The 256,091-nt window shown below is 42.8% G+C and overlaps 1 protein-coding gene and 2 long non-coding RNA genes across 8 annotated transcripts; 2 read left to right on the forward strand and 1 right to left on the reverse strand.

Moving 5' to 3' along the window:
• Positions 1-92,443: 92,443 nt before the first annotated feature.
• Positions 92,444-98,396, forward strand: LOC120405664. Its single transcript, XR_005598755.1, has 3 exons — positions 92,444-92,589; positions 94,446-94,530; positions 97,672-98,396. It is a non-coding gene; the product is annotated as an uncharacterized LOC120405664 (long non-coding RNA).
• A 9,038-nt stretch (positions 98,397-107,434) lies between these two features.
• Positions 107,435-218,823, forward strand: TAPT1 (transmembrane anterior posterior transformation 1). 6 transcript variants are annotated; one of them, XM_039540587.1, is made up of 16 exons: positions 107,611-107,748; positions 122,691-122,821; positions 136,138-136,256; positions 142,767-142,834; positions 143,689-143,712; positions 160,444-160,606; positions 166,286-166,421; positions 168,466-168,563; positions 168,855-168,924; positions 182,582-182,662; positions 183,608-183,717; positions 192,917-192,976; positions 194,323-194,391; positions 197,250-197,326; positions 206,070-206,230; positions 211,876-218,822. In XM_039540587.1, exons 2-16 carry the CDS (start codon positions 122,791-122,793, stop codon positions 212,103-212,105), a joined length of 1,497 nt encoding a protein of 498 aa, XP_039396521.1. In that variant the 5' UTR covers positions 107,611-107,748; positions 122,691-122,790; the 3' UTR covers positions 212,106-218,822. The 6 variants fall into 6 exon arrangements, with proteins under 6 accessions (XP_039396516.1, XP_039396517.1, XP_039396521.1 ...); XM_039540582.1 differs by lacking the exon at positions 142,767-142,834 and having other exon boundaries at positions 107,435-107,748; positions 211,876-218,821; XM_039540585.1 differs by lacking the exons at positions 107,611-107,748; positions 122,691-122,821 and adding an exon at positions 125,917-126,227 and having other exon boundaries at positions 211,876-218,823.
• On the reverse strand, positions 123,105-179,920 carry LOC120406178. The gene is made up of 3 exons (XR_005599122.1): positions 179,875-179,920; positions 178,584-178,813; positions 123,105-123,597 (listed from the first exon to the last, which is right to left on the reverse strand). It is a non-coding gene; the product is annotated as an uncharacterized LOC120406178 (long non-coding RNA).
• Positions 218,824-256,091: the final 37,268 nt, after the last annotated feature.

Here is a 256,091-nt window from a genome sequence, read left to right on the forward strand (position 1 = left end):
ATGTTCTGTCCCATTATTAAGAAAGGGATAGATAATAAGACCAAAAATATTATATTGCCTCTATAAATCCATGGTATGCCCACATCTTGAATACTGTGTGTAGATATGGTCGCCACATATCAAATAAATAAATAAATAAATAATACTGGAATTGGAAAAGATTCAGAAAAGGGCAACAAAAATGACTCTGGGTATGGAATAGCTGCCATATGAGGCGAGATTAATAAGACTGGGACTTTTCAGCTTGGAAAAGAGATGTCTATAAAAGCATGACTGGTGTGGAGAAAGTAAATAAGGAAGTGTTAGTTACTCCTTTTCATAACACACAAACTAGGAGACACCCAATGAAACTAATAGGCAGCAGGTTTAAAACAAACAAAAGCAAGTTGTTTGTGTGGTTGTGTGGTTTTTTTTGTTTTTGTTTTGTTATTTTCCCTATACAACACAGTCAAGCTGTGGAACTCCTTGCCAGAAGATGTTGTGAAGGCCAATACTATAACAGGGTTCAAAAAAACTTGATAAATTCACAGAGGATAGGTCCATCAATGGCTATTAGCCAGGATGGGCAGGAATGGTGTCCCTAGCTGGGGGAATGAGCGACAGGGGATGGATCACTTGATCATTACCTGTTCTGGGGCACCTGGCATTGGCCACTGTCGTTAGGCAGGACACTGGGCTAGATGGACCTTTGGTCTGACCCAGTATGGCTGTTCTTGTGTTCTTGAAAATATTAAAGTAGTTCTACTCGGGGGCGGGGGGGGGATGTAGGTACCTGCTAGTCTGGGGACAGTGAAGGTATTTTTCTGTCTCCTTCATCTCTGGTTTTGTTGAGTCAGTAGACTGCACTCTTCCCTGCCAGTTGGTACTGAACCAATACCGCAGCATGGTTTTAGATGATTTAGAGCTGTTCTTGTTTGGGACAGGTCTAAAGCTGCTGCCCTGACCATTTGTTGGTATTCAAGGTCTGATGGTAATTTACATGAGTAGGGATGTTGGTCCTTTTGTCCTTCCTAAATTCCATTATGAGTAATTGTATCTTGTCCTTCTAAACCTCCCCCGTGGCTTTAGTTGGCTCAGGTACCCTTCATTTCCGGTCTGAAAATGTGGCATAGCATTGCAGGGGTGTTGTTAAACAGTTGCTAGGTTTTACCTCCATGTGGGAAATGTTTCCTACCATACATATTTGGAGATAAATTCTATCCTTGGATATGTGCAAGCAACTCCTGTTGAAGTCTGTGTGATCGGCATAGTTTCATCCAGAGGCTGGATGAAAGAAGGTATAGAAATGAAAGATGGTCATGATTAGCATTTCTTCAATTATTTTGCAAATTTCACTGTCACTTAAAAAAAATTCTAACAGCCAAAAATGTTTTTTTCCTTTAAAAGAAAAAATAGATTCCTTCCCACTGCAGGCTCATCTCATTATTTTGTCCTTTTTATTGACACCTTTTAATCGGGTTTTAAGCTAATTAGAAGTTCAAACAAAAATACAACCCCCAGAAAAGTTTGGTCACCCATGATGTGCACATGCCTTCACTGGTTCCTCACTTTTTCAATTATTTATTTATTTATTTACTTTGTCTCCTACCTCTCTTCTCCCAATATCTCATAGATAACTTATTTGCTCCATCACTGAATAAATTGTGAAACTAGATTGTAAGCTATCTGAGTAGGGACCATGTGCAATTTATCTGTACTCTGAGGCACCTAGCACATTTCTTGGTGCTGGAAAACAAAAAGTAACTTGGTTGCAGATTTTAGTAAAATGCATCTAAATAATTGTTCCTTTTTTTTATAATACTCTTGACACACGCAAAACAACATTCTGTCCAAAAGAAAAGATATTTCCCCCGCCAAGTTGGAGCGGGGCAGGTTTGGGAGGTAGGTAGGAAAGAGGTAAAGTCATCATTGAGCCTACATCCCCATCTTAATAGCTTATATCCAACAATGAGCTAGCAGGATTTTTACATCAATGTAATATCTGACTAACTTCCTCCTGGCAGATCCCTGGACCATTGTATCCAGTGAGCCTTGTGATCTGATGGTAGGACTCTGCCTGGCTGTCTATAGTGTATCTTTTTGTATTCAGGAGGGTTAACAGTTAGTGGTGATGTAGCCTTTTTAATTTATCCAAAATAAATATAAAGAATTCTTTTAAAAAGTGGGGGTGGGGAAGGCATGCCATCTCAGTCTTAATGGCCAGCACAGTCTAGTGAAATAGAGGAAACACTGGTGTCTCATTTGATATAAGGGTGGCTTGAACAAACGCATCTTTGATCAAAGGGGATGTTCTTACTAAAGTTTTAAAGGGAGGAGGCTCAGAAGAGCAGAGGGCTCCAGAGGAAGTAGTTTGCAGTCCCTTCTTGGGAGAAGGGAGATATATTTGGGGTTACAGAGTCTGGCAAGAAGCCAAATGAACTATATACTATATGAGTCCCTGGGAGGTGGGGGTTTGGGCTGGTAAACCAGCCAGCTGCTGCTTTTCATCTGGCCTGCGGCAAGTCTCTGCAGTGGGCCAGACACCCTGAACCTCAGTGCCCTCCCCACAGGGCTGGACCCACAAGCACTGGCTCACTGACATGTCCCTGCGGCCCCTAGGTCGGGGTCAATCAAGGAAGCTCTGCACACTGCCCTGGCCCCCAGCGCCAGCTCCGCAGCTTTCATTAGCCAGCAACTGCAGCCAATGGGAGCTGCGGAGGGTGGTGTGTGCAGGCAGCACACACAGTGCACCATGCAGAGCCACCTGGTCCTCCACCTAGGGAGCCTACCTTAGCCCCACTGCACTGCCGACCAGGAGCTGCCCATGGTAAGCACCTCCCAGCTGCAGCTTGCACCTGCACGCCCTCCTGCATCCCTATCCCAGCCTGGAACCCCCTCCTGCACCCAAGCTCCCACCCAGAACCCAAACCCCTTGGCCCCACCCCAGAGCCTGCACCCCCAGCCGGAGCCCTTACCCCCTCCTGCACCCCAATCCCCTTTCCCAGCCCTGAGCCCCCTCCCACACCCTGAACCCATTTCTGGTCCCACCCCAGAGCCTAGGGAAGACCTGAGCCTTCGCACACCCTGCAGGGCTGGAGTCACAAGCACTGGCTCGCCCCTCTGCAGAGGTGGGGAGGGGGAAGCCCCAAGCCTCTGTGTATCTCTCCCCCCGCCCCCTCCGGGGGGCTGTGCGTGGCCCCTGACTGATTTTTTGATAGAAAAAAGGTTCCCCACCCCTGGTTTAGGTTTAAGATACAAAATATACAGCTCCTATTTCTACACACAGTGCCAATCTTTTTATTCTTCTCAAAATTCCACCAGAGAGAACACTTAGGATTTGATCTTGTATGTTGCTGAATGTACTCAGCTCCCAGTAACAGCCCAAGATGCACTCAGCACTACTCAGAATTGCATTCTCAGTTTTTCCCAGTCTTTCATGAATGAAAACAGAGCCAAGCACTTCATTTATTACAATGTTTCATTGGTTGCTCAAACAAATGGTCATGAAAACTATGGTCTAGGATGCAGTAATAATTCAAGCTCAGTTTTAAAAAGTCAAGAATTTTTACTTCTTCCTAAGTCTATTCAGGCAGAAGTTGTTGTTCTTTTGACTTGTTCAGATCCTGATGCCCTTAAATATATTTTACTCCCTCTTTAATCAGTGGGAGCCCAGCACACTCAGCATGGCTGCATCTGGCCCTTAAATGTCTGTCACTGATTGTACAACACATCTGCACTATTACCACTGATTACAAGAACAGATTTGTCAACAGCAGATGAGACCTTAGCACAAATAGGATCAAAGTCACCAAATAAATATTTTCATGATGTGTGACAGATCAGACAATATTCAGGAAACAGTAAGAGAATGAGTAAGCGTAGTGAATTCTTATGTAAACACGAGAAAAATATTAAATGATTCCTATTTTAAACCAGACAGAAAATATATTCACATTACCTAATATTTATAATCTAAACCAACATACCTCAGAATTTACCTATAATATACATCATAAAATAAATTATGTTGGTGGAGATCCATATGCTCATCTCAGGACAGAGTGGTAAGGTGCTTTAAGTCACCTTGATGCCTTCTAATCCTGGGGTTGTCTGGCCACAAAGCTGGCATCCTCCATGAAGTAGAGCAGTTTCCGGATTTCTCTGTTTTAGACCCTGTTACCTATGGCTGTGATGCAGCAAGGCACTTAAGCATCTGCTGAATTTTAAGAACATGAGCAGTTCCATTGATTTCAATAAGTCTACTCATGAATCAAGTTAAGCAGACACTTAAGTGTTTTTTGGGACCGGGGCTTAGATTCCCAAGGTGCTGTTCTGGAAGCTGGGAATAGCCAGAGAATTAGAAACATCTTGCCCTGGCCCCTTGTCTCCAGATGTACTCGATATGCAGGAGGATGGGAGAAGACTGTTTTGGGGACTCTACACCATTGGAAGATTCCACTATGACAGACTCTTCCACTTACCAGTTAAATTGGCTTTCAGGCTGCTTTTTAGTACTTAACAGGGCAGAGGAGCTGACCTGTTCTCTTAGCTGTAGAAAATATATTGGATATTTCTTAGTTTTTGTTTTGTTGGGCTCTGCATTTTTCTTCAGTTCATCAGGGATGCCAAGTATTGCCTTCTGCCTAGCTAAATTTCCCAGTTGCTTCAAAAGAATGTGGTACTATTCTTTACTTCCTGCCCAAAAATTGTTTTGCTCAGTTGAGGATTCTTTGAGATAGCTGCTGGTTCCCACAGCAGAAATAGCTGCATTTCAGTAATTGTCTAATGAAGGGATACCTGTATTGTAAGTGTCTTTACAAAATTTTACTATAAAGTACCTGAGTGCTTATGAAATGCATTTGATGAATTAATAGATAATATCCTGGAAAGTGCAGGCATTCTAATTCAAATCTCAGACCAACTCTAAATACTTTCATGCAGTGAGGACATCTTTTCTATATTCCCTTTCTCATGATGTCAAAGATTTTTTTTTCCAAAGGATCTGAACAATTTGACGGGGACCCGAGGGGGATTCTGGATGCTTTGTGGTAGAATAATGAGTCAAAGTTTTGTTGCCAGGGACTGGGTAATGCTTGACCTCATTTCTTCAAAGAGAGGATGAAAGAAAAAACGTTTTACTGTGTCAGTGGAGCTCCAAATATTCCATATAAATGGAACTGCTTTTCAATCAAACAGTACCTTGTGATTATGTATTTTGCTTTTGGAAAATAGTTCATTTTAAAAAAATTGATCAGTAGAATTAAGACCCCTATTAAGTATCAGGGGGGTAGCCGTGTTAGTCTGGATCTGTAAAAGCAACAAAGAATCCTGTGGCACCTTATAGACTAACAGACGTTTTGCAGCATGAGCTTTCGTGGGTGAATACCCACTTCTTCAGATGCAAGTGGTGGAAATTTCCAGGGGCAGGTTTATATATGCAAGCAAGAAGCAAGCTAGAGATAACGAGGTTAGTTCAATCAGGGAGGATGAGGCCCTGTTCTAGCAGCTGAGTGAAAACCAAGAGAGAAGAAACTGGTTCTGTAGTTGGCAAGCCATTCACAGTCTTTGTTTAATCCTGAGCTGATGGTGTCAAATTTGCAGATGAACTGGAGCTCAGCAGTTTCTCTTTGAAGCCTGGTCCTGAAGTTTTTTTGCTGCAGGATGGCCACCTTAAGATCTGCTATTGTGTGGCCAGGGAGGCTGAAGTGTTCTCCTACAGGTTTTTGTATATTGCCATTCCTAATATCTGATTTGTGTCCATTTATCCTTTTCCTTAGAGACTGTCCAGTTTGGCCGATGTACATAGCAGAGGGGCATTGCTGGCATATGATGGCATATATTACATTGGTGGACGTGCAGGTGAATGAACTGGTGATGGTGTGGCTGATCTGGTTAGGTCCTGTGATGGTGTTGCTGGTGTAGATATGTGGGCAGAGTTGGCATCGAGGTTTGTTGCATGGATTGGTTCCCCTATTAAGAGTAAATCATTTGGTTCCCCTATTAAGAGTAAATCATTTGGATTAATTTTCAATGAAAGCGTAAGTTGGCTGTTTTTAAAATGAACAAATATTAAATATGCCTCTGTCAAAAATGTAGTATGCACTGGTCTAAATAAGTAGATATTAAGTAGTGTGAGGAATGAGTTTTCACAAATGAGTGGCAATTCAAGATCTTTAGTAAAAGTAGTGCCTGATCTTGCAGTCATTCTACCCATGGAACTCCCAAAGAAGTCCCATCAGCAGGGGTTCCACAAGTAGAACTACTATTCGATCAGACCCTAATTAAAAATCAATGCCAAATGTGCATATATAGCACCTTTCATCCCAAAGGAGGGGTAGTTATTCGCAAAGTTTACACATACCTGGAATGCAGCACCTCTTGGGTGGTAGAAGGGCAACCAGCCATCACAGTAGAGCAAACCTCTGCTCTCACAAAAATTGACATGGAGTCTTTAATGTACATGCAGAGCAGATAGCACCTGGGTTTTAAAGATCTCATCCAAAAGGCCCACATAGCACTACAGTAATACAAGTGCTAAATAATACAGTAATCTGTACTGAAGTCAGTTTATCTATCCTGAAAGCACTGACTTCATCAACACTGCTAGAATCTGAATTGGCAAATCTAGGCATTTCATACTTGATGTGTAGATTATTTACCTAAAAGTATTGTACAGTTCTATGGGAATATCTTCAGTGCTGAGGGCTTGCCAACATGATATCCTTTATTGGTCTTATTTAAAAAAATGCCTGGCTCCAAATTTTCAAAATGAACAGGCTGCAGTTAAGCTTTTTAAACCCATAAAACATTTGCAGAAGTTCTGAGCATCTGGAGCTACCACCAACTTCTGTGGAAAATCAGGCCACTTAATTAAGTATATAACATGGTTCAAGGCCCCCAAATTTGACAATTTTGGCCCTAATCATCAATGCATTCTCACCTCTCATTCCTGTTGAGAACAACATGATACAGTAACTCCACACTTAAAGTTGTACTGGTTAAAGTTGTTTCACTGTTATGTTGCTGATCAATTAGGGAACATGCTCATTTAAAGTTATGCAGTGCTCCCTTAACGTCGTTTGGCTGCTTTGGGCAATGGGCAGCTGCCTGCTTTGTCCACTGCTTGCAGGAAGAGCAGCCCATTGAGGCTAGCTGGTGGAGGCTTGGAACCAGGGTGGACCGGCAGCCCCCCATCAGCTCCCCGCTCCCCTAAGTTCCCTGTGATGCAGCTGCCCAGCAGGCTATCAATTGCCGGGCAGGTCAGCTGTCCCTCCCACCACTGCCATGTGCTGCTCCTGCCCTCTGCCTTGGAGCTGCTCCCAGAGACTCCTGCTTGCTGTGCAGGGGAAGAAAGGGGGGGCCTAATGTCAGGGTGTCCCCCTCTTCCCTGCTCCTGCACCCCGCTTACCCCTTCTCCATATAGAGCAGGGAGGGAACACGGACAGACAGACAGAGATCCTGGGGCAGCAGCTGCTGTCTCAACTTTCTGATCCACTTAAAAAGACAATGCACTTAAGAGTGGGTCAGCTTACTTACTTAAAGGGGCAGTGTGCATCTCTCTCTCTCTCACTCCCACACACAAGGTGTGTGTGTGTCTGTCTGCTATGCTGTCTCCCCTCCCTCAAGTTTACAATGTGTTAACCTTGAGGGCTCAGCCAAGTGCTAGTTCATCATTTTAGCAGCAAGGCATTCCCTGGGAAATATCCCTCTCTCTTCCACCCTCTAACTTCACTACCTCAACCAAGCCTCACAATCATCATAGCTGTGAAATTGTTTAAAAATACTGTGTGTATATCTATATAATATATAGGTTTTTTGGTCTGGTGAAAATTTCCCTGGAACCTACCACCATTTACATTAAGTCTTATCAGGAAATTGGATTCGCTTAACATCATTTTGCTTAAAGTTGCATTTTTCAGGAACATAACTATAACATTTCCTAATTTTTGTCATATGTTGGTGTGCTTTTGTCAAAGCAATTTCATTTTTTTTCAAAGTTAAAAAAGAAATCAAACCACACAATGCAATGAATACATCTTTTTTTGACCTGACTCGGTCAAACTGATTGGAGAAGCCAGCAGTTATTTTCACTAAGGCTAGAATATGTAAGACTTCAGTGAAATGTGACTTTATTATACCCTATTACATTTTATATGGGTTATGCAGAAAATCAATTGCACACAAGTGTATTACATAAGGACTAGTTCTGTATTTTTCCTCACTGAGAGATTTGAAAGCAGTATAAATCATAGGCTAAATTTTTCCTCCACCCTTGCCGAGCCAAAATCCTATTAAAGTTAACTTGGAGATTTGGCCTCATGACTGCATAAGTATAGGAAAGCCTGTAATTTATAAGGCCATATCCAGTCTATCTAATATACCAATGAAAAATGTGCATAAATATGTTTTTAAAGAGACTTTTTTCTCAAGGTCCTAAAAAAAGATGGACTAATTTTAGGAGGAAGATCTGACAGACTTGTATGAATACTTATATAGCTAGTAACAGACAGGGACAGCTCACTGCAGGCAGGACAGAGGAAGTGAGCCCAGAACCTAACCAGACCAGGGGAAGGTACTGTGATGGGCTCTGCTGGTCTGGTTGAAGACTGAGCCCAGGTGAGGGCAGCTGAAAGGACACCAGCTGACAGTACTGAGATGGGCCCCTGTTGGGCTGTTAAAGAAGGCAATGCCTCCAGGGAGGAAGCCTTGGTGATACAGCCCCATCCCAGGTCATGACTAAATGGAAGATCAAAGAGTTAGAACCTATTCTAAGGGACCCTTGAATATGTGCTAACTGCTTATGCTAAACCAACTATTCCACTTTGCATTTATCTGATGCTTGGAGTACCTTTCCCAGACCTGAAGAAGAGCTCTGTGTGGCTAGAAATCTTGTCTTTCTCACCAACAGAAGTTGGTCAAATAAAAGATGTTCTCTCACATACCTTGTATCAGAGGGGTAGCCGTGTTAGTCTGGATCTCTCACATACCTTGTGTCTCTAATATTCTGGGACCAACAGGACTCCAACTATATGGCATACAACAATGTGACTAACCCTGAACAGACATGAACAGAAATACATCTCTTAATTATCTTTAAGAAGAAATAAGTACCCTTTAAAAATGGGATCTTGAGATTCCAAGTCATTACAGAGAACATGAGTAGTGCAGACTTAAACAAGGCAAATAAACATGTCTTAAAGGTCAAGCCCTGAGCTGAGAGGTAGATTTTGTCACTAGCGGAGTTGATGACATCTAACACTTAAAGAGAGCAGCAATGCATGACAGAGCTGGCCCAAACCAAAATGTTACATCACACTTGCTTGAACTTTGGTTAGGATGAGACTTACCAAATCCCAATGTGAGAGCTGCTGTAAGAGCCACTGTAGCTGTAACTGGGTTCTCTGCCCCATGGTTCAGTGGAGCAGGCAGTTGCAACATGAGCAGACTCTTTGCTGTAGCAGAAACGGCAGTGTGGGGGTGGGGGAAGGAATGGTCCATATCAACTAGCCCTGTGAAGGTCTGTGATCAGCCATCTAGATGGGACCAGAAAAAGTCAGTGGTGAGAAGAGCCTAGTCATCTTTTCCTCCTTCAAATAACATAGGGCGAGAGGGCAAGTGTGTGGGCTGCCAGGGGCGGCTCTAGGAATTCCGCCGTCCCAAGCAGAGCGGCATGCCGCGGGGCGCGCTCTGGCGGTCTCCGGTCCCGCGGCTCCGGGGGACCTCTTGCAGACGTGCCTGCGGAGGGTCCACTGGTCCCGCGGCTCTGATGGACCTCCCGCAGGCACGCCTGCGGATGCTCCACCGGAGCCGCAGGACCAGCGGACCCTCCGCAGGCATTTCTGCGGGAGGTCCACTGGGGCTGCAGGACCAGCGGACCCTCTGCAGTCATGCCTGTGGGAGGTCCACCGGAGCCGCCTGCTGCCCTGCCGGCAAAATGCCGCCCCAAGCACGCGGTTGGCGCGCTGAGGTCTGGAGCCAGCCCTGTGTGGGCTCCTCAAATTCACTTTGCTCCTGTTTCTAGATTTTAAAAAAATGGACCAAAAGCTCTGGAGCAGCTTTGAGTCTGATACAGTAAGTCAGGAGAGAAATGTATGCTAGTTTTACACTGATGCAATTCTACACTAGTGTAATGGGAGTGTGGGGGTGGGGAGAAGCAAGCTTTTGATGTGTAGTATTTGTTTTTTTAAACTGGTAGAGTTTAGGCTGGTTCAGAGCCAGGGTTTTGGTTTTGGCCCTGGCCCATTTGTAAAGAATTTATTTTAAAATTATAAATTTAAGTCTACAAGGTGAACATGTCTACTGATTGTTTCAAGGCCTGATCCTGCCCCTGAAGTCAGTGTGAGTTCTGCTGTTGTATGTATTGGGAGCAGAACTGAATCCTAAAAACAGCTTTTTAATTCTTTAATAAAAGCCATTTCAGGTTACCCTTCAAATAAACCTCAGGACTGAACCCCTAATACCTTATTGACAAGTAGATCAGTAAAGAGAACATTCTATTCTCACCTATGTCCAAAGATGACAATAAAATAACTGCAATAAACCGTGTTGATGATGGCCGTATTTCCCTGCCTCAGATCTAGTTAATACCAAATTATTTTGTTAGTGATAAAAAACGAAATAGTTCTTATAAATCATACGATATTCAAGCAATGGTTCCTGACACTCTTGTATAGGTAAGCATATAGTGCCTATACTTCCGTATGCTCACCACTTACAATTGTTTGCAATACTTATAACTTGTCAGACAAGAACAGTTATTATATTTTACAAGCTTATGTTTATGACTGTCAGTATGTTTTGATTGAAATTGCTGCTGATTGAAGCTGATCATTACTTTGTACAACAAGAAATTATAATTCCTTTTTTATTACCTTGAGTGGCATTGAGTTAATGAATCATAGCACCAATGGCAATTATCAGAGCTAATTCATGTCTAATGCAGAGATATTAATTGCACAAATATAATGGAATTCACATTTTCACCATGTTGCTTATTTTAAGTCAAATGGGCAAACATGAGATTATGGAAAAACAACCAGAGCTTGATTCTACATTACCTCTTATACTCCTCTGCAAGCAAACTGTCCTTACTCTTAAGAATAGTCCTATTTGAGTCAATGGGACTCTAAATGTGAAAGCTTTTCCTGTGACTAAGTGTTTGCAGAACAGAATCCTATAATCCTGCGAGCAGCGGCACAGGAGGCAGCAAACAGGGCTGCCAACAGGGGAGTTAGCGTGGGAGTTGCCATTGGAGGAGCAGGTGAGTGTCTTTGCGTCTGTTTGTGTAGTGTTTGTATCTCGCTGTAGAGGCCCAGAGGGGCAGGCTGCTGAAGGGGCAGCTGAGCCAGGATTGGCTGAGCCCTGAGTAGGGGGAGGAGCCAGGCCAGGAGGGGCCTATAAAAGCGGCCGCCCAGCCAGGCAGCGGCACAGCTGCGAGCAGCGGCACAGGAGGCAGCAAACGGGGCTGCCAACAGGGGAGTTAGCGTGGGAGTTGCCATTGGAGGAGCAGGTGAGTGTCTTTGCGTCTGTTTGTGTAGTGTTTGTATCTCGCTGTAGAGGCCCAGAGGGGCAGGCTGCTGAAGGGGCAGCTGAGCCAGGATTGGCTGAGCCCTGAGTAGGGGGAGGAGCCAGGCCAGGAGGGGCCTATAAAGCGGCCGCCCAGCCAGGCAGCGGCACAGCTGCGAGCAGCGGCACAGGAGGCAGCAAACTGGGCTGCCAGCGTGGGAGTTGCCATTGGAGGAGCAGGTGAGTGTCTTTGCGTCTGTTTGTGTAGTGTTTGTATCTCGCTGTAGAGGCCCAGAGGGGCAGGCTGCTGAAGGGGCAGCTGAGCCAGGATTGGCTGAGCCCTGAGTAGGGGGAGGAGCCAGGCCAGGAGGGGCCTATAAAAGCGGCCGCCCAGCCAGGCAGCGGCACAGCTGCGAGCAGCGGCACAGGAGGCAGCAAACAGGGCTGCCAGCGTGGGAGTTGCCATTGGAGGAGCAGGTGAGTGTCTTTGCATCTGTTTGTGTAGTGTTTGTATCTCGCTGTAGAGGCCCAGAGGGGCAGGCTGCTGAAGGGGCAGCTGAGCCAGGATTGGCTGAGCCCTGAGTAGGGGGAGGAGCCAGGCCAGGAGGGGCCTATAAAAGCGGCCGCCCAGCCAGGCAGCGGCACAGCTGCGAGCAGCGGCACAGGAGGCAGCAAACGGGGCTGCCAGCGTGGGAGTTGCCATTGGAGGAGCAGGTGAGTGTCTTTGCGTCTGTTTGTGTAGTGTTTGTATCTCGCTGTAGAGGCCCAGAGGGGCAGGCTGCTGAAGGGGCAGCTGAGCCAGGATTGGCTGAGCCCTGAGTAGGGGGAGGAGCCAGGCCAGGAGGGGCCTATAAAAGCGGCCGCCCAGCCAGGCAGCGGCACAGCTGCGAGCAGCGGCACAGGAGGCAGCAAACAGGGCTGCCAGCGTGGGAGTTGCCATTGGAGGAGCAGGTGAGTGTCTTTGCGTCTGTTTGTGTAGTGTTTGTATCTCGCTGTAGAGGCCCAGAGGGGCAGGCTGCTGAAGGGGCAGCTGAGCCAGGATTGGCTGAGCCCTGAGTAGGGGGAGGAGCCAGGCCAGGAGGGGCCTATAAAAGCGGCCGCCCAGCCAGGCAGCGGCACAGCTGCGAGCAGCGGCACAGGAGGCAGCAAACGGGGCTGCCAGCGTGGGAGTTGCCATTGGAGGAGCAGGTGAGTGTCTTTGCGCCTGTTTGTGTAGTGTTTGTATCTCGCTGTAGAGGCCCAGAGGGCAGGCTGCTGAAGGGGCAGCTGAGCCAGGATTGGCTGAGCCCTGAGTAGGGGGAGGAGCCAGGCCAGGAGGGGCCTATAAAAGCGGCCGCCCAGCCAGGCAGCGGCACAGCTGCGAGCAGCGGCACAGGAGGCAGCAAACAGGGGAGTTAGCGTGGGAGTTGCCATTGGAGGAGCAGGTGAGTGTCTTTGCGTCTGTTTGTGTAGTGTTTGTATCTCGCTGTAGAGGCCCAGAGGGGCAGGCTGCTGAAGGGGCAGCTGAGCCAGGATTGGCTGAGCCCTGAGTAGGGGGAGGAGCCAGGCCAGGAGGGGCCTATAAAAGCGGCCGCCCAGCCAGGCAGCGGCACAGCTGCGAGCAGCGGCACAGGAGGCAGCAAACAGGGCTGCCAGCGTGGGAGTTGCCATTGGAGGAGCAGGTGAGTGTCTTTGCGTCTGTTTGTGTAGTGTTTGTATCTCGCTGTAGAGGCCCAGAGGGGCAGGCTGCTGAAGGGGCAGCTGAGCCAGGATTGGCTGAGCCCTGAGTAGGGGGAGGAGCCAGGCCAGGAGGGGCCTATAAAAGCGGCCGCCCAGCCAGGCAGCGGCACAGCTGCGAGCAGCGGCACAGGAGGCAGCAAACAGGGGAGTTAGCGTGGGAGTTGCCATTGGAGGAGCAGGTGAGTGTCTTTGCGTCTGTTTGTGTAGTGTTTGTATCTCGCTGTAGAGGCCCAGAGGGGCAGGCTGCTGAAGGGGCAGCTGAGCCAGGATTGGCTGAGCCCTGAGTAGGGGGAGGAGCCAGGCCAGGAGGGGCCTATAAAAGCGGCCGCCCAGCCAGGCAGCGGCACAGGAGGCAGCAAACAGGGCTGCCAACAGGGGAGTTAGCGTGGGAGTTGGCAGGGGGAGGCGGAAGGGGAGGCCCCGCGCCCCCCAGGGAAGAACACCAAGCGAGTCCGAGACAGCAGCAGCCAGCAGCCATGAGCCAAGCAGCAGAGGACACACCGAGGATGAGAGCATGCAGCAGCTGCGGTATGTACCTGGTCCTAGCAGGGGACCCAGAACAGTACTATATATGCATGAAGTGCCGCCTAATAGAGCTGCTGGAGGAAAAGATCCAGGGCCTAGAGCTGCAGGTGGAAACCCTGATAGAGAACAGAAGGGGGTTTGAGAGGCTGATGGAGCAATGGCAAGCAGTAACTGAGGGGGAACGCCCAGGGGCACAGGGGGGAGCAGGGGCTGAGGCCAAGGAAGGGGGACCACCAGAGGAGGAAGATGGGCGGTGGAAGCATGTGACCGTGAGAAGCAGGCCAAGGAAAAGGAGAGCCAGTGAGGGGGAAATTGAGCTAAGGAACAGGTTTGAAGGTTTGGAGAATGAGGAAGGGGTACAGCAAGTGGTAACTGACAGTGAGAGGCCAAAGAAAAAGAGGCGAGCGGCCAGTCCCATAGATAAAGGGGAGGAGTCGATGGAAGTAGCACCGAGTTTGGGCCCAGGGGAGATACAGGAAGGCTTAAGGGGAACCACAAGGGATGATAGGAATGGAAGGAGCTTGCAACCAGGGAGAACGGGGGATAGGTTAGAGGACCGTGCTGTCCCCAGGCGAAGGCAGGTCTACGTGATTGGGGATTCCATACTGCGAAGGTTGGACAGGCCTGTGACCAGGGCCGATCCGGAGAACAGAAGGGTGTGCTGTCTCCCGGGTGCTAAAATACGGGATGTGGACCTGAGGTTGAAAAGGATCCTAAGAGGAGCGGGTAAGAACCCTTTGATCATCCTTCATGTGGGAACGAATGACACGGCTAGATTCTCGCTAGAGAGGATCAAGGGAGACTATGCCAGGTTGGGTAAGACGCTCAAGGAAATTGAGGCTCAGGTGATCTTCAGTGGGATTCTACCTGTCCCTAGGGAAGGGCGCCAAAGGGGTGAGAGGATCGTGATGGTTAATAGTTGGCTGAGGGAGTGGTGTTACAAGGAGGGCTTTGGGATGTATGGGCACTGGGAGGCTTTTGGGGACAGACAACTGTTCTCAAGGGATGGGCTCCACCTAAGTAGGGAAGGAAGTAGACTTCTAGGAGGGAGGCTGGCTCATCTGATTAAAAGAGCTTTAAACTAGACACTGGGGGGAGACGGTCGGGAGAGGTCCTGGTGCTCTCCACGCCAAATTTTCACATTGGGAGTGAGGACAACAAGATAACAGATATAGCCAGAGGGGGGCAGTTAAGTGTAAGGAAGAGTGGGGGGACAGATTCTAGATCTACAAGTCATACTGGAAGTACTGTGTCCCTACCGAGTTGGGTAAAAAGAGTGAGAGGAGCCCAACGGGAAAAATTAGGATGTTTGTTCACCAATGCGAGAAGCTTAGGTAACAAAATGGAGGAACTGGAGCTCCTGGTCCGGGAATTGAAACCGGATATCGTAGGAATAACAGAAACATGGTGGAACGGTAGCCATGACTGGAGTACAGGTATGGAAGGGTATGTGCTGTTTAGGAAAGACCGATGCAAAGGTAAAGGTGGGGGAGTAGCACTGTATATCAATAATGAGGTAAAATGTAATGAGATAACTAGCGCTGCAATGGACAATACGGAGTCTGTTTGGGCAATGGTCACATTGGGGAAGAAAACTACCAGAGCCTCATCCAGGATAGTGATTGGGGTGTGCTATAGACCGCCGGGATCTAGCTTAGAGATGGATAGGGAGCTCTTTAATGTTTTTAAGGAGGTAAACACTAATAGGAACTGCTTGATCATGGGGGACTTTAACTTCCCGGATATAGATTGGGAAACAAATGCTAGTAATAATAATAGGGCTCAGCTTTTCCTAGACGTGATAGCTAATGAATTCCTTCATCAAGTGGTTGCTGAACCGACGAGGGGGGAAGCCATTTTAGATTTGATTTTGGTGAGTAACGAGGACCTTGTTGAGGACATTGTTGTAGGGGACAACCTTGGCTCGAGTGATCATGAGCTAATTCGTTTCCAAATAAATGGGAGGATAATCAATAGTGCATCTGAGACTAGGGTGTATGATTTCAAAAGGGCTAATTTTACTAAATTAAGGCGACTAGTTAGGAAGTGGACTGGGCTAACATATTTAGGGATCTAAGGGCAGATGACGCCTGGGGTTACTTCAAGTTGAAGTTGCAGGAGTTGTCAGAGGCATGTATCCCGAGAAGGGGGAAACGGCTCGTAGGTAGCAGTTTTAGACCGAGCTGGATGAGCAAGCGTCTTAGAGGGGTCATTAAGAAAAAGCAGAAAGCGTGCGGGAGTGGAAAATGGGAGGGATCAGCAAGGAAACCTACCTTATTGAGGTCAGAGGGTGCAGGGAAGCTGTGAGAAAGGCAAAGCGACGAGTGGAGATGGATCTAGCGAAGGATTAAAACCAATAGCAAACGGTTTTTTAGCCATATAAATAGGAAGAAAACCAAGAAAGAAGAAGTGGGACCGCTTAAAACTTTAAATGGAGTGGAGATTAGGGATAATCTTGGAATGGCACAATATCTGAACGAATACTTTGCCTCTGTCTTTAATGAGGCTAATGAAGGGCTAAGGAATAGTGATAGAGGGACCGATGGGAATGAAGATATGGGGGTAGACATTACGGTAGCTGAGGTAGAAGCCAAACTGGAACAGCTTAACGGAAGTAAATCGGGGGGCCCGGATAATCTTCATCCTAGAATATTAAGGGAATTGGCGAGGGATATTGCTAGCCCGTTAGCGACAATCTTTAATAAATCCCTAAATTCGGGGATTGTACCGACTGACTGGAGATTAGCTAATGTAGTTCCTATATTCAAGAAGGGGAAAAAAAGTGACCCGGGGAATTATAGGCCTGTTAGTCTAACATCTGTAGTATGCAAAGTCATGGAAAAAATCTTAAAAGAGAGAATGGTTCCGGAGCATGAGGCCGATGGCAACTGGGATAGATTACAGCATGGATTTACGAAAGGTAGATCATGCCAAACCAACTTGATCTCCTTCTTTGAGAGAGTAACAGATTTTTTAGACAAGGGAAATGCGGTGGATCTCATATATCTGGATTTCAGTAAGGCGTTTGATACGGTACCACATGAAGAATTACTGGTTAAATTGGAAAAGATGAACATCGAAGTGAAAATCCAGAGGTGGATAAGGAGCTGGTTAAAGGGGAGACTGCAGAGGGTAGTATTGAAGGGGGAACTGTCCGGTTGGAGGGGGGTTACCAGTGGAGTTCCTCAAGGCTCGGTTTTGGGTCCGATTTTATTCAATCTATTTATTGCTGACCTGGGAACCAAGAGTAGGAGTGGGCTGATAAAGTTTGCGGATGACACCAAGTTGGGGGGTATTGTCAATTCGGAAGAGGATCGGGATATTCTCCAGGGAGATTTGGATGACCTTGTAAACTGGAGTATTAGTAACAGGATGAAATTCAATAGTGAGAAGTGTAAGGTTATGCATTTAGGGATGTCTAACAAGAACTTTAGTTATAAGCTGGGGACGCACCAGTTGGAAGTAACGGAGGAGGAGAAGGACCTAGGAGTCCTGGTTGATCGCAAGATGACTATGAGTAGGCAATGTGATGTGGCCGTTAAAAAAGCTAATGCGGTCTTGGGTTGCATTAGGCGAGGTATTTCTAGTAGGGATAAGGAGGTGCTAGTCCCGTTATATAAGGCGCTGGTGAGACCTCATTTGGAGTATTGTGTGCAGTTTTGGTCTCCCATGTTTAAGAAGGATGAATTCAAACTAGAACAGGTACAAAGAAGGGCCACTAGAATGATCCGAGGAATGGAAGGCCTTTCGTATGAAAGGAGACTTGAGGAGCTCGGTTTGTTTTCCTTAACCAAAAGAAGGATGAGAGGAGATATGATTACACTCTTTAAATATATCAGAGGGATAAATACCAGGGAAGGAGAAGAATTATTTCAGCTCAGTGCTAATGTGGACACGAGGACGAACGGATATAAACTGTCAGTCAGGAAATTCAGGCTTGAAATTAGACGAAGGTTTCTAACCATCAGGGGAGTGCAATACTGGAACAGTCTACCGAGGGAAACAGTGGGGGCGAAGGACCTCCACGACTTTAAGATTAAGCTAGATAAGTTTATGGAGGGGATGGTATGATAGGATAACGGGCTTAGTCAATAGGTCAATTATGTGCCTGGTATGATGTAACCTTTTCCAGAGGGTTTGGCTGGAGAGTCTTGCCTGCATGCTCGGGGTTCAGCTGACCGCCATATTTGGGGTCGGGAAGGAATTTTCCTCCAGGGAAGATTGGCTATGGCCCTGGAGGTTTTTCGCCTTCCTCCGAAGCATGGGGCAGGGTTCACTTGCTAAGGAGTGGGTGGATCGGCTTATGTGGCCTGCATCTTGCAGGAGGTCAGACTAGATGATCATAATGGTCCCTTCTGATCTTGAATTCTATGATTCTATGATTCTATGAATGTTTTTATTTTAGTGCATGATTTAATTGTCTTTTTCTCCAATTAAAAGTTACTTTTAATTGTTTGGTTGTATTTTAATTTAGTTTTATCTTGAACAGCCTCAAAGCAAGAGATTTTTTAAATTGTTATAATTTAAACACACTACAGTTTAAAAAAAAAACCCAAACACACAGATACACCAAACATGCACCAAGGAGACAGCATATCACAGAAAGAAAAATTAAAAACAATTAAAGTACTTGACAGTGCTCATTTAAAATCCCACATATGCCTTTCTCTAGCTTTTGGTATCCAGATAAAATTAGATTAAGGTTTTATCATATGTGGTGATAATTTACTAGTTGTCCTTAATATTTAGTTGATTTGTACTAATATCCTCCATGGCAAAAGCCCTTAAGCCTGCTTATAAGACCCACTGACATACCCTCATTTACGTGTTTTGAACTTGGGGCTCTTGTCAGTACAAAATAAAACATGGAAAGAATAAAATCAAGATTTTTCAAAAATAGCCATTCATAATTAATACTCATATTTGAAAATTTTGGCTTAAACTTCATAGATCGATGTCTGTCTGTCATTCTCTCTGAGATAATTTACAGGATCAGGACCTTATGCTGTCTATTCTTTGTATCTGTGATCCCCCTTCTAGTCTGCCTATTCAGAGCTCATTGCAGGATCAGGGACCCATGTAACATGCATGATCAAATATTTTCTTTAACAGTGTTTACCCTGGTACTCCCACTTAGGCCTGCTAGTGAATGCTGATCATTTATTTTTATAGAGAGAGTGTGACTGAAAGCTGCTTATAAGGGCCTTTCAGAATGTTCATAATTAAGTCTTCCATGAGGAAAAAGCATATGCTGTATCTTTAGGGAGTCGGTTGAAAAGTGGCTTGAAACATAACTTGAAAGTGATTCATAGGAAAAACACTGGTGAATGTCATTCTGATCACGCCCTGCCCACTCACTCCCCACCCCCATGTGCAGGAGAAGGAATAGCAGCCCAGCGGTCGACCAGCAATTAGGAAGCAATTGAGCCTGGAACGCCATTTACTTCATAGACTTTGGCTATACCCATATAGAACAAGCTTTGTACATAGCCACAAGAATGATTAATGAATTAAACATACATCATAGTGATAGACTGAAAGAACGCTATCTATTTAGCTTAACGAAGAGAAGGTTAATGGGTGACTTGATTAAAATCTATAAGGTATCTACATGGGGAGCAAATATTTAATAGTTTCTCTTCAGTCTATAACACGATCCAGGGGCTTGAAGTTGATGCTAGAGAAATTTAGACTGGTAATAAGGCAGACTTTTTTTGACAGTGAGGGTAATTAACCATTGGAACAATTTACCAAGAGTCATGGTGAATTCTTTTTCACTGACCATTTTTAAATCAAGATTGGGTGGTTCTTCTAAAAGATGTGCTCTAGGAATTATTTTGGGGACGTTCTATGGTCCTATCTTCTTTAGGGACCACCACTGGAAGGGGGTAAGACACTTTGCCGGAGGATTTCATAGGTATTTGCTGAAAGCAGAGCAATGGTGGGATTCAGGATTCTTAAATTCCATCGCAGGCTCTTGAAGGGAGTGTACTCTAGTGGGCAGAAACTGCATAATTTGCCCACAAACATGACCCCTTCTGCCTTGTCCTCACCAACCTGTCTCTTCCCCAACCCTGTCTCCTCCTCCCAGTCCCTTCCTTTTGAAGTAGCCAGTATCGGTCTTCACTCTTCAGGCTTCTCATCCCAGTCCCTGTCTCCTTGCTCAGCCAGTACTAGTCTCACCCCTGCACACACTCTCCCCAGCCCAGGCTCATTCTCCTTCCTTCACTCCTCCCAGTTTCCTTGCCTAGGCAACTCCAGGTTCCCCACTCTCAGTTCCTTGACCCCAGTCTCTTTGCCTAGCCAGTCCCAGTATCTCCTCTGACCCCAATTTCCAGTCAGACTTTCCATCTTTCTCCTACTCCTCCCCCCAGGTCTGGCTCTTGTCCCCTCTGCATTTAGTTCCCATGGCTTCCTCTTCCAGGCTGTTTGGGCCCAGCATAGAAGGACATTGAGAGCTCAGGGGAGACAGTCCCTACTTTCATTCCTAATGCCCAGACTTCGACTAGCCCAGAGCAGCTGGGAGCTACAATTGCAGGGAAAGTCCTGCTCAGCTTCCTACATGCTCAGAGAGGGCATCTTCAGGGAATTTAGTTGCAAAATCCTAGCAGGTCTCTACTGAGCATGTGCCAAATACGACTTTTTAAAAGTTTATAATTTGGCCACATTTGGATGGATTTTAATTGGGAGGGCAATACATAGCCCAGAATGGGACTTTTATGAGAAACCAGGAGTAGCAAAGAGACAGGACTGGAACAGGTTGGAGGTGACTTAGCATAAAATGGTCAAAAGGCACATGCCAACTTTGAAGTCCCTCCTGCAAAGCATGACCTCACTAGAGCTTGTCAAAGAAACAGTCATTAGAATTTAACAGAGACAAAAAGAGAGGCCGAACAATTCTGTCTGCAATAGTTCAAAAAGATTCCGTCTGAAGCAGATGCCCAACATGGACAATTTCAGGCCTAATGGTTAAAATTTGGCAAAATAACTAAAAACTAGGTCTTGTATCAGGCAACCTTAATAGGTGGGGCTATCAGCCCTGCCCATTACATATGTAAGTTAGAATTAGTTGAGCATTCAAATCCCATTTTTGTGAAGAAATGTTGAAGTTGTTTTTGTTTCAGATATTTGAAATAGACTTAGTTTTACAAAAATTAAATTGTTTGAAACTTGGTTCTCCAGAAATAATTTTTAATATTTTCAATGAAAATAGTCTCACAATTTTTCACAAAAAGAAAACTGTCATATCTTCAAAAAAATATCCCTTTTGATATTGAGAAGCGCATTCAAAAAATTTCAGCAAGTCTTTATGAATTCTGGGCCACCTGAAACACTGGATACCACTGTAATGGTCATGGTATAAGAAACTCTGTACGTAGACATAGGTGGACCAGTAGTTAGATTTGGAACTATGGTAACTGAATTACCATATCATAATATTTTTTTGATGCCACAATGTTGTTCTTCTGGCTTGCCTGAAAGTTTTCAGAAGTTTTACTATCTTGCAGCCTTACACTACTAACTATGAAATGTGGGACATAATTTGTGGAAGTAATGCCACACATCAAAACAAAACATCAGAAAATGACTCCATGAATAAAAGTTATTTCCATAAACTCCCAATTGTAGTGGGGTTGCTGAATCTGGAAACATTACAGATTTCCTTCATATGATGTGACACCCATATGGTTAACAGCAAACTTTTACAATCCGTTGCGAAAAGCTTGATGAAAGAGACTGATGTTTTTTACTTTATTTTTCTTTTCCTTCTCTCTGTGGACAAGGGCCTTGAATGCTGAATGCTGAAAAGCCTATTAGAACCAGAAAGAAATGTAAGTAAACAAGGCATTAGAATAATGAATTCTACAGTACATGAGACAAAGGCAAGAACTAGCTTCCTGTAGCAGGCAGTGAAAGATTTGGCTGGCTTGGCAATCTTTCAAAAATGATAAGAGGTTTTGTCGCTTCAGACATAGAAATCAAAAGTATATTTCAGCACTAAAGATGATCCTCAGTTTCTAACCATTGACCCCAAGACAGCATTCAAAAATAGACATTAAAACTAAGAAGCTATAATCCAACAACCATGCACAATTGACTCTAAAGGGCTTTAAAAAATGAATTTTTAAAGTCCATATGAAATTAGGTTGTAATAACTACACACCCACCGGAGAAAAGAAATTTATATTTGGAGTTAAGACTTGATAAAAATAATCCAAAAATTATACCAAGAATATATATTTAAAAAGTAATCACAATTAATCATGCAATTAAACAATAGAACACCATTTATTTAAATATTTTTGGATCTTTTCTACATTTTCAAATGTTGTGATTTCAATGACAATACAGAATATAACACAGAACAGTGTTCACTTTATATTTTTATTACAAGTATTTGCACTGCAAAATGATAAACAAAAGAAATAGTATTTTTCAATTCACCTAATACAAATACTGTAGTGCAATCTCTTTATCACGAAAGTTGAATGTACAAATATAGACTTATGTACAAAAAAAACTGCTTTATTTTTGAATGAAATCTAAAATTTTAGAGCCTGCAAGTCCATTCAGTCCTACTTCTTGTTCAGCCAATTGCTCAAACAATTTTGTTTACATTTTCAGAGAGAATGCCGCCTGCTTTTTGTTTACAATGTCACCTGAAAGTAAGAACAGGTGTTCACATGGCACTGTTGTAGCCGACATCACAAGATATTTACCTGCCAGATGTGCCAGATTCATATGTCCCTTCATGCTTCAACCACCATTCCATTGTTATCTTGTCCATTGTAAATGGTTACCTGAATGTTTCCCCTTATCTTAATTAGTAGAGACATTCTGTTTCCAGCCTGCTGATCCATTTACTTCCCTAATCCTGTCTCCCAAGAAATAAGACCTAACGCATGTCCAATTACTCATGTCAAGTCAGGCCTACAAGAACTACATGCCTTCTATGTGTGTGTTTGTATTTAAAATGGCAGTGAGTAGGTGACGAATTTTGCAGAGCAAAAAATGGGCTTGCACAAAACTATGTCCACATAAAATCCATAGTTACAAGTTAATATATTCCCCATAAATAGAAGATGTAAGTATGAGAAGTAGATGACTTTACAAAATCTGTGTGAAAGTGGAAATGAAAGTATATGGCATGAGAGAAACAAGGTGGGTGAAGTAATATCCTTTACTGGACCAACTTCTGTTGGTTTGAGGCACGAGCTTTCATCTGGGGACATAGTTCAGTGGTCGAGCCCATGATTTGCATGTATGAGTCCCTGGGTTCATTCCCCAGCAGCTCCAAGCTCTTTTGGGGGGGGAGGTATTGCTCAGTGGTTTGAGCATTGGCCTGCTAATCCCAGCATTGTGAGGTCAATCCCTGAGGGGGCCATTTAGGGATCTGGGACAAAAATCTGTCAGGGACAGTAGTTGGTCCTGCTGTGAAAGCAGGGGACTGGAGTCAATGACCTTTCAAGGTCCCCTCCAGTTCTATGAGATAGGTATATCTCCATATAATAAACTACACAGAGCTCTTCCTCCAATCTGGGAAACCAGACCTCTGTGTAGCTCAAAAGCTTGTCTCTCTCACAAACAGAAGTTGGTCCAACAAAATTTTGCCTCTCTAATATCTTGGGACAAACACAGCTACAACAACACTGAATAGTATATGGCATGGCAGTCCATTAATGTATATCATGCATATTTCATTGTCTTTTTTTGTTGTTAAATGATTAAATAAGTACAATTGGGGTAGGTGAATGAGGATATGGTGTTTACACTGATTCTACTAGGTCTGGCTTTGATACCATGGACGACGAAGTATTGACTTATTTGTGGGAGTGGATCGAGTACCTTTTTAGTAGGTTTACTCACCAGTGCTAGGCAATTGTTCCTCTTTGTCTTCTTTGCCAGTTACATAACTAGCATGTTATTTATCTCAATGGTCTCAAACCAGAATCTCCGATCCAAACACAGTTCTAGATTTTGAGCTTCATATCTCTGTAATAGTGTGACAAAATACTAATACATCATCCCTAGCAAAGGGTGGAAGTAGTTACATTTCACCAAAAGAGAAGCATCACCCAGTCCAAAGACTGCAAGTTGTCAGTCCTGGAAGGAAGCAAGGTCTGACAGCTGTGTGTTAGTGAGAAGTAGGCCTTTAAAAGGTGAGGTGTGGACCATAGCACCCAAGCAGGAACACACACTGCTTGGATCCAGGCTAAGAAGACTTAGGCTGTCTGAAAATTAACTCAGGTAGGCCCAGATTGTATGCTTCCCTACTGAGCCCCCTAGTCTGCAAGCAGGACCAGGAAAAACATCATAACATTTAAAAGTGATATCATACGTTAATTTTCAATACATTGCAGTTTATACACCATGAGCTATATCTTCACCTAAAGCAAACTGGCATAGATCTATACACTTCAATAGATCAGTTATACCTAGAGTTAGGCCAGAACCCAACCCCTGATCTAAATCCTAATTTAGATACAAATTGAAGCTCAAATCTTCTTTATCAATAGACCAAATCAAAACACTGAAGCTCGCCTTTGGGAAATTTGAATCCGAACTTTAGGGATGTTCAGATCTAGGATTTTAGGCTGCTACAAACAAACAGAACTCAGCAGATTCTGAGTCCAATGGCTTTGAGGTTCAAACCCCCAAGGTATGCCACTGTCATAGGTCTTAAAAAAAGGTCTATTTAGTCTCCCTGCTTTCAGTCTACAAAATGTGCCTACTTCAAAGGCCTAAAACAGCATACACCCAATCTCATTCCCATTCTGTTCCACACTGAACCTTGCAGTAGAAAGGGTTGAGTTGTGCCTGTTTTAGGGAGGAGCCTGATCTGTCTGTCTCTCTGGTCTGGAGTTCTTGTGTGTTCTGTATTCTAAGAAAAAATAGTGTTTACACTGCAAACTTCCAGCAAAAGTATTGTATGTTATCTAACTTCTTTGATGTATGCTATGAAACAACATAAACAAGCTAAACAAAATGGTCAAAAGCATCAATACTGGTCCATACTAGCATTTTCTATCAATTATAAACATGGTGTATGTACTGTACAAAGCACTTTTTAATAATCCTTTTAGCTTGTATGTGAGGTAATTTCTTCCATGCCAGTTTTTATTGTTTGGTATCACTTAGTGTGTGTGTGTGTGTGTACACCTATATAGCCCTTTGGCATGAACTGTGAAGCCACACAGAGGGTTTTTAAATTAAAATGGGTATCTTGGTAAAACATGCAATAATGTATTAACTGAGCATCAGCAAAAGTAACAGCTTACCCATTATTCTAAGGGCCTAATCATATACCTGTTACTGAGGTAAAAACTGATATCAATGGGGAATTTTAACATGAGTGAAGTGTGTTGGGGATTGGGCCTTAACTACAGAAACATTTTCAGAGTTGCTCAGCACTCACACCTCTCATTGGCATTTAGAGTGTGGGTGGTAAATACACTGCTGAGAATTGTGTAAGTTATTAAACCTTCTATTTTGGGAGTCTTGCCAGTGAATCTAAAAGACTTACTGCAGTTACAACACACTCTGAAAGTACAATATATCAACCAATGGGCTCATGTATTCTTTCCCAGTATCAAATAGTTCCACAAGTGTTCCTTAGTTTTCACATACATAATTGGTTCCCCCTGGATTTAAATGATTTTAGTAACATTGATGCCAGTAAAATACTTTAGGCATTTATAAGGTGAACCAAATATTTTCATTAAAGTGCCTCTGAGTAAAAGCATGCATAGTGAACTACAACTCCCAGATGCATTGCACAATGTTCATGCTTAGGTCACAAAATCATTAGAAAACTGAGAAAGGAAATAGTTGCTGAACAGGGCGGTGGGGGGAAACCTGTAAACAAACCAACCTGCACAATTTATACAGAGTTCCATAAGCATTCTATAGAAGTATTAATCCCTGTTTAACAGAGGAAGGCTGTACTGCACTGGGATGAATGCAATATCATCAGGAGATGCGTGTGTGTGTGTGTAATGGAGTCCCCTTTTCTGATAGGAAAGGAAGTTGCAAAGAGCTACTGTCAAACAACTTAGTTTCACTATTGCTAACTCCAGCATAGCAGGCATGTCCGTTTGTCCACAGAAGCCATTGACCAGGTCTACACAGGAGTGGAAAGAGGAAAGCATGGAGCAGCCATGACTCTCTCAGCCTGTAAGCTAGAATCAGTGGCTCTCAACCTTTCCAGACTACTGTACCCCTTTCAGGAGTCTGGTATGTCTTGTGTATCCCCAAGCTTCACCTCACTTAAACTACTTACAAAGTAAGACAAAAATACAGAATACAGTCTCACAGCACACTATTACTGAAATTGCTTACCTTCTCATTTTTACCATATAAGCAATTTCAGTAATAGTGTGCTGTGAGACTTCTGTATTTTTGTCTTATTTGTAAGCAAGTAGGTTTTTTATGTAGCCTAGATGAGTTGATGTACCCTCAGAAGACCTCTGTGTACCTCCAGGGGTACATGTACCCTGGTTGAGAACCATTGGGCTAGAATAATCAGATCCCTCAGCTTCCAAACACACCAACAGTAAGGTGGGACAAATGATCAGAATGTGGAACATCTGGGCTTTGTTGTGCATTGTGCCATAATTAACAGATCATGATTTCTCACTATAAATCTGCTTCTAAGGATATTTTCTCTATGAATCAAATTATAAAGCTCGTCTAGTTTGGCTCACACAGTGAGAAAACAGCCTTAAAATAGGTGTCCTAGTTAAAACTCTAAAGACACTAATGTGTCAGATGGAGTATCATGTGACAAAACACTTTTTCCCCCATTCTTATTCTATGCTTTTTAAATTGTTCCTGCCCCCACCCCTTTACTTGCCCTGCCCTCAGTATCCTCTGTGGCAAAGTCCCGTCTCAGTCTCCCCAGCCTCTGCTGTTTTTAGCTCTGGTGAGACCGGCTTGGGTAATGCAGTCCCCCTTAGAACTCAGGGGAAGTCTGTCCCCTGTCTTCCCATCAGTCTTATTTAAAGTATTTTTTTACCCTGCCTTGTAGGAGAGCGTCCTGCTGCTCCTCCTGTGGAGGCTTGCTGCTTCAACACTCCTGGCAGCCAGGCTCCTTCTCTCTCTGCTTTTTTCCCCCCCTTCCTTCCTCCCAGGAAGGGGTTTAAAAAGGTCTCAGGCAGCTCCAAGTTGGAATCAGCTGGTCCTAATTACCTTCAGGTAGCTCCCCTCAGCTGATTCTAATTTGCTACCTTGGTAACCCTTTCTCAGCTGAACCTGGTTGACCTGTAGTTGGCCTCTCAGTTGATAAGGAGGAGGGCCTTTTAACCCTCTGGGACTGACTCCTCCCCCCCCCTTGCAACTGTCTGTCCTGAGTTTATCACACATCCCTCCCCCCCCCCCCCCGCTCAACACTACAGGGTTGGGCTACTTGGGTCGGCAAACAGTGTACCCTCGAAAGGCCATCCGCGTTGCCATGCTTGATTCCAGACCTATGTTGTACTCTGAAGTGGAAGGGTTGTAGCGACAGGAACCACCTGGTCACTCTCGCATTTTTCTCTTTGTTTTGGTGCATCCACTTCAGAGGAGCATGGTCCGTGACAAGGGTAAACTTCCGTCCGAGTAGGTAATAGCGAAGACTTTCAATGGCCCACTTTATGGCCAGGCATTCCTTCTCTACTATGGCATATTTACGTTCCCTGGGCAGGAGTTTCCTACTGAGGAACAGGACGGGGTGTTCTTCCGCTCCAACCAGTTGTGAAAGCACCGCTCCCAACCCAACCTCTGAGGCATCCGTTTGCAAGATAAACTCCTTCTCCCAGTCTGGAGCTACCAACACTGGGTCGGTGCAGAGCGCGGTCCGCAAATCTGCAAACGCCTCCTCAGCCGCACTAGACCATCTCACTATATCCGGGCCACGGGCTTTCGTTAGGTCAGTTAGCGGGCATGCCCTGGTGGCGAAGTGGGGGGATGAACCGCCTGTAGTACCCCACCAGCCCCAGGAATGCTCTGACCTGTTTCTTCCGGACAGGTCAGGGCCAATTCTGTATTGCCTCTAACTTGTTGAGTTGGGGCTTCACCACACCTCTCCCCACTATATATCCAAGGTATTTGGCTTCTGCTAGCCCAATTGCGCATTTGGAGGGATTTGCAGTCAGCCCCGCCTTCCTCAAGGTGTCCAGGACTGCTTCCACCTTCCCCAAGTGCGTCTCCCAATCCGGACTATGTATAATGACGTCATCAAGATAGGCGGCTGCATACCTGTCCATGTGGGCGCAACAGTTTGTCCATGAGCCGTTGGAAGGTTGCAGGAGCCCCATGTAAACCGAAAGGGAGGACAGTGTATTGATACAGTCCCTCTGGAGTTGAAAAGGCCGTCTTCTCTTTGTCAGCCCTGGCCAAGGGAATTTGCCAATAACCCTTAGTCAGGTCAAGGGTGGACAAAAATCGTGCTTTCCCCAGTCGGTCAATTAGCTCATCTATCCGGGGTATAGGATACGCATCAAATTGGGACACCTCATTCAGTTTCCGGAAGTCATTGCAAAATCTCATACTGCCATCCGGTTTAGGTACTAGGACCACGGGGCTTGACCATTGGCTATGAGACTCTTCAATGACCCCTAACTTCAACATTTTCCTGACTTCTGACTTGATCTCTTCCCTTTTTGCCTCCGGGATCCGGTATGGCTTTACATTCACCTTCACTCCAGGCTCTGTGAGGATGTGATGGTGAACCTCAGTAGTCCGGCCTGGCTTTTCTGAGAACACGTCCTGGTTGCGTTCGATCATGTTGATCACCTCCGCTTGTTGGTCAGAGGTCAATTCTGGGGATATTCCCACTTGGCCAGACAGGTTGCTCTCGGGAGGAGGTGACCCTATAGTGACCACATGCGCTTCTCTGTCTTGCCAAGGTTTCAACAGGTTCACATGATAGATTTGTTCCAGCTTCCGGCGTCCGGGCTGTCGGACTTTGTAATCGACCTCTCCAACGGCTTCTATTATCTCGTACGGCCCCTGCCATCTGGCCAGGAGCTTGCTCTCTGCTGTGGGTACGAGTACCATCACCCGATCTCCCACCTGGAATTTTCGGATCGTCGCCTGGCGATTGTAATATGTTTGTTGGGCCCCTTGTGCCCTCTCCATGTGTTCCCACACTATGGGAGTGACTTGGGCTATCCTGTCTTTCATCTGCAACACATGCTCGATGACGTTTCTCCCTGGGTTCGGCTGTTCCTCCCAACTTTCTTTGGCAATGTCCATTATGCCACGGGGGTGGCGACCATATAATAGTTCGAACGGGGAAAACCCAGTCGAAGTCTGAGGCACCTCCCTGATCGCAAACATTAGGTACGGTAGCAGGGTGTCCCAGTTCCTCCCATCCCGGCTTACCACCTTTCGTATCATGTTCTTCAACATCCTATTAAAATGCTCGACGAGGCCATTGGTCTGCGGATGATAGACTGATGTCCTTAGGGTCCGTATGTGGAGCATTGCACATAGATCCTTCATTAATTTAGACACAAAAGGAGTTCCTTGATCTGTCAGGATCTCTTTGGGTATTCCCACTCTAGCGAAAATTTGGATTAATTCTTTAGCTATGGTCTTGGACGTAGTGTTCCGTAGGGGAATGGCCTCGGGGTATCGGGTGGCATAATCTAGCACCACCAGTATGTGCTGATGGCCTCGGGCTGATCTTTCTAACGGCCCTACTAGGTCCATAGCTATCCGCTCAAAGGGGACTTCAATAATCGGGAGAGGTACCAAAGGTGCCCTTAAGCGTGGTTGGGGCCCGTGTAACTGGCATTCTGGACAGGAGGCACAATATCGTCGGACCGCCGCATATATTCCAGGCCAAAAAAACCTCTGCAGAATTCGGTCCAGGGTTTTATCTACCCCTAGATGTCCCCCGAACAGATGGCTGTGGGCTAGCTCCATCACGCCTCGGATGTTTCTGTGGTACTAGGAGCTGTTCCACGACTTGCTCTTGGATACGGACGACTCGGTACAGCAGATCCTTCTTGATCATATAATACGGCCCTGGGCCCTTGGCTCTCCCTTCCACAGGGACCCCATTCACCTCCACTACTTCTTTACGAATGTTCTGGTATACTGGATCATTGGCCTGATCCTGTCCAAAATTTTCTAGTGAAGGTCCAATTTGCCCAAACTCAGGGGGTTCTATTTCCCCCCCCTTCAAGGGAGGTCCCTGGGGAACTGGGCCCGGCTATTGGCTCCCCAACCTCCTGCCTAGTCCCCTTGTCAGTTGGGCCAACCCTCTCCCCTACGAGTATAGGCTTCTGGTTCTGGGCCAAGATGCTCGTTCCCCTCCTCTTATCTGCCCTCCTTTCTCGCCGAGTCTTCCTGGTTTTCCCAGGGGGCGAGAATAAATCCTGGGCAAATTCTTGGAAGGCTGGGGGGTTGCTAACTATTGAGGCCACCCCATTGCTCTCTGGGGTGTTATCTTTGTCTGGCTCCTCTCCAGGAAGTAGACTGCCAAATCCTGGGAAGTCTCGTCCTATGAGGACTGGGTAGGGGAGTTTCGGGACCACCCCCGCCATCACCCTAGTGGGGTTTCCTGGACCTCTATTTTCACTCGGATGGTCGGGTAGTAATTGACATCCCCGTGGACACAGGATATTCCTGTGCGCTTGGCCCGGGATAGTTGATCATACCCGACCAGCTTTCCCGAGACCAGCGTGACCGCACTTCCTGAGTCTACTAACGCGGTGGTCCTTATACCATTCATTTTAACTTGCCTAGTATATCTATGAGGGACCATCGCTACTCCTACTAGACTTATCAGGTCACATGGCTCTTCTAGGTTTCCCAGGTCGCATTGCATGGGCTCCTCTAGGTTTGGGCATTGGGCAGCTATATGCCCTATCTCTCCACATGCATAGCATCGGTACCCTCCTCGGGGCAGCCCCTTAATTTTTGGGCTGTGAGGCTTTACCCCCCGAGTCTCTCTCTCCCAGTCCCCAGGTCCCTCCGAGTACTTTGGCCGCTCTTCGTCCTCCTTCTTCCCTGCCATAGTTCGGCCTGGAGCTATGGCAACTCGGGCCCTTGGTAGATAGACTTGTCTCCTATCCTGGCGCTTCCCTTCCCCAGTGGTCCGAGAGAGTTCCTGTGCTGCTAGGCGTCTCTCTACGAGGGCAACTAGCTCATCATAGGAGGAGGGATCGTTCTGACTGACCCATCCTCGTATGTCGGGCGGTAGCCCTCTCATGTACCTGTCCACAACTATGGTCTCCACGACTTCCTCCGGCCGGCGGGTCTCGGGCATAGCCACTTCCGGGCCAGATGGATCAGGTCGAACAGCTGGGACCTCAGGGCTTTGTTGGCTCGGTATTTCCACTCATGGAACCTCTGCGCGCTTATAGCTGTCGTCACGCCAGACCTCGCCAGGATCTCCGCCTTTAGCTGGGAGTAATCTGAAGCTGCTTCTGTTGTCATATCAAAATATGCTTTCTGTGCCTCCCCACACAGAAAAGGTGCCAGGATACTGGCCCACTGGTCTTGGGGCCAGGCCTCCCGCCGGGCCGTCCTCTCAAACGCAAGGAGATATGCCTCCACGTCATCATCCATCGTCATCTTCTGTAAGTAGCGGCTTGCGTGCAGGGGCCGAGTCCCATGGGGGCCGTGCGTTAGGGTGGTCAGGGCCTTTAGCTGGTTCACAACCTCATGCAAGGTGGCTCGATCCTGAGCTGCCTGGCTCATCAGGAGTTGATTTGTCTCCTGCTGCATTCGCACCGCCTCCTGCTGGGCAGCCATCTGCACCCTGGTAGCTTCTTGTTGGGCCGCAGTAGCCTGCACCAATGCCTTCACTACATCTTCCATTTTTTTTTGGGGGGGGTGTTTTACCCGGCCCCGAGACGGTTTGCCGCAATGTCTCAATCCCACCTCTGACACCACGTGTGGCAAAGTCCCGTCTCAGTCTCCCCAGCCTCTGCTGTTTTTAGCTCTGGTGAGACCGGCTTGGGTAATGCAGTCCCCCTTAGAACTCAGGGGAAGTCTGTCCCCTGTCTTCCCATCAGTCTTAGTTAAAGTATTTTTTTACCCTGCCTTGTAGGAGAGCGTCCTGCTGCTCCTCCTGGGGAGGCTTGCTGCTTCAACACTCCTGGCAGCCGGGCTCCTCTCTCTGCTTCCCCCCCCCTTCCTTCCTCCCAGGAAGGGGTTTAAAAAGGTCTCAGGCAGCTCCAAGTTGGAATCAGCTGGTCCTAATTACCCTCAGGTAGCTCCCCTCAGCTGATTCTAATTTGCTACCTTGGTAACCCTTTCTCAGCTGAACCTGGTTGACCTGTAGTTGCCTCTCAGTTGATAAGGAGGAGGGCCTTTTAACCCTCTGGGACTGACTCCTCCCCCCCTCTTGCAACTGTCTGTCCTGAGTTTATCACACCTCTCACAGAGTGAGATGTTCAGAAGCACCTGCCAGTTCCATAGGTGAGGCAGGAGCAGGTGGCACCTCTGAACTTCTGGCAGCTAGTGCGTTCAGATCAAACATGGAGGCAGATGGCTGTGGTGGCAACATCACATGGCTGAGAGCAGCCTTCAGCCCATGAATGCTCTGGATGAGATGGATCTGGAATGAGGGAGCAGTGCCTGCCTCTTTCCCTTTAGGTGTGAGTGGAACTTTTCCAGTGGCCAAGGTGAAATAGATGGCATCAGATGCTGATCTGATACTATGCTGAGGCCTTCGTGTTGAGCTGCAGATCCTGCAGGAGGAGGTGGTTTGGTCTCAGAGCTCCTCCCTGTGTGCCTGTTCTCTGTGTAGCCTAGGGTTGCTACCTCTCTTGGTTTTCTCAAGATTGTCCCCCTTTTTTTTTTTAAGGTAGGTGGCCCAGGAAATCTGTACATCTTCCTGGGATGCTAAAAAATCCTGTTTCTTGGCAGTCAGGCCCTGCTGACTCTCCCAGCCCTTAATGGCTGGGGGGAACCATGGGGCAGAAGTACCTGTGCAATGGGAACTCTGCATCTGGGAGCCACAGAGAGAATGGCTCATGAGCAGCAAGCACAACAGGGAGCTTGGGGCTGGCAGCACCCAGTTACCACCTCACAGGTATCAGCTGGACAGGAGCTGGCACTGCATCCTGCTTGACAAGGTCAGTGCCTAAGGCAGCCCTTGGAGCTGGTGCCCTCTCCTGTGGGTGGGATGGGGAGACAGTGGCCTAAGTGGGGGGGTGAGCAGATGTCCTGGCTTTTTGCTACCTCAGAGGTGGTAACCCTAGGCCTAACTGCTTGGAGACAACTCTATGCACGCACACTTCTTCACCCTTTTCCACAGGCAGCCAGTTGCTGTCAAAAAGGGTGTGGTGCTGTAATATATGATGTACTGTGAAATGTGGTCCAGCTGAGAGGTGTGGCTGGACTAGCAGGTCCAGAGGGATTGAATTGAGCCCCATGATCTGCTCCTGATTTGGGGAGAAATTGAATAAGTCATGCCACCACACCAACCCCTGTGAAGCTCTTTACACAAAGCCTTTTATTCAGGCCTGGTGGGGTGGATAATTTCTCTCTACTGGCCATATTCTGACCCCTTTAGGCATCTTGGGCAGTACTTTCTCACAGGAGTAGTCCATTTCCCAAGAGGAAAATTTGTGCTATTAACAGCCTTTTTTGTTCTCCTCCCCATAGAGCTTGTTACCATCCTACGTTTTACTCCTCATCTCTTCCTCTTTCCTAGTCTCCATCAGATAGCTTCTGCAGGGATGTGTACTTATAATCACAACTATGGGTCAAATTCATCAAGGGGATAATGTTTAGGTATCTTATAAACAAACTCACTAACACAGTCAATTGCAGTTTCATTTCTTAAAATTAGAAAGGTGTCAAATAAGCCTTAGTGGTAATTATCAAACTTGAATATTTACAGTAAAGCAGTATATAAACAGTTACTATAATAGCAAAATTCAGTAGGTATGAAGTGCCAGTTTTCTGTAACTATTGAAATGCAATACATTATCACTAGTATTATTGATGGGTGTGTTTTTCAGTTTGAACAGAGAACTCTTATTTACTTTCTAAAAATCTGAGACACACCCTGTCCTTTTGTTCATTCTGCCCCATGCTACTCAAAGAGATTCCATATTTTGGTACAGTATGTATTGTTGCAGAGCTGTGTAAGATCTACAGGCATCAAAAACACAACTTAAAAATAATGCATTTGAGGCTCAAGCCCATATTCCTTTCATACACAAACTCCTGTTGATTAGAAGCTGAGTTACCATGGTGATGAGCATGGTTTATATGCTCACATAGATAGGGCTTTTGGTGGAAACATTTTTAAGTCTGAGCTTTCAAATGATTTCAGATATATCATCAGGTTAAACTCAAGCACAAAACTGTTCCAACTGAAGAGCATATTTGTAAACCTCTAAAAGATAATAAGGTGGTAAGTAAGTCAGCATGGATTTGTCAACAACAAATCGTGTCAAACCAACCTGATAGCTTTCTTTCACAGGATAACAAGCCTTGTGGATAGAGGGGAAGTGGTAGACATGGTATATCTTGTCTTTAGTAAAGCTTTTGTTACTGTCTCACATGACCTTCTCATAAACAAACTAGGGAAATGTAACCAAGATGGAGCTCCTATAAGATGGGTGCAAAACTGGTTGGAAAACCATTCCCATAGAGTAGTTATCAGTGGTTCATAGTCATGCTGGAAAGGCATAATGAGTGGGATCCCACTGGGATCAGTTCTCTTCAATATCTTCATCAGTGATTTAGATAATGGCATAGAGACTACACTTATAAAGTTTGCAGATGATACCAAGTTGGAAGGGGTCGCAAGTGCTTTGGAGGATAGGATTAAAATTCAAAATGATCTGGACAAACTGGAGAAATGGTCTGAAGTAAATAGGTTGAAATTCAATAAGGACAAATTAAAAGTGTTCCTTCCCTTGTGGAGTAATCAGTTGCACACATACAAATTGGGAAATGACTGACTGCCTAGTGTTGTCAGAGCGGTACCGGTGTGGTGCTCTGCTGTCTCCTTGTTGATATCACTCGGCTGCGTGTGTGAGTCCCTCTGTGTGCTGCCCCAGCTCTGCAGAAGCTGACACAGCAGACCCGACGAGAATCCCCAATGACCACAGAGTCCAGTAAGATGCAAAGCCACATCGGGCTAGGTTTATTGCGACCTCGGACACAATTGCAGTTCCCTGTAGGTTTCTTAGCCTAATTCAGGGCATACTACGAGAAAGTGCCTCTTGGCAAGGACCCGGCTTAGTGGCGGGACTTTCCACTCCCCCTACGGCCGGACAAAGACACCGCCCCAAGGATGCATTCTTATACACCGATACAAACAAGTTACACATCACACCTGACATATTGAGGTACAACCTCTCTACGTAGCAAGTTACAACCCTTCTACGTATTAAGGCACCGCCTTCTACCTTGTACATGTTGGTTCGAACAAAACAACTCTATTCATCATTTTACCCTTTTGCCCCTGTCATTGGGATGGGTCGGTCTGTCCTCCTGTTATCTATGGGATGTTTCAGTATAGTGTGTTCTAGTGCTGTGTTTATGCTAGGTGAATGCAGCATCAGCCCTTTCCGTGCCAGCTTCTGTGAGCAGGGCCTACCTCTGGCTCACAGCTTAACTTTGCTTTATGTTAGCAAAGTCTTGACCATTACTTTAGTTCAGGCCTCAGGCCTCATACTGGGCCTTTATCAGGGCCTGCACTTACTACATTCCCCCGCTTTTTGTCTTTTTATGGGGAGGATGTTTACCCATCGTCCCGGAAAAGCATAATGTATGGACTAAAGATAACCCAGTGGGCTAAACACTGTTATGTGGTTACCTTATTTTACCATCCATACACTTATGCCCCATCTGTCTGTTTAGTCTGCACATTCCCTCGTACGACTATTAGGCAGATTTTATTATTCAATTATTTTAGTCCCTTATGTTGGGCCTGGGAATGTTAGGCCCGGGACCATAGATTCATAGGGGGTAAGTAGCCTTTCTAGTGTTTTATTGAGGGCCTTATGAGACCATACAAATGTAAATGTAAATGTAAAATATAAAGGTAGTATTATGATTGAGCCTTAGAGGCACTCCCAAATAATTAATATATATAAATTATATAGTTATAGCATATATATTTGTAGCGTGTATGGGCATATATGTATAGTATGTATGTGTACATATGACACCACCTTATATCCAAGCATAACCATGTTTTTCCAATTTGCTGGTGTACTTTGGCCCTTTTACTTTGGTGATACAGATAGACACACACCCCTATTAGGGCAATTTCAGTGACTATCTCTCTCATTATTAGTAGTAGGCTGAATGTTTTAAAATACTGGGATAGGGATTATGATAGTGTGTCCCACAGTGTATATGAGAAGTAAAACAGAAATTTGGAGTAGTGACACTACCACTGAGGCCTTTATATATAAATATATTGTAATTAGTTACTACACAGTACTGTCCATTCATATTATAGGTTATCCTTAAACTGGTTGTCACCCTCTGGTCAGCTTTACTGGGCAGGAAACAGAAGTGGGTATTTTTTCTGTTCCATTGGTTGATGTAGATCCAGTTGTTTCTTATGGATGCTGTCTTCCAGATAACCTACTGAATGGACAGTAACCAATTTATCAAATATTGCTGTGTCTGGATTTAATATTGGTACCCAGACACTGAACAAGATTGTTTTGAATAACATGTGCCTTAGTTAGGATGCAGTGTTACTGACCCAAATTATGACTGGTACTAACAGGCAATTTGTTTACCCAATTTGTAGTTACTATGTAACTTAGTTTCTTTACCAATTTGTTCTTTTCTTGTCTTCATGTTGTTTGCTGCCATTCGTTTGTTGATTTGTACCTGTGTGTTGGTTAAACAGTTTAGCAAGGTTATACACATTGTACATGTTGTACAGCAACAATACAGTAGTACAATAATAATACAGTAGTACAGCAATAATACAGCAGTACAGTGATAATACAGTAATACAGCCATCATACAGTTGTTTTTACACAATAACCAACTTGAAATTAAATGACAGTTTTCCTGGTCCAGCTAGTGGTTTTTAGCTGATTGTTAAATTAATTGTTCATATATTGTAGATAGAGGTGTAATTGACCAGTCTCTTATTTATAAAACACTTCATTTTTCTTTTTTTGATGCTTGGGGGTTTCTTCACTGTATACAGATATGAACTGGTGTCTTCAGGGTGTGATATTTTCTGGTGTCTTTGGTCTGTGGGATGCAACTTAAACAACTTTTGTTAGTTAACATAGTAAAGTTTTTTTTTTTGTTTGCTTTTTAGTAACCCAAACTTAATACACAGTTATAGGGACCGAGTCTTTTATAACACAAGCTATACTTTTGCAATTGTTGTATAGACATTCATTTTCATTTGGGGTGCATTACTAATATTTAATACTAAATGTAATGCTTAATGGCTAAAATAAATGTTCATAATCTTCCATGAGAAGGTGTATTGCTTTCCCTTGCTGAACACTTTGTTACAGCAAAAGAGTTAGTAACATAATTTTAACTAGCTTTTTAGAGTTAATTTGCTTGTGATACCAACTTCATTCTTGTTAACTGTTTAGGAGCACAAACCTTAACAACCATTGCTTCCCATTAACATAACATAACATAAAAGAAAAGCATATAAAACTAAACCAACTATAAAATTAAACCAAAATAAATTTTAAATACAGATACATGCAAATACTTTGAGAGTATTTGAGGGTATACTTTCATGATGCTCTGTTATGTTTGGGAGCCAAAGGTGGAAACCTGTTGAAAATGTTAAAACCTGTTGAAATTGTTTGGTTAGCTTTATGCATAAATTGTTATTTTAAGACATTTTGGTTATGACATTCTTATAACGATATTTACAAGTGCAAACAAGTTTATAAAAAGCCCAAACAAGAAATTGACATTTTGTTAATATTATCTTTACCTTAATGTTGAGGTTTCCCCTTACATTTTTTCTTTGAATAACAATTTAAAAAAAAAACTTAAAAAACAAAACTGTGATTGATAAAGATAATTCTTTTTGTTTGCAATTGCATTATTTGTTGAGGCAGAAATATATGTACATATATTTGTAACTGAAACCTTTTTGAACTTTGCACAAAAAATTGGTGCTAATACTACTATGATTACACCCCAACCATGATTTTAAAATAGCGTGGTACCACATTTTATATATATTTTTAAAAGGGTATAAAATTGACTTTTGTTGCAACAAAATAAAAATAATTAAAAAAAAAATAGTCACGTGACACACACAACATAGACAGAAAACACACACATGACATACAGGACAAACTTACAATTAAAAACAAATGGCGCCAGAATTCTATTCATAACTATACAAAATAACATAACCAAAAAAAAAAGAAAAAAGTTATTACCTTATTTAAAACTTGTAGCATAAATTTGATTAAAAAAATATTAATGTTTGCCAAATGTATTGTATTGTATTTGGTAACAAGGAATTTTACATTACTTTATATTTAACATTATTTTAAAACTCTGCTATATGGAAATAAAAAAAGCCCATGTTTCAAATATTAGTTAGTGCTTAGGATTGTAAGCAGAGAGTGCATTTCTGTTGCTTGGCAACCATATCTTCAAGAAAGTTAGGAATAATTCCAGCTGTTGCATTCCTGAAGGGTTAAAATAATTAATTTACTGGATTTAAAGTTTTTACCTTGTTTTCTTTTTGTTTCTTGTTTGGTTCTGTTTTCAATTGCTTTATTTTTTGGAGATTTCTGTAAAAACTATAACTTTTAACTTTTAAAACAAAAAGAGAGAGCCGAAGTGAGGCGAGGCGGGGGGGGGGGGAGGGGGGAAAGGGAGTTTGTGAAGAGCAACCTAGGAAGGTAGCGAGACCTGAGCCAAGAAAGATTAACTCTATCAAGGTATTTGAAAGTACAGGCAGCAGCAGCAAATTTAGCAAACTGAGACAAATTTAGCAAACTGTCCTAACATATAAAGGACAAAACTTAATTGGTATGTACAAATATTTAAGAAACAAGGTTATATTTTTAGATATGAGCACGAGTGTGGTTCCATGGGTCAAAGCAATTGGGAACCTGCACAGTTGGGAATTGCGCCCCTGGTTTTTATCCTGGCTGTGAGAGGAGATTGGGGGTAGTTACCTGCTCTTGTAAAACCTGAATTTGTTCCCCCAGTGTTTGTTGCTTTTGTGTGCATGCCAAATGGATAGTGGGAGTGCCCTTTTTTGCTGCAGTTAACTGGTTTTGGGCAACTCCATGTGTTAATGCATCAATTCTAGGTGTTAACCCGCTTAATTTTAGTTTTTTACTTTGAAATTCTTTTTTATTTACTCCCCTGCGATCGAGTTGCAGCTCCTGTCTTCTAATGTGCTTTGTGAACTGTTCCAATTTTTCCTTTATTTGATTTACCAATTCAGTGAGAGTATTGTTTCCTACTCTTTCCTTCTGTACACTTACTTGTCCCATTCTGACAGGCACCCGTCTAGGTTCCGGTTTAAGTTTAACTGGAACCTGGCTTTTATCATAAGGTGATGGTTGCAATACAGTGGACCCTGTTTCATGTTTTAATTTTACTAGGGTCACCTTTTTCCATTTCTGTCCCCATTCTTCAGGCAGAGAGTAGCTACCTGAAGCCTGCTGTTTACCACCAATATTTATATTTATAACAGGGGACGGCACAGGTATTTTTTGTAGGTTCCTTACAGCTGTTTCCAGTGTTTCACTCTGTTTCTGTACTGGTTGTCTCTGGGCTGCTTGCCACCCTGCAAGGGGGGTGGGAGCATTCTAGGGCTGTGTAGCTTCTTTGGATTCTTTTAACTCTTTCTTTGTTACTGTTACTTGTTTGGCCAGCATGCCAGCATGCTGTTTAAGCCATTTCACTGCTTTTTTACTTTTATTACTATTTTTCAGAGTCTCGGTCTGTACCGTTGCTCTACATATGCCAGTTCATGTTTCCCCACTCTCTTTTTTAAATTCATAAGGACCCCCTTTACTGGCAATCCAGCGGGTCCAGGAGTTATCAAACTCCGTGGGGATTAAAAGGGAGGGGATAAGGGGGTTCCCTAGCTCGAGGTTTACTGCCATGTTGGATTGCGATTCTTACCACGGCAGGCTTGCTTACTCACCAGATCAGCGGTCGGGGTCACCAGTGTTGTCAGAGCGGTACCGGTGTGGTGCTCTGCTGTCTCCTTGTTGATATCACTCGGCTGCGTGTGTGAGTCCCTCTGTGTGCTGCCCCAGCTCTGCAGAAGCTGACACAGCAGACCCGACGAGAATCCCCAATGACCACAGAGTCCAGTAAGATGCAAAGCCACATCGGGCTAGGTTTATTGCGACCTCGGACACAATTGCAGTTCCCTGTAGGTTTCTTAGCCTAATTCAGGGCATACTACGAGAAAGTGCCTCTTGGCAAGGACCCGGCTTAGTGGCGGGACTTTCCACTCCCCCTACGGCCGGACAAAGACACCGCCCCAAGGATGCATTCTTATACACCGATACAAACAAGTTACACATCACACCTGACATATTGAGGTACAACCTCTCTACGTAGCAAGTTACAACCCTTCTACGTATTAAGGCACCGCCTTCTACCTTGTACATGTTGGTTCGAACAAAACAACTCTATTCATCATTTTACCCTTTTGCCCCTGTCATTGGGATGGGTCGGTCTGTCCTCCTGTTATCTATGGGATGTTTCAGTATAGTGTGTTCTAGTGCTGTGTTTATGCTAGGTGAATGCAGCATCAGCCCTTTCCGTGCCAGCTTCTGTGAGCAGGGCCTACCTCTGGCTCACAGCTTAACTTTGCTTTATGTTAGCAAAGTCTTGACCATTACTTTAGTTCAGGCCTCAGGCCTCATACTGGGCCTTTATCAGGGCCTGCACTTACTACAAGGAGTACTGTGGAAAGGGATCTGAGGGTCATAGTGGACCACAAGCTAAATATGCGTCAACAGTGTACCAACTGTTGCAAAAAAACCAAACATTCTTCTGGAATGTATTAGCAGGAGTGTTGTAAGTAAGAGATGAGAAGTAATTCTTCAGCTCTACTCTGCTCTGATTAAGCCTCAACTAGAGTATCGTGTCCAGTTCTGGGCACCACATTTCAGGAAGGATGTGGACAAATTGGAGAGAGTCCAGAGAAGAGCAACAAAAATGATTAAAGGTCTAGAAAACATGGCCTATGAGAGAAGATTGACAAAATTGGGTTTGTTTAGTCTGGAAAAGAGAAGAATGAGAGGGGACATAACAGTTTTCAAGAATGTAAAACGTTACAAGGAGGAGGGAGAAGAATTGTTTTTCTTAACCGCTGAGGATAGGACAAGAAGCAATGGGCTTAAATTGCAGCAAGGAAGGTTTAGGTTGGACATTAGGAAAAACTTCTTAACTATCAGGATGGTTAAGCACTGGAATAAATTGCTTAGGGAGGTTGTGGAATCTCCATCATTGGGAATTTTTAAGAGCAGGTTAGACAAAATACCGGTCAGGAATGGTCTAGATAAAACTTAATCCTGCCATAAGTGCAGAGGACTGGACTAGATGACCTCTCGAAGTCCCTTTCAGCATTCCTTTATCCAAATGGTAAAATGATGGATAAAACAGGCCATCTTAAATACATATACAATATACATTAACCTGAATTTTTTTATAACTGTCCTTGCTTATACTACTAACACCACCATCTGTTAAAATGGAATGGGCTTGAAGGACTTGATCATGTCGTGTGTATAAAACTGAAGTTGATAAGAATTGAGGTATTCAGCTCCTCAGAGGATCTAGCCCTAAAAACCTAGGATGAAATCCTGGCCCCAATCAATGTGAGATTAGCCATTGATTTCACTGAGGCCAGGATTTCACCCTAATCTACCTTTCACTCATCAGGCTGCCTTACTGTCTGCATTTCCCTTACTCTGCTTCTTCTACCCTTGCACAATACTGTAGTTTTGAGGCTTCAAAGAACACAAACTCTTTCAGGAACTGTGGCAGGTAAGATGTACAGCTAGATTGTGATTAAAATGGCTATCTTGAAAGAACAAGTCACCAGAGATACCAAGACAAATGGTAAGGCACTCTTTAAGGGCTAAACCCTTACCTCACCCCACCCCCCACCTCTTCAGCTCTACATGCACCCTAGGGAACACAGGGCTGCTACTGAGATGCAGGGGTGGCTCTAGACATTTCACCGCCCCAAGCAGGGCGGCATGCCACGGGGGGCACTCTGCCAGTCGCCGGGAGGGCGGCAGGCGGCTCCAGCTCCAGTAAAGCCGCGGGACCGGCGGAGCTGCCTGCCACCCTCCCGGCGACCGGCAGAGCGCCCCCGCGGCATGCTGCCCCAAGCACGCGCTTGGCGTGCTGGGGCCTGGAGCCGCCCCTGCTGAGATGTATAGGGGCTGCCATTGTGGCTAACTTATAGGCAGGCTAGACAAGTGGGGGAAGCTCCTTACTTCCACTTCACTACTGTATACCTATCTGTAGGCTGGCCAGAATCTCACCCTCAGCACTTTTGGAGAGGATACTATTTGTGGCAAATAGTATAACTTCCAGTCAGAGGAAATCAAATAATCTCACTCTCAGTCAATATGAATTTTCAAGCACTGAAAGAGCTAGTTAGATTGTCGTTCCCTCCCCCCCCCCACACACACACACACTCCTATTGGAATATAAGAGAGGTGGGATGAAAAACTGGGCTGTAACCAATTTAGTGCATAGATGCACGTACAAAGCAGAATGCAAAGAGATGTACAATAGATATCCCACTGCTCCATTAGTGGAATCACCTTTTACCCATGAGGTCAGAGTAGAAAAGAGCGACTGTGACACACATCGATTAAGTGACTCACATGGAAAAGTCAAGGTTTTAGTCCTCCTCCTGCTAATACCATTCTACTCAGATTTACCAGATGGCAATGGCATTCAGTGCTACTTATTTAGGCACCACACTAACCACGCACATAGCTCAGTGCAGTGCAGCTGAACATAAAGAGGTTGCTGACATAATTTCCACTGTAGAATGTCCTCACTAGCCAGCAGAAATTAAAACACATAAAATACTCCTTTCCCCACCTTCCCATAAAAGGAGACAGGAAGGTTCTTTCTGTCTAGACATGTATCCAAACACTCTGCGGTGTGCATTTCTGGTTCCAAAGCAGGCAGCATTTTCTTTTTTAATCAAGGTAAACCAATAGCAAGGTTCAAACCTATACTCACATATGAGAGCATGTTACCTAAGCAAGTCAGTTACTGAGCATGGTATCTAACTTCTTCATCCAGTTCTCAGAGGTGCTGTAGGCAATTTCTTAATTCCTTCCTACATAGTGTATCTCTCACGTGGGTCTTTAAAATGGATAGGTTTTAACTGAGTTTTCTCTTCAAGGATTATTGTAAAGAAGAGGAATATTTAGTTCTCTTCATGGTATATGTATTTTGGGTTGTCATTACTTCTATTGTCCCCCATCACTGTATTATCTAAGCACTTCGCAGTGTTTAGTGTTCTTATCCTCCCAACATCCCTGTGAGATTATACCCATTCTATAGATGGGAAACTGACGCACAAAGAGGCATCAATGACTTGTCCAGGGTTACACGGGATGTTTTTGGCAGAGGAAGTGAAGCTTGGTCTTCCACAGTCCAGTGCTCTAACCACTAGACTACCTATCCTCATAAAAAGCGACAAAGAGACACAAGGTCAGCTAACGGAGGTACCACTGGAGGTTGAACCCAGGATCTCCTGTTACTAGGCAGGTGATTTAGGCATCTTTATTCATGACAATCTGCAATGTGGCACCATGGCTGAGTCTTTGAAACTAGAATATTAAATTTTAAAATCTGAAATAGTACCAGTAGCTGTAGCTATAAGGTCTGAATTTAACCAAGCTGACATTCTCAACTATGGTGAGTTTATTTTTAGAGCTTTATTCCCTCTGGTATTTCTGATTGTGCGCTAATGCGTTTGAGAATCGACTATCATGAACACAATGCATATCACAAACACAGCAAAACTGAGCTTAACTGCTAGACTCAAGAGTGCTGATTTTACAAAGTTCTTGGCAATAGATGTGCCTTTGTAGGTAGCAGGAAAAAATTGGTAGAGATGGGATAAGAGTAGCAATAAAAAGAAAAATGATCAGACTCTTTCTTTTAAAATACATCCTTCAGTTTAGATCTAAAGCTCTTATTTTTAGAAAACCAGTAGAATTGTTCAAGCTCTGCCCCTACAGTTTCAATAGCAGCCTAGTGCTTTAAAACGCTGACCTTGAAAAGAAAACGTTCACATTGTGACTGTACTGGCAGTATGAAGACTATTCTATGAGTGAGTATCCAACTGTGGCAAAAGGTTCAGAAGTGGGTTTTCCTTATTCTGAAAGGCCTAACCCATGGGGCTTTTATAGTGGTTAAAGCAAACCTTTGGCACTAATTATGCATGGGTTCTAGCAGAGCACCAGTATAAATCTCAAATTTCACTCAGCCAATTAAATCTCGTGAACGTATGCCCACTGAGTACCAGAGATCAGTGTTTCTGATAAGTGTTGATATAATCAGAACATCTGATGTTCACATTTTACGCACATTCAGGAGCAGTGGTGCAGGAACACTTTTTAATAGTAGGGGTGCTGAAAGCCAGTCCCGTTACCCTTGTCCGCGCCCCACCCCCAGAGCTGGGGCCAGGAGCAGGGCCGTGTCTCGGGCGGGGAGGGGGGCAAACAGGGGCAATGGGGAGCCGAGGCTTGGGCAAGATTCTATAATAAGATATAATTTCATAGTGGTGGCCAGAGTAGTTGAAGGAGACCTAACATCAAGACAGAACAAGCTGTACAAGGAAACAGAGGTGCATTTTGGCATTAAATGGAGTCACACCTGCCCCAGCATCCCAGCTGGAGTTCCTAGAGTCACTGTGCCTCAGGCAAACACAATGCCTGCTGAAGTGACACCCTTGAAAGGGTGAAGCATGTTCCCAACCACACCTGGGAGGCCAATTCTGCTGGTCTCTGGTGGGCTGAGGTGTGCCACAGCCACATAAGAACAGTGATAGGGTCTAACTGATTGCCATATTTGGGGTCAGGAAGGAATTTTCCCCAGGTCAGATTGGCAGAGACCCTGTGGTTTTGCACCTTCCTCTGCAGCATGGGACGTGGGTCGCTTGCAGGTTTAAACTAGTGTAAATGGTGAATTATCTGTAACTTAAAGTCTTTTAACCATGACTTGAGGACTTCCGTAATTCAGCCAGAGGCTAGAGGTCTATTTCAGGAGTGTCTGAGGTTCAGTGGCCTGCAATGTGGTCATGATGGTCCTGTCTGACCTTAAAGTCCATGAATCTATTGGATGTCCCTTTTGCTAGGAACAGACTCACTTTAATCTACAAAGACTAAAGAGGCATATCAGTGATTTTGCTAAGAACAAACTGTCACTTCAGTCCTATTGGCAGTAATGGAAGAAGTTGGCCATCTTTGCTGGAGGCAGCCTCATTTTCACCCACAGAGGCTAGCAGGATAATTGTGGCCATCTTGCTGAGAACTGCTCATGACTTCAGTGCCATTGACAGTAATGGGAGATGATGGCTGTTTTGGATGAGGGCTAAACTATTCAAATTGGAAGGCCAAAAATCAGAAAAAACTTTGAGAACCCTTAGAAAAACCACAGAATAGCTCAAAAATTGCAACAACGTCATGAAAACTGCCAATACCGGGACTATGATTATGCCCAGCCATGAGCAGGAGGATAAACTGAGGAAGCCTCCTTGTGCGCCACCAACCTCAACCTCCTTGAGCATTCATACAGGATCTAGTGCAATCTGTCTCAGGATTATTATCAGGGTAACTCCCAACTTTTCATGTTCTCTCTCTGTGTGTGTGTGTGTGTATATATATATATATATATATATATATATATCCTCACTATATGTTCCATTCTATGCATCCGATGAAGTGGGCTGTAGCCCACGAAAGCTTGTGCTCAAATAAATGAATTGGTCTCTACGGTGCCACAAGTACTCCTGTTATTTTTGAGGATTATTATCCTTGATGTGGTTGTTATTACAGAGGCCCTGGTCATGACTCCATTGTTAAGACGATCCTGAATAGAGTGAGTTTTCTGTGAAATGAACAAGTCCATTAGTTTGTTTGAGTTAAAATTAAACTTAGTCTTTTAAAAAAAATTGGCATCTATGTCAGTCTCTTTTGTATTGAATGATCCTAACAAAATAACACATTTTTCAAACTCTCCATATATTGAAATTAACTGGAATCTTAGGCACAAGCTATTCTTAAAGAAATTAGGTTGTAATTAAGCTAAGTTACTAATTATCATTTTATCTAATTGTTATGATAATATTGGATCCACAGAGAGTCAGGTGAAGAGCTCAGGTCATTCTTAAGTGGTGCTATTGTGACACCAGAAGTAATTCAACCAATCACTGTCTAGCCTCTATAGTTAATTTGCTTGTAAGAATTCTGTTGGTTGAAACGATTCGGTGCTGTGAAGGAGACTAGACACATGTCAAGAGTTTTCATTAGTAGATCACTTGGTGGTGGTGTCACTGCTCTTTAAAAGGTTCTGGGGCTGCACGCTAGTTTGGGCATCAATGCTTGAAAGGTTCTTTATGTAGGGTTACAAGATAGCAACTGTGAAAAAATGGGACGGAGGTGGGGGGGTAATAGGCGCCTATGTAAGAAAAAATCCCCAAAAACGGGACTGTCCCTTTAAAAAAGGGACATCTGGTCACCCTATCTGTATGGCACTGTTGTCTCTACTCCACTGCACATTTAGGAAGCACTACCAGGGCAACTGAGGCAAGAGCACAGAGGAATCCCTTAAAGCACAGGCATTCAGACTCAATGACTGGATTATACCTGCCCCTCTTCACATAGCACCAGTCCTATTAAGCCAGCCCTCTAAACCAATACATTAATTGCAAATTAAGGGACAGATTCACCAGTACTTTTAGGCTGCTTTGTGCTGCTCTGGCAATGCAAATCAGCTGAAAACCCAGCATAATTGGTCAGTGCTTTCTGGCTGGTTTGCACTATTCTTGGGTACCAGCGAATCTGCCCTCAAGGTAACATTTTAAAAATTGCTTTAAGGATTATACTACATATCAAATTCTTTAGAAATCCCTCATGGTAGCATACTCTTTGGGTTTCTTGTATAGTGTTTATGCATAACATTTTTAACTATTCTCAAACACTGAGAAAATTCCTGAACAAAAATCTATTAAAATGGTGTGACAGTTGAGAGCAATATCAGTGATTTGTGGGTAAAAATTACATGGATGTTGTAATTATCCCCAACCCGTGTGTTTATAAATTATGGAAACTCATAGTTAAGGTTACACTGAAAATAAATCCAAACATGTTAAGGTAAGAAAACTCACAGTGAAGGCACTCAAACAATTTTAACTCTATCTTATAGTGACACCATGAAAGAAAAAAATATGAAAAAAAATCTGTATAATTAAAAATCAGTTTAATCTAATCTGAAACTAATACACTAAAATGCCTTAATCATAATCATGTTCGCTTCATGGTGACACTACAGGGCAGAGCTAAGGTGGTTCATTCCCATAAGTGGACAGGTTAGAAATTAGCCCCCCTCATTTCACTTAAGGGCAATAGCTATCACTGTATCTCATGCCCTTTTGAAATATTTAAGGTCTGTCTGCAATCATACGGCTCATTTTATCAAAGTTTGTGGGACATAGTTTGGCAGAAGCAAAATACATACAAAAAGGGCAAGAATAACACCCTTGTATTACGTCTGCTTTGTAACAACTCAGCTTGTACAGAATGTTTGATTTAAATGTAAACATTATGAGCCTGATTCTTCCTTAACAACAATTTTACATTAATGTAATCAAATGTACTTCCATAGTTATAATTTACACTAATATAGAGGCATAATAAAAATGTAAGATTGGAACGTAATGTAAGACCTTGAGAGGTCTTCTTGTCCAGTCCCCTGCGCTCAGGGCAAGACTAAGTATTATCTAGACCATCTCTGACAAGTGCTTGTCTAACCTGCTCCACAACCTCCCTAAGCAATTTTATTCCAGAGTTTAACTATCCTGATAGTTAGAAAAATTTTCCTAATGTCCAACCTAAGCCATCCTTGCTGCAATGTAAGCTATTGCTTCTTGTCCTATCCTCAGAAGTTAAAGAGAACAATTTTTCTCCCTTCTTTTATGTACTTAAACTGCTATCATGTCCCCTCTGTCTTTTCTTTTTCAGACTAAACAAACCCAATTTTTTCAGTCTTCCCTCATAGGTCATGTTTTCTAGACCTTTAATCATTTTTGTTGCTCTTCTCTGGAATTGCTCCTATCTTATTTCTCCTATCCTATCCCTTATCTTTCCTGAAATGTGGTGCCCAGAACTGGACACAATCTAGTTCAGGCCTAATCAGCGCCAAGTAGAGCAGGAGAATTACTTCTTGTCTCTTGCACCCGCTCTCAACTTGGTATCATCCGCAAACTTTATAAGTGTACTCTCTATGCCACTATCTAAATCACTGATTAAGATAGTGAACAGAACCAGACCCAGAACTGATCCCTATGGGACCTGTAACGGGCCGGTGTGGCTCCCCTCCTCCCCTGGGAGGGTTGAGCCCCGGAAACTGGAAGGGGCGGGGCTACAGAGCAGTGAGCCCGCCCCTCAGAGGGTCAGGCGGCGACCCAGAAGTATAAAAGCCGGCCATCCCAGCTCAGTCAGAGCCCAGCCACCGCCGAGAGCAGACCTGCCCGAGGGAGCTCATGACTGGGAAGCCGCTGGGGCCCCGAGCAGTTGTCCGGACTGGCCAGAGCTTCCCCTCGCTCGCTACTGGGAAGACCCGCCGGCGCTTCCCTGCACCACATACAAGGAGGAGCCGCCAGAGACTTCCCCGCTCCCTTGTTGTTACCCCGAGGAACTCCCAGAGCAGATTTGGCTGGACTTCCCCGAGGAACTGCCAGATCTACCCCCCAGCCCGGGCTGCGAGGAGCCCATGCAGTGGGACTTCCCGGGAGCAGACGCCGTGGACCAGGTAGGCCCCGAGGGGGAAATTGGAAGTGGCCCGGGGGCAGCTGACCTCAGTCAGGCTGCTGATGAAACAGTGCCCATGTCAGTGTGTTGCGGTCAGGATCCCCACTGACCGTCAGCGCTCATAGCCGCTGCCTAGGGCCCCGGGCCGGGACGCAGTGGAGTGGGTGGGCCTGTGTCCCCCCTGCCACCCCACTCACGGGTGGCAGTCTTCCCCCTCACCCCAGTGTTCAGCCCTGCACCAGAGGGCCTGAACTCTGACTGTTTGCTGCTCGGTCCCTGCACAAAAGGGCCTGAGCCACTTTGTACTGTTTGCTGCTCGGTCCCTGCACCAAAGGGCCTGAGCCACTTTGTACTGTTTGCTGCTCAGTCCCTGCACCAAAGGGCCTGAGCCACTTTGTACTGTTTGCTGCTCAGTCCCTGCACCAAAGGGCCTGAGCCAGTTTGTACTGCTTGCTGCCCAGCCCCTGCACCTAAGGGCCTGGGCCTTCCTAGACTTTGTACTGTTTGCTGCTCAGCCTTAAAGGGACCGCGCAGAACGCACGTAAGAACGACGGGCCGGTGTGGCTCCCCTCCTCCCCTGAGAGGGTTGAGCCCCGGACCCACACGTTTACAGGACCCCACTTGATATGCCCTTCCAGCTTGACTGTGACCACTGATAACCGTGACTTCCAGTGAACTCAGTGAATTCAGCCTCATTGGCTGCAGGTGCCAAGGTTCCTCGGAGTTCCCAGATGCCATGGGCAGCAGGGCCACAGCAGACGGCAGGGGGCCCCTGCAGCTCCCCATGGCCACAGGCAGTAGGGGCTCCCTTCAGTTCCTGGCTGCCGTGGGCAGCGGGGCCCCCTGTCAGTTCTCAGTGAACATGGGCAGCGGAGGCTCCCCCCCCCCAGAGCTCTGAGCTGCTGTGGGCGGTGGGGGGCCCCCCGCAGATCCTGGCCAACACAGGCGGAGGGGTCCCCCAAAGCTCCCAGCCACCACGGGCTGCAGGGCCACAGCTCCTGGCAACAGTTGAGGCTCTTGGCAGCTCTCGACCGATGAGGGCAGCGGTGGCCCCCTGCAGCTCCCAGCCACTGCGAGGGACGGGGGAGCTGGGAGCTCCAAGCTGCTGGGGACGGTGGGGCCCCTGAAGTTCTGAGCCGCTGCTGGTGCCAGGGGACCTTCAAAGCTCCCAGCCACCACAGGTGGTGGGGGTACCCCAGAGCTCTGAGCCAGGGAACCCTGGTGCTCCAAACCCCTGGGTTCCCAGAGCTTGGAGCAGCTCCCGCAGCTGCCCAACTTCTGCAGGTGGTGTGGGACCCTGCAGCTGGGATCCGCATTTTGTCAGGGATATTTTTAGTAAAATCAGGGACAGATCACTGGCTTCCACTAATTTTTCTTTATTGCCCGTGACAAAATCTTAGCCTTACTGATAACTACTCTCTAGGAATAGTTTTCCAATCAGTTATGCATCCACCTTATACTAGTTCCATCTAGGTTGTATTTCCCTAGTTTGTTTATGAAAAGGTCATGTGAGACAGTATCAAAAGCCTCACTACAGTCAAGATAAACCACGTCTACTGCTTCCCGCCTATCCACAAGGTTTTTTATCTTGTCAAAGAAAGCTATTAGGTTGGTTTGACATGATTTGTTCTTGACCAATCCATGCAGGCTGTTACTTATCACCTTGTTATCTTCTAGGTGTTTGCAAATCGATTACTTAATTATTTGCTCCATTATCTTTCCAGGTACTGAAGTTAATTAATTAGCATTTCTAGTTCTTCATGTTTATTCCCCATATTTATTGCATTCATATATAGACATCTAAGATATTGATTTGATTTCCCTCTCCCCATGTTCTCTCTTGTCTCTCCCTTATCCCTGCTATAACGGCTCCTGCTCCCCGCAGTTTCCAACCCTTCTCCCAGGTTTCCATGTTTTTGACTTACCTGTGAGCAGTTGTCTGTTGCCCCCATCGAACCTAGTTTAAAGCCTTCCTCAGTAGGTTAACCACTGGAAAGATGAATCCAGTCAAATCTGTGTATTTCTAGCAAGAGCATCTGAAGCCAACTGCTTAAATTAACCTTTTGATGACAGAAATTGAATAACAGAGTATCTGGTTGGCAAATTGTACAGTGTATGTAGTTAGAGTGAGCGTTTAAACCTATTTACCAGTAATATATTACCAATACTAGTGGGATTCCTATCCCTATAGTTGGGAATACCTGCTCAAACTAGGCAGGCAAGGGAGACTCAGAACTCTAATATTTGGGGGGGGGGTAAAGGTGAGGAGAGGACAGCACATGGAAAGTCCAAGTTCTGCATTGTATTAGCCTAACACTCAGCAATGTGAAGTTAGTGCTGTAGTCAGCACTGCACCTGAATGGGAGCTGAAGCCTGGCCAGCCTTTCCAGAAAGCAGTCAAAAGTTTAGTGGAGCGGGAGAAAAGTCTCATGAGCACAGAGACAGAGGAAAGTCAGAGAAAAATATAAGATTTAACAGGCTTCATGGGAAGAAAAGAAGAGGCACTCTGAAAAGTCCCTGAGACAGCAAACTTCTTTGTGTGTGAAGACTGTGTGTGGCTATATGTCAGTGAGTGAAAAGAGGAAGTTCAGGGAAATTCATAATGGGAGGTCATAAAGATTTGTCCTAGGCCTGAGACTGGTGAACATGATGGATCCTGGAATTTTTCTGGTGCTAGGAATGTGAGTTCTGCAACTTTTTTCGTATTGAAGTGGGAGGCCAGAATAATAATATAGCAAAGGATTAAAATACAAGTGTTCTGTCTGCTCTGGTTCAGAGGGAGACTAGGGGCTCTAAAATCTTGGATAGATTGGTGGGGGGATTGCACCAGAATGGAGATCTGAGTCTAGGAGTTTGAGATGGATTAATGCAGAAGGATGGGAGAATTAATGCATCCCAATAGGGATTAAGCGGCTGGTGTGATGCTGCAGTGTCTATTAGGGAGCTGATTGAGTCTACTAGTGTTCTACTAAACCACACAGGCACGCTAGACAATTCCCCTTTAAATTAGGCACCTTCCAACCTAAAAAGAGCTATATTCTACTTCCACAAAGCTATCAGAGACTTTGGGGTAGTGGAGGGATGGACCCTAGTGCAATCCAAGAGCACAGGAGATATTGGATACACCACTCTCTTAAAAATTCCAATGGTGCAAGTGAAATTAGCATGAACTGAAGACAACATTGTTAATGGAATCAATAACTATAAACTCACTGGTTGCCTTCTCCTCCTCCATATTCTCTCATGCCCAAAAGACTGTGTGTCAGAAGAATAGGTAAAGGCTGAGTTCCATGGGGCAAACCTCCTCTTCACAGTCCCCACGAGAGTATAAGATGGAGGCTTCTCACTGGAATTAGTTGCTGTTTGGAAACTAGACAGCAGGGTTCACCCTTTGGCAGCTGTCCAATCCCCCTGAGAGTTGACCTCTTGGTAGAAGGCTTGTCCCTTACAGAGGAAAGACAGCAGTGCCTGGTCACTCAGAGCAAGTTGCAGGGCGGGCATTATGCTGTGCACTACAAATGATCTAGGGCTAGATTCACAAGATTCACACTTTAGGCACCTACATCCAACATCAAGGCACCACTGACTTTCATAAACCCGCCACTCATCTGCTGCCTAACCCTGTAAGTGTCCAAATTCCATAGGCACCAAAGTTTCTGCTGGTGGGTGTAAACAAAACCACTTAAGTCCTGCTGCAACTGGGCTGCTCAGCACCTGAGCTCATGCCTATGCCCTGGAGGGATTCTCAAATTAGGAGTTCCCCCCGCATCTATCTCACTTGAGCGGATAGGTGTGCCCTGAGCATCCCTAACCATAGGGGCTGGGTTATATGGCCCCAGGCCCCACCAATATTCTACAAAGTCGGACGATCCCTACCAATATGTGAACCAGGTCGTAACCAGAATTTTGCTAATGAGCGTGCTCAGATTACCTGCTCGGCTGCCCCATTTTTGAGTGGCATTTCAACCTGGTGCACAGGAACACCAGACGGCAGGGCAGCTACGCCAAATTTGAGTGATGTTGCAACATGCCATTCAGATTTGGCCCGGCCATCCTCCATCATGACATGCCTACTGAGGGTGCTTCACTCCAGACCCCAGTTACACCGCTGGGGCTTTATCCCCAATCTCTGGGCCCCATCAAGAATTTTACAAGTCCAGTGCCTATGCCCCAACCTACACAAAAGACAGCTGAGGGCAGGTGTCATTATGCCCAATGGGTAGAGCATTCATCTGGGAGGTGGGAGACCTGGTTTCAAGTCCTTACTCCAGATCAGGTACAGCACCAATGTGAACTTGGGTCTTCCACATCCCAGGTGAGCAAACTGGGCTATTGGGTATAGTGGGCTGAGGATCAGACTCTGTCTCTGGCTTTTTATGAGAAAGGTGCCTAAACCAGGTCAGCCCTCATGCCAAGGGAAGGTTCATGGCTATGAATCCTGATTGGGTAAGCACCTACCTCCAGCCTGTGAATTAGGCACCTAAGTCCCTTTGTGGCTCTGGGCCCTAAGTCCTGCCCTCTTCCTCAGCATTTCCTACTGGCTAGTTTAGACAGTTACCTGCTCAGCTTTCCAGCTTCTGTAAATCCTTTTTTTAGGCACTTAACTCTCCCCATACAATACCTGGGGAATCTGGTCACTTAACTAGGGACCCAAAATTCCACTGGGTGGCAGTGCCTAAAACCCCTTTGTGAATGTGGCCCCTAGATCTATGATGTCCAAAGCTAGCTCTCAATCCCTAAGGATGCCTCTCCTTAATGCACTGAGTTGAAGAGAAGTAAAGGGTGAGAGTTGGGAAAACAGTTTCAGAGAAAGTCCACCCCCAAAGGAGAAATCAAGGTATAATTTCATAAACATCTTCTCACAGGCTGACTGGTCCCTTTAAGAGGAAGGTCCAGCACAGGGGTTGGCAAACTTTTTGGCCCGAGGGCCACATCTGGATGGGGAAATTGTATGCAGGGCCATGAATGTATGGCTGAGACAGGGGGTTGGGGTGCAGGAGGGAGTGCAGGGTGTGGGAGGAGGTGCAGTGTATAGGAAGGGGCTCAGGGAAAGGGGTTGGGGTGCAGGAGGGGACTCAAGGCAGGAGGTTGGGGTGCAGGAGGGGGTAAGGACTGCGAGAGGGGGCTCAGGGAAGGGGGTTAGGGTAAAGGAGGAGTGCGGCAGGGGGCTCAAGGCAGGAGTGTGGGGTGCAGGAGGGGTTTGGGGTGCAGACTCCGGCCCCACTTACCTCAAGCGGCTCTGGGGTGGCAGTGGTGTGCAACGGAGCTAAGGCAGGCTCCCGGGGGTGAGGAGGAGAGAATGGGCAGTTGTGCATGTGAGAGAGAGACACTCTGTCCCGCTCACTCACTATTGCAGCATTCTCGGCACGGAAGGGCAGGGCTTTGGGGTGTTTCTGAGGAGATAGGCATGGGGCAGGCTCTGTCCCTCCAGGCAAAGCAGAATTTAGCAGCCTGCCTGCTTAGTGAATTGTTCCCATCGACTTTGTGAATTCCCCCAGGAATACAAAACAGGTGTAAAGGTTTTAAGGCTCCTTTCCATTGCCAGAGTGGGGTAAAGGACAGTATGGCCTTATAAATGCTTATGATGCTTTAGTGATTAGAACTCGGCTGAATTTTTTGACTGAAAATATTTCCTATCAAAATGTGCTCCAGGAACTGTTTGCTACTGACATTTCTGGAGATAGTCAGTAGCCAATATAAACTGTGAGTTTGATTTCCCAGCCCACACTTGCTCTTCACATTGATTTTCTTATACATTGATTTGCCTATGATATAACACTGAGCATATGGCTGCATATATTTGTTGACTAATAACTAGAAATAAAGGGCCAAACCTATTTGACAGAAGGGGTTTGGGGATTTCCTCCAATGCTCCCCACTCCTATTCTCCATCCATTGTATTGTAGTTTAAATAAATTACCAAACTAATTGAAACCAGCATGATTATATTATTTTGACAAATATATGCAGAATTGTTTTACATTTTGGCACAGAATTCCCCCAGGAGTAACTCATCCTTTCTAAAGTACAGACTTGAGTTTCTTTGGAAGGCCTGATTCTTACAAAACACCCCCACTTGTAGGCTGAACCACTGTGACTATTTCCTCCACTTCTGCTATACAAATTAAACAAACCAAGACATGACTGATTTGTTACTGTACACTGCCTTTTAACAAAACTGGAATTCTAACTGATGGGGCAACACCTACGTTTTTAATATTTATATGATCTTTGCTTGCAGTGCACAGCTGAAGGCCCTCAAGGGAAGCTGTCTTGTTTAGAACTAAGCAAAATAATGGATTTTTTTTTCCCCAGGGGGATAAACTGAAAAATCCAGTTCAATTTGAACCAAAACCAATTATTCTGAAATTTCATTTTTATCAAAATTCTCATTTCTTTTTCAATTAACAAAAACATTTTGGTTTGACTCAAAATGAGTTTGAGTTTTTCATTTCAGTTTGGCTGGGTTTTGGGTAGGATGTCTTTTTCAACCTTATTTTGTATGTGGTTTTTAACTGGTCACATGTGAAAACAAAATGCCATTTCAGAACCAAACATTTCAACTCTTGAAATATTTTCCGGTTTTTTCCCCAGCCAAAACTATGTCAAACTCAACCCAAGTTCATGAATAGCTTGAGCCCTGAAAAAATGCATTTTTCACTGGTATTTCTATTTGCTGAATCTTTTTTTTTTATCCAGCTCTAATTTTGCTGCAAAAAGATGGGCCTAATCTTCATGCGTCTGATGAAGTGGTTATTCACCCACGAAAGCTTATGCTCCAATATGTCTGTTAGTCTATAAGATGCTGCAGGACTCTGTCACTTTTTACAGATCCAGACTAACACGGCTACCCCTCTGATACTAATCTTCTATGTTATTCATGGTACTGTCACCTCAACTACCACTGAAGTCCTTCTTATGGGAAGGGCTCAGCACCTTACAGAATCAAACCCTTTCTTTGTAAATTGTTTTCTACTAAATCTCCAAGACAATGAGGCACCGTCTAATGCAGGCAGAACTGATCATAGGCAGATTATCCTGCTGTTGCACTCTCACAGCAAGCTGATCATGACTACAACATATGTTACTTGTTCTTTTGGCTCAAGTTATGGTTGTCTTCTTTTTCTTTCTCTCTCCAACTCTCTCTGGAGCAATAAATGCCAGCAATAAATATTTTCAGCCTTACAAGTATTTCAGTAAATTAAGGTTCACATCCAAGTTTTGGGCAACTTCCTGTATTCTAAATAGAATCCAAATGAATGTCTTCCAAAGTCTACAAGCACAATAATAATAAAAAACATCTAAATCATTAAAATGAGCACCAGCCCTCTGCTCCATGAATAATGTATAAAACCAAGCTGCATTATATTAGCAAAGGATAAAAATTAGAAATGGGTGAAAGTAAAGATGTTTTTTGATTCCACAAAGAACATCCTGTATGGCTCTAGCTCAGAGCTCCATCTTGTGGAGGATTATATATATATGTAGTTTCATTTTTCTGTCTGCCACGATGTTTTGATTTTGCAGTATATTTAACAACCGTGTATCGGAGTATAAGCCATGTTCAGTGAAAAGCTTCGGAATGAAACTAGTAACACCAGAGCAAAACCACCAAGAGTATCTGTATAACTTTCTTGTCTGACTTGCTCAACCTGCCTAGACCAACCCTGTTACTATCATGCATACCCTTTCAGCTTTCTCCCATTAGAAACAGTACAGTACATTCTCCTCAGTGATAGTTGTAACCTAGACAACTTGTGTATTGTAGCTAGTGATCCACTTTGAATCTGCAGCTCATGAATCAAGTCTCATCAACACCTCATGTTTTATTCTGTTACACCGGTTTAAGTACATAGAACTCCATTGTCCTGAATACAGTTATTAGGCTTAGGGCCTGACTCTAAGCCCATTGAAGTAATGGAAAGACTCCTATTGACTTCAATGAGCTTTACACCAAGCCTTTCATTAAGACCTCTGGGCTAAATTCTGTCCTTACTTAGGCGCTGGTGCCAGTACAAAATTGTTCCTTATAGAACATTTGTCAGCACTCTATTTATTTATACAAAGTGGATTAGGAGAGAGTGAGTGTGACCCACTCCAGAATACCTAATAGCATGGTGGCCAGGGCATTCACCTGGGAGTAGGGGAGCCTTGAATCACCATTCCAGAGCAGTGATTCAAATTTGTATGTCCTACATCCCAGATGAGCACCCTAACCAATGGGGGCTCCATTACTGCCTCCTTGGTTGTGTGAATACCGGTGGTGTCTAAGTCCCCTTGTAAATCTAGCCCTTTGCTTTTATTTTAAAAAATGGTTCAGTGCCCAAAATCAACTCATTTCAAGTCAAACAAAATTGTTAGTAAAATTGTACTCTGCATGAAACATGTCAAAAATCCACCTAAACAGAAAAGAGCCTCTGTTGATAAACAATGAACAGTTAGCACATGATCTAAAGTTGGTGTATTTATTTGCATATGCCAGTAAAGACTGTTTTGATGTTACAGTAGTATTCTCATTACCCAGAGATTATTAGAAAATATTGCATCAAAACATGTAGTGTGCGTGAAATATATATTCCCAGGTATGGAATCCCTGAAGGTGGTATGTCTGATAATGGTCTGTCATTTGATGGACATAAATTTAAATTTGCTAGAGAGTATGGGTTTAAGCATGTGACTTTGAGTCCCAGGTATCCTCAATCCAACAGTCCTGTAGAGAATGGTGTAAAAATTAAGACTTTTTTTTTTAAAAGGCTACAGACTTGCATACTGATCCATATTTGGCTTAGGGTTGCCACCCCTCCAGGATTGTCCTGGGGTCTCCAGGAATTAAAGATTAATCTTTAATTAAAGCTTATGTCATGTGATGAAACCTCCAGGAATACATCCAACCAAAATTGGCAACCCTAATTTGGCTATGCTGAACCAAAGAGCAGCACCAGTGAATCATGGACTGGCGCCTGCAGAGAGAATGTTTGGCAGGAAGTTGAGAGCTAGACTCCTAACTTAATAGTAAGCCCTAATGACACTAGTGACCTAGATGTATATAAGCAACAAAGTGTAAACAAAAGATGTATCATGACTGAGGGTCCAATGTGGTGGAGCCTTTAAAACCCAAAGATGCTGTGCAGCTTCACAATGGTACTTGCTGAGTACAGAGGACAATAGTGACTCATGAGGTTGCTGCATGACCTAATGAAGTACAGACTCCTGAAGTACATATGCTTTGGAGGAATAGGAGACATCTGCAATATCTTTCTAAAGAAGAGTGGAGATAAGGGAGCAGATACTTCACAGATAGCTACAGGACAAAGCACTGAAGGAATCACTGAGGATCCTTCAGATCAGCAAGCAGAGCAGTCTGCTAGTGCAAGCATTGCAGTGGTGCCTCATAGATCTAATAGACTGAGCAGAGCACCTGAAAGACTCATTAGCAGTACTCAATAAAGTTGAGTATATTATGGGATCTGTAGAAAAACAGTTGGTATATACAGGGCGGGACGAGCAGGGCAGCCACCTAGGGCGCAAAGCTGTGGAGGCAGGAAAATGGAATGGAAATAGAGGTGAGACAAAGCCCCACGTGGCAGGGCTCAGTCAGGCCTGCCTTGTGCCACCTCCACTCTAACTTGCCTCAGCTGGCCACCCAGCCTGTCTGGGTTGGGGTTGGGGGAGGGCTGCAACAAAAACACCTAGAGGGGCACATGATCCCCCCCATGTGTTGCCTCCAGGTGGAAAATATGATAATAAAAACCATTGGGATCACAAATATGCTTGCTTGCCCTGGGCGCTAAAATGCCTACTTATGGCTCTGGGCATATATGTTATTGTTTGAGATGGTAGGAGTAGTACGCTCTTTAAGAGCAGAACACTTGCTAGAAAAAGCTACCTGGAAGCAGTCTAGTGTCACCTTCACCAGATACACAGCCAGGAGCTCATGCATCTCCTTTCTGTAACTGTTTTAGTTCTAATAAAGCCTTAAGAGTCCAGAATGTGCCTCCTTCTTATGAATCCACATAACACAATGTTTTTGCTTAAGCTAAAATTAAGCTTTTTTTCAACTTCCAGATTCACCAAAAATTCTGAACCATTTAAGTTTGGAGTTGACCCCAAATCCCACCCCCTCATTTTTTTTGAATTCCTAGCAAACCAAAAAAAATAAAAATCAGTTATTCACTCAGCTCTACTTAGGAAATCGTCTACTAACAGATCTTGCTGATAAGAATCTTTTCCCCCAGGACTATATTTTCTTTTGCTTTAATTAATATTTGTAAAGGACATTATGGATGAAAAAGCCATATGTAACCCTTGTGTCAGGGCACACCACTGCAAAGGTTCCGTGTCTCCAGCACTTCCTACTGCCTCTCCCGGGTCTTCTGTGGCTCAGCCCTTCAGCCAAGTCACAAAGTTCAGTCCCCTTCTGAGGTAACAGGAAAGTCCCACTAAAAGTGCACAAAAGAACCTTCACTCCCCCCATCCCTTTTGGGCTATTCCTCAGTACATCCTTTGGTCAATCTTCAGCCCTACTCTGGGCTCAATATTTCCTTCTGTTGAGCATCCATGCCCCTTCCTCAGGGGGTTGGTAGTGAAACCCAGCCCCACTGTCTACTCTGGGTTCCAGCCCAGGAACCCTGTATTAAGCAGCTAAGTCTGCTTCTTCAGACATTCTGCTCTTTTCCTGTGTTACTATTGGTAGTTCATTGCTGATGATTATGATGATATATAATAATAATTAATAAAATATAAAACCTGTGCATGAATTTTTTGAGTGAGAAAGCCATTGCACAGTGGCAGTCCCACTCTCTCGGCTGTGGAAGCCAGATTCCAGTGGCACAAAGAATCATTACAACTGGGGATTTCCTTAGCTGCAGTGGGTGGACCAGGACATCTTCCACACCTTGTCATGCTCCCTGTGCCCCACAGTACATTGTGGAACTGCCTTCCTGGCCATTGAATCACAAATTGATTTTCTCCGCCCAGTTTACCAGAACAGTCTTTGTATGCTAGAGAAAGGCAGTTTCCCTATCTCAACGAGGGCAAAAGACCCATTGGCTACCCTCACCTAGTTTGGCCCGTTCATCAAAGCAGTTTCCCGGGGCGTGGCCGCTGTCCCATGCAAACAGCCACTTGGAGCCATAGGTGAGAGCTGGGTGTAGGTGGGGACCAGAGCAGATGCATTACTCCCAAAAGAGCACAATGTGTTCCTCCAACAGAGGTACTACCCCTCCCTAGTCACCTATACACCCTTACCTCTAAACCGTCTTGCATTGCTTCCTTGCAGCCTGTGCTTTACACAGCCTCTGTTTGGTTCTCAGGCCTCTGGCTTTCCCCTAGATCCTTTCTTTGCTGAACTAACCACTTTTCTACCATCTTGGACTCCACTGCAGTGCCTAACTCACCCTACCCCAGGGGCTCCTGCACAAGAACATAACCTGCTCCCTATGGATTTTCCTCCCTGGCTTCTTGCCTGTTTAAGTCCTATGTCTGGGCTGCCCTCCACAAGAGTCTGACCTGCTGTCTGTGAATTTCTCTCCCAAGTCAAAACCCATTTCCTCCACCTCCTCATAAGGCCCAGGTGCCTAATAATCCTTCCCTATCTCCACCCCCGATCCACCAATCACACATACATTACCTGGCTCTTAACACCTTCCCTAAAAGGTGATGGGAGTCAGCCCCACTGTGCCCCATCTACATGATTAGTATTATTACGTAGTTTCATCCCATTATTCCTAATTATAGTCCCTCTCTTCCATCCTCAACAGTTCATGTAAGGCAGTACGACCTCTGGAGCATGATCACCATTCCAATATATATTAATATAGCCTCTCTTCTCTTACCAAGAAAGATGATGTAAGCATTAAGTAAATAAGATTTCCTAGTGCTCATCTTGTCTTCCACACACTCATAATATGAGATTCTTTAAATCTAACATTACTTACTAGACACCATTATCCAACAAAAAAAGCCTTGTTGCAGGCAATTATGAAAAGTACTGTATAAATTATGTAGCAATATTTTGCTCTAATATATCAAAAGGAACAAGCTACTACATTGTCAGAAGGCTGGCTATTAATAAAAATGAGGGTCCTTATGTTGTCTGTTTAAAAATTGTGGATTGGAGCAGAAAGGGGAGTAAAGAACAAGGAGAATATATTGAGAATGAGCGGACATTGAGGTATCTCAGGTATAAAACAGAAGCCCAAGTGACAAAGCAGACCTCAAAGGAAAAAGAGAAATCATTAAGCTGATCAAGTAAATGGCTTTTCCACAACAGCTGTGTTACTAGGGACATGACACTAACACAGCCATTTTATCTCAAAAGATAACTTGAACGACACCAGAGGCTAGATCTTGGCCAACACTATTCATCTCTATTGTCACTGGAGTTGCAAAGAGATTGTAAGGCTGCCCTAAAAAGGTACGTGAGAATCCTTCTAGCATGCTTGACATTGATATAACTTAGAGCAGCAAGTCTGAACTGCCACTCCTCTTCCTGCATCCCAGCTAACTCAGGAATTTTGGGGAGGACAGAGATGAGGTATACCCACCTTCTCCTTTCTACTTCAAGTCTTGTTGCAGGAGCATAGCCAGACACAAGGATCATGACCAGAAGTGCCTACATCAAAGAGCTTTAAAATCTAAATTTTAGGTGCAGCAAAAGAGAGCATAATAAAATGGGGGAAGGAGTGGAGTAAGATGGGGGTACAATGAAAAGATCAAGGATTCATTGTGATGGTTTTGCACGTAGTGTGTGTATTAACTCTACTCTTCTACAATGTGGCAGAATTGAGATTTTAAGCAAGCTTTGAATCTGCAAGAGGTGGTTGTTTGGTGATTGAGAATGTGTTCAATGCATTAGGGGGTTGTAGGTGCTGGAACTAGGTATTTTGGGGGTGCTGCTGCACCCCTGACTTGAAGTGGTTTCCATTATAGCACCCCCACTAAAATTTGTTCCAGCATCTCCATAGAGGGTGGCAGCATGAAAGGAAATACAGATTCCGGAGTGGGAGAAGGAAATGAAAGGGTTAATTACTGTGCTATAAACTTGCACCTGAATAGGAAAAAGATACAAAATACAATTTAGTGGATTGTGTTACTTTAATGAAAAACAGCAACTTCTGTTTGGACAGTACGTCAACCACAGAGTATATGCTACCTTGCTGCAGTGATGTAGGCACAGTTCTGTAAATACATATGCTTCTGCAACAGGATGGGGAGTATGAGTAATATTATGTATAACTCTAATACACTCCTCTTTTTCCTGCACCTCAGTCTGCTTCTCTGCTGAAGCACAGACCAGTGCTTGGTCTTTTCAGGATTTTAAAAAAAGCATTACCAGAGTTAAACTGCTCTCCCCTGACATCTAGTGATGAGTGGGGGAAAAGACTTCAGGAGCACATCGTGTTTGCACTGACATGCCTACTCTGCCTACATGTGCAGCAGGTGGAGCAGCTTTCCAGAGAGATCAGTTGTGCCTGGTTTTAGATTACAATTCACTCTACTATTTGAATGCGGGAATAATGATTGTATGAGTGAAGGGAAGCTACAAAGTTCAGATGAGGGAATAAAAGTTGTGGTGCTCTTCCATGTGTTCTCTCACACATGATGGCACCAAAGTGAAATGTCACTCATAGCTGGGCTTGGCAAGCCAGTCAATTGACCAGTCAAATAACATCAATTGACTAGTCAGTTGACTGCCTATTATTTCACCAGAGTCAAATATTTTCAAATATTCCAACAAGAATGCCCTGACTCAGGCAGCAGCCTACCTTTCTGATTGCATCATGGTGCTGCTGTTTCATTTTTTCTAGAGCTGCATTTGATTGTGTTTCTCGTTTTTCTGAGTTAAAATAACTCAGTTAAGTAATTTGGTTTTTTGTAATTAATGGTCAGTATCTATTTAGGGTTAAGCCTATTGGAGACCATAAAGTCTTTCTCTTTTTTGTTACTGTTCAAATAAATTGGTGCTTTAAAATATTTGATTTTTTGACAACATTTGACCAATATTAGTCAACCAACTAATTATTTTTGGACTGGTCAAATGCCCAATCCTACTCACAGTAGATTTGTTCAGATTTTCATAATATGTTTGCCCCATCCTTTCTTGTATGCTTAGGTCAGTAAGGGTATGTCTACAGTACAAGACTATTTCGAATCAACTTAAGTCGAATTTGTGGAATTGACCTTATGAAGTCGAATTTGTGTATCCACACTAAAAACACTAATTCGACTGTGTGAGTCCACAGTAACGGGGCCAGTGTCGAATTTGGAAGCGGTGCACTGTGGGAAGCTATCCCACAGTTCCCGCACTCCCTGCTGCCCACTGGAATTCTGGGATTTCCCCCCAATGCATGCTGGGGGGGGGGAAATGTGTCGAGGGTGGTTTTGGGTAACTGTCATCATTGAACCATCAATCACGCCCTCCCTCCCTCCCCGAAAGCGCCTGCGGGCAATCTGTTCGTGCACTTTTCTGCTCAGTGACAGCGCGGGCGCCACAGCACTGCGAGCACGGAGCCCACGGCAGTTATGGCCGTTGTCAACTCCTCGCACTTTATCGTCCACCTCTTCCACAGTCAGCTGCTGAGAAATCGGGCTAATTTTCAATGGTGCTGCGAGCACTGGTGGACCATGGGGGACGTTTTACCAACATCAACGTCGGGTGGCCGGACAAGGTTCATGACGCATGTGTTTTCTGGAACTCTTGTCTGTTTAGACGCCTGCAGGAAGGTAGTTTCTTCCCGGACCACAAAATAACTCTTGGGGATGTGCAGATGCCTATAGTGATCCTCGGGGACCCAGCCTACCCGCTAATGCCCTGGCTCGTGAAGCTCTGTGCAGGCGCCTTGCACAGCGACAAGCAACTCTTCAAGTACCAGCGAGCAGCGTGACCTGTGACTGTTCAGTTTCTTTACAGAGAAGCTGAATCTGCCCCTGTTTCTTTACCAAGTTACTGTTGACTAGCATCTGCAGTTACATACCCCATCCACCCCGCTTCCCCCACTTCCAACACACGTTTAAAAATAAAACAGATGGTCCACTGTGACTTTACAAAGGTTTCTTTATTGATGACTTTGCGTTAAGGGGTTGAAACTGGCACGCAGACTGTGCTGGGTAGGGTGTGCAGTGATGTAAAGACCGCCTCTAAACTCAAGGAATGACAGGCTCCTGCTCCCAGAGCGGTCCGCAGTGCCGGACTGGTTGTTTCAACCGAGCCTGCCATCCCTCCTTTTTGGGACTCTGTGTGCGGGGGCTATGTGGCCTTGCGGCGGGGGAGGACGGATACAGATTCCTCTGCTGCGTGGCTCTGTGGTCCAGGACAGGGACCGTTGCATGAGATCTGTAACCCCCTCCCCCGCTACAAAGTCACGTACCCCCCCACCCACACAGAACCTGCAAACCACCTCCCATACCGACCAGGGTGCCTACTGACTGCACTGTGTGTGTGACCTGCTGCTGATCCTGCCCCCGTCTCTGTACCCTGCTAAAGGTGATTGTCCTATGCAATACCCTACCCCTTCCCCACCCACCCTTCAATCGCAGCTTTGTGTAAAATAGACTGTGGGAAACAGTACTTAACAGCAAAGTATTGTTATTAATTAACCTGACTGTCAGGGGATGAAACTGGGATTGGGGCTACGGTGAGTCAGGAAGGGAAGGAATTCTCAAAAATTAGGGTATGAGAGCTTTTGGGTACTTGAGCACTCTGCTGGGGTGCAGTGACAGTTTTCACGGCCCCTGGCGCCACTCCTTCTGGTTACTTTGGGTGACGGGAGGTATGGGACTTTGTGGCGGGGGGAGGGCAGTTGCAGATACACTGTGGGGGGGCTCTGTCCTCCTGGCTGCAGTCCTGCAGAACATCCACAAGGCGCCGGAGCATGTCCGTTTGCTCCCTCATTAGTCCAAGCAGCATTTGAGTCGCCTGCTTGTCTTCCTCACGCCACCTCTCCTCCCGTTCGCTGTGTGAGCGCTGCTGCTGAGAGAGGGTCTCCCTCCACTGGCTCTGCTGGTCCACCTTGGCTCGGGAGCACCCCATAACTTCAGCGATCATCTCGTCCCGTGTCTTTATCTTTCGCCGCCTAATCTTTGCCAGCCTCTGTGAGGGGGATGCTGTTGCAGGTCTGGAGACAGTCGAAGCTGTGTGATGGGAAAGAGGGAGTGAATTCCTTGCAAAGATACATTTCTGCGAACAATGAACACAGTCTAGTCTGTGTCTGTGAACAACACCATGCACAGCACCTATCTCGTCCGCACTCCTGCAGCAGGCAATCCGGAAAGCATAAACTCTGCCCCTGTTCTACCCCATCGCAGTGTCCCCCGACCCTTGCACTTCTGGGTTGAGATCCCAGTGCCTGATGGTGCAAATTTCATTGTCGCGGGTGGTTCTGGGTAAATGTAGTCAGTCATTCCTTCCTCCGGGAAAGCAATGCCAGACAATCATTTCAAGCCCGTTTTCCCTGGATTGCCCTGGCATACGCCATAGCGTGGCAACCATGGAGCCTGTTTTGCCTTTTGTCACTGTCACCGTATGTGTACTAGATGCCGCGGACAGAGGCGATTCAGCAGCGCTACACAGCAGCATTCATTTGCTTTTGCATGACAGCAGAGATGGTTGTCAGCCATACTGCACCATCAACCACGCCAATGTAAATTGGCAAGGTGATGACGGGTAGCTGTCCTATTGCACTACACCTTCTGCTGCTGTCATAAGTGCCCCTGGCCGACATCGGCCGGGGGTGCAAAAGACAAAACTGGGAATGACTCCCCGAGTCAATCCTTCCTTTATGGTATCTAAAAATAGAAACAGTCCCGCCTAGAATATGGGGCAACTGTACTAGGGTTTTAGTGTATCAGAGAACTACAGAGCACAGCCGCTCTGTGTCAGATCCCACAGGAATGACGAGCTGCGTGCCATTCACAGGGGGTGCCCCTGCAACAACCCTACCTGTTGCTTCCCTCCTCCTCCAGCCTTCCTGGGCTACCATTGTAGTGCCCCCCATTTGTATGCTGAAGTAATAAGGAATGCAGGAATAAGAAACAGTGACTTGTTAGGGAAATGAAATGAGGGTAAGGCAGCCTCCAGCTGCTATGATAGTCCAGGCATTACAGAATCTTTTCTTTACACATGAAGGGCGGGGGCTGATGGAGCTCAGCTCCCTGTTGCTATGATGAAGATGGTTAGCAGGCCGTCTACTTATGGGCTGATGATGAGGACGGGTACCAGTCGTTTTGCACCATCAGTCACCCATGAGGCGGGGGAGGGGGGGCGAGGATGCTACCGTAGCGTGCCACAGCATCACGTCTACCAGCAGCATTCAGTACATATAGGGTGACACTTACAAGAGTCAAGAGACGATTTCTTTCCCTTTTCCTTCTGGGGGCGGGGGGTGGCTGTACATTGACGAGCTATGCCCTGAACCACCGCGGACCCTGTGTTTGACCCTAGAAGCATTTGGAGCTCAGCCAAGAATGCAAATGATTTTCGGACACAGTGGGAACTGTGGGATAGCTTGCGTCCTCAGCCCCCCCCATCCCTCCATGAGCGTCCATTTGATTCTTTGGCTTCCCGTTACGCTTGTCACGCAGCAGCGTGCTGACTCTCTGCTACGCCGTCTGTCCGGAGATTTTTTTAAAATACTTTGGACCGGGCGTAACATTACGGTAATTTTCCTAATTAGATGCAGGAGTCGCCAAGCGAGATCGCCCTGAGGAGGGTCACTGAAGGAGATAGAGAGCGCATGCTGCGTGAAAGCCAGCACAAACCAGGACCCTATGCAGCCGTGCTCGGGGAGGCAATGCTCCCTGAGTACCTCATGGAAGCCTGGCACGGAAAGGTGTGCTACCACGGAGCACCCAATAAGGCAGCTCTCCCCAGGAACCTCCTGCGGAGGCTTTTCGATTACCTCTAGGAGAGCTTCGTGGAGATCTCCCAGGAGGATTTCTGATTTATCCCCATATATATAGAGACCTCCTTTTCACATACTTCAGATTCCTGTTATATTAAGAATAAAAGTTTACATGTTTAAAGCACTTACCGAGTGATCCTTCCCCTGATTCAGGGTCCGGGTTAACGGCCGGGGAGGGTTGGTAGGGGCTCTCCGTGAGGGTGATGAAGAGATCCTGGCTGTCAGGGAAACCAGCGTTGTAAGCGCTGTCGCCTGCCTCGTCCTCCACAAACCCTTCCTCATCTTCCCCGTCCGCGAACATCGCTGAGGAACTGGCCGTCGACACTGTCCCATCGTCAGAGTCCATGGTCACTGGTGGGGCAGTGGTGGCAGGCTCCATAGCCGTTTGCCGCTTTGATTTTTTGGTAGCCTTGTCTGGGGTCCTTGATTTTCACGCGGCGCTGCGTTGCATCCCGGCTGTATCCTCTGTCTCTCATGGCTTTGGAGACCTTCTCGTAGGTCTTTGCATTCCGTTTTTTGGAGCGCAGCTCCGAAAGCACAGACTCCTCGCCCCACACACCGATCAGATCCAAGAGTTCCCGGTCAGTCTATGCTGGGTCCCTCTTTCTATTCAGAGATTACATGAACTCCTCTGCTGGAGAGCTCTGCATTGCTGCCAGCGCTGCTGAGCTCGCCCCGATGTGCAACCACGAAATGAGATTCTAACTGTCCAGACAGGAAAAGGAATTCAAATTTTCCAGGGACTTTTCCTGTGTGGCTGGTCAGAGCATCCGAGCTCGGACTGCTGTCCAGAGCGTCAACAGAGTGGTGCAGTGTGGGATAGCTCCCGGAGCTACTAAGTTCGATTTGCATCCACACCTAGCCTAATTCGACATAGCCACTTCGAATTTAGCGCTACTCCCCTCGTCGGGGTGGAGTACCGAATTCGAACTAAAGAGCCCTCTAGGTCAAATTAAATGGCTTCCTGGTGTGGACGGGTGCGCGGTTAATTCGAATTAACGCTGCTAAATTCGAATTAAAGTCCTAGTGTAGACCAGGCCTAACATAACTAACAATGTTGATGTTTAAATTATCATCATTAGACATTTTCAATAACACCCCTTTACAGGCTAATCATACAGACACCACTTCATAAGTTACAGATTGCCTACACAGCAAATAAATGCCGGCACAGCAATACCGATATAATAATACAGCATAGTTGTGCTGATAAAACTCCCCACATAGACACACTTATGCTAGGATAAAAATGCTTTTTTCCAATTTAGCTTATACCACTTATAACAGCAGTATAGCTATGCTGGTAATCTTCTAGCAGGTGTGTCAGGATCCCAACAAGGACAGTCAGGGCCAAGCATTGGGCAAACCTGAGGCTAGGAGTAGCTGAGGAGTTCATAGTTAGTTACAAACCAGGGTCAATACCAAGGGTCAGAGTCCAAGTCAACTTTCAGGGTCCAAATCAGGAGGCAAAGTCCAAAATAAGCCAAGGTCAAGCCAGGAGGTAAAGATCAAAAACAGGAACAGTCATGGCTGCTACAGAAGATCCATGCTGTTGCCTGGATACTTCCTGGAATGCTCCTTGGATTTATATAGAGCAGGGAGCTGGTCAGGAGACATGGAGGTTACTGCCTGTTACACCCTTGAGGTGGAACTTCCCATGGTCTGTGTTCACAGTTGGTCATGGGAAGTGAAGCGCCACTGGGTGGCAGCCTGGAGATGTTAACTGCCTGGTAGCAAAACAGGCCTGGGTCCTAGATCTGTGGGGCCTTACACTGTGTAGACAAGCCCTTAGATTTGGTTTGTGTTTGCATAGTTTTCTTTTCAGCTTTAATGGCTAGAGACATACATTGTTTTAAATGGAAGCTGAGACCCTGGTGAACAAGATGGCAGCCTCAAAAAGTACTGGATTGCTGACCTAACCAAATCTGAGCCTTGGTGATAGTATAAAATAGGCTATATACTGTGGAGCACAAAATTAGGGAACCCAAACTCTTGCAAACAGATTTAGCTAGGGGAACATAACATGAAGCTGCATTCAGGGCAATAAAAGAGAAAGATAAAAGTAGAATAAGTTAGATAAGTGACTGATGAATAAACACATAATTAAAATAGAAGGGAAAACATTTATGGTCCTACCGTATTTGAAAAAAGAGAGCGCAGAATAAATCCTTGATTTATGAGCAGTGGTAAGAAGAGGGGACTGGAGATAAAAGGTTATAAACGACTGTACACAAATTTAAAGTTAATAAAGAAAATAAGAAAACAGAAGGCATATGACAGGGAAAGTGTGAGCATAATTAATTTTTATATTAACAGATGCAAAGAACTACAATTAATTTTTTGTTAACAGAAGGAAATAACTGAGGACTTCATACTAAAGAATGTTTAGAACTTGAGAGGGATGCAAAGATGGGAGCAGAAACTTTTATTAGGTGAAGGACTGGGCAGTATTGCAAAAGAGAATCTTTCAGGAAATTTAGGGGAAACTAGCAAATGGATAGTTGTTACAGATTATAACAATTAGTAATATCAAAAGAACAAGGAACTGCAGGAACAGAAAAGGCTATTTGGCCCAACAAGATAGTTCTCTTTATTTCCAATCCAGTTCCTAGATCTCTTGCCAGCATATCCCCCTTTTCAATTTAAGGATATCTATCTACAAATAAAATCTTACTTGTGGTCTTTTAAATGTGGGATAAACTTGGCCTTCTCTATTCAAGTCAGTCAGGACTAACAACAAATTGTAATATACGATGTCAGAGAATCCTGCCATTTGCAGCATTGTGGCATCCAAACACCTTGGCAAGGTAGCATACTCTTATATTTGCCATCTGAGTGAGGGATACAACAGCTGGTTTAACCAGTTAGTGGAGCCCCATCTGGTGGCTGAACTAGCTACACAGCACTGCTGTTAAAATTCAGCTAGGAGTGTTTTGGTTTTTTTCCAAAGTGTAACCAAGGATGCGATATCAAGTATATTTAGAGGTGAAATATAAGTATTAATTCATGTTGTAATTTGAGGCTTACAGGCCTCAGACTCATAAAATATTTAGCTTAACCATATTAGGCCTTAGGAGTTAGGATAAATTAGCAATATTAGATTAGCATAAATAAGTTAATAATAAACTTGCTGAATTTGTGTCTGTTTATGATATACTGATGTTTTGAAAATAACTGCTGAGTTTGGATGATATCTGGGAGAGATCAGTAGACACATCACAAGATGATCCTTGGTAACATAAGGTAACTTCCTTTTACTATGGTTATAAAGTGATGTAAATATTAATAAATACCAATGGAACTAACAAATTCACCTATGGAAAATGGGGTACCCCAAAAGCAGTGGGGTGTGGAAGCTCAAATAAGGAAAAAGGTTAAAACCTTCATAAGTATGTATGAGCCCTAGTGGGCACCAGCATAACATCTGATAAAAGCTGTATCCTGGTGTATGTGTATGATTGGTGTTGTGGAGGGAAACACGCCAGGGTAACAACCACTGGTGGTGGTGAGGATGATGAGGACTAATACTTTGGGTTTTTCTGCAAGGCTTTGTGTGATCAATGCAAATGTTATGTGTTCTATATTGGGATCACTGTCTTTTACCAGATTGCAATGTGTATATTGTTTGGCTAAAGTAATTTTTATAAAAAGAGCATAGTGTTGTCCCTATTGTGCACCATGGGGTCCCTCTTCTATTGATAACCTCTCTATTGTAGTCAATCTTAGGGCTGAACACTCACAAATTAAAGTAGATGTAAACCCTCACCTTGGGGTAGGTAATTGGTTAAAGTAGCCCATAACTAAGGCTACAAAAGGCAACGTTTTATGGAAAAAGACACATAGAGGGACAGATTCTTGACTGCTCTCGGCTTCTTAGGAGAGCAGGAAAGGTAACTGGATCCCTGATTCTCTGCCTTAACCCTATCCATGGCATGGGTTAGAGTAGGCTGGAAACTGCTCCAACTTGCACCAGCTAGCAGTGGTCCCTAAGAGACTGTCCATCAGCTGAGCATAGCTGCAGCATGAGCCATTCCAGCCACTCTTTCTTCCTGCCTCTCTCAATCCCCTGAGTCATGGGCTACAGGAAATATCATGTATGCCCACTGGGGGTTATCCCCAGAAGGGAAATCAAGGGCAAATTCCATTCTCTTTGTACTAGAGGCATGACACAGAGGACTGCACAAGCTAGAGGAGCTGGCCTACAGTCCCCTGCCCAGCCAAGAGTTGTGTTAATCTTGTTCCAGATGGAGGTCATTTATAGATTTTTAAGGCCAGAAGAGACTACTGTGATCATTTAGTCTGACCTCCTGCATAACACAGGTCATAAGACCTCCATAGACAAATTTCTGCTTCAAGTCCAGTAGCTGTGGTTGGTGTACAGAATATCTTTTAGAAAAACATCCAATCTTGATTTTAAAATATCTTGTCATGGAGAATCCAACACAGCCCTTGGTAAGTTGTTCCAATGGTTAATTACCCTCATTGTTAAAGATTTGCACCTCATTTCTAGTCTGAACTTGTCTAATTTCAACTTCCAGCCATTGGAGCTTGTTGTGTCTTTGTTAGCTCTGAAGAGCCTTCTTTTATCAAATTTCTGTTCCCACTTAAGTACTTACAGACTGTGATCAAGTTACCCTTTAACTTTCTCTCTGCTAAACTAAACATATTGAGCTCGTGGAGTCTTTCACAATAATGCATGTTTTCTAGTTCTTAACTCATTCTTGTGGCTCTTCTCAAATCCCTGTCCAATTTATCAACATCCTTGAAGAATTGCACACTGTAGTCCCAGTGATCACTTGAACCCTTTTAGCTACAGCACTGCACTGGGAGCCCACATTCAGCTGATTTTCCACCCTGAATCCTGAGTGTTTTTTCAGAGCTGTTATTTCCCAGGATAGAATCATCCAGCCTGTAAGTATGGCCTACATTTAGGCTTGGCAGAATTCAGTTTTTGTATATATATAATTTCAATGCATAACATTGTTTATTTTTTTTTTAAATAACTTTTATTGATTTTTCACAGTTGTGCAAAATTATGGGTTTAAACATTTTTTACTTTTATCAATTTACATTTTCACAGTTATGGGAAATTATGGGGGCAGACTTTTTTTTAATGACAGTAGATGTTGAGATTTCAAGAGTTAAAATACACATTGTCAACCTCACATGCCAAAATACACAAAGTAAATAATCTTTAAATCAAAATCTCAAGCAGCGTTTTTCTTTCTTTTCCTATTGGTAAATTTCGACATTTTCAATTGAAATATTTTTTGTTGGTTTTGTGTGTGTACTGTGAAATAGCCATTTACTGATTAAAAAAATCTAATCCTTCCAAGCCTGCCTACATTCTTTGTTCCTACATGTATTACTTTACATTTGGCCACATTGCAACATGTATTGTTTACTTGCATTCGGTTTACCAACCAATCCAGATTGCTCTGTATCAGTGATCAATCCTCTTTCTTATTTAACACTTCCCCAACATTGTGTCATCTACAAACTTTATCAGTAGTGATTTTGTTTTCTTCCAAGTTATTGATAAAACTATTAATAGTATATGGTGAAGAACCGATACCTGTGGGAACTCACTAGAAAAACACCTGTGTGGTGGTGATTCCCTGTTTTACAATTACATTTTGAGACCTATCAGTTAGCCAGTCATTCTGTGTTTGTCCAGTACCAGGTTTACAATGGTGCCAGTGGCCTGGCCCGCTCCCCTTGCGCTGCACCCTAAGCTGCTGGCTCCTCTCTCCCCTCAGCCCCTCCTCTCCACCGCTCTCTCCTCTCAGCTGGCCAGCCAGTCCAGGGCTTCTCTCCACCCCCCACTTCCTCCCTCCACCCACTGCTCACTCCTCTCGGCCGGCCTGAGTGATCCTCTCTGCCCCCATCACTGGCAGAGAGCAGCCCTCAGGTGCTACCTCTCTGGGACGGTAACTGTCGGCCTCTCCATGCTGTTCTGCAGAAGTGGCAGGGTAGGGAAGTCGCCTCCTCCACTGTAGGCCCCAATGCCAGGTGGGCAGGGCTGGGTGGGACCCCGGGGGATGGGGCCACTCTGTGCTCTCGAGCTTCAGCTGTCCTGCTCCCTAGCACTGTGCTGGGATGGGAGGGTCCCTGCTCTGCACTGGCTCAGCAGGGTCAGTGAGTGCGCTTGGTAGGTAGGGCATGGGAGATTCGGTATGAGGCCGTGGCTGTGGAGGTGTGCTGAGCTATGAGGGGGCAGGTGAGCTGGGCAGTGGGGGAGGTCTGTGTGTGTTGGGGTGCTGGGCAGTGGGGGGTCTCTGTGGGGCACTGTGTAGTTGTGTTGGTGGGGCAGTGGGGAAGGACACTGGGCAGTGATGATTAGGGGTGGGGTGGGAGAGATCTGTGTGTTGGGGTGCTAGGGATTGGGGATACTGTGTGGGGTTTCTGGCAGTTGTGGTGGGGTTGTGGGCGGCTGCTGGTAAGGGGTGTGTGTGTGCAGGACGCAGTGCATTTGTGTGTGGGGGTGTCTGTGAGGGATGGCACTGGGCATAGCGGGTCCGGGGACACTAGGCATAGAGAGTCGGAGGGTGTTGGGCAGGGGGGGCTGTGTGGTGCGGCATGGGCCCGCCCCCAAAGAGAAGGGGCACGCTGGCAGCATTGAGCCAGTGTCTGCCGGTTTGTAAACAGTGCCCGCACACTGGGATGGGCAGAGCAGGGCCTCCCATGCCATGCCATGTCCCATTTCCCCTGGTCAGCCATGCTCCATTGCCCCCATGGGGGTACACAAATATGTTTGGTGCCAGACCCACAAAAGGTTAATCCTGCCCTGTGTTTGTCTTGCAATTTCCTCTTCTAGAAGTCGCAGGGAGCAGCTGAACCAGCTTCATTGTTGTCTGTGCTGCCTGGAGAAATAATTAACAGGCCTGGTGAATGTTACACATCTCATATAATAGCTTCCAGCTTCCACACAACTTCCACAAAGTCCCTCCCCAACAGCTAATCCAGCAGTACTCATCTTCCACCCCACAAACTCAGCTATCCCTGGCTTCTCCCCAAATCCATGTAGCTACCCCCTTGAATATACCCAAATCTAGTTATCCCCAGCTACCTCTCAGCCACCCACCTGTTCCCTGGATAATTCTACAAACTAGATATACCCAGCTTCTCTCGGCACATTTCTATCCCCCAGCCACTGAGCAGCCCCATCTCTCCATCCATCCCCATAAACCCAGATTCCCTAGCTATCCTCTAGACCCCAGTTCCCAGCTTTCACTTAAACATCCCCACAAACCTAGCTTTCTCCGACTACCCCAATACCCTCAGCTTCTCCCACCTCTCAGATAATCACTACTCAACAATAAACTACTCCCCAGACACCCTTCAGTGCCCACCCACCTGCCATAGCTGCTGTGTTTTATGCAGCTCCATGTCTTACCTGTGCCACTGACTGAGAAATGGTATATTGACTTTAAGCTAAAGTTTATGGTCTTATGCAAATGAACAAGTATGCAAGTATGCATTATCTAATTCAGTTGTTCTCATATCTGCAAATAATTTGCATAAAGTGCCACACACGGATCTGCACAAACATTGGCAGCTATGAACTAGGGCATGGGACAAAGAATTCAAAGGAAAAACTCTTCTCTTTTGGATAGAGACACACAAACACAAGCTTTCCTACTGCCCAGGCTCTTCCTCAGAAAAATACAGAAAAGGAGTTAACACTGAAACAAATAGTTCTACCTAATTGCTAAGTAGTGTTACCTAACTCACAGATACAATCACTGGCTGTGTAATACTGTGTGTGCACAATATTTTAGAACAGAAAATGTTACTTACTAATAGCAACTTAATCACATAATGGGTTTGTTGTAACTGGAATTTGCTTTTCAAGCCTGGCTACACAAATCTTCAAAATACAGTTAAACACATTAAACTGTACTGAACCGTCCTTTCCTTCCTCTTGCTACAGGTGCAATTTCCTGAGTGAATGAGAATCAGCCAGATCTGATCAGTGTTAGAGTTGAATTTAGACAAAATTAGAGTCATCCTTTGAACCTACCAGACCCCCAATAGGCTGACACATAGTTGGACAGGGAAAAACCTTAAACCTTCAGGAACTTTGGAGTTCTCTTAATCTGCAAGTTACTCCACTTTGAAAGCAGAATAATTATTCTGGAATAAAGTCACTTTTATTTCAGAATAAAGTGTCCACACAGGGAGCTGTTCCAGACAATGCTCTTCCTCTTGAAATCATCTCCTTTGGTTTCCATGACTCTGTCCTCTGGAGGATCCCACTCATTCCCCCCAGATTCTTGTGGGGGTTTCAGGTCGCTCTATTCTTCCCCCTTTGTCTTCTCACTCTACACCTTTTCTCTGGGTAATTTCATCTGCAAACACCAATTAAACTACCCTCTCTGTGCTGTTGACTCACAGATCTACAGGTCTACTCCAGACCAGTCTCCTTCTGTCGAAACTAAAATCTCTAGATATCTCTGTCATCTGCTTTTGGGTGTCTAGCCATCAACTCAAGCTCAACATGGCTAAAACAGAGCTCTTAATGTTTCCTCCAAGTCCTTCCCCAGCCTTCTTTCTTGATCACTGTGGGCAGCACCATCATGGTGCCTGGTGCCCAGTTCTGTAACTGGGGTGTTTTTGGGGTAGCCCCTGAGACCCTATCCACTAAGTAGCCTCTACACTCAGTTCCCAAGATCTCAGTTCAACTCTGAACTTGTCACTGAGGTTTCTTTATTGGCATGGAATTAAACTACACTTGAGTTGACCAGGCTCAAGCATAATGGGATGGGTACAGGGCATACCACACATTCAAAGTTAGGCCTGGTCTACACTGTGGGGGGTCGACCTAAGATACGCAACTTCAGCTACAAGAATAGCGTAGCTAAAGTTGACGTATCTTAGGTCGACTTACCGGCGCTCCCCCGTCGACTCTGCTTCCGCCTCTCACCACGGTGGAGTACAGGCAGAGCGATCGGGGATCAATTTATTGCATCTACACTAGATGCAATAAATCGATCCCCGATAAATTGATCGCTATCCGCCGATCTGGCAGGTAGCGTAGATGAACCCTTACTCAGAAACCTACTTCCTCTATATACATTTACATATCTCATTACATTCACTATACATTGCATCACATGTTTTGGGACTGGTTTGGGGATTTTTCAAGAATCAATCCCTGTACAGCATAAACTTTCCATGTTCAACTTCACTCTTTACCTCACCTTTATGCTGCCAACTTCGCTTATCGATTGTTGTCATCTTCTTAGCAAATGGTTCCCGCAGTGTTCCTCCTCTTATCTTAGCTAGCTCAAACATACTGTCTTTTGTCTTACTGACCTGTTTACTTATTTTAGCACAAACATTCCATTTTCAGCCTGCTAATCTAGTTACCTCCCTAATCCTGTCTTCCAAGAAATGAGGCTTCCCACATATTTAATTACTCATGTCAAGCTAGGCCTTCAGGCATCATCTTCAACTCAGACTTCTCTCTTAGTCCTCACATCCAGGCTATGCTTATTTGCCTATTGTTTCTTCATAATGTCTCTAAGATATGGCCTTTCCTATCCATTCACACAGCTAAATTTTGACTCCCTCTGATTAGCAGGTAATGCCAGCTTTCATTGCCCACTTGTCCGTCAGGTCCATAGTCATTGAAATCGGTGAGCTCTCGCTCACAGACCGTAACTACGCTGATGATATTGTTCTGTTAGTACAGAGCCCCGACAGGTTTTGTGAGGCACTCCAGCATATGGAGGAGGAGTCAGCTAAGATTGGTCTCCATATTTCATGGTCAAAGACAAAACTGCAAAAACTAGAACCAAGTCCACCCGTGTCGCCAATCTTTTTGAACAATGAAACTGTTGAATCATTTTCCATCTTTTGCTATCTGGATTCTATACTTACCAGCTCCTCCAGTTCTCACATGGAGGTTCTCCATATGATTGGTATCGCAGCATCTGTCATGGGCCGTTTACAATGGATATGGAATCAACATCATCTTAGTATGACAACCAAGTTCAGGATTTATTCAAGCTGAATCCTTCCTATACTGTTGTAGGGCTGCGAAACATGGACACTATACCGCGCAGATTGGACAAAGCTGTAGGCTTTCCACACAAAATGCCAATGTTATATTGGGCATAAAGTGGAATGACTTCATCTGTAATGCAGATGTTTTTGGTAGCTCAGATCTACAGACTACTGGGGCCATTGTCCACAGGCGGTGCCTTATGCTTTTCGGACATGTCTCAAGGACACCACAAGCCATTCTCCAGGTGGCTTGTAACATCCAGGATAAAATTCCACCAACCGAGGGGTGGAGGCAGCCTACAAGCAGACCCTCTATTACATGTCAAGCCTTTGTGGTTGCATAGGCACATCAGAGACTGTTTCCATCATAGGTGCTGACTCCAGGGCATGGGGAAAAAGTGCCCTCGCCGCCCCAGCTCGCCTCTGCTCCACCTCCTCCTGCTCCCCTGAGTGCGCCCCCAGCGCTCCGCTTCTCCCCGCTCCCTCCCAGGCTTGCTGTGTACGAAACAGCTATTTCGTGCACAGCAAGCCTGGGAGGGAGGGGGGAGAAGCCTAGCGGTGGGGTGCTCGGGGGAGGTGGCGGTGGTGGAGCGGAGGTGAGCTGGAGCGGGGAGTGGTTCCTCTACCCCCCGTTACTTCCTGCGCTCCACCACCCTAGCTCACCTCTGCTCTGCCTGCTCCCCCAGGTGCGCTGCTGCTCCGCTTGTCCCCCCTCCCTCTCAGGCAAGAGAGGGGGAGAAACGGAGCAGTGGCGTGTTCAGGGGAGCAGGCGGAGCAGAGGTGAGCTAGGGCGGGAGGTCGTGGGGGCCCCCCAGGAAGCAATGGGGGGGGGAAATGCGGCACGCCCAGGGGAGGAGGCGGGGCTGGGGATTTGGGGAAGGGATTCAGAAGGGGTGGAGTTGGGGCAAGGCCAGGAGCAGGGGGGCACACAAAAAAAGAGGGGGCTGCCAAAAAATGTTTTTGCTTGTGGCGGCAAAAATCCTAGAGCCAGCGCTGGCTGTTGGTGGTTCTGTGTTTTCCCAATTCATTTAATGAATCACTGCAGAAGCCTGCTTTTCAGAAACTGTCTGAGCAATGATTTCTTACTGTGTGCATTATTTCATGAAGTTTTCAGCAAGTTTCAGAGTGGTAGCCGTGTTAGTCTGTATCAGTAAAAACAATGAGGAGTACTTGTGGCACCTTAGAGACTAACAAATTTATTTGGGCATAAGCTTTCGTAGAACCCACTTCATCAGATGCATGTAGTGGAAAATACAGGAGCAGGTATAAATACATGAAAGGATGAGAGTTGCCTTACCAAGTGTGAGGTCAGTCTAATGATACAATTCAATTAACAGCAGGATACCAAGGGAGGAAAAATAACTTTTTTGTAGTGGTAATGAGTGGCCCATTTCAGATAGTTGACAAGAAGGTGTGAGTAACAGTAGAGGGAAATTAGTATTGGGGAAATTAGGTTTGGGTTTTGTAATGATCCAACCACTTCCAGTCTTTATTCAGGCCTAATCTGATGGTATCCAGTTTGCAAATTAATTCCAGTTCTGCAGTTTCTCATTGGAGTCTGTTTTTGAAGTTTTTTTTGTTGAAGAATTGCCACTTTTAAGTCTGTTGTTGAGAGTCCAGGGAGATTGAAGTGGTCTCCTACTGGTTTTTTAATGTTACAACTCCTAATGTCAGATTTGTATCCATTTTTTCTTTTGTGTAGAGACTGTCCAGTTTGGCCAATGTACATGGCAGAAAGGCATTGCTGGCACATATCACATTGGTAGTCTCTAAGGTGCCACCAGTACTCCCTCATTGTTCTTTCAGCAAGTATATTCCATCCAGTTGATTGACTATGCTTATGTCAGCCTCATTGGTGATGACATTAGCAATATGCCCTGGCAACATTTGCTTCTACTCTTTTCCTGTCATGTAGTTAGTAGGTAGCAGTCACACATAATGGGCTGTGCACAAAGGGAAGATCATTTCAATGTAACAGCCACTCCATTTGCGTAGCAACTGCATCAAACGACCCGAATAGCACTCTAGCCATTATAAGTGCAGTATATATTTGCAGACACAAGATGGCAGCATGGAATAGAAAATAATAGCACTAATCTATATTGTTAATGGTGCTTTAAAATTGCATGTTGCATTCTGATTCACCAGCTTGCTGGAAGAAGTTAAGGTAAAGGGTACAATTTTTCCTCATTCTTGCTTGTATGTAAATTACTTAAATATTTTTATCAACGCTACTCCCTTTCTGTGCTACACATTTTCCTATACATTTCTGGACCTTTCTTGCATTTTTTGCTGGATTTTCTTTATAACAAGTCTATCATTGATGCTGAGTTTCATCCACTCCAGATGGGTTTATTTTGGAGGCAACTAAATGTGGACAATCAACAATCACATCAAAACTATAGTGCAGTATGACAATTCAGCTGCTGAGAAGTTCTAGTAATTGCCAGCTATATAGACCAGCCACTAAGCAGACTGTGCATATAAAATTAATACAAATTACAATGGAATGAACATTTTAAAAAGCCAAATGCTTGGGCATAAATGAACAATGTAACTAAATACAGATGCTCCCCGGGTTACGCAAACCCGACTTACAGAAATCTGGACTTACGGAAAAAGTTCCATAAGGGTTTTTTTTTTTTCATAATTGTCAGAGATACGTTCCCGACTTACGCAAAATTCGACTTACTCAAGGCTTTCCGCAATGGAAAGTCCATATAGGATTTGCAGCAGCCAGGAAATAAGCAGGGGGCAGGACTACCCTGCCCATATGTTCACAGCCCCCTGTAGAGCAGTGGTTTTCAAACTCTTTTTCTGGGGACCCAGTTGAAGAAAATTGTTGATGCCCACGACCAAACAGAACTGGAGATGAGGAATTTGGGGTGTGGGAGGGGGCTCTGGGCTGGGGTGCAGGCTCTGGGGTGGGGCCAGGGATGAGGAGTTTGGGGTGCAGGAGGGGGTCAGGGCTCTGGGCTGTGGGGGTGCAAGCTCTGGGGTGGAGTGCAGGAAGGGGTTCTAGGTTTGGGGGGCTCAGGGCTGGGGCAGGGGATTGGGGCACGGGGTTGTGGTGTGGACTTACCTGGTCAGCGGTGCAGCCAGGGTGCAGAGGTAGGCTTCCCACCTGTCCTGGCACCGCGGACCGCGCTGCATGCCCGAAGTGGCCAGCAGAAGGTCCGACTCCTAGGCGAAGGAATGCAGCTCTCACCCTCAGGCACCCTCCCCCAAGCTCCCATTGGGATTGTGGAACCAGTGCTCGGGGTGGGGGCAGCGCACAGAGCCCTTTGGCCCCCTGCCTAGAAGCCGGACCCACTGCTGGCCACTTCAGGGGAGCAGCACGGTGTCAGAACAAGTAGGCACTAGCCTGCCTTAGCTGGGCAGCACCGCCGACGGGACTTATAACATCCCGGTCGGCGGTGCTGACCAGAGCCACCAGAGTCCCTGGGTGCTGAGCAAGGCGATCCAATGCCTTACATGCCGCAACCCGGTACTGGGTTGCGATCCGAACTTTGAAAAATACTGCTGTAGAGCACACTCTGACATGTCTCAGAATGTTCCTCCCCATCCCCCAGGGCTTTTGCAGAGTGGTGGTATGCTGGCTGACTAGTCTACCAGGGATGCTCTCTGCACTAGGAGGCATTCCCTGCCCCCTTCCTTGTGTCTTTGCTTTGCATCCCCTTTGCGCCAATATAGCTACAGGATACTGAAGACTTCTTTTCAGAATGCTTGACTGTTAGATTGTTCACAATTTATTATTTCAAAAGAGGTTACACTGGAAACCATCCTTTTAAAATCAATCTAAATGACCAGTTTGCAATAAATGATACAGATATGTATCAATTCATACACAACAGGTTTGTTTCAAATGTATCTGTTAAATACATATATGCTTATAAAATCAGTAACAGATAAGCTAATTTATATTTGTACTCATTTACAATATCTTCTTTATTTCTCCCTCTATTAATTTTTTCTCTTGTTTCTTCAAAAATGTGACGGTTCCTTCTGTGATAAGAACAGGAGAACAGGCTAATTAAGATGAGCTTTTTTTCTCCTGCTGATAATAGCTCACCTTAATTAATTAGCCTCTTACAGTTGGTATGGCTACTTAGACTTTTTCATGTTCTCTGTATGTATATATATCTTCTTACTATATGTTCCATTCTATGCATCTGATGAAGTGGGCTGTAGCCCACAAAAGCTTACACTCAAATAAATTTGTTATTCTCTAAAGTGCCACAAGAACTCCTGTTCTTTTTGCGGATACAGACTAACATGGCTGCTACTCTGAAACCTTCTGTGATAGTATCAGATCTTACAAGCTTGGACCAGGTGAGTAGCTAGGTGAAAGACCTCCAAGCATTGCTTAGGGTAGCATTCACAAAGGTAATTCATCACCTAACTCATCACCAAAATCAGTGGGAATTAGATGCTAAATACCTTTGTGAATCCTACCTCTAACCACTAGCTCTTGGTGATTTGGGAATCACACCCCCAGCTCAAAGTGTGGGCATACCCTTAGACAGTGGTGAATGAACCCCATCACCATGGGCGGCAGGTTATATATTTGTGTGGGGCCCGGGCCCCAGCAATATTCAGGGCTGGGCGCCCTGCTCCAGCAATAGTTGGAGCTGGGTCTCTTCCCGCCCCCCGGTCCTGCCTGGATCGGCCCCGGCCACCGCAGGTCTCCCCCCGCCGCCGCGACCCTGCCTGGAGCAGGTCCCAGCCCCCGCCTGCCACCCCCCCTCCGCGTGTTCCCCCCCCTCCGCCGCGTTGTGTTGCGTCCCTGCCTGACAGAACGCAGCGCGCCTCTCCCCTGCCTGCTGCCCGGAGGGCTCCCAGCGGATTTGCTGTCTGCTGCCGCAGGGTCCTAGTGCCTGCCCCCGCCAGTACTGGCAAGGCAGGCTGCCCTTACCCTGAGCCTCTCCAACCCCAAACCCTCAGCCCCAGCCAGAGCCCTCATTCCCCCCGCCCCCGAAACCGCTGCCCCCCCCCAGAGCGTCCCCACAACAGTGACCCCACATCCACAGCCCACACCCCACCCTCCAAACCTCTGCCCTCGCCCTGAGCCCCCTCCTGCATCATGAACCCCTCATCCACAGCCCTCACCCCACAGCCCAACCCTCTTCCCTAGCCCTGAGCCCCCTCCTGCATCATGTACCCCTCATCCTCAGCCCCACAGTCCTCACCCTGCACTCCCTCCTATCCCCAAACTCCCTCCCCCTTCCCACACACCCCGTCCCAACTCCAAACTCCATCCCAAAGCCTGCACCCTTCACCCCCTCCTGCACACCCACCCCCTGCCCCAGCCCAGAGCCTGCACCCAGCACCCTTCCTGCACCCTAATCCCCAGCCCAGGATCTGCACCCCAGACCTCCCCGGCTGAGCCCCCTCCCAGAGCCTTAGGCAGGTGGGGGCGGAGTTGGGGGGGGCGGAGTTGGGGGCGGGTTCTGGGCCCCACCAAAATTTTTACAAACTTGCCACCCATGCCCATCACATATGGTGGAGAATGTGGGCACACAGTCACCCTTGATAGAAGGGGAAGATAGAGGATGGTGGGGACGATTGCCAGTCACAAAGATTGCAGAGACTATCTGAGAGACGGTGGAGGTGGAGAGACGTTGGAGCTGCAATATGCAGAAAAGCATGTTTTGCTGAGGGCTTATATACCCTCCTTGACTAGACGCCAAAGTCAGTGCCGCTGCGAAAAGGGGCTGACAAGCAGCAAGGGCAGCTCCAGGTCCTGCTTCTGCAGGTACTCAGGCCTCAACAGAGACAGAGGGAGGCACAGGAGTGCTTGCAGACATGTATGTCTCTGCTAGCTGAGCAGCAGCTCTATGTTCTTAAGCTGCTGCGGGAGTGGGTCCATAGAAAGTGAGAGGGGAAGCCAGGGCCAGGAGGCCGGTAGCGGGGCTGCGTAAATGTTATGCCTGCCGGCAACAGGGACATTGGAAGGGAGCATGGCCCTACCGGAATGGGGAACGGAAGCCTCGTTCTGAAAACAGAAAGAAAAAAGAGCCCAAGAGAGTCCCCCCTGTGAGGCGAACAGGTAGGGGACGAGCATGTTGGGCCTATGGGCAACAGGAACATCGGCAGAGGGAGTGCCCTTACATCAGTTGTAGAGTTAAGGCTAGCCCAGGGGAAGGGACTGAGTAAGGAAAGGACAGTGAGAATCCCATGGCCAAGGAGGGGGAAAGGGTTTGCTTCCCGTGCCATGAAAAGGGCCATATCAAAAGGCACTGCCCCCTCAGGAGAAGGTGGGGAATGGAGAGCGTGGCACAGCTGGATGGCACTGTCACTGAAGAGAATGCCACAGTCCAGGGAGTGGGGTGGGTCCTGGAACAAAAGTGATGGTGGCAAGGCACCACCAGAGCTAATTCCCATGACAGCTGTCAGGAGGCACCAGAGTGGTGAGTAAACCTCATCACAGGAGCTAACACCCAGCTGTCACAAGCAAGACTCCCTCACACTTGAGGCTGGTGGCAATAAAATGATGCACAGCCATGGGTCCCTGAGAAGCATCACACTCACCCATCTTTTTGTTGATAACCATTGATTTATTACTGTATGTCTCGTTTAGATTGAAAATCATCGGAGTAGGTTTCTGTCTCCTTTATTGTATGTAAAACTGTGTGTCTATCGTGCTCTATAAATAATACTAATAATAGTGCAAAGGAATATCAAGATGTGTGATAGTTATAATAATAATTGCAGTTCTATAGCACTTTCCATCTGAGACTATCAAAGCCATTTATAGATATTTAATTAAGCCTCACAACTCCACTGTGAGGGAGGTAAGTGGTATTATCCTCATTTTACCTACAAGGAAACTGAGGCACAGAGAGGCTAACCTCCAGTCACATAAGAAGACTGAACCAGAAGTAGAACTCAGGTTTGCTGACTCCCAGTGCTTTAGTCATGAAATCATTTATTCCCCATATGTTTTTCACGATAATGTATGGCCCTTCTAAGAAACAGAATCCCCTTAACCCCACTCTGGTGGAGAAGCAGATGTGCTTTTGATTTGTTCAAACGTGCTGAGATGACTTTTTATTAAGAAGATCTACTTTTCTTTTTGCTCTGTACATTTAACTCCCCCAGGCATTTAGCATCCAGATTTTAGTACTTTGCTTGTTGGCTCAAAACATTTGCACTAATTTTAATGTCATTTCCTCATCCAACTAATTACTTCACTTTATTAATCGATATGTTGCTTTTAATGTAATTGGATACTCACATATCTTCAAATTAAAATGATTGACTATACTAAGTCAATCTGCTTAAGAGCTAGAGATGGGCCTGAAATGAAAACCTAGGTTTGAATTCCTCACAAACATAAGTTCAGCTCTTACTCTATTCTTGAATTTTGGGGCTTATGCCCCACCTTGAGTAATAACCAGAGCCAAAATTTTCAAACCTAGATGCCTAAAACTAGGCTCCTAAATAAGCCTAGGTGCATTTCAAAGGTGCTGGTTACCTGCAGCCTTAGGCACTGACTCTGTGGGTGCTCCAGGGCTGGAGCACCCATGGAAAAAAATTAGTGGGTGCTTAGCACCCACTGGCAGCCAACTCCCACCCTCCCTCCCAGAACCTCCACCCCACCATGATCAGCTGTTCTGCAGCATGTGCTAGAGGGAGGGGAAGGAGTGGGACGGGGCACACTTAGGGGAGGGGGCGGAACTGCGTGGGAAGAGGAGGATGGGGGTGGGAAGAGGCAAGGCAGGTGTGTGGGTTTGGGAGAAGGAGTGATGTGGGGATGTGGTCTGGGGCGGAGCAAGGGCAGGAAGAGGCGGGGCAGGGTGGGGATTTGGGGGCAGGAAGTGGGCAGGTGGGGGCAGGGCCTGGGGTGGAGCAAGGGGTTGAGCACCCCCGGGACCCAGAGGTAACCGGCGCCTGTGCCAGCAGCTACCATTGATTTCAGTGGGATTTGCAAGCACTCATTACTTCTTGGTGCCAAATCCTCCATTACATTCAACTCCATTGAAGGCAGGATTTGATGCACGGAAAGATTTGGCTCAACCTTGTCCTAGTCCCTTCTTAACTTTCCACAGCTGCTAGTCTTTGGGGTTCAAGTATCTGAACTGCCACTATAAACATATATGACTGTTGCTTTCTATTTTCCAGTGTGTAATGTTCAACATGTGGATGTTGCATCATTGATACCAACCTGCTGTCACTGCATTTTTCAGCAATGTGATATGAGCGACATGTATGGGTTTGTTTGAAAGAGCTAAGGGCCTCACATCTACCTCCAAGCTCTGACTGAAACTTGCCAGCTGAGGAGAGGAGTCAAATGTGGCTAAGGAGACAAGTGCAAGAAGTACCTTGGAACCAGGAAAGGTGAACTGGTAGAACCAGCAATCACAAGTAGCAACATCAGAAGCCAGAAAAATGCTGGCAAAAGGGGAGAGTCAGAACAAAAGCCTGAAATTCTCAAAGCCTTTATTTCTAATTCATAGGCATGGTTTTAAATTACATAAAAAACTCATTAGTCTTGTTAATTGCAATACAATTTGACCACATTATTAGTTCAAACTGAAATTAGTCTATCCTTATATGATTGTAGTGGTGTTGTAGGTGTGTTGGACCCAGCATATTAGGGCTTATCTACACTGGCACTTTACAGCGCTGTAACTTTCTCGCTCAGGGGTGTGAAAAAACACCCCTCTGAGAGCTGCAAGTTTCAGCGCTGTAAAGTGCCAGTGTAGACTGTGCACCAGCACTGGGAACTGGCCTCCCAGCACTGGTAGTTATTCTCCTCGTGGAGGTGGTTGTTTTAGAGCGCTGGGAGAGCTCTCTCCCAGCACTGTGCCACGACTACGCAAGCCACGTGAAAGCGCTTCCGTGGCAGCGCTTTAACATTGCCAGTGAAGACATACCCTTAGGCCTTGGCTACACTTGCAAATTTGCAGCGCTGCAGCAGGGTGTGAAAACACACCCTCTCCAGCGCTGCAAATTGCGGCGCTGCAAAGCGCCAGTGTGGTCAAAGCCCCAGCGCTGGGAGCGCGGCTCCCAGCACTGTACGTTATTCCCCAGAGGGAGGTGGAGTACGGACAGCGCTGGGAGAGCTCTCTCCCAGCGCTGGCGCTTTGACTACACTTAGCACTTCAAAGCGCTGCCGCTTTACAAAGTGTAGCCAAAGCCTTGGAGAGACTAGGTAAGTGAGTTAATACCTTTTGTTGGACCAACTTTTTTTGGTGAAAGAGACAAGCTTTTGAGCTCTTCTTCAGGTCTGAAAGCTACTCAAACTGTCACAGCTAAATACTGTACAAAGTGGAACTGATTGTTTAGCATAAGTAGTTAGCACACATTCAAAGGGACCATTCAAGGTGAAGTGACCCATTAACATTCCTGAAGTCATAGGACAAAAGAGGTGGGTTGGTGGGTTACAGATTGTTGTAATAAGCCATAAATCCAGTGCCTTTATTAAGACCATGATTTTTAATGTATTCTTATGTGATGCAATTAAACCAGGGAATGCAATAATGTGTGTCAATTCCAGGGCAGGTCTTCATGTAAAATGCTGCATTGGCACAGCTGTAGGGCTTTAATGAAGATTCTCTAAAGTGACAGGAGAGAGCTTCTCTCATTGATTTAAGTTAATCCACCTCTGTGAGCGGCGGTAGCTATGTTAGCGGTTGAAGCTTTCTCTCACTGACATAGCACTGTCTACACCGGTGCTTAGGTCTGTTTAACTATCTATCAGGTTGTGGATTATTCACAGCCCTGAGCGGCATAGTTGTACTGAAGTAATTCTGTAGCGTAGACCAGGGCCCAGAAAGACAGCAAAAGTTTGACTTGTTATATGGGGTTTGATTTAGTGAGGTGGGCTATGTAAGCAATGTTGCATATGTTTATGATGACACTTCTGGGTCCATAATGTGTTCATCCCAAGGTGCAGTGTTTAGATACTTCGTTGCTTTTATGTTGATTTGTAGCTTCTTCTTTTTTTTTAACTTCAATTCAACTATCTTTACTTAAGACCATGAAAAATGTAGAGTTAAGAAGGGACTGGGTGTACAAATGGCAAGCATACAAGAGAGATGACTCATATAACCTTCATGAGCCCTATCAATAAAGGGGTCTTCATGACTTCAGGACTGCAACTCCTTGAAATTTATAGTCACAATATGTACCTAGCATCTAATCCTGGGTTGAATGAACAGACACTTATCATAAATGGTCCTGCTAGTACCATTTTGCTAAAGGTTCTGTCAGCAATTCTATTATAGGAATTTATAATGGAGAACTAAAATAATGTATAACTAAGTCATAAAAATAGTTCCAGAATGACACTTGGGAACAAATTTTCATAACCCAGCAGTTTAGTGCCCACAAAAAAGTGCACGTACAGGGGAACTGACATTTATCCATGCAAGTAGGGTAATTGCTTGTGCAGATTTATTTTGTAGGCATTTGTATGGCACATACAGGTAGTTATGCATGCAAATAACCATTTGCACACACAATCACTAAATATACACATGAATGTCAGTGTGGCTGTGTATATGTTTTACAAGAGTAAGTCCACCACTAGGTTTGGCAGAAGCAATTTTTATGACTGGATTACTGGTTAATCCAGCTCTCTACTATAAATCCCTATAATAGAAATGCTGACAGAACCTTAAGCAAAATAGTATTAGCAGCAGGGCCGGCTCTAGGTTTTTTGCTGCCCCAAGTGAAAAAAAATTTGGCTGCCCCCCCACCCCAGCCCTGGGCTCTCACCCCTCCCCCCACACAAGTGCTCTCCCCCACCCCCTGCCGCCCCAGCCCTGGGCTCTCTCTCCCCCTGCCCCCCACACCCCCTGCTACCCCAGCGCTGGGCTCTCCCCTCCTCTCCTCCCCCACCCCCCCCCACCCCAGTCCTGGGCTCCCCCTGACTAGTGCTGACTCCACCCACTCCCCCCCTTGCCTCCAGCCGGTCCGGCGCTGGCCAGGTCAGGGTAAGCAGCGGGGCTCCCAGGCCACGCCTCAGACCAGGGTCCCTCCAGCCAGGGCTCCCGCCTCCTGGACCAGCCAGGACCCAGGAGGGCAGGGCTGGGGGACCGCCCTGGCAGGGGACTGAGGAGCCAAGGCAGGGTAGCCCCAGCGGGAGCAGAGTCCCGGAGAGCGGGACACGGGCCCCGCACGGCAGCGCCCCGCCCTCTATGGCCCTGCTGCTGCTTCTGGATGCCCTGCCACAGTCCCTGGGCAGCTTGGGTTGCTTCGCCCAGCCCTGGCTGCAGCGCTGGGGGGCAGCCACCCTGCTGCACCAGCAGGCGGCTCCATGTGCCCAGCAGGGCGGCCCCCAGCCTGAGTGTTCCCTGCTCAGAGCCTGCCCGGCTCAGCCACAAGGTGCGGGTGCTGCTCCCACCACAGCGGCCCCAGGGCGCCCCCGCCACACGACCTGCTACTGCTGCCAGTGCCGGCTCTAGGCTTTTGCCGCATGAAACAAAACAAAAAAAATGGCCGGAATGCCACCCCTGAAAATGTGCTGCCCCAAGCATGTGCTTGGTTTGCTGGTGCCTAGAGCCGGCCCTGTTTAGCAGGCATCATTTATAAGGCTTTTCCTTAGTCAGCTGCCAGTGTTTGAATGTGTATGAGTTGGACTGGGATATCTTTCTTAACATTTTTTTTAACTAAATTGCAGAGCTCTTTAAACAATTGGTGGTTCCTCAGAACCTGTGCTGTGATACCCAAGCTCAAGGACATGAGTTAAGGAAGGAGGGAGTCTCAGCTTTCACTCTGAATGTGCTTCTATGGAATTAGACAGACAAGGTGGGTGAGGTAATATCTTTCATTGGACCAACTTCTGTTGGTGAGGGAAATGAGCTTTCAAGCTACACAGAGCTCTTCTTCAGGTCTGGGAAAGATACTAAGGGTGTCACAGCTAAATACATTTAAATTGGTATTCTATTATTGTTTAACTGTGATTTAATCAGAACTAATTTTTTTAATCTAGTTAATTTGTTTTGCATTACTCGCTTGAGTTAACTGCAATTAATTGACAGCCCTACTAAATACAAAATCAAACAGATAGTTTAGCATAAGTAATTAGACATATTCTATTTGTTTGATTTTTATATTTAGCTGTCACACACTTAGTACCTTTACCAGACCGGAAGAAGAGCTCTGTATAGCTCAAAAGCTTGTCTGTGTCACCAACAGAAATTGGTCCAATAAAAGATATTACCTCACCCACCTTGTCTCTCTCTAATATCCTGGTACCAAGATGACTACAACAATACTGCATACCTCTATGGGTCTGTCAATCCATGATGTTACTTTAGTATTGTGTAATTTGTTGTAGGATACAGAGATTAATAACAGTAACAATTTCAAAATGGAAAGCGTGTAGGTAATGCTATCCTAGTTGATACAAAGGCAGGGCATGAAGGATTACTTCTCAGGAATATCAAACATTTCGGCCTAAGTGCCTTCCTTTATAGTCTGCCAGAGCTGAAAGGGCAAACACAAATACATTTCACTGCATCTTGGGTCTCATCAGCCTACAAAAATCCACATGGAGTTCCAAATACTAATTAGAATGATACAGAGGCTGCCAAAGTAAAACTGCCTGCATTAAAATAATGATAAGGGTCTGACTTGAACAGACAAAGGACCAGAATTTGTGAGTTAAAGTTGATAGTCCATCCTTACCTCACCCCACTACTTCAGAGGGTTAGAATAAAGCATAAATCACTACCCTGATTCCTGTAGCTATGCTTTTGTAAACAGATATGCTTTGGGAACTGATTTTTTTTTATAGAGCTCAGCATCCAGCAATTTCCATTTAGGGACTGTGATAGACACAGGCCAGTTGGGTACAGCAGAATAGCAGAAGGCAGATATACTGGCCACTGGATTAATAGTTTTCTGTTCCCTGACTGACCAGAGCAGGGGCTGCTCCAGTCAGGCAGGGGGTCAGGGAGCCAGAGGAGAGGAAGTGCGGATGAAGGGCTGGTTACTGAAGACACCCTAAAACATTGTTAAAGGAGCCCTAAGGCAAGGGTGAAGAAGGGAGAAGCAGGAGAGCTGTGGGGAAGTGGCCCAGGGAAATGTAGCAACTCTGGCAATGAAAGGTTGGCTGCCAACAACTGCTACCATTAGGGTCCCTGGGCTGGAACCCGGAGTAGAGGGCGGGCCCGGGTTCCCCCCAACCCACCACTACAGGAACATCTCCTGGAAGGGGAAGTCAGGTCCCTGTCAGGACAGGAGGCTGAACAGAAACTGTGGGAGTTCTCTCACCAACCTCCTTGCAGGCCTATGATGAAAAGGGCTCAGTAGACTGTAACCCTGGCCCTAGAGAGAAAAGGGCTACGTGGAGGGTCACAGTGAGCCACTGAGGCTAAGCATAAACCGCCTAGAAGCGCAGGACCCACAGGAGCAAGGTCAGAGCTCTGCCACAGGACCTACAAAAAGAGGCCAGATTTTCAAAAATGCTTGGAGCTGAGAACAATTGGAACTATTGGGCATGGAGCACTTTTTTATGTTTGTACAGTAATATATAAAACATCATGTAGACTACTTTGACCTCAGTAGGGTTAAAATCAGGGTTTAATTTGGCCCAAATCCTGTTGTGGGCAACATGAATTTTACAATTAGATTGTACACGTCCATCAAAAGGAAATATCTCTAGGAAACACTGACCTGTGGGAAAGATGCATGTTCACAAAAGTAGCCTAGAATTCTTGTCTGGAAAAAAATAGAAATCCACTATAACTAAGGCTGTGAGTTTTTCACGGAGGTCACCGAAGTCATGGATTCTGTGCCTTTCCAGGACCTCCAGGACTTCTGAAGCAGCCGGTGTGACTGATCAGGCCACATGAGGCGTCCCGGGGGTCAACCGCACCAGCTATTGCTCAGGTGGCCCCAGGGCCAGCCATACCGACCACTGCCCCAGAGCAGCGGTCTGGGAGCAGCAGCAGCAGGGCCCCTGGCTGTCCCCTCCCCCAGCAGCAGCAGCAGCGGTGGGGCCCTAGGGTGCCCCCTCCCTCTCTCACAGCAGCGGCGGCGGGACCCTGGCACTCCCCCTCCCACAGCAGTGGCAGCAGGGCCCCAGGCTACCCCACCCCAGCAGCAGCAGCAGCAGGGTCCTGGGCCACCCCACCCCAGCAGCAACAATGGGGCTCTGGGCCACCCCGCACACCGGGGCAGCAGTGATGGCGCCCCGGAGGCCCCTCTTTCCCACCTCCCCAAGCAGTAGCCGCAGGAGCACCTAAGCTTTAGTTACAGGTATTTATATAGTACAAATCATGGACAAGTCATGGGCTGTGACTTTTTGTTTATTGCCCGTGACCTGTCCATGACTTTTTTACTAAAAAGGCCCATGACTAAATCATAGCCTTAACTATAACTCATCCAGTCTTAAAGCAATACGCAGTGCTAGGAGTTGATCCCAACTCCAATGTTCTGCTCTCCTTATGTATGTGGAATCTCTAGCTCCATGCATGGAGGAAGAGCAGAATATCAGAGCAGAGATATGCCATGTGATTCTGAAACAGAATTTCCCCCCTTACTTTCTCGTCTGATTTTAATCCTGTAGTGCAAGGGGTGGGTTGAGGCTTTCAGTACCATGCACAATGGATTAGACAATCTGTTTTGTGTTGTAGTATTATTCAGAATATAAATACAAATAAATAATACAGCTTCTGTTGTACTAAGCTTTGAATGACTCAGAAACCATTGGGCCAGATCCTCCTCTGATGGAAATTGCCATAGGTCTATTGTAGTCAATAAAGTTATACTGATTTATACCATCTAATGGCCTGAACCAACGTCTGTTAATTGTAGGGTTCCTGGATACATATCAACATCATTTTTGCCACATTTTCTGTATGTATTAGTATATATAATTTGTGTGTCATTATAATTTTACTTGGACTTTCAGAAAGCCTTTGACAGGCTTTTAACCAAAGTAAGCAGTCTTGGGACAAGAGGGAAAGTCCTCTCATGGATCAATAGCTAGTTAAGAGATAGGAAACAAAGGGTAAGAATAAATGGTCAGTTTTCCGAATGGAAAGAGGTAAATAGGGGTGTCCCCAGGGGATCTGTACTGGAACCAGTGCTGTTCAAAATATTCATAAACAATCTGGAAAAAAGGGTAAACAGTGAAGTAGTAAAATTTGCAGATGATACAAAAATTACTCAGGATAGTTAAGTCCAAAGCAGACTGCGAAGACTTACAACGGGATCTCACAAAACTGGGCAACAAAATGGCAGATGAAATTCACTGTTGATAACTGCAAAGTAATGCACATTGGAAAACATAATCCCAACTATACATACAAATGATGGGATCTAAATTAGCTGTTATCACTCAAGAAAAAGATCTTGTAGTCATTAGGGATAGGTCTCTGAAAACAACCACAGTGTGCAATGGCAGTCAAAAAAGCTAACATTAGTGTAAGGGGACTGTTGCCCCCTTACTAATATTCAGTGGGGGTGTTTGGTTGCTAGCTCCCAGCACTAAAAAGGGAGCGGTCGATGGGAAATCAGGAGCCTGAGACTGACAGTCTCCAGGAACAATGTGGAGAGGCCAGTGCTCCAGGTCAGCCTGATTGACAGGGCGGGCAGCTAATCAAGGAGTCAGGAGGCCGGGGTGGGTCCCGTCCTCCGTGTGAGCAGGAATGTGCCTGGAGTCAGATGGAGTGGGGCCGAGCTAAGGAGAGAGCGGGGCCCCAAGCTAAGCTGATGGGAGCGGAGCTGCAGCCCAAAAAGCCAGAGCACGGCCCAGAGAGAGCAGCCCTGCCCTGGGAGCAGAGCTGTAGCAACCAGAGCCAGAGGGGCCAGACAAGCAGCCCAGGAAGCAGATGAGAGCTCAGAGCAGAGTCACAGAAGCAGCCTGCAGAGCAGCCCTGCCCTGGGAGCAGAGTGGTAGCAACTGGAGCCAGAGAGGCCAGAGAAGCAGTCCAGGGAGCTGAAGTCAGAGCAGCAGCAGCCGCCGTGCTGAGGCAGAGTGGAGCTGGAGTTGGAGCAGGGGCAGTCTGGAGCTGAGTGCGGTGAGCAGCTGGGCAGAGTGAGGGGGACCCTGGGCAGTGGGCCCAGCGCAGGGAGATACCTCAGCCAAGAGGCCCCGCAGGCCAGACTGGGAGGGGGATTGTAACCCTGACAGGGCGGGGGTGACGCTGGAGAGAAGGGTCCTGCCACCCAGAGCCTGAGAGTGTGTGGCCACCGCCGGAACGAGTGTCCGACCTGCAGTGTCCCTGCAGCACAGCCAGGACCTGAGAAGGAGGCCTGGGACCTACAAGGAGCAGGCTGTGAACTGCCCTGACCTTTCAGAGACACTGTTTGTGATGTTCCCTGCCACAGAGCAGGGTGATGTGTTTCCTGTAACCTTTCCCATTTTTCCTTATTCTTTTTTAAATTAAGTGTTAATTAAATAACTTGTATTTGCTTTAAATTGTATGATGTGATCAGTGGGTCAGGGATGTGCGCAGTGCAGAGAGAGTACCCCGGAGTGGGGACACCCTAGCCCCTGTCCTAGGTGACCACAGCAGGGTTGGGGGTCGAGCCCCCTAGGAATCCTGGGCCCAGCCTTGTTGGGGTTACGAGGACTCTGCCAGACAGGAGAGTGGAAGGGGAGTCCTCAAGGGCAGGGAGGCCTCTGGGTAAAGGAAGTGGGAGCGAGGACTCAGATCCTTTCGCTAGCCCACTTCACCGGGGTAGTGCAGAAGCCAGGAAAGTTCCCCACAATAGTGGGACCATTCCCCCGCTTACATTAGGAATCATTAGGAAAAGGATCGATAAAACAGAAAATGTAATACCACTATATATAAATCTATGGTACACTCACATCTTGAATACTGTGTGCAATTCTGGTCATCCCATCTCAAAAAAGATATATTAAAATTGCAAAAGGTACAGAAAAGGTCAACTAAAATGATTAAGGATATAGAACAGCTTCTGTATGAGAAGAGATTAATAACACTAGGACTTTTCAACTTTGAAAAGAGCCAACTAGGGGGGATGATAGAGGTCTATAAAATCATGAATGGTGTGGAGAAAGTGAATAAGGAAGTGTTATTTATTCCTTCACGTAACACAAGAATCAGGAGTCACTTAATGAAATTAATAGGCAGCAGGTTTGAAACAAACAAAAGGAAGTACTTCTTCACACAATGCACACTCAACCTGTGTAACTCATTGCCAAAACTATAATGGGATTCAAAAAAGAATTAGATAAATGTATGTACCAGTATAGGTCCATCAAAAGCTGTTAGTCAAGATGGTCAGGAATGCAACCCCATGCTTCAGGTTTCCCAACCTTCTGATTGCTAGAAGCTGGGAGTGGGTGACAGGGGATGGATCACTCAGTGATCCTGTTCTGTTCATCTGCTCTGAAGCATCTGGCATTGGCTATTGGTCAGAAGACAGGATACTGGACCATTGGTCTGACCCAGCATAGACATTTTTATATTCTTAAAATTACACAATTAGGCCAAGATTTTCAAAAGCAGAAGTGTGATGGGGTATATAAACCCCACATTGGGCCAGAAGGGGTTAAAAGGCAATACTGGGTCCAGGTAGAGCCACCTTCTGGGCCTGCTGAGCATGCAGTAGCTGGAGGAGCAGGTTAAAAGGAGCTCAGAAGGCCATCCTTTTTAAAAGGGGACTGGATAAATTCATGGTGGCTAAGTCCATAAATGGCTATTAGCCAGGATGGGTAAGAATGGTGTCCCTAGCCTCTGTTCGTCAGAGGATGGAGATGGATGGCAGGAGAGAGATCACTTGATCATTGCCTGTTAGGTTCACTCCGTCTGGGGCACCTGGCATTGGCCACTGTCGGTAGACAGATACTGGGCTAGATGGACCTTTGGTCTGACCCGGTACGGCCTTTCTTATGTTCTTATCCAAGGTGTGATGGAGAGTAAGCTGAAGAGAAGAATCCTTTTCCAGGAAGTTAGACTGAAAGTGGAGCCTGAGTAGGGGTCACAGAGCAGGTAAGGTCCCAAGGCAGTGCCTTCTCTAACCACCATGCACTTTGTGAATTAGCAGGTCCTGCTAATTTGGATATATGTGAAGCTATTGACTGTGGGTTATAGGGTCCACACCTGAAACTGAAGGAGCACATAGGTAGGAAGTAACCCCAGGCGGTAGACTTAGACTCTCTACAGGGAGGAATTTGACTGTGTTACTTCCCACAAGGCCCTGGGCTGGAACCTGGTGGGGCTGCATGGCCTGGATCTCCCTACCATGCCTCACTTAAGGACAAAGGCACAGATACTGAGGGGAGACCCAAACACTCCTGGCCTGGGGTCAGGAACCAGGCAGCACTATCACTCCCCAAGAAAGAGACAGAGGATGAAGGTCAGTTGTGCTAACTATTAGGCCACCTGGCCCTCTGAGCAAGCTATCATGTGGTGGAGAATGTGGATGATATAGTATCCCAGGCCTGAACATAGGCCAGAGAATGGGGGGAGGAGGAAAGAGAGTGAGCAATTTGGGGGAGGAGGGAGTAGAGATGGATTTTGAGAAGCTGCTGAAGTGGGTACTGGAGAACCAGCAACAGCAGTAGCAGAACCAACTACTCCAGCAGCTTGCTGCACAACAGCAGCACTAGGCAGCCCAACATTAGCAGCAGGAACAGCAGCTGATTAAAGAAATGGTGGTGCAACAGCAGGAGCAGCAACAGTGACTCATCCAGCAGATGGTAATGTTCCTACTGCTGCTGTGGTAAGAGCCGCCCAGGGAGTCCGGGCTGCTGTGGGGAGCCCCAGCCCCTCCAACTGCTCTGGGCAGCATGCCTCAGGGAGCAGAGACACTGGCCGGGGGCTGCTCTTGGGATCTGGCTTCTGACCTGGCCAGGGGGCAGGGCCTCGGGGAGAAGAGGAGGAGCAGGGGATGGGGCCACAGTTCCAGCACCAGTGGCCCCCCTCAACTTCTACACTGGTTCCAGAACTCCTACGGGGGCCCCCAAATTGGTCAGGGCTCCTATGCATGGGCCACATGGACCTGTGTGTTAATCTGCCACTGAACCTGTTGTAAATTTTATGTTACTTCTTTGGAACAGATAGTAAAAGGAACATTTAATAATGCATATTGGCTTTATTCTTATTAATCGTGTTAAATTAATGTTAAAGCGGGGTGAATAACTGATTTCAGGTTCATTGACAGTTCCAAAAAATCAAAACCAAATTTTGGTTTGGGTTGAACTGAATCAGAAAATTTCAAAAAAAATTGGTGAATTGAAAACATCCATTTGGGATTGAACAATATATTTTGTTTGTCAAAAGCAAACTCTTAGCCCAGTTATTAGGGTACTTAGTGAGGATGTAGCAAACCCAGGTTCAGTTTCCTTCTCTGCTTGATGTGGAGCAGGGATCTGAAGTTGAAGTTGTCTCTTCGATTTCACAATGGATACCTTAGCTTATGGGGTATTCTGAGGCAGGTCTTTATCAAATCTCTCCTGTTGAAGCTGTTCCACTTTGCATAAACTACTTGAATAGTTATTGGGCCAAATAGAGAGTGAGAATGACTCTATAGCCCAGTGGTTGGTGCATTCACCTGGGATGTGAGAGCCCCAAATCCCTGCTCCAAGCAATATTTAATTATTTATACAAAGTAGAATAGCTTCAGAAAGCAAGATTGAGAGAGTCAAACCCCAGTGGTTAAGGCACTCTCCTGTGAGAAGGGAGACCTAAGTTCACATCTCTGCTCCATATCAGGCAGAGGGGGGAACTGAATCAGGTCTCCCACATCCCAGGTGAGCATCCTAACCACAGGGCTAAAGTTACAAGCAGGGTACCACTTTCTGCTCCTGCAAGAGTGTGAATGACACCAAAATCCTCTGATGACTCTATCACCCCACTGCCCCAAAAAGTTGCTGAAAACTGTTTGGTGAATTTTTGTCATATTAGCAAGAACTTCCCATTTGGCTGCACTTGTCATTGAGGAAATTATTCATCCAAAAATGTCACCCAGCTTTAATCACTTTTATTATGGTAGTGCCTCATGGCTAGCCAAGAATGGCATTCTAAGCAATGTACAACCCCAGACTAGCAGACTGTCTTAGTTAATTTCTGTCATAGGTAATTTCTTGTACAGAGTGTTCTTCACATGCAAAGATTGCATATAAAAACTGATACACCACTCAAAATATCAGAGACATAAGATGAAGGAAAGAATCTTTCCATGATTTTGTCCCAGGGGCGTATAGAAGTATTTTTAACAACCAACTACCAACAACAGTGACTGAAACTGAGTTTGATTGTGCTTCTATACTAGCCCTTTGTATTTTGCAAAATATATGACGGCTATGATTGGGAAAGATTTCAAACTAAATTTGTTAATATCACTTTGATTATTGCTAAGTAATGCATTGCTTTTCAATGGCAGAATGAGAATGAGCCTACATGAGCTAAATGGATAGATGAGCTAAAACTTACATTACCAATGTAAAAGAATGTACTGTTTGTATTAGGACAAAGCCTGAATCAATTTTACCTTTGGCAGAAATTCAGCCCTACAGCATTCACTTATCATGAGTTTGTTGACTTTACAGTCTTTGACCCTTCAGAAGTGCGTGGGGTTATAATGCCAGTTTTTTTAATGAAAGAAGGATGATACGCTCCAGTTTTGTCTTCTAATACTTGATACAAATTCTTATAGAAGAGCCAAGAAACTAAACTATTTTACTACATATATTCTAAATGCCTAAGCTTTTGAAAAGGCAAGTAACCATAAAAATTGGAGCCTGAGAGATCTTGATGAAATGGACTAGCAGTATATGGGCCTGGGTAGTTTTGGGACACCAGTGGCAACTGTGCTCTCTCTGCCTTTGTTACCCTTAAGAGTGATATATCAACTAAAATCACCACTGTCTGTGGAAAATGGAGCTACTATTCAGTGCCATTGCCCTATACTCCTAGTTTTGTGCAGCCAAGCAATTCCCTCCTCATTTCCCTTGCCCCTGGCATGCCATGCTCACCATGTCTGGTGCTGTGTAGGGCACAAGCACTCCAAAGCAGAAGTATCAATAAGCATGCCTTTAAAACTTATGGGGAGCAAGGGAGAGGAATCGTAACTTTTGCTTTCTGTTGTGACTACACTGACAATGGTACCTTCGTGTATTTTGTCTGTAGCTGCTGCCACAGAATGCCTGAGCCAAATAAGGAGGAGAAACAAGAGGACTTGGGATGACATCATAGGCGCCGACTCCTTGGGTGCTCTGGGGCTGGAGCACCCATGGGGAAAAATTAGTAGGTGCTCGCAGCCAAGCTCCTCCCGCCTCGCCTCCTCCACCCCTCCCAAGCAAGCACCCACCGGGCAGAGGGGAAGTCGACACCTATGGATGACATGTTAAGTGAGATCATGTAAACCAATGCTGCATCATATCATGAACAGAGGCCTGGAGGATGAATATTGCCTGGAGAAAGAAAGAGCCAACAGCACACAGGCTCAGGAATCCCAGCAGGAAAAGAAGAGGGAGATGCACCAGGATGTAAAGGCAGCAAACACAGATACTGCAGATTCTTGTGGGCACAGAGGTTCAACAATCGTGGGTTAAGGTTTGCCTCCTTTTGCAGTCCATGGAGAACTTCAGTATAGCACCTCCCTACATGCCTCCCCCAACATTCCACATGGTGTCAGGACTGCATCCCTACCCCTATCACTCCACACTCATGGACACTATGGACAACCACAGCTTCACATACACTGACATGTGAGAACTACAATTGATATGTGTAGCTAAAATGGGTATGAATGTTCCTTCCCTTTCTTTAAGCTCTGTTCCATAAATGTATTAAGGTTTTAACATATTTTCTTTTAACTTGCTGAGAATTTTTGAAGTGTTTTCATTAGTCAATAAAACTGTATTATTTGGGAAATAATTTATCTTTATTAGTGCCCAACATATGCTGCAGAATGTCTGGTGGTAGTGAAAGCTCCCACTTACTTGTTGTTGTATAGTGTAACACAACTTATAGAATCAGTGACAAACACAGTGTAATAGCCATAAGTGTACAGCAAACACCACAAAATTAATATATGCATTGTCAGTGTTCTATTCCTATATGTACACCAAGCACCACACAGTTCCTAACAGATCCCCAAACTGCAGGGTCAGGTAGCGCATAGTACACCACAACACATTACTGGAGCTTGCTGTCAAAGTGCTCTTTCACAGCCTCTCTGAGCGATATAGCTCCAGGTTGAGCTATCCTAATAGCCATGTATTTGTCTGTTTAAACTCAGCAGTCAGCCACTCCACCTCTACCATCCACCACAGTGGCAACTTTTCCCCTTTTGTTGCACAGATAGCAGGACACAATAGGCAGCTATCACCATTGGGATATTTTCCTCAGTGAGATCCAATCTTGTGAGTAAACAATGCCAGCACCCCTTCAATCTACCAGAAGCACATTCAACCATCATTATGCACCTGCTGAACTGTAGTTGTTTAGTGCTATTGAGGTGTCCTGTGTATGACTTCATGAGCCACAGGAGTAAGGGGTAGGCTGGGTCCCCCAGGGTCACTACTGGCATTTCAACATCACCAATGGCAATCTGTTGGTCGAGAAAGTGTCCCTGCTTGTAACTTTCTAAACAGTCCTGTGTTCTTAAAGATGCACATGTCATGCACCTTCCCTGACCAGCCAATATTGATGTCATAGAAGCACCCCCAGTGATCCACCAGAGCTTGCATAACCACAGAAAAATAGCCTTTTCTGTTGATATAGTCTGTGGCAAAGCAGGCTGTGTGCTGTCTATCACTCCACCATGGTTTGGAAACCCCAGTGCTGCAAATTCATGCATTATGTCCTGCATATTGCTAACAGTCACAATCCTGTGTAGCAGGAGAGAATAACTGGCCCTGCACACTTGCATGACAATGGTCCTGTAACAAGGTGCTGACTAGGAGAAACAAGCCAGGCCCCTGTTTGCCCTGTTCCAGAGGAAAAAGAGTTAGTTGGGCTGGCTGAGGGGCCATGCCCTAATTACCAGAGGGGATCCACCTGCAGGCCTGGGTAGCCAGCCTACCCTGTAAAGCTGGCTCAGAGACAGGAAGCAGGGGAGAGACAGGAAAGGGAGGAGTGTGGGCTCTAGAGCCCTGCTAGGTGGGAAGCTAGTAGTCTCCAAGAGTGTTGGTCTCTGTAAATACTTGTAAATAGTAGGTGGTGGGAACGGACACAAACAATAAAAGGACACAGGTGCTTCACCTTGGTTGGTCTCTGGATGTTTTGGGGGCCTAGGCCGGTGAGGGCCAGGTTACAGGTCCCCACAATGGATTTTCCGGCTACAAAATTATTTTCTACTCACCAATAGCAGACAGCTGCAGTGGCACAGGAGCCAACAAACAGAGCTGTAAACAGATTAGTTTGAGTGGAAGTTCTGTTGGAGGACTTTGAGAGGAAGACTAGGAGAACGAGCTAGAGGAACAGACAGGCTAGTGAAGGGAGTGTGTGGTGTTCTGGCAGTGTTGTGGTGCTTGTTGGGGGTTTGTTTTGCTGTGGGTGGTGGTGTTTTGGTTTGGTTTGTATTTCCCAGACTAACAGGACTTAGGTGGGAAGGCTGTGACAGATACAGAGGCAGCAGTGGCAGTGACCCAAGCAGTGGAAGACACAATGAAGATGACTGGATGTAGAAGCTGCAGCATGTACATGATCCTGGAGGGGGGTACCTGAAAAGAGTTTCATCTGCATGAAATGCCACCTGATAGAGCTGATGGAAGAAAAGATCCGAGGACTGGAGATGCAGGTGGAAACTCTGGTTGAATTTAGAAGGGGGTTCGAGCAGATGATGGAGCAAAGACATGAGGAGGCTGAAGGGAAAAGCTCAGACTAGCAGATCAAAGCAGGACCAAAGAACTCTGAGGGGTGGCTGCTGGGTGAGGAAAGTAGACAGTGGAAGCATGTGACTAAGGGTAGGTTTACACTTACCTTCCGGGTCGACGCGGTGAGTTCGACTTCTCGGAGTTCGAACTATCGCGTCTCATCTAGACGCGATAGTTCGAACTCCGGAAGCGCTGCGGTCGACTCCGGTACTCCACCACTGCAAACGGCGGTGGCGGAGTCAACGGGGGAGCCGCGGAGTTCGACCCCGCCGCGTCTGGACGGGTGAGTAGGTCGAACTAGGGTACTTCGAATTCAGCTACGCTATTCACGTAGCTGAATTTGCGTACCCTAGTTCGACCCCCCTTCTTAGTGTAGACCAGGCCTAAGAGAACCAGGCAGAGGAAAAGATGGGCTAGTGAAGGAGAAATAGAGCTCAGGAACAGGTTTGTGGAGTTGGAAAATGAAGAAGGGGCACAGCAGGTGGTCACTGAAGGTGCGAGGACAAGGAAGAAGAGAAGAGCAGTTAGTTCTATAGGAAGAGGAGAAGAGTCAGTGGAAATAGCACCAAATATGAGCCCCAGGAGGATACGGGTGACTGTCATTCATGTGGGAACAAATGATACGGCTAGATTCTCGCTGGAACCTATCAAGGGAGACTATGCCAGGCTGGGGAAGATGCTTAAGGAAATCGAGGCTCAGGTGATCTTCAGTGGGATTCTACATGTTCCTAGAGAAGGGCAACAATGGTGTGACAATATTATGATGATCAACAGATGGTTCAGGCAGTGGTGCTATAAGGAGGGCTTTGGGATGTATGGCCACTGGGAGGCATTTATGGACAGAATGGGATTTGGGATGGACTTCACCTGAGTAGGGAGGGAAATAGACTTCTAGGATGGAGGCTGGCACAACTGATTAAGAGAGCTTTAAACTAGAAATTTGGGGGCCTATTGTAATTATGCAAAGTGTGGGCCATTAATGATGGCACGTTTTATTTTAATTTGCTTTGTGACTTACTTTGTTCTGTCTGTTACTACTTGGAACCACTTAAATCCTACTGTCTGTATTTAATAAAATCAAGTTTTACTTAATTAATTAACTCAGAGTATGTATTAATACCTGAGGGAGCAAAGAACTGTGCATATCTCTCTATCAGTGTTATAGAGGGTGAGCAATTTATAAGTTTACCCTGTATAAGCAGGGCAAAATGGATTTATTTGGGTTTAGACCCCATTGGGAATTGGGCATCTGAGTGTTAAAGACAGGAACACTTCTGTTTGCTGCTTTCAGGTAAACCTGCAGCTTTGGGGAAAGTAATTCAGACCCTGGGTCTTTGTTAGAGCAGACGGGCATGTCTGGCTCAGCAAGACAGGGTGCTGGGGTCCCGAGCTGGCAGGGAAAGCAAGGACAGAAGTAGTCTTGGCACATCGGGTGGCAGATCCCACGGGGCGTTCTGTGATCTAACCTGTCACAGGGGTGGGTGAGATTCTGTGGCCTGCATTGTGCAGGACGTCAGACTAGATGATCATGATGATCCCTTCTGACCTTAAAGTCTATGACTGTATGAGTAGCAATCCCATGCTGGCAGTTCCCATAGTGTCATCACCACTTGCTTCTCCACTGTCAGTGTAGCTCTCATTTTGGTGTCCTTGTGCTGGAGGGCTGGGGTGAGCTAGGCACACAGATCCAGGAATGTGGCACTACGCATCTGAAAATGCCATAGCCACTGCTCATCATCCCAAGCCTGCATTACGATGCAATCCCACCAGTCTGTGTTCATTTCTCAGGCCCAGAAGCAGCACTTCACTGTTTGCAGCTGCTTCATAAATGCCACCAACAACCTTGAATTGGTTCTAGCTATGTCCCACAGCAATCTGCTCTCCAGGAAACCAGTGGCTCTTCTTGCAGCTCTACAAATACTGGAGGATCGTGCATGGTGTGCTTGCCACACTCATGACAATAGTACAGAGCTATTCAGCTGACGTCAGCTTTATGTCAACGTAACACATCGGCAAAAGTTTGTAGTATAGACATGCCCATGTCTTCGCATCAGTGTTCATAACTGTTTTTCTTATTGCTTAGTTATCATTGTTGATAAGTTGCCTATTCCTATTTATTTTTCTGGATCTCTGAGCAGAATCTGTTACTTAACTTATGGTTAGCTCATTTTCCTTGATAGACCATCTATCATGCTTCTTTGAGGGACAAAGCATTTCCTTGCTTTTTGTAATAATGTTTTTGGATAATGAGAGTAAGTAGTTGATCTGACAGGGGTGAGTGATATAAACAGAGACCTAAAAAGGACCATGAGGATCTGCCATCAAGATGGATTGCAAAGGGTAATGGCCCTTTTTCTAGCTCCTTTTCTTACAGGAAATTAGTAATGCTCTGTGAGGGATCAGAGACAAATTTTGTGACATTTTATATCTCTGGGAAACAACATTGGGTGCTAGAGATGGTGTTTACAAACAAGTCATCCTAGGCGGGAGATGGAGTCATTGCAGCACTGGACATTTCGTGACTGAAATGCGAATGAGGTGGACATCTGGATACCATGGTAAAAGTCTAAATAATGAAAGTGCTGAGGGAAACTGTCCTGGGATCCAACCACCAGAATTCCTTCTAGCAGTAATGATTTATACAATGCTTTAGAAACATAGGCGGCAAGTTCTATGGGCCCATGGTGCCTGGGCACCAGGAATATTCCTGGCCTGGGGCCCAGCTCCAGCACTGTTTGAGGCCAGGTCTCCCTCGGCCCCGCCCTCCACCCCCGGGAATTCCCCACCGCGCGTCCTCTGGGGGATTTAAAACTGCTCCGGGGGCCCCACCCACCACCGGCATCACAGCGGAGCTGAGAGGCTTCTGCCTGCTCGCTCCACATGGCTACCAGCCCCTCCCTGTGGCCCATGGGCAGGGTGGGTCGGGTCTGTATCCACGCATGCTGCTCCTGCCTCTGTGACCAATAGGAAGCTGCCAGGGCAGGGCCCCCCAGCTCGCCCTGCCTAGGAGCCCCAGGTAAGCGCTGCATTCTCTCATCCCCTCCCAGAGCTTGCACCCTCACTCCCTTCCCACACACTCCCTCCTGCCCCCAAATTCCCTCCCAGAGCTTGCACTCCCCCTGCACCCCTCCCATCCCCAAACTCCCATCCCAGAGCCTGCACCCCCACCCCAGCCCAGAGCCTGCAACCAAACTGCATCCCAGAGTCTGCACCCCTCACCCCCTTCTGCACCCCCTCCCTCTGCCCCAGCCCAGAGCCTACACCCAGCACCCAAACTCCATCCCAGACCCCACCCCCCACCCAAACTCCCTCCCAGAGCCTTAGGCAGGTGGGGGGTGGAGTTTGGGGGGACAGGCTCTGGGCGTTCTGGGCACCACCAAATTTTCTACAAACCTGCCGCCCCATTAACAAACATCAACTAATGCATCCTCTCTGCCATAGATAAATTGGTATCACCTTTGCTATTATACAGATGGGAAAACTGGCAGAGAGGTGAAATAAGTTGTGTAAAACCATAGAGATGCAGTGTGAGAACAGATATTAAAAATCAGGAGATTCCCAGTTTGGGGCTCACACTACACTCGCTAATATATAAATAAATCTTTCTTTGGTTGGGAGAGTGACTACTTTGAAATAATCCATGTCTCATCCCTCTTTCCAATGCTGCCAACTGTCTCACAGAAAAGAAATAAAGTGAAACGCCTGTAGTTAAAAACATTGGAAACAACCATTTTCTCCGATAATGTAACCACACATTTTCTGTTCCTCCAGAAGAGTCCCCGAAGAGCAGCTCTTCACATCCACCGTGACTCTGAGGAGGCAACTGTCACTCCCAGCTGCCACAGAACCTTCTGATTCCAATATTCAATCCTTCTGTTGAAGGGGCATCATTCAAAACACTCTGCTTGCTACTGTGAACACCACTGGAGTCGGGGGGTGGGGGTGAAGGAGAGGTGATTCGGTCCACATGTTAGCATGTGTAACAGGGTGTTCTGCTGTCATGCTCTTTAGTCTTAGCACAACTGTTGGAATGCATTCATGGCAGTGATGTGCCCTGATGCCACAACTGCAACAAAAACATCTGAACATGAATATGACACTGGATGACTGCTTGAAATTGGATTCTTTCTCTGGGCAGTGGCACTCAACAGCACATTTCAATCCAAATAAATTGCATGATGCAGCATGAAGGAGCTGCTGTTCTGAAAACAGCAGGTACTCTTAGTTAACTCCTGACTGGAACCATAGTAATGAGGCATTACTACAGTTCTAAACCTTCTTCCTATGGAATCTTTGATAAATATTAAAATCTAAACGTTTTCATGCCAGAGCTCTGAATACCCTAATGTTGGCTTCAGTTTAGTTTGCTAGGGTTGAGGTGAGATTCTGGTAGTGACCACTAGTCTTCAAAATCTCAAATATAATAATTAAAACACAAAAATATTTGCATGTGGAATGGACAAGTTAAGCTATTATAAACTGATTATTAGCTGTAATCTCTAGGGAAAAGATATGTCATTATGGAGGGCAAAATTAGGATATCTGCTCACTATGTGTCTAGCAGTCAAAAATGTGAATGAGATATTAGTATGTATTATAATGTTATGCTTGGAGTCATACCACTTTAAGCAGTGAGAGTGTTTCATCTCATAAATTAGGCAGGGCTAGACTGGGTCAGTCCTAAGGAAATTCATATGTGGCAGGTACTGGTGCTAGTGATTCACTAGATAGCATGTGAGCCAGTACTGAATTGGAAAACAGAGTGCCAGGTAGTACTCTGCTGCTGCAGTTGCCTTCTTTCAGATAAGATCAAGGTCATTGTCAGTAAAGATCCCATGGCATGGTTTGTAAATGCTAAATCCAGTGTACTGAATTAAATTCAAACCTAAAAATCTCCCAATAACAGCCTTATAAAATCATTGATATAGGCCAGAGTTACAAAAGGTTATGTACCTTGTCATAAAGTGTGGGGGGAGAGAGATTACTATGCACTGAATGCAACAACCATCTTACTTTTTATAATCAAATTCAAATAAAACATATCAGCCAAAACCAATCAGCATGAACCAACATAGTCAATTAATAAAACATACAAAAGGAGACATTTAAAATGGAGATCAGGATACACAACCTGCTCCCCATTCATTTATTGGACATTTGGCAATAACTACTATTTCTGAACTGCAAGAGCTTAGCGATTCCTTGGTTACTTCTTGTTCCTATTTGTTGTTGCCCAGTCATCCCTTTATACCAGTTAGGTTGCTTATCACACTAAGTAATTGTTTTGCTGTTACATTGTGCTCCACGCAACTGTTGCAGTTACCTGTTGTCTCTTGTCTTATACTTAAATTGTAGGCACATTGGGGCCTGGACCATTTCTTCATTATGTGTGTGCACAATGCCTCACACAATGAGGTACTGATCCCTGATGGGGGACCCTTGGATGCTCCCTTGATACAAATAAATAACAGTATTGCCAACCCCAACATTTTAAGAATTATGAGATTTTAAATAAAATTGAATTGTGTTCTTAGGTCTCACCTGTGATTTGATCTCCCCATGCCCCAGTATATATGCATGCAACAATGACAGTGTTACCAACTTTCACAAATGTATACCAGATAGGTAGGGCCCTACCATATTAATGGTCCATTTTTTGGTCAATTTCACAGTCACAGGATTTTAAAAATAGTAAATTTCATGATTTCAGCTATTTAAATCTGAAATTTCATGGTGTTGTAATTGTAGGGGTCCTGAGCCCAAAGGAGTTTTGGGGGGAGTGTCGCAAAGTTATTGTAGAGGAAGGGGGTTGTGGTACTGCTACTTACTTCTCCGCTGCCGCTGGCTGTGGCACTGCCTTCAGAGATGGGCAGCTGGAGAGTGGCAGCTGCTGACTGGGAGCCCAGCACATAGGATGACCAGACAGCAAATGAGAAAAATCGGGACACGGGGTGGGGGGGGGGGGTAATAGGAGCCTATATAACAAAAAGATCCAAAAATTGGGACTGTCTCTATAAAATCGGGACATCTGGTCACCCTACCAGCACAACTCTTTCATGGCTGTGAATTTGGTAGGGCCCTACAGATAGGGCAATTTTTAGTTCTCACTGCAGAAGCTCTTGCTACAGGACTCAGCTGAGACTGGCTCTCCATTGTATTGGGCACTGTAAAAGAGTAAGACATAAGCCCTGTCCTGAAGAGTTTACAATCTAGTCTGAAACATACTGCATTTTAGTAGAAACACTGTTGGCTTTATAGTTAATCATTTACCCTGCCCCTTTCTGTCTTTTGGACTGGAAGGGACCTTGAGAGGTCATCGAGTCCAGTCCCCTGCCCTCATGGCAGGACCAAATACTGTCTAGACCATCCCTGATAGACATTTATCTAATCTACTCTTAAATATCTCCAGAGATGGAGATTCCACAACCTTCCTAGGCAATTTATTCCAGTGTTTAGCCACCCTGACAGTTAGGAACTTTTTCCTAATGTCCAACCTAAACCTCCCTGGCTGCAGTTTAAGCCCATTGCTTCTTGTTCTATCCTTAGAGGCTAAGGTGAACAAGTTTTTTCCCTCCTCCTTATGACACCCTTTTAGATACCTGAAAAATTATATTTGAATCATTTGTGTTTCATTGTATTTGTTTGAACCTGGTGTTGTTTAATCATTCAAATTGGTTTTATTAATGTACATTGGTTTTATATTATGGTACAGCACCCCAAATGCCTTTGTGGTGAAGAGCAGAGTGGTACCTAATGACATGATTTCCTTTATTATAATTACAGTCAGATGATTATGTGGGGGCAGAGGATACCAGGCTAGACTGGCCCATTAGGTCTCCCCAGACTTAACAGCATCTAAAGAGCTGGATCGAGAGTAGACTGAGCGCCAGATCCCCTCAGGCCTGGCTGTGCCCCTGGGCAGGTTTGTGTGAGGCCTGAGAGAGCTGACACGTTAGCTCTAGTTCAGTAGGAGGCCCGTGGAAAGTAAATGGTTAACAATGGCTTTGCCTATAGCAAGATGGCGGCCGGAGTTCTCTCCTCCCTCCCTGGGACGTGAGAGGCGGTCAGGATCGTGCGTGTGCGTCGCATGGCGATGACGCACATTGGGGGTGCGGGGTAGTGGAGTTTGTTGCGCTGCTGGAGGCGGACATGGCGGGCGTCGCTGATGCCGCCGCTCCCGGCAGCAGCGGGGACGGGAGGCGAGGCGGCGCCCCGGAGCAGCTGCAGCAGCCGCAGGACGCGGGAAGGGGGGAGCAGAAAAGCGGCTGTTCGAGCGGTGAGTCCTGGCCGCCTGCCGGCAGCTCCGGGCAGCCGCCGCAGCGAACCGAAACCCTGGGCTTCTACGAGAGCGACCGGGAGCGGAAAAAGAAGAGAAGCGTCTCAGGTGAGGGGCAGGGGCCCGGCTGGGGCTCGGGGTGAGGCGCCGGGAAGGGTGGGGTTGAAGTTAGCGAGGGGAGAGGCTGGCTGGGGTGCTGGGTAGGGGAGTCCCCAGGGAGGCCGGGAGCGGAGCTGTCCCTTCCAGCTGGCTGGACTCGGGGAGCCTTCCAGACAGCCCGGGACCCCGAGAGCAGCGGGCGCCGAAGCAGGGCCTTTCAGAGAGGGAGTTTGGTTCCGGGCTGTCAGAGCGGTGGTCATGTGAGTGCTGCGATAGTAAAAGTGTCTCACTGATTCACTCAGCAAGCACTCTGTTCAAAGTCTGCGGCCAAAAGTGTCCAAACGTGGGTGCCTACAGTCAGCCTCTTACATTTGGTTTTAGGCTACTAAGTGAACGTGGTCTGGTCAATCCACAGTTCCTAAATTCTGCATATCCGTTTAAGAGCATTTTAGGCACCTGTGGTTGAAAATTTTGGCCAGAGACTTTAAAAACTGTGCAACATATTTCAAATATGGGTGGCGTGTAGCATCTGTGATAGCTTAAGTGATGTCAGAGGACTTTGTTTACTAATTCACAATGTCTTATTAGTCATTACATCTGCTTATTTTCAACTTATGCTTAGATTTAGTAAGCGATGTACCTTTAAAAAAAGATCTAAGTGGTTTATATCTTTAAATCAAATTTACAGTAGTGTTCAATAAAGGAGAGTGGAATAGTGGCATTTCTGTGTAGTTTCACGTAATGTGTACAATGATAAAAAGATCAACTGTAATTTATAAGTATTATAAATCAATGTTAGGAGACGTCAGTGCATACTTTATTGCTATGACTTCAGCTAAGAAAACAATTCCACAAAATAGTGTACTGTATTCCAAACTAATCTTAGAGATTCAGATCTAGACAGGTACTGTGTTTGGTCTATTCTACTGTTTTGAACTATTTGTGTATGTTTGTCCAGTGTTCTATGTCACTGAGGCACAGAAAACACTTGCTGAATAAACAGTTTTTGATAAATGGATTTGCTTAATACAGAATATTGTAATTAGATAATCTATTTAGGCTCTAGAATGAATATATTATGTAAGCCTCCAAAAATATAATTATGCATTATTATTTGTGGTCTTCAGTTTAGCTACATTTAGTTTAAATGACCATTTATAAGAGGAAAATAATATAAGGAAAATGTAACAGTTTTTGCCATCAAGCTACAACTGTATGCAGACTTACACTTGAATTCCTGATGTTTCCAAGTCCTGTATTCTGTCATCTTTAGAAGAAATAGATAAAGCTTTTATCATAAAAATTAAAAAAAAATGAGTGTAGTTTATTGTGTTGGTGGTTCTGATTTAACTCTTAAGATTCCAAATAATTGATATTTATTATATGTGATATTAGAACTGTTTTGCTAAAAATGGCTTTTGAAAACAGGCTTGAAGAAGAAATCAAACTTTGAGACTGTTCATCTACTGCTTTATGGATTTGAGCATAACTTTACATAACAATAAACTTTAGAATAGAAAACAGAGTAGGTATGATTTTAATTGAACTGTTTACTAATAGCTGAATTATTTCCATTCAAGCTTTACTAGTGTTATATCAGTCTCAAATTCTACTGCATTCCTGACAACTGTATTATGTCATAAGATTTATAGCATCATTGTGCCTTTGTGGTATTGATGAAACTGCATTAATGTTAAATCACCACAACTCTACGGATTTAGCTTGATTATGATATTACAAATTTTATATAGTAAAATGGAATGTTATATTTAGGATGTATACTGATGTACCCAAAAGGTTGTTGAGTAAATAGTATGTTTAGGTATCTTTATAAAATGTTTTCCTATGCAGAAGAAATACAAAGCATATATTTTAACATTAGTTTTGATTAACTAATATTTAAATTCAGGTATATAAGAGCCAATAGTTCATAATGGATTTTAAGAATAAAAACACTTTTATTTAGAAAAAAATACAATAAACTGTCTTTGCTTAATGTTTATTTATCTTGATATAAAAACTAAAAGAACTTCACTTATATCTGGCTCTAGCAACATGCTCAATATTGTACAAGTTCCCAAAATTAAAAATAGTTCCTTCCGTTATAATATAAGCAAGTTAGCATAGACAGGATGTTCTGGGGAGGCCACAAGAGGAAATAACTGATTTTTCTGAAGCTTGTATTGTCGTATTGATTCACTTCTGGGACTTTTGAAATAAGTATATGTTTAAGATGGATTCAAGTGATGAGAAGATAGTAGCTTGGCATTTTGGAAATGACAGAGCAATTTATATGTAATGGGAGCATAGAGTGAGCCATAGATAAGGTTGTGTTTACATTCTTAGAAATGGGTTTCTCCTTTTCTACTTGGTGCTTTATATTTTTCATGTGAGTATCTACATGTTACTGATTTACCTACGGTATACTGCATCTTTGTCCTTTAAAAAAGTCTGTTTTAACTTCTTACATTTTGAGGGAGATTGTGCTTTATTTACTTTGAGTATAAAGTTCTTCAGTCTATATTTGTCTATTGAGTCCTTGTTTTCCCTTCTACTGCTGCCAGTTCTCAATTCTTTCCTCAGGTTGGGAAATGACAGTTGGGAAATGGCAGCATGTATTTTGGGCAGTCTGGATGAGGATAGAACTGGCATACAGTTGGTAGTTACTATTCAGATCATGAGAAGGCTGCATTTGTGAAGGAAAGAGGTGCTTTTCCAGCCCATGGAGAGGGTTTGGCCCATGGGAAGGCTTGGGAATAGAATGTTCCTTGTGAGAAGGTATGGTGGTGTGATACCAAACTCCTGTTGGAGATATTTTGAGTTTTGTCATGTCATGAATTAGTCAAAAGTAGACCAGTGCCTTTGTCAAGCTCTTCATAAACTTGAAAATTCCCATCAAGAAGTCTTCTGTAATGGATTATTGATGTGGTCCTGACAACACTGATGAAAGTACCTTTTAAATGTCCTCTCCATTCCTATGATTTTGGGGGTTTGATACAGAAGGTCATTTTCTGGATGGCAATACACTTCTACCCTGATATAATGCTGTCCTTGGGAGCCAAAAAATCTTACTGTGTTATAGGTGAAACCGCATTATATTGAACTTGCTTTGATCCGCTGGAATGCACAGTCCCCCCTCCCCCCCCACCCCCCGGAGCACTGCTTTACCGTGTTATATCCGAATTTGTGTTATATCAGCTCGTGTTATATCGGGGTAGAGGTGTACCTCTGGCTCTCAAAATAGGTTCACTTTGGCTCCCCGTCTCTTATCCGCGGTATATCAGATTTTACAAAGATAAAGTGGTGGTGTAAACTAGTTCGATTCCTTTCCAAGGTGCTGTCAGAGTTCCACCGTAAGCCTATTATCCTGCCAAAATTTTCCCCCTGCATCCATGTGCCTGGCCATCTTGATGAGCCCTTCTCTATATACTCAATGTTAAAGATCCTTGGGGCCCTATTTGGCGCTGACTAGAGTCCTCATAAAGTCCACCCAAGTACTTTTTTTCAGTTCACACTAGTTCCTCGGGGAATACTGTTACCAAGAGGACCATGTCTACCTTACTGCATTTCACATTGCTTTGACCTATTTGGTCTGAACTAGACAGCTATGTCACTCTGCCTGAGCCAAAGTTATTGCACCAGCCTGCTTCAGTGATGTTTCCATTATCATAGACATCTGCAAAGCAGCTAAAAGTTCTTCTCGTTTACCAAAAGAGGTTTTGCTTTGCTTTAGGATGTCCATTATTTTCAGTTGACTAAATTTTTACATGCCCCTCTCCCCCATTTGCTCATTCTACAGTCTTGTATGTTGTGCCTGATTCAGAGTTTTGAGAAGAATCTTAGTCCTCCTTGTGATGTATATTTTAAAATATATATAAACCTACCTGTTAACTGTGAACCTTGCCCTCATTGCTTATTTGTTCTCATTTTCTCTTCAGCTATCCCTGAGGCTTCTTACTTTCTGGGAGGGAGAATTCTGCATAGATACCTTTGGAGAAGGAAAATTGCTTGCTTGTATTTTTTGCTTCTCTTAAACTAACATCTTGTAGGATTCCCACTCACCTGCCCACCTTCCCTCAGTTTGGAGGGTATTTGTTGGAGTGGAGGGTTTTGTCTTGGAAAATGCTTTGCACTTATTTTTGAGGCACATTTCTATCTTATATTTGCATTGTTTTGGGAGATTTGCCTCCTGCAAGGAGGAGCAGACTGGAATGTTACGAGGAGACTCGTACTTGGCAGGGGTGATGCTTGATGGCTAAAGCTAAGATTTTGTCATGGAGGTCGCGGAAGTCACGGAATCAGTGACTGAGTCGTCATGGGCGGCGGAGGATATACCAAATATCCCAGCTGCTGCAGGGGGTACCCCACAGCTCCTGGCCACCACAGGGAGTATCCCGCAGCTCCTAGCTGCCTTGGGCAGAGGGGGACCCCAGCTCTGAGCGGGCGGAGGGGGCCCCTGGACCTCCAAGCCCAATACCTGGTTGGGGGGTCCCCGGAACTCCCAGCTAGTTGCCCAGCGGCTCCTCATTTTGTCAGTGATGTTTTTAGTAAAAAGAAAGATATTTTCAGGTCACAGACTTCCGTGAATTTTTCTTTATTGCCCGTGACCTGTCTGTGACTTTTACTAAAAAATATCTTTGACAAAAATCTTTGCCTTAATAATAACCAGTAGTACATGTAGCTCGCCATTTACTGTACCCTCCATGGGTTAAATACAAAAGCTGAGTGTTATGGCATTTTCATCTTAAAAAGGCTAAGACTTCGGAATGAGAATCCTATGTGACAGTATCTTAAGAGAAACAAAATGAAAGGGCAAGTAACTTTCGTTTTTTGCATTAGAAAGTTTTCAGTTTAACTCGTATAAGTCCCTATGCAATGATTCCAGTATTATTGGAATTTCAGTTGGACCATAATAGTTGTATATTGTTGCTTTTATTCTGAATCTTAATGTTCTCAAATTAATTTTTACCAATCATGGTGAATTTACGTTACAGGAGTTCAGGCAGGATAGTATAGTCTGATGTTTCGGTGGATCAAAATATATATCTTATCAGAGTGTCTAAGGCATCTGTTTAATATCTACCCGACGAAGAAAGGGAAGTCCTCTATGGCCTGTGGTTACAGAGTTCTTTTCTAGCCTTAGTATCTGTTGATAGTAACTGGTATAGAATAGGATAAGTCTCTTCTTGCTGGCCTACCAAAGTGCCTCAACCTTGACAGGGGTATGTCTTTTCTTCTCTTGGTCTGGATGCGTTTACACATAACATATTCTTCCAGATGGGAGGAGATGCTCCTAGTGTGAAGAATCCCTGACTCCATCTTTTAGAGGGTTTGGCTACACTTGCAGCTGTACAGCACTGGGAGTTAAAGCTGTCTTCGTACAGCTTTGTAGGGAAAGTGCTGCAGTGTGGCCACACTGACAGCTACCAGTGCTGCAGTGTGGCCACATTTGCAGCATTTGCAGTGGTGCTGGGAGTGGCGCATTATGGGCAGCTATCCCAGCATTCAAGTGGCTGCAACATGCTTTTCAAAAGAGTGGAGTGTGATAGGGAGCGTGGGGGAGAGAGAGAGAGTGGATTTTTGGAGCTGACACTGTGTCAGCTCCCTGCCTTGCAAGTTCTGACCCCTTCCCCCACCCCTCTCTCATTCACTAAATGCAAATAGCCTTCTTTGTTTTTTTTCCCTCAGACCAGATAAGCGGCTGCTCCGAAACAGACACCCCCCCCCGCCCGCCATGCTGCTTCTCTCCTCAAGCAAACACTAGCTGTGGACATTCCAAAGGGATCCCCCTGCCTCTGCTCATTCACTGCAAACAGTAGCTGTGTTTGTTTTTTAGATAAGCAGCTCTGGGAGCCCAGAGTTCACAACAAAACAAAGAGAGGCATCACAACAAAGCAAAGAGTGTTATCTTTACTTAAAAGCATTCTGGGAAGGTGCCCGGAAGTCAGTTACAGCGTAGTAAGATTAATCACTGTTTACACTGGCACCCCAGCGCTGCAACAGCAGCGCTGTTCTCTTTATTCCTCTCATCGAGGTGGATGGAGTACATGCAGTGCTGTAGCCAGGGAGATACAGCGCTGTATGTGCCTTGCCAGTGTGGACGGGGAGTAAGTTACAGCACTGTAAAGCCACCACCAGCGCTGTAACTCTCAAGTGTAGCCAAGCCCAGAGACTGAAGAAGTCAACTCTGCAGCTTTTCCAATGTTCTTTGCCAAGGTTCAAGCATTCCAACCCAGGTCAACAACTGGTAGCATCAAATATTTTTTACTAATGACCTTGCTTATTAGCTTCTCTGGATGGTAGCACAGAAAATCTAGGCTGTCACATTTAAAAACAGGTCTTTAAATTTGCTTATTTGTCAGGATTGCAACTTTTAATGAATCCTCCAAAAATGTTTTTTTCAGTTATGAGATTCCCACTGTGCAATTGGATTTACTGAGTTGAGACTCCATCTCTGACTGTCCTCAGTACTTTGACCAATCAGTGCCCATATAAAGCCCTAGGTGAGAGCCCAATTTCTCAAGTTATTCCCTGCTCTCAAATCATCAGTTACAAGTCTTGTTGATTGATGAACTCATTGAGGATGGAGCTAAATCCCCAGTTTAGTAGGCCAAACTCTGAAGGCATTGCTGTCCTAGTCCAGACTGCAATTGATGCAGATGGGTGGGGCAGAACTGGGGTGACCATGAAGTGGAACATTTTTAGGCTCGAAGTTACAAATTTTCTAACCATCACAGGCTCTGGAACAGCCTTCCAACAGGAGTAGAGAGAACAAACAATGTAACTAGTTTTAAGATGGATCTTGATAAATTTATCAATGGGATTATATGACGGGGTTGCCTGCAACAGCAGGGGCCTGGGCTTGACTCCAGTCCTATCTTGCTATTAGGCTCCACATGGAGCACTAAAGGAAGGTGCAGTTTTATAAAAGCCCATCTTCCTTCAGTGTTCTGCTCAGAAACTTTGTACGTATATAAGGTTGGGATGAGAGCACCAGGAGATGTGCATCCCCTTCTCAGTTCCCAAAGGAATAACAGGTTTGGGGACCCAGAAGCAGATTTTAGGGATGTTGAGAGTAGTGGAGAGAGAGAAAATTAAAAGCAAATTGCTTAAGGAGAGACTGTCAGCTTGAAAGTTAGTCAAGTAGAGGAAAAAATGTGATTAATTTCATGTGCTAAACTTGCTCCTTAATCCCCCGACAAATATTTTTCTCTAATCTTTCAACTACAGGAATTTAAGGAGTTGTTTGTAGCAATAGTAGTTACAATATTTCCAGAGACGTGATTTTTTTTGTGTGTCTAATGTTCCACTAATCAGTTAACTCACCAAACAAACAACCCAAAAGAACAGGAAACCTTAAAATACCCTCCCTGTTAAAATATTTGAATCTCTCCATTGAAAGAATAGGGGCAGATTTTCTTTCTTTCTCCATTGTGCAGTAAAGATGAAATTCAAGCCACTGAACGTTTTCAATTGGAACAATGACTTTTGCTGTTCTTAAACTGAAAGAAATCCTACATTGTTTTTAGGTGGTGTTCCATTCTATTACAGGTTTAAGCTAAAAGGAACTTTCCATCCTGAGAGTAGTTGCCACATTGATGCTACCACTTCCATGATTTGTAGGTACAGTTTCCTTACCCTGTTAACCACTATTGTGCACATTTGTTTTATCACCATTGAAATGTAGGGAATTGGTATTAGTGATGTAGAAAATGATTTGATTAGCCTAAGATTTAATTTTGTGGATTGAATTGTGTTGTTTTAATGCCTATCAAACACTTGTTTTAAAAACTCTTACCCAAACTGTGGAAACAAGTATAGATTGATGTCCGTGGCAATGTGACCTAGTTATCAGAGCACAGGACCTGGAGTTCTTATACACTCTGCTCCTGACTTGCTTTTGTGAACTTGGGTAAGGGATTTAACCTCTGTTTTGCTGTTTAAGTGGTGGTGGTAATTTTCTACCTCAGACATGAGGATTGATTAATGCAGTGTTTCCCAACTTGTGGGGCATGTCTATGCTATGACTATAGCCGCATAGCGATGGTGCCATAGCTCTGCTGGCATAGTCCCATAATGTAGACACAGCCTACACCAGGGGTCTCAAACATGCGCCCCACGGGGCTCTTGCGTGTGGCCCGCCAAGCTCCCCCCCCCCGCCTACCCACGGGATTGCCCCCTGTGGCATTGCGAGCCCTGCGCCACTGTCTGAAGCAGCTGGCAGCACGCCCTTTCAGGCCGGGAGGGGAGGGGAAAGGAGGCAGAGGGCTCCTGCATTGCCTCCTTACAGGCACTGCCCACCACAGCTCCCATTGGCCGGGTACAGGGAACCGCGGCCAATGGGAGCTTCGTGGGAGGTACCTAGCGGAGCGGCAAGAGCAGCACATGCACAGAACCCTGAGCCCCTCCCGCTCCCCCAGGGGCTGCAGGGACACAGTTCCAGCTGCTTCCTGGAATGGAGCAGCACGGGGCCAGGGCAGGCAGGCAGGGAGCCTGCCCTGGCCTCGGTGTGCACCGCTGCCACCCCAGAGCCACTCTAGGTAAGCGGTGCCGGGCTGGAGCCTGCACCCCAGCTCTCAGCCCTGAGCCCCTGCCACATCCCACACCCCTCCTGCACCCCAACTCCTTGCCCTGAGCCCCCTGCCACATCCCATACCCCTCCTGCACCCCAACTCCCTGTCCTGAGCCCCTTGCTGCATCTCACACCCCTCCTGCACCCCCTGGGAGCAGCGTTGGGGTGGGGACTTTAGGAAAGGGGTTGGATTGGGGCAGGGAAGGGGTGGAAAGAGGTGGGGCAGGGGCGGGGCCTAATGGAAGAGGTGGACTGGGGGCGGGGCCAGAGGCAGCGAGGGGGGGTGTCAGTGATGCAGCCCTCGGTTCAATGCGCTAGTCCTCATGTGGCCCTCATGGTCATTTGAGTTTGAGACCCCTGGCCTACACCAATGGAAGGGGTTTTTCTGTCAGTGTAGGAACACCATCTCTTGGAGCGAGAGTAGCTGGGTCAGTGGAAATATCCTTCCATTGACCTAGCTATGTCTACACCAGGGAATAGGTCGGCATAACTACAGCTCTCAGGAGTGTGGATTTTTCACACTGTAGCTGGCTCGACCTAAATTTTAAGCATATACCAAGCCTCACTTGGCCAGTGTGAAGGACATGCCAGTGGCGGGCATAGAAGGACTTCTGTATTCTTCACCAAAGTGTCAGCTTTAAAAAAAAAATATATATATATATATATATATATAGCTGTTGTTGTTTTTGCAAAGAAAACCTTCAGAATATGAAGCTTCTAATCAATACCCAAATACTCGAAGCCACATTTACACTATAAACTTACATCTGTATAACTGTGCCACTCAGGGGTGAAAAATCCACATCCCTGAGTGATGCAGTTATACTGACCTAACCCCCTGGTATAGATAGCGTTACATAGATGGAAGGGCTTCTCCCATCAAAATAGCTACTGCCTCTATCTGAGAGAGATTAATTACACCGACAGAAGATTTTAGAGATAGTAGCATCTTCACTGAAGCGCTACAGTGGCACAGCTGCACTGGTGCAGTGTTTTAAGTGTAGACCTGCCCTGAATTTGTAGAGAGCCAGAAACAATAGCTCTGGTGTGTGAATTATCCCTTTCATTTCAGTGGGTACTAATTCAGGTGCCAATGGCGATACCTTAAATGTCAACATTTTAAACTCTTTCGCCTCTCTTCAAAGCATATAAGAAAGGAGAAGTATCGTGATCTACGCTTTCATTTAGTAAAATAGAGCAAGAAGGTGGAAGATGTATAAATTAAGATGTGTAGGCTGTATGCACACATGGCAGGGTTGCAGAGACAGGGATGGGCTGCAATTGGTTTCATTTTCCTGATGCTCAGAATGAAAAATTTGGGAAGTACTGGAATAATGCTTGTAAAGGAAGTGCTGCGTTTAATGCCTTGCCTGTGTCTACACTACAAATTTTGGTCAACACAAGTTACTTTGGTGCACAGCCACTGAAGTTTGTGTATTGCAGTCACATGCATGCTTGGCTCGATGGGCCAGCACTGTGCATACTCACCAGGAGTGCTTGTATTAATGTGAAGTGTGGTACACCACAGGAAGGTATCCCAGTGTGCTACGTGCCACAATCTGGCTTGCTCCCTTTTTTGGGAAATGTTTACAATGTGTTATGAAATAGAAATGACTTACCCAGGTATTTCTGGGAGCCACAAGTCAAGTTCCCAGCATGCAACTATCCCCGTCCATGTCCCATAATTTTCTCACCATTTTTTAAAAAGTCCCGCACAGTTGCATGGGACTTTTTTGATGTCTCCCATCTCTGACAGATGCATAAAGCCTGCAAGGCTATTCACTATTCTCATAAATGTTGCAAATACAGGACACTGCTGTAGTGCCTGGTATAGATGCACTGTGCCGACGGGAGAGCACTCTCTCTTCGGCATAATTACTCCCCCTCAATGAGAGGCAAAAGCTATGTCGGTGGGAGTGCATCTCCTGCTGACATAGCGCAGTCTGGACAGCTTTTTAAGTCGATGTAACTTGCGTCACTCCAGGGAGTGAGTTTTTCACACCCCTGCGCAACGTAAGTTATATCAACTTAAGCGGTAGTGTAGACAAGCCCTTACATTGTTCTATATGTATAAAGTTTAATATTCATAACACAAACACACCTTTATTAACCCAAACATACACACACCTACTTATTAATCCTATTTTTATTCTACATTTACACTATAGCTAGTATGCTTATTCTTTGTAGGCGTCTCTTCCTCTGCTCTGTCAGGGTCCTTCTGCTCTGTCCCAGCATTGCTGCTGCTGCTTCGTGCTGCTCCAGACCATTCTACTGACTGATGACCCCACACTTTTGCCTGCTGACTGTCTGCCTTATATTCATATTTTGGCCTGTTCTGATTGGTTATTCTTTCACTCCTTCCTTATCCTCCAATCAAATGTAGACCCTTTCTGATTGGTCTGTACTTGTAGTCCAATCACAACTGCTAAATCTAACTGTCAATCAAAGCTGTTACATAATAAGTCTTAGGATTATGGTCTGTTTACATTTATGGTCTGGTGACCCTCACCTAGTTTTGGAGGAGTATGCTGACTGACCTCTCCCTGCAGTGTTGGAGTTACCTTTGCTTGGCCCAAGTCTCATTTGCTGCCTGCCAACATGCTAACCATAGGCAAACCCAAAAACTGCTATTTCACTCTTCTTGGCTGTGTGCCAACATTTTACTCACCCCAATTTACCAAAACTATTAAACTAAACAATTACCTCATCCTTCATAATCTGTCTCCAATTGTTAATTTATGCATCCTAATGCTAAGGTCTGCTGTTGCCACCCTATTACTTACCAACCTAGTTAATTTTATTTTAGTTCTTGTCTTATTTTTCAGTTAATCAAGTCTGTGTTTTCAGTGCTGTGCTTAGGAAACAGAATAGAGCAACTCAAAATCTTTCATATCCACGCACTTGCCTGCATAATATTTGTGAGGCAAAGGGAGAAAAGCTGTTGCCAAGTTGAGGGGAGAGATAGCGCGGCTTGTTGAATTTGAACAGCCAGATGCAAGGGCCATTACAAGAGCTCAGTGTGGAGCTATACAGGTGGGGGAGACTTTGAAAGAGCATTCTAATGGTTATCCACAGTAGTGTTTTCTGGGTCTGGAGATTTGAGTGCTGCTAAAAATCGCGTAGTGCTTGCTTTACATTTATAAACATGAGTGGGTATTTTACTGAACCAAGAATTATGTGGTGCTTGTTGTGCATTTACAAGTGCTCTTTGCTTTGGGTACTGTTGTGCATTCTGAAATATTAATTGTGAACTAATAAAGACAACTTCATTCTCCAAAAACAGAACTTTGAGTTGGAAAAACAGTATGCAAAATTTTATTTTATTTAAATTAACAGAGTGAAACTTTAAAATTAGGATTTAATGTTTGGCTACAAGTACAAAAACTGTTCTGTTGTTTTTTTTCATGTCAGAGTAGGTAGAGCTGTGGTTTTCCTTGCTGTCCCTGGCATGGCGTGGTAGGGTAAGGATGTGACCTGTGATACGATGCACTTAGTATGTTGCAGCGTAGAGGGAGCAGTAACCATGGAGATCTCAAAGATTTGCAGTGGGTGGAAAGTCTGGGATTTTGGGACCTATAGGTCAACCAGGGTCTACAGCATTGGGTTTGTTGCTTGAGAAGACACGTTATTTCCTGTTGCATTTCCTTCTGGAACTCTGAGCCTTTCACCTGTCCTCTCTGTCTTTCTCCATGCTGTCAGTCATATTGGGCCTCCGAGCCCTTTGTTCGTTGTCCGATGCAGCACTGGCTTGCAGGATCCCACAGACCATATCCTCTCTAGTCCTCTTCTCTCTCCTCATCAGAGTCAGGTGTTCTGCAGGCATGGAGAGGGCACCCTTAAGGCTGCCACACCAGAAGCTGCTGATAAAAACAGATAGATGTACCATTGGATTTAGAGTCAGAAAGAAAAGGGAAAGATTAGTTTCAAAACTCCCTTTCCATAGTCCCATAAATACTTCAGATAGGAAATGCTTATTGACGTTTTAGCTTCGGGCCACCTCAGTACAGCACCGCTCTCCAGCCCCAGCCATGGTGGGAGAATTTTCTGTTGCATGAAGCTGTAAAATTTCAGTCCCTATTCCATGCATGCGAGCATGGGGTAATGGCACTGAATATTAGCACTGTTTTCCATAGGTAGTGGTGATTTTAGCTGATATCTCACTCCTGAGGGTCACAATGACACAGAGAACACAGCTGCTGCTGGTGTCCTGAAGCCGGTTGGACCCATATGCCACTAGCCTTTTTACTGCAATGGTGACAGCCTAACTCATCACAGAGCGGCATGGGAAAGCATCCTACTGTGGTAGAGGAAATAAAGCAACCATCCTTAGAAAACTTCAGGAGAGGGTTGTAGAGTACCTCCATGAAACTTTCACCAAGATCTCTCAGGAGACTAAAAAGGACCTAGACACATAATCGGAGTCCTGTGCAGGCTTCCTTCTCATCTCCAGCCCCCCACCCCCTGCAATCCAACAGGGAAATGAAAAACATGCCAACTCTACCTCTGCTTTGGTATCTCTGCATCTTCTTGTATAAATAAAACAATGAAAAATCTATACCTTTCTCTTGATAATGAGCAACATCTTTAAATTTAAACTTTGTAAGGAAAAATGCATGCTCATCCATACTCACCTGATGGGACTGGCTATACTGTTGCAGAGTCTCAAACAGGGCCTGGCTCATGGCATGGCTCGAGTGCTCTGCTGCATCTTCCTCCTCCTCCACCTCATTGTTCATGGCAGTGGTCTCAGTCTCAAGCTCCTCTGAGGTATCCACAATGGTCTTTTTGGTGCTGGTAGGGTCTCTGCCAAATACGACATACAGTTCCTTGTAGAAGCTGCTGGTCTGCGGTGTAGCACCGGATCTATTGTGCTCCCTGGCAAAGTCCCTTCACTTTAATTTGGCAGTGCTGCTGATCCCTGTCACACTCCTTGCTGCATCCCTCGTGCAATATGATCTTAGATGTCTGTGTTTGTATGGCTAGGCCTTAGCTGTTGTTGCACAGTCTCTTGTCCCCGCAGGCCCAGGAGATCTGCCTGGAATAGACAGGAAGTATTAGGAGCACTTCTAGCTCATGGAGCTGGCATGGTTGTTTGGGCCGTTGCACACAACGAGGGCAAGCTGGTAGGTGTGCTTGCCAATGTGGACAATTGGGAAGTCACTTCAAAAACATGCAGGGAATTTTAAAGGGGATGGTGGCTTCCGGTCTCTGTAACCTTGGCAGTGGAGTATAAAATTGTGACTAGACTGGTCACTGCTGCAGGGAATGGGGCATTGTGGAACAACTGCTGGAGGACTGTTAGAGTTGACACAGGTCATGCAGTGTATACACTCACACTGCGTCACTTTCAGTTGTCTCTGTGTCATTCAGGGAAGTGATTGTAGTGCGTTGCTGCAATAGGGCACTAATGTTGGCCAAAGACAAATTGGAGCATAGATGTGCACAAATAGGTCGATGCAAGGCAACTTAGGTCAGCCTAACTTTGTAATGTGGACCAGCCTAAGTCTATAGTCTGTGTTATTCAGGAAGTCTGGGTAGATGATCACAATGGTCCCATCTGGCCTTGGAATCTCTGAGTTCACATAATCGGAAGAGGAAATGCTTCCAAAAAGTGTTGAGTACTACTCCATGCCATCAAAACAGAAGTTACTGTGAATGTTTGTACCACATTTTTAAAAAACAAAAACTGCTCTTATCGTTGCCATCAGATCCATGTGCCATTTAGAGGTCTAGGTTTCTTCAAATGGTCCCAAGTATGTCTGATTTGTGGTGATGATAATTTTTGTGCATTGAATTAGTTGGTCATGTATTTATGAACATTTTAATATGAGCATCAGCCAAGATTTTAATAAAGCATGAAGAACAAACTGTCAGTGTCTCTGAGAAGGAAAATATTAAATATTTGAAAGCTTTCAATAACACTACACTTGTTTTAGAAATTTCTTAGACTAAGGCCAGGTCTACATTACAAGCTTTTGCTAGCATTGCCTGTCAAGGGTGTGATGAGGTGCGATCTCTCACCTACCTAGCTGTGCCAGCAAAAGTACCTAGTGTAGATGCAGTTATACCAGCAAAACTGCACTTTTGCAAGTATAGCTTATTTTACTCGGGGGCTGAAATAAGCCATACAGATAAAAACAGAGTTGCCTGAATAAACTGTATCCACACTAGGAGTGCTTTGTTGGACTATACTGACAGCTCCTCGTATAGACCTGGCCAGAGTTAAAGGTTGTAGGAGGCTTTACAGGTCAAGAAATATTTGCGGGGGGCTTGAAAAAGGAAGCACAGTTGGGCTTGTCATTTTTAAAGTTAAGTTAATGTTTGATATGTTTTCTGTACGGGTTTTACTTGTTTTTATATGTTTTCCTCTGTGCAGACCTTTCGCTGCTGAGATTCATCAGTGCTGAACTAACAAGAGGTTACTTCCTTGAACATAATGAAGCAAAATACACAGAACGGCGAGAGAGAGTATACACATGTATGCGAATACCAAGAGAATTGGAAAAGGTGAAGTATTCTTAAGATGTTTATTTTGCTTTACACATTCAAACCATGGCTGTCATGCTAAGGTATTTAGAGCAATTTAATTCTTCAAAACATATTTTTAAATTAAGAGCTTTGTTTATAAACCCCAAATGAGGTGGTAGTTAATTGTTTATTTTGAGATCAAACTTGCTGCTCCTCCTCCTCCCTCTGATTCCAACTTGTAGTCCGTGGGTGGTGTCGTCCCCCTCCCCAAAAAAAAAAAAAAAGACTATGATCTTCACAATTGATAGTCTGGGGCCTAGGAAAATATGTATATTTGGCTAAATTTAAAATAAATTAGGGAAAAAGGATTCCTGAACTGACATAATGGTGTGTTCAGAAAATCTTCAAATTGTTTTGTCACTCTGTAGCCAAAAAAAGAAAAAGAAAAAGGAGTAAGATAAAAAATTTTATTCACCGAAGTCATCTAATTAGTATCTGTTGCATGAGATCAAATTTTAGTTTATAATGTTTTAAATAGCAAGATCAGAACCTACTGAGGTAACTATGGCTTGCAGGCAGCCCCAGACACCAGGTTGGGAAGCAGGTGACAGCTAAGGGAAGTTACAGCTAAGGGAAGAGGTTGTTTACTCTCCAGATCTCCTGCCCAGAGTGTAGGAAAAAGGAAGCTCTTCTGGGTTCCTGCTTTCTCCACTTCCTTATGACTGTTTGCTCCTGAGCGCCTCTTATAGGTAGAGAGGAGTAGCGGAAGAGATTGAGGGCCATTCTTTTTCTTCTTGTGCATCTCCCAGGATCTGCTAGAATGAAATAATGACATCACAAGAATGAAAATTGAGCAGTTGAAGGGAATTCTTTTTTTGTTCAACTGTTCAAAATTCTGTTTTCATATTTCTGTTGACCCCTATTTATTACCAGTGACTGACAAATATTTAAATGAACTTTTGTTAAAGATTCAGCACTCAAATCTCTTCATCTAAATTGCTGGAGTTCACAATAAATATTCCTGAGATCACCTGGATGTCCTCTAGAAAAAACGGGGCATACCAAACTTGACATAATTTTTAAAAATCTTGTATAGATCATAAAAAAAAAGGGCAGAATTCCAGTTTTTCGAAAGTTCTTTGCAGATCACCTAGAAGATTAAACTAAAATTCAGATTACATATCAGTAACTTAAGGGTAAAAGTTCTTAGAATAGTGGTTAGCAACAACCTTAAAAAGCAAAGAAATACTGAGTTAAGGTTAAACTTAAAAGAAACCCAAACATGCAAAAGTATGAGCATAAGTGTGTAAACTGCCTGTTTAACCATGCCAGTCTCCTTTATTCCCTTACTGTTTCCTTTTTAGCTACTTAGTAAGGTGATGTTTTTGGACTAATGACATCAGCACCTTTTAATACTGATCTCCCCATTACCCACTATATTTCTTTGATCACTCATTTGCCTTAAGCAAAGCTGTATCATATATGGAGAAGAAAGCTATATATTTCTCTCCGAGTCTAGGTTAAACTGTGATGTCTCTTAGCAGCTGGCTTTTCTCTCCTGGGATTCTTGTGATGCCGGAACAGTATGTAGCTCCATTTCATTTTTAAGTTGGGTCATAGGCTTGAATTGCACATGAGCATAATTACATTTAGAGACATTGTCAGATATTATTCATACAGCCAAGAGTGAACAGTGAAGACATAAACAACTCACATTAGGAAAGTGCCTGGGGGAGAGAATACTGTTGATCCCTTCCAATAGCCAGAGAGAGCTGAGGGGTGAGGAGGGATTAAAGTTGACCAGGAAAAAAGAGAAAGCGCTGAGTATATCTACACAGTCTGTGACAACAGACTTGCTTCTGGTAGGGCTTGTGCTAGCCCTCTGAAAATAGCTTTGTAGGTGGTGCTTTGAAGTTGTAGCTTTGTCTTTGAAGCCTAGGGAGGGGGTTGCCTGCCGGTGGTCAACTCCCTAACTCTGTGGACAACACAAGCACTCAATACTAGGCCTACACAGGCCCTGCTGCCCCTCTTCTTGTCAGCAGTAGGCCAGTGGGAGGAATGTTTGTGGGGGTCTGGCAGGGCCTGGGCTAGCCTTCATGGGGGTTGTGGAGGGAGCACCATCCAGCCCCACTCTGCTCCAGTGCAGCCATGGCCCCAGCTCCCAGCCACAGCTCTGCTCCTGCCCACAGCTGTGGCTCCAGTTTCGCCCCCTGGCGCCCGGCCGCAGTTCCATACCCAGCTACGGCCCCAGCCTCAGTCCTCAAAAGTGGCCTGGCCCTGGCTCCAGCCCTGACCCCAGCCTTGGCTCTGTTCCGGGTCCCTCTCCCAGCCTCAGATCAGACCTCAGCCGCCTTACTTCTGTCCGCTTATTCTCCTTCCCCCACCCCCAGAGCCACGTCCCAGCTCCCGACTGAGATAAAGGGATGTGTGATGTGAAATGTTTGGGGACCACTGCAGTAGGCACACTCCAATCCCCAAGCCCTCTCTGAGCATCTCTGGAGTGTCCAGCCCCTGTTCCACTGGACACTTGTGGTCACAGATTCATTGCTTGCAAAGAACAGTACACCCTAGCTTACCAATTACACCTCAGATTACTGTTTCATTTAACACACTTTTCTTACATAGATTTGTAGTAAAAGCTTATTTAGCAAAATATAGAGAGTGGTAGCCAGTAGGAGTATTGGAAACAAATGATTATGTATAACATAAAATTATAACATGTATTCTAGAACCTAGACTTAATTAGATATTTTCATGTCTTACAGAGCAATGCTCATCCAGCGTTTTACAGCCAGGCTTGGCTGTGATCTTCCACTCATGAGACAAGTCATGCTGTTAGTTTACCTCCTTAGTGAAAGACCTAGATATAACCAAACAATCCATTATCATTGATAAGTAGGACACCACCCCTGCTGGTTATTTTTTCACATGTACTCCTTTTGTGTAGATTTTGCAATGTCTTAGGCTGTGTCTACACTATCACTGGTGATAGCCTGTAGGGTAAGTGTATCCATGGAGCCTTTTGCCTCTGCCAGTCTTTCCCTGTGGCAGGAAAGGCTCCAGCAGCAGGGAGGCAGCAGAACATTGCGCTGCTAAAAATAGCAGGGTAGGCAGGAAGGCATGGCTTGGGCAAATAAAGAGCCATGTAGGGTATGTACTCGGGTATATACTCTCACCCTTCAGTGTCTTTTCTCACGTAAGTTGTGCCTTGTCCTATATGCTGCTATTTATACTCATGCTAGTGGGTGGGGGGAGCAGGGGAGGAGGAGGTCCCTGTATACGTTCTCGACACACAGCTGAAAGAAACAGTGTAGCTGTATCCTTGATAAGCATCTGTTTCAGTATGCAAATAGTCATATGTTGGAACACATAATGATCAAACAGGAAGAGAAGCCCCCCGAAGAAAGGACCCTGTCCGAGACGTGTCACCTCCTGGTTTCCTGCCGTAAGAACATAATTTTTGATATAGATATATAACTTCTTAAATACTATTCATAGCTACGTTAGGCTATTGGTTTATGGTAGAAACCTCACATGCCACCCTTTAGTGAATTATTATGCATATATAAAACCCACAGAATCCCTGAAACATTCCATATGCCCCCTGCACTTTCTACCAGTAGGTGCCAAAAGGTTTCTGGGTTACAACGCCGCAGAATATTAACCTTTTTTCACAATTGCATCACACTGTTGATTCCTCTTCAATTTGTGAACCACTTTATCCCCCAGATCTTTTTCAGCAGAACTCCCACCTAGCCAGTTATTCCCCATTTTGTAGTTATGCTTTTGTTTTTTCCTTCCAAAGTGTAGAATGTTCTCCATTACATTTTATCTTGTTGAATTCAGACCAATTCTCTAATTTGTCAAGGTTATTTTGAATTGTAATGCTGTCCTCCAAAGTCCTTGCAATCCCACAGCTTGGTGTCATCAGCAAATATTATAAGCATACTCTCCACTCCGTTATTCAAGTCATTAATAAAAATATTGACTGGTGTCAGACCCAAGACTGACCCTTGTGAGACTCCACTAGATATGCCTCCCCAGTTTGACAGCAAACCCATTGATAACTACTCTTTGAGTATGGTCTTTCAACCAGACGTGCATCCATCTTATAGTAATTTCAACTAGACCACGTTTCCCTAGTTTGCTCATGATAATGTCATGTGGGCCTGTGTCCAAAGCCTTACTCAAGTCTACCACTCCTCCCCTCCCCCATCTCCTAGAATAGATCATTAACTCTGTCAAAGAAGGAAATAAGGTTGGTTTGGCACAATTTGTTCTTGACATGACAAATCCATTCTGGCTATTCTGTATAACCCTATTATCCTCTAGGTGCTTACAAATTTATTGTTTAATAATTTGGTCCAGTATCTTTCCAGGTATCAGTGTTAGGCTGACTAGCCTATAATTCCCTTGTTCTTCTTTGTTCCTCTTTTTAAAGATAGGTGCTATGTTTGCCCATCTCCAGTCCTCTGGAACTTCACCCATCCTCCAGGAATTCTTGAAGATAATTGATAAGTTTTGAGATCGCTTCAGCTAGTTCCTTAAGTACCCTGGGATGAATTTCATCAGGCCATGCCAACGTGAATACATCTAACTTATCTAAATATTCTTTAACCTGTTCTTTCCCCGTTTTGGCTTTTGTTCCTTCTCCGTTGTTGTTTATATTAACTGCGTTTATATTCTCCTTGAGAAACTGCCTGCTCTTCTGAACTCCTTTATGACACATCATTACCTAGAACTTTATCTCCTGAACTTTCCTTGTTTAACAGTGACTACAATTCTAACTTGTCTGTCGGTAAGAGAGAGGGAGTAAGAGGGTTGCAGGAAAAGAAGTTAGAAGGAATTGGGATAAGCCTTTCTCTCATTAATGGGTTATGCTTGAGTGGCCCGTGCAGTCATGTGCCTTCAAAGTCCTGGTTCCATGAGCAGAGGAGGGGTGAGAAATCCCTTTTCTCCTTGTGTTCTTACCAGCTGTTTCTGCTCTTTTACAATGGTGCTGAAATAGTCAGCAATAAATCTGCAAAGGATCACACAATCATGACTGGGTTTGTTCTGCTCCTACTGGCATCTTTACCACGAACACCTTGTTCATTAACATAGGAATGAACATGTGCTAGTCCACAGGAAGTAGGTGACACAAAAACCTAGAGACACAAATGACCAACTTAAATTTAGGGGAAGGGAGAGAGTGGATTTTTGTGAATTACCTGACCATGTCCCCCCTTATTCTTAAAGGGGTGAGGTGGAAGGGACAGTTCTCTTCCCTTCTCTTTCATCATTGAGAAGGAAACTAAATATCGGAATGCTCTCGGACCAATAATATGTATTCAGGATTTGCTGTAAACCATTCATGCTTGCCATTTCCCCCTATATTTTCTTTTTAAATTTTATTTTAGCAAATAGTTAACTTTTGAAAGTCTTGAAGAAAATTCATAATGTGCACTAACAACTAAAACTAATTTAAAAAATATATACCTTTATGGAGGGAGGCGGGTGTGTGAAAACTTAGCAGGGTGGATTTGATTTAAATCACTAGTCAGGAAGACTTGATTTAATCATGGATTTCTACATAAAAGTGCATTCTTGTTGGTTGTTATAACCTTAATACATATTCATTGCAACTCAGAGATAGATGTAGGTTTCATTTTTAGAAGGTACACAAAATACAGTTTTTAGTGATTTTTTTAAAAAAACTTTTCAGATTAGTTTTATAGCTATATTAGCAAATTAATGACTGTTTGGTTATTTCATTGACCAAAGATAATTGAAGCATATATTTATGAAGTCATTGGGAGGTGAGCTATCTCCAATTCAACAGGTTAATCATTCATATTTGGAGGATTTTCTTGCCATGCTGTATTAGGAGGAGAACGTCATCAGACAGGCATTTAAATTGTTGTTATATTTAACTAAAACAACAACATTATGTATTCTGGATTTTTTTCTTCAACAGCAAACATATAATATTTTAACAAAACAAGCATATGAATTTTTGAATTTAGTTAAACATTCAAGTTTTCAGATTTGTTTTTAATTGTTTTTAACTAAAATAGTGAAATGAATTTTTTAAAAAACAAACCAAAAATTAAATCGACTTTGTCAGCCAGGTCAACACGAGAAAATTAAAATATTGGCTTCTGCAGCTAACTCAATTGTCTTCACCTTCATTTTCCTGTTTGTTCATAATCTGGAAAAGAAAAAGAAGCTTTCCAGCCTTTTCAGGTCCCAAACGATTTCTCAATTTGGAATAAGTTAGTCCAAAGGAAGAAAATATTCTTTCTACACCAGCAAAAGAAGCTACTGCTGTTAAAAGTGAGACTATCACTTCAGCAGTCTCTGAATCCAAGTGCTTAAGTGACTTCCACCAGTTCACTGGTGTGACTTTCTTTAAAACATCAGCAAACATATATTTCTTGAATGGTTCACTCTTAGCTCTGAAGTTTATTATAGTTGGTATTATGGAGGGATGATTGCTGGATGTCCATGTCATAGCCATCTCCTCTTCTTTAGCAGTCAAGGCTTGACCCTGGTACTGAGTATTGAGAATATTTTCAAGAAAATGAGCTGGAGATAGTGCTTGTCCCATTCATTTTTTTAATGCTTGTAATTTAACTCTGTCATTGCATATTTCTCGTTTTAAGATCTCACTCAGTTCCTTCCAAATTTCAACAGTGTCAGCAATAAAACAGCTGTTTCCCTGCATTTTGTTCAAGGTTACAGAAATAGGCTACAGGGTACTCAGCATGTGTTCAACATTTCTCTTAAAACCAATGTTGACAACTGTGGCTGTGACAGTGCCATCTATCTTTTCACGATTTTGTTCACAAACTGTCATCAGATTAGGCAAGTTCTTGATATAGTGCTCAAAACAGTCCACTACTGAGTTCCATCACACATCTTGTGGGAGAGTTAGCTTGGTTCCTTCCACTTTTTTCATAGCACCTACTGCAAAATGGGTGTTAGAGAAGTATTTTGCAATTTCAACATCATTAGCCTTTATTTCTGGAACACTGAAGTCTTTGGCTAGGAGGTGCATCAAATGAGCACTGCAGCCATATGTTATTAGCTTGGGACTCTCTTCTAAATAAATTATTCTCATCTTGGATACATTTGCAGCATTGTCTGTGACCAAGCTGCATACTAGACGTTTGAATTCTTTTTCACGGTTTGTTATAGCTTTTACTGCTGCTACTTGTAAGTATTCTGCTGTGTGTGCATTTCCTGATGTATCAATTGTTTCTGTAAGGAAGACATTCCCCCTTCTGTTGTCACACAAGCACATACAACAGGATCATTGTGGACATTGCTCCACCCATCAAGACTCAGGTTAACAATTTCACCCTCTAGACCTTCTGCACACTGCTCAATTTCTCTTTCATAGACTTTATCCAGGAATTTGCCTGCAACATCTGCTCTGTTGGGTGGACTGTATCCTGGTCTTAATGACTGAACCATGTTAATGAAGTGTGGGTTCTCAATCATATGGAAAGGAGAGTTTGTTGCATAAGCAAACTGGGCAATTTTTTCATCAATTACCGCTTTTTGTAATCTGCTGATTCTTATCACAAACTTATCTATGGTTGTTTCTGGATGATGGAGATTTTTTTTTCTTTTTGCTACAGGTGATACAATGTGGCTATGTGATAAACATGATGTGACTGAAATACTATCCTTGGCAGATAACTCAGAAACTATAGAAAATTAGGGTGATCTTGAAGGTGGATAGTCTTCAGAATCCTGTATGTTGAGGATGGATTCTCCTAAACAAAATAAGTCAATGCAGTTATTTAATTATTATTACCATACTGCTCATTTAGTATTACTCATTGCATTCACTGACAGTACTACTTTAAAGGTGAAATTGTAAAAAGAAAACCTGCCTATTTCAGCTATTTATTTTTATCACAACTGCATCTAAAATGATAGTACCATAGAGTAACAACATAAGACATAGTACCATAGAGTAACAACATTGCTCAAACATGAGAATTCAAGAATAGTCCAGAAAGAAGACAGGCAGTCCTTAAGAAAGAAGTATGAAATAAAAAAGTTTACCAACCTGAAGATCCTGCATGTTCAGACATGTTCCTTTCATCATCTTCAACGCAGCTTCCTCCTGAGAAACGCATCTGATGAAGTGGGGCTGTAACCCATGAAAGCTTATGCTCAAATACATTTGTTAGCCTCTAAGGTGCTACAAGTACTCCTGTTCTTCTCATGATGTTTCATTCGGGCAACCAGGCCTTGCATTTCTTTGTTGCCCTGTTTGCATTTTGCACGCATGCCTATCTTACCCACAGGTAGAGGAACTTCATTAAAATATTCCCATACTGGGTCTCTTTTTTGGCCTTCTGTCGTTATAGGTTTTCCCTTCTAGTGAGAGAAAGGTATGGTAGATCTCAAATCAATGAAGGCTATACTAAGAAAGACCTCAAGACTTCTGGAATATGCTGCTCAAACAGTTTCATTTTTGTTTCTACTGCCTATCTCTCCTTTTTCACATTTATCTCCAGACTTCTTCTCCTTGTCGAGATCTATTCCGTCCGCAACACTCTTCTATTTATTGAACTTTTTGAAACTTTGCACTTTTAGAGAGGGGGTAAGGGATTGACTCTGTGTACACAAATTTGCAGAGGGACAGTAGGGTTGAGGTCGGTTATTTCTCACTTCTATATATTATTTATTTAAATACATTTTTTCTGTTAACAAGCATGTTACCTCTGGGGGGACAAATCCACAGTTTGAGAACTGCAAAACTAAGCATCTCTGATGGTATCTCCTAGACTGAGCACTGAGTCCCATTGGGTAGATAGAAAGATTAACCTAAATAATCTATACAGAAGCTTGTGGAACCCCATAAGATTGAGTCTCTAATTCATAGATTCTAGGACTGGAAGGGACCTTGAGAGTCATCGAGTCCAGTCCCCTGCCCTCATGGCAGGACCAAATACTGTCTAGACCATCCCTGATAGACATTTATCTAACCTACTCTTAAATATCTCCAGAGATGGAGATTCCACAACCTCCCTAGGCAATTTATTCCAGTGTTTAACCACCGTGACAGTTAGGAACTTTTTCCTAATGTCCAACCTAAACCTCCCTGGCTGCAGTTTCAGCTCATTGCTTCTTGTTCTATCCTTAGAGGCTACGGTGAACAAGTTTTCTCCCTCCTCCTTATGATCTGGAGAGGGTTTGTGTTCAAACCTGAACTTCTGCTGGTCTTACTCTTGTCTCCCCCGCCCTAATATATGTGCATGTGTGCACACAGACACACACAGATTTCACTACAGAGGGCAAAATATCTTAAGGTCAGGCTTGACAGAGCCCTGGCTGGGGTGATTTAGTTGGGATTGGCCCTGCTTTGAGCAGGGGGTTGGACTAGATGACCTCCTGAGGTCCCTTCCAACCCTGATATTCTATGATCTATGACACCCTTTTAGATACCTGAAAACTGCTATCGTGTCCCCTCTCAGTCTTCTCTTTTCCAAACTAAACAAACCCAATTCTTTCAGCCTTCCTTCATAGGTCATGTTCTCAAGACCTTTAATCATTCTTGTTGCTCTTCTCTGGACCCTCTCCAATTTCTCACATCTTTCTTGAAATGCAGTGCCCAGAACTGGACACAATACTCCAGTTGAGGCCTAACCAGCGCAGAGTAGAGCGGAAGAATGACTTCTTGTGTCTTGCTCACAACACACCTGTTAATGCATCCCAGAATCACGTTTGCTTTTTTTGCAACAGCATCACACTGTTGACTCATATTTAGCTTGGTGTCCACTATAACCTCTAGATCCCTTTCTGCCGTACTCCTTCCTAGACAGTCTCTTCCCATTTTGTATGTGTGAAACTGATTTTTCTTTCCTAAGTGGAGCACTTTGCATTTGTCTTTGTTAAACTTCATCCTGTTTACCTCAGACCATTTCTCCAATTTGTCCAGATCATTTTGAATTATGACCCTGTCCTCCAAAGCAGTTGCAATCCCTCCCAGTTTGGTATCATCTGCAAACTTAATAAGCGTACTTTCTGTGCCAATATCTAAGTCGTTGATGAAGATATTGAACAGAGCCGGTCCCAAAACAGACCCCTGCGGAACCCTACTTGTTATACTTTTCCAGCAGGATTGGGAACTATTAATAATTACTCTCTGAGTACGGTTATCCAGCCAGTTATGCACCCACCTTATAGTAGCCCCATCTAAATTGTATTTGCCTAGTTTATTGATAAGAATATCATGCGAGACCGTATCAAATGCCTTACTAAAGTCTAGGTATACCACATCCACCGCTTCTCCCTTATCCACAAGACTCGTTATCCTATCAAAGAAAGCTATCAGATTGGTTTGACGTGATTTGTTCTTTACAAATCCTTGCTGGCTATTCCCTATCACCTTACCACCTTCCAAGTGTTTGCAGATTTCCTTAATTACTTACTCCATTATCTTCCCTGGCACAGAAGTTAAACTAACTGGTCTGTAGTTTCCTGGGTTGTTTCCATGAACTATTGGAACTCATTTACAAAACTTTTCTTAAACATTACATGAATATATTGTCTCATACTATAGAATTATAATTTATAATCCCTATTCCATGATGAGATACATTATAGCTCAAAGATATCTTAATTAAAACTATCTTTAGATAGGCTTTTCCTCAAAAAGCATTGTATCAAAAAAAAATCCAATTTAAATAAAAAAAAAATCATTGATTTTTTTTATTCACCCTGTGAAGGACAGAAGAGGTCTATTTCGCCTCTTGGTTTGTGCCAGCAGGGTGGATCAGGTCATACATAGTAGAGGCTGACTAACTGGCAGGTTACCTATGACAGTGGCTATGTCTAAGCTTGGAGTTGGGGGTATGATTCCCAACTTGATTAGACCTACTCACACTAGCTGCATTGAGTGGGTGCACTAAAAATAGTAGTGTGATGGTTATAGCAAGTGCAGAGTACGGCTAACCACCCCAGGTATATACACACTGCATCTTGGTGGGTTTGTACTCATAGGGTATGCCTACACTGGAATTAGACATCTGCAGCTGGCCCATGCCAGCTGACTCAGACGGAGAGCTCAGGCTAAGGGGCTGTTTAATTGTTACAGCCCGAGCTCTTGAACCCTGCCATGTTGCAGGGTCCTAGAGCCTGAGTCCCAGCCTGAGCCCGAATGTCTGCACAGCAGTTAAACAGCTGTTTAGCCCAAGCCCCATGAGTCCAAGTCAGCTGCCACAGGTCAGCTGCATGTTTTTAATTGCAATGTAGACATACCATGAGTGGCTAGCCTGTGCCACTAGTTTTGGCGACGCTATGGTTTTTAGCACTCTGGCTCTGAGAACTAGTGTCAGTATGTCGGCTTGAGCTGCGAATTCTCCCTCTCTCCTTCCCCCCGCCCCCCAGTTCCAAGTGTAGACGTAGCCCATGTGTTAGTGCAGATTCCAGAGCTTATGATTGAGGGTTCAGTTTAAAGAAGTAGGAATTTCAGCTTTGGAAGCTACACAGGGAGACTGAGAAGGGGTGAAACTTACTGAGAAGGGAGAAAATGAATTCCTGACTGTCTTCCTGCCTGAATTTTAATTTATTCAGTCTCCAGTTAGAAAGGCACAACATATAAATTAAATTTGTTACACTTTGAACAATTGCTTTATAGAAAGAATAGGCAGGAATGAGCTTTTCCTTTTCAAACTCTGACTTGCCACACAATCGCAGGCCCATGAGGTCCGTTTAGCCTTTTTCAGGATTCAGTTTAGTGAACATTTTGTCACCAGAAAGGAGTACATAAAAGCAGCTGGAAAGATCCCTGTAGATTACTGACAGGAGAACGTCTGCTTTAAGGTGTATCCACCAAAATCAAAGACATTTCTCCCCAGCACAGTTCTTCAAACTTGTCTTAATATTTAATTCTTATGAAGAGCTGCAAAGCAAGCAGTGTGTATAGCTTTAGTAGCCTTGAAGTTGTGAAATACTGAAAGTGGGCAAGTCTGGGAAAGAGTGCACTAAACTAGATGGTCATGAGCAGTGAATCTCTGTGTATATATACAGACTTGATGACACTTGCTATTGTGGATTCTCAGCACATAGTTTTGAAATGGTTGTAACTTTGGTAAATCAAAACCAAATATTTTTCCACTTTCAACGAAGGCATTAGGGTTCCCATGAGAATTGTCCATACCAAGTTACGTTACAAACATCAGATATTTTTACTATTGCTCTGTACTTAAATCAAGTAAGTGGTTACAGTTTGAAATGAAAATGTATGTGATTTGATCTTTTCAACTCAAAAGTGGCAGAAGCCATTTAATGTTAAACTGATGTAAAATATGGGTTTACTTTTTTCAGGCACTAATTGCACCTGTAAAAATGGAGATGGGGTTTCATCCTTTTGCAAAATTTTACCTAGTGTGCTTATTTCACCCCAAACGCTTAACAATTTCCTACCCAGCTGACAAAACATTTAGCTTTCTCCCTGACAGTTTCTACAATAGATGTTCATTGACTGTTCAAAAACCTGCACATAATTGAAATTAATACCCAACAATGAGACACTTTACCAATTGGATTATTCATTTTCATCTTTAATTCAGTAAGATCCATTTTTTTTTAAATTTACCTGAGTTTGTCTCAGGATTTCCAGGCTGTCTTACTTACAGAATCTACATCCACTTAGTTACCACAGAGTACCTGTGAACTTGGCTGGGGGAGGAAAAGCTGTCTTCCAGCCTTAAGTATCTTGTGTGCTAACTTGCACCCAGTTTAAAGGTTTTGTTACCTTTAATTTAAAAGATTATCTTCCTAAATAAGTTCTCTCCTATAAGATTGGACAAGAAAAGGGGGTGATACCCCTCAAAGAAAATTAACATTGGCCCTGGCCTGATATGGTAGAACAATATTTTAAAAACTTAATTTTTATCCATATATTTCATAATGATGGGAAATCATTATTTGTAAAAGACAAACACGTTAAAAAGAATATCTGCCAAGGATGGCTACTTTTATATTTTAAAACTAAAAACTTCAACTTGAATTGTGTAACCTTAGTGGAAGTGAGAGCTGGTGATCTGCAGCTTCATCCAAGGGCAGTTCACCTGTTGAATAAACATTGAGACTAGTGAGCTGCGGAAGCCTGCAAAGCTTCTGCCATTTGGACCTCATGGAACAGAATACTTGCTGAATAGATTTCCATGTTTACCGCATGTTGCTTCCTACAGTTCAGCTGTCTAAATAAATGGAAGTATTGTGCATAACTGGGTTTTACTATTTTATATTTTTGTTGACTAAGGTCCTATATGTGAAATTATTACAATATAGACAGTTGTGTAAAAGGAATGACATGTTTGTCTTTTTGTTTTGTTTTTATAATCTAGTTGATGTTTTTTGGAATCTTTTTGTGCCTGGATGCTTTTCTCTATGTGTTCACCCTGCTTCCTTTGCGAGTTTTTCTGGCATTGTTCCAGTTCATCACTCTGCCTTGCTATGGCTTACGGTAAGCTTTTGTTTTGTTTTAAAAAAAATAAAATATTACTGTCTTTAAATAATATTTCAGCTACGTGGTTAACTTTTTGTTATTGGCCTATTTAATTTTATGGCCCTTTTGGCTTAGACTCATATTGTAATGGATTTCAGTGTTGTGAACAGAAGGTCTCATTTAAACCTACCAAAACAGGGGGGAAAAAAAAAGGTCAAATTAGTCTTAACACTCATCACTAACTCACCCCTTTGTTTGCCCCACATGTTGCCTGTGACATCGTGCAGACATTTTTTTTTAAAGGGTTGAATTAAATAGCCCTTTTAATTCAGTTCTAGTTGATGGGCACATTGATACATTGTGGCTTTGTGTTGAAATAAACATTTTGCTGTGAAATCTAAGGTAACCCTTTTGCCTATGAAAAAAGCATGATTTTACTTCAATAAGGAAGTCAATTCTGGGTGGAGTGGGTACCTTACTTCAACAACCAGGGGTGCGCATACCCCTGGGGCTATGTAGAGGCCTTCCAGGGGGGTACATCAATTCATCTAGAGAATTGTCTAGTTCAGGGGTCGGCAACCTATGGCACACGTGCCAATTTTTGATGGCACGCTGCTGCCTGCCATGGTCCCGGCCGCTGGCCCCGCTCAGCCGCAGGCAGTGGGCTGGGCGGGGCCAGCGACTGGGACCCCGGCAGGCAGCAGCGTGCCATTAAAAATCCTGCCCGGCCCAGCCTGCTCTTCTCCGCCCCCGCCCACCGCTCTCTCCTGTGGGGACAGGGGGCAGAAGCTTGGTCCTGACGGCTGCTGCAGCAGGGCAGCCTCCACCGGCAGCCAAGCTCCCTCCTCCCCTGCCTCTTCCCCCAGCGTGCTGGGTTCCCTCCTCCTCTCCTCCTGTGGCTGAACAGCTGCTGGCCCTGGAGAGGGAGGGGGAGAAGCGGAGCTGGAACCGCAGCTGCAGCATGTTCGCTGCTCCAGAGAAGAGGCGGGGACGAGGCCTTGGGGAAGGAGCGTGGAATCAGGGCATATCCCCTCCAGCACCCTGCCATGAGCCACTCAGGGCAGGGGGCTGGGGTGTGGGCTTGGAGTCGTGGGGATGCTCCCAGCCCCCTGCCCTGACTCCTGAACCCCTCACCCACCCCCAGACCCCTGCCCTGACTCCTACACACACGCCCACGACCCCAGTCCTGACTCTGGCACCCCCCACACATACCCAGCTCCCCCACTCTCCATGCCCTGACTCCTGTACCCCCCACATCCCCACCTGCACCCGTCACACCAAATGGGAGCTGCCCAGGTAACTGCTCCACACGCAAACCTCCTGCCCCAATCCCGAGCCTCCTCCCTCATTCTAACTCCTGGCCAGACCCTACACCCCAACCCTCAGCTCAGTGCAGAGAGAGAGGAAGAGAATGGGCTAAAACTAGGGAGAAGGTACTCACTCTGTGTGGGCAGGGCTGGGACCCCAGACAGCAGCAGACTGAGAGGGGCTGGCAGCCGGGATCCTGGCTCGCAGGAGCCAGCGGACAGAACCCCAGGCCGGCAGCGGGCAGAGCCGCTCAGCCCACTGCCAGTCTGGGGTCCTGGCCCCAGGCCCTGCTCAGCCGGCTGCCGGCCTAGGTGAATGGAACGGCGTAAGATCAGCATTTTAATTTAATTTTAAATGAACTTCTTAAACATTTTGAAAACCTTGTTTACTTTACATACAACAGTAGTTTAGTTATATAATATATAGACTTACAGAGAGACCTTCTAAAAAATGTTAAAATGTATTAGTGGCACACGAAACCTTAAATTAAAGTGAATAAATGAAGACTCGGCACACCAGTTCTGAAAGGTTGCCGACCCCTGGCCTAGTTTTACAACAGGCTACATAAAAACTACTAGCCAAGTCATTACAAACTAAAATTTCATTCAGACACTTGTTTATACTGCTCTATATACTTTACACCAAAATGTAAGTACAATATTTATATTTCATTTAATTTATTTTATGATTATATAGTAAAAATGAGAAAGTAAACAATTTTTCAGTAATATTGTGCTGTGATACTTTTGTATTTTTGTCTGATTTTTTTGTAAGCAAGTAGTTTTTAAGTGAGGTGTAACTTGGGGGTACAGAAGACAAATCATACTCCTGAAAGTGGTACAGTAGTCTGGAAGGGTGGAGCGCCACTGCCTTACTAAAATTATTTAAGGAACCTCACTCGTTTGGGGGATTGGTAATGAGTATAGAGACTTTCACTCCTAGATCAATAGTTCTGATTGTTAATGCATAAAAGTTATTACCAGCTGATAGCGTTGGTTTTTTTGTTGTTGGTTTTTTTTTTTGCCTGTCTGGCTGAGAGAACAAAGAGTGAATGGATGCAGGCCTGTCCAGAGAAACATGGAGCCTTAGTACATCATGCTCACTGGGGCCCCTCGCTCTCCTTTTTCACTTTGTTTACACAGAAGTTATTGCCCTTTTGGTGTGGCCCCTGGTACAGTTGTCTCCCATTTCCCTCCCTGCTGCAAACCCTGAATGGATGCATAGATTAAACTAACTTTAATCCTGAAAAGAGGGTATCTCCATTTAGACTTTATGCAAACCCTTGAGTGTAGTAAACTTGAGAGATTGCAGTACTGGTGCCTATGCTGTAATATTTATTTGAATTAATAGAATATTGTGTGGCTGCAGTCTGCACTTCATAAGCACTGTGTTGACCTAATAATAAAAAGGCAGCTTGCATTTATATTCTGTAGACAATGTTTTGTGGGTTTGAAATGTTTTATTTTAGAATATACCATTTTAACAGAGGGAAGACTAGTGTGATTACGTGACAAAGACCACCATAGCTTTTAAAGTGTCTTCTGTTTTGTGTTGTGAAATTTGTGTGCGCAAATTTGGGATATGTTTAAAACTATTAAAAGTGGACACTAGATGGCAGCCTTTGATGTATCTTATCTTGCTGTTTCATGAGATTAATCTGGGAGTTTTTCATAACGCAAAACTAAGATTTTCTTACCATGTACATCTGTAGTATAGCACAGTACTACAGTTTATCAATTTTAACTTGTTTCTTCATCACCAATTAAACAACATCCATACAGATTCTTACAAGAGGAAATGTAATCACCAAAATATTAAAATGTGATTATCTCTAAAACTGTAATTTAAAAATGGCATTGTGGGGATTTATTGTTTTGGTTACTTCCTTTCTTTTTACACAGTTTACAAGTAAAATGTTTTCCTTGATGCCAGCCTTGTAGAGCTAGCCTGGGATCAGGAAAACAAGTCTCTTTTGCTGTGCATAATAATCTGTAATAAACATCTATAGACTAAACACTGGTTTTTAGATGCACGTTGGCAACCCCAGTGTCTTCAGTCAGGTTTTACAGGTGTAGCCAAGAGCCAGTAATTTAACAATTTGGTCCACTAATTTAACTTTCTTTTTTAATGTTTGAGCCAGAATCCAACTTATTCTACTATTTTGGCTATACAGGGCTAAAAGAAGTAAGTAGTAGTAAAAACTTTTTTTGTTGCTAATATCAACAGCTATGGTTTCATTACACCTAAGGAGCAGATCTTTTCAGTGAGTAAGTTCAGTTTTGTTCAATCACTTTTCAAAACAACTTCACTCGGAACACACCTTTCCAAATACATTTAGGTAGGTAGACTCTTCATTAGAGTAGATTATCATACATTGTCTAATTCCTGGATGTTTTAAATGTGATGATTTTATATAATGTTCACACTTAATTCATGTTTACAATACACTGTAATTTTGTTTAGCATGACATGATGATGCTGTTCCTAGGCATTCTGAGTTCTTCATTTTACTTTTGTTTAATAACCACTGATTTGATTTGGTATAGCAAAAAATAAAACTTGGGCTTTGATTCCCAAAATTATCAATATACACTTATGTATAGCTAAATACCACGTCAGTAGGTAAAGCATATCTATAATTACTGAAGTTATTGACAATGCAAATGGCTGATTAACTTTCTCTTCCTCACACAGTTCAAGTAGGTGTTCTCCTCTTTGGTTGGAAAGATTTGACTAGGTCTTCCTTGTAGCTGTAACCTGTAACATCGCATTCCATTCTGTATAGTAAATAAAAGTGCTCCTCCCTTCACTTGGACTTTTTTTCCTCAAGATTTCATTAGAGAAGTTGATTAGCGTTCTGTCTCCTTTCTCCTTTTGCTCTTCATTTATTCTATTTCCTTGTAACTTTACTGTTCTTTATAAAATAGAAAGGGATTGTATTTCCCTTCCTTTTTCTTGGAAGGATTTAAAGCTTTTTCTTTTATGTTGGGCTAATCTGTATTCATGGTGACATGCATGGTGCTTAAATGCAAAGAGGGAACTGCATATAGGTTTCTTTTATGTATATTTTAATATCCCCATGAAACAAATTAGCTGAAACATTGAACAAGGAGATTCCCTGATCTAGGATAAATTTCCTGTCGCTGTTCTACTTGCGTATCGTCAAGTTTTGACATACCCACTTTACAGGTTAGAGAATATAAGCTCTTCAACAATTTGACCACTAAGTCATTCTAGGTCACTTTCTTTGGTCTAGATTTAAATCTGTTGTGCAAATTCCAGTTCATTATATTTGTTAGAGCAACATTAATGTTAACATAGATAGCTATATCTTCACAGATGCTCAAAATGACTGAGGCTCAGCTTATCTACAGTACATTAGTAGCTGGAGCAATTCAAGAGTCTGTCACTAAGTGTAAACTGCCTGTCAATTTTGCACAGCAAAACCGGCAGGACTTTGGTGCTGTTTCCCTTGGGAGTGAGTGATAGTGTGTATTTTGGTAGTTTGGCAGGCCAAATTTCCTTAAGTCTGTGTTCCAAACATAGAGTGGGTGTCTCTAAAGATTTGACAAACAGTTTAGGAAGTTAAGTAGAACTAATAAGGCAATCTTATGAAACTCTTAAATAATTCCAGTATGTGTTCCTCCAAGGAAGGAAAAAATTCTTCTAAATTCAATAAATCATTTTTTTTTTGCTGTTCTTACTACCCCTCTAACTCGATATAATGCTGTCCTCGGGAGCCAAAAAATCTACTGTGTTATAGGTGAAACCGTGTTATATCGAATTTGCTTGATCCACCAGAGTGTGTAGCCCTGCACTCCCGGAGCGCTGCTTTACCGCGTTATATCTGAATTCATGTTATATTGGGTCGTGTTATATCAAAGTAGAGGTGTATTAACTAAATTCAGGCTACTAACCAAGATAATCTTCAACCACTCAATCATGCTATGCTGAAACACCAATTCTGGAAATGTGTTGGAATAAATCTCTTAAGATACTTCTCAAGACTAAATTCTTGAACTGTACTTCTGAGAAAAGTACTAGATGTTTCCTTGACGGTTGAACCAGATATGATTAGTTTAGACAACAGATTTCTTAAGCATCTTAATCTTTTGCTTGTAGAATTTTATAAGGCTATTGATCATTTATTTTCAGCCTAGCATAGCTAAAGGCCCATTAAGAAATGATAGCAAGATCTTGGTTCATAGTAATATTAGTACAAAGTCATAGGATGAAGTCTTAAAATTGCACATTATCCAAGACAGCTTCTTGGATATTAGGATAAAGAGGATCCTATCCAGTAAAACTAATTGTATAATTAAGCCATAGAATGAATAAAAACTAGATTAAATTGCATCTTTGTTCTTTCCTGAAAGTGAGCTTTTTCTGTAATCTCAGACTTTTTTTTTTAAAGCAGCATTCTAGAAAATACTGAACTAGATTATAAATTTTCTTATATAAGAAGAAATGTCAGTATCTAAGTATTAAATCCTTGGAGTGTTTCCCTAAAATGTTCAAACTTGTTCTGTTATGTGGAAATCAACAGATTTATCTTTTAAATACACTTGGCATACAGGGTATATTGTTGCTCTGCTCATTTCTTCCTAAAAGGAGTAAGTAGAACTGTGTCCAATTATAATAAATTTAGCTCCCTTCTAGGCCTAGTTGTAGGGGCTATAACTATAAAATTCCCCATTACCCTTGTTGGATTTCAGTCCTTTCAGTAGGAAATAAACAAATGTTACTGCATTACTTCAAAGAAAGAACTATAGCAGAGAGAACCGTCTAGAAAAACCAAACATACTTTTCCTCTATGGATCTTGTTTCTTTGTCATATTGTCAGACCTTTTTAAAAAAGTAAATTGGTGTTTCCATTACATACAGATTTAGTCCCCAGCTGTTTGTTTGGTTGATTTTTTTTATTTTTTTGGGGGGGAGGGTGTTTTTTGTGCTAAGGACTAGTTCCAGCCCTTGTACTCACACAGATTCTTCACTGTCTGATTAAATCACTGAGAAGGCAAATGTGTCTTCTTTCATCAGGATATATTCTAATTTATTCCTTCTAAACAAAAAAAAAAACAACCCTGTCCATGTGCATTCTGTGTATGCTACGTTAGAAAAGCTTATCAGTGTCAGTGCAGACGTCCATCTTTCCTTTCCATAACTACGTAGTGTAGCGACATTACAACCTTCTCTCTTTCTTTCTCTCTTGTAAATCAGACTGAAGGGAAGAGCACTTTCACTTCCTTTATAGGATGGAATGTGATGTCACAGGGAACTTCTCCATGGTGAGTAAATCCTGATTTTCCTTTTATGCTATCAGCCAAATTCACATCTATTTGTATTCAGTAGACTGACTGATCGCAATATATAAATGGACAACATAGGTAGATTATTAATTAACATTCCTGGTTAAAAGTCTGGCACTTATTATACATTGCCCACAGATGTATGGCTCTTTATAGGAAAACATAAAGGCTATCCCTTGCTGTTAGTAATAGACTTGTGTAAGTCACATAAAAATAGTCTTATGTGACTTTTTTCTTGGCTATGGAAATATAGTTTAATATTAAAAATCACTAGGTTTTAAAAATTTTGTAGGTACAATGTATGTGCACCACTTCAACCAACATATAAAATATTCTTAACATCATAGCCCTTGCTCTGTTTTGATTGATTATCTAGCATAGCACATGGTCTGTTTTTACTTCGTATTGTAATACATTGTATTCTGAATGGTTCTGTGCACCATCATAGTTCTATTTTTGCGTGTACTTTATTTTTTAACCAAATTTTATAATTAAAACTACAGAAGATTTATAAAAACTGTAACTCAGTTAACAGAGTGAAATTACTTTGTATCTCTGGGTGACCACAAGACCAGTTTTAGTCTCTGGATTTTTGAAAATATATCTGCATTTCACCAGCTATAAAAGACTAAGCTAATTGTTTTGTTTTTCAGAAAGAAAGTTATAGATATTGTGAAAACTTTTTAGACTTATTTGCAAAATAAAATAAACACTTGTGCTGTGTCCTTCATTTGTTGACTTAATATTACTGCTGCTTGTTATTTAAAAAGTAAATTTTTAAGTGATTTTTTTGATCTCACATGAAATCTTATATTGCATTTATTTTGAGACAGCTCTCATCAGGGCCTAGGAATCAGGTTAGTTTTATATTACATTCTTAGCATGGTCTCGTGCTGTGTTGTTTGCATGTAGTTTTTGTGTTTGAAAAGTGAAGTGTCATTTAATACTGATTAACTTATCCCCATTTTGTCCTATATTTTAAATGGAGGTGTATAAGCAATACCCTAATATTAGAAACCAGTTGAGAACTGCGTACGCGCACACACCTTTTCCAAAACAAAAACGAACACTGATTTCAGTCTATATACAGGCATGCTTATAGCAAACTCATTTTGGTTTTGTTTTCCCTGACATTTTAATTAGTAAAAATATTTTTATGAAAAATAAAAGCATAGTAGCTTGCTCATTCCTATTGGTGCCTCATTTTAAAGTCATAATCCTCTAGTGCGGTAATTTTGATATAATTATGATGCTACAAGTGAAGGATTAAGACTTCAGTTGAGGAAAAATATATATTAAGGAGCTAAAAGTTTAACAATCTGGTTTTCATGTAAATATCATTAGTAGTTATAAAAAAGGAGAAACAAAAACAGATTTTAATCTGTTAGCAATAGTTGTGTTTAAATTGAATGTTCTTTGACTTTAAAGAGAGAGGTGGTCAATACACTGAGGCCCAAAACTTAGTGATGATTTATTTTTAAACGTACAATGCTTAATATTTAATGGAAAAGTTGTAATGAATATTTTAAAAAATTCAAATGAAAAAGGATTTTTGTTTGGACTGAAAAACTTTGTGTTTTTAATGCATAAATCAGACAATACAACTAACTATCCTGTTGCATTATATAAGCTCAGTGAAATGCAATAAGTACTCTATATAATTAAGTAAATTAGATTTTATAACAAAATCTGGCTTAATCTAAGATAGTATTAATAAGGTAATGTGTTCATTAATAACTAGATATTTTAAAAAAGGATTTCAATCATAACAATGATCTTATATTTTTGTATAATCCATAGTGTGTATTACTGTGTATTTATTTGTATAACAATAGCACTACAAGCCCTATTGTGCTAGGTGCTATACAAAGAATCATAGAATATCAGGCTTGGAAGGGACCTCAGGATGTCATCTAGTCCAACGCCCTGTTCAGAGCAGGACCAATCCCCAATATACAAACACAGAACAAAAAAAATCAGTCCCTGCTCCAAGGAGCTTACCATCTAATTATAGAACAAGAGACAGCAGATGAATATCAACAGACAGGGAGTACAAGTAAACAACAAGATATTTATTGATCAGCATGAAAGACTGTGGTATTTATTGATCAGCATGAAAGACTGTGGTTGCTGCACACTAGCAGTCTCGCCTACAGCAGCTGTGATGTGAGGACGGTAGGAATACCAATAATAAGGTTGTCTAATACGTCTCTTATAACAGCCTGTCTTCAGTTGCTTATAACTTTGTCAATTTTTAACTGCTTTGGTTGAAATATTCCATTCTTAGTGTCTGCTTCAGATTTTGTTTTTGAAAGTTTGAGCAAAAATGGTTCAGCTGTTTTTCAGTAACAAGGCTAGTGAAAAATAAATAGTTTTGCCAGTATTTATTAAAAAGAGTCTGAGTCTTTTGGAATGGCTCTAGTGCCTCAGAGCTCTGGAACAGTAATTCAAAATTTGGCAGGGGATCAGTTGGTAGTCATGAAGTCGGAGAGGTGCCTTTTGCTTTCCCTGTGGAGTAGCCATCCAGATTTGACTGAATTGTTGTCTGAAAACTGCAATTTGCACACACTCGGAACTTGCTCCTTAAGTGTTTGAACATTCTGACTATACCTGAACCTTTTGTCTTTTGAAGCAGCCACACAAGGAAACTTCTGGAGGGAACATAGGCAATACAAATATTGCTTTTGGTCAAAATGTCCTTATGGGGATGGTATACTAGTCTGGGATCCAACTTTTCTACAGATTAGAAAATGATCAGAAAATAGTAATAGTTATATTGTCTGTATTTGGGTATTATCTATATAATATATCTATATAATGTATGTTCCAACCTAAAATGACTGAACCTAAAGTGGTGTGTGACGAAGCACGCAAACAAAAGTGGTTCAAGTGTGTTTGGTTCAGAGTTTTTTTTAGAATATCACTAGGTTGAATCATTACTGAGTTTCGTGGTCTGTTACCATCCACTTTTTAAGTTCTCAACCATTTTGATGATATGAATTACTTCCATGTGCAGCTATAGTAAGGCATGTATCTAAGCAATGGCAAGGGTCCTAGACCACTGTGATTTCAGAGGTAACCCAACCAATCACCACCTAACCACTAGCTAAATTAATTTTGCTAACAATTTCATTTTTGAGAAGAGGAGACTTTATAGGGTGATGATACTCTTGCCAATCAGTACACCTACTAGATATTTATTTTATTAAATAAACCGGTTTTGTAAAAAAAAATATAAAAAAATCGGTGGAGCGCGCCATACTAAGCACATTAAATCGGTGGTGTCGTCCATGGTCCGTGGCTAGCGTCGATTTCTGGAGCGTTGCACTGGGGTAGCTATTCCTAGCTATCCCATAGTTCCCGCCTCCCCCGCCCCTTTGAACTTCCGGGTTTAGATCCCAGTGCCTGATGGGGCAAAAATCATTGTCGCGGGTGGTTCTGGGTAAATGTCGTCAGTCACTCCTTCGTCTGGGAAAGCAACAGCAGACAAGCATTTCGCGCCTTTTTCCTCTGGATTGCCCTGGCAGATGCCATAGCATGGCAATCATGGAGCTTGTTTTGCCGTTTGTGACTCTCACCGTATGTGTACTAGATGCCACTCACAGAGGCGATTCAGCAGCGCTACACAGAAGCATGCTTTTGCTTTTGCATGACAGCAGAGATGGTTACTAGCCATATTGCACCATCCAAACCCTTCCATAAATTGGAACTGAGGATGATCATGGCTACCAGTCCTTTTGTACCATTTGCTGCTAGTGCCCCTGGCCGATCAGCCAGGGGCGCAAAAGCCAAGATTGGTTACTAGCCATATTGCACCTTCCATCGTTTTGTACCATTTGCTGCTGTCATAAGTGCCCCTGGCCGATCATCCAGGGGCGCAAAAGCAAAAATTGGGAATGACTCCCTGAGTCAATCCCTCCTTTTTGGTATCTAAAAATAGAATCAGTGCTGCCTAATATAGGCAAGTGTACTAGAGAACCACCGTATCATAGAACCAGAGAGCACAGCTGCTCTGTGTCAGAGCCTGCAGAAATTATGATCTGTATGCTATTCACACGGGTGCTCCTGTAACAACCCCACCTGTTGATTCCGTTCTTCCCCCAGCCTTTCTTGGCTACCGTAGCATTGTCCCCCCCACTTGTGTGATGAATTAATAAAGAATGCAGGAATAAGACACACTGACTTGTTAGTGAGAAATGAGTGGAAGGCAGCCTCCAGCTGCTATGATAGTCCAGACAGGACATTAAGCAGTGTGTAGGAGAGAAGCCCAGCATCCCACTGCTAGTCCAGGGGCAACTGAATCTTTTCTTTACACATGAAGGGTGGGGGCTGATGGAGCTCAGCCCCCTGTTGCTATGATGAGGATGGTTACCAGCCATATTGCACCATCCATCCACCAGAAAAAATTAGGGCCAATAGGCTGATGACGAGGACGGTTACCAGTCCTTTTGTACCATCAGCTGAGGCTGATGATGAGGATGGATTTCCATCATATTGTACCATCAGCCACCCATGGCGGGGGGGGGAGCAAGGATGTTGGTGTTGAGTGCTGCACTATCGCGTCTATCTGCAGCATTCAGTAAAGATAGGGTGACATGTAAAAGAGTCAGAGGATTGTTTTACCTTTCGCTTCTGGGGGTGGGTGGGGGGTGGGTGAGTAGATTGCCAAGCTATGCCCTGACCCGCGGACACTGTGTTTGACCCTAGAAGCATTTGGAGCTCAGCCAAGAATGCAAATACTTTTCGGAGGCTGCAGGAACTGTGGGATAGCTTCAGTCCTCCAGTCCATGAGCATCCATTTGATTCTTTGGCTTTCCGTTACGCTTGTCACGCTGCAGTGCACTGAGTCCCTGCTATGGCGTCTGTCTGGAGATTTTTAAAAAAGGATTCTGAATTTCATCTTCTGTAACGGAGCGCTGATAGAACGGATTTGCCTGCCCTTACAGCGATCACATCCGCATGGTCCATGCGGGAGCTCTTTTTTTATTTTGATTTCGGACTGCATCGCCACCCGTGCTGATCGGAGCTCCACGCTGGGCAAACAGGAAATATTCAAAAGTTCGCGGGGCTTTTCCTGTTTACCTGACCACTGCATCCGAGTTCAGATTGCGGTCCAGAGCGGTCACTGGTGCACTGTGGGATAGCTCCCGGAGGCCAATACCGTCGATCAGCGTCCACACTAACCCTAATCCGATATGTTAATACCGATACTAGCGTTACTCCTCTCGTTAGGGAGGAGTACAGAAACCGGTTTAAAGAGCCATTAAAATCGATATAAGGTGCCTCCTAGTGTGGACAGTTTTGGCGTTAAATCGGTTTTACGCTCCTAAAACCGATTTAAACGCCTAGTGTAGACCAGGCCTCAGTTGCACAAATCTGCACAAGACAACTAGCATACTCAGTAACCCCAAATACACACAGCCTCTCACTGCAGCACACACCCCTCGTTCACCACCCATATAAATCAACACAACTCTCCCAGCCCAACACAACATCATCAGTTTGCACAATAACCCAGACACACAGAGCTCCTCACTGCAGCACACCACCTGCACAAATCATCACAAATCTCCCAGCACAATGCCCCAGACACAAATCCACACAACCATTCACACAACACAACCAGCATACGCAGTAACCTGAAACATAAACCTTTCACTGCAGCACATACCCCTCATTCACCACCCATACAGATCCGCACAATGCCACCCAGGCATAAATGAACACAACCAGTACGCACAATGACTCAACAGTCTAGGCTTCAGACAGATGTTTGAGGTTATTGTCATAACTTTACAACAGCTACAAACATGGTTGAGAGTTGTTTTTGTTTAGAATATCACCAGGTTCAGTCACCATTGAGATTTGTGGTCTGTTACCATTCAGTTTGTTTTCAGCCATTTTTGGCATTTTTACCCACACGACTTCACAAATTACACCCGTGTCACAGCATGGGCTTTAAGCTAGTAGTAGAATGATTACATACACCTCTACCCCGATATAATGCTGTCCTCGGGAGCCAAAAAATCTTACCGCATTATAGGTGAAACCGTGTTATATCGAACTTGCTTTGATCCGCCGGAGTGCGCAGTCCCGCCCCCCCGGAGCACTGCTTTACTGTGTTTATATTCGAATTCGTGTTATATTGGGTCACGTTATATCAGGGTAGAGGTGTACTTTCTATCATAATAGCAACTAAGGAGTATGTTAAACAGAATCTGCTAAAGCTACATATTTTAAAATCAGCGGGTCTAGATTACATGCACTTAAAGTTTTAAGAGCTGTCTGAGATGCACTCCAGACAGTTGATGATCTTTTGTAAATCTTGAAAAATAGGGGAGGACTGCTATGTTATCCTCATCTTTAAAAAAGACAAGTGGGATGAACTAGTAATTATGGGCTGATGGATTTTACATTGATCCTGGGAAAATTATTGCATCCCAAAACAACCTTAACTTTAAAAAAAAATCAAAGGACAGTAATGTGCCATTTGACATAGTTTAACTTGTCTGATTCTTGGATGTGATTATAACTTCTGTTAATAAAGGTAATTGTGTTGATACTGTATACTTAAACTTTTGTAAGGCATTAGACTTGGTGGTTCATAACATTCTGATTAAAAAAAATAGCCCTATACAAAATCAATATATACAATACATAATTATCCCTGTATAATGTCAAAATGACAAACTCATAGATCTCAAAGAGTAATTATTGGTTTAACTATTTGTCACGAACAGGGCTATACAGAAAATAAATTGGGTGCTTCTTTTTTACCCTCTTTCACATATGCAACAGCATGATAAAATTATAAACAGTAATGACATTAAAAGGCAACAAATTTTAAAATTGATAATCAGTTGTTGCATAATTCATAACTAACTGCCAAAGAATATTGAACCAAAAGATAGACTTAGATTAAAAAAGGATTACATTTATATAAGACTATTACGCTTAAATTAGATAATAATTTAAAAAAGGTAACAAACTTTCAGGAATAAAAACCAATCATTTGCTGCCTAGTATTGGAAAGAAACTTCCCTCCTGAGCATATTTACTGAATATTTTTCCATCGTGAGGATTTATCCTCTGAAGCGTTAATCAGTATTTGAGACAACAAGATGCTGGACTAGATGGACACTTTGACTGGATCAAATATGGCTGTCTGTGTTTAAGGGGTGGGAGGGATAGCTCAGTGGTTTGAGCATTGGCCTGCTAAACCCAGGGTTGTGAGTTCAATCCTTGAGGGGGCCACTTAGGGATCTGGGGCAAAAATTGGTCCTGCTAGTGAAGGCAGGGGGCTGGACTTGATGACCTTTCAAGGTCCCTTCCAGTTCTAGGAGATTGGTATATCTCCAATTATTATTTATATTTATTATTTATGTCATCTGTTTGTATAGTCATGATACCTCTTTAATTTATAATCTAAAAAATGTAGAAAAGTACCTATATGTTGCAATTTAATGCAATACAAAGTAAATTAGGGAGAGAAGATGGATATTTTTTGTGCTTCTGTCCTTTTTGTTTTACAATCACTTGCCACCTCTACTGTGTAAGAGCCGCTAGGCCAAGGATATTTTATCCAGATGGCCCTTTACTTACAAACAAACTGTATATAAGAAACCTGCTGTCTCTTGTGAGCTGATGCTTAAAACAACAACAACAGAAAGCCCTCATGTTTATTCTTAGGTGTCTTTGTTGCATTCTTGTTTTTAGGTTGGCTTTTGGGTTTTTTTTGTGGTGGGCCCATAGAAGAAATGCTGTCAGATTCTCCTTGGAATAAATTTGGTAATAATCAGTAGCCTGGCTTCTCTTCAAAATATTGGCTGCACTGAGTAAAATTGTGAATATCATTATTTATTATATCATTATATTATGGATCCTTTATATGTGGGATAAAGATAGCTAAAAATGCACTGGCCAGATTACAGGTTTTGGATGCCAGAATCTCATCAGCTTTATACATTTAATTGACTTCTGGGTTAGTTATTCTGGATACCAGTAAACCAGGGTTTTATTGTGGTTCATTTTACTCATGCTCTACCAATTGTTAAGTAACATTAATGGTACAGCTGTTAGAACAAAGACGGGTTTGGCAAGCACAGATGGCAATGCAATATGAGCCTGAAGCTATTTTCTTCTCCTAGAATAATGTACAGTACAAATACTGTCGAAACAAATATTTTCTGCAGTTGAAATACTCCTGAAGTGTGAGCATTTGTAATTGTTTTCTTCTTAATAGTATTTGTGTGTTTCTGATCTTTTGCACAAATTTAGACACTTGGGCTTTGTTTCTCCCAAACAATAGATGGAGACAGAACTCCTTCCCACTGTATGAGATGCATGTAAGAAATTTTTTTAGAATAGCATGTGTATAAAACTTGCACGTGGTCAAGTCATTGGGTTATGATTGTTTCAAAAATGGAATTTAAAAAAAAAAACTTCTGAAGCAAAGAAATTTCCCCCTATTTGTTCCTTTTCATTGGTCAAACATTGTTCATTTTCTATAGTTTTGCATTATATTGCAATAGTCAGGGATGTTTAACTGAGGGCCAGGAAGCAGGTACTCATGTAGGTCTTTAAAAGTGGCTTTTCATATGTCAGAAATATAATCATTTTTAAAAGTTGATATTTTTTTCCCATTAGCTCATATTTAAAGCAAAATAAATTTGAGGTTAAAATAAACTTTACATTCTTGACAACTGGAAAGATATGTTTAATTGATGTGACATTAACATCACGATAACCCTTCCTAGACTTTGATATATTGCCACTATACATCTCTGGCACCACTATATTCTTTCAATTACCATAACAAAGTGATGAACAAAATAGTTTGATAGGACAAAAACCCCAAATGAAGGTTGGCCTCTTGTGTGCTCTTAAGAGGGTAGCCTCACTTACAGCTTTGCTGCCTCGCTAGAGCCCTGAGAGAGATTGAGTTCTTTGGTCTGTACCAACATCTATGGATGTTCAATGGAGAGTGAGCTGGTGAATGCCCCAAGATTATCCTCTTTTGCTGACAAATGGAATCAGCTGGTCTTTCTGATGTGTATCTTTTCGGTTGTCCAGCTTGCAACATGTGGCCCAGAGATAAAAAGCTCTTTCTCATTATCCCTCCTCTCTCCTCCCCGAATAGTTGCTTTTTGAGAAGGTGGGGCTGTGCCAGGGAGCTTGATACAAACTCAGTGGAACATAAAGTTGTAAGACTTTTTTTCAAATGCAAAAAGAGTTACAGTTCGTGGACACTAACATACTATCGCCCATAAACAATAATAAAGTAAATTGAAACTTCTGTGCAGTGGATTATGGAGAAAACAAATTGCTCTTCTCTTCACTGAAGGGAATTAGTTAGTTTTTAATCAATTTGAATTAAAACTTTGTTACTAATTAGTCCTGTCTATAATTAAGGTTAAGTATAAGTAGTACAAGTTCAAGATAATCAAAACAGTTATGAAGCCTTGAAATGATTGTGTTGTAATATAATACACTAAATAGTAGAAAGAGCAAGTAGAGGAAAAGGCAAGAATTTTATAGTCTTCCCACTGGAATAAAGATCACTTGAAGGACAGCCACGAGCACACAGTTCATGCATTACTGACTTGTGAGAACATAAGAATGGCCATACTGGGTCAGACCAATTGTCCATCTCTACCAGTATCCTGTCTTCCGACAATAGACAATGCTAGGTGCTTCAGAGCGAATGAATAGAACAGGTAATCATCAAGCGATCCATCCTGTTGCCCATTCTCAGCTTCTGGCAAAACCAAGGCTAGGGATACAATTCCTGCTAACCTGGCTAATAGCCATCGATGGACCTATCCTCCATGAATTTATTTTGTTCTTTTTTTAACCCTGTTATAGTCTTGGCCTTCACAACATCATCTGGCGAGGAGCTCTACAGGTTGACTGTGTGAAGGAATATTTTCTTTTGTTTGTTTTAAACCTGCTGCCTATTAATTTCATTTGGTGATCCCTAGTTCTTGTGTTTATGAGAAGGAGTAAATAACACTTCCTTATTTACTTTCTCCATACCAGTCATGATTTTATAGACCTCTATAAAACCTCCTCCCCTCCCCCCGTCGTGTCTTTTCCAAGCTGAAAAGTCCCAGTCTTTTTAACCTTTCCTCATATGGCAGCCGTTCCATACCCCTAATCATTTTTGTTGCCCTTTTCTGAAACTTTTTCAATTCCAATGTATCTTTTTTGCGATGGGGTCACCACAAGATGTGGGCATACCACAGAGTTCTATAGAGGCAATATGATATTTTCTGTCTAATTATCTATCCCTTTCTTAATTATTCCCAACATTCTGTTCACTTTTTTGACTGCCGCTGCACGTTGAGTGGATGTTTTCAGATAACTATCCACAGTGACTCCAAGATCTTTATTGAGTGGTAACAGCTAATTTAGACCCCATCGTTTTATATGTATAGTTGGGATCATATTTTCCAGTATGCATTACTTCGCATTTATCATCATTGAATTTCATATGCTAATTTGTTGCCTAGTCAGCCAGTTTGTGAGGTCTCTTTGTGACTCTTTGCAGTCTGTTTTGGATTTAACTATCTTGAGTAGCTTTGTATCATTTTCAAATTTTGCCACCTCAATGTTTATTCCTCTTTTCCAGATCATTTATGACTATATTGAATACGACTGGTCCCAGTACAGACCCCTGGGGGACACCACTATTTACTGCTCTCCATTCTGAAAACTGACCATTTATTCCTACCCTTTGTTTCCTATCTCTTAACCAGTTACTGATCCATGAGAGGAGCTTCCCTCTTATGCCATGACAGTTTACTCTGCTTAAGAGCCTTTGGTGAAGGACCGTGTCAAAGGCTTTCTGAAAATCTAAATACACTATATCCCGTGGATATAGTTAATCACCATTGTCCACATGCTTGTTGACCCCCTCAAAGAATTCTGTAGATTCGTGAATGGAGATACAGTAGTTATGACTTAAACCAAGTTTAGCTATATTGCCAGCATATTATAGAAATGTAATTGATTCACAAAAACCACTTACTTCTGGAATCCAGTAAGAGGTTATAGGAAACAACATCTTGGACAGTAGGCTGTTTGGATATTACCCTACCAGAGCTAGCATGTACCAAACATAGCTTTCTTTTAGATGAGCTTGGATTGCACACAGCAACAAACATGCATGCTTGGTTATAGATGCATTTTGAGGATATGTTTCCACAGTAGGCTGTCTATGTGGCTGCTGTTCGCCTTTCCCAGCACTGAAGAATATACCAAGGATGGACATACTGTTCAAGGAAAAAAACTGTCTTAGCTTAAAATTTGCTCTCCAAGATTGGAATGGCAGTAATTCTGGCCACCTTTTGCTCATAGGCATCCTATCATGACCATTTTGGTGTCTAGAGAAGCTATGAGACTACATACATATACAATCAACGTTCAATTGTCAATTTAAAAAATCCCACCTCATTCCTCTCGAGGGGATCGGGGAACTGGGAATGGGTAGGCAGGAATCTTTCTGATAATTTCAAAATGTGCTTTCCTCTACAAACCCCCCCCAATCTTTTCCCAGGAAAATCTAGAGAAAACCTATTACGCTGCTTACTTAGCTAGTAGCTGTGATATCCACTTAATTCACCTCTATAGTCTACTTGTATGGCTACTTCTATTTTTGGGACAGCCTTGACGTAGGGGTTCAGCAGACCAGTATAGGAAGCCGCTATTCCCTGCTCAATTTTAGCACCTGCTTTAGACATAGGACTGTTGTCAAGTTCCTTTTCCTCAGGAGTAAATGGTGCTGTTGTAGTACATTGGTAATTCTTTTTCTTTCTCAGGAGAAAAAAACAGCCATGTATATACTCTCTTCTTTCCTCCTGTACGCTGCTCTCTATTTTGTTCTTCACCTGTGATTGGCCAAGCTCTGGGTACACACAGTTGCGCTAGATTAACTGAAGATGTGATTTCAAACCACTTTCGTTGAATTGGTGCAATTCTGTGTATGTATGCTGTTAGCTTGCCGCTCTACATTTTAGTTCTCAAAACCCATTGCATGCTCAATATTAAAAAGTTCTGAAAGCACCTTTCTGTCACAGTTCAAGGCAACTGAACCTGTATTCTCTCCCCCGCACACACCCCAATGGGCCAGCATGGGCTACTGTTACGCATCTGGCTCCCCAGCTGTCACCTCTCTTGGGTGGAGAGACATGTCTCTTTCCCTCCTGACCAGGATATTTTTTGCCTGTCTATACTGTGAATTCCTTAGCAAGTCAGACTGCGTAAACAATCATGCTTTGCATTCTCCTCAGAAGCTGTGAACAGCATAATTGCCCACAGTTAACCACACCGCTTTTTCTAAGCAAACACATTTATTCTTAAAGTGGAAACATTACAGGGAAAACATATTAAAAACAGTAAAAGGACCTGCATGCTAGTAAGTTTACCAGAGGTCACCCTTAAGTCCAACAGGGGCTCTGGCAGGAGATTAGACCTTCAGATCCCACACTGTGGTTACAAGTTCATAACATCTTTTGCTCAGAACAAGAACATCCATGAGTATGAGCGTTGCTCCTTTATACAGATTAGGTCTTTGATCTGCAGAGACTGTGAATAGGTGATAAACCAGACAACAGTCCCCTCTTCAGGGTGAAGTTTCAAAAGGTCACAGTCTTGTGTCTAGGATACTGTACATTGTTCAAATAGTCCTTTTGAAACTCATAACACTTCCCAGGGTTTACAATAGTCATGTCTCCCCCCTAGATAAGTTGCATAAGGTCCCACGATAATACATAAACATTTGCATTTTCAATTCAGTGAACTCTTTAACTTGAATCAAGAAGGCTTAATTTAATTCAGTAAGGTTTGTCCAGGATAGTACAGAAATTATACCATATCAATCACACGTTTAAACATGAGTCTCAATTTGAGCATGACTGCTAAATTTCTGGTGAAAATGAATGACTGTTTTACAGTGGTGACAAAAATAGAAGCAAGTGTATTGAATAAATGAACGTAGGAGATATGTGAAATGTATATTGATGGGTAGGTTAAGACAGCACTTTGTCCCCCAAGTTGCCCTGTGGAAGGTCTTACACTGAAGCAGTTAATTGCATGGATAATACATTTCTCCTGTCCCATATTAAATACACAACAGCTCTTGAAACTCACCTTCCTTACCTGGATGATTAAATGTGCTAGAGGATAATTGTGCTGTGACATTTTGAACTAGGAATCGTAGAATAGAAATGTAGGGCTGGCAAGGACCTCGAAGTCATCAACGCCAGCCCTCTGTGCTGAGCCAGAACAAAGTAAACCTAGACTATTCCTGACAGCTGTGTCTAACCTGTTCTTAAAAACCTCCAATGATGGGGCTTCCACAACCTCCCTTGGAAGCCTATTCCAGTGCTTAACTATCCTTATGTTAGCTTTTCCCAATGTCTAATGTAAATCTCCCTTGCTGAAGATTAAATCCATTTCTTGTCCTGTCTCCGGAGGACATAGAGAACCCTTGTTTGCCATCCTCTTCCAAAATGTTAAGGGCTGTTATAAAGACTATCAGGTCCCACCTCTATCTTCTTTTTTCAAGACTAAAGATGCCCAATAGTTATAACTTTTCCTTATAGGTCAGGTTTTCTAAACCATTTATCATTTTTGTTGCTCTTCTCTGAGCTCTCCAATTTGCCCACATTTTTCTGAAAGTGTGGTGCCCAGACTTGGACACAGTACTCCAGCTGAGGTGTCACCCATTCTGAGTAGAGCAGGACAATTACCTCCCTTGTTTTACATATGACACGCCTGTTAAATGCATCCCAGAATATTCGCCTTTGTTGCAACTGCATCACGTTGTTGATGCATATTCAATTTGTGATTCACGATAGTCCCCAGAGCCTTTTGAGCAGTACAACCATCTAGCCACTTACTCTGCATTTTGTAGTTATGCATTTGAGATTTTCCTTGTTACGTGAAGTACTTTGCACTTTTCTTTATTGAATTTCATCTTGTTGAATTTAGACAAATTCTCCAGTTTGTCAAGGTCATTTTAAATTCTAGTCCTGTCCTCCAAAGTGCTTGCAACCTCTCCCAGCTTCTTGTCATCCACAAATTTTATGAACTCCATTATCCAAGACATGAATGGAAAATATTGAATAATATCAGACCCAAGATAACCCCTGCAGAACCCCACTGAATATGCCCTTCCAGTTTAACAAAAAACCATTGATAACTATTCTTTGAATACTATCTTTCAACTAATTGTGCACTCACCTCAGAATAATTTCATCTAGACCACGTTTCCCTAGTTTGCTTATGAGAATGTCATGTGGGACTATGTCAGAGTCCTTACTAAAATCAAGATCTATCATATCTACTGCTTCCCCCTTCTCCCCCATCTACTAGACCAGTAACTCTGTCAGTGAAGGAAATTAGGTTGGCTTGGCATGATTTGTTCTTGACAAATTTATTCTGGCTATTACTTATAACCCTATTATCCTCTAGGTACTTGCAAATTGTTTAATTTTTTCCAGTATCTTTCCGGGTATCGATGTTAGGCTGACTGGTCTGTAATTCCCTGGGTCCTCTTTGTTATCCTTTTTAAAGATAGGTAGTACGTTTGCCATTCTTCAGTCTTCTGGCACCTCACCTGTCTTCCTGGGGTTCTTGAAGATAACTTTTAGATAATGTTTTCACCTCTTCACTCAGAGAGCCGAGAAGTTCCAAGATTGCTTCAGCTAGTTCCTTAAGTACCTTAGGATGGGCCCTGCCAGTTTGAATACATCTAATTTATCTAAATATTCTTGAACCTGTACTTACGCTATTTTGGCTTATGCTCCTTCCCCTTGTGTTTAATATTAATTGTGTTGAATATCTGGTAACCATTTCCCTTTTTAGTGAAGACAGAAGCAAAATGGACATTAAACACCTCAACATAGGTACATACAGTTGCTTGGGACAAATCTGACACTCTCCTCAAGAATGTGAATCCATATGAACAGTTGGTTCAAACACCATCAACCATGTGTTTTTTGCAAGAAATGAGCTTTTATGTAGAACCTACATTATATTATACTACAGTTGCACGATGCAGTGTTTGGCTTAAAATTGAAATGATGCCTACTGTTACCACAGTCTAATTTATATTACAGGAGCAACCAAAAGCACAAATCATGATTGGAATCTTCTTGTGCTAGATTTGTACAAGCACATAAAATGAGATTGTCCAAACTCCGAAGTTTACAGACTAATTCAAGACATAATAAATGAGTGGCAAATTAACAATAGCAGGAGAGAGGGAAGGAGGAAAAACAAGAGTAATAGTAATGAAAAGATGGGGCTTTTTTAGGCTGACTGTAATTCAAGATTCTAAATAAATAAGTAAATCAGTTGGAATCATTAAACAATTGTGTGGCGTGTGTGTAAAACACTGCAATGAGTAGATGAGCTTCTGATTTTGTCAGTCCAAATTGAATGTAGAATTTGCCTACTTCTGTTAAGTAAAGTAATCAGAGACAAGGTAGGTAAGGGTTATTATCTTTTATTGGACCAACTGTGAAAGCTTTTACCTCACCTGCCTTGTGTGTCTCATATCCTGGGACCAATGTGGCTTACAGTAGTACTGCAAATAAGTAAAGTAATCTATGTATACCTTACATAATTTATATACACCTATAATACAATATTCATCGTATTTTTATACCACAATTTTTGCTTTGGGAATGTACTAAAATGTAGAGGGGTTTGTCTACATTTTATGTTCTGATAAGGTACCAGTTAAATCTGATTATGGCTCTTCCATTAAATGTATCACTCATAGCATCTCTGCCATATTTTATAGTTTCTACATAGTGATTTCATTATGTATATGTATCTGTCCAGACAGTTTCTCTCGTGCCAGTAATTTTTTAATTTCCTTAGGCTGGTAGAAAATAAGGGCTTGTTCACACTTGCAAATGTATTGAAATAGCTGTTCCAGAATAATTATTCCAGAGTAGTTATTTTGGTATAATCCCCCGTTTACACATTAATTCTCGTATGAGTGCCTTTTTAATTCATTTATTGCAGAATGAGTATTCACACGGGGGCTTAGACCAAAATAACTATTCCCGAAAATGTCCAAATGTGGACAACCCTGAAGATAAAGGAACATACTCTGTGTGCAGCTTCCAGGCAGTTTCACGTCTACTCCAGCTGGAGCAAAGATGCGTTCATTCTGGGCTGATCTACACCGGAATTAATGATCATGTTTTAACACTTGTGAATGCATCAGAAAGTTCTAGTGTAGACAAGAATACAGTCATAATAATAATCATTTTAACTGGTCAAAGTTAACTGTAGTGTCCTTGTATATACTAAAGCTTTCATTTGTTAGTAAATGTGTTTTAATTCAAATGTAGATATGCTTATATACAGTACCTCACAAGAATGTTATGAGGCTTACTTCACATTAGTTTACGATGTGCTTTTTGATATTTGGCACTATGGTGCTTTAACCCTTTGATCCAATCTGTAAGAATTTTAAGTGTTCAGCATCCGATAAGTGCTAAGTAGTTGTTTATAAGCATTCATAGGTAAGTATCTTCCTTGGAATTTCATCATGCTAAATGAAGTGTGGGTGTCTTGGGGCAAGTTGGCATGCTTTGTATGGTTTTAGTTAAAGTACATTGAATGGTTGGTAGCCATACTACTAAGGCAGAAGAATATGACTGGAAAGTGTTATGCTGTGTACTTTTACATGGCTACATGTGTTTGGGAGCTACCTTAGGACTTGCACATTTCAGGCTGTGTGCTTTTAAGAAAGCTGCAGAATCTTAGTACACCTCTACCCCGCTGTAACGCGACCCGATATAACGCAGGTCCGCGTATAGCGCGGTAGCAGCATGACTCCGGCAGTGCTTTAAAGGGTCCGGGTCTCCGGCTGCTGCAGGGATCCCCGGGCCCTTTAAATCCCGCAGAGCCCTGCCGCTGCTACCCCGGGGCTGCGGCAGCAGGGCGCACCAGCAATTTAAAGGGCCTGGGCTCCCCACAGCAGCCGGAACTCAGAGCTCTTTAAATCACCGCCGGAGCCCTGCCGCCCCTACCCCGATATAACGGGGCTTAGCTATAACACAGTAGGGATTTTTGGCTCCCCACGACCACATTATAGCAGGGTAGAGGTGTACTAAAAAGAGATATTGAATAGTATATTAGGGGTTTGTGCTCCATCCCTCAGCATCTCATTCTTTGTACTGCAGTCTCAAAGAACGCTGCTTTATTTCCTTCTCAAAGAGTGAAGCAAACATGGCTACTTCTGTAAGGGAGAAGATTAAATTGATATATAAAATGGCCCAGAATGAAGGGTTAAGTAAAAGCAAATATACCTATGTGCACAAGGCTCTTGTCAAGGTTGGGGGCAAATGAGATTTTATTTGAATGCCTGGAGTCTTGACAGCTAGAAGAGAAGCAATCCTATTCAAGACTGAGCTGTAATTTTGTATAATTTTTCCTAGTTCACTGCTAGATTTTTAGCTCTGTTTCAAATACTATGTATTCTTAGACAACAGTGCATATAAACTAGTGGCATTTGTATTTTGTGTATAACATATAGTAGAATTATTTTGTGCTTTATATTTCAGTGATAGACGTTTGCTACAACCTGCTCAGGTATGTGACATTTTCAAAGGAGTTATATTGGTCATCTGCTACTTCATGATGCACTATGTTGACTACTCTATGATGTACCATCTGATAAGAGGACAGTCTGTCATAAAACTCTACATCATCTACAACATGCTGGAGGTAAGGGCATTGGCATCAAAAGGAAATGTCAAAGTATGCTTTTTTTCAGGATATCTAGTATAACATATTATGACTTTTGTACTTTGTACATCTCTCCAATATAGTAAGTAGAAAGATGTTAAACCTCAAGGTGGACTTTAACATATAGTAAAATAGATGTAGACACGAAAATATAAGAGATGCTTCCATAAAAAAGGGCGCAAGAACTTTGTTATACATCCTCTTTCATAAATCTGTTTCCTGTAATGCAGTCAGAGTTAATTAAGTTAAATAAAAAATGAGGAAGAGAGAAAATGAGAAATAGAAAACAGAAGAGACTGAAACTTGAAATGCAAGAGTCAGAGACTGATAGTTTGAAAAAATTATTTGAAATAGGAAGAGCTACTGAGAAGGTTTTGCCCACTAGTGGCAAAATCCTATGGAAGAACAAAGAAAAGGCAAAAGGTAGATTAAATTTATCTGTTTAATTTTTCTTTTTAAAAATGCGCCTTTTAGTATGCTTAAGCTTGTCTACAAAAACCGAAATCAGTACTTTCAACCTCTCCTAATCCATACCATCAGAGAAAAGTCTGAGTGCATGGATAGAGTTTCTGCCATGAGTTTAGAGGAGTGTTAGAGAAACAGGGGAGGGAAGCAGAGAGATAGAAGGTCTATAAGGTAAGATAAAGGGAAGTCCTGTAAAAACATATTAGGAGTTAGCTCTGTGCCCTCTTCAGGTGGTGTCTCACCACTGTCACTCCTGCTCTAGGATCCATGTCTCTCCAAGGACCATGGCATCCTCTTCAGTCACTTAGCCCTTTGGCAGTGCCACACACCTTGCTACCCCCTTCCAGGGGACCTGTAGTCTGCTGTTGAGCCACTTCCATTAGTGGCTACTGCAGCGTATTGTCTGGCCACCTCCTCATGGCCCCAGCATCCTCTTTGCCCTTGCCTCAGGGACTCTGTCTGCAAACCCCAGCAGTCAGCCAGAAGCGCGCTCTCGCTGCCCCTGGTCCCTGCTCACAGCACTGCTCTGTCCTGGGTGCTGGCAGTTCTCTCAGCCCTCCAGAGGCACAGTCCTTCCTCCCTGGGCTCCCATCAGAGAACTGCCCTCCTCTGTCCTGAAGCTCCCTTTTTATATGGGCCTGCTTGGCCCTGATTGGCTGCTCTTTTCAGCCCTTCTCTAATTGGCTGCCTCTTGCACAGCCTCCTTGGTCTCTGTTAACCTCTTGGAGCCCAGTGTGGGGCAGGCACCCCATCACAATCTGTTTTTGTATTATTCATTATTAATATAAAGCTTTTGGACAACTGTGCTTTTACAACTGTGATTTTCTTATCACTAAAATGTAATGAACAATAGTAAATAACATTTAAGAAAATGTAGTTGGATAAGGCTTGAGTCTGACCTCAGATCTGCATATCTGTAGCATGTAAGTGGCGTAAAGTGTTTAAGGGGATACTACAGCCCCTGTTGTTCTGCCAGGATACTATAGTGTTCCTAATAGTCCTTGAATAATTAATATGATACAGATGTCTAACCAACCTTAGAGGATTATTGAGATTGGGCCGTGGTTTGTCCAAAATCTGGAGATTTTGGTTCTAGACATGAGTTATTCCCTACTGCTGTTTGAAAATAATGAATAAGAAGCACATTTCATAACCACAATATTAATACACTTCCTGAAATAAGCAATGTGTGTGAGCCACCTTGGATGTTTAGTTGTTAAGGCTTTCTTACCTTGCAAATGATTTTTTTTAAATTACTACTTTTAAATAATCTGGAAATCAAAATGCAAAATTCAGCACTCTGAAATCATGTGGACTGTGACATTCTAGGAGATATTCATCTGCATACAGTTTCTTCATCTCTGACAATATGAGTGATCATGATTTAGTAAGTAAATCCAAGAATGGTACAATTTTTTTTAATGCTCAAAATAGTTCATTTCATTTCAGTTTAACTGTTTCAAAACACTGACCAAATACAGTGATGGCTACTTATTACAAATTGTAAAAGGAGACTTCCGTATTTTGCTCAAAGAAGCAGAAGGCGTGTGTCATCCCCTCACTGAGTTAACAGGGAGAGAGTTTGAGAGTGGCTTTACCTGAATCCAAGCAGAACCAATAGTGCACTTCCCTGCTCGAGAGCAAGGAAATAGTTTCTGCTGATCTGAATTCTGTGTTCTGATACTGCTCATAGCTACTGTAGTTAGCAAAGCAAACTCCCTTTAATTTCAGTGGAGAAGGATCCAGCTGGAAAGTGTATTGGATTTCTTTGATCTGCCATGAATAACTTCATGCCTGGCAGAGCAGGAAAAGAGATTTCTGCAGGCTTTTTACAAGCCTAAATCACAGAAGAAAACAGAGGGTCCTAGGTCCCACTCAGCACACTTGCTGAGAGCATGTTTCCATTTTACCCAAACACAGATCTGCCACTAGTAGTACACCTTTCAAGTTGCCCGTATAGGAATAGACACTTTTTAATTTTTTTTTAAAAGGCAATAACCAGACTTACATTTGTATCAAAATATACTTAACTCAAATTTCTCATTTTGAAATTTTAATTTGGAGAAACAATTAGACTGACAAAGATGTTTACAATGATGTTTTCGGCTATCTCTGTGTCAGAGAAAATTGTCCTGCAAATGGATTTGATAGAAATAAAAAACTTCCAAATAATGTGCTGAATGCCACCCTAATAACCAGGCTAAGGGGTGCGTTCAGCCCAGTTGGCTTAAAATGACACTTTTCTTTTTTTAGATTCAGACCCACCGGCTCCTGCTCCTTATGAAGCCCCAGCGTGTGTTATGCTGGTGACACAACTTTCACCATGGAACTCTACTGGAGCCTGGAGCCGGCATATAGGGTTTAGGTAAGTCCACTTTAAAAAACCCCAACAATATTGCGTGGTGTTTCCTTGTTTTATACCCTAAAATATTATATATTTAATATAAAATATATAATATTATATATAAAATATTAAAATGTTAAAAGAAAAAACACCTTTTAAACCCCCCGCAATATTGTGCGCAAAACCAAACTTACCTGACTCCTTAAGTATTCTATAGTGGGTGCCACTTCACCAAAGTGCATGATGAGGCATCACATGGAGCTGGAGCAAGGGGTTGTTGACCACCTTCACTGAGAAAAGTAAAAAGCCGAAAACAGTGCCATTGTAAATGTCCTTTTGAATGTATCTAATTTTTTTTTCTAATTCAAAATTTCAAGCTGCTAAATTTGAAATAACTCAGAGTAGGAGATTCTCTTGTCATAATGCTGTGAGGGTAGCCAGTTAATACTAAATGCTACTCTTAAGTGTCTTCTTTGGGACATTCAGCATTTAACTGTACCATTTGCTGTTTTGGTCAAATCTTCACCTTTAAGTTTTTTAGTGGTACTAAATAATGAGTGTTAGCTTGAGAGTTTGTTGAACTTTTCTAATTTCTGTCAAAAGTTTCTCTTCAAAAGCTGTTGTTACTCAATTTTTTAAAAGTTAAACAAACAAACAAAAAAAAGCATTGAACCCTGGCTAACTTTACATTGTTCTATGAAAAACCTTTTAGTTAATTGTGGCAGTACTTGCTTGTATATCTTCTGTTCTGCTCTGATATTACTGCTTATAGCCTTTACTTGTCTAAAGATGTCATTTTTAGTTTACAAAAGAACAGCTGAATGAAGCATTAATCTTAATACATTTTATGACAGTTTGTTTTTTTATATCACGATCTTACAGTTTAATAAGGAATGGTAATATATTAGTGTTGTCATATTTATCTGTTTACTTGGGTCAGACTCGTAAGAGATGGAAAATACTTATTAATTCAGCCAGACATGCTCTATGAATATAGAATTGTTCTCTAAAGTACATCCTCCAGTGCTTTGTTCATTTTAATTTTAAATATTCCAGACTTGTATGTATGTGCTGGAGGAGGAGGTTCCATCAATTCTCTTCGTAACTGCCTTCAATTTGGCAATATCTCCAGTTGCTGAGAACTAAATTTAATCATCTTGACCTTTCCTGCTGCTGTACTGAATAGCAAACTTGTGTAATTTGCTACACGTGATTATTACTGCGTTCCTTTCAGAATTGTTGCTTTCGGGGTTCTCCCTCCCCCGTTGCATATATATTTCGGATTGCATTTCCTCAGATGCCTGCAGTTTTCCAAATCCGTTCTCATGTTATGTTCTGCCCATTTTTCTAATCCCTCTAGATCCCTTTGTATCATTTTTCTGTCCTCTTTGGTATTTGTAATTCCTTTAAATATTATCTGAATTTGTGCCATTCATTCTGTGCTCCAGGGCATTACTGAAGATGTTATATGAACAGACCAAATGCCAATCTTTGCCGTACCCCTCCCAGACATCTCCCTCTTCCCCCATCTTGATACTTTGCTGTTTATCATTACCTTTTCCTTCATTCTTTTAAAATATTTGGAAAAAATGAGATGCAGGCTGACTTTGTGGCACAATAGTGAACATGTTGATTTGTGAAAGAAGTTTGAATTGCAATCTGACACTAACCACAAGATGCCATAGCTGCAGTTTGTTGCCAGGGCCCAGGATTTCATGTCCTAAGTACATAAGAATGGCTATACTGGGTCAGGTCCATCTAGCCCAGTATCTTATCTTCTGACAGTGGCCAGAGCAAGATGCTTCAGAGGGGATGAACAGAACAGGGTAATGTCGATCATCCATCCCTGGTTGTCCAGTCTCAGCTTCTGGCAATTGGAGGTTTAGGGACATCCAGAGCATGGGGTTGCATCTCTGACCACCTTGACTAATAGCCATTGATGGACCTGTCCTCTATGAATTTACCTAATTATTTTTGATCCAGTTATATGTTTGGCCTTCACAACATCCTATGGCAACGTGTTCCACGGGTTGACTGTGCATTGTGTGGAGAAGTACTTCCTTTTGTTTTAAACATGCTGTGTATTAAGTTCATTGGGTAACCACTGATTCTTGTGTTATGTGAAAGGGTAAATAATACTTCCTTATTCTCTTTCTCCACACCATTCATGATTTTACAGACCCCTATCATATCACCCCCTTAGTCATGTCTTTTCTAAACTGAATGTTCCCAGTCTTTTTAATCTCTCCTTGTATGGCAGTTGTTCCATACCTCCTAATAATTTTTGTTGCCTTTCTCTGTAACTTTTCCAATTCTGATCTATCTTTTAGAGATGAGGCAATCAGAACTGCATGCAGTATTCAAGGCATGGGTGTACCATGGATTTATATAGTGGCATTATGATATTTTCTGTTTTGTTTCCCTTTCCTAATGGTTCCTAATGTTTTGCTTTTTTGACTGCCATGATGTCTCCCAAGATCTTTCTTGAGTGGTAACAGCTAATTTAGACCCCATCATTTTGTATTTATACTTGTGATTATTTTTTCCAACGTGCATTACTTTGTACTTATCAAGTAGGTGTCCAGTGCCTGAGGAAGTCCTGTGAAAGAGAGAGATGGTGGGGTTAGGGAAGAGTAGACCATTTAGGAATATGAACAAGGCAACTGGAACATAGCATTGGGAAAACTTCGCAGTGGAATGATGTGTCCAAAAAAGGAAAATCATATGAAAAAAACTGAGCCTCTAACACCCTTTTTGTGGGTTGAGCTTTAACTATTGCAATGTATTAAAATGTCTTATTTTAATAGGAGAAGCACTGTTTTAAAATATTAAAAGGTCTCTCTCTTTAGGTGGCCGATCGCCTGTTTTCCTCTTTTGGGCAAGATATTTTGGATGCCCTTTATTGGACAGCTACTGAACCTAAGGAGAGAAAAAGAGCTCATATAGGTGTGATTCCTCACTTTTTCATGGCAGTGCTGTATGTCTGTATCCTTTGCTTTTTGTCAGAATTAATTGCAACAATTTTCTTTAGCTTGTTGTACATTAGGTTAAAGAGTTTCTCAGTAAATTAAAATAAGAATAATTTAAAAACAGAATTGTGTAAAATTATTTGAATATGTTTCTGGGCTTGCCTGAAATTACATGTTCACATTCATTTTCAGAATAAGATTTACAGTACTTCATTTTTTAAAAGTGACTTGAAACACTTTTAACCTGCCAAGATGTGAGTTAAGGGTTGTATTTCTCATGCAGCAATTGATGATCTTGCTAACACCAAAAGTGGAGCAAATGGAAACAAATGGACTCTGAATGAATATTAATTGTGCTTACACTTAAGTATTTTCTCACAAGAGGTTTTTAAAACCGCAATTTTACTATCTTCGGTACAGCATAATTGCCCTCCTAATTTGAAAATATGTGTTTTAAAAATATAACTCTAACAATTATTTTTGCTTCCCTCCTTCAGCTCTAGGTTTTTTTTCTATTTTGTCACTAGATTAAATACACTAATATATTGTATTTCTCCTGATGTTGCCCCATGCCACCATGCAACACAGAGTTGTTCTTTAACTGAGGAGGTTGGCTTGAGGTGCCCTTCAGCAAAGCTTGTCTGTCAGTCTTCTTGACTTTCAAATTGGGTTATAGAAGCAAGAAACTTTATAAGGCAGAAATTCATATATTCTTTATGGTAGTGATTTCTAATGTCAATAAACAATGGGAGTGGTTCTTATTTCTTTGTCATGTTAAGTAAATCAAGGCAGAAGATTTTCTTATTGCATGCAAATGGGTTGCTAGACTTCCGTTTGATATATGATGAATTGGGAGAAGAGGGCAATAGATGTTTGTCTCTTCAAAAATAATTAAGTGCAGTGTTGTCTGCCACTTAGCCATGCATTTTTCCCTATTGAATTCTATGGGCCCATTACAATCTCCTGCTCAACTTCCAGAGAGGAAAGAATCATAGAGCCATAGAAATGAAGGGCTGGAAGGGACCTCGAGAAGTCTTCTAGTCCATTCCTCTGCACAGAGGCAGGACCACGTATACCCAGACTGTCCCTGACAGGTGTTTGTCTAACCTGTTCTTAAAAACCTCTGGTGATGGAGGTTCCCCAACCAACCTTGGAAGCCTATTTAAGTGCTTAACTATTCTTATACTTAGAGAGCTTTTCCTGGAATGTTTCTTGGGGAGGGAAGGAGGCATATGAAAATAAGGGGAGCCCTCTCCTGCTTATTTTTCCTCATTGCTTTATTTATTATTAGACTTAAATTTCTTACTGCTTCTGCTATTTCACTGGCCTGATTTCGTGGCAGCTCTTCTGGTGACATTTTTTCTCTGGGACTGACAAGATGTGGTGTCCCTAACCTAGATCAACAAGAGGTACAGAAACCAGCAGCAGTAATGATAGATCCAGAATTCCTACATGCCAGTTACAGTGTGCAATGCAGTTGTTACACACTCAGACTCCATCTCAAGTACTTTCAGGCTATATTAACATTTCTCTTACGTGATGACATTGGGCTCTTTCAAAACAGGAAACCTTGATGCAGCCTGGAACGTGACCTGCAAAAGAATGCTGTTTCTATCAGAGTAGAATGAGCTGCCTAGTAGAGGACTTCAGTGCCTTAACTTAATACTATGTGATTAATGTTGTAAAACGCTGTGGTATATTACAAGCATGCTGTGGAAATATAAGCAGTTCTGAAACTCACAGGTTTGAGTGTAAGAAATTGCTGTAACTTAGAATCTTGTTACAGTGCTCATGTAAAAAATCATATCAACACACTGATGAAATCCTGGACCCATTGAAGTCAATGAGAATTTTACCTCCGCAAGTACTATATAACTACTAATCTACTCCACTAATTAATTTTTCAATGATGCATGAAATATTTTTGTATTTTCTATTAATTTTGAGGACAAAATAAGATCTTTGTCTGAATTTTTTTCAAAGTTTTGGATGATGCTAATATAATACAGTACAGAAATGTACTTTTCAAATGTCATTTTCTTTAACACTGCTATTTTCAGTCTTGCATGCTATTCTTATAATGGTCCAAGCAACAACACTTAATGTAGCCTTCAATTCCCACAACAAGTCACTGCTTACCATCATGATGTCTAATAATGTAAGTATGAAGTAAATTTGATTTTTACCTCAGAGTAATAAGCAAATGCTCGTAAATGAAAGAGATGAACAAGTGACACAGTGCATTTTAGCATCATTGTTCCACAGGACAAATTTGTAATGCTTAGAGTAGTATAACTTCATAATTTAATATATACCCTCAGTTATCCTAAACATAGCATCTGAATAAATTTAAGTGTTTGATTATCTTTGACTTTCAATTAAAAAAAAATTTAACATTCCATAGCACATGGATAATCTGTAATGAAGCTGTTTGTGTTTAAAATTACAGTTCGTTGAAATAAAAGGAAGTGTTTTCAAGAAGTTTGAGAAGAACAATCTTTTTCAAATGTCAAACAGTGGTATGTATATTTACATAGGTCAGAAAAATATTGCTAATTCAAAATTTGTTATTATTTCAAGTATAGTCTTCCATTATGTTTATGGTATTGATATAACAGCTATTATCTTGAAGTAGCTATTGAGCACTCTGTATTTCTGTTAATGTAGCCCTGAATTCCAGATCACCTCATTACTGCTTTGTTTAATAGGACTAAACCAAGAATTCAGTTTTAGGAACATTTATTTGCATAAATAACTGTTTGCACTTTAGTATATCTAAATATGCCAGGAATCTGTCTATGCATTGTCTGTCTACTTAAATACACTCTCAAAATTCACACATTTAACCTACTCAAATACCATTTAAGATTATTGCCAATTTCAGAAACCTCTGGTAGACCACTATATTATTAAATATCACTTAATATGTGCCTTGTTAGCAAGTATTCTGGCATCTTTGCTATGTTAGTGATCACTGGGGCTTATGTGCATATCACAATATCATGTTTTATTCCGGTAAGCAAACAATGTAGAAATAAATGTACTTTGAGAGAGTATATTATGAAATCATGGTAGTTTTTAGAGCATGTCAGAAAGAACCATAGATCTGCACGTTAGATAAAATTAAGACCACAAGAGGCTTAGGTCTTGTCTATGTGGTATGTTAGTCCATGCTAGAGGGATGTAAATTCTAGTGCACACTAGTATGTTGCTCACCAATTTACCTGTGTAGATCCTGCTAATGCACACTAAAAGTTTCCTACTGGATGTTAATGTAGTCCTGTTTCAAACGCTCACTAGAATTTTTAGTGTAAACCAGCAAGGTCAACTCAGACCAGTTAGTACACGACATGCTAGTGTACACTAATTTATACCCCTCTAGTGCAAACTAACACACTGTATAGACAAGCCCTTAAAGAACACAACTGTATATCTGGTATTCATGATTATGTTGCTGAATGTATTGAAATTTGGAAACACTCTAGATTAGAAAGATTGTCCCGGGAAGAGAAGTCTCAACTATCCTTTGACTTAAGTACTTTTGTCATAATATTTCAGGTGGCCAGTAGAAATTTTCGTATTAATTTCAGTACCTAGTTAGGAAAAATGTTTTTTTGATGCTTTGAGATATAGTATGATGTTGAAGTGGTGCTAAGGGCTCTTTATTCCTGGTATCTCCTCATACAGGTGCAGTGCATTAACCTTAGAAAAAAGAATCTTTTGTTTCAGTTCTTCATTACATGCATATGTGATAGGCAAGCATTAAAATTAAAAATTACATGAGAGTGCACAGATGCCCACAATCACACTGTGATGGGTTAGATCACAGAACCCCTCTTGGGAGCTGCCAGCTGATGTGCCAAGACTGCTTCTACCTCTGCCTTCCTTGCCAGCTCGGGGCCCCAGCACCCTGTCTTGCTGAGCCAGACACGCCCGTCTGCTCCAACAAAGACCCAGGGTCTGAATTACTTGCCCCAAAGCTTTAGGTTTACCTGAAAGCAGCTAACAGAAGTGTTCCTGTCTTTAACACTCAGATGCCCAACTCCCAATGAGGTCTAATCCCAAATAAATATGTTTTACCCTGTATAAAGCTTATACAGGGTAAACTCATAAATCGTTTGCCCTCTATAACACTGATAGAGAGAGATGCACAGTTGTTTGCTCCCCCAGGTATTAATACATACCTATACCTATCTCATAGAACTGGAAGGGACCCTGAAAGGTCATCAAGTCCAGCCCCCTGCCTTCACTAGCAGGACCAAGTACTGATTTTTGCCCCAGATCCCTAAGTGGCCCCCTCAAGGATTGAACTCACAACCCTGGGTTTAGCAGGCCAATGCTCAAACCACTGAGCTATCCCTCCCCCTAATATTCCGAGTTAATTAATAAGTAAAAAGTTATTTTATTAAATACAGAAAGTGGGATTTAAGTGGTTCCAAGTAGTAACAGACAGAACAAAGTTACCAAGCAAAATAAAATTAAACGCGCAAATCTATGTCTAATCAAACTGAATACAGATAATCTCACCCTCAGAGATGCTTCAGTACGTTTTTTTTTCCCCAGACTGGACACCTTCCAGGCCTGGGCACAATTCTTTCCTCTGGTATAGCTCTTTTTCCAGCTCAGGTGGCAGCTAAGGGATTCCTCATGATGGTTCCTCCCTTTGTTCTGTTCCACTCCTTTATATATCTTTTGCATAAGGTGGGAATCCTTTGTCCCTCTCTGGGTTCCCAGCCCCTCCTTCTCAATGGAAAGACACCAGGTTAAAGATGGATTCTAGTTCAGGTGACATGATCACATGTCACTGCAAGACTTCATTGCCCACTTGCCAGCACACACACATACAAGAAGACTTCACATATACAGGAAGACCACAGCCATCTTCAGACAGTTGTCCTGGTTAATGGGAGTCATCAAGATTCCAAACCACCATTAATGGCCCACACTTTGCATAATTACAGTAGGCCCTCAGAGTTAGATTTCATATTTCTAGTTTCAGATACAAGAGTGGTACATTTATACAACTAGGATGATCACACTCAGTAGATTATAAGCTTTGTAATGCTACCTTACAAGAGACCTTTTGCATGAAGCATATTCCAGTTACAGTATATTCAGTCATTAGCATATTTTTATAAAACCATATAGACGGCAACGTCACACACACATTAAATAAAAAGCTTTAATTTTCTCTTTGACACTCTCAACTTTTAAATGAAGAAGATACTTTCCTTTAAATCAGACTTTAGTAAAGAAACTAAACCAATGATTAAGTGTAAAACTTTACGTAAAATGGATAATTTGAAGTGTTCCAAGAGTTAGATTTTAGCAAACTGCTTCATCATTTGAATATCTGACTTGTGTATGTGAGACACTAAGATCACAGCTCTGTCACAATCTTCATTTCTGGAGGGGAATATGTCTAGTGCAGGTGATTGGGTTCTTAGGTCAGCCAGTTACTTGCTTTTTGACTCTGAACAAGATTTGTGTCTGCTTCAGTGACTTTATCCCTCTGGAAAATCGGTGTGATACTACTTCAGTTAATGTTGAGAGAATTAATGTTTTCATGGTGTCTTTAAATTCTTGGGTAAGAGGTGATACATGAGTAAACAGTAGAATAATAAAATGATAAATTTAAATAATTCTCCTATTATATTAAACTTGTCTTTTATATTAGAAGTCTATGAAAGCCAAAAAATTGATACTCTTCAGCCATGTTGGAAGGTACTCTTATCCAGTACTAGTGGTGATCATTTCTGGTGGCCAATTTTAAAAGAATGAAATGTGATGTGTAATTAAAATCTGCTTAATGCGAGTCTTTGTACAAGTAAAACTGGATTACTGGAATGTTCACAAAATGAACATAAAAACGGGTCTGAGCACGGCCAAAACAAATTCTCTCAAACTTGAGTGAATACTCAGAAAATATTTGCAATATTCACCCAGCTCGGTTTTTGTTTGGTCTTATGATTTTCAGGGTCCCAATCATGGTTTTTAAGTTAGTTGAGTTCTACTTAAAATAGATTAGGGGCTGTGATTATCAACCATTTCTCATTTATTTCTTCTATTTTATTGTTGGGCACTGTTAGCAATGATCTGTAATGGCAATGTCAAGTTTCGCTCCTAGCCATGGGGTGAAGTGAGGCCATGCATTATGCCAGATGGGTATAGAAACAGATGAGTGCATGCAGGAGTGCACAAAACAAGTGAGTTTATTCTCTTCAAATTGATAGCTAACTTTTCCTGAAATGATTCATAGAACTTTAACGAATCACCACATATTGTATGCCTAAAAAGAGGAAAAAAGCAAGTTTTCTAAGCTTTCCATGTGTTTAGAATTTCAGATGTACCATGATACTTTTCCAACAGTATAGATAGCACTAAATTAATCACTGCAATTTGCAAATACTGGCTGGCAAATCAGTTTGTAAGATTGTTCGTATATTTGGTATTAGCCTCTTTCCACTTGTGGTTTGATAGCTTCAATTGCATGCAGTGAAACAGTGGCATATTTTGTGTTATCTTACTGTGGAAATTCTGACTTGTATCAACAAAGCATTAAAACATCAACGGGTATGTCTGTACTTAAAATGCTACAGCAGCATAGCTGCAGTGCTTCAGTGTAGACACTGCCTATGCCAACGGGAGGAGTTCTCCTGTCTGCATAAGTAATCCACCTCCCCGAGAGGCTGTAGCTGTCTACTCTGGGGGTTAGGTCGGTATAGCTATGTCTGTCAGGTCTGGTCTATACTACAGACCTATACTGGTATAACTGCATCGCTCAGGGGTGTGAAAAATCCCCACCTCTGAGCGACATAGTTATACTGACTGAACCCGCCGTGTAAATAGCACTATGTTAGTGGGAGAAGCTCTCCCGCCGACATAGCTACCACCTCTGGGGGTATGTATGTGTGGCTTAACTACACTTTGTGTGTTCGTTAAAGCTCTACTGCTGCGCCAATGCAGTGCTTTAAGTGTAGACTTGCCCTCAGGCATGTGGATTTTTCACATGCCTGAGAGACGTAGCTATACCAATGTAAGTTCCTAGGCTTGATCTATGCTAGTAACTTATATCAGTATAACTACATTGCTTGGGGGTGTGGAATCCACACCCCTGAGCGGCGGCATTATACTGACCTAACCCCCAATGTATACAGGGCTATGTTAACGGGAGGGCTACTGCCTCTCAGGGAGGTGGAGTACCTTCACCAATGGATGAAGCTCTCCCATCAGTGTAAGTGGCGTCGTCACTAAGGCCCCCCCCTCCTTTTTTTTTTTTTTTGGTCTCTACTGCTGCCTGATCACATAATTCCAGTTCCAAATGAAGTGTGTGGTTGACTGGTCAGTTCGTAACTCTGGTGTCCATAATGCTAAAGTTCTACTGAACGGGGTACAAAATGAATGTTGCATCCAAACATTACTAAATCAAAATGCCGACTTTAAACCTAGTTCCAGAACAATTTGGTTAAATGCCTGAAGATTTTCCATAATTAGCAACACTTTTCTTTCTTGACCCAACAAACAGGTTTGCTGAAAAGACTGTGTCCCATGTTCTCTAGAAGCTCCAGTCCTTTCTAGCTCTTTATAACAGCCTTGAGTAGAAAAAGTGGTGTGTTCATTAACATTGTTTATATTACCTCATCTAGGCTTCAATACAGATGTGCAACTGTATTTCAGTTACAACATTTAGAGTCAGTATCCCTTCCCCAGAGACGTGACCTGTTAATGTCTTATATTTCAAATCTTTGTTGACCATGTCAAGAGGAGAGAGACAAGGCGGGTGAGATAATACCTTTGGACCAATTTCTGTTGGTGACAGAGAAGCTTTTGAGCTTACATAGAGTTCTTCTTTAGGTGCATGCATCTTGTCTCCTGGAACCAACATGGCTTAAACAACATGGCAAACAAATTTCAGAAGACTACTTTGATCCTAAAGGACCTTTTAAGATGGATATAGAAATATTGTATATAAAAACTAGGGCTGTCAAGCGATTAAAAAATTAATTGTGATCAATCCCACTGTTAAACAATAATAGAAAACCATTTATTTGAATATATTTGGATGTTTTCTACATTTTCAAATATTTTGATTTTGATTACAACACAGAATACACAGTGTACAGTGCTCACTTTATTTATTTTTTATTACAAATATTTACATTGTAAAAAACAAAAGAAATAGTATTTTTTAATTGCCTTAAGTACTGTAGTGCAATTTTTTTATCATGAAAGTTGAAATTACAGATGTAGAATTATGTACAAAAAAACCTTGCATTCAAAAATAAAACATTGTAAAACTTTAGAGCCTAGAAAGTCCACTCAGTCCTACTTTCTGTACAGCCAATCACTCAGATAAACAAGTTTATTTACATTTGCAGGAGACAATGCTCGCCTCTTCTTGTTTACAATGTCATCTGAAAGTGAAAACAGGCGTTCATATGGCACTGTTATAGCCAGCATCACAAGATATTTACGTGCAAGTTATGATGAGGACAGAGAAACAGAAGAAGGGAAGAATAGAGCTGGGGTGTTTCTGGGGCACGCTCAGGCCTTGTGCTATGTCAGGGTTGGAGGCAGCCTCCCCACTGAATTCGTGTCGCGGTGGGAGCTGCATAGTGATCTCCCAACTCTGTGCAGCCAATGGCTTGTGCTTCCGCTGCCATGCTGGAGCCTCCACATTTATTTGACAAATAAAATTTGCAGAATTTTGCAATACTGTGCGCATAATTATTTTTTTGGCCCAGAATTTTTAATATTTTTGATGCAGAGTGCCCCTCAGGAGTATATCTTGGGCTTCTGAATTTCCATTTCCAAAAGCTAATTCTCTCCTTTGTGTTTTTATTTTTAAAATACCTTTCTTCTAATCCTACTGTCTGTTCCAGTTGCTCCCCTCCCCCCATTTTTTTCATTCTTTTAAAATATCTTGGAATGGCTGCTAATTGTCACATGCTTCCTTACCTCACTCAATATTCTGTTCTTGATCCTCTCTGAGCTGGTTTTTGTTCTCATTCTAATGAGACAGCTTTCACTAGTTTTTAATGACTTGCTTAGAGCAAACTCCAAAGGTCTTGCATCTATTCTTATCCCTCTTGACTTATCAGCTGCTTTTGATGCTTTGAATACCACTTTCTGTGCCTTCACTTTAACATGCATGTTTTGTTTTTTGTTTGTTTTCTGATGTAGGATTCCAATGATTTGCCTCCTGCTTGCTTGATACATCTTGGGAGTGTATTCTCTAAAGATACTCATCTGACTAGAATGCCACTCTTGGATCTGTGCATCTGCGCTCAAGCCTGATGAGAACTACCGTAGCTCAAACTACTCCTCAAGCTATACTCTAGTTTTCTAAAGTTCAGTTCGTTTCTAACCACATTGAGCAAATTAATTGCCATGAAACATCAACCAATGGATCATCAGCATTAGTCCCAGCTTGATGCAAGGCCATCTCACCATCATCCTCTTATCCTCCACCATATCGTTTTTAATAGTATCTGTGTTTTATTTAAAATAACTTTCTATTTAAAAAAAAAATAGTTGTAAGGTGACTTCCTCTGAGGCACTGACTGCCAGTGGACTTTGGACCCTCCAGCATTGTCCATGCCATCTGGGCTTCATGACCCTTTCTTTCCTTAGAACAGTTACAGCTGGGCCAGAGTGCTTTGTTGTGGCTGGAGGTTTCAGTCCCATTTTCGTACTAATGCCTGGTTCAGAGATTCTTTTCTTTTTTCTGCTCACCTTGGGCACAGTTATTGGAGAACTTTTTCACTCAGCGGTACCCAGCAGGTTGGCTCCAGCTCCCTCTGTTGCCATACGCTGCTGTGTACTCGCATAAGAGGGTGGAGTTGCCCCCCACGCTCCTCAGTTCCTTCTTCCTCCATTGACAGTTGTCGGAAAGATCTTAGACTAGTTATTGTAAATGCTTCCCTCCTTTGTGTGTATAGCTTCTTATTGTTAGGAATTAGTTAAGTTAGTTTTAGCTAGTTTTTGTCATAGGTCTTTTGGACCGTGTTTAATTTCTCCGTACTGGAGCGATGCCAGGCTCACCAGGGTTTAAGTCTTGCTGAACTTGCACTGAACACAAGCTTGTCAGTGACCCACACCCAGCCTGTTTAAAGTGTTGAGGGGACTCCTATATCAGTGATATGTCAGATCTGCAAGGGTTTTGAGCTCTGCTCAAAGAAGAACAGAGCAGAAGGCTCAAGTGTCTACTCATGGAGGCAGCATTTTGGCCCCTATCGGACTCGGTGCACACTTAGAGCGCCCTGAATACATCGTCCTCGGTGCAGAGCACACCAAAGATGTCTCTGGTCCCACTCGCTGATACTGAAGAAAAGGCTTAGACCTTCCTCAAGCTTGGTACCAGACTTGGTCATGTCTGTGCCTAAGCCTAGTCAAGGCAGAGGCTAGGAAACATGCTGGGGTGAGTCTCTCTCGCTGGAGCAATCTTCACCTAAAAAGAAACTATTGCTACCTCCCAAGCCTAAGCCATGTCCATCGAGGGTGTCCCCTGAAAGGTCTCTGAGTCAAAGCCACTAGCCACTGCCACTCCCATCTACCCTGGAGGCATATGCAACCTCAAGAGACTTAGCTTCTCGGTGCCAGTACCCTTGGTGGTGCAAGAAGGTTCACAGTTGGTACCAGTGCCTCTGGCTCCTAACTCAGTGCCATTAGCTACCAAGCCTCTGCAAAGGCTGGTGCAGTCTAAGGGAAAGCCTCTGCTGGTTACCCCAATACCTCCTTCCTAGGACTTAGGATACCTGTCCCTGATTGACTGGTTCTGTCCCCCACCCCCAATGTCAGACAGTTCAGGTGCTTCATCTTCAGATTCAGAGGTACATTTGTCTGTGTCTCATCCAAGACAGAGGACATGCCCTCCATCAGAGACTTGGGAACATGTGCAGTGCTGCAGTCTCAACACTGGCTTGCCCCTCCTCCTAAGGGGCAATGGCCCAACAAAAGTTGTGTCCCAGCCCAATATCAGTGGCCATTCTGGGCACTGTGGGTCATTCCTCCACCCACTAGGTCTTCCTCTGCATCCTGAGTGACATGGCAACATTGATTTATGTCATTCAACACACCAAGCTACTCCTTAGAAAGCTTCTTGCATGGTTAGCATCTGTATACATCTCAAGTTGAAATCATCTGGACAAGGTGATTTGGGTGCCAACGTCAGTTTTATCATTCCTGGATTGGTGGACTCTCTGAACCGGTGTGTGTGGGGAGGAGTTCCCATGTCATGGGGATCCATTCATCAATAGGGCGCCGCTTTCTGGCTGCTCTGGTGATTAGCTCCTTCCAGGTGCTGTATCCCCTATGGGGGTCTTTCTACCCATCTCTGCAACTCTAGGTGCTCCTTCTTCATGACTTGGCCCTCAGGCCGGGTCACTGCATGTTTCCCCCTTCCGGGTATGAAACTGTCCCAAGCAGTCCACGCTCCACTGATTGGTCTGTGCCACTTCCCCAGTGGCTGGTAGGTGAACCTGGACCCACCCTCTGCTCTGGGTTCCAACTTGGGCCCTTTCATTAGCAGCCAAGGTCTGCCCTATCCTGTCCCTTGCTGCCTTTCCCTGGAGCCATTCCTACTTTTCTGCATTTGCCAGCCCAAACTCCCTCCTACCAGGGAGTAACTGTAGGGTACTTGCTTCTATAGACCCAAACACACCTCCCTTTTCCCAGGGAGTGACTGCAGACTACTTCTCTGCAGCCCCCCAGCTGATCTCAGCTCCTGGGCTTTCTATAGTCCCCTCCTGTTCCCATCCATCTGAGCCTCATCTGATTAATTGTTAACCCTTCGCTCCTCCTCCAGGGGAAGCCTGGGCATTTAATTGGCCTACCTAGCCACCTTAACCCCTTCAAGTCTTGTGTCAGGTAACTTTACCCCTCTCCTCCCCACCAGCTCTCCATTTTAGTTACAGATGCATCAGACCTAAGTTGGAGGGTCCCTGCAGACTGATGGTCTCTGGGCACCTCAGGATCTAATGACTCTCAGAAATATCAGAGTTAAGATCTGTTCAGCCTTCCTCCAACATAAAGCAAGAAAGAGCTTGCTGCTTCTAACAAACAGCTTTGCAACCATGTTTTACATAAACAGACAGAGAGGGGCACACTCGAGACAGCTCTGACAGGTGGCAATCTGCCTCCAGATCTTTTGCATAACCAGTTCATCTGAGTTGCTTACCTTCCAGGGAAGCAGAAAACATTGGTGGGTTGACTGAGTAGGACTTTCTTCAATCACCATGAGTGGTCTCTATTTCTGGATATTGACAAGTCCAGCTTCCTGCTCTGGGGAACTTCCCAAATAGATCTATTTGATTGAGATCTGATCTACACTCCAGAGTTAGGTTGATGCAAGGCAGCTTATGTTGACTCAACCAGTGATGAGCTGCCAAAATCTTAACAACGGGTTCCCTATAAAAAGTTCTGATTTAAGGGATGTGCGACAGCATGTATTTTTTGTACCAATAGGGTTACCATACGTCCATATTTTCCCAGGAGGTGATTAAGAACCGAAAAGCCTGACATGTCCAGGAAAATACAGATGTATTTTAACCCTACCTAAAGTTCTTTTTTAAAAAGATGGGGCTGAACTAGAAATGAGCTCCGTTTCACATGTGTGGGTGGTGATCAGGGACAGTCTCAATTTTTGGGTCTTTTTCTTATATAGGCTCCTATTACCCCTCACCCCCGTCCCGATTTTTCACACTTGCTGTCTGGTCACTCTAGGGTGTGCACATGTGTGGGTCCCAGCTGCTCCCTGCCCCCCCCCTCATTGAAGCAGGTGTGCAGGGTTACTGCCCTGGGAACTGCAGGGCACCAGTGGATGTGGGGCTGGCTGCAGATAGGGGCGTGGGGCAGGGCTAGCTGGAGGCAGGGAGTGACACGGGCTGGCTGTGGGCAGGTGATGCAGACGGGCGGGATGCGGGTGGTTGCGGGCAGGGGTGGTTGCGGGCAGGGGTGGTTGCGGGCAGGGGGTGGCTGCGGGCAGAGGCTGACTGCGGGCAGAGGCTGGCTGTGGCAGGGGGTGGGGCAGGGGGCGGCTGTGGGCCGGGGGTGGGGCGGGGGCTGGCTGTGGGCAGGGGCTGGCTGGGGCAGAGGGCAGCTGTGGGCAGGGGCTGGCTGCGGGCAGAGGGTGGCTGTGGGCAGGGGCTGGCTGCAGGCAGAGGGAGGCTGTGGGCAGGGGCTGGCAGGGGTGGCTAGGGGCAGGGGTGGCTGGGGGCAGGGGTGGGGCAGGGGCTGGCTGGGGGCAGGGGTGGGGCAGGGGTGGCTGGGGCAGAGGGCGGGCAGGGGCTGGTTGGGGGAGGTGGCTGGGGGCAGAGGGAGGCTGTGGGCAGGGGCTGGCTGGAGGTGGCTGGGGGCAGGGGCTGGCTGGGGGCAGGGGGTGGGGCAGGGGGGTGGCTGGGGGCAGGGGCTAGCTGCGGGCAGGGGGGTGGCTGTGGCAGGGAAGGCGGGGGAGGGGCGCAGATACTCACACCGGGGGAGCGGCTGGGAGCAGCAGGACGCAGCCAGGGACTCACCAGGCAGCAGCAGGAGCCCCAGGGCCAGAGGTCCAAAGAGCAGGAGCAGCAACAGGGCCAGGAGGCAGCTCACATGGCTCTCGCAGCACAGCACAGCGCAGCGCCCCCGTGCGGCCGGGAGGAGGAATTACAGGCTTCCCAGGCAGAGCCCATCAAAGCTTCCCTCGCAGGGAAGCTAGTTAACAAGCGGTTCTAAATTTAACAATGGGTTCGCGCGAACCGGCTCCAGCTCACCCCTGGACTCAACTAAGGAAACATCTACAATTAAAATTTCACTTGACCAACGTAACTGCCCCACTATGCCGACTTAATAACTCTACCTCCATGAGCAGCGTAGTGTCTAGGTTGATGCAGTGTCAATGTAGACACCTCATTGTTTGTTTGTTACTGGCTTTCAGGCACTATCCCACAAAGTCCCACACCAACGGTACAATCAATAAAAGCACTCCTGGTGAGGATGCACACTGAAGACACAAGGAGTAAAGTGTAGACACACGCAAGCGATGTGATTACTGTGGCAGTTGTATGCCGACATAAGTTAAGTCTGCTTAATTTTATAGTGTAGACATGGCCTTCATTTCCCAGACCTGAAGAGCTCTGTGTAAGCTCAAAAGCTTGTGTCTCTCTCACCACCAGAAGTTGGTCCAGTAAAAGATATTACCTTACCCATCTTGTCCCTTCAACAGTTGTGGCAGTTAAGAGGGTAAGATCAGAAGAGAAGGCACCTTGAGCAGAGGAAGAACTCAAGGAGGGACAGAAAGTGGGACAGTGTCCACCTGCAAGAACAACAAAAATAGCAGATCTTTAGGATAACCCTCTACCTCTTCTCCTGTGTCCCTAACACAGTGTTTGGGGAACCATCGCATATTGAACCGAGTTTGGATGGGGGGAGGGAGTATGGGACCTGTTGTGGCCACTTCAAGTTTAATTGAGGATCCATACTTTAGAATGCTTTCTCAAATTTTGGAATTTTTGCCTTCACCGTTTTCATATATTTTCGTAATATCAATGGTGGAGTCTTGGGTATCGTTTTTTGCAATGTTACATTTTAAGGAAATATTACATATTGATCTAATGTTCCTATGCAACATACAAGACAGAGAGCAAGGGATTTCATAATTTTTTTGCTCAGTAAGAGAGTATTTATTTAATGGTCGCGTGAAAACTGCATGATCATTTTTGTGGTGCTGATAATTGTCATATCAAATATAAGCCAAAGTACATCAGAATGCACACGAAACCTAATGGTGCCTGGTTATCCCTAAGCTTCTTGTAGAATTATCCTTGGAAAAACTTACATCATTTAGATGCTGGTCCTGCTATAATACCTGGTATATTGAACTGTACATAAAAAGTATGCTTTTTACCTAGTCTTAACTGGAATCGTCTCTTCAGTCAAGCAGTTTAGAAACTAGGCGTTTGCACCCTTTTTTACTTCTGTGGGCCAAGATCATTGTACACACCAATGGCTTCTTGCATAACTCCATTCCCCCACAAGCCCCATCCCTTCCATCTCTATTTCAGGGACTCGTTACAACCCCTTCTAACTCTCTCTCTCTCTCTCTCTCTCTCTCTCTCTCCTTTGAAAGGGATTCTGTGTCCTCCAGTATCCCCATGCCAGGGGCTGTGTGTAGCCCCACTTCCCTCTGTCCCCAATTCTTCCCCCATACCAGAGGCTCTGTGTGTGTCCCCATGTCCCCCATGCCAGGAGTTCTGTGTGCATTCCCTTCCACCATACCTCTCCATTCCCCCCCCCCCCTTTCTACCTCACCATGCTTCTCTCTCCTTCAGGGTGTGAGTATTTTGAAACTTTATTGGCAAGCTAGGGAGAGCTGAAATGAGGGGTATTAGGCTGGAATGTGATAATGGCTGCCATCACCCCGTTCTCTGATCTATGGATCATTACAGAGGCAGTTGAAGCAGCTATCTCTGCTAACCAGATGTGTTCCAGGGTCTCCATGTGTCATCCATTTTCCCCCTTCTGTTTGTCCCGATTTTTTTTCTTTCACCAAAATCAGTAGGGTTCTGCCCACTGATGCTTAGAAAATTTCGCTGAAGTGTTGGAATTGATTGGATTCAGTGTTCCAAAGTTATTGTGTTATATCCAAACAGAAGTGCTAGCACTCTGAGTAGAAGACCTCATAAACTTGGCCTTATCATACTATGTTTCTAGATGCAACATATAATGTATTACTATTGACTGTTGCAATAGGCAGGTTACCAAAGTGGAGGACACATAATCTGATCCGGCATGGCAAATGATTCAATATCAAGCTTTGACTGCCTTTGTTGCACCATATTTTATCTTAATGAGACCAGAACTGACAGCTTCCTCTAACTTGCTTTTAATGCTGCTTCGGGACAGACTACTAGAGATCTTTTAAATATGGTGCAATCAATTCACTTAAGGCCATTCAGTTTCACTGGAGCACTGAGTTCATATCACTCCTTTGATATGGCTGATCTCTGCCTACTCTAGAGGAAGCAGGAGTTTGAGTTGCAAATTACTTGAAGTGACAAACTGTGTTTTGTCCTTCTGAATCTGAGCAATTTCGGGCAAATATTGGCTCTTACTGTGTGACCAGTGCCTAGTACAATGGCACTACCATAATACAGATAAATATTTTATTTGGAGTTGGCAATTGATTATTTTTTTTTTCAGATATAAAGGAGAGATTCACCAACTATGTGCTATTATTGATAGTATGTCTAAGAAATATGGAACAGTTCTCATGGAATCCAGGTAATGACGCTATTGAAAAACATGTAATTTTTAAATTATATACTTGTTAGTATGTAATTACAATACTACAGGTACACATGTAAGACATACCCCTTTGCTCAACACAGCAATCTGAAAGTCAAAAAGTGAGCAGTACTCTTAAAATCAGACTCCTATGACCTCGGATCACAAAATCTGAATAATCTGTTAACTATTTCATTTTCTGTGGATTGTGATTCCATTGATTCCAATGGAAGCATATACCCTTGCATTGTAAATAAACATTGATGTGTTTTGCAAAGTTTTGAGTTACATTTTTTATATTTTTGAATCTACCGGTAAGAAATCCTGTTAGAAAAGTGTCATTATTTTCTTATGCTGGCAAGAAAGGAACCCAGTATAAGACTGAAAATGTGTTTCCATCTTGATTTTCATACTAATTAAACTTTGTTATTTTTTAAATGCTTAATTCAAATAAACATTGATGTTTGTTCTAATGTAGCAGGTTGGAAATGTATTTAGTGATGTAGGGCCTGATTCTGTGCCTTTTTCTCTAGGACAAAAGGTGTTTTTAACGCATGTTGGCCAACGGATTTATCGAAATCAGATAACATGTTAAACTGCAACTGCTTTGTCTACACTAAGTTTTAACACATGATAGCTAGCACATGTTAAAAAACATACCTTTTATCCTAGTGAAGATAAGGCCTTACAGTGCAGGGTCTAGCACAACAGAACCTGATCCTCCATAGGGCCTTTGGATGCTATGCTAATACAAGTAATTCTCCGAGTAGATACTATGGTGGGAATTCATCTCTGCAAGTCACCCATTCATTTCTGAGATATATAAAATGCTTTGTACCTTTGAAAGTTTGACTGCTGTGCTAAGCAGTAATAGCAAGTTTTCTTTACTTATGGATCAAATTGTACAGTATAACTGATTTTTAATTTTTTCTTAACTTTCAGATCACCTTTGGGTGTTGTTTCCAGATGTTTGCATGGTCATTGCATCAGAAATTGCAGTGGATATTGTGAAACATGCATTTATAACAAAATTCAATGACATTACAGCAGATGTAGGTATACTATTGGACTTCTAAACATGTTTGCTCTAGTTGTGATTTGCTCTGTTTTTAAGACCGCTATAAAATGTAGAAAAAGATTGAGTCTAATGAAGAAAATGTTGGGGATTATGTTTTTTGCTATTAAAGTTAAAGAAGCCATTTCCTAAAACTCCAGTAGTTATTTTCTTATTAACAGGCACTTCTGAGGATGAATTTAATGTGCCTGAAACACCTTTGCTTCTAAATTCATAGTTCCAGATCCATAAATTAAAACTTGAGACTGTTGTATAACAGCCAAAATTCACATAATTTGCGGATCATTTTTGGGGCAGTTGCTAGGTCAAGAAAACATAAAGGTAATGTTTATATTTACTTTAGTCACCCAGAGCATGTACATTTTTCTAAACAAAATGGATTGTGAGATACAATTCATGTTTTAGAAAAATCTTTTTCTCTGTGAGACTATTGAATCTTTCTGTTTGTGTATTTTTAAAGATGGAAACTGAGATCAGAAATATTTTTTTCTCTTCTCTGCAGCACTGAATATAAAGTAGGTTAATGTTGGTTTACCATTCCTGTAATTTCTTGGGGCATATATAGTATGTAGACCTTCTTTAATGTACTAGATGAAATTTGTTTTATGTTGTATGCTAACATATGCTATATTTGTCTTAGGCCTGGTCTGCACTAGAAAATTGTCTGCTTAAATACGTCACTCAGCATTGTGAAAAATCCACACCTCTGAGTGGTGTATTTAAGCCAATCTAACCTGTAGTGTAGGCTGCTAGGTCAACAAAAGAATTCTTCTTTGAGGAGTGACCTTGTGGGTGCTCCACTTTAGGTGTCTTGACGCCCCGTGCTTGTAATTGGAGATTTGTGGTAGCAGTGCCCGGTTGGTCCACACATGCTCCGTAGCCGTCTCACACCGCTCCGAGCAGTTACATAGCGGTGCACAGGCAACCATACTCTAGTTTCTCCTCTGCCGCCTTTGGCTTGAGTCAGAGTGATCAGCAGCGCCCTCTCTTTCTTCAGAAAAAAATTATAGTAGATAATTCATTGTGGTAGTGTTAACTTAGTTATAGTTAGCTTCCCTATCCCCTATCTAATTTCTTTAATTTCATCCAAAAAATTTTTTTTCCAGTCTACCTTCCCTATCCGCCCATCACTCCAGCAGGACTACAGCCTTAGACTCAAACAGGGTTTACCCCTGTTTTTCTCCAAGAGACCAACTCTCTCAGGCATGCCAGGCTCAGCTGGTTTTAAATGCTGCCTGACTTGCACATTCTCCATACCGGTTTCTGATGGCCACGCTCAGTGTGTCCGCTGCCTCAGCAAGACACACATTTATTTAAAAGTGCCCACACTGCAGAAAGCTGGCAGCTAAGACAAGAAAAGCCAGGGATCTCCAAGTGAAGCTCCTCATGATGGAGAAATTCCTCAGGTCAGCCGCCAGCCCCCAACCCTGAGTCCAAGTCACTCCCTGGCCAACAGTCGCCAGCGGCTGCCTCTGACAGGAGCTCTGCTCCAACAACAGGAGCCTGTTGCTAAGGAGCCTGCTCCTAGAAAGGCTACAAAAAAGTGGTCACAGACATCCCTGCACCAAGAGTCGCCCAAAAGAAAGTGCTCTCCAGCTGAAAAATCTGCCCCAGTACTGACAGCACCAAGAGAGCCGGACTGCAAGGCACTGGGAACGTCTGACACCAAGAGTTCCCGACAAGCTAAAGACACTATGTGGGCAAGCTCGAATGGAGGTGAAACGGTCCAACTCAGCATCCACTAAGATCTCTACCCAAGCAGTACAATGGCACCACCTGCTGTACCTGTGCTGCACAGCTATAAATGTTCGGCACCGGCAGTTTCAAATCATGCTCCTGGGCCGTCCACCATGCCATCTACAGCACCGAAGCTCACAGTACCGCAGCCAGGGCCGGCTCCAGGCACCAGCCGACCAAGCACATGCTTGGGGTGGCACCTTATAAGGGGCGGCCAATCTTGGTTCGGCGCTCCGGGGGGGGAGGTGTTGATTTTCTTTTTGGTTCAGCAGGGTGGTGCTCGGGGGGGAGGGTGTTTTTGGTTCGGCGGGGTGCCGCTCAGGTTTTTTTGTTGTAGTTGGTTTTGGTTCGGCCGGGCAGCACTCGGCGGGGAGTTGTTTTTGGTTCAGTGGGGCAGCGTTTTGTTTTGTTTTTTTGTGCTTGGGGCGGCTAAAAAGTTGGAGCTGGCCCTGACCGCAGCAACTCCTGAGGCATGCAGACCTGATAGTGGCCTCAATGCCTGAATCTCCTCTACTCGGCACCAAGGGCACCCCATCCAGATCAATACTAACCCAGCTGACTACTCCCTGCAGATCAGCCCCTCCTATCTCCACTAATGAGGAAGAAGAGGATGATGCAGTAATATACACTCCTCACCCTAGCCAGGATCATCTCATAACCCGCCACCTGTGGAGATACGAGGATGGTATAGTCACCCATGGGCACCGCCCCCATATCATTCCCACCTAACTGGTGATACTGGAATCCATGGACAACCAAAACTGCAGGCCCCCTAGTCCGCCTAGGTCCAGAATAGCCCGGTCCCCTTCACCAACCGTCCCGGCACCCTCAGAAACACAAGAAGAAGACACTGAAGAACCTGAGGACATAGCCCTACGTGACACTTCACCACCTGCTTACCTCTCATCTTCATCACCAGATGAAACCAAATGCCACTACCCCCTACTATGGGGGATGATTTCAAATCTTTTCAGAACCTCTTCAGAAGGGTTGCTTAATCCCTAGGCGTTCCATTTACACAGCTACCAGAAGCCCAACTTAAGCTCATGGACATACTCCAGGCATCCCCATTGACAAAGAGAGTCCTGCAATAAATGATGCTATTATGGAGCCTGGGAAAATCATCTGGCAGACTCCAGCTTCTGCCCCACCTCGCGTTAAGAGGTCTGACAAAAAATATTATGTGCCAGCAAAAGAAGCTGAATTTTTATTTACACACCCCACTCCAAACTCCTTAGTGGTGGAGGCAGTCAATCAAAAAGGGAAACAACACCAGTCCTGAATGACCCCATATGATAAGGAATGGAAAAGGCAAGACTTTTTTGGGTAGAAAGCCTATTCCTCAGCTACACTTCAGTTCCACAAGCTAACTATGTGGCCCTGCTGGCTAAATATACACACAATCTGTTCTCCAAAATGTCATAATTTATTGAAAATTTGCCAGATGGTTAAAAAAAAAAAAAAGAAAGATATAAGGCAAACATTTCTGAGGGATGTCTCATAGCCAGGACAGCCCTACAGGACTCCCTTGACTCTGCAGACATGGCAGCATGATCCATTGCCACATCCGTGATCATGCACCGTGCATCCTGGCTCCGTCTTTCTGGATTCCCAAGGGAGGTCCAGGCAACGGTTGAGGACTTACCCTTTGAGGGTCAGAAACTGTTAGCTGACAAAACTGATGTGTCCTTACAGACCTTAAAGGACTCCAGGGCGACCTTAAAAACCCTGGGCATCTACGTACCTGCAAACAAAAATAAGGCAGGTTTTACAACCAGAGATTCCGGGCTACTCCACACTCTCAGCCCCAAAGACAGTACAACCAACTGCTTAAACAAAGACAGCATAGACATTGACAGAACCAAGATCAGCCTTCAACGTCTCAATCATCCACCTCTAGACAATCATTTTTGAAGGTGTGGTCAAGGGCTTGAGACCTCCACGCTCTCTGACTCCGGAATCAGAAACAGTCCGCCACCCATTCAGAGACCACCTTTCACCATACTACCCAGTCTGGAACACTATCACAACAGACAAATGGGTTTTAGAGATTATCCAGAAGGGTTACTCCATCCCCTTTACTTCTATCCCACCTACCCACACCTCTTCCCATCCCTCTTCAGGGACCCCTCTTATGAGCACCCGTTACAACAGGAAATAAACCACCTTGTCCAAGTAGGTACTGTGGAACCCAAACCAGTGCAACTCAAGGAGAGAGGTTTTTATACACATTATTTTTTTCCTAACTCATAAAAAAAAACTGCTGGGTGGAGACCCATCCTGGACTTACGAAAACTCAACAAATGCGTGAGAAAACATTTCAAAATGGTGACTCTAACCACAACAATTCTGGCATTAGAGAAAGAAGATTGGCTCTTGGCCCTCGACCTTCAGAACACTTATTTTCATATTACAATCCACCGATCACACAGAAGATTCCTGAGATTCACCCTAGGGAAACAGCATTTCCAGTACAGAGTACTACCCTTCGGCTTTTCCACTGCCCCAAGGGTTTTTTTCCAAGGTTCTCGCTGTCATTGCAGCTCAGCTCTGCAGACAAGGAGTGCTATTTCCATACTTAGACGATTGCTTTATAAGGACACCAACGCAGCAAGAAGCAATAAATGCCACACAAAAGTCCACACTGGTTCCTGTCCAAAAGTTAGAATTCATAGGAGCCTCCCTCGATTGTCTCACAGCGACAGCAATGTTACCCCAACAATGCTTCCTCACTCTAGTAAACTTAAATTCAACGATGATGGACAGCCCACAAACATCTGCCGGAACATGTGTACAACTCTTGGGGCATATGTCAGCGACAACATTTGTTGTAAAACATGCCAGACTCCACATGAGATGTTTGCAGGCCTGGCTTCGAACAGTATATATACCACACAGACACACACTCAACAGATGCCTCACAATGCCACGCAGAGTAAAAGGCTCATTAACATGGTGGACACAACCAAAGAATGTCTGCTCAGGGAGTCCCTTTCCAACAAAGAACTCCAACCATGACAATCATGACAGATGCTTTCCTAATAGGGGCATATCTACTCAACAATACAATCCAAGGCCACTGGTCCCCAGCAGAGTCCAACCTGCACATAAACTTACTGGAGCTAAGGGCAGTCCGAAATGCATGCAACCCTCTAATTTCTCCCTTTAATCAAGAACAATGCTATCAAGATCCTCAGGGACAATATAGCATGCATGTTTTATGTAAACCGCCAAGGGGGAACACAGTCATACTCCCTATGTACAGAAACAATACACCTTTGTAATTGGTGCATAACCAACAACATAGGATGCCGATATCTCTATCTGCCAGGATGTCAGAATACAACAGTGGCGATTTTTCACAAACCCACAAGTGGGAGATGGATCGAGAAATTGTCAAATTCATATTCAAATTATGGGGGATCCCCACCATAGATCTATTTGCAACAGCTCAGAATGCCAATGCCCAAAATATTGTTCCAGAGTGAGATTGGAACTCTATTCCCTAGGCGACGCTCTCCTCATAAAACGGGAGGCGCCACTGATGTATGCATTTCCTCCAACTGTACTTCTAAGCAGAGTCATTCACAAGATCGGGCAGGAAAAGTCTAGGGTCATTCTCATTGTACCCACATGGTCCAGACAAATGTGGTTCCCATAACTGCATCAGATGACAGTGAAACCACCTCTAACCCTTCCCTTAGTACCTCACCTTCTATCACAAGATGTGGGACGCGTCCGTCACCCCAACCTTGCAGTACACCACCTTAAGTCCTGATTACTCCATGGCTGACGGGGGTCGAGAAGGCCTGTTCTGAGGAAGTAAAAGATATATTACTGAACAATCGGAGACTTAAATACAAGAAAAACATATATCCGTAAGTGGAAAAGATTCTGAACATGGTGCCAAGACAAACAGATCTTACTACAGTTGTCCCCCCTACCGAGGATCCTCAGCTATATACTGGAGCTTGTGGATAGCCCCGAATTTTTAAGTCTATCAGCGTACACTTGGCTGCTGTTACCTCCTTCCATGGCAAGATGGACAGGGTCACTATATTTGCTCACCTGATGATTAAATGCTTCCTTAAAGGCATTGAAAACACTCATCCCCCCCTCCATGTGGGACCTCAACCTTGTTCTGCACGGACTCATGGGAAAACTGTTTGAACCCCTTCCAACTTCCTCTTTGTTGCACTTATCAATGAAGGTGGATTTCCTCATTGCCATCACGTCCACAAGACGGGCGGGAGAATAAGGTGCCTTAATGGCACACCCACCTTATACAACATTCTTTAAATATAAAGTAATCCTAGGACCACATCCTAAGTTCATACCCAAAGTCACCTCCCCCTTTCATTTAAATCAACTCATTTACTTACCTGTATTTTGTTTGAAGCCACATGCGGGCGGGACGGAGGCCTCACTCCAGACACTGGATGTTCACAGAGCATTAGCTTTCTACATTGAAAGAACAAAAACATTAAGAAAATCACCTGGACTATTTGTTTTCCTTACAGAACACTCAATGGATCAAACTGTCTCAAAATCAGACTATCCAAATGGCTATCTGGATGTATCCATTTGTGCTACCAGAACAGCAATTTACAGCCTCCACCGGGAGTCCGTGCACACTCCACTAGAGCACTGGCAGCATCTGTAGCCTGTCACTGACATTTGCAGAGCAGCTACTTGGGCATCACTCCATACTTTCACTAAACATTATGCTTTAGAACAATAATCAGCATCAGATGCTCACTTTGGACTTAAGCGTTATCCACCATCAATAGACCAACTCCGAAATCCCACTCCTCCACTGATGGGCACTGCTCAACAGTCACCTAAAGTGGAGCACCCACAGGTACACTCCTCGAAGAAGAGGAGGAGGTTAGTCACCTTGTGCAATAACTGATGTTCTTCCTGTGGGTGCTCCACTACCATCCCTCTATTTCAGAGTTTCAGGCCAATTCTCTGAGGTAGAGAAGGAACAGGGGGATGGTTGGCTCCACACCACTATGTAACCGCTTAGACCAGCATGAGTCGGCTACGGCGCATGCGCGGCTCAACTGGGCACTGCTACCATAAATCTCTGATTACAAGTGCAAGGCATCAAGACACCTAAAGTGGAGAACCCACAGGGACAGCCATCTTGAAGAACCTCAGTTACTGCACAGGGTGAGTAACCTTCTCTTCTGTCCACCCAGCCTACTGCCTATTGGGGAGATGGATTACCTATTCTGATGAGAGAATCCTTCCCGTCAGTATAAGTAGTGTCTACACTGAAGTACTACAGCAGTGCAGTTGTGTTGCTGTATCATTTAAAGTGTAGACAAACCCTTAGAAACTGATGTGTGGACTCAAGTGCCCTTTGTAAATTTGAGAGATGTATTAGCATTTTCTTCTCACTACCTAAATCCCCTTTCAAAGAAACAAGGTCAAAACTTCCTAAAGTAACTACAGTATATGGTGTAGAAACAAGTTTAATAGATGCACTTAATAAGCTCCCTTATGCCAGAGGCATTTATGCATGCCCTACTTTCATGTAAAAAGTACAGAAAACAGGAATAATGAAATGATAACCAGAAATACGTTTCAATGTGCTGAATCAGTTATAGACCGTCCTGCAAGGTTTATTATTTAACACACTTCTTTACCATATTACATGTAGATTCTAAAGATTTATAGCCATTGCGCCTAATTTTCAGAGGTGCTGAGCACATGCTGTGCTAATTGAAATTTACTGGAGTAGCAGGTGGTCAGTCCCTTTACCCTTAAAATAGCTATGTTTTCCTTAGTATCTGAAAATATTGTCTAAATAGCTTTCCTGTTTTCCTTCCCAGCTGCCTAATATAACATTTTATGGAATCACTAGGTCAGCATATGATTACAAGTTCAGTTATTTGTTTCACTTGAGTCTAATGCTTTCATGCAGCTTCTAATTTAAACTGTTAACTAAATGTAAAAATCATAGTACCTTCAAACTACAGTACATCCTTTTTACTTTGTGCTATTGGCCTTAACTCAAAAAGATCTGCAATTTAAATGAATAATATTAAGACCATAGCGATTCTTGTATTACTTAGTGGTGCTGCTAATTGTTTACAAGAATTAATTAGGTAACCAATACCTGACATTTACATAGTGTCTTTTATAAAGAGACCCCCAAAACGGTGTGTGTGTAAAAATAATTCCATCACTGAAATGCAGTCAGCACAAGGTGCAAGGCACAATCGTTAAGCAGGATGCAGCAATGCATCACAACGCCTAACTCAAGAAAATGAAGGGCACTAAATCAAATTGACATTGTTGAGGACATTTTGGATAGGCAGAATGTCTGGATGCACAAAAGGAGTTAGATGCATAAGTGCCAGTTTCAGGACCTCTGCAATGTACAAAACTCCCACTGAACCCCGTAGGTGCCTTAACTTAACTGGCACCTAAATTTTTGCTGTAGAAGTTCCCTATATACCTATGTTTCTGCCTCTGAACATGCACACTGCAGCCCAACTCTAGGTGTCTGGACATCTTTCTCTCACCTAAGCCCCAGAGCGATTCACAAACCAAGAGAAGATAGGCATTTGGGGCCCAATCTAGTAGGTGCCTTCTGAGCTCACCTGCTGGATTGGCCTCTCAGGTGAGTTAACGCAAAAAAGACCAGGATGGGGAGTAGGGGAGAAGGGAAAACCTCACTCATAACTTTTGGCCCAGTGATTAGGATAGTCACCTGGGACGTGGGGGCTCCCTGGTTTAAGTACCCCCCCCCAATCTGGGGGGAGGGAGTTAAACAGGGATCTGCCACCTCTCAGGTGAGTACTGTACCATTGAATTATAGGATATTCTGATGTGGGGGCACCCTCAGTCTCTCTTGTTGAAGTTGTTCCACTATGAATATATAAAGTTCATGTTTGTTTTCCCTGTCTCTGTCTCTCTCTAGCCCAAAAGAGACACTAATTATTTATCCGGAATGCAACAAGACATCTATCCTGCTGAAGCGAACTCCTTTTTTGCATCCAGGCCAATATAACTTCCTATTTGGAATTTGGCCAGAACATGGGGTTCCTCATTCCTAAATCCTCTTCCAGATATCCCTCTTGGGTTTTAGTGGCCACGTTAATCATCCTGACAAAATATACATGGCCAGTTGGCTTAACACAGTTATTAATACTGTATTGGTGAATCTAAAATCCAAAAGTAAATGTATATACTGTAATCTAATTGTATCATGCACAGTTGTATATTTTAGAAAATTGGTTTCTGTTTGCTCACGTGTATACAGTAGTTGTCCTTACTTATACAGCAGTATGTACCTCCATGAAAGGGCAAGATTGAATGCATCAGTTCCTGCACAAATATTTTATCAATGAAATCCTGTTGCTGCTGTAAATTGTGATCTCATGTAAACTAATCACACATCCAATGTGCTGGATTTTTTTTTCCAGGTCTACAGTGAGTACAGAGCCAGCCTAGCATTTGACCTTGTTAGCAGTCGACAGAAAAATGTAAGTGTGAAAATAAAAAGGGCATGTTCTTTTATTAACTGATGTCATTGTTTTCAGTACAGCAAATGTCAGTGCCAACAGATATTCAGAAAATGTTCTCTTCTATAACACTGAAATTATATCCTGCTATTGTGCACGTACAAAATGAAACAAATATTGCACCATGATCTAGTTACATAACTTCTGTTCAGTTCTTCAGATTTCTTGCAGTAAATTGCCTTTTTTATTTTTAAGAGCAAACTATGCTCGCACAGGTTTAATTATGTGATATGTTGGAAGTAAACTGGCTAAACAAGTTTAAGAGGGTTTTCCTGGAGTAATTTTGAACTACCTGCAGCCTTTCATAAAATAGATCTATTCTTCCTTCCCATTTAATCTTAACTATAGTAGGTCACCAAACTATGCTATCTGTACAACATTCATTGGTAATTTTTCTACTACCATATGAATTGCCTATGCAAATCCCTCGTGCCATGCTTGTTACTCCTACATCGTGGATCTGCAGAGGCAGTACATTCAGAGAACTGAGATTACTGGTAAGCAATCTTCCTTTATCAAGCTTATGAATGAAGAAACATAAGTAAAAATCTTTCATACCTTGCCAAGGACAAGAGGGCCTAAATTACCTGGAATACTAATGGAATATTCATATTACAAATTTTAGGAATAAACTGGATAATTCTGAAAAGTTGTATATTTTATATTTCTTTTTGTGAGGGTGGCTTGAGGAAAATGAGTGCTAACATGATACAACTGTTCTTCAGCATCAGAGAAATTTCAGTACCACATGAGAATTCTCAGGCAAAGTAGACCACTTTTATAGTACCAATGAGAACAAAGCCCTTAATTGGTTTTTTAAAAAGGGATAAGGAGAGGTATTATCTTGAGCCTAATTACAGAGGAACTTGGAATGACTATTGAAATTGCTACAATGGTGCTTTGGATAATCACCTTTTTTCTTTTTTTTTTTTTCCCTTCAGTGTGGATTTTTGCATGTTATATTTAGGGATCAAAACTGAATTGATAATAAAAAAAACTCTGAAGTGGCAGTAGTGCACTTTTGAAATGCTTTGGCATGATTTGAGGTATAATTTCCTAATTGCTCTTGATTTAGAGCTCTGTGGCTAATTTTAACAGTCATATTAGTGTTAATTGTATTCACACAAACAGATATCTACATTTGCATATCCATGTAGATTTCTGTGAAAGCAGTTGTTTACCAGATTTAAATAGTTGCTTCTTTATCAATGTAACGTATACGCTAGTAGTGATTGCTACCTTCCTAGAATGTGCGCCAAGCCAAAATAGGGGAGAGATGACTCAAATTCCAATTCTTTTTTTTGCAGGCATACACAGATTACAGCGATTCTGTTTCCAGGAGAATGGGTTTTATTCCTCTCCCATTGGCTGTTTTAGTAAGTAGTGTATTTTCATTTTTCAGACCAAAAATCTCTCAGTGGTTAGTAAGAATTCTGCTTAGGGATAAAAGATTAATTCAAGGTCATAGAAAAATGCTTTATTTCTCTGAAGAAACTCAGTGTGAAATAGATGAGGACCCATGTCTTTGCCACCAGGAGACTGTATTATTTTTGGTGCTCTATTTTAAGGCCACATAGAAACTGAAGCTGGAGCAGAATAAAGTGAATGATTATTAGATGTAACTTCACGCTGGGAGCATAAATGCCCCAGGATTTATACAGGCTGCTGCTAAGTTTCCTGGTAGAATTCATGGTGTTGGGTTTTAACCTGTAAATGAGTTAGGTACCTGATTACCTAAGAAATGCTGTCTGTCTCTTTCCATTGCTGCCACTGTTAAGGTCAACATACACATTTTTGCTGGAGTTTTCTTCATGTAGCTGAGAGGGAGCTGTCTATTTGGTTATATGGCCACAATCACCCTAATATCTGAGTGGGTCACAAACAATTAATTGATCCTCACAACCTGTGTGAGGTAGGGAAGCATTATCTTCTTTTTATATATAAAAATGAGGCACAGAGATTAAGTGACTTGACTAAAGTCACATAGGAAGTCTGTGGCAGAGCCAAGCGTTGAACCTATGTCTCTTAAATTCAAGTTCAGTGCCTTAACCACAAGATTGTTCTACATGAGGGTCCCTCAACTTCAGAATTCACTCCACTCCTTGGTCCAAAAAAGGCTTAGTTTCTTTCTTTTGGACATGCTGGAACACCCTTCCTTCCCACCCCACCCCCTGTTATGTGGGAAGGAAGTGAGCTAAGGGTTAGAGGGCTTGATTCTTTCTTCTGTGGAGAGGTTTGATGTATGTATAGTTGTTAGTAGGCTGCACAGCTCATTTTGTTGAAAAAATTATGTGAATGTGAAATGAGCACTTCTTTATATTTTAACACATCTAAATGATGCTACACATCTCATTTAGCACTCACCATAAGGAAATCTATACCACTTGATACAGAGTCATGACTTGATGTATGTGTTAGTGTTTATCCTCCCAGCATAGAGAGTTAAATGCAGATTACTACTATGGAATTTATAATGACTTGGACCATTATATTGGAACAGGCTACCGCCATACTGATTGAACATTTATTCCTTTTGGCAAGTATCCTGATTTTTCAGTCAGAATAGCAAAAGCAGCTGGCTGCCAGGAAGCTGACAGTTGTGCAGGTTTTTAAGGCTCTTGTTTTATAAAAATTTTCCTACCACCTTCAGTGTTTTCTTATCATACCCTTCCCTGCACTGGTATGTTCAGTGGCTTAGGGCTTGTCTGCACAGAGTAGGTGACCAGAATAACTATTGTGGTATAAACTGTTCTGGATTAGCTCCCTCTGTTCCCTCTCCCCCTATGTCGGCATGCTATTCCAGAATTAGTCACTTTATTTTGGAATAATTAATACATTTTGTGATTTCTGAGCACATAAATTATTCTGAAATAAAGTGACTTTTATTCTGAACTACAAAGGGAGCTGTTCTGGCATACCATATTCTGCAATCATTGTTCTGGTCAATTTGTCTGTTTAGATGAGCCCATAGTCATAATGGCATTGGTCAGAAGCACCAACTCTGCCAGCAAAGTCCCATAATGTTACTGGTAGAGTGATTAGCGATGTAACATTTTTTGTTGCAATACTGTCCCGCGGGGATCGAGCAAAAGTTTTACTGATAACTGTCTAGTTAAGCTCAGCAGGGACCAACATCTTCTATGGTCAATATTACAGTTATCTACTTAGACTTCAGTTATGGAACGCATCCCTATTCAAGATGGGACTTAAGTACGTGTCTAAAATTCAGCATGTGCTGAAATTCTGTCCTTAACGAGGATGGACTTAAGCACAAGCTTAACTGTTTTCCTGAATTGGGGCCTTAACTGCTACACTGAAAATGAACTTGTGATTTTTTGGTGTTCAAACTTTGCAAGCAGATAGATTCCATAACATGCTGAGTCCACAAAAAAGTTCAGTCTCAAGTTTTCTTTAGTGCAGAGTGATACAGTACAATCCTGGTTCACTATATCAATATCTTTAATGTGATTTCCACACAGACGTATTGGGTAGTTTCCTCAAATATTTGTATCAATAACTGGTATCCTCTTCCAGCCCATCATTTCTTTCTTGATTCTGCAAAGAAGTCATAATGCTGAACTTGATATAAATCATTTATATAGCAACAGATTATAGAGTTATTACTAGAATTTAGGGCTGTCAGGCAATTAATCACACTGTTTTGTTTTTGAGTGCAGTTATGTAACACAAAAATCTACATTTCTAAGTTGCGCTTTCACGACAAAGATTGCACTACAGTACTTGTATGAGGTGAATTGAAAAATACTATTTTTGTTTCATTTTTACATTGCAAATATTTGTAATAAAAATATACACTTTGATTTCAGTTACAACATAGAATACAATATATATGAAAATGTAGAAAGACATCCAGCAATATTTAATAAATTTCAATTGGTATTTGCTTGTTTAACAGTGCGATTAAAGCTGCGATTAATCACGATTAATTTTTTGAGTCAATTGCATGAGTTAATTATGATTAATGGACAGCCCTACTCGAATTACAACTCTATTGCATAGTCAAGTAATAGCAGCTACTCGTGTAATATTTATTCAGATAATTCTTGAATAATTAGCAATATCAAGAGGAATACAGAACATTACAAAGTTAATTGTCCTTAGTATGAATGTTCTCATTTTTGTCAAACTTCACTCGATGTAAATGTCCTCTCTGAATATTCTATTAATTATTAATCTATGTGCCTGAACTGTTGAACTTTTATTTTTAAAACAGCTCATCAGAGTCGTAACAAGCTCAATAAAAGTACAAGGAGTCTTGGCTTATGCCTGTGTTGTGCTCTTCTATTGTGGGTAAGCGGAACACAAAAGAAGCAATTATTGAACAGTATTTACTGTTTTTTAAACTAAAATATTGTAAGAAATAATTTGCTCTGTTGATGTTTCAAGGTACAATCATAATACAATCTCTTCTCTATGGAGCCCAATAGGTGTGAAATTTACATAAAATGCATTGCAGAACAGTCATAGTTGGATCTAGCAGCAGAAGCTGAGATTACCTGTATGGAGCTCACACTCTTTCCAGAAGTACACGCTTTGGCTGAGGCATGGGAGAATAAAAATGACAGCCATGCACTCTGAGTATCCACCACTGAGCAATTTGCAGATAAACATTTGCATCGGTTTCAGAGCCTTTCTTTTCAGTTAGTGAGAAGTTATGATTATGGTCAACAAAATGAGACCAGAGTTTAAAAAGGAGGAGAAGATGGGTGCAAAGAGTGATTGTAGTGGTGTTGGGTTTTTTGTTTTTTTTTTAAAGTGGGTGAGAATGCAAGGGATAATACTTGTATTATCCTTAATGTCTGGGTCAAAAAGGGTATAAGGAGTGTTTTATATATTTCTTATTTAAAGTTAGGTTATTTTACATTTCCTGAGGTTATATGTAATCCTAGCTATTTAATATAATGATTAGCTTATTATACGACCTCACAGAATCTTGTACAGTAATTAATAATGCTGTGTTTGCTTAAACCAGAGGCATAAAAACTTTTCTCAGCTGGGGGTAACTTTGGCAGTTGGCCAGGAGCTCAAGGACTACATCAAATTTGGATAGAATGGAGCAGATGGTAGTCACCCTGATCTCGAGCACACAAGTGCTGCCCTTAGAAAAAAAAAATAGGTTCTCTCGTACATTTAATCTAAATCCAACTGGAAGTGGATATCTGTAGTTTTTCTGTGCCACACTTATGCATTCACGATAAGGTAGTTGCATGCCTCATTTGGGCTTAAGGGGACATTTTGGTCATTCCCCACCTGAAATAATGTTTAACTAATTAATGAGACTGCAAGTAAATACAAAATGCTAGTGCATTTAAAAACTAAAATTGAAATAGATTTTTATAGTGTGCAAAGTAGAGACATGTAACTGCTAATGGCCACAATTGTATTCAGTGACTGAATACTTATACCACTCAACTGGTAAACTGAAGAACTTGGGGAAAAAAGATTTTATGTTGAAAGATCATATGACAAACAGTGCTGCCTTGCACATTGGGTATTATTGAAGCATATGACTTCCTGGATAAACTCTCTGGAAAGAGCTAAAGATGTCAAGCAGTAACCACACCCAGAGTCTCATTAAGGGTATTGTATGGGTGAAGCCTTAAGGTTCCTACCTATTGCAAAGCTGCTGCTCAGAAGGAGGGTAGATGCCCAGACTCTCCTTTCTAGGCCATGTGGTCTCAGTAAGTAGCCTTGGGCTCATAGGTGCTGACTCCATGGTTACTCCGGGCCTGGAGAACCCATGGAGGAAAATGGTAGGTAATGAGCACCCACCAGCAGCCCCTCTATCAGCTCCCTGCCCCACTCCCAGCACCTCCCGCCCACTGGCGGGCCCCGTGGATCAGCGCCTCCCACCCACCATTATCAGTTGTTTCGTGGCATGCAGGCAGGAGGGTCTGAGGGAGGGGAGAGTGAGCATGCGGCACGCTCAGAGGAGGGGGTGGAACTGGGTGGAAAAAGGCGGGGCAGGGTTGGGGCCTGGGTCGACCTTGCTCTCCTCTTCCCCCCCCCGCGCACACTTTGGAAAGTCGATGTCTTTGCTTGGGCTAGAGGTTTCCCAGATATAAAACTCAGGGACTGGGCAAGTTGAGAAGAATATCTAGGCATGTTTTCACTATAACATTAACCCAGATTCTTACTCAGATTCTTACATCCACGCATAAAATCCTCTGGCTCAAGTTGAGTGGTGCTTTCAGCCTCAGCTAGTTGGCCTGTCCGGTGGTATAGACTAAAGTCTGGGTGCTGCTTTCAGATGGGCTAGTTACCAGCCCACTTTACAGTGAGGATGCAAGATAAATCATTTGAATGCTGATAGTCCTTCAATGCCTTCTATAAATTCTCCAACAGTTAACATCTCAGCTTAGTGCAGCACAAAACTATGGGATACGCCCACTGAAATCCTAGCAACTCTCAGTGGTGAGCGCAGCACCAGTGAGGACATTGTGACTTGAGTGTGACTTTTCAGTGTGTCTGCTCACACCCAGGCTAGGCAAAACCAAGTTAACTGCAGAGAAGACTGACATCCTGCTCAGGACACCCACAATTCTGAGCCACTGTGTTATCCTTCAGCCTCAGTAAATGAGTTTTGCTGTTGCTCAGCTGTGTATCAGGCCAGCAAACTCTTTAGGACTCTGCCAGTTGGTTCAGCTGAAGACTCTCACTTCACTAATATACCAGCATTGAGATAGTTTTCTAACAAAATAAGAAAAAGTTAGAGTACAGAGATTTAAGTGGTACTGGGCAAGAATAAAAGAGATTGGTCTGGTTACAAACAAAACAAAACATGCTTTCTAGTGACTAAAACTTAATTTTAGCAAGTTAAAATTTTTGCCTAAGCAGTTTCTCACTATATAAAGTTTCCAGCAGCTCTTGTCTTTCAGACCAAGAGGATCCAGCTTTCCTAGGTGCTGTACCCTGTTGTCCCCTCAGTGATGGATAACTACAAAATATATTTTCTCCCCTTATATTACTCAAACTCCATTGTCTCTGCCTCAAGAGACAGGAAGGCTTCCTGGGGTGCAGATTTTGTCCCTCAGCATGATTGTTAAATGCTTTTCTGCCCTGCTCATTTAGCTTGATGGCTTTGTTTACCTTATATGTAAATGTACTTCCATTGTCTTCTGCTGGTAACCAAGCCAATCAGACTGGCGAATACACATTCCTTTGTCTAGGGCAGACTGAGTTTAATGCTCTGTTTTCCAACACATATTTTAAGAACACATTTACAACACACATCTATAACTTTGTACCCAACCCATACATACATCATACAGTGATTTCGAGGACTTGCGTGTCACTAGTTTATATATGCAGCAAAGAGTCCTGTGGCACCTTATAGACTAACAGAGCATGAGCTTTCGTGGGTGAATACCCACTTCGTCGGATGCATGCACCCACGAAAGCTCATGCTCCAATATCTCTGTTAGTCTATAAGGTGCCACAGGACACTCTGCTGCTTTTACAGATCCAGACTAACACGGCTACTCCTCTGATACCAGTTTATATATAATTTGTGACACTTTTTAGATGTATATTATGACAAGTGTGTTGATGCACTCAGTGTGTCAGGCCTCATGTAAGTTACAGTATGGGGTGAGACCCCTCAGCCAGCTGACGTTGAAGGGCTCCCAGGGTCGCAAAGAGTATTTCTACACAGCAAAGAGAAACCCATAGCTGGCCTGTGCCAGCCAATTAGGGCCATCAGGGCTCAGGCTGCGGAGCTGTTTCATTGCTGTGTAGACATCTGGGCTGAGGCTGGAGCCCGGGCTCTAGGACCCTGCAAGGTGGGAGGTTCCCAGCGCTCGGGCTTCAGCCCAAGCCCAGAGGTCTACACAGCAGTGAAACAGCCCCACAGATCAAGAGCCCAAGTCAGCTGAAACAGGCCAGACATGGGTTTTTCTTTGCTGTGTAGACATACTCAAAGACATACCCTCTATGTTGAGCAGTAAGACTTCGGTATGGCCTTAGAGAGAAACAAAGTGCAGGAATCCTGAGTCCAGGGCAGAAGTGCCTGGTCTGGGGTTTCTGCAGGAAGAGAGTTGTCTGTGTGTTGTTTGTTACCACCTCAATTCAAGGAAACAGGGCCTGTGCACATTTTGTAAATAAAAAAATTACACCAATAAAACACCTGACTCCAACTCACCCATTCTGCTCCAAATGGAACATTGACCTTCAAAATGGCAGGAGACAGAGTCTATAGTGATGTGTTAAGTATATATGAATAAAGACAGCTGCGACCTCTTTCTTCTTTGGATTTAGTTTATTAGATTAGATTTTGTCATACTATATGAATTTCAAAGTGAGAATGGACCCTATTCTTTTGCTGTGATCTCAGGTTTAGATTTAGTACATCTCCTAAATCCTCTGAATAATTCGAAGTTCTGCACACTGCTTTCAGTGTCTGTAATTATAATCTACATAAGGGGAATTATCTGCAATGTGAGAGACAGAATTAGGTATAATACAGGCATGAGAAACACTGCCTAGATAAAGCTTTAAGATTTTATCGCAAAGGTTTTAGGCTAAAATAAGAAGGACATTGTTTTGATGGGGTGCAACAATAATTCTTTAAGTTACATTATTATTAAATGTAATCAGAAATATTAAGTCTTACCCAATATTTGTAATTTGCGTTTTGATTTAATTTTATATGATTTTGAGCTGTTTACAGTAAACTAATCTGACTCACTTCTGCCCTCCCAGTAGTTAGAAACCCAAAGCTCTGTGACAGAAAAAAATTTGGAAGCTCTTATGTAATCCATGATGAAAATCTGGTATTAATACATCAGATGGGTGAGTTGTAACCCACCAACTTCCTAATCCAACTCTCATTGAATTGGATTAGGCCATGAACCCTTCATTTTTTTAAATAATAAGTACATATCTGTGAAAGTATCTTGTTTTGGAAAAAACTCCTGAAGACCTTTTTGGAAAGGCAGTGTGGGGAAAGAAAGCAAGGGACATGTCTTTGTAGAAAGAAAAACTATTATCATAGAAGATTAGGGCCAGAGACACCTCAGGAGGTCATCTAGTCCATCCCCCTGCTCAAAGCAGGACCAACCCCAACTAAATCATCCCACCCAGGGCTTTGTCAAGCCGGGCCTTAAAAACCTCTAAGGATGGAGATTCCACCACCTCTCTAGGTAACCCATTCCAGTGCTTCACCACCCTCCTAGTGAAATAATTTTTCCTAATATCCAACCTAGACCTCCCCCACTGCAACTTGAGACCATTGCTTCTTGTTCTGTCATCTGCTACCACTGAGAACAGCCTAGTTCCATCCTCTTGGGACACTCTCCCCGCTTCAGGTAGTTGAAGGCTGCTATCAAATCCCCCCTCATTCTTCTCTTCTGCAGACTAAAACCCCAGTTTCCTCAGTCTCTTCTCATAAATCATGTGTCCAAGCCCCCTAATCATTTTCTTTGCCCTCTGCTGGACACACTCCAATTTGTCCACATCCTTTCTGTAGTGAGGGGCCCAAAGCTGGACGCAGTACTGCAGATGTGACCTCAGCAGTGCTGAATAGAAGGGAATAATCACTTCCCTCCATCTGCTGGCAATGCTCCTACTAATGCAGCCCAATATGGAACAAGGGCACACTGTTGACTCATATCCAGTTTCTCGTCCACTGTAATCCCCAGGTCCTTTTCTGCAGAACTGCCGCTTAGCCAGTCGGTACCCAGCCTGTAGCAGCGCATGGGATTCTTCTGTCCTAAGTGCAGGACTCTGCACTTGTCCTTTTTGAACCTTATCAGATTTCTTTTGGCCCAATCCATCAATTTGTCTAGGTCACTCTGGACCCTATCCCTACGCTCCAGTGTACCTACCTCTCCCTCCAGCTCACTGTCATCCGTGAACTTGCTGAGGGTACAATCCATCCCATCATCCAGATCATTAAAGAAGATGTTGAACGAAACCAGCCCCAGAACCAACCCCTGGGGCACTCCGCTTGATACCGGCTGCCAACTAGACATCAGGCCATTGATCATTACCTGTTGAGCCCGTCGATCTAGCCAGCTTTCTATCCACCTTATAATCCATTCATCCAATCCGTACCTTTTTAACTTGCTGGCAAGAATACTGTGGGAGACATATCAAAAGCTTTACTAAAGTCAAGATATATTACCATATATTACCACTTTCCCCATATGCACAAAGCTAGTTATCTCATCGTAGAAGGCAATCGCCCTTGGTGAATCCATATTGACTGTTCCTGATCACCTTCCTCTCCTCCAACTGCTTCAAATGGATTCCTTGAGGACCTGCTACATGATTTTTCCAAGGACTGAGATGAGGCTGACTGGTCTTTAGTTCCCTGGATTCTCCTTCTTACCTTTTTGTTAAGATCAGCACTATATTTGCCTTTTTCCAGTCATCCGGGACCTCCCCCGATCGCCACGAGTTTTCAAAGATAATGTCCAGTGGCTCTGCAATCACATCAGCCAACTCCCTCAGCACACTTGGATGCATTAGATCCAGACCAATGGACTTGTGCATGTCTAGCTTTTCTAAATAGTCCTTAACCTGTTCTTTCACCACTGAGGGCTGGGCACCTCCTCCCCATACTTTGCTGCCCAGTGCAGCAATCTGGGAGCTGACCTTGTCTGTGAAGACCTAGGCAAAAAAAAATTGAGTGCTTCAGCTTTTTCCACATAATCTATCTCCTGGTTGCCTGCCCCATTCAGTAAGGATCTCACACTTTTCCCTGACCACCTTGTTGCTAACATACCTGTAGAAACCCTTCTTGTTACCCTTCACATCCCTTGCTAGCTGCAACTCCAATTGTGCTTTGGCCTTCCTGATTACACCCTTGCATGCTCAAGCAATATCTTTATACTCCTCCCTAGTCATCTGTCCAAGTTTCCACTTCTTGTATGCTTCCTTTTTGTGTTTAAGCTCACCAAAGGTTTCTCTGTGAAGCCAAGCTGGTCACCTGCCATATTTGCTATTCTTTCTGCACATTGGGATGATTTGTTCCTGTGCCCTCAATAAGACTTCTTTAAAATACAGCCAGCTCTCCTGGACTCCTTTCCCCCTCATATTAGCTTCCCAGGGGATCCTGCCTATCAGTGACCTGAAGGAGTCAGTCTGAAGTCCAGGGTCTGTATTCTGCAGCTCTCCTTCCTTCCTTCCTTTTGACAGGATCCTGAACTCTACCATCTCATGGTCACTGCTGCGCAGGTTGCCACCCACTTCTACTTCCCCTACCAATTCTTCCCTGTTTGCGAGCAGTAGAGGAGCATGGCCCCTAGTTAGTTCCTCCAGCACTTGCACCAGGAAGTTGTCTCCAACACTCCCCAAAAACTTTCTGGATTGTGTGTGCACTTCTGTATTGCTCTCCCAGCAGATGTCAGGGTGCTTGAAGTCCCCTATGAGAACCAGGGCCTGTGATCTGCAAACTTCTATTAGTTGTCCAAAAAAAGTCTTGTCTACCTCATCCTCCCGGTCTGGTGGTCTATAGCAGATGCCCACTATGATATTACACTGTTCTCTTACCCTAATAGAAGGGAATTTATAGAACCACAGTTACAGACCTGGGGGAATCTAATTTCGTCTAGTTTGTGGTTGCTTGGATACCAAAGTGAGAGATTCCTTTTTAAATACTGAAGATTGTCTGCTCTGCATATCATCCTATCCCTCTAACAGACTTACTTTTATAGGAAAATGTGTTACATAAAAATACTTTTGAGAGAGAAATCTTGTATGCCAATTTTTTTTCTTTTTAACATTTGTCTTAATGCATTGTGTGATAGTTGAGTTGCTACTGAGTTGGTCTTTTTTATAATGCACAAATTTAGACCTGCTCTAAGGCTTTTAATTTGAAAACATTCACTTTTTCCAGCAAATTTTCTGAATTTAGATTATCATCACAATATCTGTGAAGATTTCCATAATCAGTGGGTTCCCACATTCTTCTCTACCTATTTACTATTCTAATGTTGAGCAAGGATATAGGGCTCCATCCAAACTCTATCACAACTGCTGCAGAGTTATCTACTGAGAGAAATAAAAGGTACTCTTGCAGCTCCTTGAGTGAGAAACAAGTTCAGGAAACCCAAATTCTGAGCCCAGAATAGCATAGAACCGTCAAACTAGCCTGTAAATCAAAGCTCTAAATCACAGCTGCCTTCATCTTCAGTATGGAGACGTAGTCTAAAAATATTTACGATCCTAGCATGTGATGTTCTGTCAATCATAGTAGTAATTAGCTTTTATAAAGTGCTTTTCATCTGTAAATCTCAAAGCACTTTTCAAAGGTAAAAAACCTCTTTCCCATTTTACAGATGGGAAAACCGAGGTAGAACTAAAGTGACGTGCCAAAGTTCACACAACAAATCAGAGGCAGGAAAAGAATTTAGGTGTCCACTATCTACTGGGTCATGTTACTCCCAGCCTGACTACTCAGATAGAAGCGGAATATTGCATGATGAGACTGGTAGACTCTGTGGACCACACACCTCAGTATTAAAACTGAGGGCTACTGCAATTTGGCCATTTTATGGAAATTAAGTGTAGTCTTTGAATTCTTTATGTGGCCCATGGTTCAAAGTTTGAGAGCTCCACATAGTGTGCATTATTATTATTATTATTAGAGATGCTTCAAAGCTATCACAGACTTGCTGTTATTTTTATATGCTTTTCAAAGTAGATGTTTAAATACTGAATGTATTGAGAATTTATTGACATTTCCATAGCTGCTCCATGAAGTAAACACTGATATTAAGTAACTAAAATACTGATGACTTCTAGCAACATTTGAAATTTTTACTCTATGAAACTCTTTACGTTAAAACATTGAGCCTGAAACCAAATTAGTGTGCTGCTTTTTTGGGGGGGTTGGGGGTGGGGGGCCAACGTAAGGCTCTTTCTCATGGCCTATAGACATAAATGTCTATAGGCCATGAGAAAGAGCCTTATGTTGGAAGGATTAGCTAACAAATTAAATCCCTTCCAAACAGCAGAAACCATACATGAAACTGTTTTTATATGACCATCCAGTAATGCAAATATGTAAATGTGCCCTTTTATCTTTCAGGTTAATTTCACTAAAAGTCCTTAACAGCATTGTGTTGTTGGGCAAGTCATGCCAATATGTAAAGGAGGCAAAAATGGAAGAGAAGTTGTTCAATCCCCCCCCTACTAGCACCCCAGGCAAACCACTCAGCAAACCTCAAAGCAAATTTAAATCTCCTCAAGGTAAGTTTAACTGCTTGTTCTGATGATCAGTGAAAAGGAAACTGTTTCCAGAATAAATTTAATATTCAGTCAGCTGTTCCCCTCTCTGCTGTTCAACAGTACCTTTACCACAAACTGTACCAAATGATAACTATGCTTTGGTTCACATGTTAGGACTGTGAGCATACACCTAGCAGCTGGAGCACAGTTCTGTAAACAAAATAATTATTTTCCATTATTCAGTGCTTCATCCTTCACAGACGTTAATATTCTCCACTACAATAAAAGTCCACCAGGGTATGGGAAAGGAGGTAGGGAAGCAAAATAAGAACTAGTACTGACTTTGTGTGCATGTCCGTGCGCATTTAGAGGAGCACCTTCTTGTAAACGCTGATATTTCACATTTGGCTTGAGCTCTGACAATACTGACATTTCATAAGGAATGTTCCATTGAATTCTTACAGAAATGCAGGCAAAATATGACATGCAGCAGGTACAATTACTTAAAATTGTGATGACGATAGGAAGATTTCAGGCAGCTTTTCATTCTCCAAGTGAGATTAACGTTAATTCTCTTGGTCTGAGATTTGCCTTTTTTTTTTGTAGTATATAAGGTGGTTTTCTTAGTCTTCTGCAGTTTATATATAGCACCTTTAACATCAGTATTTAAAAAAAACTGTTGTTATTAATAAATAACTTTAATGGTATATTTTATATCCCTCTTTGACATAATATGGGGGAAAACAGAAACCTTCACTGTTCTGATCAACAAAGTTGGATTGTATATCATCTCTGGGAAGAATCCAGTGGAAGCCTCTGAGAATTTAACAGTGAGGCTTTATTGTGTTCTACTCTGTTAGCCAAAGACTTGAACAGCATGAAATTTAAGGTGTTTATTAGACATCATAGTGTCTCGCCAGCAATACTAGAGTTGAGTCTGTCAGCATTTCAGTTATAAAACCCTATATCTCAACTGTGTCAAATCACATTGAGCTGAACTTAGTGCATACATTCATTTTAAAATGGCTTAAATCCATAACATTGGTTTTTTTGGTTATATGGTGAAAAAACTTATGTACAGTAGATCTGGATGCTTTTTCTAAGCTTTCACTAGAAAATGTTGCAGTATTACAGTAATTTTTTCTTAAATTATAAACTATGTTAATACTTCATTTGGATGTGGGACAATAATTCATGTTTTAAGGGTTGACCATTAAAACTTACCAACAGTTCCCGGTAAATACATCCTGAAGACTATTTTTAGCTGAAGCAGCAGTAAGCTTACCAGGTCAGTCCAGCAGAGAGCTTATGCCTCAAATGACAGAATTTTATAAGAAGCAGAGACCTATATATTTCTGTGAATGTTACTTAAAAAATATTCTCAGCTTCTATAAAATCCTCAAAGGTAGAAGAAGCTTAATTCTTCAATGCCATCACTTCATTTTATAAATACAGTGACTCTTAACAACAATTGTTTCCTTGTAAAGCCAGATCATATGTAAGAATTTTTATAGTTTGCCTTCACTCCTGTCTGTTCATTATTATTGCAGAATTCTGCATTATTGATTAATCCCTGTGTCCCAATTATAGGCTTGAACAGCACAGCATCTATTGCTAGCAATATAATCACTAATGTCAATGAATTCATCTAACCTACTTTCCTTCAGCCTATAGTATAAGGGTAGTTTATTTTCCTGAGAGTTTACACCTTTCTCATAGGAATGTATACAGTTGCAATTACCCTGGGTAAAGTTTGAAACTACTCTTGAAGAATAAGCTCACTAATTAGACTGGTAACACTGCTCTACAGCCAAAATGCTTCTGAAATAACTGTAGTCAAACTTTACAAATTCTGGGTCACTGAGAACGAAAATGATGCTTAAAATTGTTGATTGGCTCTAGTTTTCAAGATATGCTATTGGGTCAGTATATACGACCCTTGACTTGGGAATAGCGGAGGATAAGTGAGTTATAAAGGGAAGGGATCTGAATTTAAACCAGAAATGACCAAAAAAAAAACACTTTGACTGGATCTATGAATAAATCTATGACTGGGTTTGGACAGTACTTGCTTTTTAGGCAAAACAATGAATGATGCAATCTGAAGCTGGTATTGCGTCATACATGATATGAATTACATCATGTTATTCCTAGAAGTCATGGATGATGCAATCATAACGAAGCTTACATCACTCTGCTGAACAGATTGCCCTATATCAGCTCTAGAAATCATACAGTGTCGTGCTCTCTTATTTGTCAGTGTTTGATTTTGCAAAGGGACACATTTCTGTTTAGCCAAAGTGAGCAGAGATGCATCATACTTGTGTGAACAGTGCAGATAACTTCTGCTATGTTTGTGGTGAAGTGACTTTTGCATCACAAAAGCGCAGTTATAACCACTATGGTTAAGAAAGCCTATCACCTTTATTTTGGCTGCAAAATTGGAGATCAGGACAAGAGGTGGGCCCCACACATATGCTGCAACACTTGTGCAACAAATCTTCGCCAGTGGTTGAACAGGAAAAGGAAATATATGCCTTTTGCAATGCCAATGATTTGGAGAGAGCCAACAGATCATACCAGCAATTGTTACTTCTGCAAGGTGCCTCCAGTTGGGAAAGGTGTGTCAAAGAAGAAAAAGTGGACTGTGCATTATCCAAACATTCCATCAGCTATACGCCCAGTACCCCACGGAGAAGGATTGCCGGTTCCTGATGCACCAGAATCATTCTCACTTGAGTCAGACGAGGAAGAGGATGAAACTTCTGGTCCTGAACCATCAGTGTCACAGGACCCACATTTTCTCCCATCCTCCTCCTCTGAACCACACCTCATAACACAAGGTGAACTGAATGACCTTGTCAGGGATTTGGAACTACCCAAGAGTAAGGCAGAGCTGTTGGGCTCCAGACTACAGCAGTGGAATCTCCTGGCAGGTGATGTTAGGGTTTCCATGTTCCATGACCGTCAAAAGGATCTTGTCCCATTCTTCTTCATGGAAGGTGATCTTGTAGCCTGCAACAACATCGATGGTGTGATGGCAGCCCTCAACATCGTTCACGATCCAGATGAGTGGAGACTGTTCATTGATAAAGACGAGTCTTAAAGCTGTTTTACTGCATAATGGCAATGTTTTGCCATCAATTCCAGTTGGTCATGCAGTCCATATGAAGGAAACCTATGACAACATGAAACAACTTTTGAGGTGCATAAACTATGACCTACATCAGTGGCAGCTTTGTGGCGATTTGAAGGTTGTTGCTCTCTTGCTTGGTCTGCAGACTGGATACACAAAGTACTGCTGTTTTCTCTGCGAATGGGATAGTCGTGCAAGAGATTCCCACTACATCAAGAAAAATTGGCCTCTCCGACAGTCATTGGAGCCTGGGAGGAAAAGTGTTCAGCATCCACCACTTGTTGAATCAAGGAAGATTTTGTTACCACCCTTACACATCAAGCTGGGTCTGATGAAGAACTTTGTCAAGGCCATTGACAAAACACAAGCAGCTTTCAAGTACCTCCGTGGAAAATGTCCAAGGTTAAGTGAAGCTAAGATAAAGGAAGGTGTCTTTGTTGGTCCTCAGATTCATGAACTTCTTCGAGATGATGCATTTGACCATGCACTGCGTGGCAAGGAAAAGACGGCATGGAAAGCCTTCCAGTTAGTGGCAGTAAATTTTCTCGGAAACAACAAGGCAGACAACTACAGGTTGTTGGTGGAAAACCTCCTCAAGGCATACAAAAGCCTTGGTTGCAACATGTCACTAAAGATACATTTTTTTGCACTGTCATCTAGATTTTTTTCCACCGAACTGCGGAGCAGTGAGCGACGAGCACAGCGAGCGATTTCACCAGGACATTGCAACAATGGAGAAACGCTATCAGGGCAAATGGAGCCCATCAATGCTTGCAGACTATTGCTGGACAGTGACAAGAGATGCTCCATTTAATGAATACAAGAGACAAGCCAAGAAGCGCCGAGTAGACACTAAATAGGACTAAACTATGTACATAATAGTTTTTTGCCTTTTGTTTCATAATAAATTTTAGTTATATAACCCTTTTGCTGATTTTTAAAGTGTTACATAAACAGGACAGGTGAAATATTATCATGTAAAGCAACCATAAACACATGAAAAGACCTAGGTTTACAATTTATGATTAAAACTCTACTATCTACACAATATACATAAACATCAAATGTAAAAACTTAAATATCTTAGAAACAGTAGCCAATCAGTTGTTTTGTCATATTTGAATTCAGCACATCAAAATACATAATAAATAGCACATTTTATCTCTGAAGCAGACGACTTCTCAAAAATTGTAGACCAGTGTAATCATTTTTAAATTGAACAGTGGTTTCCTCTGGAAATTATTCAGTGGGAAGATACCTACCTACATATTGAAGCTCTACAGTGAACCTTGTTATGATTGTTCTTCCCTGGTGGATGCAGTATGTTTTACTTACATAAGACTTTATTAAATTACTCCAGAGATTGGTTATTTTCCTAAAAAATATACAAATGACTGGAAGAGGTGATATGATAGAGAAGCGGCTTTATAACTTTGTTGTCTGGAGCTAGTAATTATACGGTTTTACACATTGCTGCAATATTTCTGTTGCAAACCCCTATTTTGATGTTTACTACTTTTGTCAGAAAATGTTCTCTTGGCTGGGTCCTACAGCAGTTTCTCAAACCAAGCCAGATGTTTTTCAAAAACTCCCTTAAAATATGTTAATCTTGTTTCTAAGAGGAGAAAAAAAATAACTTGTCGCTCTTCCCCTTTGCGATGGGGAAAATCATGCATTTTCAGCTGTTTCAAAAATTATATTTTAATACAGCATAGAAATGTTAAGTGTTCATACATAACTGCCTTTTTAAAAATTGTATTAATAAACCCAATGTTCAGTTCTATGGAAACAAAAGGAATCCTAACAAATCGGGGTTCAAAGAGTTATTTGGGGATCCGATGTTATAAAAATACACACGTTAATTATTTTACTGTATCTGAACCTTCTCCATGGGATAAAACTTAAGGCATCCAGCTTTCATATGCAGATACTTAGGGATACAATCCTGTCACTGGTAACATAGGTAGATTCTTTCACAGAAATCAGATCTGTTACTGTTGTTGATTGGGATCATTTCAACTGGCTTCAGATGGGATGGATGGAGAAAACAAACTTTTATTACACAAACCATCAAAAACAGGCAAGTAAATCAGAAACATACCATATGGCTTTCTGTAACATGCCACAATGATCATGACCTTTATCTGCTTGTTTTATTGCATTCTGTTGTTCCTTAACATTGGATGACGTATGGTATATTCCTGGCTTTCCTGGACTTCTTTATTTTGCTGGATTTGTATTAAAACGTTACTGAAAATTCATACACAATATTTTATTGCATTAGTAAACATTCTAGGATCCTAATGGCAGTGGTAACAAAAAGTGAAGTGGTTTGACAGTATATTCAGAAGTATCCGGTTTCCAAAACTGGTTAATTTATTTTGTACTACTTTTACTGTTCACATGGCTAACTTTGTCAGCCCTCAGTGCAGCTTTGATGATGGACAGATCTGTCAATTTCAAATTCATTGATGTGCTTATACAATTAACACATGTTTTAAAAATTCTGATTTTTCTGCTCTTCCAACAGGAATTCCCACAGACGAAAGTTTCTCTGCATCAGTTACCAATCAGCCTGTGCATCAGAAGGAAAATCCTACATCTTTACTTGTGACAAGCAACTCTGATCAATTCCTGACGACTCCTGATGGAGAAGATAAAGATATAAGCCAAGACAATTCAGAATTAAAACACAGATCTTCAAAGAAAGATTTGTTGGAGATAGACAGGTTTACTATTTGTGGAAACAGAATTGACTAAGTTTTCTGAATAGATGTGCTTAGGATACTGAGCTATTGGGACAGCAAATGCTACCAGAATGGACACTTGCCAAAAAAAAGGCACTTAAATATTTATTTAAAAACTTAAATTATTAATGGCAAACAAATATTAATTTTTACAAGTAACTAGGCTTGGTAGCTGGTCAGATCAAGTAACAGAAATCTTTAACTTGGCTCTTTGGAAAATATAATGGATTGTGAGAGTCTCTTGTCTATTTGACAGAGCTACAGTATCGCTGTCTTGGAAGTAGACTGAAAAAATCAAAATCCTGTTCTGCTTTTTGAAACCATGCTTCCAGAACATATCATTTTTCATCAAGGTCTCTCCAGTACAAGGATATACCTGGGAATATGTGACAACTTTAATAGGAAGCTCATCTTTCCAGTCTCATGTTGTTTTCATAAACAGCTGCAGATTTCAAAACTTGTACTTATCAGCGAACACATAAAAAAGCACTGGTAGATTAAACAGTAAGTCAAGATAATTATTCTTGTCACCAGAAAAATCTTTGAAGATGTATCAGAACTGATCAGAATAAAATACTACAGTATCTTAAATGAAAGACCCACTGCATAGTATTTTATCTAAAATCTAAACCAGCGAGGGAAATGGATCACAAATACAAAGAAATAAAGTGAAGGTTCCGCATAACTGGGCAAACTCAGCTTCATCATTATTCTGTTCAATTACAATGTGTTCTGCAAGGCAAACTATATACATTTATAAATTCTATATGAAAAGCTTTTTTAAAAAAAGCTGTGGCTTGTTTTTTGCAATGGGAATCATTTTGTTACAAAGTGACACTTCTTTATATTGAGAAAGGTAGCGTGAACTGCAGCCAGCAACACCAGTGTTGCATTAATTCCAGATAATTCCAATGCAATGGAAGAAATAATTACTCACTACATTTTGGTTTAAACAAGTTGATAAAAATGGCATCTCTATATTAACTTAGCTGGAAAAATTGCCCATAGAATAGTTATCAGAAGTGTCCATTTTAATTGATGAATTTTAAGCAAACTTAAGTAGATATGAATAGCTTTATTATGAAACGCTTGGTTTTATGAAGGTGTAATGCATCTTAATTTCTGGTGTGTGTGGCAATGTTGGGGGAATTGATGAAAGGCATGTTGAATCCCTCAAGAATGAACTGCATTTCAGCTCAATAACTAGGCTAGAGAACTGAATCAAAAGACAATCTTTCATCCAGTGATGAATCCTACATTTGCTGTTAAAATGTAACATTAACCTCTATTTTCAAAAACCTTTCAAAAGATTTAAGTTGATGTCTGCTAAGTTATTTCCCTTGGAATTTTATTTTGGTTTTTTGATATGATACAGATATTTCAGTGATGAACAAACCACAGGATTTCTTTTATTAACTAATTTGTAATCTATTGGAGTTGAAAAGCCAAAGTTTAATGTTTGATTTATGAATAGGAAATGTGGAAGAATACATGCTAATGCCTAAAATCTGCAAAGTTATATTAATATGACAGAACAGAGAAATATACAGAAATAATGTTATGAAACAGATCAGAATGTAAAGTTGTCATGAAAAATGGCTTTACCATACAAGTCAACATCTGCTCTAAAGGGAGCCTCTTGCTGCCCCTTCTCCTCCCCCACCAACAGCAGCTGCAGTAGTGTCCAGAATCAATTGAAATGGTTGGGGGCTAGGGGCGGGGTTAAAATGCTTTTATTTTGGGTGTATAATATGCTCATTAAGAAATTTACACATTCAAATTCAATTCAGATCATCTGTGAATTTTTCAATTATTTAGCAGTTGCTAAAGGAAGCTTAGAATGATTTTCATCTGTTAAATGACATTCTGTACCAATTTTATAAGTGCATCTTGTGTGAAACTCAATAAAATTCAATTTCGTAATCTTTGTTTTAAAAAAGGAAAAGAATGGACTGGATTTCTTTGCAACAGTTGTCAATTTTGAATACTGCAATGTGACTTCTGCATATTCTGGTTTCACTATGAAGAACGTATTTTTTGCAAGCACAGGACAAGCCGCCTACTTTAGACCTGGTTTTAATACTGGTTTTGTTCTTGTGTATTCATCACTATGTCAAACCCACAGGAGGTACTAATGTCAGCCTACTGTTAATCTGAATGCTAATTGTTTAGAGACAGAATCAAATTGAAATCCAGTCCATTTTTTTTTTAAAGTACGGTTTTTTGTTTCAGTCGCCCTTGTATCATCCTGTTAATTTTTGTGTTTTTTCATCCCATGTTCCTATTCTTAGTGTCTTTCCTCCCTTACTGTAAGAAAGGCCTACACAAACATGGGGAACTGACTATACAAAGTATTGTCAAATGTAAAAGTAAAAAAAAAAAAAAAAAAGCCCAACTCTTCATGATAGAAAAGTTAGTTGCAGTAATAGCAGATTAAAAAAAAACTTCCTATAGAAATATGATTTGTAAATATGTGACCATTTAAAATGCAACCTATTAAATATATTGTATTTCCATTTATTCAGTGAACACACTTCACAGGTGACTTGTAGCAACTACATAGTTAGGGTTGTGTTCTAATGGGTCTTAAAATGGGATATACATTCCTTTTTTTCCTCTAAAATATCATGCAGGCTTAGTTTGTATGGTATCTGGATTATTTATGTACTTCATACAAACCATACATACTTGATTTCTCTTCAGAATGTTTTAATAGGAAGTCTTTGAAATAGAGCGCTTGCTGAAATTTTTCCTTGTCATCCTACTTTGTACTGAATGCTGTCTGTCCACATAAAACTTTTTCGAGAGGTGTGCTAACTAGAACAGGTGCAAATGTAAATCTGATTGATGGGAACTAGACAATCCAACCTTGACTGACTGGGGTAGGCCGCCAACTCGCTTTCAGTAACTACCCATTTATGTCAGATTTTAGCCTACAACAGGATTGCTGCATTTCTGCTACCGCACAGGTTTGGCTTTCCCAATCCCTTTCAAGCATTAAAAAAACCTAGGAAGCTAATAAACCAAAAACTTCATTGCAAAGCACTTAAGGTTGCTACATACAATATACCTGACAAATCTCCCCACAAAAGCAAAGAAATTAGAAGTAAATATTAATGCCTACCTATCCAGACCCTCTATTCCTCCACCTGCAGGCACACATCACTACTACTATACACTACAGACCATATCCTGCAAATTTCAGAGCTCCCTAGAACTGCCAGCCTTCCATCACCCCTCTAACTGCCCTTCTACTCAGTCCGTTATTAGATTACCCTCTCCAAACATAATAGACTACTGCACCAAACTTGATTAGTGTTGGAGAATATACAATGTGGTAAAGTAGCATTACAGAAGGATGAAAAGTGGGGAGTTAAAGTTGCAATGTGTGGTCTGTGGCCCTCACTTGGTTTTAAGGTCACTTTAATTCTGAATGTGTGTCCACACTGGGATTTAATGCAGTTTAACTAATCTGATTTAAATTCACAGTTTTCATTAATTCACATTAATTTTTCTGAGTGTCTCCAGGTAGATAAGCCTGTCTGCATTGCAGCTGGGAGCCTGCCTCCCAGCCTGGTAGACAAACTTGCACTACTGGGACTCGAGCTGCATGCTGAAAATAGCAGTGTGGATGTGTGGTTCAGGCTCTGCAAGCCCACCTGACGCTGTAACTCCTACAGTTTCTCGTTCGCTATTTTTTTCCTCTCTGCATTGTCCCCTCTTCATCCTTTCTCTTCCTAGTCTGTCTGCTCCTGGTGCTTTTCCTAGAGTTGGTGAGGAGGAGCATGTTTCTGATGGATGGACTTAGACAAGCAGGGAAAAGTCAGATGTGCTCTAGATTGTAGTTGGCCAACCAGTTTTACTGGGTAGATATGCAGTTGGGGAGGGAGAAGTGACCAGTCTTTATAACTAACTTATAGCTAACTAGCAGATATTTTCCCTGGATGGTCTTTAATCGAGTTCTGAACCACAGCACAGTGTGGGCTTACGTTACTACTGAACGATCAGCCTGCTCCATTTTGCCACAAGTTGTGTTCTTGTAATTTGTACTGTACCAAGCGGTCTACTGGAGGTAGCCTTGTTACCTGGTGCAGTGTAGCATCTGCCATTGCATGCCTTGTGAGAAGGAATAAATGAGTCATTATTTAAATAGAATAATATTTATAAAATATTTACAAAATGATTACAAAGCACTCACAGGTGCCTTATAGTTAAATCTCTCCCCTGCCTAGATTTGTAGTGGGGGTGGGGGTCAAAATGCTGTTTGTGCATTTCTAAGATGCTGTCACTTGCCACTCAAGAAACTTCATATATCTCAAGCGAAGGGCAGGAAACTATGTAGATCCACAGGTAAGTTTATAAAATGAGGCTCCTGTATCTCCTTCCTAACTTGCATACAGTTCAACAGTTTCAGCAGATGTGTAAAACTTAATTGCCTAAATATGACTTTACCAAATGTGTAATTACCAAAAATGGATGTCATGTTATGGCCATTTCTTTATTCATACAGGAGCACGTTTGACAGATATTTAACATAATCGATCAGTATGTGCAAATCTGATGTATTAAAAAGCGCTCCTTAGTTCCCATGAAGCTTTATTACAAAGGGAAATGAATGAAGAAGTAGATAACCATGTAAAAATAGTAACTGAGAATATATAGCAAAAATAAAGATCAGAAATGAGCAAGAACTTGTAAAACAATGTACTCAAATTATAAATATACCTTACCCAGGGCTGATCCGGTAGCAAGTTTTTATTTAGCTAAATGATATCTTTAGATGTGAATTCAAATTTTAATTTTAATTAGGCTGGCACCTCTAAATGCATCTCATTTTCAACTGCCCAAGGAAAAAGAGGAAAGATGTTTTAATAGGTAGCCCCCTTTTATGTATTTTATTAGAAATAAGTAAAATGTTAGAGGTTTAACTTTTTAGCTCATGTTTTACAAACTAATACCTGTGGATTTTGAGAGAGAAATTAAAAGGTAATAGTTTGGCTTCAGCAATAGTAAAAGCAGACTTTTGGGGGGAGGGATGTTACAAAAGGCTACAGTGTGAATGACAAAGTTAACGGGAGCCAATGACGGTGAAAGGAGCTATTAGAAGATGCTTACCTGGGCTTCAGACCAGTAAAGCAGTAAGTCATGCATGATTTAAGCATGTGAGAAGTGGGAATACTCACTCAGTTACAAACATGCTTAAGTGCTTTGCTGTATCCGAGTAATACAAAGGTGTGTTTGAGAAAGAGTTGTTGATCAGAGGGCAATTGTGAGCACACAAACTTTTTGTTGGACTGTTTGAATATCTGGTGGTATTGGCACCAAATTGGGATGTAAAGTTCCCATTGCACCAGGCTCTCTTAAATGGTTAGTTCCCTGGCTGCACACTTAACATTGATTCTTTGAACATTTAGTCTGCACCTTGAAGGAAAGAGCACTACATCCTTTGTAACCTTAGTCTAGTTACGTTCTACCATCTTTCCTCTGTATAACCCCAGAAGTGATTTGCTGAAGTCAGGGGAAGCACAGTTGCAAATACCAGCCAGGCCCAGCTATGTATTGGGCATCCCATTTATTTACATTTATGTGGATTTCATTCTCTTTGCTTGCAAATTTCAGTCATCCTGTCTTGTTTTATTTCAGATTATTGAGAAATGAATAAATGGGCATGTGGAATCCACGTATCCCAAAAAGAATTGAAACCAGATTGCCCCAGCTGTCTTTAAGCTAAAATGAATTGCCAAATGAATTTTAAAAGCACACATAGAAAACTGATAGTGTGCACACAAGATGCTTTTGTTGGTCTTTACCAAACTTTTCCCATAGGAATGTTTTATTACGCTATGAAAGGTTATGCAGCCTTTCAAACATTCATCAGACCAAGCAGAATTTCCCCTCAAGGCAAAGTGGGTTTTATAATCATGAGTGTTCTGTTAATTTGTCAATCATAATTTAAAGGGTTATGTATTGTGTAAATTTTCCATCTTTAGTGGTTTGATTTTGTTTCCTTTACTGTAAATATCTATATATTTTTTCATTACAGTTTTAGTAAAGCAACTTGTTTTTTGTCATGCCAGTAAATCCTGTCTTAATGAAGTAAGTACTCACTTTATTATGGCAAACTTCAAATGCTAATTCACAGCTGTCCAGTTTTGTAAATAGGAAATATGAATTTATTTATTTTTGGTGGAAAGGGAGGACACGAGTGAAACAGACTTTATTCATAACTACTCATGTCCTATATAAAAGTAATACAACTCAAATTGTTCTGCCACCTGAATGTTACTAAAATTGAGTGCAAAAGAGTGACACATTTCTGCCTTGCAAATCAGGACACACTCTAAGTGAGCAAAGAAGTCTCAAGCACACTTAATCAACTGATGAAATCCTGGCTTTGTGTTGGAATTGACTTCTTCCGAGATATTCAATGGACGGATCTTTCCTTCTCATAATGTCCTTTTAAATAGCTACTGTTTGCATATTAGAGGGCTCGACTGTGTTCATTCTATTGACTTCAAGAAACAAATTACCTTATATGACTTCTAAGCAGCCATCTGAAATTTATTTTCACTAGAAGGGCCTTAACTGACTTATTAACTTATGCAGCTAGACCATCTCTCATAGTTATGAAACCTAAAAGGTACCTCTGCATATTAGGAGGCGTCACATGAACATAATTCATGGGAAGGTGAAGTTAAGCAGTTTGTCTCAGATGAATGGTGTGGAGATTTCCTAATGAAGCTAAAGAGTTTTTTCATTTGTCTCATCTCTAGCATAGCAATAAATTTATCCACCTTGTAAATTAGAGCTTGTTAATTCTTTGTTCCTTGGTAGCACGTTGTGTTTTCCCCATCACAAACAACAGAACCTGCAACCAGAGAGGATCTAAAATTGAGCTGTTTGAATATGTAAGTGGAAACTGAAGCTCGTTAAACTTGTTCCAGATCTAGTGATGGATCTATAGGTAAATCTAAAAATGGTAGGGGCCCTGGGGTGGGGGGATTTGCAATATTGGGCCCATTTTCATTTTTGTAACAATGTGAAAGAAATCAATTACCAAGTTATTTGGTCTTTCATTTCGCATCTCCCTCCCCTGTCTTCAGAGCCAAATGTCAATGCAGCTGTTTTTAGTGCTGTAGCATGAGCCGGAGTCGGTAGACTTGGGCTCTGAGACCAGCTGTTGTGGGGTTTTAAAATGCAGTGTAGACACACCTAATAAGTCCAGGATTCCACCCCTGGTTCATTGTATTCCTCTCCATACAAGGAAAAGCACTGTTAAATAATATGCAGGACTCTGCTAACCTGATCACCAAGGGCAGTTTTATCTGTGGTGGTCTGTTCACCTAAGCCTATGAGATACTGAGCACCAAAGGAAGTTGAAGACGCATCTTAGGCCCCAGTTCTGCAAGCTATCCTGCATAGGCAGGTTTCCATGCAGACACAGAGACTTAGTCTGCAGGATTGACTCCTTAAATGGTGAATTCTGTTAGAGATGATGATGTAAAGCACCAAGCAAACATTGTGAAATAGAATATTAATCCTCGTTTGTGTTTGTATAGGCAAATATACTTCGTAGTAGTAGCTTATTCAATATTAATCACAAGCCTTAAATCTGCATATGCTATGATCAGCACATTTTTATACAACAAACAAGTTATTGTCCAAATACCGCAGACCAGCTGTGCTGGGATCATATGGCAGGACCTGGGATGGGAATGTGTATCTTGGATCAACGGAAGTTACTAAATAAAGTGTTTCTTTTTAAAATGGAGCTATTTTGTTGCTCAGGGAAGATGGACACTACACAACTTCATGCAACTCAAGCCCTAATCCTGCCCCAGTTCTGCTCTTCTACAGCCATTGGCTCCCCTGTGGTAGGAGCTAAAGTACCAGTTTGAAAAGTGGCTTCCCTGCAAGTGCTCAAAGTTTATTTCATCCAGTCAGGGTGACGGTGAACTTCCTGCCCTCGGATTACACTTGGCCCCACTGAAGCAGGCTGGGAGTGTAATGACTGGATCCTGTGAGATGCTGATTCCCCCCATGCCCATGGACCTTGAACAGGAGTTGAGGAGGCTCAGCACAACACAGAACTCTATCATAGCTGCGGTTAGGTCATGTTGCTGAACAGCTTGCTCATCCCCAGAAGTGGGAACTTCAGCTCAGTGAGGAGAGGGAAATATTAGGAACTTGATACTGTTCTTCTATCCCAAACTGCTTACTGCATCTGTAAACTCCATATGCAAAAATCAGACCAGGCAGTTTGTTATAGCTGGTTGCCAGGCACTAGAGCTGACCAGTACAAAACAGATTTTCTCACCTCTAAGCAGTGGGACCTCACATCCAGATTAGTTAACATCTTCCACCCTTCTGAACGCCCCAAATCAGCAGCTGTAATGAGACAATGAGTCTTGCACTGGAACCTAATCTTGTATTAGTAGCTGATGCTGAAAACGTAAAAACAAAGGACCTGATAACTACAACTAGGCTGATCCAACAACCATCTTCTGAGCTGTCCTTAGGCTCCAGATTCAACAGAATGTTTCACGAGGGAGAATTTGTGTTGGCAGCACAGCTTAAGCTGCATGGCAGTGGCAGAACTAACATGACATTCTGTGCTTGTCTGTCATGTGTCTGGTACCGCAAATCTGTTGTGCCTGCCTACAGCAGGGTTGCATTTGGATCTACTGCCTGGGCTGCACATGGGAGGTGACAGAAAATTCTTAAATAGATGAAGCCTTGGATTTTCACACTGGCCTGGCTTTTCCCTAAAGCAAAGACTGAAACCATGGAGTATTTCTAGTAGACAATTTCGTACAGTAGGTATCTATGTCCAGCTGCACCTTTCTGTGTCTGGCCCTGGTCCAGCAAAGCACTTAAGCATGTGCATAACTGAGTCCAGTAGTCCCATTCTTATTCCCTACATGCAACTGATTGCTCTGGGGGATTGTGGGTCTGCTGTTGAAAATGGTTGTGTGTGCAACATGAGCTTGAGCTTTTGCTCTGTGCCTTTTTATTGTATTTATTCCATTGATTGTATTTATTCATTGATCTGACAAACTAATGGTCATAAGCACCTATTACAATTCCAATGCCCTTTCCCTGTAATCAATGAGTGTTTTGTTTCTTCCTTCCAATATTTTTAAACATAGCAGGTGAACTGAACCTTTACTAGTCAAACCAAATCAACCAACCCACAACTTCCAGCATGAAGGAGAAAAAATGCCACACTTCTAATAGAGAGAAATACTGACTGGTCACTTTAAGTAATATGCACTCTGTGCTGGTCTCGTTTTGAACAGTACAGTACTTGGATGGCATGTGTGTCACTTGTAGAAGCAGCCACTATGCCATCTTTTTAACTCTAGGTATTGGAGTTGACTCATTCAAATATTCTAAGAAAGGGAGCCAGGTTTCAAGTCTGTCTCCTTCTTGCTGTCATTTGATATGTGAGTTTTTCCATGACTAATATCCTCCTCATCCAGGCCATATTCTCTGGGTTTTCTGATGATACCAAAATGAGCATTCCTTTACACATCTTGTTTGTAAAGGAGGATTTTCACGCAGGAACAAAACTGCATGAGGAAAAGAAAGGAGCACAAAATGGTTTTGAGGCAATCCAGAAAATTGCTAGCTAAGTTACTAATACTGGTTTATGTGTTTTAGTGAGTTTTTCCTCCTCAAAACCTTACTGTTCTAGCTTGGTTTTGCCATAAAGACATTTACTCTGTTTCTGGTAACCTGTCGCCATGAATATTTTTGGACTGTCGACTAGTCACCAGTACGGTTTCATTGCTGGATCAGCTAAGAGGAGGCCTGAAAGGCATGTGAAAAATGTTTTATCTCGTAGTTAGGCTCTACGTACGTTATTTTAATGTCTTCCCCAATTTCTCAAATATTGTATAGTGTAATTTCATCATGTATAAAACCACAAGTAAATTTCAGGGAACAGAGTGCTTCCTTAAGCAGTCTGGAGCCTGCAAAAACTGGGCCATTTATCTAGCTCTTAGGATCCAATAAGGATTTAATTATGCCCAGGACAGTAATACTAATATAATTATCACCACCAAAAAGTTTGAGTTATAGACAAAAATAAACTGAGCTTGACAGCTCTAGAAAAGAAAATCACTGATATGAAAATGAGTCCATGCAAATGTACGATTTCATACACTGAACATGGCAATACGTGTAGCCTGATTAAAGACACACATTTCAAGAGAGAGAGAGGCTGTATTGTTTAATCTGGTGGAAGCAATATGTAACAGGAAACCAGTTTTGTTTTTTCATTCTGGGCGCACGCATATGGACTAGATATTGTGTCACTTGTCTCCTTTTAAACAATGGGTTATATTGTCTGTCCACTGAAGTCAATGGAGTTATGCCAGCAACAAACTCAGCCCAATATGTTACTAAATGCCTTCATAAGAGTATCGGACAGCAGTATTGCAGTGCGTGACACTGATTCTTTACCAACATTGCTTTAGGAAAGACCTCCTGATTCTGATTTGAAGAGCGGAGGATAGCAGGAGTGTGTGCAATATATAATCTGGAAAGGAGAAACTGGTCCTAATATAGTTATCCCCTCTGAACTAGTCAGCATCTTTTTGTTTGCCTTTTTCCCCTCACTCCACAAGAAGATCTAAAATTAGTGCCATAAAATACATAGGAAAAGCCCGAGCAGGGTCTAGGAAACTCCATGCAGTTCTAGTAAAGAAGTTTTCTATCACTGTTCAGTGAGGAGGTAGGTTTTACTCCCTTTCCCTGGCGGAATGAGTACGGGGTTAGGTCCCATTAGCTAGGGAATGTCCCAAAATCTGCAGACAGCCAACTGCCTCAACACAGGTGACCCATCACACCCCACTATGGAAGTGCCGCTCCTTCAGGAGCCATGATGCTATGGGCTTCCTCTCCCCCACCACTGAACAACAGCACCTACACACCAGATGGAATGGAAGTTAATTTCCTGTGACTCTGAGGCCTGTTGGTGCCAACTGGCAGAGGGCTCACTCTTCTTTACAAGCAACTTCTGTCTGAGACCTGACAAACTCAACACCTAATACACTGCTTTCATGGTATTTATAACATAATGGGTAGCATGTGAGGTCTCTACTGACAGTTTGTAATTTATTGGTAGTCATAATCATGTGTATGGGTACTATATAAGCAACAAAGTGACTATATTGAAAATTATGCCCGTATGGTCTTGGAGAGAAAGCAAGTCACTGCGGGAAAATAGGTCTCGGTGATGGCCCATTCAAGTGTGAGGGAACTTTCACCTTTCCCTGGCTAGGGGATTATGTAACGTATTGCTCAATTGTCTACCTTTGCACCAACCCAGAAAAGTCAATGGAAAACCAGCAAAGACAAACTATAAACATCAAAACCCCTCAGAAGGAAAAGGAATGCTATGACAGCAAGGGGAACACCCTGGCCGGAAATGAAGACTGATTCAGTATATCACAGGGTGGAGAAAGACACTCTAGATACATTAACTAAGGAATATTGTTGAGTGTGGGGGAGCTTCCTGAAAGACAGGGTCATAGCTCCTTGGGGGCCAGCACATGCAGCAAAAGACAGCTTTGGGATGAGACTCATCTTTACTGGATAGGAAGGTAACAAGTGTAGGCCCTAGTTCATGTTTTATGATTTTGTTTTGGATGTAACCATTTGTTTCCATCGCTCACCCTTGTTTCTCTTTGAATCTCTAGTCTTTCTTAATGTCCTTCTGTTTTACTACAATTGATCCCCAAGTGCGATGTGTGATACAGGAGCGGTGGGTTAAGGTAAAACTGGTAAACTCACTCTTCCTTTGGGAATGGAGGAGCTGGGATTTCTGTGGGTATCCACTAATCGGGCTGAATACCACAAGGGGGCACTTTGAATGCACTCGGGGGATGAGGTACATCTATTGTCAACTGGCAGCATGTATAGCCCAGAGAATAATGCTTGAGTGACTGAGAGGCTGGTGGTTGTGTTGGGGACCTGACACCTAGTTCCCACTGGCAAAACTTGCTCGCTCTAAAGCTAAGTGGCAACAAGGTGGCTTCTCCCATCCATGGATCCATACAGACCCCTGAGATGGTGTGTACCTGTGAGGAGGGTTTCTTGTGATTGGGTGCATACTGAGCAGCTAAGTCCTCACTCATCCCCAGGCCCTGTTCTGCCTCTTCGCTAATTTTCACCAGGTTTGGTTTCTCTCAGCTCATGGACATGAAGGTGAGACATGGCCCCAAATAAACTGTGACTAACTCTGAATGTAGATTGAGCATAGAGCGGCAAACAGAAAATGGCCTCATTCAAAATTCTTTTTGTGACTATAAATAATGAACCTTTGTATCCCAGCACAAAAGTTTCCTATTCACTTACCCTCGTGTTGTAATAAATAAATGGTCCAGTTACATCCAGAGATTCATTTTAGAGAATGTTCTATCATGTCTCATGCCAATGATTGAGAGCCCAGCTTGTTTCCTGTGATAATGATGCTGTTTGATGACAGACAAAGAAAGAAGCTAGTCTCAAATATTCCACTGATTCCTGTTTGAATGGGATAGATTTGTGACATTGAGTGTGGGAAACTTGTATACAAAAATATGAACTACTGAAGAACTGTTCTGCTCCAAATCCCATTGTAAAACCAAACATCTTAGAGGGTTTTCAAGATTTTCATACATGTAAGCAAATCTTTAACCCTTGCACCACTGGAGTTTTCTAGACTACCTGGCTAATGAATATTTAGAACATACAGCACATAGGTAACATCCCCAGCTTCCAAAGAGTTTAGACAGAATAGTCTGGTAGACAACAGCAGCCTTTCTCTTTAGGTAAGTATCTTCAAAAGATAGCGTCAAATCTTGGGTCATTGTTCCCTCTCATTTTGTGATAACCACAATGAAGCTTGTAAAGATGCAGGTCTGGTCCAAGCTGATATGCCACAGAGGGTCAAGGTCAGGTCTCAGTTCCCCTGATGCAATCCTGTTTACATCAGTAGGCTTGCACTGATTAGTGTGACTGCAGAATTTGGCCCTTTGTACCTAAGCTACATCATCCTTGTCTATTTGCTAGTGTGGAATTCTTTCCAGCTCCCCATGACTTGTGTTGCTAACGGTGCAGATGTTAACAGGCTTGCCTCAGTTTGCTTCTCTGTGCACAAGCATGATGGCTGAGGTCAATGGGAATGAACACAGCTCATCTTCATTTCTTGGCTGCTGACTGAAGTGCAACTTGAGGAACGCATTGTCGCAGAGGGACCAGCTCTATAGGTGTGTCCAAAGAAACACTGATTGAACAAAATCTGGCTCTTAAGAATTTGTGTGGGTATTTTTTAAACATCAGATTAATTCCACTTCTAAAACGTATGGATGTAGAAATTAGTCACTTTCCACTTAGCCTGGGTTTACATGTGCTAACAGCTGGCTGAACAATGTGGTAATTGGTTTTAGTTTAGCTCAGCCACAGTCCTATCTGGCTGAATTCTTCTACAGCCCAATCATTGAGGGAAGACAGCTGAATTTGCTCTTCTGTCAGCGTATAGAATGGTTTAATTCCATCCCTGCCAAACAGTGGGTGAGATCTGTTAGTCATGTCACATCACACTGTTGGTAAATACATAGTTTTGGGGTGAGGCAAGAAGTTAAGTGAAAGCCATATTTAAACAAAAATAATTCTGTAGTGATGATTTTGAGAAATCAAGATTCGGACATGGACAAATGTGTCCCTTAAGATATGACTGTCTGCAAGCGGAAGATAAGAGTTCTGAGGCTTTAAAGGCACAGGGGATATGTGAAATGGAAGCAGCAGGTGTAGGCTACATTAAAGGTTCCCAACTATTTTGGGCAACTGTGCCAGTTTATAGATTCTCTCTCAGCTGTAGGGTCAGTGTCTGACATCTGTCATTTAGATGCATTTCCTAACCAGAATGGCACTGTCTGTAGTCTGGGCCAGATTTTTAAGGGTATTTAGGAGGCTAATTCTGAACTATTTCAATGGGAGGTAGACACCCAAAAACCTTTGACAGCCTCTGTAATACAGAGTGCTAGATTTTTAGTTTCCCTTTAAGATCATAACAGACATAAATGTAACTTAATGGTTCTGCTACGATACCCTTAGGCCTTATCTATAGATAACTCAGACCTTTCATTTTACGGGACCTGGAGCGTACAATTAAAATGCAATACAGGCTCCACTCATCATCTTACCATCTTGATGGGAAATCCTAGATGGGGATGCTGTGAAGGAGAAAAGAAAGCTATAAACTTTGCTTGATACACTTTTTCCCTTGCTGTTCTCTGCATTTCAATTTTCAGCTAGGGGTCAAATATATGGATGTTTTCTTCTTAAGAAGAAATGGAAATGAGATACTTCAGGCAACAACTATGAAACCAAGGTGGGTCATTCACAGACAAGCAGGAAATGGAATCATCCCTTTGCTCTAACAGCCTTACTGAACTTAGCCATTAAAATGAGACACACAAGAATGTGATTATGAATTGATCTACTTTGGGTTCCTGTCCCCTGATTACTAAGTCTCATTAAGAAAAGCAAGACTGCAGCCCTGTCAATATGGCCCAGTAAGAGAACCATAAGGCCAACTGCTTTTTTACCCTTCTCTCCCTGTCTCCTCTTTTAAAGTAACCCCAGTACGGATTTCCAGAGTAAAACATTTCACAAGAACCTTCTACTTTTAAATGGCTTGAGACAATTCTTCAAGTCTAGCTGATTCCTCCTAAGTAAAACAAATTCAATTACCCACGCCCGTGCTAAGGTGGGTGAGGTAATATCTTTTATTGGACCAGCTCCCCTTGGAGAGAGACCCGCTTTTGAGCTACACAGAGCTCATCTTCAGATATTTGTCAAGAGCTCTGCACTACAGACTTATAGCGGTATAACTATGTCGCTTAGGGTGTGAAAAATCCACATCTCCGAGCAACGCATTTATACCGACCTACTCCTGGTGTAGACAGCACTATGTGGATGGGAGGGCTTCTCCCCTCAGCATAGCTACTGCCCCTCATGGAGGTGATTAACTATGTGACAGAAGAAGTTCTCCTGTTGGCGTAGAAACATCTTCACTTAAGCACTACAGCTGTGCACTGATGCAGTGTTTTAAGTGTACACAACTGCCCTAAGCTCAAAAGCTTGTCTCTCTCACCAACAGAACTTGGTCCAATAAAAGATATTATCTCACCCACCTTTTCTCTCTGATATCCTGAGACAACACAGCTACAACAACAGTGCAATGCCACAGTGTTTGGGATGCAAGTTGAAAGCACCAATATCGTTTGCACTTCAATACAGTAAAGATCCCTTTAATCTGAACTAATTAATTAGGCAATATACCATATTTCCTTCCAGGCAATTCCCCAAGCAGACCATTGGCACTAATTAAAAGCCAGCATGTCTGTTCATAACTGATATTCATAGTATGCACTAAAATGTGTGCATCAAAATCTATAATTGCTGTCACTTAAGTCACAATCATTTCTGCACTTCGATACATGAAATACAATCCATGCATTGAAACAATACCATGCATTCATCATAGCACCTTTCAACCAGCAATCTCAAAGCAATTTAGAAACCTCAGTTAAGCTGCACAAGACCCCTTTCTTCCACAGCAGAGTATATATTACTATTTCCATGTAACAGATTGATCTACTGAAGCACAGAGAATCTAACTCACTTGCCCAAAAATCACTCAGTAGATCAGTCCCATAGTAGGGGAATAAGACCAACAAGACTGCATTATCAGTTTCTGCTTTACCTGAGAGGCCACACACTCCCTTGGTGTTTCTGGTTCAGCACAGGGGAATAACTAACTTTGATTCATGTGTTTATCATGTTTGTGCTGGATTTTGAATATTTTGTGGCTGTTTTGTGTGTGTCTAGTGGCATGCACAAGTGCATTTGGAGACCAGGAGTTTTGGTGCACACTTATTGATATTATTACCAGTGTCTCTAATCCTAAGACTTCAAAAATCGTTAGTCAGCCCCTCCAAAAATATAGCATGAGACCAAGTTAAAAATCATGATATTTTTAAAAAGCTAAACACAATCCAAAGTGCATCTGTCTTCTGATGTTTAAGTCTTTAGGTTGCACATTTTCATGCTTTCTTCTGCAGCTATGAAAGTTAGAAACTTACTTTTATTTTTAAATGAAAACAAAGATTCTCATGTAATCAAAGGACTCCAGGAACTGGGTCCTTAAAAAAACAACAATGTGAGCACTGGTAAAACTATGTGACCAAAAAAGTCAATTCTCCCCCCCTCCCCCCCCGGCCACATCTTCTCATGGGGTGAAATTCACTATAGCACAGGGGGCTCAGGTAAGAGTTTATCCATATAAAATACTATATAATTGCAAAAGTTAATTGAGACTAGTCATGATACTATACCTGAAGAGCCCCTGGTTCCCAGCCCAGTAGCCAGTATACTAGTGCATGTTGGCTCTAGGACAAACATGTACTTTCATTTCAGGTTCACAATTTAATAGTGCGAATGTTTGAGCAAGCGCGTCTTTTCCATTTTACAAAGAACGTGGACTGTGGAATAGATTTTTTTCATTAAAATTTGTCTACATTTTTCACGTGAAAAATATTCCCAAAATGCTGCAATACTGGATCTTTTTCAAAAATCTGGCAACTCTTTGCCCAGTTGTATTATAATGAAATAATTTTTCATGTACCCAAGTGACTTGATCTTTTTTCCTTTTTATGTAAAAAAAATCCAATTTTTTTTTTTTTAAATTGGTGCTAAGCTCAGGAAGCCTCTGGTCACAGCCACAGCACTGGCAAGGAATTCAGAAAAAAACAAAGCTTGTCTTTCCATCCACAAACACCAGATGTCAGTGCAAAAGCTATGAGCAACGCAGCAATTCGAATGCAAAATGGCAGAGAGCAACCAAACAGCTTCTTCTCACATCAGCTTCTTCTGTCCTCTGGCATTTTCAATTATTCTACCCAGCCCTAAGAACTCAGAGTTTTATGCCGACCTCTGATACCTTCCTTGATATTGTCACTAGTAGGCCTTTTTCAAGTTTTAAATCAAATGACATGTGCTGGGTCATCATCTGAGACAGCCATAACACAGAATATATGGCAGAATGAGGGTGAAACCACAGAGTTTGAGATATACAATTCTCCCCCCCCCCCCGCCCCCCAAGGAGTTCAGTCACAAATTAGTGCACTTTTTTAACAAGTGTTATCAGCTTGGAAGCATGTCCTCTGGAATGGTGGCTGAAGCATGAAGGGGCCTGCAAATGTTTAGCATATCTGGCATGTAAATACTTTGCAACACTGGCTACAAAAGTGCCATGCAAATGCCTATTCTCATATTCAGGTGACATTGTAAATAAGAAGCTGGCAGCATTATCTCCCATAAATGTAAACAAACATGTTTGTCTTAGTGATTGGCTGAAAAAGAAATAGGACTGAGTGGACTTATAGGCTCTAAATTTTTACGTTGTTTTGGTTTAGAGTGCAGTTATGTAAAAAAAAATCTATATTTGTAAGTTGTACTTTCACGATGAAGAGATCGCACTACAGAATTTGCATTAGGTGAATTGAAATATACTATTTTTTCTTTTTAGAGTGCAAATTTTTGTAATAAAAAATATAAAGTGAGTACAGTACACTTTGTATTCTGTGTTGTAATTGAAATCAATATATTTGAAAATGTAGAAAAAATCCAAAAATTATTTATAATAAATTTCAATTTATTTATTTTTAACAATGTAATTAAAACTGTGATTAACTACGATTAATTGCTTTAATCAAGTTAATTTGTTTTGAGTTAATTGAGTTAATTGAGATTAATTGACAATCCTAACTAGAAGCAAAAGGAAGACCAAGGACAGGGTAGGCCCATTGCAAAAACAATAACAGAAAACGTGGAAGTGGCAGAAGTGCTAAATGACTTTTTTGTTGCAGTTTTCGCCAAGAAGATTGGTGCTGGTTGGACATCTAACATAGCAAATGCCAGTGAAAATGAGAGGCTAAAATAGGGAAAGAACAAGTTAAACATTACTTAGACAAGTTAGATGTTTCAAGTCATCAGGGCCTGATGAAATGCATCCTAGAGCACTCAAGGAGCTGACTGAGGAGATATCTGAGCCATTAGCGATTAGTCATGGAAGATGGGAGAGATTCCAGAGGACTGGAAAAGGGCAAATATAGTGCCCATCTATAAAAAGGGAAATAACGACAACCCGCAGAATTACAAACCAGTCAGCTTAACTTCTGTACCTAGAAAGATAATGGTGCAAATAATTAAGCAATAAAGTTGCAAATACCTAGAAGATAATAAGGTGATACGTAACAGTCAGCATGGATTTGTCAAGAACAAATCATGTCAAACCAACCTGATAGCTTTCTTTGACAGGACAAATGGGGGGAAGTGGTAGACGTGATACATCTTGACTTCAGTAATACTTTTGATACTGTCTTTTATTATCTTCTCATAAACAAACTAGGGAAATGCAACTTAGATGGAGCTACTACAAGGTGGATGCATAACTGGTTGGAAAACTGTTCCCAGAGAGTAGTTATCCGTGGTTAACAGCCAAGCTGGAAGGGCATAACAAGTGGGGTCCCACAGAGATCAGTTCTGGGTCCAGTTCTGTTCAATATCTTAATGATTTAGATAATGACATAGAGTACACTTATGAAGTTTGCAGATGATACTACTGTGGGAGGGATTGCAAGTGCTTTGGAGGATAGAATTAAACTTCAGAATGATCTGGACAAATTGGAGAAATGGTGGAAGGAAATAGGATGAAATTCAATAAAGACAAATGCAAAGTACTCAGCTTAGCAAGGAACAATTAGTTGCACACACATAAAATTGGAAATGATTGCCTATGAAGGAGTACTGAAGAGAGGTTTCTGGGGGTCATAATGGATCATAAGCTAAAGATGAGTCAACAGTATAACACTGTTGCAAAAAAAGCAAACATTATTCTGGGCTGCATTAGCAGGAGTGTTGTAAGCAAGACACAAGAAGAGAAGTTTCTTCCACTCTACTCCATGCTTATTATGCCTCAAGTGGAATACTGTGTTCAGTTCTGGGTGCCACATTTCAGGAACGATGTGGACAAATGGGAGACAATCCAGAGAAAAGCAAAAAAAAAAAAATTAAGGATCTAGAAAACATGAGTTATGAAGGAAGACTGAAAAAAATGGGTTTGTTTAGTCTGGAGAAAAGAAGACTAAAAGAGGACATGATAATTTTCAAGTACATCAAAGATTGTTACAAGCAGGAGGGAGGAAAAATTGTTGTTCTTAACCTCTGAGGATAAGATAAAAAGCAATGGCCTTAAATTGCACCCAGGGCAGTTTAGGTTGGATATTCAAAAAAACTTCCTAATTGTCATAGTTAAGCACTGGAATAAATTGCCCAGGGAGGTTATGGAATCTCCATCATTGGAGATTGTTAAGAGCAGGTTAGATGAACACCTCTCAGGGATGATCTAGATGAGGTTCAAAAAGGACAAGTGCAGAGTCCTGCATTTAGGATGGAAGAATCCCATGCTCTGCTACAGGCTGGGGACTGACTGGCTAAGCGGCAGTTCTGCAGAAAAGGACCTGGGGATTACAGTGGCTGAGAAGCTGAATATGAGTCAACAGTGTGCCCTTGTTGCCAAGAAAGCTAATGGCATATTGGGCTGCATTAGTAGGAGCATTGCCAGCAGATCAAGGGAAGTGATTATTCCCTTCTGTTCGGCCCTGGTGAGGCCTCATCTGGAGTATTGTGTCTGGTTTTGGGCCCCCAACATACAGAAAGAATGTGGCCAAACTGGAGAGAGTCCAGCAGAGGGCAATGAAAATGATTAGGGAGCTGGGGCACATGACTTACAAGGAGAGGCTGAAGGAAGTGATCTTATTTAGTCCGCAGAAGAGAGGAGTTGGGGGGATTTGATAGTAGCCTTCAACTACCCGAAGGGGGTTCCAAAGAGGCTGGAGCTAGGCTGTTCTCAGTGGTGACAGAAGACAGAAGCAGCAGCAATGGTCTCAAGTTGCAGTGGTCTAGGTTGGATATTAGGAATAACTATTTCATTAGGAGGGCGCACTGGAATGGGTTACCAAGGGAGGTGGTGGAATCTCCATCCTCAGAGGTTTTTAAGGCCCGGCTTGACAAAGCCCTGGCTGGGATGATTTAGGTGGGGTTGGTCCTGCTCTGAACAGGGGGTTCGACTAGATGACCTCCTGAGGTCTCTTCCATCCCTAATCTTCTATGATTCTATGAATACTTAGTCCTGCCACGAGTACAGGGGACTGGACTAGCTGGCTCTTAAGGTCCCTTCCAGTTCTACGATTCTATGACATTGATTAATGATATAATAGCTTTGTAGCTGAACTTACTTTTGAGCTTAATCAATATACTTTTTATGTTTCTTTTTCACAAATGTTTTGTGTTGGGCTTTTATCATAACTGGTGAAAAACAGTATTTTGTGAGGGGGCAGAGTTAAGGTTGTAGTGGCAGCAAAGAATCCTGTGGCACCTTATAGACTAACAGACGTTTTGGAGCATGAGCTTTCGTGGGTGAATACCCACTTCGTCGGATGCAAGTAGTGGAAATTTCCAGGGGCAGGTATATATATATGCAAGCAAGAAGCAAGCTAGAGATAAAGAGGTTAGTTCAATTAGGGAGGATGAGGCCCTGTTCTAGCAGTTGAGGTGTGAAAACCAAGGGAGGAGAAACTGGTTCTGTAGTTGGCAAGCCATTCACAGTCTTTGTTTAATCCTGAGCTGATGGTGTCAAATTTGCAGATGAACTGAAGCTCAGCAGTTTCTCTTTGAAGTCTGGTCCTGAAGTTTTTTTGCTGCAAGATGGCCACCTTAAGATCTGCTATTGTGTGGCCAGGGAGGTTGAAGTGTTCTCCTACAGGTTTTTGTATATTGCCATTCCTAATATCTGATTTGTGTCCATTTATCCTTTTCCGTAGAGACTGTCCAGTTTGGCCGATGTACATAGCAGAGGGGCATTGCTGGCATATGATGGCGTATATTACATTGGTGGACATGCAGGTGAATGAAGCGGTGATGGTGTGGCTGATCTGGTTAGGTCCTGTGATGGTGTCGCTGGTGTAGATATGTGGGCAGAGTTGGCATCGAGGTTTGTTGCATGGATTGGTTCCTGAGCTAGAGTTACTATGGTGCAGTGTGCAGTTACTGGTGAGAATATGCTTCAGGTTGGCAGGTTGTCTGTGGGCGAGGACTGGCCTGCCACCCAAGGTCTGTGAAAGTGCGGGATCATTGTCCAGGATGGGTTGTAGATCCCTGATGATGCGTTGGAGGGGTTTTAGCTGGAGACTGTATGTGATGGCCATTGGGGTCCTGTTGGTTTCTTTCTTGGGTTTGTCTTGCAGTAGGAGGCTTCTGGGTACACGTCTAGCTCTGTTGATCTGTTTCCTTATTTGGATCTGTAAAAGCAGATCCAAATAAACACGGCTACCCCTCTGAAGGTTGTAGTGGAATATATTTCATTATAACTGAGGATAATATTGGGTTTTGTGGGCAGTACAAATTTACTATTCTTTTCTATGCCCCTATTTGCTTGGGTTTTCTAATGATGTTGATATGAGCTGAGTGAAACCTTGTTATAGGTTGAGTTAAAATCCCAGTGAGATTGATAGCCATGAACTCACCCATCAGTTAACATATCTGTATGCATAAGCCCCACCTAAGACAAAAGGTGTGTGTGATCCTAGTGCCCAGGAGCTTTTGTCTGAGTTTGTTTTTTGGAGGGGTGACGGGGAGAGAACTCAGAAGCAGAACAGAAAGAGCGGCAGAGGCAAAAAACAGAAAATCAAGCAGTAGCCTGTGAACACAGTGTGTCCTGGTAAAAAGCCAGCGAGAGCACTTTGGGTACATTGGCTGAAGAGGCTTGGGGCTGTAAGCTAAGAAACTGCTGTTTTGTCCTTGGTTTCTCGTGCATTTGGCGAAGGAGGCCTTTGTACAGCCTTCGTAAATAACAAGATTATGTTAAAGAAAATACCAGTTTCCATCAATTTCTGCTTCCAATTTCTGGACCATCCCCAGGGCCTTGAAATTTGCCTAGCTGTTCAGGTCAAAAAGGAGCAACAGTGTGATAGGTAAGCACTCTGTTGTCACATAGCAGCTTTAGATGGTTTTGAAATGAAGATTTTGTGTTTGGATTAAAAAATCCAAGTATTTTCTAAAGGTGAAGAATTAGATTCAGATGCTGGTATTCCTGATACATCGGTGCTTTCTGAATATAACATTTTACGATGCTTTACATTTTCCTTATAATACATTTATCTTTTTCTTTCTTTAAAATGTATGCCAAGAACTCTCAAATCTTTTTCTTTTTGATGTTGAGTAAAATTGTCTCATTCTTTTCCAAACTCACTATCGTTATGGTATTTGTTATGCTACATTGAGATGGGAGATGACATTTCTACTCCAACGTCCCACTTCTGCTTCCCTTGTACCAGATTGAGTGGTACGCTTTAGCTGCTTTGCACCTCTCCAAAGCACCCGTAAACCTGGTTTAATCTTCAATTATGTCATGTTTATGGCTGCTGTGCCTTGGCGGAACATACTCGTGCATCTACCCACATATGTCAGGAATCTCACTGACGTCAGTGGAAGACCAACAGTAGTGCTCGTTTGAATGAGCATGGCAAAACCAGGTCTGTAATCCTTATTTTCACTGTTATAATCATCTCAGATTATCTGAGCTGAAATTTCTCATGTTCAGTTTTAGCCCAGAAATGATTTGAAGGGAAATATTTTTTTTTAATTAAGCCTTAACAAGCTTGCTGTGAAGCTTCACACACTACCCTTCAGCTAAGCCACTTCCCGCTAATCTACAACCCCCCTTCACACTTTCAGCCTTTACTTTCAACACTGTATCCCCTTGACTGATGTGAAGGTGAATGATGTGTTTCACTTACCCAACAGCTCACTCTGTGGGCACTGTATGAGACTCTCAATATCATGGCTAGTGCACATGTCTAACAGCGGGTACTGCTACAGGGGGCTGATACAGAGAAGCATTTGGGGCCTGGGCACTCTAAGCAGTGACTCATTTCCAAAGAAAACTCCCATATCACTGATAATGGTGAAGAGGTAACCATGGAAGCTGAGACAGATACAGACGTGAATCAATACCCAGGCAGGATCATTGAACGTCCCCAATCTCCCATCATGTAGAACCCCTTTTCCAGAACACCTGGTCATGTTGATACAAATAATCCCTCCCTTTACGTCTTTCTGGGTTTTATTACTAATTTCCCCTGCACATACTTAACACTAATGGTGTGTGTCCTTTTATGGCCACCATATGTCAGAAACCTGAGCTCTGCTGGAAGGACCAGTCAATAGTGCCCAAGCTGTTGCAGTGTGATGCAGGCTGCTGGATTTCTGCCAGAGAAACAGCTTTGGATCAAATCTTGTGTGTTTGCCTGCATTTGCTTCCTAGACCAACGTTTAAGCTGATAAGTATCTGAGACACATGGCAGTGGTTTCAGAATACACACAAGACAGGGGGTCACATGGTCCCCCACAGACAATGAAGAACTGAGAGAGAGATGGGGGGCGGGGGCTGACTACCCATGTGGAATTCCTGAGACAAATCTCCAGTCTGAATGTGCTGTTCTATCCAGATATTGTTCAACACCCTCCCCAGTAGTAAGGAAGAACAGCTTTTGTCATCACAAGCCCTTTCTGAGATTCTCTAAAAGTTGTTTCTGGCGGGAATGTTGTTTTCTCCAAGGTTTGTGCTAACAATAGTCAGGCAAATGTAAACAGCCCAGGAAACATTAAAATGTGTACCGACCCAAAGTGTATAAGGTTCCACATTGCTCCTCACTAATTTAAGGCCTTAGTGAATCCACTGTCCTAAGCAATTCTGACTCCGTTTGGCCAGACAGTGTGGACAGGGCGAGGTCCCTGCTAGAACATGTTTAAATCACATTCTGTAGCTTCAGTCTCTGGGACACTACTGACAGATGGTCAGGAGAATTCCTTCCTTAATGTCTAATGAAGCATTGAATGGTGAAGACCTGGACTACTCCCTCTGTATAATAGGGCTGTAAGACAATGACCTGGACCCTGCAGAAGTGCTTACAAATCTTTGTTAGATTAAGTATTTGTTGATTATCAATGTCTTACCTGTAAGTATCCCTTAGGATCTGCTGTATCTTTTAAATACTTTGTCTAGAAGCCATTCCTCAAATGGAGTATTCCCTTGAGAACAAAGTGTGATCAGCTTTAACTTAGTGAATTTGGTCAGCAGACCATCCCACTGTTAAGAGTCCCCCCCAAACATTTCTCTGGCTGGCACAATGGATCCTGCGTGGTGTGATGAAGGAAGCTGGCAGATTGCCTGAGTCACAAACACATTTGCAATGTTCTTTCATCTTGTAGGTAAACTGCATTGCCAGTAGTCACTCAGCCTGTCTTCAGAGCGGAGAGAGAGAGTTAATGTGATGAGGAGTGGTCCAAATCCTTGATCAAGGCACCAGGTATGTATGTATGTAAATCTGGACAGAGTCCTTCCCAAAGAGACTGAGGCCATCTTAGAGCACTGTGGGAATGGAAACACACACTGCTGGTTAGTCCCCAGGCTATTTATCTAACTGCAGAAAACTTGGCACTTTGAATTTTCTAGAGCTATCTTACACTGACTTATCAACCTCCACAGATGGAGCCCTTAAGAATGGACAGCAGAGGCATTTTAGCACTCTGTTTAACGGATATGGAAGGGCCTCTACCTTATATTTCCTGGCTGTCACTTGGATCAGACTTCAACAAACCTCAGGCAATATACCTATCTTGTTACTAAAGTACAGCAGTCAATGAGAGAAGGACTTGACACCCTGCAATTAAAGCAAAGTGATGGGCATGGTGTTCTCTGCTGGTGATTTACTTTACCAGAGAGAGCCTGTTCCTTTTGCACGCCTCTAAGGTGCATCTTGTGCCAAAGGAGGCCCAGAGATTAGGATGAAGCATGAGGAGGGAGGGAGGGAGGGATGACAAAGGCTCTCCCGCTTCTGAACTGGCCCACCGAGTGGGTTGGGTGCACTAAGTAGAGACAGCACTATGCTAAAGCATGATCTAGCCTGTGCAGTGCACCTGCACAGTAGGGAGCTTAAAGAGGGATTAAGCCTCATTTTCTGAGCTCCCTTGTGGCTGGGAAGGCTGCATGTTGTTCCCTACTCAGAGGAGTACCTGAATTGCATGATCTAGCCCTATTCCTTCTTTGTAGATGTTACTGTCCTCATTTCCCCTTCAGTTGTTTCACATTATGAATTATCTCCTTTTGAAACTGAGTCCTATTAAAATTGTATTATGCATAAAATATGCAAAATGAATTATATATATTTGCAGGGTGAGCTAGATGTAAATTACTAAGTGGAAATGAGAATTTCTGTGTTGGAAACCTCTGCCCAAAGTGTGGATTTGATTCTTAGGAAGATCTGCGTAGTAAGTAGGAGGCTAGTTTATTAGAGCGTACCCAGAATTTTGGTGTTTTCTACAAGCTGACTATGGAAATTAAACAAAATTTATATGTAAACAATGCACAAACATTTAATGACTCTCACCCATTGCTTCTGAAACACCGGAGAACATGACAGCAAGAAGAGTCTAGTGTTACCATTTCAAAATAAGTCTCTAAGCTGCACGAATGTAGCTACTTCTTGGCATTCATTAAAAAGACAGACAAACAGGGATTTTTATTTTGAAAGACAACGATTTTTTCCCCTCAACCTTCAGGAATTTTTAGGTGGCTGCCTGGATGGGAGCTTCTGATGCATGAATTTTTTATGTATTGAACCTCAATTGCCAAAGGATAGATACATAAAATAGAATGTGTGCTATTTTTTGTGTACAAATGAAAATAAGTATGTACACATTCTAATTTGTGTATAAAATCTCAGAAAAACAGGCATCTCCTGTGGATGAATCTAAAACAGCTGGTTAAAATAAGATCCTGTACAGTGGAAGTGCTAATTAACTTTTTTTTAAGGCTATATCTCATATTCTAATTAACCCCAGGACTAGAAAGAGGAAGAAAGCTATTCACAGCGAGAATAGCAGAGATTGTATGCTGATGAAGTCTCCCCTAGAAAACACCACAAATGTACACTGATCAGTTCTTCTCTTTCAGTATTTATAAATGTTACTTTGCAATAGATCAAAATATTTGCATTTTGGGGGGGAATATTTCAAATACAAGTGGAAAAACAAAGAGTTTTATACCCCAATCAAACTATTATTTTTCCCTGCACAAATCAATCACTTAAGGTCAAATTCTGATGCCCTTCTACTTTGAGTACTTCCATTGATTTCCATGGGGTTACCAGTGTAGGAGGCTACTACCATGAGGAAGAATCTGGCCTTTACAAAGCACAGTCTCAAATCCTGCAATCCTTACTCAGGCCCCCACATGTGGGAATGACCAGAACATGGAAATGAGGAGAACAGAAATCCCCTGAGTGAATCATTTCAGAGAAGCGGGAGGGTTTCTCTGCCTTCCACCTTGATCTCCAGCAATGAAGCTGAGGGAATTCTACCCCAAGAATGCAGATTCTCCAAGCAGCAGTAAGCTACCTGGAGGGTCCATGGTGTTATGAGTTCCCCCCCCCCACAGGTGCCTCCCACAACTTGGGTACAGCTGAGCCCTCTGTCTTAACAATTGGGGCTCCCTCTCGCAGTCTGACATTGTGACAAGCTGCAAAGCCCTCCAAGCTTGCACTCACACCAACATCCACAGGCCGCGACCACAGCCAGCTGTGTTCATGACTGCTGTGGCCAGCCACGGCATGAACCAACAATAGAGAAGCTTCAGCCAAAATACCCCAAGCTCCCCAGTCTAGGACCCCAGAGCTGTACCATCTTGCCCTGGTCAAAAGCCCAACCAGTAAAGTTTATTACAATTCCCCAGGTTGCCCCTCCCTTGGTGGGGAGAGGAATATGGACAAAAACCTTTGTTGACTGAGCTGAGATTTTTCCCAAACACTTCACTCAAACCACACTGTTTTAGGTAAAAAAGATAAAATAGATTTATGAACTATAGCAAGATAGATTTCAAGTGATTGTAAGTGATAGCAAACAGATCAAAGATGGTTACCTAATGTTGGAGAAAAACAGTTCTCGCTTTTTGGTTGGTTGCAGCAACGTCAGATACTTTATTTTCTCTTTACAATTGTATAGATGGAGAGAGTGCGCTAGGACACAGGGTTTCTCCCTCCTAGGAAGGTCTCTCCAAAGTTAAACAATTATAGCATTTATAGCTTTTGTTACATACAATAATAAGCAACAGCTGCATTTTGTTTATACATATCCTGATATCTTATTTTTCTCACTTATTTTGACTCTAGTCCACATTCTATCTTATCTACACAAGGTCGCAACAACTTCTCACACAGTTCTTTCCCATTCGCCTCACGCAATCCTTGCTTCTACAAATCTCGCGTTATTAGGGTTACAGCTAGCCTGACTCTTGCTCACAGAGGTGACTGTTTGCATTGAAATCCCCTTCCAATCCCTATCAGGCCTTGCTCTACTTCCACACAAAGAAATAAACAAAAACGCAATCTAAGCCTATTATACTACACAGAATTTGAATCAGTCTCTCACGCTGTTAGCTAGTACAAGCGGTTTGTAGATATTTCCTTCTTTCCTGCCTGGGACCAACACATTCCCAGTTCAAAGTCTTTGTTCTTCCAGAGGTATTTCCAGGTGTTGAATTGTGGGGAAAGTGAGACCATTGGTGATGTCACTTCCACCTTTTATAGTTTCTTCCATATAGCGAGAACCCTTTGTTCCAAGCCAAGTTTCCAGCTCACTTTGTGGAAAAATAAAGGTACCAAAATGAAGTTCAGTATCATTTGATCAGGTCACCTGCCCTTGCATGCTTTCATGGCAGCCATTATCCATAGGCTGACTGAAGTGTTCACAGGAAGGCCCACCAGGTGGCGATAAACTTTTTTACATGGCCCATTGTTTTAGTTGATGAGCCATTAGCACTGTCTGGCTCCTTCACTGTTGTACTTGAAAGGCTAGTTGTGGGTGTTTCCAACTTCACAAGATCTTTCAGTAACACACATGTAGCAAAATTTCATAATTTTTCACATACAATGACAGCACATACAATCCAACAGGATATTAATGTTCAATAGCTCAAGACTTTTAGAATGAGACCTCACAAGGCATACTTTGTACAAAACATATAATTATATGACAGTGGTGAATATGGAGGTGCCAGGGGGTTACTTTGGGGCCCAGAGTGTCACACTTGGTCTGCCCCCGGATCTCACTGTCCCCTGCACAGCAAGATTGTTGCAATGCTGCCAAAGTCTCCCCCCACTACTGACTACCCCTAGAATCTCTCTTAATGGGACAGTGCATTCCAAACCAGAGGGTTCGGTGACATAAGCAGCTATAACTTATCCTGTTTTGGCCTCAGGGTTTTGGAGGTGGAGAATGTGGCAAAATTTCATTCCCTCTTTACCCTCTCCATAGCTTTCAAGCTGACACTCAAGGATCTCCCACAATTTTCCTAGCCACAAACTACACTATATCGGACCAATATAAGCAGAGGGCTTTCGATAGTACTTCATTCGAATCTTTGCCCCGCATTGGAGATCTGTATAATGGAATTGACACATGAATTATATCTCCCAGCCAGCACTACCAAATGAGTGTTCACATCAGTGTGATGTGTAGGAAATGGAACCCTAACATGCCCCCACTGCATTCAGGATGGATGCAGTAGTTGGCAAACACAGATTTAGTAGAGAAAATAACTTTGCATAGAAGACCAAATGAGGACCAATTCGTAAATATGATACATTATTGCACAGCTGTATAGAATATCTGTCATATATGATGTCATAACTGTCAACATTTTAAAGATTACGGCCCTAATTCTGCAGAGAGGAAGACTCATGAGCCGGTGAGGACTAACCCTGAGCTTGTGTGGACTCTCACTGAAGCTGGATCTCTGTGCAGAATATTGGCCTACATTTGTAGCTAATGTACTGCTAATTCAGGTTCCTTTGCTGAGATTTCCCCGCATTGAGGGAAAAATGTAGCTAAAAGAATAAAACAATAGCTATGTATTTGTATTCTTTTGTCCTGACATCAGTAACAATGATGGTTGTACTAGAGTCAGTGTCTTGCTGAACCATGCTTTTTCTAAAACATGGCAAGAAGAAAAAGGTCTCAAGGACACATTTCTAATGTGTATTCTTATTTCTGAAACAAAAATGTACAGCTGCTGTACTGCCCTTAAATGATACAGATGCCTAGTGACTGTCATAAACAAGCATCCAGGAACTATTCTGTCCTTGCAAGCAGCTCTCTCTAATGCAATTCCCTTTCCGGGTAGCTCATTGTCAACACTGTAAGTGTAAGAATTGCTGATCTAGATTTAGTCATGCATACCTGAATCACAGTCTGGTGTTGCTTAATTTAGTGCAGGCCATTCAGTATTTTTACCTCTGTATTGCGGTCAAGACAGGAGAACTAATCAAGTGATACTTAGGGAGTCTTTATATGTCACAGCAAAGTACTCTGAGCTAATCACCTACAATTAAACTTTCATATAACAATAACAAACTGATGTAGAAATACTTAGGGGTCAAATTTTGCCCTTGGATACACATGCACTTCTTACTGACTTCAGCTGTGTAACTGTGTGCACAATTGTGGGCACATAGCCAAGGGCAATATTTGGCCTTAAAACTGTGTTCACACAGATGCAATTCTTTTGAAGGTGAGGATAGAGATCATCCGCATGACAGCCAGAGCAGTTATGCAGAAAACTTTGCATCTACAGCCCCATCTGAACTGGGAATATTAGTACATCAATGTAGCAAAGCCATGCAAAGCCCTAGATACAGTGCACTGATGTAAAACAGAGCTTGCCCCGGTATGGATACCCTGTATTATACATGTTGAGAGGGTTGCCTGATTCAGCTCTGTCACGTAGCTATGCTGGTACAAATATGATATATTCCTGCTACAGACAGACCCTAAAAAACAATACAGCAAAACTATTCATTTAAAATTCTCATCTATTTCCCCTCCTTAGTATTCAGACTGTTAACCATGTACAGAACTAAATAAATTGATGCCACTTAAATATTTATCAGACGCCTCCTTGCATCTTTAAATAGCAAACAGGCAGCCAGACACAAACATCAACATTTATCAACATCATTTCTTTTGGATAGAGGTGGCTCTTCAGGATCCTCTTAATTTTTCCCTTTTCACCAACCTCAAAGGCTCAACAACACCATGACTCTCAGCTAAGTCTGATTGTGGCTTCTGCCAGGCTAACCAGAAGAGATCACTGTGGGGGTTGAACAAACCATCTCAGCAGTGAGTCCTAGTCTGTGCCAGTAAGGGAAGTTGGAAGGGAACTTGGAATCAAGCTCAGGGCCAAAATGCAAATCACGTGGGTAGCAGCATGTTGTGCTTTCATCCGTCTGCTGGGCTGGCCCTTATTAAAACCATTTCAAACTGTTACCAGATTATTTTCACCACCCTGTAGCAGATATTTCGGCCACACTTTCTTTTTGAAGAGACTTTAGTTAACCTCTGCAAATCACAATCTAGCTATACCTTGAAATTGTTATAACACTATGTCCCTTTAACGGAAAATATCTTTAACAAAATTGACTATGCCCTTGCCAGGAAATTGAAAAGAAAACAGACAGACAGCTAGTTTGGGGTGACTCAAGTAACATCCCAACAGCCATTAGCAAGTACACAACCTATTCACAGTGATATCGTAGAACGGATTATGCCAGTGTACAAACACACTGAGAAGAGTAATTTCCATCAGTGCCTGGCACATTGTTGGTGCTGTAGAAACACAAAACACACATTCCTTGTCACAAAGAACTATTAAAAGGAAAATAAAAACAAGACCCTTATAAAACTAGAGACAATAAAATACAGGAGTAGATTCTGCTCTCAGATAAATTGCTATAAATCTGTAGTAACTCCATTGAATTTGGTGGAGTTACTTTGCATTCAAAATAGTGTAAATGATAACTTTGGAACAGCCTCCTCAGTTGGGATCACATATATCCAACCAAGGAGGCTGTTCCAAAGGAACTGGATGAAGACATGGGCTGGTTCATTCAGCTATGGACTCCTTTAAGAAGTGTGGGAAAAATGGTATCTCAAAATGTGCAAAGGTACATCTGGTGTAAAGCCTTATTTGTTCCTTAGTGATTTGTCGATGAAGAAGAACATTGAAGATTTTGAGATGTGATGCTGGTGAAGATCTTGTGTCTCTCTTGGATGAAAAAGAATACAAATGCTTATTTTAGAACTATTTTTGAAGGGAAGCAGACCTTGGTATCAGAAATCAGTTCTTTGGTCACATTAGGCGTAGCAATAGAAATAACCCTGAGAAAGCTATCACAGAAGGAATGGTGAAAGGTCATTGTAGTAGGAGATGACCAGCAAAAAGATGGATGGATGGTGTGCGGCAAATCACTAGAAGGTCAGTTTCTGGGTGCTCAAAGTTAGTGATGGATCATGAAGGCTTCTGAAAACTGCTATGATGTCACCAGTATTCAGACATAAACCAATGGGGTTGCTTAATTATTTAAGTGATATCAGGATCAGACCCACACAAATTAATAATAATACTTTGCACTTCTATAGCACCTTCCCTCTTGGGCTCTCAATACAACCCTATTTAGTAGGTTAGGCTCATTATCCCTATTTTACAGATGAGGAAACTGAGGCAGGGTGAAGTTGATTTGCCCAGGTCACACAGGAAGTTTGCTGCAGAACCAGGAATAAAATCCAGATCACCTCACACTCTGTGCCTTAACCACAAAACAATTCTTCTTCCCTTCTTTTTACCCAGTGAAGTAGAATTATTAAAATTCTATGCACATCATTATCTAGTATTACATTATTCTCAGTTCCCCAAATAATAATATCCTGATGCAATATAATAATCTTTGCAGATTGGCATCTCCACTCCGGTTCAGCTTTCAGGCGTGAAGAGTCAAAGAGTTTTCTTCCACTAGTTAAGCAACTTAGTTGATGAGACATAAATTGCTCATGAGAAGCTCCTTTCTGGTAAAAAAAAAATTAGCTCAAAATTACTGCATCACGCCATGATCAAAGCAGAGTTAAATGTGGACTAAACTCTTTTCTGCCCAATGAGAAGGACTGACATTCTGCAAACCTGAAATACAACTGAGGAGCCTGGATATAAAGGTTAACCCAGGCAGATTAATATGAGCGCCCATAAACCTCTTAATGCTGTTCCAAACGCTAATAGTGACTGACATTAACAGGGTTTCCTGAAACTGATTTAGGAAGATGAGACATACTTGCAAGAAAAAGGCTGTTTATCTAATATGAGAGGCAAAGAGTCCTTGATTTAGCTGCTTATATAATTTCCTTCATTAACCAAGTACGGTAGTTCCCAAACAGTGCATATACTCACCCAGCTTCCTAATATAGTATTTTATGCACTTTTCAGATGACGATCTCTAAGAGCGCTTCACAAATTTTAAATAGTGTTCACAAAAGCACTGCCAGGATGGCATGTATTATTACACCCATTTTATAGATTGGCAAACTGCATCATAGCAAGTAAAGTGATTTTCCCAAAGTTGCCCAGAGAGACAGAAGTGGAGCAGGGTTTAGATTTACGAATGTTGACTCCCAGTCCCATAGTAGCTATCAGAGACATTACCACTAGCAAAGTGGTGAGTGATGTATAGTGCACTCCAGCACATAGCGAAGACACAAACCCACTCCTGTTTCTGCTTCATGAAATACCAGTATATGAGACTGACATATATTTGGCAAAAGGACATAAAGAATTTTAAGAGCCTTAGGGAGTTGATCCATTTTGATGAGAGTAATATTAGCTCACAATGATAACAGCAATCCCTGCTAGTATTTCAAATCCCACGTTGACAGCAGAAGTGTTGCAGGAGATTTTTATCTCTTTAATGAGGATATACGTTGGTGAGAAAATACAGATTTAAAACTTGAAAGCACCCAATTATAAAAATGTTACCTGACTCACTCCTCCTGACTCCATCCATCCCAGTAGAGCCTCAGTATGACCAGAGATTGGGTTTCACAGTCAAAAGTTAGTAGGCAACACATTTTGCCCATTTGTGCTGTGTTTCAGAAGCCCAAATTTGAGCAACTGAAAATAAGTTTGTATTTGACTAGTTCTAATATGCAGAAACTGAGTGCTGAAAGCTTAGCTAAAGGGTCATAAAATGTATGTTACCAACTCTGCTATAAACTATGAACTATCAACATTTTCTGTGCATGAGAAGCCAAATTTGGCACTCAGATGTATGTGCATCTCCTGTTGGTTTCAATGTGAACTGCATACCATCTGAGGGCAGATAACACTCCCTAGCGTTTGGTGAGTTTTCAGAGATTTCTTTTGGCAATGGAATTTTTGTCACACATTCTTCCTGCTCTTAGTCACTAACATTTATGTTTCTTTTCATTATGTTTTGTGGGTTTTTCTGATGTATTGAGATATTCTGAAAGCTATTTAACCCGAACTATAAAACAGACAGTAATATGCACATTTGGTAATACAAAATAGATGTCTAATATATGTCAAAAGTTTTTTTTAAATATATACTTTATCACTGGATGCTTTCATTTTATCTGCCTTCACAAATAATACATAGGCGCACACTAATATGTATCACTACTGTGGCTGACTTTTTATGGGAAGATTGTTTGTACACTTAAGTCATGACATATGAATGTACATCTTCACTCCTTTGCAAAACAAAATTGCAGGGTGTAACTGCTAAGGTGCAACAGGAACTAATTAGTGCAGTAGAAAGGCATCTAAGAGGACTAACAGGATGAAACAGAGACACTGAGGTCTGTTAGTCTGTAGAATAGTCTCCCAAAAATGAGGTGAAAACCCCATCACTTTGGGCATTTAAAAGTAGACCAGACAAAACATTAGAAGATACATTATCAGAAACAATCCTGCTGACCGATGAATGGACTGGGATGACCTGATAGAACTTTTCCACCTCTGACTCCTTTGACTGGTTTTACAGATAGCTAGTGAGGCACAGAGGAACTAAGTAACTTGTCCAAGGTCCCTCTGTGAGTCAGTGGCAGAATCTGGGACTAGACCCCCAGCAATCTTGGCTCTCTCCTTTAAACCACATACATGCTCCAAATTTCTATAATTCAGCTCACTAATAATTAAGGAGCAGATTCAAACTTATGGAACAAAATATTGGAATAAGAAAACAATAGCTTCCAGACGCTCTGTCAAAGACCTCTTCTACATCAACAACAGAGAGAAAGGCACAGGGCTCGCAGATTTCACATGCTGAATAGAGTCCAGTAGCTAATATTTTAGTTAGAATTCTTATAGCTTATTAATAACAATACTCCCTTTCCACCACTCTTTATCTGTCTTGTCTATTTAGGTTGTAAGCTCTTTAAAGCAGGAGCTGTCTCTGACTATTGTATGTGATTGCACAGTGCTCAACACAAAGGCCCCAATATCAGTTGGGCCTCTAGGAGCTACTGTAATATATGAACAATGGCAATAATGCTATAGGACACTGATACACATTCTTCCTTACCATTGTTATTTTTAATGTGTTACAGTAACATGCATTTCTCAAAAAAGAAGGGAAGGTGTTGCTGTATTCTGAGCATGAGCTTTATATGCAAGAAAAATGTTACACTAAGGCCTGGTCTACACTAAAAAAGCTCAAATAGCGTAGCTGAAGCTATCGGCACCCCTCGACCTACCTCACCCACCAGCCAGACGCGCGGGTCGAACTCCGGGCTCCTCCCCTCGACTGCAAACCTCTTCTGCCGCCGGTGGAGACTGGGAGTCGACCGCGGCGCTTCCGGAGTTCGAACTATCGCTAGAGAGATCAGACGCGAGTCGAACCACTCAAAAGAACTCTCTCCGCCGAAACCGCAGTAAGTGTAGACGTACCCTAAGAGTCTAGCTTCTGTGTGTTAAAGGAAAAGATTTAGGAGTCGTGGCAGATAACCGGTTGAATATGAGCTCCCAGTGTGATGCTGTAGCTAAGAGAGCAAACACAATCTTTGGCTGCATAAACAGGGGGAATATTGAGTAGGAAGAGAGAGGTGGTTGAAGGCATTAGTGGGACTATTAATGGACTACTATGTCTGGTTATTGTGTCCACAGTGTGAAAAGGATATTGACAAATTGGAAAGGTACAAGAAAGATTTGAGATTTAGAAAACATGTCTTATAATAGGAGATTTAAGATGCTGAATCTATTTAGTTTATCCAAAAGAAGGTTAAGCGGTGACGATCATAGTCTACATGTACCTATATGGGAAAGAGATTTCTGAAATTATACAGCTCTTTAGTCTAGCAGAAAAAGACATCAAGGTCCTATGGCTGGAAGTGGAAGCTCAGATTAGCCGTAAGGTGCAAATTTTTAACAGTGAAGGTAGTTAACCACTCAGACAACTTACATAAGGATGTGTTGGCTTCTCCATCACCTGAAGGCTTCACATCAAGTCTGGATGTCTTTTCTGAAAGATATGCTGCAGCTCCAACATGAGTTATGGGTTTGATGAAGAGACTACTCTGCCAAGGGCCAGACAAGATAGTCAGAATGGTCCCTTCAGGGCTTCAAATCTACGAATCAGCTTGTGTTTGTTGTCCATTTATTCACCTGTGCCCATATTGCCAGACCCTGCCAGTGACAGGAGCAGCCCCGATGGGCTGCTACTCCACCTGCCAAGCAGGTGGGTGAGGAGTAGGTGCGCAGGACGGGGTTTTGGCTCTTCCTCACCTGAGACAGTACAGCTGAACCAGATCAATGGGGTAAGTAAGCTACACCAGCAAAAGGTGCAGGTTATTACTCCCCCCGAGCAGCAGTGAACCAGGGGGCACATTGTGATTCTCACAATCTAATTCTTATTCTGCTTCTAGGGCAGCACAGCTATGTGCTACCCCTTACTAGACTGTAAGCTTACAATCCAGCCAAAGACATCAACCCTAAGGTGTTTAATGCTCAAAAAGCATTAAACGTGTTTCCTGTATTCAGACTTGTACCACTGCTATGACATAGCTACAAGTTGAAAAGCATTCTGAATTTGGGCATGTTCTTATGCAAATTAGCATAATTATGGACTGAGTTCTGTGCGCTTTGCACACTGGGACTGTGGAAGTTTTCCCAGTTCTTAATCTCCATACTCTGACTGGGTTGGAGTTAGAATGCAGAAAATAATCAAGAGTCAAATTTTTAAAAATCACTGGAAAATGCCTGGCTAATCCACTGCATAAAACATTGATAATTCACCCACCCTGCTCAGGAAAAAGTGTTGCTGTTAAATTATCACTAAGGGTACTGAACGGTGAATGTTGTTTAAATTCTGAAGCACTTTACCATCCTCGCTGCAACTTCCTCTTGTTTCATACTCATGATGCACATTCCTGTGCTGAACCTGACAAGAGGAAGGAGAGAGCTGTGAGGCAGCTGAGGGGATAAACTCTGCTTCTGCTATGTACAGCTGATAGAAAATACATTAGCAGCTTGCTGCTTCTTTGTAGGTTTCCTTTACAGCGGCGCCCAGGGGGGTGCAGAAATCCATTGCTGGTGGCAGCCTGAGACAGGGAGGAGGGAACTAAACCACAGTGTATTGTACATTTTACAATAACAATTACTCTATTCATTCCAAGCTAATAGAACTTCAGCAGCCAGGGCCCCCAATAGGAGGAGCAAGCTGAGTTTAACATATTTTGTGAGACGCATTTCAGACCCCTGCCCAGCCCTCCTGCTTACCTAGATTGTCAATTTTCAGCTAGCTGAGTTCTGATCGGTATCAAATTTAGGCATCTTTCTTATAGCTCATTTGGGGAGAATGACACTCCTCTAAAGTTAATCATAGAAACTGGAGCTGAGGGGCCCTGTCATGTTAATCCCATGATGTGTGCTGTGTGTGTGCTCCCTACAGGACTTTTGCAGGTGGCATTATCATTCTCCCTGAAAACATAGGGAATGAATTAATTTAATTGCTTATTTTGTTGAATATAGTCCTCACCCTTCTCTCAGTCTTCTTTACTCACATCAGGCATAATTCACCCCAGGGCAGACAGCCAATTGAAGGTCTTTGCAACAGTTAATCCTATAAAGTAGGATTACACTGTGTGTAGGGCATGGGGTGGTCACTCTACATCAGAGTGAATTTCACTTACCATAAGCAAGAGAATAGGGATCATAAACAGTGATGGGAATTGACCCCTTTTTCCAAAGAGATGGTTGGCAATGGGAGTCATTGAGTAGCCCTCTGTGCTAGGTTCCTGTTTCTGGCTAGTCATGCATTTGCTTTGAATGGTTCTTCATTATTTTGTGGTTAAGTGTTTTGTCCTTAATTTTTATTATTCCGTGTTTAGGCACCCTTTTAAATGAATGAGGTATTTAAAATGCATGTTACAGTCTCTCCTCTTGAGTTGCATTGTAACTAACTTTCTGATGTGGTAAATCAATTTGGGGTAATTAAAAAAAATTACCCTCAAGCAATGTTTAGTGGTGATGAGTACATCAGCCCTAATCCACAGGAATATAGGGCATGAGCTCAAGGGAGGGTGAGTCCATTGCTGGACTCCAGTGATCTGTTCAATACTTCCACACACAAGAGCAATACATTCAGCTAGGCATGAATCTTGTGACAACATCTAGTGTAATGGGGCCCTGTTACATGATGACTGGCCCTTTTAAGGGGAGATGGGGCTAGCCACACCTGTGCCATAAGTAATTAGCCTGAAGGGGAAGGACTAAGGCAGGTCAGGTGATAGCTTAATGGATACCTGGGACTTATAAAAGGACTGAGATCTCAGTCCTGGTGTGGAATTGTAGGGAGTATAATGGTGTGTGCTTACACAAAGTCCATGCTTCCTATACCAGAGTAGGAGAAGGACTGACAAAGGAAGCCTAGCAGGGTCTAGATGGAGGACTAAAGAAAGGGGAAGAGGGTCCTCTTTGTTTGTTTAGGACTCTTAAGTTGGGCTTTTGCCATCCTGGAAGGGGTTGAGTTTATCATTGGCTGGAGGGTTAAGCCACATCTCCAGTATAAACTGGTGCCTGAAAAGCTGAGGAGACCAACCTCTGGGAGGGAAACTGAGGAAGGGAGTGCTAGCTGTGCCATGCTCAGCCAGTGGGCTATGACAGGCCCCAACCTGGTTACGGCTTCTAGGTAGTACCACAATATAAATAATGTAAACAAAATTGTTTGGTTTTAGTGCAAATATTTTTCAGACAATGTGAAATTTCCTCCTGTGCAGAAACTTTGGCTGAAGGGCTTGATAGGAATTTAAGTATTCTGGATTCATAAATTCTCTGAGGAATTAAAAGAGCTGGTGAAAAACATAAACACATCAACTTGAAAGAGATGTTACATCCATCCCTTCTCCACTAGATGGAGGGTTTATTCAAGGTAAGGTAAAAGGGGGCAAATGAACAGGAAAAGAGAAGTTGAATTTCAGAAGATCCCACCCCAAAACAACCAAATAGTTTTAAAAAAATCTTCCCCTCAAAATCCATAATGGTGTGTTCCACTACAAAGGGGAGGCTTGTCACAATCACAGTAATAACCCCTATGATGTTTTGAGGTATAATAGATGCCATAAAATATCTGGCCCATCTATTCCCACTTGAATTTAGAATGTCCTGACTAATACAAATAGGTATCTTGTGATATATACAGTACCAATATTTATTTTTTCCATTAGTAAGGTGCTTTGGAAGGGCTGGCAGCCCCTCCCTTCATATGCCATGAATAGTTTATAATGTGTTCAGTCCTCAGGTCCAGCCAAGCTGTACAGGTCCAGAGGAAGGGGGCATAAAAGTGGTCGTATGTCACTTTTACATCCCCCCAACTCTGGGATTGGCTGAAAGCTCGTTGCAGCCCCTGGTGCAATTTAGAGAGCGTTAAGGCTGTTCTCAATTATGCTGGCTTGTAATGGTTCCCCAGATGCTCTGACAATGCCCTATAGCAACCCCTTACATGGTCCTACTTCAGGTCCCTGATTCTACACCACTGGGGGATTCTCCTGTACTGGGACAATCCCAGAGTAGCTTTCCAGCCACTTTCTGCTGTCAGAGTGGTACAAAAGGAGCAGGGACTGGGAGCTTCTCGGCCTTCTGGCTGGGAAAGCATTATCTAAATTTACTCATTGCAATTCTTCCTGTCTCCCATCAAACACAATCACAACTGATGGAGGAAACTCTCCTTCCATTTTGGTGCTAAAACCTGTATGGTTTCCCTAGTTTAATTTCTCCATTCCTAATGTCCTAATTTGTCAAAATCTCATGTCAAAGCTTGGAGGCAGAAATTAAACAGAGATTATAGAAAATCATGAGAGGAGAGCTCTCTAGAAAAACTACTAGCACGGAGTACATGCATCATGTAATCCCTTGTCATTTTGCATCTTTAGTTAGTTGTGAAATCTGCTATAGGAACTAGTAGTGGCTTTCTCAGATAAAAGGAGATGAATATCATTTTAAATCTCCTTGATGAGTTGTCATGTAGATTTATCACAGTTGTGAGAGGGGCACAGCACAGCATATCAGCAAAACATGTGTAGATGAGAAAAAAATGGCTCTCTGAAGAAACTGTGAAGTGATATATAGCTGGATAAATCCTAAATTTATATGAAGACAATCCTTGCTAAAATTATGCCATAAAACTGGAACAAATCAAATGTTTACAACTAAATGTCATGTTAGTTTCTAAGTTTGGGAAATGAGCGGGAATAAGATCATCCCCTTTTTGGGAGCTTGTCTTTTTTTCTCCTCAGGAGTAAGGAAGTAACTGGTTCAAATATTTTACAATGTGTAGCATACAGTGACTGAACTTAAAATTCTGTACCATTTTGAAAGGTCCTACCACTTCTATTAGAATTATCCATCATAGGCATAGAGAATATAACTGGAAATTGTAGGTTTCCAAATAGTGGAATATTTTGAGTGTGCCACTCTGTTTCTGTTAATACCTAGGTCAGGTCCAGTTAATGGTGAGCACTACTTAAAAATCAATGGCTCAATATGACCATTATAGTTAATCTCATCTATCGTAACACTCTCTGATTTTTCTTCTGTAGTAACACAGAACATTGATATGTGGCCAAATTTTCAAGTGCTGAGCACCAACCACTGGGGACAGATTCTCAAATGTGTTCTACATCGAGCAGATCCTGTTGTTGTAACACTTATTGATGGATTTCAAAAAAGCGCACCACCCATTGTTCTGAGGGTTTTTTTTGAAAGTTCAACCACTTGTTTAGGCGCCTAGATGGGATTTTGGCAGCTGTTTTGAAAATCTGGTCCCAATTGTGAGTGCTGAGTTCTTTTGAAAATTCTGGCCATGGAGTTTACAAACTTAATATTTATTTATTTTGATTAATCTCATTCAGATTGCACCAAAAACTCCAACTGCAAGGTCCACAAATACAAGATTATGCAACCACTGGAGAACATGTTCTCCTGATTTTTTACAATCCTGTTGATGTCCCACTCTATAAAACTGCATTTTCAGTTTTCTTATGTGGTTGCACTTCTCTGTGTGCATGCAAATCACATAATTATGCTGACAGTACACAGTCTTATATGTCCAGATGTTGCACAGGCAAATGTATGGTTAATGCACACTCATTTTGGGTGGCCCACCCACTGCACACAGCTATCACAGTTTGCTTTTAGGACATACGGTAATAAGAAAGATATGTGGATTAATCACAAAGAATGCAAGCTACAGAGCAATCAGTTTGTTCACCTCTCCTTTATAATATGCATTTTTCAAAAAATCATAAAATTTGTCCCCAATATCAGCCTTTATCTTGGGTGTAAATATATGCTTTGTGTAAAGGATTTTATAATAGAGACTTCTGAATGAGCATTTCCCCTTCTACTATTACCATCTCCTTCTTCACCACTGAACACTTTTCAGTACCTCCTACTGTGGCTGTTTGAAGATTAACACATAGACCTGTCCATCCAACTTAGTCAAACATTACCTGCATTTTTCATGTGAGGGTCCTCAATAGACTGTTCGGTTTTTTCCCACTAACAACAAGTAAGAAAGGTCATGGGGCCATAGCAAAATTCAGTGACTTAAAGTGTGGTTTTATGCTGAAAAATGACACCTCCTTACTCAGCACATTTGCTCCCTCTCGGTTCTGTCTCTTTTGCTGACTGTAGTGGCAAAACTAAGTATTTAATGTTTTTACTCGTTAGCTCTGCAAAGCCAATAAAACTGAGAGCGTGAGTGAGCAGTCATAAGTAACAGGACTGACTGGAATTTAGCAAACCATTACATTGGTGCAAGCCCCTTGCAGACAATGTGCTTGCACAGGTGTCATTGTGGGCATAATCTGAAAAACATGGAGTTGCATCAGTGTCAAGTGAGGGCCAAAATGGACCTTCTGTTGCTGGTGATGATATGCAAGATGGAAATAAGAGCCATTTTGGCTCTCAGAGCCTGGGCTGAGTTCACAAAACTGATAGGAAAAACATATTTTTACTTGCAAACTAAGCACACTGGAGAATAAAGTAAACATGGAACCTCACAATGCCATTTTTGAAAAGTCACTTTTCAGACCAGATCTGCACTTTAATACCTGAACAAATATTTCAATTGAGTGAAGAAATACTATTTAATAAAGTATTGGTAATGTGCTGAGCCCTGAAGAGTATTATTTAAACCACAGGCCTGAAAACACTGTATGAAGAGGTACTGGTGCCATAATCTTTGGTTTTTAATTGGAGAAACAGGATCAGAGATGTTAAGTGATTTGCCCAAGGTTACAGATAAAGCCGGTAGCAAAGACATATCCTATTCTGCTAATTATGACTATCTGTAATAGGTGAAGCTTTCAGTCACATCTATTGTTAGGGCTGCCTAACACTTTCCATAATAAGTCCCTGTTTATAATTTTGCTGGGTTGGAATTTTTCATGCCAGGTCTCTGCCTCAGGGTGATTTTTTTTTAAACTTTCAACAAAAAATACTTCATCCATGTCAGCCAAGGGTAGGGGAAAATACATAGCTTTTTCAATGTTAAAATCATCTTACATCCATTTAATTGAGCTCTAGCCCCTCCTTGCTTTGAAGCAGAGCTTGACATTTGGCAGGGGAGTCACCCTGAAGTCAGAGACATGCCTTCTTGTTGTCCTTGTGACAATTCCCTCAAATTTATCTGCTTTATAAGCCTCTGAAAAATCATAATTTGCACATACTCGGAGGTTTGCTAGATACTGGCAGTAAAAGTCTGCAAAAATTCCATCTGCCCTGAATGCACTTCAGCTCAGACTTCCCTGAGCTTTCTCCTTCTGGTTTGCTAGAGGCCAATGTGGAACTGGAAGGGAAAGCAAAAAGTCCCATAGTTGGGACCCTCCTTCCAGATGATGATGTGGTATCCTCTCGCACTGAGGATACCTCTCCAGGAGAGTGAACTCCAGTTATTAGGAAGAGACAGGTATTAGTAATGGGTGATTTGATCATTAGAAACGTAGATAGTTAGGTTTGCAATGACCAGGAGAACTGCATGGTGACTTGCCTGCCTGGTGCAAAGGTTGTGGATCTCTCAAGACATCTAGATAGACTTATGTGTAGTGCTGGGGAGGAGCCGATGGTCGTGGTACATGTAGGTACCAATGACATAGGGAAGGATAGGAGAGAGGTCCTGGAAGCCAAATTTAGGCTGCTAGGTATGAGATTGAAGTCTAGGACCTCCGTGGTAGCATTCTCTGAGATGTTCCCAGTTCCACGCACAGGTCCAGTTAGGCAGAACTGCAGGGTCTCAATGTGTGAATGAGACAATGGTGTAGGGAGGAGGGGTGTAGATTTATTAGGAACTGGGAAAACTTTTGGAAAAGGGGGAGCCTATACAGGAAGGATGGGCTCCACCTAAACCAAAATGGAACCAGATTGCTGGCACTTGAAATTAAAAAGGTCATAGAGCAGTTTTTAAACTAAGGGCTGGGGAAAAGCTGAGAGGTGCAGAGGAGCATGTGGTTCGGACAGAGACATCCCTTAGGGGAGGATCTATTAATGGAGATTCTCTATGTCCTAGTAAGGAGAAGAGGATGGAAGATGATAAAATACTGGTAGAATCTGATGAGAAACAGTCAAATGAAAAAAAGTCTCATTCAATTACATCATGTAATGGGAGACAGCTAAAAAGTGACATTTTTAAACTGCTTATATACCAGTGCTAGAAGTCTAAATAATTAGATGGGCGAATTAGAGTGCTTCATATTGAATGAGGATATTGATATAATAGGCATCACAGAAACTTGGTGGAATGACAATTACCGACCAGCTAACTAGGATGGTGATAGTGACTGTGAAATGTTCAGGGAGATTGGAGAGGCTATTAAAATAAAAAACTCAATAATAATGGGAAATTTCAACTATCCCCATATTGACTGGGTATATGTCACCTCAGGACAGGATGCAGAGATAAAGTTTCTTGAACACTTAAATGACTGCTTCTTGGAGAAGCTAGTCCTGGAACCCACCAGAGGAGAAGCAATTCTTGGTTTAGTCCTAAGTGGAGCACAGGATCAGGTCCAAGAGGTGAATATAGCTGGACTGCTTGGTAATAGTGACCATAATATAATTAAATTTAACATCCTTGTGGTGGGGAAAACACCACAGCAGCCCAACACTAGCATTTAAGAAAGGGAAACTACACAAAAATGAGGAGGTTAGTTAAAAAACATATTAAGAGAACCAAAAAAGAGCCACCGTGGTTAAACAACAAAGTAAGAGAAGCAGTGAGAGGCAAAAAGGCATCCTTTAAAAAGTGGAAATTAAATCCTAGTGAGGAAAATAGAAAGGAGCATAAACTCTGGCAAATGAAGTGTAAAAATATAATTAGGAAGACCAAAAAAGAATTTGAAGAAAAGCTAGCCAAAGACTCAAAAAGTAATAGCAAATTTTTTTAAAGTACATCAGAAGCAGGAAGCTTGCTAAACAACCAGTGGGGCCACTGGA

This window comes from Mauremys reevesii, linkage group 5 (assembly GCF_016161935.1).
Source record: "Mauremys reevesii isolate NIE-2019 linkage group 5, ASM1616193v1, whole genome shotgun sequence".
Taxonomy (NCBI): domain Eukaryota; kingdom Metazoa; phylum Chordata; order Testudines; family Geoemydidae; genus Mauremys; species Mauremys reevesii.

Bases quoted from the DNA above. Each gene is read 5' to 3' on its own strand.
- TAPT1 (XM_039540582.1), top strand. From the start codon at position 107,514: ATGGCGGGCGTCGCTGATGCCGCCGCTCCCGGCAGCAGCGGGGACGGG. The intron at 168,925-182,581 runs GTATGTATATTT...TTTTTTTTTCAG, and splicing joins TTTTCAAATGTCAAACAGTG to ATATAAAGGAGAGATTCACC. The intron at 206,231-211,875 runs GTAAGTTTAACT...CTCTTCCAACAG, and splicing joins CAAATTTAAATCTCCTCAAG to GAATTCCCACAGACGAAAGT.